We start from the raw sequence: 288,358 nt of genomic DNA, 5'->3' as shown, positions 1-288,358 counted from the left end.
GGCACAGCTCAAGCAGCCTCATCTGAAGAGGCTGCCGCACGGGTGACATGCAGTTTGATAACGTAGGTGCAGAAGTCAGTTAGTTTTTTTACTTTAATTTTTGGAATAGAAAATACACCAACATGGTTTTATTCAACATTCAAAAAGAATGAAAGCCTGCTCTACAAAATGTGTTCGTCCTGCCCCTGCCTACAGCTGCTTAGTTCTCCCTGCGCTCAAGCAAACCATGTTATCATTAGTTTTTTATGTATCTTACTGTTAGAAAAAAAAAAAGTTTTTTAGCAGCTTGAGATATAATTCACATGCGTACAATTCACCCATCTGAGGTATACAGTTCAGTGACTTTCGTATATTGACAGAGTTGTGGAGCCCTCACCACAATCTAATTAGAGACCATCTTTATCCTCAGAAAGAAGCCCCGTTTTTGCTCATCAGCAGTCACTCCCTGTTTCCCTGGGATCCCCCCAGGTCTAGGCAGCCGCTGACTACTTTCTGTCTCTATTATGTATAGTTTTTAATCGCTCCATTTTTTACACAAGTGATTTTGCGCTGGGGTCTGTTCTACACGTGCCTTTTCCACCACTGTGGGCTCTTCTGCCATCGGGAGTCAGGCTGGATGCTACGCTCTCAGGGTGGCTGTGCCCCCTGCACCCAGGAGAGCAGAGAGATCTGTGTGGGAACCGGAAGTTAAAGGCTGAGCCCACTGCCTGCCTCTTACTGCTGTGGGCGGCCTCAGCCCTGGCCTGGCAGAAACTTCTCATGTCTATGATTTCTGTGTTTAGAAACTCATCGCATATGGGCACATCACCGGCAATGCCCCCGACAGTGGAGCCCCCGGGAAGCGGCTGATTGACAGGATTGTTGAAACCATTTGCAATTGTTTTCAAGGCCCTCAGACCGATGAAGGAGTTCAGTTACAAATAATTAAGGTATTTCTGTCTGTCTGCCTGGTCTGGATTTTAAATGAGAAAGCTCATTGCCCTTGGGAATTTGGCTTTCTAAGTTACCGTGTGTTAGTTGTCTCAGGAGGTGCTGAGCTGGAACAGAAAAATGTAAGCATCACTTAGATCTTTTGTTAAGTGTCAGAACTGATTAGCATGGACTGAGACAAGAAGAGTGGAACCAGGTGTGTTTTCAAAGTAAACAGTTCCGCTGATAACTACATAAATTGCTTGTGAATTAAATTGACTTCAAATCCTCTGCTCTTTCCCCTCGAAATTCTGGATTCCCAGACTGCCATTTCTCAGCAGGTCCTCGTGTTGATACTTTTATCACCAATTTGCCCCTGTCCTCTTACCCTCCCTTTCCTTCGCCCTGTTCCATTTCTGCTGCCAGGAATGGTTTGGCATGGGGTGGTCCCATCTGCTTGTCAGAGAACCGATCAGGATGGGTGCGGTCAGTGTTTCAAATCTTAAATCCTGGATGTATTAGCTTTGTGAGGGAGCTCCCTGTTAGCCACACCTTTCCTGAAGCTCCCTTGAAAACCCACCAGGGAACTCCGAAACTGACCCTCCCCCCCCATCAAAACATGTATATTTTGTGATTGGCGTAGGTGAGATCAAGTTGGAGCACTTTCCCTCCTGAGACAAGTCTGTATTTTTGGCTTTTTAAAAAGTAAGCTGATAGAAAGCCCACTTCAACGCAACTTATGTACTTTAAATGACTTGTATTCTATGGAGTTAATAATTGTGTTTAAACTCAAAGCAGTAGGGGGTTGGTTTTTGGTACTAATCATCCAGTTTAGTTTGCAGAGCCATCTTCTTAAACCAAACCAAATTAAAAACAAAGCCAAACCGTGTAGAAAAGTTTGGCTGTGAGAGGATGGGAGGTGGGTGCTCGTGAAGGTGAAGGTTGCGGATTTCTGTTTTAGGCTCTTCTGACTGCAGTGACGTCCCCGCACATTGAAATTCACGAGGGTACTATCCTACAGACGGTCAGGACATGTTACAATATCTATTTGGCCAGCAAAAATCTCATCAATCAGACCACTGCCAAGGCTACTCTTACTCAGATGCTGAACGTCATTTTCACCCGCATGGAAAACCAAGTGGTGAGCGGTAGCAGTTATCAGCTGCTGGGGGACGGGACACCATCCCATGCTGTGAACTGTTTCATGTGTGGCCTCGGTGCTTGGTGAAGATTCATAGCATTTTAAAATCAATCCCTTCCTCCTCTGAGTTCTCTGCACTCTGTTTTTATCCTTGCTTTAAAAAGCAGAGAGAGAATCTAGCATGGGTTTTAAAATTTGCATTCAGAATTTGCTTTGAGTTAGCTGCAGGAGTTTATTTCCTTTTTAAAATTCTATCCTTCTGTTTGGAAATTTTTATGCAACAGGCTGGCGTATTTTCTGTTCCTTATCAAAATGCTGGATCCATTTAGATTGAATCCCTTTTTCGTTGCCTTTCAGTTGCAGGAGGCCAGAGAATTGGAAAAACCAATCCATTCGAAACCCCAGTCCCCTGTGATCCAAGCTGCAGCAGTGTCCCCAAAGTTCAATCGTTTGAAACAGAGCCAGGCACACAGCAAACCAACAACTCCTGAGAAGACAGATTTAACCAATGGTGAACATGGCAGGAGTGGTTCTGGAAAAGTGAGCGCAGAGAATGGAGATGTGCCCAGAGAGAGAGACCCGTCGCTATCAGGTACGGCCCATGCGCTTCCCTGTCCATCCTGTATCCGAGGGGCAGGTGAAAGAGTTGTCTGGTGTCATCGCAGGAAACCTCTGATAGCAGCTCTTCTATTTCTGGGTCTCCCCCTTGACTTCCCTTTCGCTTTTCTCTTACGAAACACAGCCAGTGAGGCATGGTGTCTCAGATCACGTTGTCAGTTGTGCACTTTTCTTTGGATAGTTCCTGGAATGTATTGATATCTAGCCACTGCCACTTGATGTCAACTTCAGTGCCGTGGGTTCACTTTGGAGCATTTGTCTCCCAGGAGTTAATCGTTTGGGTAGTTGATTGTTCAGTGTCTGTTTTATCTCCCAGAGGAGGACAAGGACCTCCTCTGTCACATATCCACAGGATCTGCGTGCTTTGCCCACTGCCAGACAGTTAGTTGCTATTTATGGACATCTGTGAAGGGAGCCAGAAGGTGGGTGGGTGGGTGGATTCATAGAGAAACAGATAAACAGGTAGCTTTGTTTTCTTCTTCTGAGACCAAGTACACTATTTGGTTGTGTTTGCTTTTTTAATTGAAAGAGATATTCCACACCTGGTGATAGTCTTAAAGTAAGTAAAACATTAGGCATGAAATTTTGGACTGGGTTGTCATATATTTCTGAATGTTTGCATCTCTCTCTGGGCAATTTGTACAAACCAGATCCTAAGTTCATATATTTTTCAAGAATGTACCTTCTTCCCAAGTGATTCTGCCAAATAATTCTTCGCTCTAGCTGACGGCTCTACAGTGAAGTATCTGACCCACCTTTTTTTTTTTAATGTTTTTTTATTGTGGTAAAATTCACATAATATAAAACATACTATTTCAACCATATTTAACTGTACAATTCAGTGACAATAAGTACATTTCACATTGTTGCGCCACTCTCACCATCATCCGTCTCCCGAAATTTTCAGCTTCCTGAACTGAAACTCTGTCCCCATTAAACACTGACTCCCCATTTCCCCTCCCCACCCCCGGCCCCTGGCATCCATCAGTGTACTTTCTGACTATGAATTTGACTATTCTAGGTATTTCGTATAAGTGGAATCAAACAGTATTTTTCTGCACCTACTGTATATTGGAACGCATTTTTAAGGTTAACTTAATATATATCTACAAACAGATTGTGTTTTTTTTCTCCCCCTGCTATACAGTAGGTTCTCATTAGTTATCTGGTTTATACATAGTAGCGTATATATGTCTGACCTGCCTTTATAATTGGTCTCATATCTTCTTCTGCCCCATTATTGGTAATGACGTCTGTTGGTGGTATGTTCGCTACCAGAGAGCCCATACTTGAGCAGTTTTTGTTCATCTGTAATTTACCAGTGCTTGGCACAGGTAGGAACAGACCAAGTGTTGTTGCTGGCATGTTGTTCTGTATCAGTTTACCCAAGGCAAGGATCAAAGAAAAAGTTGCCACAAAGAGCTGCATGTGTGTCTCGTGTGAACACTGTTGCAGGCTACTCAGTCCCACTGTCATGTGTCTTGGAAGGTGCTCAGGAAGTCCTGGCCCACCCTCTGTATGTGTCATCGTCTTTGCCTTATTAACGCTCAGGGCAAGGACCAGGCAGGTTTTTACTGTAACCTTTATCAGACTGTGCTCAATCAATCAATATTAATATTTAAACAGACTGTAGTAAGCATAGCTGTGCAGATGTAAAAGCAAGTCTCTCTGAGCTGTAAGAACGTCCTTCCACTACAGCCCATTTTCCACATGGCAGCCAAAGTGATCTCTTAAAAGCATGAATTAGATCACCACCACCCCTCTGCTTAAAGCCCTCTGATAATTTCCCATCCCGTCCCATTCAGAGTGAAGTCTATGCCTGCCCCTTCCCCACAGCTTCCAAGGCCCTGTGTGGCCTGGCCCCGCCCACCTCCCTATACCCTTTTTTTACTTCCTTTCCCCTTGTTTGCGATAGTGGTTCTGGTTCTTGAAAGTGTGGTGCTTGCTCTTGGTGCCTTCGCACTTACTGTCCCTTCCTTGTCCCCCCCTTTGTCTTCAGGTCTCTCAGTTCTAACTGATCCCTCTCTCTGAAGCTCCCCAGCACTCTGTCGCATCATCCTCTTTTATTCTCCTCATAGCATTTTTTTTTCATCCTTTGCAAGGTTGCTTTATTTTGCTTTTAGTCCAGCGGCAGATTTTTTAAATATATATAATTTTATTTATTTATTGGATGCATTAGGTCTTTTTTTTTTAACATCTTTATTGGAGTATAATTGCTTTACAATGGTATGTTAGTTTCTGCTTTATAACAAAGTGAATCCGTTATACATATACATATGTCCCCATATCTCTTCCCTCTTGCATCTCCCTCCCTCCCAACCTCCCTATCCCACCCCTCTAGATGGTCACAAAGCACCGAGCTGATCTCCCTGTGCTATGCGGCCGCTTCCCACTAGCTATCTATTTTACGTTTGGTAGTGTATATATGTCCATGCCACTGTCTCACTTTCTCCCAGCTTACCCTTCCCCCTCCCCGTATCCTCAAGTCCATTCTCTAGTAGGTCTGCGTCTTTATTACCATCTTGCCCCTAGGTTCTTCATGAACATTTTTTTTTTTTTAGATTCCATATATATGTGTTAGCATACAGTATTTATTTTTCTCTTTCTGACGTACTTCACTCTATATGACAGACCCTAGGTCCATCCACCTCACTACAAATAACTCAATTTCGTTTCTTTTTATGGCTGAGTAATATTCCATTGTATATATGTACCACATCTTTATCCATTCATCTGTTGATGGACACTTAGGTTGCTTCCATGTCCTGGCTATTGTAAATAGAGCTGCAATGAACATTTTGGTACATGACTCTTTTCGAATTATGGTTTTCTCAAGGTATGTGCCTAGTAGTGGGATTGCTGGGTCGTATGGTAATTCTATTTTTAGTTTTTTAAGGAACCTCCATACTGTTCTCCATAGTGGCTGTATCAATTTACATTCCCACCAACAGTGCAAGAGGGTTCCCTTTTCTCCACACCCTCTCCAGCATTTGTTGTTTGCAGATTTTCTGATGATGCCATTCTGACTGGTGTGAGATGATATCTCATTGTAGTTTTGATTTGCATTTCTGTAATGATTAATGATGTTGAGCATCCTTTCATGTGTTTGTTGGCAATCTGTACATCTTCTTTGGAGAAATGTCTATTTAGGTCTTCTGCCCATTTTTGGATTGGGTTGTTTGTTTTTTTGATATTGAGCTGCATGAGCTGCTTGTAATTTTGGAGATTAATCCTTTGTCAGTTGCTTCATTTGCAAATATTTTCTCCCATTCTGAGGACTGTCTTTTCATCTTGTTTATGGTTTCCTTTGCTGTACTGCATTGGGTCTTCGTTGCTGTACGCGGGGAGGGCTACTCTTCATTGTGGTGCTTGGGCTTCTCATTGTGGCTTCTCTTGTTGCGGAGCACAGGCTCTAGGTGCGCAGGCTTCAGTAGTTGTGGCACACGGGCTTAGTTGCTCCACAGCATGTGGAATCTTCCTGGACCAGGGCTCGAACCCGTGTCCTCTGTATTGACAGGCGGATTCTCAACCACTGCCCCACCAAGGAAGTCCCCCTCATAGCACTTATTACTACCCCAAATCACTGAAGAGTTTTTGTTCACTTGCTCCTGGTCTAAGACCTTGGCCACCCTGTTTACCACAATATTCCCAACACCTGGTCTGGTGCCCAGCACACACATTCAGTAAATACATTTTTTTAACTTAAAATTCTGTTCTAACAAAGTATGCTTTACACTTAGTATATTGCTGTGGATTTTGTTGCCAGTATGATGTACCCCGTGAGGCTTCTCCCAAGAACGTGGGCATCAGATTGCCTGTAGAAATCAGACCGCAAACCTGCCAATGGTAGGTCAGAATGGAGGTGCACCGTCACCCTTACAAAGAGTGACTGGCTTCCACTTCTCCAGATGTGGCTCTAAAGAAAGAACAAGTCCTTCAGGAGAACCGGTTGAGGAGCCTGGGAGGCCTGGGAGGAAGGGCAGCCTGCAAGGCAGATGGTGGAGGTGCCGGCCTGGGGGACACTGCGCCCCAGGGTACAGTCCAGGCTGCTGAGGCCCCCAGGCTCCAGTGCCTCTGTGACAGAGGACACATCCAGCTCTCCTGCGGGTTCCATCCTGTGGAATGGCCGTCACGTAGCCACCCCTGGCTAGGCAGTCACTGTGCCAGGAGTGGTGCTTGCTACCTGGGTGCTCCACATACGTTGTCCTGCTTTACTGGGAACCCTTCCTGGGCCTTCTTGGGATAATGTGCCTCCCAGTGAAATGTGTGTGGGTAACAATTCACCGACAGACCAGAGCATCTTTTTCCCCTCAGCAGTTTTTCATCCCAAGTTGATAAATCGACAATTTGTCAGTCTTATCAGCCTGAGCAAGAAGTGGATCAGATAGCTCTTTGTAAATTCACAAAATGAGATTTTTGAGCCTGTGACATGCTAGCTTATGTGAATTTTAGGGCATGGCCAGCAGCCTTCCCTTGGGACCTCACCCCATTTGTCCATTCACACCCCTCCAATGGCCCAGCTATTCTCGTCAATGTTTTGAAAAACTGCTTGATTGAAATACAGTTCACATTCCATAAGTTCACCCGTTTAAAATGTACAGTTCAGTTCTTTTTAGTATGGTCACAGAGTTTGCAACAATCACCGCAATCAGTTTTAGAGCATTTTTATCACACCCAGCCCTGTACCCATGAGCAGTCACTTCCCCTTTTCTTCTAAGTTTATTTTTAAGATTCTGACTATTTAACTCCTAGCATTAGACTTTAGCATTTTTACATGTATACAGCTAATATGTAGCTGTTGTAGGTACAGAGTTACCTGTGTGTTCACAGATTTCTTAGCTCACTTTTTTCATCTTGCAACCCATTCTTTAAGGGAAAAACAACCCAACTCTTAGGTACTACAAAATAGAGAAAATGTATCCTCCCTCAGCTAGTGTAGAGGTTCTGATCAGACAGCCTGGGTTCAGATCATAACTGACCACTTAGTAGCTCTGTGACCTTGAGCAAAATCTTTAACCTCTCTGAGCCTCAGTTTCCTCATCTTTAAAATGAGAATACAACTGGTACTTATAGGTTTGTGAGAATTAATGAGAACAGTGTCTGGCACTTAGGGCTCTATAAGTGTTTGTTGTTATTATCTTTCATATAAGTTTCAGCTTAAAAAATGAGTTAGTTTAGAGAAAAAAATTACAAATATTTCAAATGGTAATCAGACTTGAAGTTAATGGGAACAGTGCAGTAGGATAACGTGAGTCTGTTTTCCATGTTAATGATACCAGATCCTCTGCTTTAGGAATTTTATTATTTTTGTTGACCAGAAAAAAAAAGGGTCTGGGGAATTCCCTGGCAGTCCAATGGTTATGACTCCACGCTTCCACTACAGGGGGCGTGGGTTCAATCCCTGGTCGGGGAATTAAGATCCCGCATGCTGCACGGTGCTGCCTGGCCAAAAAAAAAAAAAAAACTAAAATAGCTTTAAACAGACAAACAAACAAAAGTTCTCAGGCTAACTCTTTATCAAAACAACAAAATGTACCCACAGGTCCCCCTTCTTTCTGACTTGTTTTTGACACAGCCTGCTTTACAGGGAGGTTTTGCAGCTCATTGGTTTATAGCATTTTTATTAGCTGTGTAATGGACATTTATTTTGGGACAATAAGTTGTCCAATGTGTTTCATACATTTGAGGAACCGTATTGGTGTGTGGCCAGAATGTGACAGCAAACAGCTTTATGCCTTGGTTTTTCCCTTGAGTTTTCTTCGCGTTACCAGATGCTTAGATGCTGGACATCACCAAAGCCTTGTTTCTAGGAAACAGGTGTATGTCATATTTCATTGTCACCACATGCACACACTTGCCCCTTCTAACTCCTGGTCTCCCTTCTCCCACTCTACTTTTTCCCTAGCATGTAGCAGAAAGTATAATTTACTTATTTATTATCCTAGCTAAGATGTAAGTACCATGAGAGTAAGGATCTTTGACTGACTAATTTTTATTTTTTTAATTGAAGTATAACTGACTTACCACCTGATACTAGTTTCAGGTGTACACCATAGTGATTTGATATCTTTAGAGGCGACAAACTGTACACAGTTATCACAATATTATTGACTGTGTATCCTGTGATGTGCATTACATCCCTGTGACTTATTTATCGTATAAGTGGTAGTTTGTGCCTCTTAATCTCCTTCACCTATTTTACCCCATACCCCACCCCCCTCCCCTCTAGCGACCACTAGTCTGTTCTCTGTATCTGTAAGTCTATTTCTGTTTTGTTATATTTGTCCATTTGTTTTGTTTTTTATATTCCACATATAAGTGAAAACATAGAGGATTTGTCTTTTTCTGACTTATTTCACTTAGCATAATACCCTCTAGGTCCATCCATGTTTTCACAAATGGCAAGATTTTTTATGGACTTTTTTATGGACTAAAGGACTCCTAGCCGAGTCACGCCCCTTCTAAGGAGCCTTCCTGGAAGCCTGTGCCATCCCCGTTACTTAGGCTTGCCCCTCATTGGCTAAAACTGGGTCACGTGGCCACCCTTTCTACTAGGAAGGCCAGGAAATGTAGGCACAGCCCCTTCCGAAACAGAAATAGAGCTCTCTGAGGAAGGAGGATCTGAGTTAGGTAACTGGCAGTGCCTGCCTCAGGGGTTGTTGTCTCGCTGGCTAGGGAGGGGGTGGCAGCAAGGTTTTCTCCAATCAGAACCTAGTCAAGGTGTCTATCTTATTTTACTGGGGGACAGAGTCTGTGAAACAGGTAGGGTCTGTTACCTAATCAGTAATGGCCAGGTGGTGGCCGCTGGACTTCCCCGCAAACCAGCAAAACCAGTGTTTTTTTTTTTTTTTTTTTTTTTTTTTTTGGCGCTATGCGGGCCTCTCACTGCTGTGGCCTCTCCCGTTGCGGAGCACAGGCTCCGGACGCGCAGGCTCAGCAGCCATGGGTCACGGGCCAGCCACTCCGCGGCATGTGGGATCTTCCCGGACTGGGGCACGAACCCGCGTCCCCTGCATCGGCAGGCGGACTCTCAACCACTGCGCCACCAGGGAAGCCCAAAACCAGTGTTTTTTAAGTGTACTCTGAACTTTGCAAGGATTTGATTTGATTTGGTTGTCCCACATTTTCACAGCAGACTTGAAACTTAAACACAGCAGCCTTCTTGGTGGTCATTACACCATCCAGGAAAGCCTCTTCTGAGCCCTGCAGGCGGTCATGTCAGCAGGGGAAGCGGCCCAGGGTTCCTGTGTGGAGTCCTGCTGCTTCTGGCCCGCTGGTGGGATTCCCCAGCAACAGTGCCCTCTGCAGGAACCTTCCGCGGGAGTCTGGACTTCCTGACTCCCCACCCCTTCCTAGCCTGAGACTATTTTAATTTTGAATGGGTGCTGGTACGGATCCAGCCTGTCAAGGAAGATAGGTTAAACACTCTTATCCCTCAAAAAAATGGTGATCCTGATGCTGTTTAAATGGAAAAACAGCAGTGAAGGAAAGGGGAGATCCACGTTGAAATGGAAATTTTACTTTTCTCTGTAGGAGTGAAAGATAGTGAAGGCTTTAGCTAACTGAAAGTGCTTTCAACATGGCTAGTTGGGGAATTTCAATATGGACTTAGTCTCCAGGGCCAGGCAGATGGCAGAAACGAGAAAGCTTCTATCACCAGGGCATCGTGAATGTCTTAACGCAATTACGCTCTACATATAAAACACGCAGGCCTAAGAAAAATTAACGTTTTAGTGCTCTTCTTTTCAGGCATCATCTTAAACGCTTTACGTGTTTTATCTTATCCAGTTCTCACAAACCCTGTGAGGTAGGTGCTGTTGTAATCATCCTTGTTTACTGCTGAGGAAACCAAGGCTCGGGGCAGTTACTTAAGATCCCACATTGGGAAGTGGTAGAGCGGGATCTGAACCAGGCATACTGGCTCCAGAGCCCTCACTCTCAATCACTGTGTTGAGGAACATTTTCTCTCTGAGGTTCTAAAGCGCCCTACCCTGTCAGTCTTCCATTTTTACCACTCTTGTCAGAGACATGCTACTGGGCATGTGTTCCTTTCCTACTCTCTGTGCTTGACCTCAAGGAGGATAGACAGTTGGGAGCGGCATGGAATGAGGCAGCAGGACATCTACAGAGTTCATGCCCTGGCTAAAAGGGACAGCTGCTCCTGGTTCTAGCCGGTTGGGGCCAGTGTTACCAGATATTCTTTTTTTTTTTTTTTCTTTAAATAGAAGCGAGATCTGGATTTTTATGACATGTCTCCCAGTTTTTAAATGTTCACAGCTAATTCAAAAGTTTTAGAAAGCAGTGCATAGGCACAGCAAAGGAAACAATCAACAGAGTGAAAATGCAACCTATGGATTGGGAGAAAATATTTGCAAACTATATATCTGATAAGGGGTTAACATCCAAAATGTCTAAGAAACTCATACAAGAGTAAAAAACCACAAATAACCCCACTGAAAAATGGGTAAAGGACCTGAATAGACATTTCTCAGAAGAAGACATACAAATGGTCAGCAGACATTTAAAAAGGTGCTCAACTTCACTAATAACCAGGAAAATAGAAATCCAAAGCGCAATGAGATACCACCTCATGTCTGTTAGAATGACTTTCATCAGAAAGAGTTGGAGGGGATGTAGAGAAAAGGGAACCCTTGTACCCTGTTGGTAGGAATGTAAGTTGGTACAGCTGTTACAAAAAACAGTATGGAGGAAGAAAAGAACAGTATGGAGGTTCCTCAAAAAATTAAAAATAGAAATATTTTATGATCCAGCAATTCTGTTTCTGAGTATGTAGCCAAAGGAAATGAAATCAGGATCTTGAAGAGATAATCTACACTCCCATGTTCATTGCAGCATTATTCACGATAACCAAGATATGGAAACAACGTAAGTGCCCATCAACAGATGAATGGAAAAAGATGTGGTTATATACATACAGTGAAATATTATTCAGCCTTAAAAAAGGATATCCCGCCAGTTGTAACAACATGGATGGACCTGGAGGGCATTATGCTAAGTGAAAGAAGCCAGTCACAAAAAAGATGAATACTGCATGATTCCATTTATATGAGGTGTACCTAGAGTAGTCAGATTCATAGAGATAGTGTAGAAAGGTGGCTGGGGAAACGGGGAGATGTTTGTCAGGGGTACGAAGTTTCAGTTATGCAAGATGGATAAGTTCTGGAGATCTAATGTACAACTGTGTGACCAGAGTTAACAATACTGTGCTATACACTTGAAATTTGCTGAGTGTAGATCTTACGTGTTTTCGTCAGAAAAAAAAAAAAAAAGGAAAAAAATAAGGTAACTATGTGAGGTGATGAATATGTTAATTGTCTTGTTTGTAGTGTTTATTTCACGGTGTATGCATATATCAAATCATCAAGTCATACACCTTAGATATATATAATTCTTGTCACTTATAGCTCACTAAAGTTTGGGGGCGGGGGGAAGCAGGGTATAGGCTAAACAGTGCGTATCTGCAGACCAGATGTACCCGGCAGCCACCACTTCGCAGCCTCTGATTTAACTCATCAAGCCTGCAGCTCCTCTGATGAAATGTATGCATCAGGCTGATATTTCTTGGGTGTTGAATGTGTACAAGGGACTAACAGATTAGAAACTGTCATCATAATTCGATTAAATCATAGCATAAGAGAATGTTGGAACTAGAAGGGAACTTGGAAATATCTAGCCACTTGTTTACCAAATCATGGCATAGATGAGATCTTAGACGGCTCATAGGTGAATGGTTTTTATTTTAATAGTTGTATGTTTATTTTAACACGCATTCAGAAAGTATGATTAGCGTATGAAGCCTGTGATTTTGTGAATGTTAGTTACTGTTTAAGGTGAGTTAAAGAGCACTGTTAAATATGTATGTATGTACCAAAATATCTACAAGTCCTTTCCTTAGTACCATTCCTTCAAATAAAGTAATTTGGTACCCCCCCAAAAAAAGTGTATGTAAATATGTGTGTAATAAATCTAATAAGTGGTGCACGAAAATGGCAAAAATTGTGAAGGTTATGTGAGAATGACTGAAGTATGAGTAACACTGATGTAGACTAAATCATCTTATTTAGATGAAAAAACAGGTTTAGAAGATTTTGCCTGTGGCTGCGGACTTTTCTAACTTCCATTCCAAGTTCTTTTTTGCCCTCTAAGAAAAGCATATAACATCAGTATTTTCCACATAAATTTACTTACGCATTTAAATAATTATGATGGTTTTATTTGTCAATTAGCCCTCAGTAAAGCTGGGTGGTGGAGAATAAATAAATAGTTATGGTGAGTATCGACTGAAAAAAAAATGCACAGTTGAGAATAAAAGTTGAGCATTATGTTTTATTGGCGGACAAACCTGAGGACTTAAGCCAGGACACAGCCTCTCTGCAGGCCTGCTCCGAAGAGGTCAGGGAGGAGCCAGGGTATAGAGGAGTTTTTGCAACAAAGACCAGGTATCGGAACTTCAAAATATTACTGTTAATTAAAGAAAACCAGATACCTCAAGTTAATGAATTGAGTACTTTTCTCTGTATGGGAAGATGCAAGAGTCTGGGCTCATTGAAGTCATTCCTTTGATGTGCACCTTAACTATCTGGGGCCAGCATCCTGTGCTTTCCCATCCTGAGTCCCCTCAGGGTGCACCCTGTGGAGGTGGCTGCAGTGGCTGAGGGCGTGGTGTCATTTGTCTCCATCCTGAGTTCCCCTGGGGCTTACCGTAGGGGGCGACTCTGGTGGCTTGTTGGCTGCAACATCCTTTGTTTACTGATTTGATATGTGGGGCAACATTTGTCTTTCACGAGTTAAGTGCTCAATGAAAATACTTGGTGCTGCTTCTGCAGGATCTAGTGGACCAAGCCCAGAACTCATAAAAATAGTGGCCTGATTGAAAATCCTCATGAAGGAAGAATTTAAAGGGTTATTTTGGTTTTGTTTATTTAGCATGATGGTCTTTTTGTCAGTGATGTTTTATAAATCAGTAATATTTACTTCCAAAGGTCTAGTCAAGTGCTGTTTACTAGTTCTCCCAGAACTAGTTTTCTACAAAAACAACTGGTACCAAACCTCTTCCACTTAAACAGTTAACATTTTATAGAATAATTCAATTTAAAATTTAGTAAATTCTCAACTGTCACATTAGAAATCTCATGCTAAGTTCTGGGCTTACAGTGTGGGAAAACAAAGCAGCAGAAGGCATGTCATTTACCAGAGCTCTGTGGTACACGAGGTGAAGGGACAAGATGAAGCTGCTTCTTCTGTTCTGCCAGGAACTATAGCTGGATACAGTCCAGCTCCTGCCTCCAAGCCGGGGTGGTAGAGAGGGCCCTGGGCCAGCAGCTGTGACTCAGGAAGGAAGAATGTATAAGACAGCGAGGTCTTAGTGTTCCACAGAGGGAAAACCGAGTCATAGCAGATGCTGCCTCTGAGTTTCCAGATTTCCTGGGACACAATCAGATTTGGCTTTGGAGAGGGCTTATTTGTACCCTTGCCTTCCGACTGCGACCCTTAATCTCCTTCTCCACCTTCCTTAGTTTTCCCTGGAAATGCCCACACGTATGTGTTTGTGTTTGTGTATTTGGTGTATGTGTAGGGACCGAAGATGGAGCTCAGGAAGTGGTGAAGGAGATCTTAGAAGATGTGGTCACGTCTGCAGTTAAAGGTAAGAACCAAGACCCCAGCCTTTCCTCCTACTCGTTCCTTCATAGAAGTCCTCAGCCAGGTATTTTAGTGCCCACCCCCGGTAAACTCATGGAAACTGAGTCTGCCCCTGTCTGCTCACCTTTCATATGGAATTCAGAAATTACTTGTCGTTAGTGATTGCGTTATTCTCACTCGGGTTGGGTTCAAGAAGCACAGTCTGACAATGTTAAGAGTTGGGTGCTCCACATGGAGATGCAGAGGGCCACTCCTGTATACAGCCAGGTTTTTCCAGAAGTGGGCGGGGAGCCCTGAGGTGGTGAATTTTCCTGGCCAGCCATTGATGTATCCAGGGGACCATCCCCACGTCATCAGGTATCAGATGCACAGGGAGGCTTTGTTCATTTTGTTAGACTTCATTCTTAACTCCCTCAGTTTTTGGTGTAGTTTCAGTGGAATTAACCTTGTATAGCTCAGAATGACTATCAGATGATTTTTCCTTTGTTTTTACCCAAAATTTCAGGTCAGTGGTTATGTGCTGAACACTCAGCTCCAGTGCCAATAAACCACTAATGGATTGAAAAGTCAATAAATTAGTGTGTTGCAATCAGCGTTTTCTAAATGGAAGAGAATAAAATGAAAATAGATGCAAGCTGAATGTGACTCATATAGTAATGTTAAGCATTGTTTCATGAAACATGTTTCAGTGATTTATTTATGTGCACACGTGTATAACTGGGTCATGACTGTTAAAATGTATTTCTTAGTGAGGGTCATGGTCAAAGAAGTTTGACCCACTGCTCTAAGCCCTGTCCTTTTATTAGTTTAGGGTACCACCAAACTATATTCATAGATTTCATTATTTAACTTTTTATAGAAATGTCTTTAAAATAATACCTTTAGATTTTTTTTTTTCCTGGGGCCAGTGCAAGAAGTCCTCACGTAATAAACGCTTATCTGTTTTGTTCACTGCTATATCCCTCAGCCCCTAGCACAGAGCTTGGCACATAATAGGTGCCTGATAAATATTTGTTGAATGAATATATGCTTCAAAAACCATTATGGACAGTTAACACTTATTAAGTTGTTCGGTGTCCCTTAAATACATAATGATCCACATGGTAAATTCCTCATAGAGTTCAGATGTTCTGCTAATCATCAGATATGCTTTCTTTCATTAAATGATGGAATCTATTTAATTCTTTGTCTTTTCCTTTTCCACATGGCTGCCAGGAAGCTCAGGTCTACATTTCTTTTTTTCATGTGACTGAGGTTTTCTATCATAACTATCAAACTCTTTTCATTTACATAACTCTTGTTCTCTAACCCCTTTATTAGTAGCCCTTTTTTAAAAAAAAATCTGTGCTTTTTATGTTTAGCTGGTTCTAATCTTCTTTGGAGGTAGGTAGGGGTGGGCAGGACTGCTGTATTGCACAATTCTGGAGGCACCACTGACCTGGGCCACAATATGAAGGAAGCCACCTGGGAGTGGGGCTGTGGGTAATAGACATATAGCCAGAGCAGGGCAGTGGCTCAGGGAAAGGGAAAAAGCAGTAGCTGGAAGGTTATGTGAATAACTTCTTCTTGGTGTGAGGCTACCTTGTAGGGTAAGTACTAAGTTGGTAATGACTTTTGCATTGTATTTTAAGAAGCAGCACAAAAGCACAGTCTGACGGAGCCTGAGAGGGTCCTGGGTGAACTGGAGTGCCAGGAACATGCCGCGCCCCCAGCAGCTGACGAAAACTCACAGACCAATGGGATAGCGGACGACAGACAGTCCTTGTCATCGGCAGATAATCTGGTACGTTGGTGATCTTCCTATCAGGCTTGTTTTGGTTTTTACTTTTTTAGAAGATGCAGAATTAAATCTCTATCAGAAGAAGCGAGTGAAAACCAACAAGCCCTGTTCAATTCTTTAGCCACACCATCCTGGCCTGATAGTCTTTGTGTTAACAGGTTCCATTCTTGGAACATGCTAATGTTGGTGGTATATAATAGGGTTGTTAAACTGTATTTATTCAGACTTTTAAAAACTTATATTTCCTGCCCTTTTTCTTTTCTCTCAAAATGGTGTATATTCATTATAGGAAAATAAGAAAACACAGAGAAGGAAAATAAGGAAATAGAAGTTATCCATAATCTTCTAACCCAGAGATAACATTTGTTAACATTCTACTTATACTCTCGATTTTTCTCTCCCTCCCATGTTTTTTACCACTTAAATGTAGTAACACAACGTACATGCTGTTTTGTAACCTGCTTTTTAAATTTGAGGTATATTATGAACATCCTTTCAGGGCCCCCCTAAGTGTGTCTGCTACATTATTATTTTTTAGGTAGCTTTGTTGTTCTCTTGAAAACAGTATATATAAACATACAAAACAGGAAGAAATGATATTAACATCCCACCTGAACCCACTCTCTCGCTGTACCTTTTCACCAATGTTTCTCAGCCTTTTAAATGATCTCTCTCTCACACACACACACACACACACGCACAGACACGGGAGCCTTTTTATGTATTTTGCCCATTCATCACCCTGTTTCATGAAATTTTAAAGCTATTGGTAAACTAGATACCTGTTTATGTACTGTATGTATATCTGTGCTTTATACATATAAAGAATGATTTTTTTCCACACCCATTGCCCCCGCCCCCAACCAGTTTTTGCCCCTTTCTTAGTCTGTATAGGCTGCTGTAACAGAATACTATTTACTGGGTGATTTGTAAACAACAGAAATGTGTTTCTCACAGTTCTGGAAACTGGGAAGTCCAAGATCAAGGTACCAGCAGTTTCAGTGTCTGGTGAGAGTCTGTTTCCTGGCTCACAGATAACTGTCTTCTTACTCTGTCCTTCTGGCAGAAGGGGCGAGGGAGCTCTCTTGGGCCTCTTTAATAAGGATACTAATCCTGTCCATGAGAGCTCCACCCTCATGACCTAATCACCTCTCAAAGGCCCCACCTCCAAATACTGTCACATTAGGATTAGGTTTCAACATGTGAATTTTGGGGTGGAGTAGGGGGCACAGACATCCAGTCTGTAGCAGTCCCCTTGGGGTTATATCATCCCCATTAAGAATGCACTTATATAAGGATGTACTTAAATCCACACAAGGTATTTGGTGTTATGTACTAGGCTGCAACTTTGTTCACTCAACACTGTTTTATGGACATCTTTTTACATCAGTAGTACATATATGTCTAACTAATGTTTTTAATGGCCATGTGAAATTCTATCATGGATTACCATAATGTAACAGCTCCCTATTAGGTTTTTGGGTTATTTTCAGTTTAATCACAGGAGACAGTTCTACAATGAACATCCTTGTAGATAGATCTTATGCCCATCCTTAATTTTTTATGATAAATTCATACAAGTGGTATCGTTGGGTCAAGAGTTGGGAGCTTTAAGGCTTTTGTTCCTTAACATCAAATTAGGCGGCCAGGAGGGCAGTGGTCGAATTTCTGCCCACTTGGAGGCTCTCAGCGCTCATTTTCCCATTCCCTCATTAAAACTGAGCAGCAGCATTCATTCACATCTTTGCTGGTCTGATGGAAGAAAGAGCCTGCCTTAATAATTAGTAGTAAGGTTATTTTGGTTTATCTGTTATTTGCATTTCTTGGTAAATTGTTTACTCATGCTTTCTGCCTGTTTTTCATTTGGGAGTAGGGTTTCCATATTTCCTGAAAGAATTATGAGAACTTTTTGTATGTTGAGGATTTAATCCTTGTCATATATTGCAAATATTTATTTAAAAAAAATTTTAATGTAGCTTACTTTTTTAGTTAAAGAAGTTTATTTTAAAACAAACACCTGTCATTTTTTTCCCCATTTATCCTGTAATAATATTCTTAGAAATACCTTTTTTACCCAAGCTAATCTAAATAATTACCTATATTTGTTTTGGGTTTTTTTATGGTTTAACCTTTGCTCGTTTATCATTTTAAACCACCCACACCCACTTTTTGAAGGACAAGGAACAAGTTTTAGAATTGCTGTAATGACTCCCCCATAAGCTCCTGTTTTGACATATTGTTTCCTCCTCCACATCCCTCACTTCCCCATTGAATAAATACTGGGTGGGCGAAAAGGTTCGTTCAGTTTTTTCCATAAGATGGCTCTAGTAGCACTTAGTCGTCTTTAACTTCATTTGAAACAGGTTTGTTAAATTGTATGTGACAGCTGTCATATCAGCAGACATTTAAAAAAAAGACATCAAAATTGGTGAATTTTTGTGTAGCCATTTTAATATTGAAGATGGAAGAAAAAAGCAACATTTTCATGCTTTATTATTTCAAGAAAGGTAAAAACGCAGCTGAAACGCATGAAGAGATTTGTGCAGTGTATGGAGAAGGTGCTGTGACTGATCGAATGTGTCAAAAGTGGTTTGCAAAGTTTTGTGCTGGAGATTGCTCGCTGGACGATGCTCCAAGTTTGGGTAGACCAGTTGAAGTTGATAGTGATCAAATCGAAACAATAATTGACAACAATCAACGTTATACCACGCAAGAGATAGCTGACATACTCAAAATGTCCAAATCAAGCGTTGAAAATGATTTGCACCAGCTTGATTATGTTCATTGCTTTGATGTTTGGGTTCCACATAAGTTAAGGGAAAAAAAATGTTTTGACCGTATTTCCGCGTGTGATTCTCTACTGAAACGTAATGAAAACGTTCCTATTTTAAAACAAATTGTGACGGGCAATGAAAAGTGGATACTGTACAACAATGTGGAACAGAAGAGATTGTGGGGCAAACGAAATGAACCACCAACCACACCAAAGGCTGGTCTTCATCCAAGGAAGGTGATGTTGTGTATATGGTGGGATTGGAAGGGAGTCCTCTATTATGAGCTTCTTCCGGAAAACCAGATGATTAATTCCAACAAGTACTGCTCCCAATTAGACCAACTGAAAGCAGCTGTCAAGAAAAAGCATCCAGAATTAGTCAACAGAAAACGTAATCTTCCATCAGGATAACCGAAGACCGCATGTTTCTTTGATGACCAGGCAAAAACTGTTACAGCTTGGCTGGGAAGTTCTGATTCATCCACTGTATTCACTAGACATTGCTCCTTTGGATTTCCATTTATTTCGGTCTTTACAAAATTCTCTTAATGGAAAAAATTTCAATTCCCTGGAAGACTGTGAAAGGCACCTGGAACAGTTCTTTGCTCAAAAAGATAAAAAGTTTTGGGAAGATGGAATCATGAAGTTGCCTGAAAAATGGCAGAAGGTAGTGGAACAAAAGGGTGAATACGTTGTTCAATAAAGTTCTTGGTGAAAATGAAAAATGTGTCTTTTATTTTTACTTAAAAAAACCGAAGGCACTTTTTGGCCCACCCAATAATTTAAATTTTCATGAGATAATTACATTTCTTATTTTTGAAGAGTTACCCTTTGGTTTGGACCCTTTGATTTTTCTCATCTTTGTTCTAATCTTAGGAATCAGATGCACAAGGACATCCAGTGGCCGCCAGGTTCTCGCACATTCTGCAGAAGGACGCCTTCCTGGTGTTTCGCTCCCTTTGCAAGCTGTCCATGAAACCTCTGGGCGAAGGTCCCCCAGATCCAAAGTGAGCAGACAGCAGTTCTTGGCCGTCTATAACCCAAATGACCCAGAAGGATCTTGGGGGCTCCAAGAAACCCCAGGGCCTTGTCCCCTGGTTGGTGTAAATTCAGGAATTTACAGGATGGTTTTACAACTTTTTCAGGCTCATGCAGGTCCCCTCGTCCTTTCATCATGAATTGTCTCTGTGTTCCCACCAACCATGATTATTGTGCCCAATTTTCCTTTCCTTGGTTTACATGCTAAAAATAATCATTGTATTGAACATTCATCTTCTTTTTACTGACTAATGAATTAATCTGCTGATCTGGGGGTCCACCATCAGGATGCATACAAACCTTAATTTCTTACCCTGATTGGAAACTTCTTCTTTGTGGATACAGATTTAAGCCCCAGATTCAACTCAGAGAAGCCAAACCTTTAGAGTCAAGGATGTACCACAAGGATGGTAGTGCTGTGGAGTGTCAAAGCAGAAGTTTTGGAGCCACAGGGAGCTGTGTTCAGCCCTGGCTTACTTGAGTCCAACTTCATGGCCGTATGAGCTACTAAACCTCATCTGAGAAATGGGAATACGGAAAATCACCTCGCAGGATCAATGATGTGAAATGATAGAATGACATCCCAAGCATAGGGCCTAGTACTTGATGAGAGTTTTATAGTTACTATTATTATTATCATTATTATTAGTCACTAATAATAATCCTCACTCTTCTGTTAAGAATGTGGTGACTGTTAGGGAAAAGACTCATGAAAGTTTCCCATTCTTTCCATCCCTTGTGGGCCGGGATGGGGAGCATGAGGCAGATGGATGAAGAGCACTGTTCTCCTTGTCTCTAAAGGTAGAGCGGGACAGACGTTTTTGTCTCACGTGCTGGATGTGAAGTAATTGGTTCTATTAGATTAGTTGCAGAACCACCTTTCCAGAGTCAGTGTGCACTTATTTTGCTCCTGCTCGGTTCTGTGCTTTATGACAGAGAGTTGGCAGCTCTCGTTCTCCCAGGGCCTGCAGGTTCTGTGAGAACTCACCTCATGCCATCTGCCCTCATTCTCTTGACATTTAGGTGCTGTTGCCAATTCTCAACTCCCTGGCTTCTCAGAAAATCCTGCTCCACTGGTAGAGGAGTGAGACCTTCTCAAGAAACATGCTTTCTAAAATTTCACCTTTCAGCTCTGTCCTTGTTTTCCATTTCCTTCGCCAGATCCCACGAGCTGCGCTCCAAGGTGGTTTCCCTGCAGCTCCTCCTCTCCGTGTTGCAGAACGCTGGCCCGGTCTTCAGGACTCACGAGATGTTCATCAATGCAATCAAGCAGTATCTCTGCGTGGCGTTGTCCAAAAACGGCGTCTCCTCAGTGCCTGATGTCTTTGAGCTCTCTCTTGCCATTTTTCTTACTCTTCTTTCAAACTTTAAAATGCACTTGAAGATGCAGATAGAGGTAAGGACTCCAAATTGACTTTTTTTTTAAGTTTGATGACACTTTTGCATAATGCATTAACTGCTGGCCGCATAGTCACCAGGAGCTAGAGTTACACAGTCTACTTGCTAGTACCCCAAAGAAGAATTTTTTGAGCAAGAGAACACCTTTTCATAAAAAGTTACTGCCCCCAAATCTTGTATACCTTTCATTTTAACCGAAGATTTAAATCATATGGTCTGTGTGTTGGGCTCAGTCCCCAAACATGTGCCTATAAGTTGTTTGGGATAACTTGAATTAGTTTCCAAATTGAGAAATCAGATTCTCCATGAACATCCAGATTTGTGATTTCTCTCAGAAAACCACAGCCCCGGTCCTGCATTTCCACGTAGCAGCTCTTGGTGGTGTCTCAGGAGCAGCTGCTCCCTCTGATGGGGCCATGTTCTCGGTTCACTGTGGTCCTACCCTATTAGCTCTTCCCACCCAGGGTTCCGGTGCTGGTCAGCAGTGTGTGTGCCTCACCTCTTCTCCTGCCTGGGCTGCTTCACTCATAGGCTCTGCCTGTTCTTCAAAGGCTTTGGGGGTTTTGAGCCCTAATTTAAATTATTAATTGGTATCCTCCTTTATCTTCTTCTTGTCGTATAGGTCTTTTTCAAAGAGATTTTCCTGAACATTTTAGAAACATCAACAAGTTCTTTTGAGCACAGGTGGATGGTCATTCAGACCCTGACAAGGATCTGTGCAGGTATTTTCACCCTGAGGGTGCTCATCTATTTGACTTGCCCAGAAACACTTCTGATGCTTTCATTCTCCAAAGTCCAGATTAAGACCTTTAACTCCTCCTTTTAGAGTTTTAATGAAGTGCTGAGGAAATCATTACCTTAAAGGCTACTGCTAGCCTAATGGCCAACTCAGACTGGTTTGCCCAGGGCTTTCTGCTTCTAGCATGGAAAGTCCCACGTCCTGGGAAACCCCGTAATCCTGGAAAACCAGGACACTTGTCACCCTACCTACAAGCTGAACGTGGTTTGTAAGTCACAGGGTCCTGGGTCTTGGTGCTGCCAACCCTTGATTGGATGCTAAGGTAAATGTGGATTTCCCTTACACTGTACAATTGTGTAGCTATAAACCGAGCATCTATTTGTTATCTGAGTAACTGCATAAAAGTTACACAACTTTAAGAATTGGATCGGGCAGTTGTCCCTTTTTTTCATGAGGAAAGTGAGCTGTAGAGAGGTGGAAGCAGCTGCCTAAGATTTCAGTTAGTACCAGGGCAGGCCTAGAAAGAGGGCCTTCCATGCTCCTGGTCCTTCCAACATGCATTTCCAGAGTGAGGTGTGTCCAGCCTGAGTTAGTAATTCACTGGGAAAAGTTTTTGACCAAGGGATCTCATTTAATAAGATAACGTAACTGCTGTCTGTGTTCAGTCAGAATTTCTAATATCCATGTGTTATTTTCCAAGATGCCCAGTGTGTTGTAGATATTTATGTCAACTACGACTGTGATTTAAATGCTGCTAACATTTTTGAGCGCCTCGTAAACGATTTATCCAAAATCGCTCAGGGAAGAAGTGGACACGAGCTGGGAATGACACCTCTGCAGGTACAAACACTGAGAACACTCGTTTATAATTTAAAGTTCATTCATTTCAATAAACATTTTTCGAGAGTCACTGTGTGCCAGGCACTGTCCTTGGTGCTGGGGATACAGCAGTGAAAAAAGCACAGACACGCACATCCATGTGCACGATTGCTGTGGTCCCAACACTTGAAAGCAAACAATGAAGAAGTAAGCCGCAGAGAAAAATAAAGCAGGGACGATAGAGAAGGGATGTTGGAGGTGAGGGTGGTGCCATTTTTAATGGGGCTTCAGGGTAGTCTCCCTGAGAAGGTGACACTTGAGCTGAGACCTGTAGAGGCGAGTTCACTCTGTCACCTTTCCATAGATCACGTGAAAACAGGATCCCAGACTCCAGTAAAGGCAAAGGAGATTTCTTCTTATTAGATTCCCTCATTATTAGAGTGCCTACAAAGAGAATAGTATTCTTAACCTGAAGTCTCTGAAGAAACTGGTCAGAAGGTCTGTGAGCCACCTGGAATTATATATAGAATTTTGGTGTATGGGCATTTTTCCTAGATGAAGGTCCATAGTTGTCATTAAATTCACAGAGAGAGATCCATACTATTTTAGATGCTGTTTTGAGTCTAAAATATTTGCTTTTTTTTTGGCTGCGTGTCTTGTGGGATGTTCCCCCGATCAGGGATTAAACCTGGGCCCTGGCAGTGAAAGCCCAGAGTCCTAACCACTAGACCACCAGGGAACTGCAACATTTTTTAAGACATTTACATCTTGCATTCAACTTTTAAGAAATGCTACTTAAAAGAAAAAAAAACAGTATTTTTATTTACTTGCAGAATAAGCCTTAAAATGGAATGCTTTTGTGGGTGTTTAGGGGATAATGGTATGTCCACAATCATTCATCTGCTAGAAAAGATTCTTTTCTCTTTTTTCAGGGTCAATAGTTAAGACCCTCTTATTTATTTATTTTTTTAAATGCTATTTTTAAGTGTTTTGTTTAATTTAAACAAGCAATGAATGAGAACTTTCTTTTAAAAAATCCAGATAATACTCTGTTTTAGGAATGCACACATCCCATATTTTTGCTGCTGGGGAGTTTGTAATGAACACCTTTAAAGATGTTCATGGTTTTTGCAATGAGCCATCAATATTTATGTCACCTGTTAGCTTTTCCTTGGGTTCATAGCACCGAATGTCAGTGTTTATCTCGTGTCGTCTCAGGATTCCCGGAGCCCTCTAGATGTCGGCACTTAATTTATCTGCTGAGTCTCTGTGTCGTGTCACTTTCGTCCTTTAGGAGCTCAGTCTGAGGAAGAAAGGCCTGGAGTGCCTCGTGTCCATCCTCAAGTGCATGGTGGAGTGGAGCAAAGACCTGTATGTGAATCCCAACCACCAGGCCAGCCTCGGTGAGAGACCCCTGCTGCAAACAACCTCCCCATCCAGCCCTCACCCCCACCACGCACAATAGGCTGCTCACGTCATCGGGAGAAGCTATCCTGATATAGGTGTCTTAGAGTTAGCAAAACACTTTCATTTGCAAACTAGGTGAAGTATTTTAAATGTTCTGTTTTCTCATCCATCTGGAATTTGGGGGGGAATAGTGTGAGTTGTGCTCGAACTCCATTTTTCCAAAAGGGGAGCCAGTTATTCCAACATTTTTTTAGTAGTCTCTCCTTCCCTCACTGATTTGAAGCACCACTGATTTGGTTTCTGATATACCAAATTCTCCTGTGTGCGTAAGTCTGTTTCTGAATATTCTGTTCTATTGATTTGCCTGTTCTTGCACCAGTACCACGCCTTTCAAATGCCTAGAGTTCTTAGCAGTGAGTTTTGATACCTGCTAGGACAGGTCTTTCTGTTCGTTGTTCCTTAAGTGTCTTGACTGGTTTTGTACTTTTATTCTTTCATGTGAATTTTAGCATTAGCTTATCAAGTTCCACAAACAAGTTGTTAAGTAAAGTAACTGAGTGATATCAAGGTGCTCATGACCCTTACAGTACAAACTTTATTGTTACAGGTCTGGGAAAGGGAACTGCAGAGGCAGACCTCACCTCAGCCGTGTCTCTGTCCCATCTGTTTATTTGGTTTCCTTTGCTTTTATGTCATCGCAGGTCAGGAGAGGCCCACGGATCAGGAAATGGGGGACGGGAAAGGCCTTGACATGGCGAGACGGAGCAGCGTGACATCCATGGAGTCCACGGTGTCCTCGGGGACTCAGACGGCCGTCCAGGATGATCCGGAACAGTTTGAGGTCATCAAGCAACAAAAGGAGATGATTGAACACGGCATTGACCTGTGAGTGTGGCTGTCGCTCTAGCTGAATCTCTTGGGAACCTGGCACTGACTCCTCAAGACAAAATGCCTGTTTCCAGAGACCAGTGCTGGCACCTGTGCCCAGGCCCGATCAGGCTGGGCTGAGAGTGAGTGTGTGTGAGAGAGAAATTTAATAGCTTTGTGTGGTTGATGCCTGGTCTTTTTTTCCCCTCTAATTAAAAAAGTCAAACCAGTTTAGAAAATACAGAAAAGCATAAGGCAAGAATGTTAAAATCACTCATACAATTACTACCTAGAGGAAATCACCATTGGTAACACTTTTTTCTAACTGTGTATTGTGGAAAGTTTCAAGATACAGAAAAATTAACTTTTGCCATATTAGTGTTATCTGTGTATTTTTTTCCTGAACCATTTGAAAGTACTTTGTAGCCATCATAATATTTCAGCTGTACATAGTTGAAAAATAAGGACATTCTTCCGTATAACCACATCATCATTAATACAATCACTGGTAAATCATAATGTTTCTTTTCAGTTTTTTATACACAAAAGTACATATACATACAATCTCACATCCTATCCAACTTTTGAATGATTAGTTTTGTAAACTCAATTTATTTTAAAAGTTGATGTTATAATACTCATTTATTAATTAAAATGTTGATCTCCTCATTTCCACTCTCACCATCCCTGCATCCCCCCCAGTCTGTTCTCCCACAGCAGCTAAAGGAATCTTTTAAAAACTTAAATCAGGTCTTGTCACTCCCTGCCTACAGTCATTGCAGGTTTCCCATTTCCTCCCCACAGCGCGATCCAGCCTCCAGCCTCCCTCACTGACCTCATCCCCGTTCAGTACTCCTGGGTCACAAGGGGCGTTTCAGTCCCTTGAACACCTCAAGCTTTTTGCACTATTGCACCTTCTGCTTAGAATATTCTTGGATCTTTTTCATTCTTCGGGCTTGGCAAAGCATCTCTTCCTGAAAGAGGCCCCCTGTAGCCACACTCTCTGAACAGTCCGGAGGTAGTCTCTGTCCCTGCGCCATAGTCATAGCCTGTCCTCACAGTCCTTGCCACAGTTTGTGCTTATACATGAAGATCATTCCCCAATGCATGGCCTGGTAAATAACAAGTTGAATTTATACATCAGTTAAGTTTACCTGCCTTTAACAGAAAATCCAGAAGTAACAGTGCTTAAGCACCATTAAAGAAAATCCCAAAGGGGACAGGCTAGGACAGTTGCAGTGGCTCTTATGGACGTCAGAGACCCAGGCTCCTTTTATCTTTCTGCTTCACCATCTTGAATACAGTTTTCATCTTCAGTGTTGCCTCGTGGTTTAAGAGGACTGCTGGAGCTCCAGTCATCACTCATATATTCTGGGGAAGAAGGGGAAAGAGCAAAAAATGTACACCTCCCTGCCAAGTCAGCTTTGTTTAAGGATCCTTCCTAGAAGTATCCACACCACTTCTGCTCCCCTCTCACTGGCCAGAACTTTATCACATGGCCGTACTTTGTCTAAGCGAGGCAGGGGAATGTAGTTCTTATCCCAGATAGTTGTGTGCCCAGCTAAACATCTAGGTTTTATTATTGTTGGAGAAGAGGACAATGGATATTGGGTGACAACCAGCAGATTCTGTTAAAGCCTGGTCAAAAATTAAAAGTGGAATTGAGAAAAACTACCAGGACACACACAGTTCGTGGTGTTACTGTAATTTGCCTCAAATGCTAGCTTTTTTCTATCCTCCAGAGTTTGAAATAAGCAGCCTGTGTCCCATCTCTTGAAAAAGGTTCAACAAGAAACCCAAGAGAGGGATCCAGTATCTCCAGGAGCAGGGCATGCTGGGAACATCAGTTGAAGACATTGCCCAATTCCTGCACCAGGAGGAGCGCCTCGATTCTGTAAGACTGGGGGCTGGGTACGTGCATGTGGGTTCTTTCGGGTGATTCTGAGACCTTTCTGGCTTTAACCTAGAGACTGGCCGACCCTGAGTGCAGTGCTACTGTCCACGCCCCTGCTTACAGCAGGGTTGGCCAGTGTTGCAAAAAGTTCTATTTATCCCTTTGGGCAGTGTTGCAAAAAGTTCTTTAAAGGGAATAAACCAGCCTCCTGACAGGTGGTTGTGTATTTGGTGGGACAGTGTCAGAGCTAAAAGTGTCACTTGGCTGCTAGAAATTGTTCTGGGTGCTCGTTGGCAGCTCACCTCCCTCCTGAGTGTGCTCCATCATTCCTCCACTTTTCAGTCTCCTGTGCTTCCCCCTCTTCCTTCGTGGCGGGACAGTCTGAACCTGGAATGGTTGGGTGGGTGGGCAGGCTCAGGGAGTCGCCTAACTTTTCTAGCAGTTCAGCCCATTCTGGGTGTTCAGAGCTGGGGCATTCGGGCCCCACCCCCACCCCCACCCCCGCCTTTGACTGAAGTGTCTTTCACTGGGTGTTCATAATTGACAATTTGTAGGTATGAGTGAGTGTGTATGTTTCAGACCCAAGTAGGTGATTTTCTGGGAGAAAGCATGAAGTTCAACAAGGAGGTGATGTATGCCTATGTGGACCAACTTGACTTCTGTGAAAAGGAGTTTGTCTCAGCCCTGCGGACGTTTCTAGAAGGTTTCCGCCTACCTGGGGAAGCTCAGAAGATTGATCGGTTAATGGAGAAGTTTGCTGCAAGATACATAGAGTGCAACCAGGGGTGAGCACCATGTTTAAGTCCCTTCTGCGCCCTCTTTTTGCCTTCCTCAGAGCACCAGTCTTAGCGTGGTTGGGGTTTAATCTGCGCCAAGCTATTAAAGTTTCTGTTCACTGTGTCTCACGTTAAGACCTCACCTCGACTGTTCATGTCCCCTCTACAGGAGGTTGAGGACCAGAGAGGCTAAGTAACTTGCCCAAGACTACACAGCTAGAGCCCACACTCTTAATTATGACAAAAGAGCAGTTCTGTGGGTTGAGAAGAGGCACTCAGGCATCTCTTTCCTAATCAGGAACAGCTCCCTGACTTAATATATGGGGTAATCTGAAGAATTTTAGTTTTTCTTTGATTACATACTGATGAGCAGGTTACTGAAATGGCTCCGTAACTTAAGACCCCACCTAAGTACATGATTTCATCTTGGGGCCTTTTTTTTTTAACTATTTTTTTTTTAATTTAAAAAAATTTTTTAAATTCTTTTATTTTTAAAAGAGTTTATTTTCCCTACAGTTCAATTTTTTAAATTATTATTTTATTTATTTTTGACTGTGTTGGGTCTTCGTTGCTGCGCGCGGGCTTTCTCTAGTTGCGGCGAGCGAGGGCTACTATTTGTTGTGGTGCGCGGGCTTCTCATTGCAGAGGCTTCTCTGGTTGCGGAGCACGGACTCTAGGCACGTGGGCTTCATTAGTTGTGGCATGTGGGCTCACTAGTTGTGGCTCACAGGCTCTAGAGCACAGGCTCAGTAGTTGTGGTGCACAGGCTTATTTGCTCCGTGGCATGTAGGATCTTTCCCAGACCAGGGCTTGAACCTGTGTCCCCTGCATTGGCAGGCGGATTCTTAACCACTGCACCACCAGGGAAGTCCCTTGGGGCCTTTTTTGCTAGGTAGTTCATTTTTGCATAGGAAATGGAAATTGAAAGGAGAGCTAACCTTTATTAAACACCTCCTGTGTGCCAGCCATGCCGTGAGTTTTACATGCATTTCATCTTAATTAACGGTAAGCCTGGGAGGTAGTATCCCTGTTTTATAAGTGAGGAAACAGGCTCTGAGATAGCAACCTGTCCAAAAATTAATCAGCTAGAAAGTAGCAGAGATTGAATATGAATTTGTCTGACTCAAGAAAGCTCATGCTCTTTCCTCTGAACATGAAGTTAAGAATGTCTGAATATACTGTGAACATGAAGTGGAAAATTTTCAGTGGAAACATTTTGAGAACAGTTTTGCCTCTTAAGTCAGCTTGGTTTTCATATTAATTGGTCCCAATCCTCCAGGCTGTCCCCATGAGATGACCTGGTCAGAAAAGGCAGCCTCTGGTCGTTTTAACCAAATAGGTATTAGAATTTTCTGTGAAGACACAATTAGATGTTATTTACTTTAAACATATCTCTTACGTGGACCTAGAGACCTTGGTCTCTGTCCCCTAGTCGGTAAATATGTGACCCAATTAAATGTCACGTTAGAATGTAGACCTTTTACTGTGTTCTTCAGAACTTCTCCTTCTCCTGTTGGGCGCAGTTTGGATAGACAAGTTTTTCTTTAGCCTCACATATTACAAGGCTGTACATCCCCAAGTAGTTGTCTTCTCTTGCCTAAGGCGAAAAAAGTCAGACTTCACCAGCATATCGTTTATTAAAGAAACAAATATTTTTCTTCGTATTTCTGCTGTTAAATATTATAGTGCATAATGTAAACCTTTTTTTTTTTTTTTTTTTTTTTTTTTTTTTTTTTTTGCGGTACGTGGGCCTCTCAGTGTTGTGGCCTCTCCTGTTGCGGAGCGCAGGCTCAGCGGCCATGGCTCATGGGCCCAGCCGCTCCACGGCATGTGGGATCTTCCCGGACCAGGGCACGAACCCGTGTCCCCTGCATCGGCAGGCGGACTCTCAACCACTGTGCCACCAGGGAAGCCCGCATAATGTAAACTTTAAATGGCTAATAACTGGACAGGAGTTTTAGTTATCTTTCCACCTAGTGCCTAGCACACAGTAGATATTCTCAGGAACAGGACCAAGGTGAGGCAAGCGAAGCACTAAAGGGGCAGACTGTAAAGGGCCTCGCTCAAAGTCATGTGCTGTCGGGTCGGCACCTGGGAGTAGGGGGGGGCCTCGCTTGCCTCACCCTCGTCCCTGGCCCTGGAGGCTCCTTAAGGATCTTTTTAAGAAATCGACTTGAAACTGCTCTATTCAAAGAAGTCTAAATCTGACACGTATTCTTAACTAGCTTTTTCTACACTCTGGATCGTTAGTTATCATTCAGTGATGATGAAAGCATCCTGAAGAGCAGTTGGCCTGCTCTGAGAGAAGCACATCTCCTTGAGCACTGTACCCTTCCAGCGTCGTCTCTGTGTATGTTCTCACATCTGGAATCGTTTTTTTTTTTCAGGCAGACTCTATTTGCTAGTGCTGACACTGCATATGTCCTAGCATATTCAATTATTATGCTAACTACAGACCTGCACAGCCCTCAGGTAAAATATTTTAATGATACATATACTATAGTGGCTAAATAAGGAGCTTTATTTGGGCCATTGGCTGTCTTCTAAATGGGTTCTTAATTTTTTTAAATTTCAGGTAAAAAATAAAATGACAAAAGAGCAGTATATTAAAATGAATCGGGGTATCAATGATAGTAAAGATCTGCCTGAAGAATATCTCTCAAGCATCTATGAAGAAATAGAAGGCAAGAAAATTGCAATGAAAGAAACAAAAGAACACACGATTGCAACCAAATCTACTAAGCAGAGTAAGGTCTAATGGCAAATTATTTCTATTAATTCCAATTTTCGAGTGTATCAGAATGCATGATTAAGTTCCCTGGTGATAGATTTAATTTGCATATCTAGCTATCTAAATAAGAAATATGATTAAATTAGTTATTATGATTATGTTGGCGCTTTCATAATATCACTTATCTTCTTGCTAGATTTGTAATTAGTTACAAGAGGGAATTTAAAATAATCTGAGAGCTAAATTATTCCCCCAAAATGTTCCTTAAAACTCTGCTGTAATACCAGTGGTGATTGTGCCAACCTTGATTAGAATTCTCTGAGTTAACACCCCTGTGAAGCTACCAGTTTCTTTATTTGAGAGGCAGCAGTGTGTATGGTTTAGAGCAGGGGTCCCCAGCCCCCGGGCCACAGACTGGTAGCAGTCCGCAGCCTGGTAGGAACTAGGCCGCACAGCAGGAGGTGAAGGGCGGGCGAGCGAGTGAAGCTCCATCTGCATTTACAGCTGCTCCCCGTCGCTCGCATTACCGCCTGAGCTCCACCTCCTGTCAGCATTGTGGTGAGTTGTATAATTATTTCATTATATATTACAATATAATAATAATAAAGTGCACAATAATGTAATGCACTTGAGTCATCCCGAAATCATCCCCTCCCCCCAGGTCCGTAGAAAAATTGTCTTCCACGAAACCCGCCCTGGTGCCAAAAAGGTGGGGACCGCTGGTTTAGAGCACGGGCTCTAGAGCCATGCTGCCTGGATTCAAGTCCCAGCTCTACTGCTTATTAGTTGTGTGACCCTGGGCAAGTCACTTAATGTCTTTGTGCCTCATTTCCCATCAGTAAAATGGCGATAATACTTGTAACAGGCTCATGTAGTGGTCCTCATGAGTGTTTGTGAATTAATTGTTGTAAATCTTTTGAAACAGAGCCTGGCGCATAGCAAGCGCTTAGTGAATGTTAGCTGCTATTATTCTCTTATTTCTTCGTAGGTGTCGCTAGTGAAAAGCAGCGACGGCTACTATACAATTTGGAGATGGAGCAAATGGCTAAAACAGCCAAAGCCCTGATGGAGGCTGTGAGCCACGCCAAAGCCCCATTTACGAGTGCCACTCACCTGGACCACGTCCGGCCAATGTTCAAAGTGAGTAGCCTGAGAAGTTAGGACACAGCTAAGCCTGATTCTAGAGCTGACCAGCCAGAAGCTCACCAGCGAGTTTATGATGGTGGAGAGATTGGGGAGAGGAAAAGGCCAAGCCTGGGTGTGTCTTTCTGGACAGCAACTAAAGCAAGTCCTTCCTAGAAGCCCTGTGATGATGCTAGGGTTACGTCAGCATGGGCTCTGCCATCAGAACGTGTGGTTTAAACCCTGCTTTTGCCACTTCGTCGCTCTGTGACCATGGTGAGGTTATTCAGCCTCTGTCTGTTGATCGTCTGTGAAATGGAGACAAATGCAGAGTGCTACAGGGCTGCCAGGGGGATTGAATGAATTAATAATTATTCAGGCATAAGAGACAGTTTTATTGTGACATCTCATCTCAGTGGCCTCAGGGTTAGTTTATCAGATGAAATTATGTAGAAGTAAACGACAATATTCTAAGGTCTCTTTTTTAAATGTCTAGAAAAGGTACACTTTCTAAATACATAGCACTCATGTTTTTCTCTAAGACGTTTTTATAGTAACTGTTAATATCTTGTTAGTTGATCAGTTCTAGATTTTTGTGAGCTTTTATTTTCAGGGAATTCACAAGAAACTTGGAGGAAAAGTAAGGTCTAAATAATTTGAATTAGGAAGCTTTCAATAAACAAAGTTTATAGAACACAAGTTGCTTATAGATTTCACCTTGCATGCTGGCCTCTGATTAGTGATGGATGCCTGCTGCACTGTGTAAAGGATTCTCGAGCCCTGATTAGACTCAGCAGGGAGTGGGATCTCTGATTGATCAGTGATGTCTGTCATGAGCACAGATAGATATGGTGGTGGCACACTAGCCGCATGTTTGCCATCCTTCCTTTAGAACTGTACGTTTAGTAAATGGCATATCTGTAGTGACAGCTTTGACCACAGTTTAGGAAGAATTATTTTATTTTGTGAATGAATCAAAGTAGCAGTGAACTTGGCATCCTGGCTGTGCTCATAACTAACAGTGTGGCCTCTAAGTGCTCTTCCACACTGAGATTCTAGACGTTATTGAAAACTTCCTTCCTTGGTAGCTGGTGTGGACGCCACTGTTGGCAGCCTACAGCATCGGACTGCAGAACTGTGACGACACTGAAGTGGCCTCTCTGTGTTTGGAAGGCATCCGATGTGCGATCCGGATTGCCTGCATCTTTGGAATGCAGGTGGGTATAAACACAGCTCCAGAGATACTGGTGGGCCATTTTCTTTCAGATTTGGAAAAATTTAGAAACTATCAGACATTTCCAATTAGCCAAAAACATCTCAACAAACTCCGTACTCATGCCCACCAAGAGGAAGCCCACAGATTTGTGCTGGCAACAGCCTCATTAGGGGAAAAAATTGGAGATTTGGACTAAAACCTTCTTTGAAGATAGGTGGGGTCCAAGCTACTTAATTGGATTTGACAAAACAGCCTTTCTATCCATCTGGCTAACTGCCTGCCCTGGTGCTTAAAATATTGTTTTTCCTTTTAAAATCAGCTTATTATTTTAATTTCCCTTATTTCCAGGTCTTCTCTGAGGGAAATAAATAGTTCAAAGCACAATGAATATGTCTGTAAATCTTTTGAATCTTGAAAAACTCAAATAAGCAAAATACAGTTCTCAGAATGTTAGGAAACCAGGAAGTTGTCAGTCCCATGTATCATTTGCTAAATCACTAAGAATTGGCACCCATTTATGTTGAAAAACTCAGTCGTCTGTTCCCATTTATCTTACAGTTAGACATTTTCTTTTGTACCAAGACCCCGGGCTTTGACACCAGACAATCTGGGTTTCAAACCTCAGCTCTGCTGCTTCTCTAGCATTGGTCTAGCTAACTTCTCCCTAAGACACCCTTTATTTCCTCATTTGTAAACTTGAGAAAATAGACCTACCTTGCAGGATTGTTGTAGAAATTAGAATTTATGTAACAATCTTAGCATTCAGCAGATTCCTCCCCTACTCCCTCCGAAGGGAATGGAACGTGAACATCAGTTTGAGGTTGGCTGCAAAGGAGAGACTAGTTCTCAAACATGAGATGGGCTGTTCAGGTAGCGGGAGGATAGCAGTGTGGAGTAAGTGGTGTGTTAATGTATGTAAAGCCTGTCGACGTGTGTACGGAAGGGGCAGAGGATCCAGTGCTCAGTCCCCTCAGTGTGAAAACGGTGTTGCTCAGGGCGGGATCTCAGCGTTCCCTCTCGGCTTCCCTTACAGCTGGAACGAGATGCCTACGTTCAGGCTCTTGCGCGCTTCTCCCTGCTGACGGCCAGCTCCAGCATCACAGAGATGAAGCAGAAGAACATCGACACCATAAAGACGCTCATCACGGTGGCTCACACGGACGGCAACTACCTCGGGAATTCCTGGCACGAGGTGTGTGTTTCTTTGAAAGGCTGGGGTTGCCTTTTCTTAGTGAGGATGAATCCCAGCTGTCCTTTGATTCAGAGCCAGTCTCTCTTTGGTCGATTCCATTTTTCTTGAAGTCAAGCCTAACTTTAACTGGGTTTGGTCTCATTCCTCAAATACATCATGTATCAGAAAAGTCAGACTCCCTGGGGCGTGGTGGGTGAGATGCCTCAGATGCGCCACCTCACAAGGTGCTCCTGTCCCCGGTGGCCGGTGTCCACGCGGAGAGCACCTCTGGTGTGGCAGCTTCCTTCCCACTTTTCCCAAGTCCTTAGGTACCTCCTGAGAGCTCTTACCACCAGGGAGTAGATTTAAGGCAAAGCCAAGGAGCCCGATTTCTCTTAAGTGTATGAGAAAAGAGATGGTCAGCATCTACAGTGAGCCATTAGGGAAATTGCCAGTGGTTTCACGTTTTTGTTTAACTAAACCATATTCTAAGAGTTTCACGTAAGGATATAATTATCCATGTGCACAAACAGGTGTTTGAAAGGTTGTTCATCGAAATTTTAGTCATTCAAGGGAAAAATTAAGTTAGAAACAGCCTAGGTGTCCCAACAATGAGAGATTGCTCTTTTTTTAAAAAAGTGTACTGCACCACTCCTTAGAATGCTGTGTGGCCATTTAAAATAATGTTGCTGAGGGACTTCCATGGCGGCCCAGTGGTTAAGACTGCGCCTTCCAATGCAGGGGGTGAAGGTTCGATCCCTGGTCAGGGAGCTAAGATCCCACGTGCCTTGTGGCCAAAAATCCAGAACATAAAACAGAAGTAATATTGTAACAAATTCAATAAAGACTTTAAAAATGGTCCACATCAAAAACATCTTAAAAAAAAAATAAAACCAAACGAAACAAAATAAAATAACGTTGCTGAAGGGAGAGACAGCCGGACATGACATGCTCCCTGATGGAAGCACACAATACCTCCTAAGAAATGTTTCTGCCCAAAACGTCAACCTGAGTCAATTCAAGCCTCCACTGTCAGTTTAAAGGAAATGTAGGGGACAGAGGAACACAATAAATGGTATCATGAGAATGCAGCATGCAAACTCTAGGATATGACAGAGCCTCAGAGCCAGTGACCACGTTCTTCAACAAATACATTGCATGGAAAATAGTAGATGGTTGGGGGGTGAGGCGGGGGCAGGCCTGTGGATTGAAAGAGACTTCAGAGAAAAAGGTAAAGATGTTATTAAACACTGTCTAATACTGTGGGAAGGTGATCACAGTATATTAAATTGAGAAATCATTATAAACTTTGTGAGGCTTCGTCCTTCATGCCAGACGTACACAGAAAATGGATTTGAAAAGATAAACAGGAATGTTAACATCCTATCTGTGTGATAGCATTATACAGGCGATTTATTTTCCTCAAGTTTTCTAATTTCTCTACTGGCTGTACGTATTACTTTTTGTTTTAGAGAGAAAACTGTGAAAGAGTAGAGGTGAGGGCATGGAGAGTGGTGGGGACTGCGATGACCTAGAAAGAAAATTGCTGTCAGCCTCCTCCTGCCATGGGGATCATGCGGTTCAGGGGGAAGGCCTAGAGCCAGACGCTGGCATCCAGTCTGGGTATCATCCTTTTCCTGCCTGTATGACATGGCAAGTTGCTTAGTCTTTGAGCCTCATCTTCCTCCTCTCTACAACCTTCATAGGGTTGTTCTGAGAAAAAAAAGGGGTTAACGTGGAAAAGGGCTTACAACTGCATTTGGCAAGTAGTAAGAACTCAGTAGATATTAGCTGTCATGGTCATCATCATCATGGCACATACCTCAGTCCCTTTTCACCGAATGTTTGCTTTCTCGGTCACCACTCTGGAGCATTCCATATGAGAAAAGATGGGGGGGGGGGGGCAGTGGTGTTGTTTTGAGTTGTGTGCTTTTTTAAGAAATAACTTCCTGTTTTCTGAGGAGTCATGATACCTAGTGAATCAATAAATAGCTGCTTTCTCTCCTAGAACTTTCTTTTTTCTTTAACCTGAGAGATATGATGAAGGTGGGGTTCCTGCCAGTTGCCAAGTATATAGCAGCATCTGGAAATGTTAAAAATGAATCAGCCACCTACTCGATATGCAGAAACCTTGAGAAATCAGGTTGGAATCAGTAAGTCCTCGGCCACAAGTGTTATTGACATACTTGAGATTCCAGCTTCTGGAAAAGGGAGGACACTAGCAGTTTACTAGTAAAAATTTAACAGTATTATGCCATGTGGAACAGTCAGGGCTTGGCGTTCTCTGGCCAAATTAAGTACCTTTCTCAGTCAAGGGGAAGGCCGTTTATAAGTGAAAATACTCAGCAGTGCTCAGTGGTATAATGGAGTCCCATACTCTGGGATTGGATTGTAAGGTTACCATGAAAAGCAAAACTCAGCTTTAGTCAGAAGTCCCCATGGAAATTCCTTAGGAAGGGTTTACCTAGAGGTCTACGTGCCGTCGTCCCTCAGTAAGTTTTAAGTAGCTGGTTTTTGCTCCAGTAGAAGTTGAAACAAATCTCTGTTTCTTCGGGTAAGCTCCAGGTGAGAGACGGCCCGTGCGCAGGGACGCGTTGTCAAGCACCTGCACCACCCCTTAGGGCTGGGAGACCATTCCAGGGCACATTCTCATCTATTTGATAAACCAAATAATAATCACCAACTATTTTAAGTGCTGGGGATTCAGCAATGAACAAGACAGAGTTAATGCCCTGTTGGCTCTTAAGACAGAGAACAAACAAATATCTGGCATAATGCCAAAAAGTAGTAAGTGCTAAGGAAAAAAAATATGCGTGGCCAGGGGAGGGTGTGTGATCTCATGGCGGTCGAGGGAGGTCTGTCTGAGGAACACATGTCCGAGCTGGGAATCTAAAGGGTGAGCCATGGGGAGGAGTGTAAGGAACACGTTCAAGCATAAGGAACAGAGAGTGCAAAGGCTTTGGGGTAGGGCCAGACGTGTCGAGGTAAAGGAGCAGCAGGGAGGCTGGGGAGGCTGGTGTGTTGTGTATCTGAGGGGTCGAGTGGAAGGGAGATGGGGGGTGGCTGAGTCAGACTAGATGGTGCACTTACTGAGTGGCATGGTGGATGAAATCCCCTGCTCCAGTCAAATGCTTTTTCTTTCTTTATTGAGCATTTATTAAATTTGCATAACTAAACATCTGTGTAGCATAACTCTACTGTACCAGTTTTTCTTTTACTCGTTTTCTCTTTCCTTTTTTTTTTTTCTCTTTCCCTTTTTAATAGTTAAAAAAAGAAAAAAAGGGCTTCCCTGGTGGCACAGTAGCTGAGAGTCCGCCTGCCGATGCAGGGGACACGAGTTCGTGCCCCGGTCCGGGAAGATCCCACATGCCGCGGAGCGGCTGGGCCTGTGAGCCATGGCCGCTAGGCCTGCGTGTCTGGAGCCTGTGCTCCGCAACGGGAGAGGCCACATCAGTGAGAGGCCCACATACTGCAAAAAAAAAAAAAAAAAAGATAAGAAAAAAAATAGTGAAGTCTGTCTTCCAGACCCACACTCAGAGGGTTGCCTAGCTGGAACTAGGGAAGCCAGTCTGAGACCCTCAGATTTTATTCTCACCTGAAAAGCTGCTTGTTTCAGAGAACTCTCTAATGGCTAATTTAAGATGATAGTGCCCTTTACAGCCAATGAAATGGGAACTCATCTTTTCACACCTTCTTTTCATCAGATCTTGAAATGCATCAGCCAGCTGGAGCTCGCTCAGCTGATAGGAACCGGTGTCAAGACACGCTACCTGTCTGGGTCCGGGCGTGAAAGAGAAGGGAGCCTGAAGGGCCACACGTTGTCGGGAGAAGAGTTCATGGGCCTTGGCCTCGGTAAGATACCAGGCCCCCCGGCCAGCCGTCACGGACTCACCAGTTAACCGGCACGAAACCCTTCTTGTCTCATCAGGACTGTCCCGTAGATCGTCTCTTCCTTACGTGCCAGCTGACAGTATGTTTGTTGATGGAAGCGGAAGTGCTGCCTCAGCTCTCTAAATTGTGATTAAACTGTCGAGTAAATGCCTATTTTATCAGCATCAGCAGGGTGCATTACGTTTCTTTCTATACATATAAGTATGTTGGAGGGAAAGCCATCTGGTATTCGAGGAGTGGGTGTGTGTATCTCTAGATTTTCAAAGGTAGATTCAACCTCTCTTCCATGTTCATCTTTTGTTAACTGATGTTCTTATCAAAGTAGAATTATTTCTGGCGATACATTGAACTGAGAGACTCTCTTGTCCGTGATATAACAATACTAATAGTAAAAAGGGTAAACAAACGTGCCAGGCCACATTCTAAGCACTCAGTTTATATATTTTAATTCATTTAAACCTTGTAACAACTCAGTGAAATTGGGGCTGTTATCATCCCCATTTTGTAAATGAGGCAAGTGAGGTACAAAGGGTGAAGTGACTTGAACAAGGTGACATTATGAGGAAGTGGCAGAGGTAGGTTTCAAACCCAGGCCATTTGATGCGGAGAGCAAGCTTCCTAGGTCCCACATACAGTAGTACAGTATAAAAGCACAGACTCTGAAAATGGGGGAGGGGTAATAGCACCTACTCCTTGGGGTGTATATGAGGGTGACTGGAGTGAAATCCTAGAGAGCTCTCCAGACCTTCTGCATGTGGAAACCATTACATGTTCTAGGAGCTCTGAGTTAGTACTGATCAATTTGAATTTGTTTTCATAAAAAGAGACATTTAATATTATAAAAATGTAAAAGACGCTTAAGAAAGGGAGATGAATGGTACAAGCCAGGGAGCCTCTAATAAGAATGTATTCTGAATGCCAGATGCCATAACCTGAGTTTAATTTTATTCTGTCATCATTGGGGGGTTGTTTGTTTGTTTTGCCTGCAAACCATTCTCACTTATGTTCCTTGTCTGTGCATATTGGATATCACAGGATTCTTTGTTCTAAATACTTCACTGTTTTGGAAACACCGTTGATTTTGTGCATTGTGTTTCAGGTAATTTGGTGAGTGGTGGAGTGGACAAAAGACAGATGGCCAGCTTCCAGGAATCGGTCGGTGAGACCAGCTCACAGAGTGTGGTCGTAGCTGTAGACAGGTAATGATTTTCTTCTCCAGTGAAGCTGGACTACCCAGTGGCTTGGCATCTTCTGTATATTTACTGGGTATGAATGACCACTAATTTGTTTGACTGTTGTAAGTATTGTCAGTTCTAGATTACTCAAACTAGGAGAGATTAAAAGTGGCACACATGATCCACAACTACTGATTACCTTCACATTCGTTTGGATTTTGATCTTGAGTTGTATCATAACCTTTTTTAAAATTATAACTGTGACCAAATTATGTCAAAAACAAGAGTTTTTCCTTGTGCTAGTGTTTTAAATCACCTTGTTTCCTTAGTGTAGAAATTACTTTTTAAAAAATTTCAAGAAGAGTTTCGGATTTAAAGCCTACCCATGAGTGAGAGTTGGCCAAGTTGACATTTCCATTTCTTTTTCCTCAAAACCTTCCCACTATTTCTGTTCACTTAAAACTTGACCTAAACATCCAGGAGAAATACAGGTATTCCCATTTGAAGATATTCATTCTATATGAGGGCTTAAAATAGGAATTTTCTTAAAATCAACAAACCTCTGAAAATTACCATTGTTTAATCATGTACATTAAATATAGATAATTCTGAAATGATAGCAGTATAGAATTTATGACATAATTTATATTGCTCTCAGAACAGTTTTCCTAGTATTTTAAACTCTTCATCAGCATATTTTGATCACCTTGCTCTTGTTGCTTTTCTGCTTCTCTCCAACAGGGATATTGTCTGTAATGTACTTTTGATGAGTTTTCCCTACTTTTCCCCTTAGGTTTAGGCTAATACAACAAAATGTTTGTTGTGCCATTAACCGCACATTTCTTTCCTGTTTTTCTGCCTTAGCCAGATAGTGCAAATAGTAACTTGCCCAGCATCTTTTTGTGTGCTGTTAAATTGTTTTAAGTTGAGATATAATTCGTACACCGTAAGATTTACTCTTTTTAAAATGTACAATTCAGTGGTTTTTAGTATATTCAGAGTTGTGCAACCATTACCACTACCTAATTTCAGAGCATTTTCATCACCCCCATAACGAAGCCCTGCATTTATCACAGTCGCTCCCCATTTCCTCTCCCGCCGTTCCTGTAACCACTGATATACTTGATATACTTTCTGCTTGTGTAGGTTTGCCGATTCTGGACATTGTTGAATTGTCTATTTCTCCTGTTTAATTCTGTGTTTTTGCCTCATGATTTTGGGGCTCTGTTGTTAGATGCATATATGTTTATAATAGTTAGGTTTTCTTGACAGATTAAACTTTTTATCATTATAAAATGTTCTTTGTCTTTACTACTGATTTTAGTCTTAAGTCTACATCGTCTGATATCAGTGCAGCTACTCTTGTTCTCTTTTGGTTATTGTTTGCATGCTGTGTCTTCTTTCATACTTTTACTTTCAACCTATTTGTGTCTTTGACTCTAAAGTGAGATTGGCAGGATGAATTAAAACAAACATGATCCAATTCTATGCTGTCTAAAGATTCAGCCATTTTTCTTGAAGGAACATTTTTACAAGCCTTTGGTAGTTTCCAGAGTTCAGGTCTGAAAAAGTTGATTTTGTTAAATTTTTGCCAGTTTTTTTGGTTGCTCTTATGGAGGAGCAGCTTTTTAAAGGTCCTCAGTCTGCCATTCCCACTGTCGTGACATTCCATGCTATCTTATCTTGACTCTCCCCCATCCTTTTGTTGTGTCACCTTCTCTTCCTATCAGTATAAGCATTTCAGCTCTCAGCTCAGCTCACTGACCAGTTCTGTTCCTCTGATGCCTCATTGTTTATGTTAGTGGAAGTGCCACACCTGAAATGTTTCCTTTCTGTCTTTCCTGAGTGTTTGAAATTGAAGCTGCAGCTTCCAAGTCTAATTTTTATTTTATTATGTCTGGAATTCTCTTCCTAGAATTTTTACTGGCTCTACCAGACTGGATGGAAATGCAATAGGTATGTATTTGACTCACCTGTGACAACTACAGAAGCCTCCTATCATAACTGTCTGGCCATTACTAACGATGCCTCGTGTGTGTTGTTGGGTCTGGCCTGTAGTTGACTTTGTCCGCTGGCTGTGTGCCGTGTCCATGGATGAGCTGGCTTCCCCCCATCACCCCCGCATGTTCAGCTTGCAGAAGATTGTGGAGATATCTTACTACAACATGAATCGGATCCGACTACAGTGGTCCCGAATATGGCATGTGATTGGAGATCACTTCAATAAGGTAACTCTTCAAATTCAAAAACCCCACTCCATCAATGTCCAAATAAAAGGCAGGCAACTAACTTCAAAACAGAAATGATTGAGTGTGTAGGTGCGTATAATTCGCATTCCCTGTGGAGTGGAGAACGGCTCGTAGCATACCTACATATTGATAGAGCTCATGGAGAATGAATTAAAAATCCATTCGTATCTAAAATACTTTAATATCCCATATTTAGGAGGTAGGTTCACACCACAAAAATCATTATAGTCACTGGACAGACATTGGTGTTTGAAAGCATTGTGAAATCCTGAAGCACCTTCTGAATGACCAAAGATTAAGTTATGTTCTTTATATCAATAGTTTCACTCTAAATGTCACTACTTCTTGTATTCTGGCTTCCTTTGCCACCACTCTTCTAAAACCTTTGTTGAGGAAACTAACATTTATTTAAATCAGAAACAAGCCAGAGACTTCTGTGTTCTAAAACTGAAAACTATGGCGAGAAAACCAGATTTTTCTCCACTCGAGGTTTCGTTATATACACATAGGCACATGCACATGTAAATTGAACAAATGAAATCAGAATATATTTTATGTATATGAATGTCTGTATCTGTAATGTCATTTGCTTTTTAGGGGAAAACTAACAGCTTAACAACACTGTTTCACACCAAAACACATTTCATGATTTCAAAAAAATTTTCTCAGGCCTGGAGATAAAGAGTTGTAATAGAGATGCTTAAAAATAGTGTTAATAAAAGACAGTTTCTCCAAAAGAGAATTGCCCTCTCTACATTGAATAGGAGAAAACCATAAGAAGAAGTAATCTGTCGTTGGGATATAGAACAAGCAGTAGAGTGCTGGTAAATGATTTGTAGCGTCTGCTGATTTCTGTGGTGGGAGCACCACCCCATGATCGATGGAAGGTTAGCAGTGTGATGTCACTAAATGTGAACTGGGAAGAGTTGGGTAGTGTTGGCTTTTCTGGGCAGCTGGGGAACCCCACTGAAATGAGGCATTGTCACATGTAGTCTTGCTTCTAACTTGGTCCATCAGCTAATCAGAGTTTTTTGTTTACTTTGCTTTCTTATCAGCTCTAAGTAAGGTACCTCTCAGCACACCATCTGTTTAACAAACTGTCCGAGTGCCTTGTACCAGGTAGTAGACAGATGAGGTCCCTGCCCTCCTGGAGCTCACTTGGATCTTATGATGAAATAACTGATGGTAAAGGGTCAGGCAGTGCAGTGTGTCAGGCCTCTCCGGAGGTGACCTTTCTGAACCCTCAGTGAGGAGGTGGCCATGAGAGCCTGCAGATGCCCCAGAGCAACTGTTTGTTGAGTGAGTGGTAACACTGTCGTCTAAAGTAAGCAGTCAGCTCAGCAACCATCTTTCCCACTATTGTGGGTAAATAGATTCTTAGTGGACATCACTGATATGAACTTGTTTGAGAGAAAAAATGTGAACCATTACCATGACTGCACCTTGTGTTCTTGTCCAAGCCTATGACAAGCTTCGGATCTAGGCTGGCGGGTAGTAATTAGACACGTCGTGGTTGTCAACCTCATTACAAATGAGGTCCACTCCATCTCATCAGTGCTGTTAAGCACAAAGTTGTGGAAAACTCAGTTGCTCACTCTGGGACTCATCATTCTTTCCACCACATCAGGAGGATGTTCTGCTTCCCCCTGGGAGCCAGAGCACATGAAAATCCTGTGGGTTTGAAGAAGTAAATGGCCGAGTAGAGCTCTCAGGATTCTAGGACAGTCATTGTTTCTCTTCTTCTAAACTAGGGCACGAATATGTCCTGGGGTGTACAAAGCTGCATAGTAAGCGTGGTGTGTATTCCTGAAGCAGCCAGGGATTTTGAGCTAGGGAATAATGTTCTTATTAGTCTCTAATTACATCAACATTACACGAACACTTAAAAAAAATTACAGCTAAAAACACCTTTGGCCATCAGCACCCCTCAACCAGACCCTCCCCAAAGCTAGTTATTTTTTATCCATTCAGTATACAGGCCGACCTCAGAGATATGGCGGGTTCAGTTCCAGACCAAAGCAATAAAGCAAATATTGCAGTAAAGCAAGTCTCACGATTTTTTTGGTTTCCCAGTGCATAAAAAAGTTATGTTTACACCATACTGTAGTCTATTAAGTGTGCAACAACCATAAAAAGATATACATACCTTAATTTTAAAATAGTTTATTGCTAAAAAACGTGAACCATCACCTGAGCTTTCAGTAGGTTGTAATCTTTTTGCAAATAGTAACATCAAAGAACACTGATCACAGATCACCATAGCAGATATAATAATAATGAAAAAGTTTGAAATATCGCAAGAATTATCAAAATGTGACACAGAGACACAAAGTGAGCATATTTTGAAAGCATGTTTAATTAAATGTGTTTCATCATTAACCTTAAAACTGTCCAGCTCATGCCAAGAAATACCTTTTCTTCCTCCTGAGGTGTGTTTTCCCAGAGCGTTTGTTTTGAAGGCAGGCTGTCCATGTTTGAGGTTCAGAACCCCATATCCACAGTTGTTCCACTGTGCCTATTTCACCTCACCTCGTGTTCCTGCTCAGGTTGGCTGTAACCCCAATGAGGATGTGGCTATCTTTGCTGTTGACTCGTTAAGGCAGCTCTCCATGAAGTTTCTTGAGAAGGGAGAATTAGCCAACTTCCGTTTCCAGAAAGATTTTCTGAGGCCCTTTGAGCATATCATGAAGAAAAACAGGTATGTACATTATTCTGGAAGACCCTTAGTCAAATCTCTGCTGGGGGTCTAAAAAGGTCTCTTAGCACTAACCACACGATTCGTTTTTTCCTGTCATGTTTGGCGGAAGCAAATAAAATGAGCGGACTTTGATTCACACCTATTATCTCTAAGTAAATCACACTAAGATCTGTGTGTAACCTTTCCCAGAAGGGCAGATCATACAACTGCAGCTAGTAGAAGTACGTCATGCATCCTTACCGGGGGTCTGGGTGCTGAGGGAGTTCAGAGAAAGAGCCACTGCCAAAGCAGCCTCACACAGGGTCAAGAACTGTGTGACCCAGATTGGTTCAAGGTGGCGGAGTAGAAGGACATGCTCTCACTCCCTCTTGCGAGAGCACCGGAATCACAACTAACTGCTAAACAGTCATCGACAGGAAGACACTGGAACTCACCAAAAAAGATACCCCACATCCAAAGACAAAGGAGAAGCCACAACGAGACAGTAGAAGGGGCGCTATCACAATAAAATCAAATCCCATAACTGCTGGGTGCGTGACTCACAAACTGGAGAACACTTACACCACAGAAGTCCACCCACTGGAGTGAAGGTTCTGAGCACCACGTCAGGCTTCCCAACCTGGGGGTCTGGCAGCAGGAGGAGGAATTCCTAGAGAATCAGACTTTGAAGGCTAGCGGGATTTCATTGCAGGACTTGGACAGGACTGGGGGAAACAGAGACTCCACTCTTGGAGGGCACACACAAAGTAGTGTGCACATCAGGACCCAGGGCAAGGAGCAGTGACCCCATAAGAGACTGAACCAGACCTACCTGCTGGTGTTGGAGGGTCTCCTGCAGAGGCAGGAGGTGGCTGTGTCTCACCGTGAGGACAAGGACACTGGTAGCAGAATTTCTGGGAAGTAATCCTTGGCATGAGCCGTCCCAGAGTCCACTACCAGCCCCACCAAAGAGCCCTGGTAGGCTCCAGTGTTGGGTCGCCTCAGGCCAAACAACCAACAGGGAGGGGACCCAGCCCCACCCATCAGCAGACAAGCGGATTAAAGTTTTACTGAGCTCTGCCCACCAGAGCAACAGCCAGCTCTACCCACCACCAGTCCCTCCCATCAGGAAACTTGCACAAGCCTCTTGGATAGCCTCATCCACCAGAGGGCAGACAGCAGAAGCAAGAACTACAACCCTGCAGCCTGTGGAACAAAAGCCACATTCACAGAAAGATAGACATGATGAAAAGGCAGAGGGCTATGTACCAGATGAAGGAACAAGATAAAACCACAGAAAAGCAACTAAATGAAGTGGAGATAAGAAACGTTCCAGAAAAAGAATGCAGAATAATGATAGTGAAGATGATCCAGGGCCTTGGAAAAAGAATGGAGGCAAAGATTTGAGAAGATGCAAGAAATGTTTAACAAAGACCTAGAAGAATTAAAGAACAAACAAACAGAAATGAACAATACAATAACTGAAATGAAAAATACACTAGAAGGAATCAATAGCAGAATAACTGAGGCAGAAGAACGGATAAGTGACCCAGAAGACAGAATGGTGGAATTCACTGCTGTGGAACAGAATAAAGTAAAAAGAATGAAAAGAAACGAAGACAGCCTAAGAGACCTCTGGGACAACATTAAATGCAACAACATTCGCATTATAGGGGTCCCAGAAGGAGAAGAGAGGGAGAAAGGACCCGAGAAAATATTTGAAGAGATTATAGTCGAAAACTTTCGTAACATGGGAAAGGAAATAGCTACCCAAGTCCAGGAAGCACAGAGAGTCCCATACAGGATAAACCCAAGGAGAAACACACCGAGACACGCAGTAATCAAAATGGCAAAAATTAAAGACAAAAATTATTGAAAGCAGCAAGGGAAAAGTGACAAATAACATACAAGGGAGCTCCCATAAGGTTAACAGCTGATTTCTCAGCAGAAACTCTACAAGCCAGAAGGGAGTGGCATGACATATTTAAAGTGATGAAAGGAAAGAACCTACAACCAAGATTACTCTACCTGGCAAGGATCTCATTCAGATTTGATGGAGAAATCAAAAGCTTTACAGACAAGCAAAAGCTAAGAGAATTCAGCACCACCAAACCAGCTCTACAACAAATGCTAAAGGAACTTCTCTAAATGGGAAACACAAGAGAAGAAAAGAACTTACAAAAACAAACCCAAAACAATTAAGAAAATGGTCATAGGAACATACATATTGATAATTATCTTAAACGTGAATTGATTAAGTGCTCCAACCAAAAGACACAGGCTTGCTGAATGGATACAAAAACAAGACCCATATATATGCTGTCTACAAGAGACCCACTTCAGACCTAGGGACACATACAGACTCACAGTGAGGGGATGGAAAAAGATATCCCATGCAAATGGAAATCAGAAGAAAGCTGGAGTAGCAATACTCATATCAGATAAAATAGACTTTAAAGAATGTTACAAGAGACAAGGAAGGACACTACATGATGATCAAGGGATCAATCCAAGAAGAAGATATAACAATTATATATGCACCCAACCTAGGATCACCTCAATACATAAGGCAACGGCTAATAGCCATAAAAGAGGAAATCAACAGTAAAACAATAATAGTGGGGGACTTTTAACACCTCACACCAATGGACAGATCATCCAAACAGAAAATTAATAAGGAAACAGAAGGTTTAAATGACACAATAGACCAGATAGATTTAATTGATATTTATAGGACATCTCATCCAAAAACAGCAGGTTACACATTCTTCTCAAGTGCTCACGGAACTTTCTCCTGGATAGATCACATCTTGGGTCACAAATCAAGCCTCAGGAAATTTAAGAAAATTGAAATCACATCAAGCATCTTTTCTGACCACAACGCTATGAGATTAGAAGTCAATTACAGGGAAAGAAATGTAAAGAACACAAACACATGGAGGCTAAACAATACGTTACTAAATAACCAAGAGATCACTGAAGAGATCAAAGAGGAAATCAAAAAATACCTAGAGACAAATTACAATGTAAACACGATGATCCAAAACCTATGGGATGCAGCAAAAGCAGTTTTAAGAGGGAAGTTTATAGCCATACAAGCCTACCTCAAGAAACAAGAAAAATCTCAAACAATCTAACCTTACACCTAAAGCAATTAGAGAAAGAAGAACAAACAAAACCCAAAGTTAGTAGAAGGAAAGAAATCATAAAGATCAGAGCAGAAATAAATAGAAACAAAGAAAACATTAGCAAAGATCAATAAAACTAAAGGCTGGTTCTTTGAGAAGATAAAATTGATAAACCATTAGCCAGACTCATCAAGAAAAAGAGGGAGAGGACTCAAATCAGTAAAATTAGAAATGAAAACGGAGAAGTTCCAACAGACACTGCAGAAATACAAAGCATTTGTATTTCTAAGAGACTAAGAGACTACTACAAGCAACTCTATGCCAATAAAATGGACAAATTCTTAGAAAGGTATAACCTTCCAAGACTGAACCAGGAAGAAATAGAAAACATGAACAGACCAATCACAAGTAATGAAATTGAAACTGTGATTAAAAGTCTTCCAACAAACAAAAGTCCAGGACCGGATGGCTTCACAGGTGAATTCTATCAAACATTTAGAGAAGAGCTAACACCCATCCTTCTCAAACTCTGCCAAAAAATTGGCAGAGGAAGGAACACTCCCAAACTCATTCTGTGAGGCCACCATCACCCTGATACCAAAACCAGACAAAGATACTTCAAAAAAAAGAAAATTACAGACCAATATCACTAATGAATATAGATGCAAAAATCCTCAACAAAATACTAGCAAACAGAATCCAACAACACATTAAAAGGATCATACACCACGATCCAGTGGGATTTATCCCAGGGATGCAAGGATTCTTCAACGTACGCAAATCAATCAATGTGATACACCATATTAACAAACTGAAGAAGAAAAGCCATATGATCATCTCAATAGATTCAGAAAAAGCTTTTGACAAAATTCAACACCCATTTATGATAAAAACTCTCCAGAAAGTAGGCATAGAGGGAACCTACCTCAACATAATAAAGGCCATATATGACAAACCCACAGCAAACATCATTCTCAATGGTGAAAAACTGAAAGTATTTCCTCTAACATCAGGAGCAAGACAAGGATGTCCACTCTTGCCACTATTACTCAACATAGTTTTGGAAGTCCTAGCCATGGCAATCAGAGAAGAAAAAGAAAGAAAAATAATACAGATTGGAAAAGTAGAAGTAGAACTGTCACTATTTGAGATGATATGATACTATACATAGAGAATCCTAAAGATGCCACCAGAAAACTACTAGAGCTAATCAATGAATTTGGTAAAGTAGCAGGATACAAAATTAATGCACAGAAATCTCTTGCATTCCTATACACTAATGATGAAAAATCTGAAAGAGAAATTAGGGAAACGCTCCCATTTACCATTGCAACAAAAAGAATAAAACACCTAGGAATAAACCTACCTAGGGAAACAAAAGACCTGTATGAAGAAAACTATAAGACACTGATGAAAGAAATTAAAAATGATACTAACAGATGGAGAGATATACCATATTCTTGGATTGGAAGAATCAATATTGTGAAGATGACTATACTACCCAAAGCAATCTACAAATTCAATGCAATCCCTATCAAGTTACCGATGGCATTTTTTACAGAACTGTAACAAAAGATCTTAAAGTTTGTATGGAGACACAAAAGGTCCCAAATCGCCAAAGCAGTCTTGAGGGAGAAAAAGGAAGCTGGAGGAATCAGACTCCCTGACTTCAGACTATACTACAAAGCTACAGCAATCAAGACAATATGGTACTGGCACAAAAACAGAAATATAGATCCATGGGACAGGATAGAAAGCCCAGAGATAAACCCACACACCTATGGCCAACTAATCTATGACACAGGAAGCAAGGATATACAATGGAGAAAAGACAGTCTCCTCAATAAATGGTGCTGGGAAAACTGGACAGCTACATGTAAAAGAATGAAATTAGAACACTCCCTAGCACCATACACAAAAATAAACTCAAAGTGGATTAGAGACCTAAATGTAAGACCAGACACTATATAACTCTTAGAGGAAAACATAGGAAGAACACTCTTTGACATAAATCACAGCAAGGTCTTTTTTGATCCACCTCCTAGAGTAATGGAAATAAAAAGAAAAGTGAACAAGTAGGACCTAACGAAATTTAAAAGGTTTTGCAAAGCAAAGGAAACTACAAGCAAGACGAAAAGACAGACCTCAGAATGGGAGAAGATATTTACAAATGAATTAATGGACAAAGGGTTAATCTCCAAAATACATAAACAGCTCATGCAGGTCAATATTAAAAAACAAACAACCCAATCCAAAAATGGGCAGAAGACCTAAATAGACATTTCTCCAAAGAAGACATACAGATGGCCAAGAAGCACATGAAAAGCTGCTCAACATCACTAATTATTAGAGAAGTGCAAATCAAAACTACAATGAGGTATCACCTCATACCAGTTAGAATGGGCATCATCAGAAAATCTGCGAACAACAAATGCTGGAGAGGGTGTGGAGAAAAGGGAACCCTCTTGCACTGTTACATGTTACATATATTCCCACTGTTGGTGGGAATATAAATTGATACGCTATGGAGAACAGTATGGAGGTTCCTTAAAAAACTAAAAATAGAATTACCATATGATCCAGCAATCCCACTGTTGGGCAATATACCCAGAGAAAACCATAATTCAAAAAGACATGCACTCCAGTGTTCTTTGCAGCACTATTTACAATAGCCAGGTCATGGAAGCAACCTCAATGCCCATTGATAGACGAATGGATAAAGATGTGGTACATATATACAATGGAATATTACTCAGCCATAAAAAGGAACCAATTTGGGTCATTTGTAGAGATGTGGATGGATTTAGAGACTGTCAGACAGAGTGAAGTAAGTCAGAAAGAGAAAGATATCATATATTAACACATACATGTGGAACCTAGAAAAATGGTACAGATGAACTGGTTTGCAGGGCAGAAATAGAGACACAGATGTAGAGAAGAAACGTATGGACACCAAGGGGCTAAAGTGGTGGTGGTGGTGGGATGAATTGGGAGATTGGGATTGACATATATACACTAATATGTATAAAATGGATAACTAATAAGAACTTGCTGTATAAAAAAATAAATAAAATTATAAAATTCAGTTAAAAAAAGCAAGTTTATAACATGAGAAATGCTTAGTTGCTTAGTGAAAAGAGCAGGTTATAGAATTGGGCAGTCAGTGTAATAATAAAGGTTGTGATATAGTATATCTCTCCATATGAAATGCCATAGCATCATATAAAAGAATCTTTTTCTTTATGTTTTTCCCTACATCTTCTAGAACATTTATTGTCATCATTTATTACTTTTAACAGTCAAGCAAAAAACATTTTAATAAATATGTATAGTTCTTGCCAACAAGTTGTTTTTTTATCCCGGGAGAGAAAACTGTGAATTCATTGGTATTATGTGTTAAAGTCACCTAGGTATGTAGTCAGTCCTCCATTATCTGCAGGTGGCAAATTTTCTTCGTGGACTTTCAGCTAATTTTTAACTTTCTCCTTGTCTTCTCTAAGCAACCTTTCCTATTATCAGTTAGTATAGGTCCAGCAGACAAGCATGAATGTTATCCTAAGCCAGATGAAATTTGCAAGACAAGTCTCTTCTCCTAAAACCACTCTAATGACTTTCAGAGCTAGAGCGATAGAAGCATTAGGTTTGTGTTGCCTTGTTTCTTGCTATTTGTGAGATAATTGTGTTCACCCCATAATCATATATGTCTGAAGGACATATGTGCTAATCTGTTGTAAATATCCAGGTCACACCATGTTGAACCTTGCAGCTGCTTCAGAAAATGGACCATTTTTCTGTCTTCATGTTCTATTTTGTAATAATTAAATTTATTCATCTTAAGTTATATATGTATTCCCATCCAAGTGTATGTGTTTGCCATCCACAAATATCTCTGCCGAAAAACCTAAGAGGATATGCATTAAGAATTTAGGAATCGTTATCTCTGGGTGGCAAAATTATGAGTATATTAGTCTAAATGTTTGGGGCCAGAAAAATTGACCAACAGTGGCTTAAACCACAAGTCTATGTATTGTTTACTTAACAAGTCAGAAGCAGGCAGTCCCAACTTTGGTTCCATAGCCCAAATTGTAACCAAGGACCCAGGTTCTTTCTGTCCCTTTGTTTGGCCATAAACAGGGTGCTTTTCTTCCTTGAGCTTACTGTTTCATGATTGCTGGACAGAGACTTTAGCTCCAGGCATCATGCCGTGTTCACAGTGGGAGTGATTAAAAGAGGCAGAGCCCACCATCAGAATGGGAACAAGAGGAAAAGGGGCAGAGCCTACCAAGTGTGTTCCTTTTTTTTTTTTTTTTTTTTGCAGTACGCGGGCCTCTCACTGTCATGGCCTCTCCCGTTGCGGAGCACAGGCTCCGGACGTGCGGGCTCAGCGGCCATGGCTCACAGGCCCAGCCGCTCCGCGGCATGTGGGATCTTCCCGGACCAGGGCATGAACCCGTGTCCCCTGCTTCGGCAGGCGGACTCTCAACCACTGCCACCAGGGAAGCCCCCAAGTGTATTCCTTTTAAGACAAAAGCAGAACCTTCCTAGGAATCCCTCCCCTCCCATACCCATAGATTTTCTCTTACATCTGATTAGTTAGAACAGGTCATGTACCTCCCCTAGCTGCAAGGGAGGCTGGGAGATTGAGGTCCTGGCACATAAGATTGTCATATTGTCTTATTTATGAGCAGTTCCCTGAGGTCTGGCATGTTGCTGCCCAGATGAAATCAGACTTATTAAGGAGGTGGGAAGATGACTGCTGGGTAGGCAACTAACTGACATGTTGACTGTCTTACTATTTTTTCTTTTTGTTGCCTCTAATTTTTTTTAATGAATGTAGATTATGACATGCTTTAAAAAATGTTTTTTTAAGTGCTGCTTCTAAACAATGAGCTGTATTCATTTATCTTCCCACCGTCCAAAGTACAGATGACATGGGCTGCCCCATTCTTTCCTCAGGTCTCCAACCATCCGCGACATGGTGATCCGCTGCATCACCCAGATGGTGAACTCCCAGGCGGCCAACATCCGCTCAGGCTGGAAGAACATCTTCGCCGTGTTCCACCAGGCCGCCTCAGATCACGACGGGAACATCGTGGAGCTGGCCTTCCAGACCACAGGCCACATCGTCAGTAAGTGTCTCTGTTCCCTCCTGACTAATGTCCCACAAGCAAGTCTAGAAGGGTGATCATTTCTTTCCCATCTGTTTTACTCCCAAGAGTGGCTTGCTTGTTTAGCTACACTGTGATGTGCTAACGTGCCTGGTGGTGTGCTGGGCTCTTGACATGTGCTCAACAACCCTAGGAAGGAAACACAGTCGACCCTCATTATTTGCAGGTTCCACATTTGTGAGTTCACCTACTTGCTAAAGTTTATATGTAATCCCCAAACCAACATTCCTGGCCCTTTTGTGGTCATTTGCTGACATGTGCATGCAGAGCAGCAAAACGCTTGTCACCCAAGGCACACATTCCCAGCTGAGGTTGAACAAGGCCTTCGTGTTTCAGGTCTCTTACTGTAAATAAACAGGTAGCCTTTCTGTGGTAAAAACTTACTGCCACGTTTTTGGCATCTTTGTCTTAGTTAAACTTTGCCATTTAAACCAGTCCATAGCCCAGTGCTGAAGTGCTGGCCGGTGTTCCTAAGGGAGACTGTGGTGTACTTTATGGAGAAAAATAACATGTTTTAGGTTAGCTCCATTCAGGCATGAGTTATAGAGCTGTTGGCCATGAGTGTAATGTTAATGAATCAACAAAATATATTAAATAAGTTAAACAGAAACACACGTAAAACAAGGTTGTGTGTTAATAGGTTGATGAAAGTATTGTAACCAGAGCCTTGCAGGAACCTAACCCCTTTTTCCCCTAGGAGATGGTTCAGTATTTGCTAATTCATTGTTCACAGCGACTTTGTAGAGCACAGGTACCATGAGTAACAAGAACTGACTACAGTCATCCCTTCATATCTGTGAGAGACTGGTTCTAGGACACACCTCGGGTACCAAAATCCACAGATGCTCAAGTCCCTAAGATGAAATGGATATAATCTACACACATCCTCCTGTATACTTTAAATCACGTCTAGATTACTCATAAACACAACGTAAGGCTATGTAAATAGTTGCCGGTGCACAGCAAATTCAAGCTTTGCTTTTTGGAACTTGCTGCAGTTTTTTTTTCCCGAATATTTTCGATCTGGGGTTGGTTGAACCCACTGATGTGGATACCATTATTTCCCCCTATTTTACTGAAGAGGAAAACAGGCACAGAAAAGTAAAGTAGGACGACTTGTCTGAGGTCATGCAGCTGGGAGGTGGTGGAAGATTGACACCTGGCAGTCCAGCCCGGAGCTGGTGCAGTGTCCCTCCACTGTGCACTGACCACAGGTCCCTGGTCCTGCCTGTCATCACGTCACAAGATGTTTACTTGTCTTGGTTTTTGTGGAAATTGTAAAGCAGTGGGTCAGCTTTGATTTTTTGAGGTCGTTTGACTTTTTGTAAACTTCTCGCCCCTCGTATTCTTCTCTTAGGTGGTGTTTGTAGGGTTTTGAAAACCTTCCGTTTCTAAATTGCCTGTCACCTTTAGCTCACTGACTTTCTTTATCTCACTTTGTCTTCATAAGGCTCCAGTGAGGTAGCATGAAGTGTGGTCTTAGGGTAGAAACAGCTGGGGAATTAAGGGACATGCTCAGAATCCCAGAACTGGGGCCAGAGCTTTGCTCAGTGCTTAGCTTCTGTCAGGCAGACCCTCTGGGCCAACCTCACACACACATCCACGTTTATATCTTATATGGTTATGCAAGCTCCATCCTAAAACGGACACTTTGGCATCCTGGTGAAACTTGGTTTTCTCTTGGCTGTCCTCTCACTTCCTTAGGGCCGCTTCTCAGAAAGGACCTCTTCACAGAGTCCCCCTTCCCTCACCACCAGCCTTTTCTATCTTCTGTCCCCTTACTCAGCACTTACCCCAGCTGAGATGATTTTACATACCTACAGATTTAGGTGATTATTGCCCATTGGAGCAAAGGCAGGAAATTTGGTTACCTCTGTGTGCCCAGGGCCCACAACCACGCTTTGCATGTAGTCAGCACTCAACAAATGTTTGTTGAATCAGTGACTGTTTAGGCCTTTACATCATTGCGTGAGCTCAGGAACCAGTGTAGTTTAGCCCAAGTTGTACTCAATGCATTCATTCCTGAATAATTTAATAGGAAACCCTGTCTTCCAGAGACACTGACATGCTTTCCTTAGATTTTCACAAAAGTAATCATCTCTGGTATATGTATGTGTGTGTGTGTTTAATCCCCATTTCTGAAACCCAGGCTTATAAAAAATGTGCCTTTGTTTCCCCAGCAACCATTTTCCAGCATCATTTCCCTGCAGCCATCGATTCCTTTCAGGATGCTGTGAAGTGCTTATCAGAGTTTGCCTGCAATGCTGCTTTCCCGGACACTAGCATGGAAGCCATCCGGCTCATCCGCTTCTGTGGGAAATATGTCTCTGAGAGGCCACGGGTACGGTTTTCCTCTCTTCACTCATTTGGCCTGTGAGGGGGGGAAAGGAGTTGTAGGCAAAAACCCCTTGCTCCTGGCAAAGACCTTTCCAGCTACTCTTTTAGAAACGCATGTTTCCCCTAAACTAGATGTTTATTTCAGAATGCTGCCATTACAGGGGTTATACCTTTTATGTTATTTTGTACGTATGAAGTTATTTTATTCACACTGAACTTTTATATGGTATTCTACAGATTATTTTAGTAGATGATAATAGTAGTTTAGCTATGAATTTTGGCAAAGCTGAAGAAGCAAGACATTTCTATTTGAAAGAAAACAAACCTCTCTTTTAAGAAATGACATTATACCAGTGTGATGTGGTTGAGAAATCACATTTAAAGATGACCTTTTGGGCTTCCCTGGTGGCGCAGTGGTTGAGAGTCCGCCTGCCGATGCAGGGGACATGGGTTCGTGCCCCAGTCCGGGAAGATCCCACATGCCGCGGAGCGGCTGGGCCCGTGAGCCATGGCCGCTGAGCCTGCACGTCCGGAGCCTGTGCTCTGAAACGGGAGAGGCCGCAACAGTGAGAGGCCTGTGTACCACAAAAAAAAAGAAAAAAAAAAAAAGATGACCTTTTGTTTACTTCCAAAAATGTTTAGTGTTTTTCTGTTACATCTCACCTTTCTGAAGAGGCCTGCTTGGGACTTCCCTGGCGGTCCAGTGGTTGACACTTCACCTTCTAGTACAGGGTGTGCAGGTTCAGTCCCTGGTCGGGGAGCTAAGATCCCACATGCCTCGCGGTCAAAAATCCAAAACATAAAACGGAAGCAATATTGTGACAAATTCAATAAAGACTTTAAAAATGGTCCACATCAAAAAAAAAAAAAAAACCTTTAAAAAATAAAGAGTCCTGTTTGGTTCAGCTGACTGTCTCAAAACACTGAAATTGGGTGGAAATGAATACAACTAAACTGATGGCCTGTATAGATCTCTTCTTAAGCATTCTTTACAGAAGTGTAAACCCCTCAGATGATAATGTCTGGTCCCTACAATGGTTCATTAAGATGTGATGATAATGAGAGCTGCTGTTGATTGAGTACTCACTACATGTCAGGCAACATTCTAGGCATTTTGTGTGTGTAGATTTGTTTAATCCCACATCAGGCCTACAAGATGGGTAATTATATCCCCGTTGTACAGGGGAGTTAACCAAAGCAGAGAGAGAAATTGCCTAATGTTAAATAACCAGGGTAGGTTAAAGAAATTCCGTTACCACAGACAATACTACTTCAAGAGTGGTTAAGGAACAGAGGGCTCAAGATCCCAGAGATAGGGCAGAAAGTAGGGCTTCCTACTTAGCTAGATTGCCAGCTCCCAGCTGCATGACCTTGGGCGGCTTACTTAATCTCTTAGTGCCTCAGTTAACTCATCTGTATAATGGGACCATTATTTCTTCCTGCTTCATGGAATTGTTGTGAGAATTGTTAATCCATGTAATGCACCGTCACAGTCCCTGACCCATAGCAAGCATTTAGTAAATAGTAGCTGCTGCCACTATTATTTGTTTTTTTTTTTTTTTTTTTTTTTTTGGCTGCACTGGGTCTTCTATGCCGCGCACGGGCTTTCTCTAGTTGCAGTGAGCGGGGTGGGGGGGGCTACTCTTCGTTGAGGTGCGCGGGCCTCTCATTGCTGTGGCCCCTCTCGTTCCCGAGCACAGGCTCTAGGCGCACGGGCCTCAGCATTCGTGGCACGCGGGCTCCAGGCGCGCAGGCTCAGTAGTCGTGGCACACGGGCTTAGCCGCTCCGCGGCATGTGGGATCTTCCCGGACCGGGGCACGAACCCGTGTCCCCTGCATCGGCAGGCGGACTCTCAACCACTGCGCCACCAGGGAAGCCCCCACTATTATTTTAAGTAATACGTGTTACACTAACTTTCCAGAAAGGCCTAAGATATTGAATCATCCTGGACACTTTGCTATCACCATTTGACCTTTATTGCTTTTCTTAATGTACCACCTCCTGCCCCCAGGACTCTTGTGGTCAGCCCCACTCAACTTATTCTAAAGCCCACTAAGTTCCAAAGGTTCATAGGGGGAAAACTGCTCATGTGCCCTTGGAACAGGCTTGTCTCTGTCTCCTCAGGATTGCCCATCAGACCCTTGCTGAATGGGTATTTTCAGGAGAGGAAAATGTGCAGGGCTTTAATCTTCGTGTAGTTCTGTTTCAGTCCCTTCCTTTCACTTGCTTAGTCTGTCTCTGAGAGGTGATTCTCACTGTAGGTGCTGCAAGAATACACAAGCGACGACATGAACGTGGCTACTGGTGACAGAGTCTGGGTCCGAGGCTGGTTCCCCATCCTCTTCGAGCTCTCCTGCATCATTAACAGATGCAAGCTAGATGTACGGACAAGGTAACCGTGACCTAGGGTGGTGCCCCTTCCTTCCGTCACGGAATGAGCCTCCAGCCCCTGCTCCCCCGGCCCCAGGCTCTCCCACTGTCTTCTCTGCTGTCCTCTTACCCCACCCGTTCCCTCTTCCACGCTGGCTTTCTTTCCTCCAGAGGGCTCACGGTCATGTTCGAGATCATGAAGAGCTATGGCCATACCTTTGAAAAGCACTGGTGGCAGGACCTGTTCAGAATCGTGTTCAGGATTTTTGACAATATGAAACTCCCCGAGCAGCAGTCGGAGGTGGGTGATGACTAAAGCACTGCCCTGGGGAGATGGGAGAAGAGCCCCTCCAGCCTTTGTCTGCGTCTGGTGTTGCATCGTCATCCACGGCACACGGAAGTCTTAAATACTGAGCCATTTCGGGTCTGTTTTGAAAATGGAAACATCCTTCCTGGCCTTCTTCTACCAGTATCGAGTAGTGCTAAGAAACTCTCCCCATCTGGGGAAGAGTGAGGGGAAATAAGTCACCACCATCTGCCTACTTGGCCCTCAGGCATTGGACACGCAGGCACCCCACTGGTCCTCTTACTTATTTGCTTCATGTCGACTTCTGAACAGTTGGTAAAATGTGGAACATCTCTTGTCCCTTTAAAAATCCATTAAAAGGATTTTTAATGAGGTTACAGCTGGCAAATATTAGGCCTTTTTTTTAAAGAATGTTTGATACATCTGGGAGTCTTTGTTATTTCTCCCCTAGGGACAAGGGGGTCAGGAAAGGATGTTCTATCCCAAGATTTTTAGATGGGAATGCAACATTTTTACATTCTTTTAGGAACAATGTTTCCTCCCTCCCCCTGGTATAAAAGTACCATATGCTTAATAAAGAATATTAGGAATATACAGAAAATTCATAATTTTACCATTCCGAAATTAGACTTAATGCTATGGCAAACTTCCCTCAGTCTTCTACATGGTTCAGATGTGGTTGAGGTTATAGTATACGTACAGTTTTCTAATCTTACTTTAAAGTAAAGTTTTCTTTCTTATAAAACAGGAAAACAAAGAAAAAAATTTAAACACCCACAGTTTCAGTCTTCCACTGGTATCCACTGTTACCCCGTCAGATAGTTCTTGTGTGTTTGTATATCTCATACCTTTTTTCTTTTGACAAAAATGGAATCCCACCTCACATACTTTTTAACTTAATACATAAGTATTTTTTCCACAGCTGTAACTTTTCTTCTACAATGTTTTTAAGGACTGCAAAACATTCCTAGTTGTGGATGTTCCATAGTCCATGGAAAATTCTTTGCCGTTTTTCTGTCTTTAAATGGCACTAAAATGAATATTTTTTCCAGCTACATTTGTACTTATTTCTTTATTTGTTTAGGGCAAGTGGCTGACTGTCAGATTTGGGGCATACATGTTACTGAGGCTTTTGATACATACTTCTGAGTTGACCAAATACATATGTAGTCGTTTACACTGCTGTCAGCAATGCAGGAGAGTTCGTGTTACTCCACACCCACTCCAGCTCTTCATATTTTAGTTTATTTAATCATCAATTTGATAGACCAAGAGTAAAACATTTAAAAGTTTTTTAACTGCTAGCGAGGTTCTGTTTTCCTTCATGTCACTGATCATCACATTTCTTCTTTCACAAATTGCCTTTTCATATCCTTAGCCCATCTATTGACTTACTCTCTTTTTTCCTATTGATTTATGAGTTTTTTAGTATAAAAATAATATAGCATATCCTTACATAAATTGCAGATGATTTTGCCCACTTGGTTTTCTTTTTTGTTTTGGAAAATTTTAGCTTTTAAGTAACACAATCTATTAGTTTTTTACTTTATAGTTTCCACTTTAGAAATCATGCTTAGCAACCTTTCCCTTTTCCTTAATTTATAAATATCTCTATATATTTCCTTTGGTAATTTCATGACATTTTTATTTTTTTTTATTTTCAGCTTTCTGAGATATAATTGGCATAAAGCACTGTATAAGTTTGAGGGATACAGCAAAATGGCTCAATTGACACGTATTGTGAAATGATTACCACAGTCAGTTGAGTTAACATCCATTATCATGTAGATAGAAAGGAAAAGAGAAAAAAACTTCTTTTTCCTTGTGATAAGAACGTTTAGGATCTACTCTCCTAGCAACTCTCAGGTATACCATCCGGCAGTGTTAACTATAGTCATCATGTTATACATTACATCCCCAGGACTTATTTATCTTATTACTGGAAGTTGGACCTTTTAACCCCCTTCATCCAGTTCCCCATCCCCATCCCGAACCACAAATCTGATCTCTTTTTCTGAGTTTGGTTTTGGGTGTTTTTTATTTTTTGTTCTTTGGGTTTTGGGGGTTATTTTTAGATTCCACATATAAGTGAGATCATACAGTCTTTGTCTTTGACTTATCTCACTTAGTGTAATGCCCTCACGTTCCATCCATGTTATTGCAAATGGCAGGACTTTCTTTTTTATGGCTGAATAGTATTCCATTATGTGTGTGTGTGTGTGTGTGTGTGTGTGTGTGTGTGTGTGTGTGTATATATATATATATATATCACATTTTCTATATCCGTTCATCTGTTGATGGACACTTAGGTTGTTGCCATGTCTCAGCTATTGTAAATAATGATGCTGCAAACAGGGGGTTGCATATATTTCTTCAACATAGTGTTTTTGTTTCCTTTAGGCATATACCCAGAAGTAGAATTTGCTGGATCATATGGTAGTTCTATTTTTAATTTTTTGAGGGACCTCCATATTGTTTTCCACAGTGGCTACACCAATTTACATTCCCACCAACAGTGCACAAGGGTTCCCTTTTCTCCACATTCTCCCCAGCATGTGTTATCTCTTGTCTTTTTGATGATGACCATTCTAATAGGCATGAGGTGATATCTCATTGTGGTTTTGATTTGTATTTCTCTGATAATTAATGATTTTGAGCACCTTGTCTGTTGGCCATTTGTATGTCTTCTGTGGAAAAATGTCTATCTAACATCATTTTTAGTATTTAAATTTTTGGTGTAAGGTGTGAATATTTAGCATAATAAAAATTTTTTGGAAGTATCACTGAATGACTTAATATTCTGTCATATGGATGTACTCAGTTTAATTGCCACATTACTGAGCATTAGTTTATGTCTGTGTTTACAGTATATAAATACCAGTGTTGGTAAACATCTTTATTCATAAACCTTCAGCCACAGATCTTTGATTATTTCTTCAGGGTCCATTACTGGAAGTAATGTTACCGCATCAGTGGATGTGAACATTTTAAGACAGTTGCTACCTAGTGCTGAATTGCTTTTCAGAACATTTTGCCAATGATATGTGAGAATGCCCATCTCACCGCAGGGAGAGTGGCTTTTAAACATTATCTTTTAATTGCTTTTCCAGAAATCTGAGTGGATGACAACAACTTGCAATCATGCACTTTATGCGATTTGTGACGTATTTACCCAGTTCTATGAAGCTTTGAATGAAGTTCTTCTCTCTGATGTATTTGCCCAGTTGCAGTGGTGTGTAAAACAAGGTACTCTTTTTGTGGTTAGGCATCATTTTTCTTGACATAGTCCTTAACGAGAGATTAATTTTTTCAGTATATTAAAAGCATGGATGTAGTGCCAAGGAGTACAATGTATAATTTAATTGTTGAAAATGTGTATTTTTAAAATTTAATTAGAAAATAAAAACAGTCTCTCCACCAAGTCAGTTTATAAAGCATTTCTTTTAAGGTGGGATATAGTAAATTTTAAATCTCAAAAGATGTACCTTTGTATATTACTATTCTTTCTACTTTTGTGTATGTTTGAAATTTTCTAAAATAAAATGTTTTTTAACTGTACTGTGAGAATCAAGATCAACAGCTTCATCAATGGACGTTTTTGGTTTTGAGTACTTACGTGTTTATTTTAGTATGTATTACGAAAAATACCCACGTAGCACATTAGACCTGGATCCCATAGATAAATTTGGCTTAGGACAAGGTTTAATTTAGCTAAGTTTTTCGAAGAGTGCTCAGTTTTCAAGTAACTGATAAAACAGTTGATAAACAGCAAAAATTGGAAACGTAATGTTTGAGTGACTAAGTTTTCAGAAACACCAGTCTAATATTTTCTGTCTTACTTTACCATTTCTCGAACAAGGAGCCAGTTAGTTAAGTAGCAAAATGTTGACCTTTTTCCATCCCTAGCAATATAGCATGATAAATAATTCTGCCTCTTTATAGCCTACTTAAAATTTTACCGTCCGTACCAATGCTTCATTAATTAGAAGCCAACCAGCCCAAACAGTTGCATTGTCTCTACCTCACGATAGGAAGTATCAGCAATCAGGTTGGAATCAGAACAGCATTTGCAGTTTAATGATAGATGTTTTATTTTGCAGATAATGAGCAATTGGCTCGATCAGGTACAAATTGCTTAGAAAACTTAGTAATATCCAATGGAGAGAAATTCAGTTCTGACGTCTGGGACAAAACATGTAATTGTATGTTGGATATTTTCAAAACAACCATCCCACATGTGTAAGTGTTAATGTGATTACTGCTGTTTATTTCTACTTTCAGTGGTTATTTTAAAGCTCCAGGTTGCCCTTCACATTGATTGATTTCCTTCTCTTGCATTCTCTTTAGTTTGCTGACGTGGAGACCTGTAGGAATGGAGGAAGATCCATCAGAAAAACATTTGGTAGGATTTTTTTTTCAGTTGTCTTTTCTCTGATCACATATTATAGTAAAAAATTAAGCAGCCCAAAGGCTTTTCTGATGGGAAGTGAGTAGAAAAGGTTATAAGAGCTAAACACTATGTATGTTCATTAAAATATTTTTTAGAAAGTACAGAAAAGTATTAAGGAAATAAGTCACTTCACTCAATAAAAACCACAAGACACTTCTAGTTTTCTTATTTATGTGACTGAGCACACACAACCCACATGCTTGCAATTTGGGCTCACTTTGTACATAATGTGTTACTTAACACCACTGTGGGCATTTTTCTATGTTCCTATTTTTGGGGGGCCCTCTGCGTGGCATGTGGGAGCTTAGTTCCCTGACCAGGGTTTGAACCCACACCCACTGCATTGGAAGTGTGGCATCTTTACCACTGGACCCCCAGAGAAGTCCCTCCATATTCTTAAATATTCTCTGAGAACAGCTTCTTCAGTGGCTGCACATTATTGTAATTTATTTAACGAATTTTCCCTTGTTGGACACTTTCATCAGTTCTGGTGTTTCACTGTTACAAAGATTGCTTTGGTGTCATTATCCTTATTTATTGCCCTCCTACGTAAGGAGCACTTGCCTCTCCACCAATGAAATAGTAGTTTTTTTTTTGTTTTTTGTGGTACGCGGGCCTCTCACTGTTTTGGCCTCTCCCGTTGCGGAGCACAGGCTCTGGACGCGAACGCTCAGCGGCCATGGCTCACGGGCCCAGCCACTCCGTGGCATGTGGGATCTTCCCGGACCGGGGCACGAACCCGTGTCCCCTGCATTGGCAGGCGGACTCTCAACCACTGCGCCACCAGGGAAGCCCGAAATAGTAGTTTTTATTTTTTGTGTAAGGCCCCATAAAAGAGTTCTAATTCAAGTGTCACTTTAAAATACTTTGGTTTACAAGGGGGTTTGTCTAATTAGCTTCTATTTCCAAGTACCTATAAAGCCATTAGATTTTAAAAGGCATTTGGGATGTAGCAACTTAAAAATGAAGCACATTATATAAACATTCTCTGCTTTTTAACTTTCTACTGTCAACTTAAAAAAAAAAAAAAAGCCTAGCTACCGTGCTCGTTTATTTTTGAACTTGAGCTCATTAAAAATTTGTCACACTCATCATGAACTCATAGTATGTAGAGAAATGCCGTCTAAGTTGGAATCAGAAAATGTGAAATTTTAAAGGGAGGGAGAAGTAATTGAAATTTGTAATCTTTCCCATGTAACCTCTGAGAAGTGCTACTTCTATACTTCAAGCTGAGCAAGACACAGATTCTAGTCAGTCCAGCAGTGTTAAAACAGGCTCATCTCTGCCCAGGTACTGAATTGTGGACCGAGAAATGAATGTTGTGTTTCTCTCCGGTTTACTTCTAGGATGTGGATCTGGACCGCCAGTCTTTAAGCAGCATAGATAAAAATGCCTCTGAGAGAGGCCAGAGCCAACTCTCTAACCCGACCGATGACAGCTGGAAAGCTAGACCATATGCAAGTAAGACCACTTTCTTTATTGTTTTTGTATTTATTTATTTATTTATTTATTTATTTTAAATAGGTAACATGTTTACATGATTCAGATATTCAGAAGGTGCAGAAAGGTAAACAGGATATAAGCCTTTCTTCACCCCTGGGCCTCAGTCTGCCTGTCCCTTTCTTCATGGCAGCCAATGTCACCAGTTTCTTATATACCTTTCTAGAGACATTTTGCTCATATGCAAGCAAATGCATATTCACATACACAAGCATACAATATGTATCTATGTTTATATATGAATTCTCCACTCCTTTTTATACAAATTATAGAATACTGTGCATTATTCTTTTTTCACTTAATATAGCTTATAGATCATTCAAAATCAGTACCTGAAGTGCTTTCACACTCTTTTGTACAATTGTGTACATTGCCCCAGGTTGTAGATGTGCTATTATTTGCTTAATTCGGTTTCTACCTGGACATTTCTGTTACTCCCAGTCTTTTTCTGTTATAAACAGTACTGCATTGAATCACCTAATACATGTGTTATTTGTGAGTTTATCTGTGTGGTAAATTCCCAGAAAAAAAGATTGCTAGGTTAAAAGAGAAAGTGCATTTGCTATTTTGATAGATAATTCCACACTGCTGCCTATTAAGGTTGTACCTATTTACGTGATCTCTGGGAATGCATAGGTGATATTTGGTATCTTTTGAGGAGTTTTAATTTGCAGTTTTCTAATTATGAGTGAAACTGAGCAGTTTTTCATGTGTTTAAGAACAATTTCTATGAGCTATCCATAATCTTTGTTCATTTTGTATTGATTGTTGTCTTTTATTGGTTTGGGTGGGGGGGCTCTTCATGTCTTAGATATCCCTTTTCTGGATATGAGTTTCAAATTACTTTTACTAATTTCTCTCTTAATGTTGCTTATGGTGTGTTTCCCCATCTGTCATTTAAACAAATAGGTTTCACAGTTGCTCTCAGCCAGGCACAGCACTGTGTGTCCCATGTGTGTGCCCTCACGTGATCCTTATGCTTGCCCTTTGAGGCGGTACTGTTTTACATTTGAGTGAACTGGGCCTTAGATGACACGACTTGCCAATATGTAGTAGAGTCGGGATTCAGACCCTTTTGGCTGACTGAGAAATTGGAACTTCTCAGGTATTGTAGTCTGGTCTTCTTAAAGTTGTGGTCCCCATTATTTTTCTTCATAGCAGTTTCAGCCTCTTCTCAACATGCCAGTTTGTAGGTGTTCACACTGACATTAAACTTCTGAAGCAGCACATTAGACAAAGCCCCGTGTGGTCACTGTTATCTTCTGAAGGCACAAAAAATATGGAATCCGTTCAGGAGGTGCCATGTTGGAGACTGACGGGCTGCTGCTCTGTGTCTGCAGCATAGCCAGTGTCTCTCCAGTGTCCAGGGAGAGAAGCTGTTTCCTCATCAGCCCCAGATAAAGGGGTTGGCTTGTGTGGGAGGGGCAAGTGGACATTTCTTTAAATGGAACCACTGAGTGCAGCAAGATGTTTATGCTCTAAGAGATGCCTGGGGCTTGAGACCCCTGCCATTCCTCCAAGGAACAGTGCTTTGTTTCTCCCAGGCTCCCATCCCAGCCTCCCTCTGGGCATGAGCTCAGCGAATAGAGCAGCAGGCAGAATCTCTTACACCACTTGTATTGTTTTTTTTCTTTTTGGTCCAAGATGGTGTCATTGAATTGGCATATGTTAAATGTAAATCTGTTGCAATTCCACTGTATACTTTCTCAGTTAAAACTAATTCTGGGGACTTCCTGGTGGTCCAATGGTTAAGACTCTAACTTTCCACTGCAGGGGCCATGGGTTCAGCCCCTGGTCGGGGAACTAAGATCTCACATGCCCTACGGTGTGGCCAAAAAAAAAAAAACAAACTAATTCTGCATGGAGAATTTTTATATGCATATATATAATTTCACAGTCGCTTTCAAAAGCTTGAAGATGACCCAACTCCTTGTTTTTATTTAATGTTTATTTAATATTTTCAACATTCTGATTCTTTAACAAGTTGAAAAGGAAGCTCTACTTTTACTGTAGTCAAATCAGCCAACTTTGTAAGTGCCAGACATGGGCTATCCCTGAGCCCAGGGATTGAGAAGATGAGACATTAGTCAGAGTCTAATCAGTAGGCAGAAACCACACTGATAATTTGAACAGGGAAAATTCTACATAAAGAATTGTTAAAAAAAAAAAAAGAAAATTAAAAAAAATAAATTTTAAAAAATTAAAAAAAAAAAAGAATTGTTAACTAGTCAAAGAGGGCTAGCCACTGAAAGAAGTAAGAGAAAACTGAGGGATATGGAAGCAGAAAATGTGGGAAGCGGCTACTACCTCCAGGGCAGACAGAAAGTGATCCAGGAACTAAGAGCTTGAATAAGCTGCACCCTCCTCCCCCTCCCCCCAACCCCGCCCCTCAAGACTGAGATTCAGCCCTTTGGAGAGTCGGCTCCCGGCTACCGCAGGAACCTGTAGCCTCCTGTGGATAGAACACAGTCCAGAGCTGGTCTGTAGGAGTGACCCTTCAGGCAGCAGAAAAACATGCCAGAGGACATGGGACCTGCATCGCTGACTCCCTCCCTGTCTTCAGGTCTTTGCTCAGGGAGCTCATTTTCAGAGAGAACCCTTCCTGACCAGCTTGTTTAAACTTGCATCCCCACCTTGACACCATCCCTACCATATCCCCATCCCTGCCTGATGTCCTCATTGTTTAACGTACTACATCTTAACTTAAGTAGCTTGTTTACTGTCTGTCTCTGCCATGGGAGCAGGGATTTTTGTCCAGCTTATTCACTGTTTATGCCACAGCATCAAGAACCATGCCTGGCACATAGTCAGAGCTCAGTGAATTCAGTACTGGCTGAATCATTATTAGGGTTAATCTTTATCATCTAATATAGATCAGAAACTGTTTGCCAGCCTCCTCATCAAGTGCGTGGTCCAGTTGGAATTGATACAGACCATTGACAACATCGTGTTCTACCCTGCAACGAGCAAAAAGGAAGATGCAGAGCACATGGTTGCTGCCCAGGTGAGAGTGGCCTGAAGGAGGGCATCTGAGGGGAGATTGTTCAGAGCAGTGGTGTGCTGGAGCCTGGTGAGACTGGCTTGCAAGAGCCCAGCATGCTCATCCCTCCCAGGCCCACATCCAGTGACGGGTACTAGCAACTTAAAATTGGCCACGATGGGAGTATTTACACCACTGAAATCACCGAACGCTAAAAATCAGGCATTTTCTCCCCCCACCCTCACGCAGAGCCAGTTTACTGGCATACTACCACTCAGACTCCACCCCCAACCTTGGTGTTTCAAAAAAAATGTGTTATTAATCACAGGGACTATTCCTTATAATTAATATACAGTAACCATGAATCACTGAGAGGGAAAATATGTGGATAAAGGTACCAATTTTTCCTTCAGGAAGTGCATTTTTTTGTTTTCTATGTGCAACCTTTTATATATACGGTTTGCTTGGAAACAGTATTTGGTGTCCAAAAGTTGGACAGTAACTTTACACCATGGGTTGCAAACTTAAGTGCTTCAGCGGCTGGGAGATGCTGTGAGTGTGGGTAGCAGGCTGGGTGGGACAATGGGAACCACCGAGCTTGAGGCCCGCCAGAGCCCAGCCACCTCCAGCTCCAGGGGCAAGTTGCTGTCAGGTGGGTCAAGCTGGGATGGTCTTCCAGTTTTTCAAGAGGAGTCAGAAATCAAGATTTTTCTCATATAGGGCATCTTCTGTTTATTAAATACTATAATTATTGGTCAACAAAATATATCTGTTGGCCAGATCCAGCACAAAGGCTGTCCTTTTATGGGTTTTGGTTTTATTTTTTAAGTATACAACTCAGTGGCTTTAGTATATTCACAGAGTTGTGCAAATATCCCCACTGTCTAATTACAGAATATTTTTTAAACATCTTTATTAGAGTATAATTGCTTTACATTGTTGTGTTAGTTGCTGCTGTATAACAAAATGAATCAGCTGTACGTATATGTATATACGTATATCCCCATATCCCCTCCCTCTTGCGTCTCCCTCCCACCCTCCGTATCCCACCCCTCTAGGTGGTCAGAAAGCACTGAGCTGATCTCCCTTTGCTATGCGGCTGATTCCCACTAGCTCTCTGTTTTACATTTGGTAGTGTATATATGTCCATGCCACTCTCTCACTTCGTCTCAGCTTACCCTTCCCGCTCCCCATGTCCTCAAGTCCATTCTCTATGTCTGCACCAGAATATTTTTACCACTGCAAAAGGGAAGGCCCTAACCATCAGTGTCACTCCCCACTGCCTCCTTGCCCCAGCCCTAGCAACCATTAATCTATTTTCTGTCTCTATGGACTTGTCTGATTCCGATATTTCATATTACTGGAATCATATAATATGTGAGCTTTTGTGCCTGACCTCTTAGCTTAATGTTTTCCAGGTTCATCCGTATTGTGGCATGTATCAGTACTTCATTTTTATATATGGCTGAATAATATTCCATTGTATGGCTGTACCACATTTTGTTTATCCATTCATCAGTTGATGGACATTTAGGTTGTGTCCATTGTCTGGCTATTATGAATAACGCTGCAGTGAACATTTTTATACAAATTTTAATGTGCACGTAAGTTTTTAATTCTCTTGAGTATATACCTAGGAGTGGAATTGCTGGGTCATATGTTAACTCAGTGTTTACCTTTTTTGAGGAATTGCCAGACTGTTTTCCAGAGCAGCTAGACTATTTTATGTTCCCATCAGCAATGTATGAAGGTTCCAGTTTCTTCATATCCTCACCAAAGGTTGTTATTGTCTTTTTTTTTTTAATTATAACCATCCCAGTGTGTGTGAAGTAATATCTCTTTGTGGTTTTGATTCCCATTTCCCTAATGACTAATGATGTAGAGCATCTTTTGTGCTTGTTGGCCATTTGTATATCTTTGGAGAAATGTCTATTCAAATCCTTTGCCCAGTTTTAAGTTGGGTTATTTATCTTTCTATCATTGAATTGTAAGAGTTTTGTTTTTTGTTTTTTTTTGTGGTACGCGGGCCTCTCACTGCCATGGCCTCTCCCGTTGCGGAGCACAGGCTCCGGACGCGCAGGCTCAGCGGCCATGGCTCATGGGCCCAGCCGCCCTGTGGCATGTAGGATCCTCCTGGACCAGGGCACAAACCCGCGTCCCCTGCATCGGCAGGCGGACTCAACCACTGCGCCACCAGGGAAGCCCAAGAGTTTTTATATATTCTAGTTATTAGTCTCTTATCAGATAGATATATGATTTGACCTATTTTCTCCCATTTTCTACATTGTCTTTTCAATTTCTTGATGGTGTCCTTTGAAGCACAAAAGTTTTTAATGTTGATAAAGTCCAAGTTACTATTTTTTCTTTAGTTACTTGTACTTTTAAAGTTATTTCTAAGAAAGCATTGCCTAATTCAAGGTCACAGAGATTTAGGCCTACATTTTCTTTTAAGAGTTTCATAATTTTAGCTCTTATATTTAGGTCTTTGATCCATTTTTGAGTTTATTTATGTATATGATGGGAGATAGGGGGTCTGCCTTCATTCTTTTGCATGTAGATGTTTAATTATCCCAGCACCATTTGATGTAAAGACTGTTTTTCCCCCACTGAATTGTTCTGATAGCCATGTTGGAAATCTCTTGACCATAAATATGAGGATTTATTTCTGGATTCTCAGTACTGTTCCACTGATATATATGTCTCTCTTTATGCCAGTACCACACTGTCTTGATTACTGTAGTTTTGTAGTAAGTTTTGAAATAGGGAAGTATGAGTCTTCCAACTTTGTGCTTCTTTTTTCAAGACTGTTTTGGCTATTCCATGTCATTTACATACATCTCCATATGAATTTTAGGATCAGCTTGTCAATTCCTGCAAAGATGTCAGATGGAATTTTGATAAGGCTTACATTGAATTTATAGATCAATTTAGGGAGTATTGCAAACTCTGCCCTTTTGTAACCTCTGGCTTCTAGGGAGGGTTGTGGTCTATTCCTAGAGGGCTCAACAAATATAAAATCCTTAATTATGGGGGCTTCCCTGGTGGCGCAGTGGTTGAGAGTCCGCCTGCCGATGCAGGGGACACGGGTTCGTGCCCCGGTCCAGGAGGATCCCACACGCCGCGGAGCGGCTGGGCCCGTGAGCCATGGCTGCTGAGCCTGCGTGTCCGAAACCTGTCTTCCGCAATGGGAGAGGCCACAGCAGTGAGAGGCCCGTGTACCACACACAAAAAAAAAAATCCTTAATTATGTCTAATAATCCCTAATTATTTTAGGCAACATGTTCAATAAAAATTTCTAGCATTCCATACCTATTTCTATGGTTTTTCCCTTCACATTTGAAAACACAGTTGTCAATCTTATTAAAGTTCATTAATCACCTGATGAGGCTAAAGATGCCACTTGGGCTTTGCTTAACAATTTCTTTCTTTCAGTGAGTATGTTTTGAGACTCACACCTTCTATCACGTGCACTACAGTTTGATTTTCTCATTTTCCAATTTCTTTATAAAATAAAAAGAGGACAGTGCAATCCTGTAGTGAAATAATTGGAGAAGTACACACTCCTGTTCATGCAATGAAGGCAGTACTGACAAAACTGAAACTCTGGCCAGCGAAGCCTGCCGTCATGCAAGAGCTCGGCATATTCTTTCACCAGCCAGTGAGCAGAGTCTAAATGGAAAACATTTCCGGGTATTGAGGAATGAAGTGTACCTTACAGAGAGGAGGACTTCTGGAGAGTTATGATGATCTCTGTCTGATACCACAGTGTGCAAAACCGTTCCATCTTCTTTACTTAGCTCTCTTATCCTCCCCTCTGTAGCAAGACACGCTGGATGCAGATATCCATATAGAGACAGAGGACCAGGGCATGTATAAGTGCATGTCTTCCCAGCACCTCTTCAAGCTCTTAGACTGCTTGCAGGAATCCCATTCATTCTCAAAGGCCTTCAACTCCAATTACGAGCAACGGACTGTCCTATGGCGAGCAGGTAAGGGAGGAAGCACAGCAGATGGGACAGGTGGTCACACTGGTCACTGTCCTAAAACATTAAAGCCTTTGGAAAATTCCTGGCATGGTACACACAGCTGGAATAACTTACCAGATATTTCATGCTTGAGGGAGAGAGAAGGGACATTTCATCCTCGTACCAGGAATGTTGTCTGGCACACGGGAGACTCTCAGTAAGTATTTGATGGAAAAATGAATTGGGAGAGTTTAATTGATCTAGCAAGGGCAAGAAATTTTACATTAGGTTAAGATTGTACAGTTAGGGACTTCCCTGGTGGTCCAGTGGCTAAGCCTCCGCACTCCCAATGCAGGGGGCCCGGGTTCAATCCCTGGTTGGGCAGCTAGATCCCACATGCATGCTGCAGCTAAGAGTCTGCATGCCACAACTAAGAAGCCCGCATGCCACAACTAAAAGATTCCACATGCCTCAACTAAGACCCGGCGCAGCCTAAATAAATGTATGTAAAGTTAAGTATGATGATATAAAAAGTGTGGTCATCTAGGAGCAACAAAAGCATTCATACATTTTTTTGAGGCTTTTAGGGGTTTTCTCTCCCACCTGTACAAATAAATATATAAGTCCTGGAAGTGAGTGATATGTGTGTGCGTGTAGACACACATGTATGTGCAGGGGTGATGGTAGGAGTCTCATTTTGTGAACTGTGTACAAAAGTGATACTTTATATAATTCTTGTATTGTTACCAGTTACTTGAATTTTCCACCCAAATGCCTGTTTTAATCCATAATTTTTAAATGTCATTTTTCTCTATAGCTTTAAACTAGGTATTTTATGTCTTTGCGTATAATAAGATTTTGCTTAGGGACTTCCCTGGTGGTCCAGTGGTTAGGACTCTGCACTTCTGCTGCAGGGGGCACAGGCTCGATTCCTGGTCGGGGAACTAAGATCCCACATGCTGCGTGGCATGGCCAAAAAAAAAAAAAAAGATTTTGCTTATAAGAGTGGTTTACACATCTCTGTGGCAGATTGGTATTGCTTTGTTTAAGAAAACTGTTCTTCAGGGATGAGATACAGAGGAAAGAATACTTATGGAAGATTGTTCTGGCTGATGTGTGTGGGATGGATTGGCAGAGGGAGAAGAGATGACAGAGACACACTGAGGAGCTATTTCAGGAGCTGCTGTGCAGTTTTCATCGAGGGCAGTGGTCCTTTTTTCAAATGATAAAATGCTCTAATGGAGGGTCTAATTTGGAAGGCTAGAAAAATAAAATAATTATCATGTTGGTTCTCAAAACAGAAACAAGACATGTTCTTATATGTGGTTTGTGGGAAAAATCTAGCAAGTCAGAGACATTCTAGAATTCTTAAAAGCTGTTACACTTGAGAAGATGAAATGAATGGCTTCACCAGCCAGTGAGCAGGGTCTAAATGGAGAACAGCTCAGGGTGTTGAGCGAAGTGTATCTTGTGGGGAGGATGAGATGTCAGGGCTGCCTCGTCTGGTATCACAGTTGAGCCGTATTAAAAATGTGAGATCTTTCCGTATTTCCTAAAGTAACTCAATTAGTTTCCGACGTGATTTCTCAGCATTACCCTGGAAGTGTGCACTATTTATACGACTATATCTGATCTCCAGGTTTTAAGGGCAAGTCTAAACCCAACCTTCTAAAACAAGAAACCAGCAGCCTGGCCTGTTGTTTGAGGATCCTGTTTCGAATGTATGTCGATGAGAACCGCAGGGATTCCTGGGAAGAAATACAGCAGCGACTTTTAACGTAAGAAGAATGATTTCTGATTAAATTTCTTACCTGTAATACACAGATGCTTCATAACAATACTGTGATTTGAAAGAGTAGGAGAAAAATACCTATATGCTGACACCCTCACCAACTGTTTTCCTTCTTGTTTTTTCATCCTATCTGGTTCTTCTATTTCACTTTTCTTAATGCCCTGAAGAGGGCAGGGCCTCATTTCTTCCATTCAACGTTATTTAAAGCACAGAAACATAGGCAGGGAAAAGTGCTCTGAGCTCAGAGTCATCCAGCCTGGATTGAAGTCCTGACTGGGTCCTCTTTAGAGCACTGTCAGCTCTAACATCCCACTATTCCTTCTTCCCAAGAGGAACATATAAGAATCGTGTGGGTACCAGGATGTACTTACTTTGTGTGGAAATGCAGCAGTGGGCCGGCAGTGGATGGCATTGAGAGAGCCCCCTGCAAAGAACTAGATCTTTGCCACCCAGTTTCTTGGGCAACTGTGAGCAAGATGCTGTGTCTAAGCCCCCTTTTGCTCCTTTAAGATTTGAAAACATTAACATGCAGTGCTGGCAAACACGAGATAAAGACACTCACTCTCCAATTTCTGGAAATCAGGGGGCATTATATATATATCAAGAGCCTTAAAGGGTTCAGTCTCTTTCTTTGACTCAGTAATCCACTGTTAGGGAATCAGGATTCCCACACAGAACATTCATTGCAGACTTACTTATAAAGAGAAAACACTTAAAGCAGCTCAGCTGTGGAATGGATAACTACATTGTGGTATATCCTATGATAGAATATTATGCAGCCTTTAAAAATGAAGTTTTGGGGAGTTGCCTGGTGGCCTAGTGGTTAGGATTCTGGGCTTTCACTGCCGTGGCCCAGGTTCAATCCCTGATCAGGGAACTGAGATTCCACAAGCTGCACAGCGTGGCCCCAAAAAAATAAAACTTTTTTTTAAATGAAGTTTTTAAAAAATAATTTTCCTTGATGTGGGAACATGCTCATAATACAAGTTTCACCACAAAAAAGCAGGATGTAAAACCATATATACTTGTGGTTTTTCAGTAATGTTTTTTAAAAATCACAGACAAAAAACTGGAATATTTCCTATTCTAGAATATTGTTATGTGTCTCTTAGGATGACGGAATTATGGGAATTTTTTTCTCTTCTATAATTTTTGCACTTTTCAGTCGTCTTGCAATGAGAATATATGACAAGTCATAAACTGAAAAATGAATTAATTAAAGAGGACATCAGCAGCTCATTTCAATTTACATCAAGCCCAAAAGAGAACTACCTATATAGTCTCATAAAGTTTCTCTAAAGGAGATACATAAATGTTTTTAACACAACATGTTTTAAAAATAGCCGTTGTGTGCGATGTGGGAAAAGAAAGACAGTTCATGGTTAACTGTGGGTAACAGGCTCTTGTGCTGATTGTGCTGCAAACCCTGATTGAGCCACGTGCCAGGCCTGCGCTGGACTAACGTTTAATGTACTTGCTTCATTTCATCTTCACAGCAGCCCCTTGAGTTTGGTACAGTTATTCCCATTTTACAGCTGAGCAAACTGAGGCTCAGGGATTTGTTCAAGATGGCACAGCCAGAGCAGGTGCTCACTAAATACTCACTGCAAGAATAAAGAGTGCTTGGGAATTCCCTGACGGTCCAATGGTTAAGACTCCATGCTTCCAGCAGGGGCCATGGGATCAGTCCCTGGTTGGGGAACTAAGATCCCACATGCTGCACAGCGCAGCCAAAAGATTTTTTAAAAATAAATGAATAACAAAAGAATAAAGAGTTCTTCACTCCAGTGAAATGTGAGATGTTCCTCTTTTATTTGACATCGCCCCCCGCAACCCCCCTCTGATTCTTCTAGTGTGTGCAGCGAGGCGCTGGCCTATTTCATCACGGTGAACTCTGAAAGCCATCGGGAGGCGTGGACAAGTCTCCTGTTGTTACTTCTAACAAAAACCCTCAAAATAAATGATGAAAAGGTATAAACAAGTAATGTCTCCACAGGGGTTTGGGTTGGCTTTTCATTGAGACTTTGAAGTAACTACTTTGCTCATTCGTCCAAGGATGGTTACATAACTAGCACCATTCTAGATGCATCAGAGAGAAGTTAATTAATTACAAACAATGGGCGCCTGGGGTTATTGGGGCTTTTTCTCTCAAAGAGCCTCAGTGGAGAAAGGCTGAAGTTGAAGCCAGGCAGGTTGCTGTTAAACAGCTACCGTGATTTTCAGTGTGGCTTTGTTGGAAGGGAGGGTTGAGATTGTGAAACACTGGTTTAGAACTGGAAACTTGATTTACTAAAATGAAAGTTGACTTTGGTAGCAAGGTTGTCCCCAAATAGTTTGTGTTAGGAGTTAAATATAATTAAAAGAAGTTTTAATTTACAAATTTTTTGCACCTACTTTCTAATAGCCAGAAAAAACACCAATATTATTTGCAAGAAGTTCCAGGGTGAGATGAATACTTTGGAAAAACTAGTGCCAAAAAATAGTTCCATGTCTAATTTTCTCTCTCTCTGTTTCTCCCACCTCAAGTTTAAAGCACATGCTTCAATGTACTACCCCTACTTGTGTGAAATTATGCAGTTTGACCTGATTCCTGAGCTCCGGGCAGTTCTGCGGAAGTTCTTCCTAAGGATAGGTGTTGTGTATAAGATATGGATTCCAGAAGAGCCATCCCAGGTACCAGGGACCCCATCACCAGTATGGTAGCCCTGGCCCCTCGGGCCACTGCTGCAGGTCTGCAGCACTGTCACCACGCCGCCTCTGCCTGGCACATCTCGGGAAGGGTCAGACCATAGAAAGTCGGCATCCTGGAGCTCAGCGTGGCCTGGATAAAGATGGTTCCATCAGAGTCCCCGACTGAGGCATTGTGGTGTTTCCCTAAACAGTTGCGCACCCAGTTAACACAGTAGGTGGGGAGTCTGTCTCATCTCTGTCATTCCACTTTACCGATTGAACTGCCTGTCACATCTGTCATTGCACTTGCCGTCATTCTCAAGCAAAGTCCCACGATTGGCTGTAGATGTTCTGTCAGAGGAAGTCGCTCTCCTTGAAGATACTGAGCATAGCTGTATAGGTTCGTGATTATTAGAGAGTATGTTAATAAAATTTCTTGTAACGGCTAAGTGCCACCTAAAATATGCTGGGATCTTTTGTTGTTTGAGTGTGCTAGAGAAGTTTGAGTGTTTTTGTCAGTTGTGAGTCAACTGTAGTTATATTAGTTTGGGGAAAGGTAAGGGGAAAAGGGTTGGGTTTTTTGGTTTTTTCTGTTTCGTTTGTTAACGTCTGAGTGATTTTTAAAGCATTTGACAAAAAAGATATTACTGAGGATTTGATTGAAGGCAGAGTTTAGTAATTAAGTTAGAATTAAGAGCTTGCAAGTTTTAAAAAACAAATGTAGTGCCTCCTGGCTCTCCCTGTTTTAGTAACTGGGGGAGAAAAAGTCTATAGGAAAAAGTCAACAATTGAATGAAGATGATTAATCTTCAATGAAGTAGGTATTTGTGGAGGGGTATTAAAATTTCCAGAATACATTGTCCATCTAATATATGAAGCAGTAACAAAAGTGAAGTAGTAATTTAAGAGAATGAACTTATATCTGAGTAACCCTTTTCTTTGTACCTCGGGATAGTGAGTGTACCAGTGGCTAGTGTCCCTGCTTGGGCACAGTCCCCACGCAAGGTCCCTCCAGAGAGAGGGGCTGGGGGCTCTGCGTGAGAAGGGTGGCTCCTGTGAGCCTCCCCCAGCCACGTGTCATGGGTTGAACCCGAGCAGACCTGTGCTGTTGTGGGCCAGCACAGCTGACCATGACCTTGGCAGGAGGTGGCCTGTGTTCAGTGCTTCCATTAATTTGAACCAAGGAGCTGAGTTCTTTGGAAGGGTTAGATTCTGGGTCCCTATCACGGTAATGACGGTGCAGTACTCTCAGCTGCAGGAGAACTGAACTCTGTGCAGCCTGTGTAGAAGCTGGCGGTCCAGGAGTACAGCCCGAGGCCTGCAAGCAGTAGATTTGGGAGCTGAATCTTATTCTGAGTCAGTGAGAAAGAACACAGGCTTCATCTCTGCCCTCTCATCCCCTGCTCACCGAGAGCAGCACTCAGCGTTAGAAGCGTTGCAGAGTTATTAACGCGTGGAGACTGCTCCCTACGCCCTGTAGTCCTGTAAATTGGGTTGTATTGATGTCATCTCTGGTGCCTTAGAAGTTAGTAAGTTGGGAACCTATCTAAACAATCAGATAGTTTTTCTTTAGAGAGAAGGATTTCTGGTGCTTTTGTTTACTAAGAGGCCGATTTCTTACATTTTTTGTGTTCTAACGGCCTTGAGCAATGTTTGGTTTTGGCCAGCAGTAGTACTCTGTCTACTTTCTTCTTTCCTCAAAAGTGTTTTAATTTCTCTACCAAAGAAAAAAAAGAGCAGGTTTAGGTTTTTACATTATTTACATACATGAGAGAAGAGGGGCTACGGAATTTAGCAGGAAAGGACCTGCTAAATATTTTACTGTGAATGGAAAAGGTTAGCACGTTTGACATCCTGGTCCTGGAATCCGTTACATCTTTACCCTGAAGCATGGACCCCACACGCTGAGACGTCCTCGCTGGTACTGTGGTGGTCACAGCCTCCGCAAGTCAGCTGTCTCCATTGACATTTGCACTAAAGGTATAAATGTGGAGCATGCGGGTTTGTTCATACTTACATTTTCTGTCCAGCTGCGTCCCTAGGTGGAGATTTTTCCTTTCCTTTTGAGGTTCTCATGTGACGTTTCCTTCACTGAATGTGACTGCAAGACTTCGCCCATGTGTTCCTGCCTTCTCTTTCATTTTTGCCCCCTCTCGCAGAGTAGGAAATGTGTAAGCACGTTTTGTCACTTCCCGAAACATTCAGGTTTGAATATCTTTTCAGCTGTGTTTTTTAAAAGATTCTATGTTCTGAATAAGGCATTTGAATTGTACCAGTATAGACCTTTTAGAGACTGGATGTAAAACCATTTAGGGTGATTTTTCTTGTCGGTACAGAGGAAATCCCTTCAGTAGTAAGTCATTCAACGTAAGTTCTCTTTTGTGATGAATCTATTGTAGCTCACGGTGAACGTGGCTTGTGCCACTCACACACCAGTGAAAGGGGTGTGGTGACCCTGCAGCAGTGGGCCAGGGGCCGTTCGTTCGCAGGGTTGTGGAGAAGAGCGACACACTTCCAAGGCCTGCTTTCTTTCTCGGCTCTAAGTGTTGGTTCCTTGTGCTGCGTCTCTGGAGAAGTTTTCGTTTGTTACAGTACTGCTGCTTTGAGCAGTTTTGTTTCTCTTCGTTGTCCTTTAGGGAGATCACCAGCTCTGGCATCTTAACAACAAACGGTGGATGGGAAATTTTATTTCTAATACGCATCTTTACACCTCAGATACACCTTTTCCCTGTTATTCCTCACATGCAAGCAAAGAACACACATAGTGGAAATTGTATAATAATATCTGGAAACAACATTTTCCTCTGAGAGGTGACTTTTGTACAAAATGCAAAAAAAAAAAAAAAACCCTAAACTTTCTCGTCATTCTTTTGTGATTATGGCTATACATTTAGTAGTCTTTATAGTTATTAAAGGAACCTGCTGACAAATGCAAGTATGGCCATCTCATTCAGACGTTTGTTGTTATGATGCAAATGGGTATTGATTTAAATAGAAGCTGGATCCTTAATACTGCATTTTCTGAATTCTGTTTTAGTATTTGTGTTAAAGTAGATATAGCTTGAACTCATGTGAAATCTTGGAGTTTTGCTATTGGCAGCTTTGTAGTTTGGGAAACAAAGAAACCAAAGCTGAATATTTAAAAGAATGACTATATATGGAAATCCTTGCTCTCAAAAAAAGACACTCATCAAAAGTGTAGTTTTTCTCAGTGTTCTAATTTTTAAAAAATTTTATCTGCATATTTGCATCAAATATTTCTTTATGTGCAAATGTATGTTTTACCTCCTTAAAAATGCCTAAAAGTTAGTTAATAGCTTCTTTTGTTTAATCTATACACGATGATTAAGTGCATTTAATATTGGTAATTTAATGAAAAGCATTCCTTGCCCAATGGATGTATACATTTTTGAAAGAATAAGCAGAATTATATAATACGAAATGCTATGTAAAGTTTTCTATGTAAAAATATTATGTATAATACTGTTAAAATAAATATCCCATGCTTTAATCAGGTGGTAAATCAATAAAGTTTTAAAAAGTAAAGCTGCTTTTAATGTAGTAATTAATGTATATCAAGCCATTATTTATATCAAACTTGATAACGTATATCAAGTTTTGGGTTAGTTTGTTCTTGTGGCAGGTATTGGTGGTCAAATTTGGTCTTTATGTTTAACTATTATAATTATTAATGGGAGAATATTAATTGTGGGTTTTAATTTTTTTAAGTAAAATTCCCTTCATTCACTTTCCTCCCCCCTGTGAAAGGGAAAGGGAAGAATATCCAGTTATGAGGTCATGAGAAGATTCTTCTTTATCTCATTAATTAGTTTGACCAGTGGGTTAGTTCCCAAGAAGGACAGACATCTCCTCCTGCTGGCACTGAAGGCGAGCTCGCAGAGGAAGACTCACAGGTAAGCCAAGTGGGCACTGAGCCGGACACGATTCTGAGGTTCACACGGGGAGCTGGCCTAGGAAGACAGTGAGCTCTAACCTTGCCTTTCCTGCCTCCAAGCGCAGAATCCACTCCTTCTGAAATATGTAAAGTTGTAAATCATGATTATATTTAAAATAATCCACTGCTGGGAATTTCCTGGCGATCCAGTGTTTAGGACTCCACGCTTCCACTGCAGGGGGCATGCGTTCGATCCCTAGTAGGGGAACTAAGATCCCACGTGCCACACAGCACGGCCAGAAAAAAAAAAAAAAAAAAAAATCCACTGGTGAAATTGACTAATACATGGTCGTCTTTATTAATTCACTGGTATAAAACATCTCTCTCTGGTGCCACATTTCAGGTGCTTCCAGGGAAGAACAAAGGGACAGTGCTTTCTTTCGGAAAAGTTTTCTGAAGTGTCTTTATCTCTTCAGAGCAGATAGTGCCTGAGTTTTATCTAGAGCAGTGGTTTTCAACGTGCTGCCAACCAGTGGTTTTCAGTTCTGCCCCAAGGGAACACGGGGGACACTTGGCAAGGTCTGAAGACATGTTTGGTTGTCACAACGGGGTGGGAGTGGCTGTGCTACTGGCATCTAGTGAGTAGAGGCTAACAAACAGCCTGACCCCCCGCTCCACAAGGAATAACCCAGCCCCAATGTCAGTAGTGCCAAGGTTGAAACACCCTGAACTAAAGTGACTTCTTTCTTCTGAGTAACAGGGCTCCTTCAGCATGTGTTACAGGACCTAAAAGTCCCTTTGTGGCAGATACTTTCAGCTTTCTTCGGCCTTCCTGTTTAAAAAAAAGTCTCTTCTGCTCGCCCCTACGGAGGGCATGCTGAGGTCACTGGTTAGGGAAGGGCCAGCTCCACCTTACTTCAAGTGCTACTTATTTAAGCTTTTTTTAAATTAATTTTTATTGGAGTATAGTTGCGTTACAATGTTCTGTTAGTTTCTACCGTACAGCAAAGTGAATCGGTCATACGTACACATATATCCACTCTTTTTTAGATTTCCTTCCCATTTAGGTTACCACAGAGCATTGAGTAGAGTTCCCTGTGCTATACAGTAGGTTCTCATTAGTTATCTGTTTTATGCATAGTAGTGTATGTGTGTCAGTCCCAATCTCCCAATTCATCCCACCCCCCCCTAAGCATTTTGAAAGGTAATTTTAGCATTATCCTGCATTTGTACCCTGTCAACAGACTGGAACACATTTTAGGCAAAAAGTACGTTTCCTTTTTCAGAGGACCAGAGTGGTTCCCCGGAATTTTTGCAAACCTGTGTAACGTGCCTGTTGTCCAGTTTAAGAAATCTAAGTTGTCCTTGGGTTAGTGATTTGTATCACATCTTAGGAGCGTCCAGCTCAGTAAATGCAGCTGCATGCCCACAGCGAGAGGAGGAGGGACAGGGACGGGGACTCCCCAAGGCTTCCGGCAAAAACGATTTCAGTATTTTTTAAAATGCCTATTTCTAGACACAAGCCAACCTTATCTGGTACTCAACTGACGATTGAGCCTCAGAGGATAATTTTATATAATAGTCAATTTTCATCTTTCCCAGAGACTCCCAGTCTTTACATGAAGCTTGTATAGCCTCGTCTCCTTTAACCTAGTTCAGATTTGCCTTAAGAATTTATCTTGATTTATGTCCAAGAAATACCCATATGTTCTAATAAACTCCTTAGCTTGAGTGAATTTGAGCTTAAATAATGGCATATTGATTTCCTTCTCCAGAGTGCATGGGTTTCTGAGAAGAGCCAAGCACCATGCTGTAGGAGAGGCCAGTGGTCAGATCATGGAAGCTGGAAGGAAGAATTCTTTTGTTCTGTTCTTTTCATATCTTTTTTTTTTTTTTTTGGAGTATAGTTGCTTCACAATATTGTGTTTATACTGTACAGCAAAGGGGATCAGCTCTACCTACAATCCCACTCCTGGGCGTATACCCCGAGAAAACCGTAATTCAAAAAGACACGTGCACCCCAGTGTTCATTGCAGCACTATTTACAGTAGCCAGGATGTGTAAGCAACCTAAATGCCCATCAACAGAGGAATGGATAAAGATGTGGTACATATATACAATGGAATATTACTCAGCCATAAAAAGGAACGAAATTGGGTCATTTGTAGAGACATGGAGGGACCTAGAGACTGTCATATACAGCGTGAAGTAAGTCAGAAAGAGAAAAACAAATATCGTATATTAATGCATATATGTGGAATCTGAAAAAATTGGCATAGACAATCTTATTTACAAAGCAGAAATAGAGACACATATGTAGAGAACAAACATGGATACCGAGGGGGAAAGTGGGGTGGTGGGATGAATTGGGAGATTGGGATTGACGTATATACACTGTTGATACTATGTGTAAAATAGATAACTAATGAGAACCTGCTGTATAGCACAGGAACTCTACTCAGTGCTCTGTGGTGACCTAAGTGAGAAGGAAATCCAAAAAAGGAAGAACTCTTTGTGTAGAAGGATTTGTGCTAACTTTCTGCCCTTTCGGGGTATTAGCACTGAGCAGGCTATCAATGTCATTCATTCATTAACATTAATGATGTTAATTAACATCATTTTTTAATTTATTTACTTATTTTCGGCTGTGTTGGGTCGTTGGGTCTCTGTTGCTGCGCGCGGGCTTTCTCTAGTTGCGGCGAGCGGGGGCTGCTCTTCGTTGCGGTGCACAGGCTTCTCATTGCAGTGGCTTCTCTTGTTGCGGAGCATGGGCTCTAGGTACACAGGCTTCAGTAGCTGTGACACGCAGGCTCAGTAGTTGTGGCTCACGGGCTCTAGAGCGCAGGCTCAGTAGCTGTGGCGCACGGGCATAGTTGCTCCGCGGCATGTGGGATCTTCCTGGACCAGGGCTCGAACCCATGTCCCCTGCATTGGCGGGTGGATTCTTCTTAACCACTGCGCCACCAGGGAAATCCCAACATCATTAACATTTATTGATGTTTACAGCACTCCAGACACCTTACTAAGTGCTTTGCCTACAGGAAGTCCTTTAAACCTCACCACAACCATATGATGAAGGTCGCGGCATTAGATGAAGACACTGAGGCCCAAGAGGCCCACCGAGGGGGGGAAATCACACCGTTGGAAAGTGGCAGAGCTGGGATTCTGACCCAGACTCTGTCTTCAGAGTACACACACACCAACCACACTGCATCTCACTGCGCCGGTTGATGTGGTGGATGAGATGGGAAACCCAGCAGGGCGTCCAGCAGAGCACAGTCCTGGTCTCTGAGGAGCTGATGTTCCAAGGCCTCTGTTTGTAAGTTTAACTGCTTGGATATTACAAACACCTGAGTTAGAAACAATCATTATCCGATTTCTTACACTACCTTGGTAGGGCTATACCCTCAGAGCCTTTCCAGACTAGCACAGACATTCAGAAGTCGAGGAAAGGAACAGTGACTGGCAGAGAAGATGTAAGAGGAAGCGAGCAGATGCCGAGGTTGGGCCAGTAAGTGCTTGTGGTTTGTGCCTTCATTTTTCCACTTTAATACACACCTTAAATGTCACCAATTTGTGAATGCTGAAGAGGGTGTGGAGAAAAGGGAACCCTCTTATGTTGTTGGTAGGAATGTAAATTGGTGCAGCCACTATGGAGAACAGTATGGGGGTTCCTTAAAAAACTTAAGACAGAGTTACTATGTGATCCAGCAATCCCACTCCTGGGCATATATCCAGAAAAGACAAAACCTCTAATTCAAAAAGATACATGCACCCCCAATGTTCACAGCAGCCCTATTTGCAATAGCCAAGACACGGAAGCAACCTAAGTGTCTATCAACAGATGAATGGATAAAGAAGACGTGGTGGTGTGTGTGTGTGTGTGTGTGTGTGTGTGTGTGTGTGTATAGGAATATTAGCCATAAAAAGGAATGAAATAATGCCATTTGCAGCAACATGGATGAACGTAGAGATTATCATACCAAGTGAAGTAAGTCACACAGAAAAAGGCAAATATATGATATCGCTTGTATGTGGAATCTAAAAAAAATTATACAAATGAACTTATTTACAATAGAGAAATAGACTCACAGACATAGAAAACAAACTTACGGTTATCAAAGGGGAAAGGTGGGGAGGAAGGGATAATTTAGGAGTTTGGGATTAACAGATATACACTACAATATGTAAAACAGATAAACAATAAGGACCTACTGTATAACACAGGGGACTACATTCAAGATCTTGTAATAACCGATAATGGAAAAGAACGTGAAAAAGATATTTATATAGAGATTTATAGGTATAGATATCTGAATCACTTTGCTGTACACCTGAAACTAACAACATTGTAAATCAACTATACTCCAATTTTTTAAAAAAGGCACGAATTCGTGACTTCTTTAGAGTCCCACACTTGCTCCTGCCTCAGGGCCTTTGCCCATGCTGTTCCTCTGCCTGGAATGCGCTTTCTCTAGATTGCTTCATGGCTAGTTCCTCCTCCTGGGTTCAACCGGAACACTAACTCCTTGTGCCTTCTTGGTGTCCTCCTCAGAGCTCACCTCCATCTGTAATGATCTGTTTGATATATCACCCCCCACTGAAATGGGGGAATGGAGTGGGGACAGGAACCAGGGCTGTTTTGTTTGTGACAGTCTCACCAACCAGAACACAGTACCAGATATAAAATTCAGTGAATTTTTGGTTAAAGAATGTAGGGATTTTTTAAATGTTTTTTTAGTTCTTTTATTTATTTTTAATTTATTTATTTTTGGCTGTGTTGGGTCTTCGTTGCTGCGCGCGGGCTTTCTCTAGTTGCGGTGAGCGGGGGCTACTCTTCGTTGTGGTGCGTGGGCTTCTCATTGCAGTGGCTTCTCTTGTTGCGGAGCATGGGCTCTAGGTGCACAGGCTTCAGTAGTTGTGGCACACGGGCTCAGTAGTTGTGGCTCGCGGGCTCTAGAGTGCAGGCTCAGTAGATGTGGCGCACGGGCTTAGTTGCTCCGCGGCATGTGGGATCTTCCCAGACCAGGGCTTGAACCCGTGTCCCCTGCATTGGTAGGCAGATTAACCACTGCGCCACCAGGGAAGCCCAGGGATTTTTTTTTTTTTTTAAGTGGAAATTCTAGGGTGATCATGGGACAGTTCACAAACCCAGGGGAATTTGGTAATTTCCTGTGCTTTCTTGAGTTGCTGGCAATTCCACTCTCCATTTGCCTTGCTCAGCTTGAAGAGGAAGCTGCCACCCAAAGACCCCACTTGCCCTCTATACCTGCCATGGTGGAAATTAGCACTAGGTACCTGCTTCCCCTGAGAGCATTCAGGAAGATGCTCAGTCCTCAACTCCAAAGGTGCTCAAAGGGCTCCAGTTTGAAACTCCACACTCCCTGGATTCTTGCCGGCCTCACTTCCCCCTTTCTCTCCACCAAAGGAGGTGAGAAAGAGAACTTCATTTCTTCTGTTAGTCTTCCCTGTTGATCATTTGATATGCTCTTTGCCATTTCAGCCATTGTTCAGCCTTTTTTTTTTTTTTCCATTTCTGTGATAGCACCAGAGCAGTGATCAAATAGTGATCATTTACTGGATTTTTAATGTGCAAGGCATTTGTTCTGCATATATTATCCCCTTTAATCCTCACAACCACTCCATAAGGACATAAGATAGCTACCATAATCACACCCCATTTTTTTTTTTTTTTTGGCTGTGCAGCTTGTGGGATCTTAGTTCCCCAACCAGGGATCAAACCACTGGGCCGCCAGGGAATTCCCATCACACCCCATTTTTTAACATGGGGCTCAGAGAGTTCAAGGAACTTGCCTAAGGCCACACAGCTAGATTTGATGCCCTGCAGTCTGGCTCTAGAGCCTGCCTCTTAACCACTGCTGCACACCACTTATCAGTGCTTGTGAGAGCCGTCACCTCCTGTCCCCATCCCTCTCCTCCACTACACCTTTTTTTGGGGAGGGGGCGGGGGGCCATGTGGCTTGCGGGATCCTAGTTCCCTGACCAGAGATCAAACCCCGGGCCCTTGGCAGTGAAAGCTCAGAGTCCTAACTACTGGACTCCCAGGGAATTCCCTCCACTGCATCATTGATGCTCCCTTCAGTCCCTCCCTAAGGAGGGATCTCACACAACGGAAGGGCTATTTAATGTGCTGGAGAGCAGACAGATGGATGTATTGATAGATCATTGTGGCACTGGCTCCAGAGGGCAGAGAGCACAGCCCACTACTGACATCTGCTGGCTGTGGGGCAGAAATACAACCGTGGGCTCATGCAGTTAAGTCTCCATATTTCAAAGTTATATGTCAAGGTATAAGCTTTCGAATAAAACAGACCCTAACCTCCTTCCTTGATAAATACCTTTGTAATACCTGCAAGTCCAGGTTCAAAAGTTGAATTCTCAGGCTCCCCAGAGTTCCCCATGCCAGAACAGAGCAGTGGGGGGAGAATTGGCCTTTGTCCTGCACCCTTTCTCCTCCCCCCTCAAGCCTCAACTTGCACCACAGGGCTTTGAATGTGTGTGTGGATATCCAGCTCTGTCCAAACCCGCTGCAGGGGCTTCCCTAGTGGCACAGTGGTTAAGAATCCTCCTGCCAGTGCAGGGGAGACAGGTTCGAGCCCTGGTCCGGGAAGATCCTACATGCCGCGGAGCAGCTAGGCCCGTGCGCCTAGAGCCCGTGCTCCACAAGGAGGAGTAGCCCCCGCTCGCCGCAACTAGAGAAAGCCCACGTGCAGTAACGAAGACCCAACACAGCCAAAAATAAATAAATTTACTTTTTAAAAAAGCTGCGAACACGCTGCTCCCCAGTCACACTTCCAGCTTAGAGGCGCTCACACCAGCTGTGTATTTGCTCTCAGAAGTAACCCAGGCAAGAGATTTCCAGAGACCCTGGAAGAGAGCTCAGGGCCTGAGGGTGGGGACTTCCCGGGTCCTGCACGACTGGAATGTGGTCTGAAAGGGGGTGGCACAGGTTCGGGTGAGCACGGAAGGGAACCCACTTGGCCTGTGGACCCCTGGCCTGTGGGCAGGGAGTGGCTGGAGGAGGGCCAGCGTGGAGTCCTCTAAGGCACAGTGGCCAAGGTCCGAAGGCTTGCCCAGCTCTAAAGTAGCACACCTGGGAAAACAGAGGACTGGGGACAATGGGAGGGCATCAAGAATACACTCCCACCGGTCATAACAAATGGTCATAACAGCTAACACTGTTGGGCGCTATTTCCCCGGTGCCCTTTTGTGGGCTTCATATATTTTGGCTCTTTGATCCTCACTACCACCCTGAGGCAAAATAGTATTATTACCCGGATTTTAGAGATTAGGCAACCAAGTTATAAGTAACTTGCCCAGTGTCACACAGATGGCATTGGGGTCTTAACCTCGGTAGTCTGGCTCAAATCCATGTACTTAACTAGCATGATACAAAAGGATGAAAGAATTCTGGCAATAAAGGGATGCTGAAAGATATGTCAGTTGTATCTCAAGGACTTCCCTGGTGGCGCAGTAGTTAAGAATCCGCCTGCTAATGCAGGGGACACGGGTTTGAGACCTGGTCCAGGAAGACCTTCATGCCACGGAGCAACTAAGCCCGTGCGCCACAACTACTGAGCTGGTGCTCTAGAGCCTGCGAGCCACAACTACTGAGCCCACATGCCTAGAGCCTGTGCTCCGCAACAAGAAAAGCCACCGCAATGAGAAGCCTGTGCACCGCAACGAAGAGTAGCTCCTGCTCACAGCAACTAGAGAAAGCCCGCGCGCAGCAACGAAGACCCAACACAGCCAAAAATAAATTAATGAATACATTTATTTAAAAAAATTATATCTCAACAAAATGGGGAGGGGAAGAGCCAGGAAATTGTTAACAGAAAGAAAGTAGGTCCAACCGTACTGATACCAGACAAGAATTGGAAGAGGAAAGCTCTGAAAGGGCCAAAGAGGAATATTTCACATTATCAAATGGTAGGCTTCATCAGGAAGAAAGGGCAGGAACCCTTTATCCACCTAACAGCTTCAAACTATAAATCAAAAGCTGACTGAAGTACCCCTTTAACAATGACAAAGCCAGAACCACGATGGGAGACTCACACGCCTCTCAGAGAACATCAGATAAAGAACATTTAAAAAATAAGAACATAAAGGGCTTAAATATTCAATATATTATCTACAGCTAATGTCCTGATTAGTGAAAGGCCAAAAGCTGTTTGTACCATGTGAGTTTTCTACCATGTGTACAAGAAAGAAAGGTGCCTCCTTTTAAAAAGTAAGAAACAGCAATCTGACACGTCTCAATTTTAGCTGTCAACACTTCTCTGCATCTCAGCTGGGCTTTAAAAGTGAGATAGAACCAAAAGAAGACTTCTTCTTTCCAAGCACAGCCAGATGTGTCCATGGCCTTCTGAATCCAAATAAAATGTAAGAGTATCTTCCTTTTTTCAGAAAATCTTTCCATACAGTACATGCATTGTTTTATCAGGGTTTGGAAAGAAAGAAAACTACATGCATACTCAGTTCCAGCTCCTGAAAATGGCTGAATTATTTTCCTTGGTTTCCAGCACAGCAGCAGTTGTGGGAAACCTAAGAGTGTGTGTACGTGGCGGGAGGGAGGATGGGGATCCCCAGGGAATCTTCATGGATCCCCCACGCCCCACAGAGGATGGAGAGAGAGGACCCACAAGCCTTTCTGTGGCCCTCACCCCTGTAGTTCTTGAGGCTGCTACGGGTGAGGGGAGAGCGCCCTGCTGGAGCCACGTCCACAGACATGATAACCTTGTCGCATCTTGAGGGCTTCTTACAGAAACGGGCAGTGATGCTGGGCAGACACAAGATGCCAGCCAGCTTCCTTCCTGATTGGCTCTCGGAGATGAAAAACTGTTAAGTCATCAGGGTTGCTCTCCCCAGGACTAGAGGAAGATGTCCAGGAAAGCAGGCTAGTATGATCAAGATGATTGCTTATACTGTTGCTGCAATGATGAAAATATATCTTTTCCACCAGTGTCCTAATAATGTACACCTTTCTCAATGGACTTCACCTATTTATATAGGGCATTTAATTCAACACTCAACAAATATATATTGAACAGCTACGCTGTGCTAGGTGCTGGGGGTATAGCTGTAAATAAGAGAAAGTCCTTGTTTTAATAGCATCCTTAGGCAGGTGTGGGGGGGACAATTGAAAAAGACAATTGGGGACTTCCCCGCAGTCCAGTGGTTAAGACTCCGGCCTCTTAACGCAAGGGCCACAGGTTTGGTCCCTGGTTGGGGAACTAAGATCCCGCATGCTTCACAGCGCGGCCAAAAAAAAAAGGAGACAATTGCAGGGAGTGATAAATGCTGTGAAGAAGATGATATAATGGAGGTAGGGCTGTCAGATAAAATACAGGACACTTGATTCAATGTGAATTTCAGATAAACACTATAATTTTTTTAGTGTAACTACGTCCCATGCGATATTTATACTAAAAAATCATGCATTGCTTTTCTGAAATTCACGTTGCACCAGGTGTCCTGTATTTCATTTGCTAAATCTGGCAACCCTAAATGTCTTGTTATTGGGTGGTGAGGAGTGGGTAATTTCCTTTGGAAAAGAGTGGAAGGCCTCTTTGAACAGGTGACATTTGAGCTGGAATCTGAAGGTGCAGAAAAGCCAGTCTTTCAAGGATCTAGAAGAGCCTTCCAGACAAAGAGGGAAGAGCATGTAGGAATGAGGTAGGAATAAGCTTGGAGCTTGGAAGAACAGAAAGGAAGGTAGGGTGGCTGAGCTGAGTGAGGATGGAGGTAAGCAGAGAGGAAGGTGATGAGTCAAACGGGTTGGCAGGAGTCAGATCTTGTGGGGTTTGTGGACTATGATGAGAGAGGCTGAGTAACTTTTCCAAAAACTTATAACTACAACCCTTCTACTCAAACAGAGCAACTTTTTACATTTTATACATAGGAGTTGCTTTTACATGTCTGTAGCCAGGGTGCAGTCAAAGATAAACACAGCCAGACATTGTTAAAGTGGTGAAAACAGATTTTGTTCTGTAATTACTGGTAATTACTGGTGGGGAAAGAGCTGAGCTCATTCTGGACTTGTGCGGAGGTGATTGGATGTTTTAAAAGGAGAATGAGGGAGTAAGGAAAGAACAGGGGCTCAAGTGAAAAGTTAGAGGGTTGGTCAGTGTAAATGTGATGAGGCCAGCAGTGTCTGCTAGCTGGGAATTACCAAAGCTAGGCTTCTAGCCTCCCATAGAGACTGGGAGACAGAGACCCTACCTTCCTGATGATTACATTTCAAAGGAAGGGCTTTCAGGTCCTTAAGAAAGACATTCCTGAAGTGTAGGAGATACATATACCTCTCGAAAGGACAGAGGAAGGAGTTCACAATTGTAAGCCCTTTTCAGTAAATGCTTTAAGAAAGGGAGGTTGGAGCCCATCCTCAGATCTTGGTTAGAATAAAACAGTAAATTCTCCTGGTGGCACTGAGTTTTCTCAGGCAGTCGTGAGGGGGTGGGGACACTGGGGTCACCCTAGGGACACAGCCTTGTGTTGCTAGAAGCCATGTTCGAGATTGGTCAGCACTTAGTGTAGAGGTTTGGACGGAGTCACCACGGGCTGAGAGCTCTGCTGTCCTCAGTGCCTATATCCTTTTGTTCCTATATTTGTTTCCTCGAATGATGACCAAATAGCATGACTTTCAGTCCCAGAAGTAGCAAGCTAGCAATTCCAAGGGATGGGCTCTGAGGGGAGACCAGCTGAGCCTGTTGAGGGAGGCAGAGGAGGTGGCCAAAACTGAGGGTTGGGATTTCCATAAGGCACCATTGGTTCCTCTTTCCCACACTCAGTGTGACATAAGATCCTATGGGCTCTACCTCTAAAATATACCCTGAAGCTGTCCACTTCTCTCCACGTGCACTGCTATTCACCCTAGTCCAGGCCTAACGTCTCTTTCCTGGATGCCTCCAGGAGCAGCTTCCTCACTGGTCTCCCTGCTTCAAGGTCTTTCCCCCATACAGTCCAAGCAGCAACTGGTGGACCTTTTAAAATATAAATTTGGTGGTCATCCTGTAATGGGTGCACTTAAGACATAACACTGGCTTAAGAGGCCTGCATCATCTGGCCCCTCCTGACCTGACTTCATCTCCTGCCATGCTCCACTTTCTTTTTTTTTCTTTTTTTTTTTTTTAAACCCCACAGTTTATTTATTTATTTTTCTGGCTGTGTTGGGTCTTCGTTTCTCTGCGAGGGCTTTCTCTAGTTGTGGCAAGCGGGGGCCACTCTTTTTTTTTTTTATTTTTATTTTTTTATTTATTTTTTTTTTTTTTGCGATACTCGGGCCTCTCACTGCTGTGGCCTCTCCCGTTGTGGAGCACAGGCTCCGGACGCCCAGGCCCAGCGGCCACGGCTCACGGGCCCAGCCGCTGCCGCGGCATGTGGGATCCTCCCGAACCGGGGCACGAACCCATGTCCCCTGCATCGGCAGGCGGACTCTCAACCACTGCGCCACCAGGGAAGCCCGGGGGGCCACTCTTCATCGCGGTGCGCGGGCCTCTCACTATCGTGGCCTCTCTTGTTGCGGAGCACAGGCTCCAGACGCGCAGGCTCAGTAGTTGTGGCTCACGGGCACAGTTGCTCCCGCAGCATGTGGGATCTTCCCAGACCAGGGCTCGAACCCGTGTCCCCTGCATTAGCAGGCAGATTCTCAACCACTGCGCCACCGGGGAAGCCCTCCACTTTCTTTTTTAAGCCCCAGCCTAGCCCAGTCCTGCCTCAGAGCCTTTGCTATTAGCATCCCCTCCTCCTGGAACGGTCTGCAGGCTGATCCACAGCTGTCTCCTTGTTGAAATTCAAGTCAATTGTCACTTGTTTAGAGGTCTCCTCTGGCCATCCCATTGACATTCTACGTCACTGCTGCCACATCATTCTGTTTTTAAATCCTATGAGAAGACTCATAACACTTATCAAATTTGAAATTATCTTGTTTATTCCGTTCCTCCCTCTAAAACATAAGCTCCATGAGGGGCAGGCAGTTCTTTTCGATTGGAGACGCTTTGGACATGACTTTGGGCAGTTCGTTCAACAGTTATATAAGACCTACTAGGTGCCTGACATCAAAATAGGCCACAATGCAGCGGCCACTCGCCGAATCTGTGCTCGTCTCAGAATCGGCATTGTGATGCCCGATAGAGCGTTCAAAGCCGAAGGGCAGGGCTTCCCTGGTGGCGCAGTGGTTGAGAGTCCGCCTGCCGATGCAGGGGACACGGGTTCGTACCCCGGTCCGGGAGGATCCCACATGCCGCGGAACGGCTGGGCCCGTGAGCTATGGCCGCTGAGCCTGCGTGTCCGGAGCCTGTGTTCCGCAGCGGGGGAGGCCACAGCAGTGAGAGGCCTGCGTACCGCAAAAAAAAAAAAAAAAAAACCAAAGGGCATTGTCGCTTGTGACGTCAGCACACACAGAGCGGGGCCGCGATTGGCGATTCCAGCCTGGGTGGAGCCGAGCGCCCTCGGCCCCGCCCCTTGCCTCGGCCCCGCTCACGCATGCGCCCCGACCACAGCTTCGCCGCCGCGCCATTTTGCCGGGGTTTGAATGTGCGGTGGAGCGGCAGCAGGGGTGGGTATTGCCGGCTACGGTCTGCGGCTGAGATTCCCTTCTCCGTACCCGTACCCCCACGAGGTAAGGCGCGGGCGTGCACGGCCTGGCACAGTGGCCTCTTGGGACCCGGCTGCGGGAGGGAAGAGGCGCTCCCGGCACTTCCGAACGCTGGGAAGCAAGGACCGCACCTCTGGGCGAGAGCGGATTATGGGCCCGTGTCCCGGGCAGCGCCCTCGGGCAGGGTCTTCGCCGACGGGTCTCGTCTCCTCTCTTGGCATCCCAGGTCTGAGGCCCAGGCACGGCGGCTCCCGGGCCTGCGAGGGGCGAGGGCTGCCCAGGCGCGGCCTAACCAGAGCGGCCCAAGCGCCCGCCCCGTCCCCTCCAGCGCCGCGCTGATTGGCCGCGCCGCTCGGGAAGGCCGCCTCTCATTGGTGGCGCCCGCGCGTCCGTTCTCGGCGCTCCGGGCCACCCGCAACGCGAGCGGAGTGCGGCAGCCAGGCCTGTCCGGCGGCTGAGCGGGCTTGCGGGCAGCCGCCCCGACCGCTTCTTCCCCTGGCCTCACTTTCTCATTAAGGAGGCGGTGGAGCGGCACCTCCCAGTGCTTCAGCCTCCGCGCCTGTAACACGGGCTTCGTGATCTCACTTTGGTGAGTTCCTCGTGAAGATTAGCTTGTAGTCCGTGCACTGGGGAGTCCACGCACCTGCGCGGTAACACGGGGTCCGCCTCTTGGGGGAGACGCTATGGCGTGGTATACCGTTCGGAGCGTGGAATTCAGCGTTGGAATGAGAAGGCCTGAGTCCATTCCAGATTTAGCCTCTCCCTAGGGGTGTAACTTAGGGCTGGTCTCTTCATCTCTCCGGCCTCCACTTCCTTATCTGCACAGTTGGGTTGAAAACATCTACTTCGTAAAGTGGCTGAGGATCCACTGAGTTACTACCGTGGTTTACAAAGTCCCGTCGGTGGTGACCATTGTCCGCCTCTCCCATCTGTCTCTTCTTCTTAGCCACTGTAGCCATACTGCTGACCTTTCTTTTTAAATGTTCCGAGCTCATGTCCTCCATAAAGCGTTTGGACACGCCATTCCTCTGCTTGGAAATTACCAGCATCAGGTCTTCGCTGGTTCCTGTCTTTCGAGTTTCACTCGCCTTACGCCTTTTTTGACCAGCCTCTCAAAAGATCTCTTTCCTTCAACTCTCCATTACATCACCCGAGTTTTAGTTACTTTACAGCTTTTATCATATTCTAGAATCACGTGTAGTTTACTTGTTTATTGTCTTCCTCAACTGCTAGGATGTAAAAAAGCAAGGACTTCGCCTGTCTCATTACTGCTGTACGCAGATGGCTGTTGCTTGCCACGTGTTAGATGCGCAAGTATTATTCCTTGGAATAATAATGCACAGAAAGGGGATTTTTACTCTTAGATCCTAACAGTGCTCTTTTTCTCCTCCACTTGGGCCCCCATAGTCAAATTTTTGGCCCTTTTTTGTGTGTCTCCATATTTTTGCATAATTCTTGGGACTTGGTCTACCCAGCCTCTTCCCTCTTAAGGCCCTTTATCTTTCATTTCTTTACATCAGTGCAAGAGAGTTCTCTCTCCCCTTCTGTTTACTTTGATTTTTGCTGGTTGGAGACTGGGATAGAGGGAAACCATTTCCTATATAGTATTAGATGGGTTTGGGGGCAGTGTTCTACCTTTGGTATTAATTTGTTCCTTTATTCATTTAATAACTTGATTGAGCATCCACTTAATCTCTGTGAATACAGTGAAGAAACAAAAATGGACAAAGTCCCTTCCCTTGGGAAGCTTATATTCTAGTGGGGGAAAGAAACAAGAATACACATAAATGACCTAGATAATTTCGGATAGTGACAGACGAAGGCGACTTCTCTGAGGAGGTGGCATTTGAGCTGAGACCAGGAAAGATGAGGGAACAGAACATTCCAGGCAGAGAGAATAGAAAGTACAAAGGGCTCGGGACAGGAACAAGCCTGGAATATTTGAAGAAAATCCAACTTGCACAGAGTAGTATATGAAGGGAGAGGTATCCAGGGGCCAGATCACATAGGGCTTTGCAGACAATGTAAAAAGTTTGGATTTGCATCTCATTGGTATGTTCTTGTGATTAGAAAGCAGAGGGTGGGGCTTCCCTGGTGGCACAGTGGTTAAGAATCTGCCTGCCAATGCAGGGGACGTGGGTTCGAGCCCTGGTCCGGGAAGATCCCACATGCCCACTAAGCCCGTGAGCCACAACTACTGAGCCTGTGCTCTAGAGCCGCGAGAGCCACAACTACTGAGCCCACGTGCCACAGCTACTGAAGCCCGCGTGCCTAGAGCCCGTGCTCCTCAATGGGAGAAGCCACTGCAGTGAGAAGCCCGCGTACCACAACGAAGAGTAGCCTCTGCTCTCTGCAACTAGAGAAAGCCTGCGCGCAACAACAAAGACCCAACGTGGCCAAAAATAAATAAATTTATTTTTTTAAAAAAAAGCAGAGGGTGGATTGAGGTGTTGGGGTATGTTCTTGATGTGTGTGTGTGCCAGATAGTTTTCATTTATTGGATCTCTCTCCCTTTCCCCAAATGTAGGGCTTCAGGAATGGTTCTCTAATGTGGAGGAAATATCTAAGGAAAAGGCACACATCTTGGATCAACTTATGTCACAGATGTCTGTGAGATGGCCTTGGAAAGCAAAGCTTTTACTCCAAAAATCTTCATCTGTAATTGAGGGCCTGTGAGAAGAGGCTAGACTTAGGCCCAGCCATTCTTTCAATAAGAAGAACTTGGGATTTAGATAAGTCTGTCATAATTGATTTATTGTGGTACATATTTTTTATTTTTTGTGTATTGGTAGGGATTTCCAAAAATAGCTCAGTGGAGAAGTAAAGTATCACGCCTTATTCAAAAGCAAAAGAGTGAATCTTTTCACTTCTAGTTTGAGTCTTTAAAGTCAGTAACACTTTTTACATTTATATATTGCTAACATTGCCAAGTGTCAAAGCACCTTCACCTGTGGCAAATAAGATAATTTAATTAGACCTTGATCTTGCTGATATATTGTGAAAACCTGTGGAGTATTCTCTAAAATTACCTGATTGGTCATACTTTCCCAAATCAAGGCTAAGCTTATAAATTGGGTGTATAGACATTGTCACTGAGGAGATAGAAAAAGGATTTGTTGACATTTAGTCCCTTAACTAACATTAAAAATATAGGACTTACATAGTATTTTAACTATCAGGGTTGTAGCATGCATATTTATATCCTCCCCACCCCAACGCCTCACAGTTTTTCCCCCTACACACTTTTTTTTTTTTTTTTTAATTAAACATAGTCCCACCCTAGCACTTCAACTTTGTTGTTTTCTGGGGTCACTCTGTCATGTGCTCTTAGAATCAGTTGTCTCCAGTTCTTCCTGTTTGTCACAGTCAATTGACCAAAATAAATGTGAAGAATGATAGTGCTTTTTTTTTAAATTTATTTATTATTTATGGCTGTGTTGGGTCTTCGTTTCTGTGCGAGGGCTGTCTCCAGTTGTGGCAAGCGGGGGCCACTCTTCATCGCGGTGTGCGGGCCTCTCACTATCGCGGCCTCTCTTGTTGCGGAGCACAGGCTCCAGACGCGCAGGCTCAGTAATTGTGGCTCATGGGCCCAGTTGCTCTGCGGCATGTGGGATCTTCCCAGACCAGGGCTCGAACCCATGTCCCCTGCATTGGCAGGCAGATTCTCAACCACTGCGCCACCAGGGAAGCCCCAATAGTGCTTTTTGATGGGGAAAAAAAAATCAGTAAAGGGTATGTAGCCTTTGAAAATCGTACAACAAATATGTAGTAGGTACCCATCACTGTTTTAAGGGTCTAGGGAGATTGCAGTGAACAAAACACAAAGTCCCTGCTTCACATGGAGCTTACAGTCTAATGGAGGGAAAAGCATAGTAAACAAGAAAGCAATTCATATGCCTGATAAAATTGACCTGGAAAAAGAGAGTAAGAGAATGGAGAGTGGCTGAGGTGGGTGCTCTTTTAGATACGATGGTCCAGGACAGCGCCTCTAAAAAGAGATGACATTTGGAAAGAGACCTGAATGAAGTGGGCAGTGAGCCACAAAGCTCTCCAGGGGCAGAGAGACCCAGGCAGACGGGACAGTAAGTGCAAGCCTCCGAAACAAAAGTGCTAGCACTGGCAGATATGAACAGTAATACAGGACAGATTTCAAATTCACATCTTTCTTCAAGCATTTTTGAATGAACAGAAACTAATTATGGCAGTAAGTTGGTCACTGTTTATCTGACAGGTGTAACTGAGTTACTACATTATGTCGGGCCTGCTAGTAACTGATCCGCAGAGAATAGTCTCCAATCCAAACTGGATCCATGTTTTAGCTGGTTCGCTGACATATTGTCTTATCCGTTAGTTCATGCAACAAATGCTTAATGAATGTCTGCTGTGTGCCAGGCAGTGTTGAAGGTCCTGGGTATACGGAGAGGAAGACCTACAAAGTCCCTGCCCTAAGGAGCTTACAAATGAGATAACAAGTCAAAGATCTCTCAGATGAGGATAAATGCTATTAACAGTACAATAGGGATGAGGTAGATGATAGTCACGGAAGGCTCTTTTGAGGATTTGACAGTGGGCTGACAGCTGAATGATACCTGATATCAAATTAGAAGGAAGGGCGTTATCACAGGCAGAGAGAACTGTCTTTGTCTGGTTTGAGGAACATAAAGAAGGCGTTGGGGGCTGGAACATAGGGGCAAGAAGAAGGTAGGAGATGAGGTTGACAGGTGCCAGATTGCATGGGACTCTGTCATGAAGAAAGTAAAATGCAGATTTATTGAGGAGTGTCTTTAAAAACTGAACAAAATAGATCCAGTTAACATCTATAATCCCCTCAACACACACACAGTTTAACATGTTGCCTTGCATAAATCCCAAAAGGTAGAATAATTTGCATGTGGCAAAGTAAGTTTTTTTTTAGCTCATATATACTGATGTAAATGGTTTTGTCTGGCACAGCAAACTTTCATGATTTCATAACAGATTCAGCATTGCAACACAAAAAAGAATGAGAAATGAATTGATTAAATCACTGCTTTCCAACATGTGTTCCATAATAAAGTGGTTCGGTGGGCAAGTGATGGGAGGAACTCGATTAAAGAACGTTAAATGGATAACTTACTCTTTGAGTTCCTGAAGCCTTTGAAGTGAATCTCCAAAAGAGGGGGAATATGATGCGTAGCATTTTCCAAACTTTTGGTATAAAAACCAGAAAGAGTAGCCTCTTGATAAATTATGTGTGTGGTTAAGCAAGGCTTGGTATTCATGCCCGTAGAGTGGTTTGCCCTGGGTCAAAGGAGGTGAATATATGGTGGGGGAATCTACTAAATCAGTCAGCATATTGGCTTCCCTTATGATAAACAGATCAGTCTCCTTAGCAGGTTGTGGTTTCTGGCTGTGGAGGAGTACTCCGCACAAGCACAGCATTAGCTATAGCCCTTTATAAAATCTTCCTAGCTTTTTTTTTTTTTTTTTTTAGTGACAAGACGAAGCGTTATGGCTTTTTTTTGTTTGGATCAGTCTTGTTCAAAATCTCAGTCATCTTTGACTTCTTCCTCTCCCTGCTTCTAATCTGGCTGTCTTTTCACGTCATCCTTTCTATCGCTGTCGCTGGTGCTTCCGCTCTAGTTCAACCCTCTGTCGTTATTTCCACTTGAGAGGCAGCCTTGGGTAGTAGGAATAGGGTAGATCTATAGGGTCAGACTGATTTGAATCTAATCTTTATTAATTGTATGCTTGGGGAAAGTTAGTTAATCTCTCAGAGTTGCCTTCCTTGATTGTAAAATGGTTATTGTGTGAAATGACGTGAAGCGTATCATCTAGCACTGTGCCTGGTTCATGTTTGTGACCCTTTCCCCATTTTACAAAAGTGTCCTAATAGATCTTCTGTTCTCTTCATCGACTCCAGTCTGTAAACCATTACCAGCCCAAAGTACATATATTCCACTTTCATTAAGTTTTTACCCATTTCAATAAACCTTTAGTGCCTTCCTCTTGTACATTAAATCATGAAATTCTTCAGCTAAGTATTGGGGAACCTATATGATCTGATCTCAGCCTCCCAAGTTCACTGTTCCCCAAAGGAGCTATGGATTCTTCCCATCTCTGTACTTTGCTCATACTACTGCCTGTATGAGATGGGTCCTCATTCCACTTGGCCTATCCAAATCTATGTATCCTTCAAGTTCACAGCCTCTGGGAAGTCTTGGACCACAAATACGCCAGTGACTCTCTTCTTAACCTAGCAGTTAAGTTGCTGTCTGTGTGATTCATTTGGCACTTACACTCTAAAGTGTTTCAGAATTCAGATTTTTTTTCTTTTGAAATGCACTTGCTGTAGATTATACAGCATCCCCAGTGGGGCATGGGGTATCGCCCCGCAATCAAATACATTATTTAGTAAAAAATTTACATACTAAGTGAGATATTCATATTTACAGCCTCGGACAGTTCAGGCCAGGTTTTGTTGCCAAGTGAGTTTGCCACAAACTTGTTAAAAAAAAAACTCAGTTTGTAGATGTTTGGATCTCAGAACTGCAGGAAAGGGATTATAGGTCTGTAGTTGGTATTTCAGTTTTATCTTGTCTTCCAACTAGGCTTTTGTTTTTATTTTATTTTTATTTTTTTTTTGGCTATGTCGGGTCTTAGTTGCGGCACTCAGGATCTTTTGTTGTGGCGCACAGGCTTCTGTCTAGTTGTGGCGCCATGGGCTTAGTTGCTCCATGGCATGTGGGATCTTCCTGGACCAGGGCTTGAACCCATGTCCCCTGCATTGGCAGGTGGATTCTTAACCACTGCGCCACCAGGGAAGTCCTCCTCGTCTTTTTGATGATCACCATTCTAACAGGTGTGAGGTGTTAATCTCATTGTAGTTTTGATTTGCATTCCCTCATGTTTAATGATGTTGAGCTCCTTTTGGCCAACTGTATGTTTTCTTTGGAAAAATGTCTGTTCAGCTCTTCTGCCCATTTTTCAATTGGATTTTTTTCCAAGTTGTATGAGTATTTTTTATATATGTTTTGGAAATTAACCTTTTTATCAGATATGATTTGAAAATATTTTCTCCCATTTGGTATGTTGTCTTTTCATTTTGTTGATGTTTTCTTTTGCCATGCAGACACTTTTTAGTTTGATGTAGTCTGACTTGTTTATTTTTGCTTTTGTTGACTTTGCTTTTGGTGTGGAAAATTGCTTTTTAATTATAATCACAGCTGTCATCTTATGAACCCCAAAATTATCTTCCCAGGTACAAATTCTCAGTATGTAGTTTGTTGTCAGTACCTATGGTTGCATGTTATACACAAAGGAATGTATTCTAGTTTTTTATTTCAGAACTCTGTGGGATCCTTAGAATTAAGGATGCTTAGAATTTTAATTTTTTATTGTGGGGCTTTAAAAAAATAAACCTAGTGATTTGTGTTTTTAACCCTTAGCTTATGGTATGTTTTTCCTTCATTGTCTCAAAATTATCCCACTACTGTTTCAAAAAAGCCCACCTTATCTTCTGGAACCTTGTTTCAGCTAAGAGTAAGCAAGGCTTATAGCCCACATATAAAATGTAACAAGTAGTTGACTTTCAGAGAGAGGGACACCTGTAATATAAAATGATTCTTTTATGTAAATCACTGTGTCCCCATGTGACCAATTACCCAAACCTCATTTTTTGTTTTAGGTTCTGTGGCAATGGAGCTCAGCGATGCAAATTTGCAAACGCTAACAGAATATTTGAAGAAAACTCTTGATCCTGATCCTGCCATCAGACGTCCAGGTAAAGAAAATAAATACTGTTTTGTGATTGATTTATTCTTAAAGGACAGGTGAGGGAAACGTTTGTGCAATATGCCTGTTTGTAAATAAAATTTTGAATTCTTAGGCATAGTTTATTTTTCATTCTCTAGCCATAAAGTCTTTAGTTGGCTGCTTATAGCTGCTATAACATATGGTGGTGTGGGTTTTTTTTGTTTTTTTGTTTATTTTTTGAGTAAAATAGCTTTTATCCCTTCTGGGGTAAAAAGGACTAGTAAGTTTAGGGTGCTTTGTCCCTTGACCTTTCTGAAAATCACTATACACCTGCCTGTTTTAGAGATATAATAATTAGGGCAGAGAGGTAAGAGTTCATTGCCTAAAAAGTGATTAAGTGAATGAAACTAGGTAATCAGACACTGTCTCTTAAATCACCATGTTGGGTTTGATTTAATTAATATATTTTAAGATCTAGGGTTCCTCCTACTCTCTCCCCCCTCCCAAATTTGACCAGTTTTCATTAGAAACTTAGTATAAGCTTAGAATTATAAACTCAGATGCCCACAGGAGTCACACGTAAAGGTAAATGAAGGAGGCAGACCAAGGGGGTTAAGTGCCTTGGTTAAGGGGCAAATATTATTTGGAACCAGCTAACTCTGGGGGATTCACACCTGTCTTGCAAGATCAGATTTCCAGCTTTGCCTGAAAAATAAGTATATTTATATGAAGTGTTCTCATCTTTTTTTTTTTAATTTTTATTTATTTATTTATTTTTGGCTGAGTTGGGTCTTTGTTGCTGTGCGCGGGCTTTCTCTTGTTGCAGCGAGCAGGGGCTAGTCTTCGTTGTGGTGCACAGGCTTCTCATTGCGGTGGCTTCTCTTGTTACGGAGCACGGGCTCTAGGCGCGCGGGCTTCAGTAGCTGTGGCACGTGGGCTCAGTAGTTGTGGGTCGTGGGCTCTAGAGCGCAGGCTCAGTAGTTGTGGCACATGGGCTTAGTTCTTCTGTGGCATGTGGGATCTTCCCGGACCAGGGCTCGAACCCATGTCACCTGCCTTGGCAGGCGGATTCTCAACCACTGAGCCACCAGGGAAGCCCGTCCCTCTCATTTTTAAATGATAGCAATTAACCTCAAAAATTTTTGAAACACCGTGCAAACCAAATAAATTTCCGGGGGCCACGTGTGTCTTGTGGGTAGTAAGTTGATGATCCTTCTTGTAAGCTGTGTTAACCAGAAATGCTGATGTGCGTTCTCATAAAGAGGATTTTGGAAGCACCCCACGAAGACCCAGATGAATGCATGCACATACATGTTATATTTATATGTTATATATAATACATAGAATCGTACACATGTTAATGCATCCATCCTAGTCTAGAAAGGCCTTTGTGATTTCTGTGAGGGAAAATTGTAATTTTCCTGTTAGTGCTTAAAGAAGTAATTTGTTCTTGGATAAAAGGAAATTAATGGCTCTAGTCTTAGACGTTCCCAGAAAGCCTCTGCCAACACTGTCTAATAAAAATTATTTTTAATAATTGTGTCTTTGTAAGGTTGAGGTGCTGTTGTCTTATGAATCAGGGACAAAATGTGGGAATAAATTGATGTTTCTGAGAAGAGTTAAGAACAGAGCATTTCCCAGGGGTTGCTGGATGTGAAATACTGACCAGCCAAACATTGACGCAGCCAAAGCCTTCTGTAAACCTCACAAACCATACAGAACCAGAGTGTGTCCCGTCCTGAAAAATATTTTCCAGTTCAGCATTCTTCATCTTCCAAGGAACACATGGTAGACACAAAGCAGGGCGGCTTTGAGGGTGGAAGTTAAACTCTTGGGACTCAATTTGGAAAGAAGAAAGGTGTTAAATCATATTAAATCGTAGAATAATACATGCTAACAGCAGACCTTTTCAGTAAATATTGGAACCTTGGAATGGATGTTGCCTTATGAAGAAGCTTAAGACAGGAAAAATTAGAAGTGCTATAAACCTTCATGGTGTGACCTGTAAACCTAGGAGATTTATTATCCCTAAATGTAGTATGAGTTTAAAACGTATGGGTAAAATCTTTGTATAAATTTATTGCTGATATTAGAAATGTTAAATTCAAGAAGAAAACTGAGGGCTAGTATGGTAGGATAAGGACTGGACTAAAACATTTACAGTGATGAAATCTTCTAGCTGTGTGATCTTACTTAACCTCAGTGGCCTCGTCTTTATTTTCTTTTTAACATCTTTATTGGAGTATAATTGCTTTACATTGTTGTGTTAGTTTCTGCTGTATAACAAAGCGAATCAGCTATATGCACACATATATCCCCATATCCCCTCCCTCTTGCGTCTCCCTCCCTCCCACCCTCCCTCCCTATCCCACCCCTCTAGGTGGTTGCAAAGCACTGAGCTGATCTCCCGGTGCTAAGCAGCTGCTTCCCACTAGCTATCTATTTACACTATTTACATTTGGTAGTGTATATGTGTCAGTGCTACTCTCTCACTTCATCCCAGCTTACCCTTCCCCCTCCCCATGTTCTCAAGTCCATTCTCTACGTCTGTGTCTTTATTCCTGTCCTGCCCCTAGGTTCATTAGAACCGTTTTTTTTTTTTAGATTCCATATATATGTGTTATCATACAGTATTTGTTTTTCTCTTTCTGACTTACTTCACTCCGTATGACAGACTCTAGGTTCATCTACCTCGCTACAGATAACTCAATTTCGTTTGTTTTTATGGCTGAGTAATATTCCATTGTATATATGTGAGTGGCCTTGTCTTTAAAATGAGGATAATACTACCTACCTCTCTGGGTAGTAGTGACAACATATGTGAGTAAAGCACCACATGCATATGGTTAATAATAATATGTATTAGCATAAATTAACTCATTTAATCTTAATCACAGTAGTATAAAAGAAATATTACTGCCATTACTAATAGTACTAATAGTAATCCTCCTGGAACAAGACGGGGTGTATGAATTTTGCCCTAAGGTCGCTTAATCTCTCTGAGAAGCAGATTGTCCTTCACATGGGGTGATCATCTGATCAGGCCACCTTATAGGTTTGTGAGAATTGGGTGAGTTAACAGATGGTAAAGTAATCTGAAAACCGAGGTATTATATGAATTTAATGTAACATCATATATAGTTCATTTAATAGATAAGAGAAGTGAGGCACTAAAAGTGGTAGGTTCCCTAAGGGCAAAAACATCCTAATCTTTCCATGATGCTTCAGTGAGAGATATGCATAGTTCACATATTCATGAAGTCTTAAGATTAGTTTGTAATAACAAATCTTCTAACATGGAAATTGTTTTACAGCTGAGAAGTTTCTTGAATCTGTAGAAGGAAATCAGAATTACCCACTGTTGCTCTTAACATTACTGGAGAAGGCTCAGGATAATGTTATCAAAGTGTGTGCCTCAGTAACATTCAAGAACTATATTAAAAGAAACTGGAGAATTGTAAGTATTTTGTGAGTACATATTTTAAGACCCTGCATGTTTATAAGATTGATATATGCAGTGTTCCTGAACGATTCAGTCACAGATTAAAGATAAAAGCAGGACCCTCCTCAACAAAATATTAAAAAGTCAAATCCAAAAATGTATCAAAAGTATAAAAATACCATGACCAAGTGGGATTTATCTCAGATATGCAAGGCTGGTTCAACATTCAAAAACCTATCGACTAAGAGAAGATAAATCACATTATTATATCATTAGGTGCAGAAAAAGCATTTGTCAAAGTCCAACACCCATTCATGGTAAAAACTCAGTAAATTTGGAATAGAGAGGAGTTTTCTTGGCAATGTAAAGACTGTGAAAAACCTATAACTAACATCATACTTAATGGTGAGAAACTTGAAGCTTTCCCACCAAGATCAGTTACAAAGCAAGGGTGTCCCCTCTTACCACTCCTTTTCAACATTGTGTTGGAAGTCTTTTTTATTTTATATATATTCTTTTGCCATGGCATGTGGACCTTAGTTCCCAGTCCAGGGATCGAACCTGTGTCCTCTGCATTGGAAGCATGGAGTCTTAACCACTGGACCACCAGGGATGTCCTTGATAGTGCAGTAAGAAAAGGAAATATACCATTTGGAAAGACATAAAACTGTCTTTGTTCTCAGATGACGTGATTGTCCATGTAGCGAATGCAAAAGAATTGACAAAAGTTAAACAGGGGCTTCCCTGTTGGCGCAGTGGTTGAGAGTCCGCCTGCCGAGGCAGGGGACACGGGTTCGTGCCCTGGTCTGGGAAGATCCCACATGCCGTGAAGCGGCTGGGCCCATGAGCCATGGCCGCTGAGCCTGCGCGTCCGGAGCCTGTGCTCTGCAAGGGGAGAGGCCACAACAGTGAGAGGCCCGCATACTGCAAAAAAAAAAAAAAAGTTAAACAGGACGTTTTTCCAAGTTGCTGTTTTATTTAAATTCATATCAGTTAAGTCAGCTTCATAACCCAGGTTGCTAGAGAGTGTGAGACTTTGTTTTAACACCCAGTTTGGTTGAAATTTAACTTTAGCTTACTATCTACTGAAGAGACATTACATGGGAAGATACAGTCTAAATGAGTAATTGAAGCAATTTCTATTGTAAACAAGGAAGAATTATATAAAGCTGGAAAAAAACCACATTTTTTATATATATATATATATATATATGCATTCTACACATATATATGTGTAGAATGCAAAATAATTTAGATTTGAAGTTTTTGGTAAGGGATTTGTCCTATGTCTTGTGGGATATGGAAATATTTTCTAATCATAAGGTAAGTCTTATTATGCTGCAAGTTTAATGATCAGTATAGCTATACATTGAGAAACGGGTATCTTCCCTACCTTAGCTTCTTCCCTACCTTAGCTTATGACAGTGGTTCTAAATTGGGGGTAGTTTTGCCAACCTGGGGATATTTAGAGACGTTCTGGTTGTCCACGCTGGGGGTGGGGTGGGGAGGGTGTCTGGCATCTAGTGGGTAGAAGGTGAGGGTGCTGGGAACCATCCTACAGTGCACAAGAAAGATCCCCGTAACAAAGATTTATCTGACCCAAAATGTCAGTAATGCCGGGGTTGAGGTAACTCTGGGTTAGGATAAAGAAAAAAGTGAGAAATGTTTTTAGTAATAGCAGTAATGATACTTAGAAAGTATTAAAGTTGACAGAAATAGTCAGTTTTTCTAAAAAATCAGCTTTAAATCTGGTTAAATATTTATTTAGAATCTTTTTTCCTCATTCCACAGAAGAATTCAAAAACAGTAAATATTGTTTTTAAGCTTAAGTCAAGCATTCTCACATGTGGTGAAGAAATGACTTAGTGAATTTTAGAATGTTTAAAAATCCATTCATCTACTTGTAGACATGCAAGCCCTATCCCTCTGTCTTGATTTGTAAAACTAGTGAGATACAGAATCTGTTTGGGCGATGTAGTCCTGGATGCATTCAAACTGGTAATGGTCAAGAAGTTTTCATTGAAAAGACCTTTCTTTGACTTAAGGTAACAGTCAAATTGAAGCTTTTGAAGATGAATATCGCAGTTCGCAGGCCTCTCACTGCTGTGGCCTCTCCCGTTGTGGAGCACAGGCTCTGGACGCAGAGGCTCAGCGGCCATGGCTCACGGGCCCAGCCGCTCCATGGCATGTGGGATCTTCCCGGACCGGGGCACGAACCCGAGTCCCCTGCCTCAGCAGGCGGACCCCCAACCACTGCGCCACCAGGGAAGCCCTGTATAAAGATTTTTAACCACATGTTCTGATTAGTTTACTTACAGAACTGAGATTCTTAATTGGCATCAGGGAGTCAGAGAAGCTCCTTAATTTGTATGTAAAATATTTGCATTTGGGAAGGAAGGTACATTTTTCTGCAGAAAAATGCTTCCATCAGATTATTAAAGGAATCTGTGACCCATTTAGGTAGAAGGAAGGCCCTACCTTCCTCTGTTTTTCTTAGGAAACCAGGGAATGAGAAATGGTTCTATTTTATCTACAAACCCGTACAGTAATAGGTATGGATTTATGTCACTTGCTTATTAATGTTTTGCTTTTAGGTTGAAGATGAACCAAATAAAATTTGCGAAGCCGACCGAGCAGCCATTAAAGCTAACATAGTGCACTTGATGCTTAGCAGCCCAGAGCAAATTCAGAAGCAGGTATGTGAGGCCCTGCTTGTTAGGTGGGCTTGTTTGTAGAGCTTTCAATCTAATTAGTCTCTTTCCTCCCCACAGTTAAGTGATGCCATTAGCATTATTGGCAGAGAAGATTTCCCTCAGAAATGGCCTGACTTGTTGACAGAAATGGTGAATCGCTTTCAGAGTGGAGATTTCCATGTTATTAATGGAGTCCTTCGTACAGCACATTCTTTATTTAAAAGGTATTGATATATAAATTCATATTTTTAAAATACTTGTTTCAGATATTTTTGCTTGTTTATATTTTTGTGATTATGTCATTTTTTTATGATAATTCTAGAATAAGAGCATAAGCCTCTCATTATTGTGTTTGTTTCTTCTTAAGTGTAGGATGTTTATTTCATATTGCCCTATTACTTGTGAAATACCTGGTCTTGATAAACTGTGCTTGAATTCCCTTTTTATTTCAGAAAGCTGTCTAGCCATAGATTTTTCTCTAATCTAGCCTTGAAGACCTAAAGTCAGTTAACCTAAATTTGCCTCTTTTACCTTAATTTTCTAGATATCGCCATGAATTTAAGTCAAATGAGTTATGGACTGAAATTAAACTTGTTCTGGATGCCTTTGCTTTGCCTTTGACTAATCTGTTTAAGGTATGTGATAACATCTTGGTGGTATTTTTTAATTACTTAATATTTTATACTGCTTGAATATTTGTATAAATTTTGTTTAAGAGATTGCTTTGAAAGTGTATTTGATAGGTAATGGTTTAGAGCAGCATTTCTTTTGAAAAATTTCAAATCTACACCAAAATAGAGAAGCTGGTAGAATGAAATCCCATGTATTGACTACACAAGTTTAATGGTTACTAGATTTTATTTCTTTTTAATTTGTTCTCTCCCTTTGATTTTGTACGAATAATTAAAAGCAAATCCCAGGCATCATATTATTTCACTCAAGTATTTGAGCATGTGTCTCTAAAGGAATAGATCTGTATTTTGATTTGACTGTTTATGGAGTTTAATTTATATATCCGTACATCATCTTATAGCACATAAGGAACTTTCCTAAATATCTTTCTGAAACTCGTTTAAGATCGAAAGAGAAGTATTGTTAACTTTTTTTTCCCAATAAGGAAAGTGGAGGGTTCGGTATCACACAGCTAATAAAAAAGAGAGCCAGGCCTCAAACCTAGTTTTGCTAACTTGAGAAAAGCTGCTCATTTCCTGTTTTCAGAAAGGAAAGTTGTGTGATAATCACAACTTTCTAAATTACAGAGTATGCACAGGATTTTTCATGGTTAGGATATCTTACTGATAGTACATTTTTATTTTTAAAAATAAAATTGGACAAAATGTCAATTTTTTTCACCTATTGGACTAGCAAAGATTTTTGTTTCTTTTTAATGACATTAAAAGTTTTAGCCAGGAGCAGAGAGGGATGGGTGGGGGGAAAATGTTTTAGCCAGAGTCCAGTGAAATGAACACTAGTGTCCTGTCCATTGGGTTATAAATGGTACTAGCTTTCTGGAGTTTGACATTTCATTGAGAAAACCATAATATTCATATTTTCTAACTCCGGGATATACTTAGCAACGTTTGTTGAGTGTCTTTTACATTGTAGGTGTGCACAAATTACAAGGACCTTTTATGTATATTTTCTCATTTTATTCTCATATTTTATGAGGTAGGCATTATTCTTAATTACAGACAGATATGGAGATGGGGGGCGCAGTAAAATAACTTACTCAGAGTCATGCTTATTATGAGTAACAGAGTCTGGGTTGTATCCAGATCTATCTGGCTTCCAGAACTCTTACTCATAGCATACTGTTCTGTACTGGTAATACAGTTCTAGAATCTCAAACTCAGAAAACTAGAAGTGTGCCCAAAGTTTTATACATAAGCTTGTTTATTGCAGTTAGAATAACAAACAATTGCAAACAACCTACAGGCCAGGTGGCAGGGAATTATTTAATGAGTGCATATAAAGACAGTTTTGTGTAATATAGTTCTATACATGCACAGAGAAGAGTAGAAGGATCTAGTCCAAAATATTAATATTGGACTTTACAGTAGTGCTGTGATGGACAACTTAAAAATATATTTTTTAATGTGTTTTTTCAAAAATCCTAAATGACTGTATACTACTATTTAAAAGCCAAATTTTGGAGAAGGTGTATGAATAGTTTCAGCCTAATACAAGGCTTTTTCACTAAGGTTTACAATACACTAAAACCGTCTTTCTAAATTCCTTTTCAAGGCCACTATTGAACTCTGCAGCACCCACGCAAATGATGCCTCTGCTCTGAGGATTCTTTTTTCTTCCCTGATCCTAATCTCAAAACTGTTCTACAGTTTAAACTTTCAGGTAAGTTTCGTTTTATTTCTTGCTTTTGATTCTTATTCTTTGATGTCATATATAAAGTTTTTCAGTTGATAAAGACTTCTTTGCTAGCATTGATTTCCCCCCCACACCCTGAAAAAATAGACATTGGTTGCTTGTGTTCTGATTCCCTGCCATTCTTTTTTTTTTTTTACAAGAGATAAATAAACTGACACCAAGCATTGTAAATGGATGACCACAACAGAAGCAACAATGATTGCAATTACCAAACACGAAACACACTCATACTATGTCATAATATTGACATTCAGTCCAGTAACCCTCCACTGTAACAGCGCCTTTACTTTGCAGTGAAAATTGATTTGTATATTTTTTGCCTCTGAGTCCTTGTGGGATTTTTTTTTTTTATTCAAACAGAAGGTCACAATTATAATCATCCTCATCAGTTCACTCAGTCCCATGTAATTAATTTTTTTTTCATCTTGATCTTTTGTTAGCACTTTTATGAATTCATCGGTTTTCCATTAGAGTTCTGAAAATGCTTATTCATTCAGTTCAGCAGTACAGTCAGTTACCAGAAACCTGTACTTGTCAGAGTCTTTTCCATGAATTCATTGAAGATGAAACCCTTTTATAGGAACTTTTTTTGTGTGTGTGGTACGTGGGCCTCTCACTGTTGTGGCCTCTCCTGTTGCGGAGCACAGGCTCCGGATGTGCAGGCTCAGCAGCCATGGCTCACGGTCCCAGCCGCTCCGCGGCATGTGGAATCTTCCTGGACCGGGGCACGAACCTGTGTCCCTTGTATCGGCAGGCGGACTCGCACCCACTGTGCCACCAGGGAAGCCCTTATAGGAACATTTTTGCAAAAGCATCAGAGTATACCCAGAACTGTCTATAAATGACAAAAGACTTAAAAATGACCACGGTTAAAGTTTTGATGGAAGTTCATAATAATGCAGTTGACAAGGAAATTTAGTTATTTCTGAGATATACATTTTAAAGTAATAACTAGAATTATGACTTATAACGTTATACCAGAACATATAAGATTCTTAGAAATTTCATGTAATATCTGAAACATTTATATTAACATATTTCCATACAAATAACCCAAAGAAAGTTTAGTATTAGTTGTTTTTTTGTTTGTGTATTTTTTTATACTGCAGGTTCTTATTAGTCATCAGTTTTATACACACAGTGTGTACATGTCAATCCCAATCGCCCAATTCAGCATACCACTATCCCCACCCCACCGTGGTTTTCCCCCCTTGGTGTCCATACGCTTGTTCTCCACATCCATGTCTCAACTTCTGCCCTGCAAACCGGTTCATCTGTACCATTTTTCTAGGTTCCATATACATGCGTTAATATACGATATTTGTTTTTCTCTTTCTGACTTACTTCACTCTGTATGACAGTCTCTAGATCCATCCACGTCTCAACAAATGACTCAGTTTCGTTCCTTTTTATGGTTGAGTAATATTCCGTTGTATATATGTACCACAGCTTCTTTATCCATTCGTCTGTCGATGGGCAATTGGACTCCCTGACTTCAGACTATACTACAAAGCTACAGTAATCAAGACAATATGGTACTGGCACAAAAACAGAAAGATAGGTCAATGGAACAAGATAGAAAGCCCAGAGATAAACCCACGCACCTATGGTCAACTAATCTATGACAAAGGTGGCAAAGATACGCAATGGAGAAAAGACAGTCTCTTCAATAAGTGGTGCTGGGAAAACTGGACAGCTACATGTAAAAGAATGAAATTAGAACACTCCCTAACACCATACACAAAAATAAACTCAAAATGGATTCGAGACCTAAATGTAAGACCAGACACTATAAAACTCTTAGAGGAAAACATAGGAAGAACACTCTTTGACATAAATCACAGCAAGGTCTTTTTTGACCCATCTCCTAGAGTAATGGAAATAAAAACAAAAATAAACAAATGGGACCTAATGAAACGTCAAAGCTTTTGCACAGCAAAGGAAACCATAAACAAGACGAAAAGACAACCCTCAGATTGGGAGAAAATATTCGCAAACGAATCATCGGACAAAGGATTAATCTCGAAAATATATAACAGCTCATGCAGCTCAATATTAAAGAAACAAACAGCCCAATCCAAAAATGGGCAGAAAACCTAAATAGACAGTTCTTCAAAGAAGACATACAGATGGCCAAGGAGCACATGAAAAGCTGCTCAGCACCATAATTATTAGAGAAATGAAAATCAAAACTACAGTGAGGGCTTCCCTGGTGGCGCAGTGGTTGAGAGTCCGCCTGCTGATGCAGGGGACACGGGTTCGTGCCCCGGTCCAGGAAGATCTCACGCCACGGAGCGGCTGGGCCCGTGAGCCATGGCCACTGAGCCTGCACATGCGGAGCCTGTGCTCCACAACAGGAGAGGCCACAACAGTGAGAGGCCCATGTACAGCAAAAAAAAAAAAAAAAAAAAAAAAAAAAAACAAAAAAAAACTACAATGAGATATCACCTCACACCAGTTAGAATGGGCATCATCAGAAAATCTACAAACAACAAATGCTGGAGAGGGTGTGGAGAAAAGGGAACCCTCTTGCACTGTTGGTGGGAATGTAAATTGATACAGCCACTATGGAGAACAGTATGGAGGTTCCTTAGAAAAATAAAAATAGAACTACCATGTGACCCAGCAATCCCACTACTGGGCATATACCCAGAGAAGACCATAATTCAAAAAGACACATGTACCCCAGTGTTTGCTGCAGCACTATTTACAATAGCCAGGTCATGGAAGCAAAGCTTATAGCTTTTAATGGAAGCATATCTGGGAGACAAAAGACTGAAGAAACAGACTTGGGAAGGTGTAAGAACCAGTGGCATTTGAGAGGAAACACAGCCACGATCTTATAGCAGAAAATGCCTGGTCACCCGGTTGCTACTGAGGTGGTGGTCTCCAGTCATTCTTTCTGTTCTTGAGTTATTACTTTAAGATTCAGGGCTCCAGGAATGAGAAGGGAGTCTTACTGGTACAGACTCCTATACTGAGATGCAAGAGAAAGGATGTAGCCTTTTTGTTACCTCTAGCCAGAGCCAAGTACTTGGACTTAATCCTCCCAACGTGACTATACTCACAGTGGTAGGGAGAGCATTCCTCAGAAGGAATAGGTAGAATGAATATGAGATGAACAGCCCAAAATGGCATACCTTCAGTGTGCAGCTAGGCAGCAATTTGAGAAATTCTTAAGGATACCACTGGGTTTTTGTATACCTTATTTTGAGTTCTACTTCCTAGAAGTCAGGTAGAATGAGGTGATTAATAACTTGTTAGTCACGGAAGCCTGATAGGAAGGAGGCATAATCTTTATCCTTGGATTTATCCCTCATTAAGAGGGCAGTATTGTGCCACAGGAAATCAGTAACTGTATAAGACAATAAGCCTGACCTGGTGGTCATCTTACAGTAAATGCAGTAGTTCAGAAAGGAAAAGGAATATATTGGTAAGCACTGGGTTTTGTAAGGAAAGTTTTCAGTCTTAGCTGAACCTCAAAGGAATAAGTAGATTTACATTGGGACAGGAACAGGTGGTATCGTTTGTGGTTGAAAGCTTACTGAGACAGAGTCAGAATGGTTTACTCATCTGTCAGACCTAGCTGGAGCAGAGAATTCTTGTCAAAATAGGTATCCATTGACTTAGCTGAGAAATGTGAGCTTGAGTCTATAGGCATGTGGAAAACATTTGGCATGGTGGGGAAACTTATTAAAATATAATAATTACTTCAACCAAAAGTCTCAAGTCACCATTTATTCTTTAGGATCTCCCTGAATTTTTTGAAGATAATATGGAAACTTGGATGAACAATTTTCATACCCTCTTGACATTAGATAATAAGCTTCTGCAAACTGATGTAAGTATTATTTAAAATATTTCCCAAGTAAGCTTTTTTTAAGAATTATTTGAAATATAATGTTAAATGTCAATTATATCTCAATTTTTTTAATGTTAAAAAAATTATTTGAGTGCCCTCAGAACATTGGAGGGAGGATAATTGTAATGTGCAGAATTACCCTTCTTGTAGTCCTGACTTAAGTCACAATTTATAGATAAGGCTATTTTATTACATTATTGAAAGTAAGGCCTCAAGAGTATTCACATTGTGAACATTTTATGAAATAGAAAATCATTTGTCATTGAAGATACTAAGAAAACTTAAACCTCTCTAATAATGGCCTCTTGAAAAAGTCATCTACAGTGTGGGAAAGAGGGGACATGAAAGTTTGTAATGTGTAAAAGTTTCTGATCTGAGTTTTGTAATATGTACTTTCAACATGTACCACTCTGTTATTCATTTGCTTGTTTATTAATATATTTATGATTTACCTCTTTCTCAACAAACAAAAAACGTAAAAAGTAAAATATTAAGAATATTTCAACACCAGATAAAAATTACAGTTGGTGATGCAGATCTGTTGGGTGGCATGCAGAGGGAGAATCATTCCTGTGGGTGTACAGCAAATTTTGTCTCTGAGATTTTTACACAACAAGAAGCAACCAAAAAAAAATAGAGTTCCAATAAAATAACTCCTTCAGTCCACTAGGAAGAAACCACTCCCTCAGAAAACAAAGCTTGTCTTTACACTTAAGTCTAAAGGAAGTGTTTCACTTAGGATTCTTAAGGGAATTGTTTGCCCATTTAAATGCGTCATCTCACTGTGTGACATCCCTTATATTTATGCCTTGAGGAGCTGTTCTTTTATCTCTTCTCAATTTGAGTTCTTTGGCACATAATATAGCTCAAAAAGTATTTGTGATTGCTGTTATATGTAGTAAGCATTATTATATCAGTCACTGTCATGGTTTCAGGTGGGGTTGGCAAACTTTTCCTATAAAGGTCCGGGTAGTAAATATATTTGGCTTTGTGGGCTATATACTCAACTCTGCAGTTGTAGTTGAAAGCAGCCATAGGCAATACTATAAATTGTCTAAATGAAAACAAAGAATGTGTGTGACTGGGTTTTAATAAAACTTCAGAAATTAGGCAGCTGGAAATTAAAGCAACCTGCTTTAGGTTGTTCAACATTTTATAACCAGAATATTATTTGTGAGAATGTTATAGCATTAGCTTATTGGGAAGAGAACACATTTTAATATACTTGAAATGGGAACCTTTTGGGAGATAGCAAGACTATGTTACAAAGGAAAATGTGATATGATTTTTATCACTCAGGTTTTTGTAGGAATATATTATTTTCGATTTAATATGTAAATATTTTATAATTCAGCAACCAGAAGAAAAAGCTTTATTATTTACTTAAACTATTTATTCATGCATGCATGCAGTGCCGTGTCTTAGTTGAGGCACATGGACTTCTTGGTTGCGGCATGCACGCGGGATCTAGTTCCCCAACTGGGGATCAAACCCAGGCCCCCTGCATTGGGAGCACAGAGTCTTACCCACTGGACCACCAGGGGAGTCCTGAAAAGGCTTTATTTAACTTGAAAACTTTTGAGAACTGCTCTCATTGATTAATAAATAAGAAGCGTTTCATCTTGTATTTGTTTGATAGACCAGGTGAATAAATTTACAGTGGCGTAGATGTAGTTCACAGCACTTGGCTTTGATGTAAAATGTTTAAAGAGTTCAGGAATTACAGCTACTCTCCATGTTTATGGTAGCGTTGAGGTTGTATGTTTGAGTTTTCCATTTTCTCTCACCTGAGGATGAAGAGGAAGCAGGCTTACTGGAGCTCTTAAAATCCCAGATCTGTGATAACGCCGCACTCTATGCACAGAAGTATGATGAGGAATTTCAGCGGCACCTGCCTCGCTTCGTCACAGCCGTCTGGAATTTACTGGTTACCACAGGTCAAGAGGTTAAGTATGACTTGGTAAGGTGATGGTGGAGACAAATAATGAAGACGCCCCCTCCCCCCCATGAAATAAATGACTCCGTTTGCTCTTAAAAATACACTTATTTTTGTGTTTTATTCCAGTTGGTAAGTAATGCAATTCAGTTTCTGGCTTCAGTTTGTGAGAGACCTCACTATAAGAATCTGTTTGAGGACCAGAACACGCTGACAAGTATCTGTGAAAAGGTGATTGTGCCTAACATGGAATTTAGAGGTAATTGTGGCAAAGTGTAAAACCTTTTCAGGAGATTAATGAAAAGCTTGTTTTTTAAAAGAGTATGTTAGTATAAATTTAAGACGTCTTCTCTGTGTTGCTTTTTGTAACATATTCAGTCTAAGTTTTGTTGGATTTAGTATTTCACCAAGGCAGAAGCTATTTTTGGACAGTTGACTTGAGACAAGAAGTGATTGATGACTTTTAAATACAGAGTTGAAGCCCACCTAGTTTGTGCTTAAGGTTAAAATAGTCCTAAGAGTCTGTATTTGTACAAAATGTCTTTCTGACAGTTGGGAAGAGCAGTCATTAGATCATTCATTCAGGAACAAAATGAGGAAATAAAAGTGTAACGTGGGGTTTTATTTCCTTTTCTTTTTTCATAAAACTATATGTAAAGGACAGATCTTTAATCTGATACTGTCTGTCCTACTTGTTTTGGTGTTGAAATGACTGTTTATGAAATAATGGTGATAGTAGTTGTTAGGTTGTTTGTTTAATGTCCTTATCTGGCAGAATAACGAGTTGGCGTCCCTAGACTGGTCTCCCAACACTTTTGAAGGTTGGTGATGAAGTCCAGTTCTGTGGACGTTCACATTAGAACAAGTGAGCCTATCTCGCAGCTGTATGCATTACCTATTACCTAATCTTTCAGGGTAGCGTTTGCTGCTCTAAGTAATGATTAAGAGTATATGAAGTAGTCATTCGTTGGGAAAGAACACTTTGCTGTAAAACATGGCAATTCCACATACTCTTCTGCATACTCGACTGTAAAGGTAGAATGACTTGCCACGTCTCTCAAGAGGTGATCTGAAATGTCATCTTGCTTTGTAGCTGCTGATGAAGAAGCCTTTGAAGATAATTCTGAGGAGTATATAAGAAGAGATTTGGAAGGATCTGGTGTGTATTTTGGTTTTTAGCTGTTGGTCTCTTAGCAAGCCAGTTTTAAAGTTGCTCTCTGTCTAATAAATACGGGGAGGTGAGGGAGTCCTGATAAGTGTGTCATTTCAGCTGGCTTTCATTGGAGAACTGTTTTCCTTCTTTAACTTGTACATGGTAGAAAGCAGCTCTTTATACGAGCTATATCAAAGCATCAGATGTAGAATTACTTGTCTTCTCTTTTTTATATACTTATTAGTGTTTATCGTACTACTATGGTCTTTCAGTTTCGTTCTCATTTTACATTTGTGGGGGAATTTTTTTTCATTGTTTTTGTTGCTGTTAGCTCTCAGATGGCAATTTGTTTTCTTATAAACTTGGTCAGTTGGTTGTTGGTGGTTTCTTTCTCCCATAATATATTTCCCTTTGATTTTGTAGATATTGATACTAGACGCAGGGCTGCTTGTGATCTAGTACGAGGATTATGCAAGTTTTTTGAGGGACCCGTGACAGGAATCTTCTCTGGTTATGTTAATTCCATGCTGCAGGAATATGCAAAAAATCCATCTGTCAACTGGAAACACAAAGATGCAGCCATTTACCTGGTGACGTCTTTGGCATCGAAAGCCCAAACCCAGAAGGTGAATCCTTTCAGTATATTTTTATTTCTAAAACATAGTTGTTGGTACCACAGAAGTCAAAAAGAAGTGATATATTTCTGGTTATATAGCCTACTGTTAGATAATGTGTCAGTTCTGATTAGAATTCATATGGTTTCCAAAGATGGCTTTATACTGATGTATTAAGCACTTAAGTTTCTTATGGACTAAAAGATCAACAGATGCCGCACTTGCTTCCTTAGCTGAGACTCAGTATATAAAACGTGCTAAACTTAAATTTAGCTGTTCTTTAATTTAGGGAAGTTTCTTTATTATCTGTTAGAATAGTCTTATATGTAAGTAGTTTGTGTTTTGAAGTATTCATTTCCATCTTCAACCTGGTTTTCTAAAGCTGCCTAAATTTCCAGTGTGGTAAATAATTACAGATTTTTCATGTTATTTCACTGTTATGAATTTGTTTTTTAGCATGGAATTACACAAGCAAATGAACTTGTAAACCTGACTGAGTTCTTTGTGAATCACATTCTCCCTGATTTAAAAGCAGCTAATGGTGAGTTTTGTGAAATGTTTTTAGTACAGCTTACACTATACCTGCAGTTTTTTAAAAATACATTTATTTATTTATTTGTCTGCACCAGGTCTTAGCTGCAGCGTGCAGGATCTTTTAGTTGTGGCATGTGGGATCTAATTCCCTGACCAGGGATCGAACCCACGTCCTCTGCATTGGGAGCGCAGAGTCTTAGCCACTGGACCACAAGGGAAGTCCCTATACCTGCAATTTTTATTTTTAACTAAAAAATGAGTACCGTTACAGCTCTATATCACCATGATACTGAAAATGGTGGCTCCTGTCCTTATTGCAGTTACTTTATTGGATAAAATCCTCAAATGGTTGCCCCAGATCTTGCCCAGGTGAAATTAACTTTCCATAAAGAAAATGTCTCTTATGTAGAAGGAAAACAGGAACAAGTGAGACTAAATTGTCACTGTATATTTCTAATGTACATATAATAATGCACTAGAAATTATACTTTGGTTTTTGTTTTCCTTCTCATTTAAAAAATGAACTCTTGGGGGACTTCCCTGGTGGTTCAGTGGTTAAGAATCCACCTGCCAATGCAGGGGACACGGGTTCGAGCCCTCACCCGGGAAGATCCCACATGCCCCAGAGCAGCTAAGCCCATGCGCCACAACTGCTGAGCCTGCGCTCTAGAGCCCACGAGCCACAACTGCTGAAGCCCGCATGCCGAGAGCCCATGCTCTGCAACAAGAGAAGCCACTACAATGAGAAACGCATGCACCACAACGAAGAGTAGCCCCCGCTCACCGCAACTAGAGAAAGCCCGCGTGCAGCAACAAAGACCCAAAGCAGCCAAAAATAATTAATTAATTATTTTAAAAATGAACTCTTGGGAATTCCCTGGCAGTCCTGTGGTTGGGACTCCGTGCTTCACTGCTGGGGTTCAATCCCTGGTCAAGGAACTAAGATCCCACAAGCTACATGGCGAAAAAGAAAATAAAAATAAAATATCGGGTTGGCCAAAAAGTTCGTTTGGGTTTGTCCAAAATATGTTAAGGGACGAACGAACTTATTGGCTAACCCAATAAAACTAAAAAAAAAATGAACTCTTAAAAATTGAAGTAAATTTAAAGTACTTGAAACTAATAAATACTAAGGATACTTTCATATGTTTACAAAAATATGTTGATCAAGAGAGATTCTTCTAAAACTTTGTGGAAAATTTAAATACACTAATAGGTGGGGATAATATTATAAAGAACTTCCATGTTACTATCATTCAGCTTCAGGAACTTTTAACAATTGGCCGATATTTTATCCCTTTCACTAACTTACTTCCCACTACTAGTGCAAGCTCCTCTAGAGAGACTTGCTCTTGATTCAGAATAGCTTCAATTTTGGAAGAAGATACTACTGTTATTTCATGGTCCAAATCATTTTTGTTCAATTACATAAGTAACACACGTTCATTTGTAATGAAACTTAAAGGTAAGGGGGAAAAATAAAATTATTTATAAACTTATCAGTATTAATAGCTGTGTAGTAGATCATTATATAATTAAGCTTTAATTACTTGACATTTTGTTTACCAGAACCATGTTTTTAAAATCTGATAATGTTGTCACTAGTTTGGGAGTTAACAGTCCTTAGCACTAAAATAACTGTGACTTTTTTTTTTATATATAGTGAATGAATTTCCTGTTCTTAAAGCTGATGGTATCAAATACATTATGATTTTTAGGAATCAAGTAAGTTGCTTTTCATTTATATGTTATATGCCACTTAATCTCTTAAGAGTTTTATTGTATACTGGCTTCTCTTCCCTTCTGTGCAATCATATTCGATATCCACATCTAACAAAATTAACAATAACTCCTTGAACTTAGGATGCCAGTAGAGACTGTCATACAGAGTGAAGTAAGCCAGAAAGAGAAAAACAAATATTGTATATTAACGCATAAATGTGGAATCCAGAAATATAGTACAAATGAACCGGTTTGCAAGGCAGAAATAGAGAGACAGATGTAGAGAACAAATGTATGAACACCAAGGGGGGAAAGCAGGGGTGGGGTGGGTGGGATGAACTGGGAGATTGGGATTGACATACATACACTAATACGTATAAAATAGATAACTAATAAGAACCTGCTGTATAAAAAAATCAAAAAAATAAAAAATTAGGATGCCAGACCATGATTAATTTTCCTCAGTTTCTCTAAAATACTGTTTTACAGTGATTTTATTAAAATTTGGGATCCAAACAAGGTCTACACGTTGCTTATGGTTGATTATGTCTCATGTCTTCTAATTTACAACAGAGGGGTCCTTCTTCCCCTTTCTTTATTCATGTCATTTTTTGGAGAAACCAGTCATTTACCTTGCAGAGTTTCTCCTTCTAGTTCTGGCTGATTGCATCCTCAGAGGTATGATTTACCTCTTGTTCCTCTGTTCCCTATATTTCTAAATTGGTAAATCTGGAGGCTTGATTAGATTTTATTCTTCTGGTAGGTGGGGGGTGGCGAGAGTTTGTCACTGGTATACTTTGCTTCGTTTCACTAGGACACGTACATTGTCTCACCCACTTTCAGTGATGTTAAGAATGATCATTGACACATTTTTTAATTGAGATATAGATAACCTAATATAATATTCACCATTTTTAAGTGTATACTTGTGTGGTTTTTAGTATGTTTATTCTTTGTACAACCAACACCACTGCCTCATAGATTATTTAATTACCAATTTGAATGGGAAAAACAGGATAGATGTTTGTGTGTTTTTCCCGTGTCAGTTCAGAGTAATGAGTTTAAGTGCCGTACCAGCCTCCAGAGAACAAGTGAGTGATTTTTTGACTCTCTAGTTGTTCCTTCTTTGGCCAGTAAGAGCCCCATTACGTAGGTTCCTGTGTCCCCTTGACACACTTAGTAGCCTTTAACAGCTTCCCTTCTTTCATATATGACAGAATATTCCATGTTCACCTTGTACATTTCCTGCCCCAGACCTGAACTAGCCACACTTGAAGGTGGGAAATTTTATTTAGAGACCATAATCTAGGTGCTAGGGAAATTGGTTTTAGGCTTTTTCATAGGAGCGAGCCAGAAAATAAATAATACCAATATTATTACTGAAATAATAGTGCTGAATGCTGTTTGATTTCTGTGTGTTTTTTATATCCTTCGTATATTATCCTATTAGGCATGTATAGTCAAGAAATACTATGTTTAAAGCAACTTGAAATTATTCTTTGTGCATTTTTGCCATTAACTTGATAAATAATTAGATTCTTCTGTTTGTGGGGTTTTATTTGGGGGGGGGGGGCATGAGAAAGGTTACTTTACATACCTCCAAAGTCAGGCATGGTACATTCAGAAAGGTCTAGCTTTCCTCCCTGTTCCTTCTCTTGTCCTAAAAGTAACCATTTTTTACCAAGTTTTGGTTTATGTTTCCATTAGTTAATTTTAAAAATATAACCTAATACTGTCCTAGATATATTTATGTATTTCCCCTCCTCCTACACAGAAGAGAGTATGCTAAACACGCTGTTTTTCACTTTGTTTTTTTTTCTTTTTTGGCCGTACCACGTGGTTTACAGGATCTTAGTTCCCCAACCAGGGATTGAACCCGGGCCCATGGCAGTGAAAACTTGGAGTCCTAACCACTGGACCATCAGGGAATTCTGACACCTTGCTTTTTTTCACTTAGTAAATCCTGGATGTCATTCCATGGTAGTATTTACACAGTTCCCTCTTTTTTTTTTTTTTTAATTTAAATAGCATAGTATTCTGGGTGGCTCTCCTGTGTTTTACTCAACCAGTCCCCCAAGAGGTAGATGTTCTGGGTGTTTTCTAACTTCCACTATTTTAAATAATGCTAATTATTTGAAACAATAGCTTTGTATGTGTCACATAGTGTTTTTGCCATTGTAACTTTGAGACAGATTCCTAGAAGTGACGTTACTAGATTAGAGGGTGAACTTACATGTAATTTTGCCAGATCTTGCCAAATCTCCACAGGGGTTGTATCATGTTGCATTTAAAAAAAAAAAAAAAAAAAAAAAAAAAAAGCACCTATTTCCCCAAAGATGTTGGAATTTTGCCATTTTGCCAAACTCACAGATGTGAAATGGTATCTTATTGCAGTTTTACTTTGTATTTTTCTTAGAGTTTAAAAGTTTATCTTGCCGTTTATTTATTTATTCTTAGTTTTTATTGGAGTATAGTTGATTTACAATTGTGTGTTAAGTTTCAGGTGTACAGCAGAGTGAATCAGTTACACATATATCCATCCTTTAGATTCTTTTCCCATATAAGCCATTACAGAGTATTAAGTAGAGTACTCTGTGCTGCTATACAGGAGTTCCTTATTAGTTATCTGTGTTATATATAGTAGTGTGTATATGTCAGTGCCAGTCTTCCAATTTATCTCCTCCCCCCGCATCTTTCCATTTAAAGGGCCATTTTCATTTCTGCGAACTATCTATTCATATTTTTTGTCCATATTTCCATCTGATTGTTGGTCTTAATTTTTAGAAAACATGTAATTTCCTTCTGATTATTATTATTTTTTAATGGTAGAAGACATATTATTTCATCTACCTATGTATGTTCTCAGGCACGATCAATTTTATTGATTCCACTGGACCAATGAAAGCTAAAAGTCAGTCCAGCAAGTTCACAGAGACTCTGGATCCACCCCCTCAAGTCACTGATGGAGTCTTTTGGTCACAACCCTTTCCTTGTTAAAGCTATTCACAACAGCTCCCCAAACATGTTCAGAATCAAAATACCCTTAACATTTTTCATTTCTTGATTCATATATTTTCCAAATAGTTTGAACCGTGAATAAGAATTTGTGGATCCTGAAGTATCTAGTTTTACAACATAAATCTCCTTTATAAAACTTTATCTTCATATCATTCCCCATTTTGATCAATCACATTCAGGCTCCAGCCAACTGTAGCACTCTCGACCAGAGAAAGGAAAACAGACCCACACCTGGGGCTGCCCCTTGTGCAGGAGTACTCCGTTTCCTATGTTGGAAATGCAGTGGGCATTTTTAAACCACCGATTATTCCACCATTAAGTTATCTGCTGTTGTCTGTTTGAAGATCACAACATAGAAATTTATTAACAGCCACCCCCCAGGGAAGACAGATAAATTCTATGAGTTCTATCTACTTCAGGGCTGAATACCATTTTGACAGCTGTGGTGGAGAAAGAGTGTAGCTTACATGTAGTAAGTTTTTACTCTTTGTCAAGTACAGTGTTAATGCTTATGATGGAATCCCACCTCATGTGACTTACACACATTCAGTTATTGGGCCTCAGCAAAGAGAGTGAAAGAGAGAAATTCCACCACCTAGTGCCTGTCAATGAGCAGACACCCCCCAGAGTGGGGAGACTCCAATCTACTCTTCCCTCAGTGAGCCTCGTCTTTTTTTTTTTAATTGAGAAATAACTGACATTAATTTCAGGTATACAACATAATGATTCATATTTGTATGTATTGTGAAATGATAACAGTAAATCTAGTTAACATGTCACTATACACACTGACAGAATTTTTTTTCTGTTGATGAGAACTTCTGAGATCTGTTCTCTATATGCAGTATAGAAGTAACTGTAGTCACTGTGCATTGCATCCTCATGACTTGTTTTGTAACTGGAAGTTTTTACCTTTTGACCCCTGTCACCCGTTTCATCCACTCCCCGCCTCTGGCAACCACCAATCTGTGCTCCATAGGAGTTTGTTTTTCTGGTGTTTTTTTTTAATCCTGTTTTGTTTTTTAAGGTTCCACGTGTGAGATACACGGTGTTTGTCTTTCTCTATTTCACTTAGTATAATGCCCTTAAGGTCCATACATATTGTCGCAAATGGCAAGATTTTCTTTTTTTATGGCTGAATAACATTCCATCCGTGTGTGTGTGTGTGTGCGTGCGCGTGCGTGCACGTGTGCATTCCACACTTTCTTTATCCATTCATCCACTGATGGGCACTTAAGTTGCTTCCAGATCTTGGCCATTGTTAATGCTGCCTGTGAGCTTGGGGGTGCCTGTAGCCATCTCTGTGTCGTCTTTGGGAAAATATTCAGGGGAATTCCCTGGTGGTCCAGTGGTTAGGATTCAGCGCTTTCACTGCTGGGGCCTGGGTTCAGTCCCTGGTCAGGGAACTAAGGTCCTGCAAGCCATGCAGTGTGGCCAAAAAAAAATAAGAAAGAAAATATTATTCAGCTCCTCTGCTGAGTTAATTGGATTGTTTTTTTGCTGTTTAGTTATATAATCCTTCTGATTCTTAACACTGTCACTTTAATTTTAGTGACACAGAAAACAAAACAGCACAGTTCGTCTTACTCCCTCCAATACCTCCACCAAATTACCCTGCAGCCATCTTGTAAATTATTTTAAACACACAAGCAGGAATAGAGAATAATTTAATGATACATAACCACCACAGATCTTAACTCCAGGCCATAATTACTTAAACCTACACACACAGTGGAGGGACGCAGGGCACGCCCTCCCCATCCCCATTCTATTCTCTTTCTCCCCAGAGATAATGAATGAATTCAGTGTACGTGATTATTTATGGCTTTACACGTTTGTTTCCACAAAAATTCTATAGTATATTACATAGGTTTAAGTTTATTTATTTAAATGATACCCTACTATAGGTATTGGTCTACATACCTAGTTTTCTTTTGTGCTTAACGTTGTTTTTAGTAGATGTGTTAGAGTTCATTTTTAATAGCTGTGTAGTATTCTTTTTTTTTTTTTTTTTTGTGGTAAGCTGTGTAGTATTCTAGCATAAGAATATGCCACAGTTTATTTCCTGTGGATGATTCCTCAGTTTCTTGATTTATGCTTTTTATGTGTCTTTGACAGGTATCTACCAGGGTTACATGCAACCTTGTGAAGCTGTTCTGTTTTAAAGACTAAAGGATATGCTAAAGTTTTAGAGGTTTTTAGTGAAGATTAGTATGCTTATGTTTACGCCATCCCGCCCCCCTTTTAAGAGGAGAAAATGAGGCACAGAGAGCTTGAATGACTTTTCTAAGAAATAACTTGCTAGTGAAAAGTATGGTTCTAAGATTAATGAAATCTCTGCTTCTCCATGATATTATTATTTTACCCTAACCATAGTTTTATGCTCAGAGAAAGAGAATTGGAAAAGTGAGTGTGAGCTGAACCATTATGTGAAGGTAGAAGTTTTGATTTTTTCACCTGTATCATCTCCATTGTAATAGTGGCTGAAAAAGAACACACTTTTTAGAATCAGCAAGTCACTCTCATAGAGCTATCTTTTACTCAAGATAGTATCAGTGAGTTACAGCATGTATATTGTTTTTTTCAGGTACCAAAAGAGCATCTTTTAGTCTCTATTCCTCTCTTAATCAGTCATCTTCAAGCTGAAAGTACTGTTGTTCATACTTACGCAGCACATGCTCTTGAGAGAATGTTTACTATGAGGGGGCCTAACAATGCCGCTCTGTAAGTATTTGATGCAATATATGTTTTCATCTCGGGGTGAAGACCATTCTGTACTGGTCAGAGATATCTCAGTATATTCATAATTTCATTAGTAGTTAAAAAAATAAATGTGTATATTTTACTCATTTATACTATGCCTCATTCCAAAAGGATTTGAGACTGCATGCCAGAGTAGACACATTTTGACAATAGAGTTAAATGGAGGAAATTGGAGCAAAGGAAAATAACTGGGGTGTGAGGTTAATAAACAGAAGTGTGTCAGAGGATCCTGTACAGTAGTTAAAGAAAGAAACTTGTGGATTTTATGTGGAGTCCTCTAGCGGCCAAGGCAGAGAGAAACTTGGTGAGTTAAAATGTCCATGAGATTAAAATGAAGTTATTCAGAAGTGGGCCTTTGTTAAGGGAATACAGTGTAGTAGCCCTGTTCATAGCGACATCATGCAACAGAGTTATTTTCACCTGGCTGCTTTTGTGATCTTACTTAGCGCTGAGACACGACACAGCTGAGTGAAAGTAATTCTCTGGGGTCCAAGGCAGTAGCTGTTGTGGCCTGATCCAAGGATAAAATGCAGAGGATTGGGTGGTCTGCATGTCTTTCAGGCCTTTTCTTCAACAGTGTTATTTTTTGAAACAGCTTTGGGTAAGAGATGAAAAACATTCTAGGTTGTTTTCTTCATCAAGAACTTGAAGTACGGATATGTACAGTGGCCAATTAAGGGTTGAAAGGTTATCCTTTAGGCGAGTTAAGCCAGTACCTGTCTTCAGGCCCAGAATTTATGCAGAAAACATTTCCGAACTTGCTCCACCTCCAGGAAAGCTAGCTGACTGAGAGTCCGGGCTCTGTTCTCGATGGTGACAGATGTGAACCAGGGATGACCTCAACAGCCGTAGACAATGTTGGGTTTGCCGGGTTTGTTTAATTGTGTTTGGTCCCAGATATGCCTTCTTAGGAACTTAACATGAGCACTTATAAAAGCAGTATTTTCCTAAGCTGTCTTCCGACTGTCATTGGTGGGAGATGGCTCACTTTTATGCCAAGAAGTGTGATTTAGTAGTTGCGAAGGGTGTTCCAAAGTGACAAGCTCAAGAGTTGGTGGTGACTGAAAGCTGTTTTTTCATCTATAGCTTTACAGCTGCAGAAATCGCACCGTTTGTTGAGATTCTGCTAACAAACCTTTTCAAAGCTCTCACACTTCCTGGCTCTTCAGAAAATGAATATATTATGAAAGGTAGGCCGTTTCCCTGGTGTACAGACTATAAGTATCTAATCTCAGACTACAGGGGTGGTAAACACTCTGAGTTGTACTTCAGGTTATGTAGTCTATGAACCAGATACTGTTTGTCAAGCATTAGGTAGGTTTAGATATTTTTAAATGAAAAATAGTTTCGTTTGTTGGTGTTTTCAGAAAAAATTTTACCCTAACTTGATATAGAACTCCTCTTACTAAAGAAAAGGTAGCAAACTCCTTTTTTCTTTTCCTAGGTTGAAATTCTTGAGGGCAGAGATGAGCTCAGACATTTATTGATGGCATGTTCTGCTGGGTCTTGGTGTGAAACCTGGGTGTATTTGACAGACCCCGCACAGATCCTGCCTTCATAGAAATACTGCCAGGGACACAGGCAGCTGTTAACAATGTGCCAGGTGCTCCATTAGGAGAGTGTCTTGGGAACAGCTCTGGGACAGTCTTAGTCTTACTTTGCGGTTGCATTCCAAGAGTCTAGCATGGTGGATGACTCATAGGAAATGCTTATTTTAAAAAAATAAATTTATGTATTTTTGGCTGCATTGGGTCTTAGTTGCTGCACACGGGCTTTCTCTAGTTGCGGTGAGCGCGGGCCGCTCCCCGTTGTGGTGCGCGGGCTTCCCACTGTGGTGGCTTCTCTTGTTGCGGAGCACGGGCTCCAGGCACGCAAGCCCCAGCAGTTGTGGCGCTAGGGCCCAGCTGCTCCGCGGCATGTGGGATCCTCCCGGAGCAGGGTGTCCCCCCCCCCGCACTGGCAGGCGGACTCCCAACCACTGCGCCACCAGGGAAGTCCGGAAATGCTTTTTTAATTCCCAATGCCTCTGGCTTGGTCAGGACGTGTGTGTGTGTGTGTGTGTGTGTGTTTTCAGCAGTGTATTTCTCCCAAGAGTGATGTGTAACTACTCTTGTTGAATGTCCATTTCTGTGAGGTTGCTGACTGGTCCGTGGTCTTCATTGCTGTGCTCCTAGGGTTTGCAGGAGCGCCCAGTGTGTAACGGCTTCCCAGTAAATACTGTTGTGTGAATGAATGTGAGGATTCTGTGCCAGCCCAGAGGAGGGGCGCTGATCCATCCTGTAACCCTCAGCTTTCTCTAGCAAGTGATATCTAGGCTGAGGTGAGGGATAGGTAGCAGTTAGCTACTTGGAGGGTGAGTCTTTGGTATCACTGCCAAGTTTAGGAGGCAAGAAAGGATAACTTTCTGTCCTGTGTGCCTAGCATACAGTAGGTGCTCTACTTAGTAAACATCTATTCTGTTTGTGCAGAAATAGCCATCATATATTTTTAGCTTAATAATGTATTTCTCTCCTATGCCCAATGTGTTTAGGTGTCTGTTAATGAGCAGTTAATTCTGTAATATGGGCCTTAGCTTTACATGTACTTTTGGATTTTTCTTAGGCTCCTAGTCTCTCTTTTGGGGGGAGATGGGCAAGTGGCCTTTTCTTTCAGCTTCTGGTAGGCTGTGATCATACTTCCAATAGGCTAGAGGTAAAATTTCATGCCACTAATTTCTAAGTAAAGGAGACGCAAAACAGACTCCCTTCCACCTGCTGCCCCCCGTGTCCATCCACCACTTCACCTGCCTCCTCTTGGTCTCCTCTTGGTCTGCTTCTTTAGCCACTTCATTATTTTGTATTGTCCCTTAAGCCTTCTGGAAATAACACTTCCCAGCTAAATTTTGTTGCCAATTGTTGGTCTAATTTTAAAAGGGAGGGAAACTTAGATTATTTTTAAATGTAGAGAGCTATCTGGGGGTTGTTTAAGAGTCTTAAGATTTTAGTTTATGAATCAGTGGACTTTTTTCTCCCACTAATCACTCTTTTATTCTGAAGTTTAACTATTTGTTTTTGCTCTTTTCATATTTTACAGCTATCATGAGAAGTTTTTCCCTCCTACGAGAAGCCATAATCCCCTACATCCCTACTCTCATCACTCAGCTTACACAGAAGCTATTAGCTGTTAGTAAGGTAACAGAACCAGTTTTGAAAGTGCAGTTGCTTTTTAACCTAAATGCTTCAGACTGTTTGAGCCTCAGAACTCCCTGGCAGTCGGTCGGACAGGGAGAGCTCTGTGACTCCTTCCCGACCAGCAGTTAATGTGTGATTCTGAAAGTGTGGGGTGACAGAGATGGGAGCCTTGGCAGAACTCTCCTTTAAGTGTAAGCTCAGAGACTTTAAAACATTTTATTCTCGTTTTAAAAAGTAACGGGTTCATTGAAGAGAATTGAGGAAGTACAAACAATCTGAAATGATCTTAGATGGAAGAAGTAGGCTTTGCACCAAATGGACACAAAAGCAGCTATTCAGACTAATATAAAATGATGACTGAAGTCCTTGTGTCTGTTCTTCCTGACTCATTTCCCCAAAAATAAAATTCACTTTCTTTGATCAAAGATTTTAGATATTTTGATCCATATTTAAATATTGATACCAAGTTTTAGAAAATAAATCGGTTTAAGGCCAATAAAATTCCTTTGTAGACGCTTATTCTTAATTACTCTATGATAAGAAGATGAAGTCATAGGAAGTATTAGAGAGACTCTGAGAATAGTGATCTTGTTTGCACCGAATTCTGGGTAAGGGCCTTGGGCCTATTTGGGTTTGGGGGAATTGAGAGAAAAGAGACACAGGGCCTCTCCACTTTCACCTGCCCCTGTACATACCCACTCATCTTCTGAGTTCATCAGCTTCATATGGTAGCCTTCCAAGAAGGATTTTGTTTGAAAAAGAAAATTGAAAATGATATGAAGGATTGTCACGGTGCAGATACAGACATACTGAGGCCCACAGAGGTTAAGGTTTGCCTGGGGTCCCACACACGGCTAGTGACAGAGTCAGGCCTTTTATGTCCCTGCTCGTTTTCTCCCACCGCTGTTTACAATGACGACTCTAGGAGAGCACACAGGTTTAAGAAAGCTCCTTGTGAGCGCTGGGAGCTTGGGCTTACGTAGTCACCTCCCCGTGATTCGGAAGTGTTTTTTCATAAGTAGACTTTTGCTCATTTAAAAAAAAAAAAAAAATCCAAACAGGTATTAGTATTACTTCATTTTCTGAATTTTAAAGGCACTGTAAAATTTTAACATATATGCAGGCTTTTTAGTGTTAATTTGTGGGGTTTTTTTAAATATTGATTTAAAAAAAATGGCATCTCTTCCAATGTGCTTTTAGTAAGGTTAAATGTTTTAGGTTATTTTTAATATAGTCAATTGGATTATTAGAGTCATAAGCTTTTTTTTTTTAATTTCAGAACCCAAGCAAACCTCACTTTAATCACTATATGTTTGAAGCAATATGTTTATCCATAAGAATAACTTGCAAGGCTAACCCTGCTGCTGTTGTAAATTTTGAGGAGGCTTTGTTTCTGGTGTTTACTGAAATTTTACAAAATGATGTACAAGGTAAGTAAAAGAAAGTTATTTTTCTAGTTGAAGTATTCAAGTGATTATAAAATGCAGTCTGCCTAAGAGATATGTGCCTTTTGTGTCAGAGCCATTAATTCTGAAGCTGACAGCTCTGTTTTTACTTTTATCAACAGAATTTATTCCGTATGTCTTTCAAGTGATGTCTTTGCTTCTGGAAACACACAAAAATGACATCCCGTCTTCCTATATGGCCTTATTTCCTCATCTCCTTCAGCCAGTGCTTTGGGAAAGAACAGGAAATATTCCTGCTCTAGTGAGGCTTCTCCAGGCGTTCTTAGAACGAGGTTCAAATACAATAGCAAGTGCTGCCGCTGACAAAATTGTGAGTCAGATTTTGATGTAACTGTAATTTTCTAAGGTAACTGAGAAAAACTAGGGATGGCAGATTCTTTAAACTTTTTTTTTAAATTTCTTAAACTTAATAAAAAGGGAATTAATTAGAACATGTAACAGAATTAATTAGTAGAAAACATTAATGTATATTTTATTAGAACTAGGTATCCTTTAGTAATATTTATCTCTGGTGGAAACTAAAAGAATAAGAGCCAAATAGGTTAATTTCAGGAACTTAACTTTAAAGGCTTATTATGGTGGGTTTTTTTTTTTTTCCTCTACACTTCAGAAGAAAAAGGGAAAAAGGGTTAGATTATGACAGCATGCACCCTTTTCCAAAATATATCACCTGTTTAACTTTTGGAACAATTAATCCTTGCTTCTTTAACTAATTATTTAATCTAATTTGTTGTAGCCTGGCTTATTAGGTGTCTTCCAGAAGCTGATTGCATCCAAAGCCAATGACCACCAAGGTTTTTATCTTCTAAATAGTATAATAGAGCACATGCCTCCGTGAGTATGACTGTAACCTCAATGTACATTTAATTGAGGCTTCTGTTAAGTACTCAGAAAAATGCTGAATTTATATTGTTGCTTTTTTATTCACTTCTTTAGTGAGTCAGTTGACCAATACAGGAAGCAAATCTTCATTCTGCTATTCCAAAGACTTCAGAATTCCAAAACAACAAAGTTTATCAAGAGTAAGTAAAATCATTTTGGTGTTACTATAGAAATAATGAAGGAAAGAGGCTAAAAACCCTTAGACTTTATATGTACATATAAACCTTTTAACAGTTATAAATTCTATATATAAAATATTTTAAGATGCTCATATTCTTCAAGCACTAAATCAGTTTCAATATATTGTGTTCCAGAGGTTAGTTTGTAAGTTTAAATATCAAAACATTTTTCATTTTTAATAGAAATATCATAAAGAAATATAAATCAGAGACTGTATGTAAAGCCTTTTTATGACTGTACTATAAAGGCAGCGATTCTGTATGTTAAATTGTATTAAAAGGCCAGTATTGATGCCAGAGGCAGCCATTGGGTTTTAATGATCTGAAGATTTCATTTGGCAGACTTTTACTAAATCACTAATTTAATGCGGTGAGTCCTCTGTATTGATAATTCTGCACCTCCTTTCAACAGGTTTCTTAGTCTTTATTAATTTGTATTGCATAAAATACGGGGCGCTAGCACTGCAAGAAATATTTGATGGTATACAACCAAAGTAAGTCTGTTTTCATTATTTATTATCCTGTTTTTAAAAGCAAAACATTTGACCTCTTAGTCTATTTTATAGATGACTTTATAGTTCTTGATGCACAGTGCTAGTTACCTTTGTGGTTTCCAAAATATTCTTGGGGGGCTGGGTTGTAAAGAAGGAAATACTGCAAACGTTTTCCTAATTCCCGAAGGTCTCCACCCCCACCCCCTGCCCCATCCCCCAGCATCCCCTACCGCCAGTGTTGTGTTAGCCGGCTGGCATTGTCTCCCAGAGCCTGCCTCTCTGTTAGGGCCCACTGTGATTTTTCAAATGAGGAGAGTTTGGATCAGAGCAGTTTTGCTTTTGCCTTAGTATATGTGCATGAGAATGCAGTTAGGCAGCATTTCCCATGCAGTAGGGAAGGAAGGATGGAAAGGAGGACAGCTCCTTGGAGAAAAACTTTCCGCATCTGTATGTACCAAAAATAATTCCAGATTGATTGAAATGTAAAAAAATGAATTAACCTGAAATGTACCAGAAAATACGCTTTTTGAGCTATAGGAAATTGTGAGGAAATCAGCAGTTTCATCCAGTGCTGGTGGTGCCTAAGTTGGTATGGTCTTTCTGTAGAGCAAAAAATATGCACTTGTTACCTAGAGCATCAAAATGTCCATGCTCTTTGATATCTACTATTTCCACTTGAAAGAATTTAGTAAAATAATTCTTCATAAAATAATGAGAGTAAAAATTGAGAATTTTACAGCATTTAGAATTATAAAAAACTTTACTTCTAGGATGTTTGTGACAACATTCATAGGCCAAATCATTTTTTTTAAATACAGCCATTAACATTTACATACTTAAAGGTATGTAAGCATAGAAAGTTGGGAAGCTTCTAATCCAAAAATGTTAAAACTAGTTAATGCTGGATGGTGGGGTGATGGTAATTCTTTTTTTCTTCTTGCTTATCTGTTTTCTGATTTCTAATTTTTCAAAGATTTCATGAGTAATTTTTAAAAACATACAAGACCAAAAAAATGGCTATAAAGATTTTCCTTGAGCAGAGGCTTAAGGTAGTATTCACAAAAGATGATGGCAGTTGGTCACAGAGTAGAGGTTTGATGTTTTTGTTCTGTCATTTTTAGGTCTCTCCCATCCAGTTGACCAAAATTAACAGCCTTATTTTGTATTTTGTTATATTCATAAGGAGTCACTGAGCATAAATAATGTAAGCATCTCACTGTTAAATTAGACTATAGTGGTATAATGAAATACTGAATGAATCTATTTTGCATTGATTCATAGAATGTTTGGAATGGTTTTGGAAAAAATCATTATTCCTGAAATTCAGAAAGTATCTGGAAATGTAGAGAAAAAGATTTGTGCGGTTGGCATAACCAAATTACTAACAGAATGTCCCCCAATGATGGATACAGAGTATACCAAGCTATGGTAAGTACTCCATTCTAAAGTGTTTTGGAAATTACAGTTTCTTTCCCCTGTGACTACAAAATTAACCAAGCTTATCCTCTTGGGAGCCAAGAGAATTTGGTTCTGACCTCAGCCTCCCCCCCTAGCAACCATGAGATCCCAAGACATGACTTGTGGGTTCTTCTGAGCCTACCTAGAAAGATCTTTGTTTCCTGATTAACTTTTTTTTTTTTTTTTGGCCGCGCTGCACAGCATGTGAGATCCTAGTTTCCCCGACCAGGGATCAAACCCATGCCCCTGGCAGTGGAAGTGCAGTCTTAACCACTGGACCTCCAGGGAAGTCCCCTGATTAACTTTTCTTTGTAGGGGAATTCATGGACCCCTTTGAAAAGCCTGCTGAAAGTCCGTGGTTTAGGTGATCTCTAAGACTTCCATGATAGTCACTCGACTAAACCGGCCTGAGTCCTTAAGAGGAGAAACTGAATAGGCCAAGAGAAGGAGGTTTATGTGTTCGTGCTTGATGTCTAGCTCGATGGGCAGACCTAGCTTTTCTTGACCTTTTGCCTCTCCCTTACTATGGTTTCACTCAAGTAGCCTTCCGTCAAGTGACCTGACAACTTGAAGCTTATTTCTTCTAACTTAGAAGCACTGGATTGCCTTGGTCTGGCTTGATGCCATATGGCCTTCTAATGAGCCAGGCCTGGGTTACTCACACAAGCCAGCTTTGGCAGCTCTGGGGAAAGAGAGAGACATTGGGGTGCTATGGCCAAAAGAACGGAATGGTTTCTGGTTAGGCATAAGCACCATTTCATTCGTAATTTCAAAGGTCCCTTATTACTCTGGGGACTACGAGTCTACAGTCTTATGTCTCAGAGGAAGCTGTTTAAGACTTGTTTAAGTCTTCAGAGCAGTTACTTCAGTCTTTTTGTCATCTTCCAATCCAGGACTCCTTTATTACAGTCTCTGATTGGCCTATTTGAGTTACCTGAAGATAATACTATTCCTGATGAAGAACACTTTATTGACATAGAAGACACACCAGGATACCAGACTGCCTTCTCACAGTTGGCATTCGCTGGGAAGAAAGAGCATGATCCTGTAGGCCAAATGGTGAACAACCCCAGAATCCACCTGGCACAGTCACTTCACAAATTGTCTACTGCCTGTCCAGGAAGGGTAAGTGTCTTTCTTGTCAAAGAACTCTGTCTATTCATCTTCCCATTTTTGAAGGCATGAAAGCAGGTGAGTTACTTGGGGATCCCTTAAACAATTATTGGTGATGGACTGCCCTTCTCAGAGCTGTGGCAGCTCCCCCGTAGAAGGGCGGCAAGTGCGGGGGCGTTGTGTTTGTACGTTGGGATCTCTAGCAGCTGTACGTGTGCTTCCCATCTTGTGTAGGTTCCCTCAATGGTGAGCACCAGCCTCAACGCAGAAGCGCTCCAGTATCTCCAAGGATACCTTCAGGCGGCTAGTGTGACGCTGCTTTGAACTGTATTTTTTGAATTGGCTTAGTCCAGGATGGTTTCTGAGGACATCGTGGAGACGTCTGAGCACAGCTGTGTTAAAACAAAGCAAGTGTTCCTTTTGAACTTGTCTATTAAATGTTGCTTTAAGCTGAACCTTGAGAAAATTAGGTGGTTTGTGTGATCACAGATAATAAGTGGGTGACCTTTTCAGTTTGCAGCTACAAAGACAAGTTTTACTAGCTTAGTGTATGACGTTGAGTTGAGCATTGCACAGTTTTGAAAATTCTAAAATTTGACAGACACTTAACTGTGGAGATTTTTTTTCTGTTACTAAATCCTTTTGTTTTGAGGCTGTTCGTATTTCTCGTCCTTTGTGTTTTTGTCCGTTTCCTTAAGCTTTTATTGGAAATGTCAGTAAGCAAAGAAATCACTTATGTAACTTGCCAAGAAATGCACATTTCATAGTCTTAAATCTGTAATCAGCAATAAAAAAAAAAAAAAAAAGAGCCCTAAAATCTGTATCTAAGAACATCTTAAGCCCGGGCTTTTGGTGCTGATATTTTTATAATGAAGAGTTTAATTTTTCCTCTCCTGGACTTCATAAAATCCTAATTTCTTAATAACTCAAACTCAGGTTACTTAGTCTTTTTTACAAGGGAAAGGGAACAGTTACTGCAGACTTGGGGCTCATCTGTTAGAACTTTCTAGCTAGACCAGTTCCTGGACGGCAGCATGAACTTTATTTAGGTAGATGGTTTCCTCTGTGAATTGGAAAAGAAATGCTCTGCCCGGCTTCACGAGGCTGTTGGGACTGCTTTAGACAGTGCAGGTGTTTGCTCTTTTTTGCAGTGTCTTTCTTCTCTGAAGATCAGAGGTTACAAGGAACTTTTCCAACGGTGACATCTTAGAACCTGCGGTCTAGGAGGAACCTACAGGTGTCAGTCCATCTTGGCAAAGGCTGCCAGTCTGGCTCCTCCCTGGACTGGGCCCAGGGGTTCCATGGCCTTTATCTTTAGGGGGTAAAAAGAATCAGACTGTTGACACTTGGAGAGGCACAGTTTTTATGTGTAATTAGTGCAGTTAGACTGGAATCTCATTCTGTGCAGATTATGTGGATTTGTTTTTTTTCAAATCTCAGGCACCTGACTTGAATGCTTTCTTTTCTTCACATGTTGGTTTTGTTGTGTTGCTTGAGAGATTTCCAGCTTAATCTAATCTAGTGTACTGCACCATTTTTGTTTTGACCCAGTAATCGAAGTATTAAATCATATAATTACTACATGGCTTAAAAGTGGTCACTGGCAGGCAGATGTTGAGATAGCACTGAGATCCATTTTTCAACTGTGAACATAATACAGGCGAAAAGTCTGAAATGGCAAACAGAACTGGTGATGGTTTACGTTTGGCGCTCAGACAAGCTCTCATATTTGGCTCTGTGCTTGCTAAAGCCATTGGTTAACAGTTAAGTAAATGCAGGGATAGTTACTGTTCTGGAGGACCCTTGTTTCAGCATCTTGATCAGTCTTCTGAGTTTAAGTTCTGAATTTTTTCCTTCCTCAGTTAAAAGTTTAACAGAAGATGGTTTCTCTTTGTAAACAAGTGCACCTTTTTAAATAGTTTCTGAACAGGAAGGCTGGCACTTCTACTCTAGCATAATTCATGAATATTTCTGTTAATGGTTTTTTAAAATGTTCTAAAGTGAGGTTGTAAAGATTTTAAGAGATGGCAGGCTGAAGCTGCTGCGGTGTGTTTGGCTAAAAGTCTTAGTGACTGTTCCTCAATGGTGGCGCCAATGCTTCGTGTGCAGGAGGAGCTGGGCTCATACTCTGGGAGCAGGCCAACCTGGGTTTGAATTCCACCTCTGCTACTGACTGAGGCCTTGAACAAATGCCTTGACCGCTATGCTTTTCTTTACTCTTATGAAAAATGAGGGTACTACTACTTAACTTCACGATAGTTTTAAGAATAAACACAACATAAAGTACTTGGTGGGAAGACTCTGGAGGAGTCCTGGCCTAGGCAAGGCCCTCACTCTCAGGACAGTTTTAGACACGGAGCAAACGTCATTGCAATGTTCCTCATGAGAGTCTTGTGTCGGATCCACTGATTCTCCGTGCTGTTTGATCATTATCTCCTCTTTTATGTGTATTTTCCTTGTGGAAAATACAGGAAAAGATTTGAAAATAAAAAATTATCCATACTCCTACCTTCTTTAAGCATTTTGATTAATTTTCTTCTTTCCTGCCTAAACAAAGTTTATTTTTTTTTTGGCTGCGTCGGGTCTTAGTTGGGGCATGCAGGTTTTCTCTTCTCTAGTTGTGGTGCGCGGGCTCTGCAGTTTGTGGTAGGCTGGCTCTCTAGTTGAGGCGCACAAGCTCAGTAGTTACTGTGGCATGCGGGCTTAGTTGCCCCGGGGCATGTCGGACCTTAGTTCCCCCACCAGGGATCGAACCCGAGTCCCCAGCATTGGAAGGCGGGTTCTTTACCACTGGACCACCAGGGAAGTCCCTGTAAATACAGATTTATATGCTTTCTTAAAAACCTTTTAACATTTAAAACACTTTCTTGGCAAACAAACTTTTTTTTTTTTTTTTTTTTTTTTTGCTGTACGTGGGCCTCTCACTGTTGTGGCCTCTCCCGTTGCGGAGCACAGGCTCCGGACACACAGGCTCAGCAGCCATGGCTCACGGGCCCAGCCGCTCCGCAGCATGTGGGACCCTTCCGGACCGGGGCACGAGCCCGTGTCCCATGCATCGGCAGGCGGACTCCCAACCACTGCGCCACAAGGGAAGCCGGCAAATAATATTTTTCAGTGGTTATGTATCGTGTTTATCATTTGGGTATACCACTACCAAATTATACAGTCACTGTTGGACATGTAGAGATTTTTTATTTTATAAATAATTCTTGAGGTGGGACATCCTATATATGCCAATATCTGTCTACGTCTGTTTCCTGAAGGTGGAATTATTGGGCCAGGTTGTGCCAATTTCTGTAGCACATCCCTACCCACACTGGGCCTTACTTCGTTATTTCATTTATTTGTGGGGCATAATGAATGTGGCATCCAGTCAGACTATTAGCTGCGTGTGGTAAAAGTCTAATTAATTAGTAAATAGGGCTTGTATCTGAGCAACAAGTCTCTGCCCTCCCAGAGGCAACACCTTTCAACTAGTACTGCCTATAATCTTAATTCTTTACCACTTAATTCTTCATCTTCTTGATACATCAACCATAAGACTTCATAACTCCCCGCTACGACAAATCAGAACTTGGCTCACACCACTTACTTCCAGCCTACCTTTTACAGTTCTCTTCATCTTTAATAATAACCCTAACTGTAGTCCCATCAACTGTGGCCCTCGTGTCGGGTCCTCTGTACTGGTAACAGGACGTCTCCCACCGTCCACCTCCTGCCTTCATTTTCACGCTGTCACAGCAGATGGCTTTTCATCCTGTGCAGTACTCCTTTTGTGTGCTTCATCTGTAGGTATCTTTTAAAAGGTGAGAACAGTTAAACAGTATGTGAGCTGTTACAATGGTGTGAATAGTATTCAGAGCTGGATCTGGGCAGTGTGTAGAGATTATATTTCTTCCTCTCAAGGTTTGACTCTTGCATCCATCAAAAGAGAATGTTCTTAGAGTCAAGGTCAAATGGATTGGGCTTTGGCCCTCATATTCTGTCAGTTGCTCAGAGCAAACCATGCCCCATTTTATCTTGTGATACATTCGGATCCTGACTGGTTTTCGTAAGCTTTCTTCATTCTGAGTGTTACATGGGAACGCTTCCACTCTTCTCTGAGATGTTCTTTTTACAGCTCACTGGCTCTCGTGGGCCATGCAGCTTCTTTAGGTTAATTGCTAGGACTCCCAGCTGAGCCTCCCTCGTCCAGTGTTTCATGGAACCTTGAGAACCAGATGTGAGTCTTCGGTCTGAGAATGTGACAGGTCCAAATCCTTCTTTCCTGAGAGGTGGAGGAAATTACCAGCTTGCACAGCTGGGTGGAACTGGGATTCAAACCCAGGCAGCATGGCGTCCAGAGCACAGGACTTGGCCACTATACCATGGCTTTGCAAAAGTTAGTAACAGGTAATCAGTTAATAAGGGCGTGACTGTGAGGTAAACACTATGAAGAACCACCATCATCCACCAACCTTTCTCTGGGGTTCCTGCCTGACAGGTAATAAAGACTTTCAAAAGCTCACATGTGGTTGGAGAAGTCAACTTTCTCCCTTATAATGTGGATGACGTGAGAGAAAAACTTGACAACGTGGAAGAAAGAGCCACCGCAGACAGGTCACGGGGAAGTTTCTCAGACCTGATGCAAAAGGAGGATGACCGGAGGAGAAGTGGAAAGCCAAACGAGAGGTTTGTTTACCTTACGTCGGAAAGATGGTCCATCTCCTTGGCAAGCAGTCAAGGGTCAATCCTCCCGAGTCTAGAGCGGGAAATGCTACTCTCAGGAAACTGGATTTCTCAGCAGACGCCAGCTGCGAAGACAGATCCTAAACTGTCTCCTCGTGGGTCCGCAGGGCAGTGGGGAGGAACCTAGCACCCACCAGGTCCTGCCACTCTCAGACAGAGCAGGGCTTAGTGTCCTAGGCAGGCCGTACAGTCCCACTCCTGAGAGCCAAAGTTGAGCTGGAGCCAGCCCCACGCAGAGGGCTGCCTCCATCGTGACTGTAGATCTCAGGCTGGAAGAAGTCTCTGCGATGGTGCCTGCAGAGAAACCTTCCCAAGGAGAACCAGGGTGGCGGCAACGAGCTAAGCCAGCGGCTGCAGGTTGAGCATTCCAAACCCTCATCCTCCTAACAGGCTGTTGAGGACACTGCCTTCAGTCCCCAGGACAGACTGACTCTGGGCTGGGACAGCACGGTGCAGAGCCTAAGACAGTGAGGCCAAAGCTGCCGGCCCTCTGTTCAGCCAAAGGCAGCATTTCTCAACATGATTCGAAGGATGTGGGGGTGCCATCCAAAGGAGCACGCATCATTTACAGCTGTATGTTTTGTATTAGAAAAAAGTCACTAGCAACTTCACGGGTGTTACTGCTTGAGGACAGTTGTTCTCAAAGTACATCTACATCACCTGGGACTTTATTAGAAATGCACATTCTTGACCCCAGACCTACGGCATCAGCACATCTGGGAAAGGGACCCAGCAGCCTTTTAACCAACAGCCCTCCCAGTGAGCTGATGCTCATGCCCAAGCTGGTGAAGAAGCCAAGAAAAACCGAATCAGAAAGACACGCAGGCGCGGCACAAGCTGTGAACACTGTTAAGAGTCCAAGGTTTCGTGGCCTCAGAAGTCAGAAGGGATCATATTGTAACAATAGGAAATTAACGAAGGGTGGCAGGCGGAAGACGGCTGCGGCAGCTTAGGGCCCAGAGGAGCCACAGCCTTCGTGGGCCTCTTCCAGAACTCAACCACTCCCTCCAGCCGTAGCTGAGACGGACACAAACTCCTGTTCTCATGACATCTGTCTCCACACGTTTTCTTGGGAGAGACCTGGAAGTGGACTACGGTCTGCAGCCCAGGGAGGAGAGCCCTGCCAGCTGGACAGGAGGACAGAATGGGGGAGAGGAGGGCTCCAGACGCCTCCAGCAAGGAGTTGGGCCAGTGCCTCTCCATCAGCCACCCTGAGCAGTGGGACTCTAGAAACTGCCTGGGAGCAAGCGGCTTCAGAGTCTGTCTCTGGGCTCCGAGAACAACAGAAGGTCTGACTTCTGCGGTGAGCGCACTGCAGTCTCTGAGCCGCTACTTACACGTTGGTGTTCACCCACCTACGTTACAGCACCTTGGCCCTTCGTGAGGTGATCTATTTACAGGCGCTCTTCACAGCACGGAAGCCTTATCCACACCCAGTCCACCGTCCACCAGGCTGCTCCTCGCTCGGGGCCTTGGGAAAATGTTACCTGGCCAAGAGGAGCAATGACAAAGGTGGTCAAACCACCTCAGAAAGAGTCGGGCCAGGTCTGGGGCCGCTCAGGCTTTGGGGATTCAGAGGACACACTGGTTGCCAACAAACGCTCTAGGCCATAACTCCCCGAACACAGCCATACGACATGTCCAAAAATCATGGTCCCTGGGCTAGGGAAGGTCTGAGCATTTGCGGTTTTCTTAGCTGGATTCAACCTGGTTTACATTGTTCTTGTCCATGAACCCAAGGAGCCAATCGGAGAGGAAAGTAAGCTATTAGGGGTCCAGAGGAGCACTTTCAGATACGCGTCCTGAATCTACCAGGTGAGCGTATGCTCAGCATACAGACCTGTGGGGAGGCGGCGATATTTACACAGTAAAACACAGGCCCAAGGGAATCTCAGGCCATTTCCTGGGGCAGGCTTTTGGCAGCTGGAGCCAATACACGATTAAAAAGGCAGGCAAGAAGAGTCTGAGGAAGCGACACAGGATTCTGTTAGATCTCACTCCAAAGTGGCACCAACTGCCCACTACTGAATCCAGGCTCAGCAATGTCAAAGGTCAGAGAGAGACACCCCTGTCACTGCTTCTACTGCAGCCTAAAGAAGTGAGGACAGCCACAGTGAGCTGAAGGCTGGATCCAACTGGCTCTGTAGGAGGGCAGCTGGGGACGGGCATACCTGATCCTCTCTGGGACCACCGGGCTCCAGGTTGTTCAGCTTTACAATGGGTGGCACCACTGCATGTGCACTGCAGACACAATCATGAAAGAAGTGCGTGTGAAAGGGGGTGGAAATAAACGAGAGGATTTGTGTTTGGATAGAGGGCTTTTAGGGATAACTTACAAATTTTTCACAGTTTACTTTCAGAGGTCCTTTTCAAAATTACCACTACACAAAGACTGCTTTACAATTTGTCATCGCAGGCCTACTTCCAACAAAGTAGGTTTTGATGAAAGTATTTGTAAAAGAATGTACAAAGGAAATTACTTTTAAAATATCAAACAAGTTATTAAGCACATATTAAGCAAAGCAGTACCAGTTTCCCAAACTACATATAATTTTTCCTAATAAAAACTGGTATGCCAAGAAGTCTGATTAGAATATGGAGTTGTAAAAATTACAGTTCCATGTGTATATTCTATATGTACATTGTATATGTACACTAAACACACCACTGCAAGCACACAGTGCCAGATACCAAGAAAACAGCTCTGCTTTGATGACTAGAAACCACACCCTCTCCAGTCTGTTAGCCTTGCATCTTAACACACATCTCTTTAAAAGCTATTTCAGAAAATTGGTTAACTCCTCCCTGCCAATCCAGCAGTGCTTAAGTGCTCAACAATCCATTATTTATGGATTTAGAAAGGTTTTCTTGTCTGTTTTTAAGGGCACACAGACGTTTAAGCACTTAAACCAGAGATGGTGATGTCGGAAGCTTCTGAAGTTAAGTTTCATACAAACAAACAGCTACACATCTCCGTCCTCAGGTTTATTTCCGGTGGTTGTATTCTGCTGAGCTCCTATTAGCTCCTAGAGAGCAAGCAGCAGCACACTGCTTCTTGGGAATGGCTGGGTGTCTTGTCCCACGGGTCACAAGAACCCCAGACTCTAACAGACCTTGGGACCCAGGCCAAGGTCTCCGTCGCTGGGCATTCACCCTGCAAAGCCGGGCACCTTAGCTCAGTGAGCTATGGAACAAAACCTAGATTCAGAAATGACACTTTTTTAAAGAGCTACAGTTCACATTGCTCGGCTCAAGAAGGCCTTTAAAAATACAAACCAGAACAAAACCCTGCTATGGGGAAATCATCCTTACTCATTAATATCTCCCTGTGGTAAAAGGAACTTAACGAAATTGACCTAATGTCAGTGCACCTGTTGTGAGGTGACTGAATCCTAAGTCTGTCTTCCCCAAAGACAACAAGAGCTGCTCCACCTTTGCAGATCGATGCTCCTCAAATCCTAAGACCCACTAGTCTTACTGTGGCTGACTCGCAGCTCTGATTTTTTCAGACCTGCCTCTCAGGTGCCTTCATGCCTGTTTTTCTGCCTGTAGTCTGGAAACCAGGACTGCATGTTGTCCCAAGGGCTAGTTTTGAGCCAAAGTTCTTGCAACTCTTAGAGAGCATGTTGGGATAAAACTTGGTGCAAACTCGATTCCCAGGCAGCTCTCTCAAAGCCTGCTGAGACAGAGATACTGCAGGTGAGTGAGTCCTCAGCAGGCGATGACAGCTACAGGGCCTTCACAGAGGCAAGACTAGTTTGAGAGCTTACAATGTAAGAATAGTCAAGGACATCCCATCTGGACAGCTTTCCAAAGCAACCAAAATACATCACCTTCAAAAAAACCTCCTGGCAAAGAAACCTGTAGATCCTTCCTAACAATATCCCAGATATTAAAGAGGAAACTTCCCCTTCTTGGAGTGCTGTCAATGAGGGCCAACTGGACTGCCAATTAGAAGTCATGAATTACTTCTAGGACTGTACTGTCCAGCCCTTTCCATCTTCCCTTCACAGTGTGGAGGGTCGCCAGTTGGACAGACACACTGAGGCAAGGAGGCAAGAGCTGGGCAGAGGTAGCAAGATCTCAGGGCAGGAGTGGAGGGAGTGGCTGGCAAGGCTGGGACACTGGCTACAATCTCGATGCTGGAAAAGGTGCTAAAAACACAGCAGGGAAGGCTGTGAAGAACCCTGAGGTGCCAGAGGTATCAGGACCAACACATGGCTTTTAAGTAGATATACAAATCGGCAGATGTGTATACATACACACAGATACACTTCCTAGCTGTCCACTAAGAGGGCCCAGACACAACACACCCCTAGCAGTGAGGTCTCAGAGCACCCAGACCTTGGTTTCTAAATGTCATCTATCACTAAAGAGGATCAAGGCTTCTTGCAGAAATGCTGAATCCAGGATTGGAAAGGGAAAAAATGCCTTTCCTTACTGCTTTTATCCCTGCCCTGCTGAGCCCCCTTATACCCTGTAGCATTTTTCCATAACCTGCTCACTTTCGGTGCTTCTTGCAGTCCAACCCACAGGCTGGTTTTATAGTGAACCACATTTATGAGCATATTCTAAAACGAAAAAATAGAAAACTACCAGCCCCACTCCTCAGCCAGACTAGAATGCAACGCCTCACCTTCACTCTTCCAAGCGCGAGCCCGCCTGAGGGAAGTGACCAGGAAGCCTCTCTCCTCTCGGTCATTTCTTTGGGTGACAACGTCTGGTTCAGATGAGAGGCGCCTCCCTTCACCCGGGCACCCACTTGCCCCTCACTGGCAGCAGTGCCCCCCACGCCATGCTTCCATGCCCTCACATCTTCCCTTACTGCTTCAGTTACTGCTCGACAGGACCAAAAATTCATTAGTAGCTGTTTATTGATCAATGGTTTGATATAAAGTTATTTCAGAGCTTCAGAATTTTGCCCAAATGGAATCACAAGCATTACAAAGTTTTTTTCTTAAAAATAAAAAAAGTATAGGGGGCAGGTTGGGAGGGACCAACCTAGCAGTAGTGGCATTTAAGAATAAATTAACAAAAAAAATTTAGTATTACTATTTATTGGTGACAAACACTAAGTTTTACTTACATTCCATGGGGAGAAAAAATTCCAGCGTAAACAATGAATCGAAGCAGTACTTAACTCGCAAGGCTACCGTGCTTTTCATCTGGACCGTACGCAGGACCTCGCTGCACACATTTCTGTGTACAGCAACACGACATCAAAAGCAACACAGTTACAGAGATAAACGTGGGTCATTCTTTTCAGCCCTACATGGAGATGTAATCAACAGTATAAAGCACTCAAGGAAAATCAATCTGCAGTTGTAGATGTGCTACATGGATGGAGATCATATCCTGTAGTGTAGTGAAAGCTATGTGTCTTCAAGAGTCATATATATATATATATATATATATATATATATATATATATATATGTGTATGTGTGTGTGTGTGTATATATATATATACACACACACATATATATATACACACACAATTTTTTTAATCTTTAAAACAAAGATCAAAGTTCATTTGTTTAAGTCCTGTTGCATTAACAAAAATAAAATAGAAAAGGAACCAAATGATCATTTAAAGTTTAAAATTCCTAAATTGTCCAATTTATACAACTATGGGAGACTTCAAGGTTTCTGAGAAGTGCAGGACTGTTTCAGCTAAACCAGAGGGCACACAATTTTCATCACTGAAATGGTCCTGGGTTAGTCCAATGAAATAAAAATGTATAACCACATACACACGGATATGATCTTTGCCGGTTAGATTACTGATAAGGTCAGTCTCAGACAAGTTTCTAAACTGTGCTATGTAACTAAATACAACTGAGAAACTCTCAAATGAAAATTTTATATAGTGTCATCTCAATCAAAAGAAAATAATGAAACTAAGAATACGTATCTCTTGGAAGAGAGCAGTGGTGACGGCGTGGGTACCGCGGTAGGTGTGGGCCAGAGCACGCCGAGAAGGTCAGCTCAGGCTGAGTAGGAAGCATGTGATTTTCTCTGGTGCTTTCAGCTCTGGGGCCAGACTAAGGCCTCACTCCAGCGTGGTGTCCAGGGTTTGTCCCAAAGTGTCTGAGTGAGCCAGTTTGAGAAGGAGTCGTGCTTTCTGTTTCTTCTTTCACACAGCAAGGAAAAAAAAAAAAAAACCACCCCAAAAACCAAAACCAAAAACCAACCCCCCCCCACCCTAACCAAGCGCTAGGGTGCCTGGGGCGTGGACCCGCTGGTTTCCCAGTGGCGCCAGGGTGCCCGGCAGGCCTGCCCGGCCCCCAGCAGCTGCTGCTGCGTGAGGAGAAACCATAGCACAGGCGAGCGGCCATGCCGCTGCCTCCTTGGGGCCCCACCTTCTTCACCACTGCTGTCTCCAGTCCTTTACCCATCGTGTCTCTCGGCCCACTGGAGGTATCAGAAGTTCCAAATTTTCAAAGCAGTTTCAGTATTTTCAGTATGTATGTTGGGATTTTTCAATGGTTCATGGCCAGGTAAGGTTCAGCACCTCCCACACCTTTAAGGAAGAAAAAAACCAAAAATGACCCAAGTTTTGAAATTTAAGACAATTAAGCCATGTTACAAATGAAACTAGCAGACATCGAGAAGTCCGATAGTTCAGGCCCCAGTTTATGATAACTGGATTAAGGTCTTCCCAGAATACACCATCAAGTGAAAACAGCAAAGAAGAGAATGGGTATGTATGTTATCTCTAGGAGGAAAAGGAAGAAAATAAGGAAATAAATGTATCTGCATAAAGAAACATACAGGAAAGGTACACAAGAAACTAATACAAATGTGATCTCTGGGTGGGGTGAAGAGAATGGTATGGATGAGGACTGCATGAGGGGCAAGACGTTATCACTGTGGACACCTTTTAAAATAATTCTGACTTTTGCACGATGTGAATGTATGACCGATTGAAAGCTAAAAAAAAAAAAAAAGGGCTTCCCTGGTGGCGCAGTGGTTGAGAATCTGCCTGCCAACCCAAGGGACACGGGTTCGAGCCCCAGTCTGGGAAGATCCCACATGCCGCGGAGCAGCTAGGTCCGCGAGCTACAACTACTGAGCCTGCGTGTCTGGAGCCTGTGCTCTGCAACAAGAGAGGCCGCAACACTGAGAGGCCTGCGCGCCGCGATGAAGAATGGCCCCCACTCGCTGCGACTAGAGAAAGCCCTCGCACAGAAACGAAGACCCAACACAGCCAAAAATAAATTAATTAATTTAAAAAACAAAACAAACAAATTAAAAAGAAGCAGAGCTCTCTGCCCAAAACTTGGAAACCTTTCAGGGCAAAGGGACAGAAAGTGACTAAGACAAGTATTTCACTACTAACTTGAGCAGACAATTTGAATTTAATGCAAATGAGGAACAGAACTGCCTTTCCATGTAGATCAGCTCACTCACACAGACATTGGTCCATTTCCTGTTCTTGGCATCTCTGTATTTTGTTGGTCCAACTCAGACAGCAACTTTAAAATGTTCAGTGCAGCCTAGCAGGAATGAAAAGGGAAGTCAAACCACGGCCACCGCTCAGGACCACAGTATACAACACTGAATAGCGAGTCGAGGGCTTCTCCTACTGCCCAACAAAACAAGTGGTTCCACTAAATAACCCTTTCATGTTTGAATTTTTAATTAAAAATATAAATTAAAAAATGTTATCCATGGTTACCTCACTGAATCACAACCTCTGTTAATTTTATTATATATTGCCTTCTAACATTTTTAACCTGTGGTCACCAGACTACAAATTTTATATCCCGCTTTAAAATAAAACCGTATCATGTTTCCGTGTTAGAATACATTACCCTCGGTGACATTAATATGATGGGTACATTATATTACATCAGGTGAATATACCACAGTTTATGTCAATTAATTTAATCAATTCCTTTTCTTCATTTTAGTATTTCTTACAATAATCATTTCATCTGAACAGAACACCAAAACAAGGGGCTTTCTAAGTTGCCAGAACTTGGGCATGCAATTTCTTGTTCTGGTCAGAGATGAACTGAATACAGTATCTGGATGCGTTCCAGGACCCAAGTCCACCTCTCAGGTCAGCAAGGGAAGAGAGGAGAGGGGTTGGCCAAAGCCCATGAGTTCTGATCAACAGAATGAGAAATCAAGCCAGTAACCTAAGAAAAGTCCTCAGAAATATGAACCCTGTAAAACAATCAACTGTTCTCGAAGTCTGCAGGAGAATCCTTTTCCTGTCTTTCTGAGGCCAGCAACGAGCTGGAGCCAGGCCCACCGCGGGGGGTAACATACCATATCGTGGCAGGACTCCACATCCTTTCCGATACCATGGCTGATCAGGGGCGGCTGAGAGGAGCAATTGATAAGAGATACGAATTCGTTCTTGTTGTTTTTGGGGAAGTCTTTGTATTCAACCTAAAGGGGAAAAGAAAACTGAGGCAAGGACAGGAAGGCGGGGAGTATGAGCCCGGCACAGGGCTGCGGCTCTGGGCCCAGTGAACAGAGATGACACCTCTCCCTGGTCTCAGCCTGACTTGTCTACACCAACTCCTGCTCAACAGGCACAAGAAACTCACAGCGGGGTCTGCGGATAAGGGGCACTGAGGGCTGCAGGCAGGATGCCAGGGCCCCAGCTTCCAGAATCTTCCAGGAACCTAAATGTCTACTCAGAAACCCTGGTCTGGAAGAAGCCATGTCCTTTCCTGGCAGGTAGAAAAAGGGCCAGCACAATGAATCTGTTCTCACTGAAGTCTAAATTTGTAACTACCACTGGATTCGAGGCTTTGTCATTACGGTTGGCCTGGATTCTTAAAAATTACCAAAGGTTGAGGATATTCTCTTACCATCTAGGGTTCTAATACTTCCCGTGCCTCCTCCCTTCCTCAGGACCACTCTTTACCATGCTTCCCCCAACCATCCCCCGAGACAAAGAACTTGACTTAAAAAACAAGTTACTTAGTACTGAGAGAAACCAGAGATGACCGCACTGAGGTACAGACCACACAGCTCAGACCCAACAGTTACCTGGAATCCCTGGACTCTGGAAAGATAGTCCAACTGCTCTGAGGGTCTCGTGAGAGGTCCATGGGGTACGTGGCCTGAAGAGATGTTATTCTTTAAAATGGTCTCGGCTGTAGGCGAGGTGCCCCCATACAACAATTCACGGGCTATCATGGCAGTTACCGTGGCCTTGGCAGGGTTCGGAGCTACCCTGGTGAACTCTCTGGTGTGATGCCCTTGACTGACTCCTACGGCCTGGGCAACCTCAGGCACCATGGGAAGAATTCCAGCAGGCAGCTGCTGATGACTAAGATAAGGCATCCTGAACTCATCCTCTTTATGGCCTGGGGATGGACAAGCAGACAAATCAACTCAAGTCCACGCATGCCGCGTGGAGAGATGCTGTAAAACCCCACGCTGGCCACCCCCCCCCCCCCGGCCCCAGCACACATAACAGCACAGGGGTAATGCAGAACCAAGCACTGACCACTAACTCATTACCTAGGTTCCTGCTATTACCAGGAACCACGCAAAGCCCAGAATCACAGTCAGATCAAGACAATATTAACTTCACACTTACTAGTCCCATTTTCATCCCCAGAGCCAGGTTCAAAAAACGTTACTTTTCTTCCATCCCCTGGTTTCTTTATGGGTGTCTTAAAAAAACACAAAAAAAGGCCATGAGCATCAATCAAACTGTTGAAAACTTAGTTCCTTCTGTCCAAAACTCCAACCAGCACTAATCTTAAGTTTTATAAACTTTTAAACGATGAGGGCACTGGCAAAAGGCCCTCTCCCAAGGCCCCACCACTGGTCTGCTTGTGCCGCCAATGTGCCCACAGCAGAGCCCCCTGCTTTCTCCCAAAGCACACTCTCAGCCATGTCAGCCTGTCCATGAACAGCATCTAAGGGATGGGGCCTCTGTCCTGTGCTCACGAGAGGGGAACGTTTAACCAGAAGGACCCTGAAGATGTTAAATCGATAGAGCTGACCAAGAAAGAAACTTTTGGGGGCTTCCCTGGTGGCGCAGTGGTTGATAGTCCGCCGATGCAGGGGACACGGGTTAGTACCCCAGTCCGGGAAGATCTCACATGCCGCAGAGCGGCTGGGCCCGTTAGCCATGGCCGCTGAGCCTGCGCTCTGCAACGGGAGAGGCCACAACAGTGAGAGGCCTACGTACCACAAAAAAAAAAAAAAAAAAAAAAAAAGAAAAACTTTTAGGTTGATGCTAAATAATTAAATAAACAAAGAATATTTCCTGGAGCACATGTCCCACTAAAAGATAAAATGACATAACCAAAGATAACAAATGCTGGGGGAAAATGTTACTAGATAAAAATTTGGGGGCTTCCCTGGTGGCGCGGTGGTTGGGAGTCCGCCTGCCGATGCAGGGGATGCGGGTTCGTGCCCCGGTCCGGGAAGATCCCACATGCCGTGGGGCGGCTGGGCCCGTGAGCCATGGCCGCTGGGCCTGCGCATCCAGAGCCTGTGCTCTGCAACGGTAGAGGCCGCAGCGGTGAGAGGCCCGCGTACCGCAAAAAAAAAAAAAAAAAAAAAAATTTTTTTTGCCAAACACAAAGGTCTCCCTTCTGAGAAGACAAAGCTGCCTATGATGCTCTGTAAGATTTTGGAATGAAAACCCCCAAAGCCAAGTCCAGGATCTCTACAGATTCTCTGATGAGTGTTTGGGATCCCAGTTATTAACTATGTGGCCACAGCTGCTGCCATTTCTCTCTGCTGACAGGACTGACAGACACGACTCAATCAGTCCTGGTGTTTTCACGTTTATCCTGAAAGGACCATCCAGTGACTGGAAACAAGGTCGGCCAAGGCTTTCACTGAGGGTACTGCTTACCAACCTTGGCAGAAGTGCAATTTTCAATATGGGATCATTTTTGTCTAATGTTCAATTCATAAAGTGAAAGAAATCCCAAATCGAAACTATGGATTTGGCCCTGACTCTATTATCACACTGTCTCAGTGTCCCAAGCGTGTTCCACAGCTAACAAAAGCCTAAGGCTGATGAGTCTTTTATGCAGGACTCACTCTAAGAGCACAAATGACAGAATCACACACGCATTAATTTCAAGTCCAATTAATTACCCGTCATCCCACAAAAGGAGAGAAGCTGCCCTCCACCAAGCATCCCAGACCACAAAGATACTGAAACAGTAACGACTTAACCCAGCACCATGCTTGGAGCCATGGACATGCAACTCCCCTTCTGACCACATTATAATGAACCAAATGCTAGGACCCTGCTCAGCCGGGCTGCTTTACTGCCAGGAGGATGAAGCCTTGCCCTGAAGCTTAGCCCTGGAGGAGTCAGAGTCCTGAGTTGAGAAGGTCATCTTGCAGTTAGAGAGCAAGGACACAGAGCCCTGAGCAGTCACCTTCTCCTCTGATTTGAGGGCTGGTTTGGTGGGCTGAGCCTGTGGGACTTTGAAACCAAGGATTTCCAGCATGTTCTCGGCTGCATTGCGTTTGGCCACCTTCTTATTGGTGCCTGATCCTTCTGCAGTGTGGTTTCCCACCTTCACCTGCATAAAGAAGGCAGAACTCAGATCAGGGCTTAACCCTTTAGAATAAAGACTGGTCAGGAACTGAAAAGAACCCAGAATGGTCAGAAGATGGATGGCTTAACAGTGGTGCCCTGGAGCTGGCTTGGACCAGCCTGTGAGAGCCCATTATGAAATCCTGAGGAATTTGGAGAGGTGGCTGTTAAAGGTAGCTATTATTAAACACTAAAGTATATAAGCGTATAATTAAACTAATTATTTTAACAAACGGAATGAATACTTCAAATTCATCACTTCCTAACTGGACTCCAGTTTACAATTGTCTATGCTTTTGAGATTCTTTACACTTGTATGTGTATGGTGTCAATATGCAGCTACACATCTCTTTCCAACTCAGACAGAAAATGGCCACAGTGACAGTACTTACACCACAGAAATCTGCAACTACTACTTATCAAGGATTAAGTTATACTGTTGACTGTCTATTCTTAAGCTTAAGTGATGGAGAAAAGGTTAATAATGCAGATTAATCTTTAAATTGTTGTCAAGTCTGCAGCCATGACGTAACTAATACAAAAAACTGAAACTTCCAGTCTTGGAAAAGTATTATCTGATTCAGCAAAGAAGCCATTCATATTGTTTAAATGAGTGAAGTTCTGACATGTCTTTGTTGTTGATGTAAATAAAAATATCAACCAGTCCTCATGCTCGTACCACAGTCATTCAACAATGACAGACGCAAACCTCCTTGCTGAACCTGAGGGGAATAAAGAGTTCACACGAGTCTCATTCTGTAACGCTGCTATTGGTGACTGTCACGCAGATGTATGAAATTTACAAGAGTATTAAGTATTTTTTGTAAATTGTATGCTACACTTCCTTCTTATCAGTAAAATTTATAATATACACATATGTACATATAATACGTGTGCATATACATGTATAGCCTCCACACACACTGCCTTTCCCTAAGAGTTGGCTGTTACACATACTCCAACACACATCACTGCTTACCATCTCCTTCCAAGCTGGTCTTGACCGCAGACCAAAACCAGAAGCCCCGTCACGAAAGAGTCAAGGAAACCCTCCCTGGCTTGTGAAGAGGGGCCTGGGGTTGAATCCCAACCGGGCATCTACCAGCCGTTTGATCCTAGGCGAATTACTGAGCCTCTCAACAAACTGCAATTTTCTCTTGTACATGGAAGGGTCATTACTCTTCCTGCCCTCTGACTGCAGAGGTGAAACACACCAGGCTAACTGATGGTGCTTTATAAGCTGTAAACTGCTATGCAGAGTGAAGTATTCTGTTTTTCACCAGAAAACACTATTAAATTCAAATCAAACATTCAGGGCTTCCCTGGTGGCGCAGTGGTTGAGAGTCCGCCTGCCAATGCAGGGGACACGGGTTCGTGCCCCGGTCCGGGAAGATCCCACATGCCGCGGAGCTGCTGGGCCCGTGAGCCATGGCCGCTGAGCCTGCGCGTCCGGAACCTGTGCTCCACAATGGGAGAGGCCACAACACTGAGAGGCCCGCGTACCGCAAAAAACAAAAAAACAACAAAAAAAAAAAACATTCAGCTGCCCGTATGAATAACTGTTTAATAAGCTGAGTGCATGGAGAAACGCTCTGTACAAATCTGAGGCGTGAACCCAACCCCCGGACTCCAGGCTCTACAGAAGGATCAGGGGAAGCAGAAGCAGATCCTTTCTATAATTCATAAAGCTTCTGAGAAGAACAACAGTAACTTTCAAGAAGTAACAAAGAAAAAAGTTACCCACGATTCCCCCACTCCTCTAAACAGGCGCAGTGAGTCCAGGCTCCTACCTGTTGATACAGCAGCATGTGTGCTGTGCAGACAAGCACGTTTTAAGGCGTCAGATTAGTGCAGGCAACGTGGTCTAATAACAGTGACATCTGGCGGCAGGGAGTGCCCACTGGACCTGGCCTCCTGGGGAGAGGTGTCCGGCCCCTGGACTACCTCAGGCCCTGAGACAGGAGGCGGTCAGAGAAGGGCCGCCCACAAGCCGGCTGACCCACCTGCATCACAAACTCCCTGCGGCGCGGGAGGCCTCGCTCAGTGAGGAGGAGGTATTCTGGCTCCTTCTCCTTTTTTGCCTGCTGGATCTGGGCCAGTCTGCTAATCGGGTTCATCCCCTGGCCGTACTCCGGGCTGCTTTGTAGCTGAGGAACAATGAATGTAGAAACCATGTGCCGTGTTAGTCACAGTAAGGACCTTGCCTATTCAGAGACCAGGACATGACAGCTGATTACTTCTGTGTTGTTCTAACGGCTCAGAATTAATCAGATCTGTTTTAAACCTTTTTTTAATTGAAAGATGCCTAATGATTTTCTATGATCGCTCTGAGGTGATTTTAAGGTCTTCTTAGCAAACCAACATCACCATTTACTACGAGTAGGCAAGCATCATTGTAACGTCTGCTTTTGAACAATAAATGTCAACATATGACAGTAAATGAAGAGGTAGAAAAAACATAACAAACTCTTTCTAAAACTTTCCAAAAGTCTACATTATAAGGATGGGTTCCCAGCTTTCTTAACAATGACTCAAAATCCAGAAACCATATGCTAACTTGTGTGTGAGAAAAACTTGGATTTTGATACAACATGAAACGATACTGACAATCAGAACGGATCCTGGTGTTCGTAACTGTCCCCGAATGGACCCCTGTCCCTTCTCTGGGTGGGTGAGAGAGAGTATAATTTTTGATAGGTCCTTTAACGTGACTCAAAAATAAGAAGAAGGTGTATACGTCTGACGCCTACGCCTGCCCCAGACATCTCCCCGCTCAGGAGTCTCCCGCGCGTTCAGAACCGCGCAGTGGGCAATGAGACAGAGGCGGCACAGTTTAACTGTTCTCCCTGCAGACGGGCAGCGTGGCTGCCAACACACAGCTTCTCACTGTGACCGCACCCAGCCGGGCGTGGCCGCCTGCGGAGGCCCCCACTGAACCCAGCACGGTGTCCCTGTCGTTGCCTAACCTGGGACTCCTGTGGGAGCAACCCAAGGTGGCCCCTGTAAAGGCTCTCCAAGGCCGGGCCTGTGCCTGCCAGCTCCCGACCTCCTTCACCAGCCTTCTAACCCCCCAGCTGCCTTTGGGCAATGAAAACGCCCTCTTCATTCAGAAAAGTCCTTACCCTGACTATGCATTTTGTTTTCTTTTTGATTCTGGGCTTCACTCGCTCAACTGCAGGCAGGGGTGGCAACTTCTTCAGCTCCTCAAGCACAGCTATAGCAGCATTTTTCTTTGAAATCTTCTTGCTCTTCCCTTCACCTTCCCCCACAAACTCCCCAACCGACACCCTGGTCACAAAGCTCTTCATGTGGGGTGGGCCACTCTCCCGGGCAACCTGTTTTAGAGGGAAAGACTGAGTGAAAGCGTGACAGGCACTCATTACCAGCTGCACGGCACACTGGTTAGCACACGAAACACAGTAAAAGGGGAATTGAGGACAAGACCCATTAAATGAAGGGAGTGTAAACACTGATAATCCTGAATGCTTTCTCTTCCCATTTCTCTTTTTCCCCCCAAACTTGTTAATGTTCTCAGGTCTGATGAGTCCAAAACAGACATGGAATAGGGAAACATTTTCTACTCCCGCCCACCCAGGGTCACAGACTGTCCTGAGTGTAGTGAGCTCCCCTGCAAACGGCAGAAAGGAAACTGGCCCAGCAAAGCCCAGAAATAAATGCAGCACACAGAGGTCAAGTTTAATATTTGCTCTGAGCTGCCAGCCAAGATTGAGCTTATTAAATACTGGCTGCTCTACAGCTGTAAAAAGGAATAAGAAAATCTCCAAGCACATAAAGTGATCCCCAGTACACAGTAACTGAAAAAAGCAAACTGCAAAAGAGTGTACAAAGGGTGGGGGGGGGGTGTTAAATCTATGTATACATATACACACACATATAAATAGACACACAAGTGTGTGTGTTTATATGCTTATTTTTGCAAAAAGAAACTCAGGAAGGCTAAAGCAGAAACCAATGGAATCAGTTTCCTACAGCAGGTGGGAGGGACTGGGGTAGAAAGGGGACGAGATGACACTTCTGAATATATCTTTTTGTGCAGCTTTGACTCTTGGAACCATTTAGTATAACACATATTAAATATATAAGAATAAGTCAACAGAGATGGGGGAAAATACTAAAATATGAACATGAAACCTAACTGTAATTAAAGTGATTACATAATCACACAGAAGGAAAATAAAAATCAAATCCAACCTACATGAGCCAAGATACCCTTGAAAAGAACAACTGAGTTAGCAGACTTAAACTGCCAGATTTCAAGACTTTCTGTGAAGTTACAGCATCTACAACATCATGGTATTGTTTAAGGATAAACCAAAAGATCAATAAAACAGAAAAGAATGTAGAAACAGACCTGCACATAGATGGTCTTGATTTTTGGCAAACACACCAAAGCAAATCCAAAGTCTTTTTTTTATAATGACATTGGAGCAACTAGATATCCACATGGGGAAAAAACTGAACCAAGATCCTAAACTCAACCAAAAACAAAAATTAACTGAAGCTAGAACACAGACCCAAACATGAAAGCTAAAACTATAAAGCTTTCAGCAGAAAACATAGGAGAAAACTTCATGAACATGAGGTCGGCAAAGAATTCTTGAACACAAAAAAACACAAATTAGAAGTCCTCAAAATTAAAAACTGCTCATCAAAAGACAACATTTAAAAATTAAAAAAGGGAACTCATAGAATGGGAGAGAATATTTGCAATATATGTACCAAACAAAGGAATTATATCCAGAACATTTAAAGAATTCCTACAAGTCAATAATAAAAAGACAAATATTCAATTAAAAAAATACTTCAACAGGTACTTTTTGGCAAGGATGTGTAACAAGTGGTGGGAGTGTAAATTGGTACAATCACTTTGGGAAATAGTTTTGAGAGTTTTTATAAACACCTACCCTTTGACTTAGCAATTCTGAGTGCACATGCACCCAAGAAGACTTATCAACCTTATTTATAATGGTTCCCAACTATCCAATATCTATCAATAGGACAATGGATAAATTAAGAGTTTTATATTCATACACTGGAATACCATTCAGCGCTAAACTACTGATACACATGGATAAGACTTAAAAGCATTCTGTTAAGGATAAGAAACTCGACCCAACAATCCATATTATATCTTTTTTTATTTAACATCTTTATTGGAGTATAATTGCTTTACAATGTTGTTAGTTTCTGCTGTATAACAAAGTGAATCGGCTATACGTATACATATATCCCCATATCCCCTCCCTCTTGCGTCTCCCTCCCACCCTCCCTATACCACCCCTCTAGGTGGTCACAAAGCACCGAGCTGATCTCCCTGTGCTATCCGGCTGCTTCCCACTAGCTATCTATTTTACGTTTGGTAGTGTATATATGTCAATGCTACTCTCTCACTTCATCCCAGCTTACCCTTCCCCCTCCCGGTGTCCTCAAGTCCATTCTCTACGTCTGCATCTTTATTCCTGTCCTGCCCCTAGGTTCATAAGAACCAGTTTTTTTTTTTTTTTTTTTTTTTTAAGATTCCATACATATGTGTTAACATACTGTATTTGTTTTCTCTTTCTGACTTCCATATGACCCAGCAATCCCACTACTGGGCATATACCCTGAGAAAACCGTAATTCAAAAAGAGACATGTACCACAATGTTCACTGCAGCTCTATTTACAATAGCCAGGACATGGAAGCAACCTAAGTGTCCATCAACAGATGAATGGGTAACGAAGATGTGGCACATATATACAATAGAATATTACTCAGCCATAAAAAGAAATGAAATTGAACTATATGTAGTTAGGTGGATGGACCTAGAGTCTGTCATACAGAGTGAAGTAAGTCACATTACATCTTTTTATTTATATGAAGTCTAAGAACACAGAAAACAAAATCTATAGTGATTACAGAAAGCAGCTTCTTCTGGCTGGAAAGGAGCACAGGGACTTATGGAGGTTATGATAATGTTCTGTATCTTGATCTGGGTAGTGAATCATGGGTTTTTACACATGTTAAAATTTAATGGGCTGTGCACTTAAGATACATACATTACTGTGTAATAGACTGTTAGCATAGGGAAAAAAAGAATCCAAGCAAGTTAGGAAAACAATGCTCTGAATATACACATTCAGTGTAAAGATAAAAAGAACTGCAAAGATAACTTAAACTTGGACTTCCCTGGTGGCGTAGTGGTTGAGAATCCGCCTGCCAATGCAGGGGACACGGGTTTGAGCCCTGGTCTGGGAAGATCCCACGTGCCGCAGAGCAACTAAGCCCGTGTGCCACAACTACTGAGCCTACACGCTGCCACTACTGAAGTCCACGCGCCTGGAGCCCATGCTCCGCAACAAGCAAAGCCACTGCAATGAGAAGCCCTCACACCGCAATGAAGAGTAGCCCACTGCAAGCAGAGAAAGCCCGCGCAGCAATGAAGACCCAATGCAGCCAAAAATTTTTTTTTCTTTTTCTTTTGCGGTACACGGGCCTCTCACTGTTGTGGCCTCTCCCGTTGCAGAGCACAGGCTCCGGACGCGCAGGTTCATTAGCCGTGGCTCATGGGCCCAGCCGCTCCATGGCATGTGGGATCTTCCCAGACCAGGGCACGAACCCGCGTCCCCTGCATCGGCAGGTGGACTCTTAACCACTGCGCCACCAGGGACGCCCGCCAAATTTTTTTTTTTTAATTTTTTTAATTAAGAAAAAAAAGGAAATGTTCTTCAACTGGTAAATGCATGAATAAGTTGTGGTACATCCATACAATGGAACATTATTCAGAAATAAAAAGAAATGAACTATTGATACATATAACATAGGGACTCAAAATCTGCATTATGTTAAGTTAAAAAGCCACACAAAAGGCAACATACTCTTGCCAGTAGATTTGTAATCTTGCAATCTGGAAAGATCACAAACTTCCAAATGGACAACACTGAACACACTGTATCTGGCTGGCCATTTGTTAAAAGGTGAGAGGCCTGAGGGAAGGAACAGTACAAGGAACTTTGGCCTTTGTTAGCATGATTTACAATTATGGAAAGGTCATGTCTGGGTTGTGTTTTCTAAGATGGCTTTATATTTTTATGTGCTCCCTCCAGGCTTCTCAAAATGTTATTACTCATCCTGTTAAATAAATAGATAAAGGGAAACCCCAAAAGGGGAAAAAAAAGGCAATAAATTCTCTAATTCCATGTACGTAATATTTTGAAAATAAGCAAAACTGTAGGGACAGACATCAGATCAATGGTTGCCCAAGGCTGAGGATGGAGGGAAGGGACTGACTGCAAGGGGACACAGGGGAAACTTTATGGGGTGAAAGATGTTCTTTATCTTAATTGTGGTGATAGTTATACAACCATACCATCAAAACACATCAAATTACATACTTAAGTGGGATGAATTTTACTTTATGTAAATTATACCTCAAGGAATAGGACTGCACAGCCCCCCGCCCCCCACACCAAGAAAAGCTGATAGAGGCATATCAAAGGATACAGGAGCTAGTCTGAATGGCAAGTTGAACATCAAAATGATTAGCAACAATAATGGAGTAACACTTTGAATGCATCTATACTAATATAAATTAATATAAGGCAGGAGGAGATTTTCTTTGGACATGCAGAAAAATCAACGCTTGACATCTGCCACAGTAATAATTGGTGCTGGGAAGAATTATCAATGACTGCTAGAAACACTGGGGAACTCTGTAAGGGCATAGCCTTCAAGCATCTCCCCACAGGTTATGGATTAACTATAAAGGGAAAGGAAGTCTCCACAGAGTGGCACACATCTGGTGTAGGCAATGAAACTAACATCACTAACACTCAGATAAAATGACGTCATGTGCTGCTGAGAACCAACATTACTTCTGTAGCGTTCCCTGCCAAAAAACGCACAACTCGAAACTAATCCTGACAAACCCAAATTGAGGGCCATTCTACAAAATAACTGACTTTTAAAAATACCAATATCATATATACAGATTGCCAACAAACACATGAAAGAACGCTCAACATCATTAATCATTAGAGAAATGCATATCAAAACTACAATGAGATATCATCTCACGCCGGTCAGAATGGCCATCATCAAAAAATCTACAAACAATAAATGCTGGAGAGGATGTGGAGAAAAGGGAACCCTCCTGCACTGTTGGTGGGAATGTAAATTGATACAGTCACTATGGAGAACAGTATGGAGGTTCCTACAAATAGACAAACTACAAACTACAAATAGAACTACCATACGACCCAGCAATCCTACTACTGGACATATACCCTGAGAAAACCATAATTCAAAAAGAGTCATGTACCACAATGCTCATTACAGCTCTATTTACAATAGCCAGGACATGGAAGCAACCTAAGTGTCCATCCACAGATGAATGGATAAAGAAGATGTGGCACATATATACAATGAAATATTACTCAGCCATAAAAAGAAACAAAATTGAGTTATTTGTAGTGAGGTGGATGGACCTAGAGTCTGTCATACAGAGTGAAGTAAGTCAGAAAGAGAAAAACAAATACCGTATGCTAACACATATATATGGAATCTAAGGAAAAAAAAAAAGGTCATGAAGAACCTAGGGGCAAGACGGGAATAAAGACACAGACCTACTAGAGAATGGACTTGAGGATATGGGGAGGGGGAAGGGTAAGCTGGGACAAAGTGAGAGAGTGGCATGGACATATATACACTACCAAACTAGATAGCTAGTGGGAAGCAGCCGCAAGGCACAGGGATATCGGATCGGTGCTTTGTGACGGCCTGGAGGGGTGGGATAGGGAGGGTGGGAGGGAGGGAGACGCAAGAGGGAAGAGATATGGGAACATATGTATATGTATAACTGATTCACTGTTATAAAGCAGAAACTAACACACCATTGTAAAGCAATTATACTCCATAAAGATGTTGGAAAAAAAAAAAAACAATATCATAAAAGACAAAAAAAAAAAAAAAAAAAAAAAAACGCTGAGGAACTGTTACACATTAAAGGAGACTAAAGAGATGCATCAGCTAAACGCAATGTGTGATCCTGTACCAGACTCAAGACCAGGAAAATACTTTCTCTAAAGGACATCATGGGGACAACTGGCAATATGTGAATCTAGGATGTATATTAGGTAACAGTATTACAGCAATGCTAAATTTCCTGTATTGACAATCAGATTATAGTTATTTTAAGATAATGTCCTTGTTCCTAAGAGACACATACTGAAATATTAGGAGTCAGAGGGCATGATGTCTGCCACTTGCTCTCAAATGAGTCAGCAGAATGAAAAATAGAAAAATATGTACATTTACAGAGAAAAAAAAGCAAATGTGCTAAAATGTTAACCACTGGTGAATCGATGTGAAGGATACATTCACTGCCCTACGCTTGCAACTTTTCCATTGGTTTGAAATGTTTCAAAATAAAAAGTTGGAAAGATGGCTAGGAAATCTGTGTGAACCCAAGAACTGGCTGTGCTGTGCTCAAAGGTGAGAAAGGGAGGCATCTCAGAGAGCGGCCTCACTGCCCTACAAAGGAAGAGGTTTGTTGGGAAGAGCCCTGCTCCCACAGGCGCTTGCAGACTGATCTTAGAGAGCCCCCCAGGGGGCTTCCCTGGTGGCGCAGTGGTTGAGAGTCCGCCTGCCGATGCAGGGGACACGGGTTCGTGCCCCGGTCCGGGAAGATCCCACATGCCGCGGAGCAGCTGGGCCCGTGAGCCATGGCCGCTGAGCCTGCGCGTCTGGAGCCTGTGCTCTGCAACGGGAAAGGCCACAACAGTGAGAGGCCCGCGTACCACAAAAAAAAAAAAAAAAAAAAGAGAGCCCCCGGGATGCCCTCCCACACTGACAGCCTATATTCCAAATGCTCCCTCCTTGAACAGTGCTCTCCGCGTCCTCAGATGAGACTCGAAAAGTAAGGGTAGCCACCCTGATGGCTCACTTCAGATTCACAGTCCATCCTGGTCGCTCAGCAACCATTTTCATTGTCTGCTCACATCATAATCCCACCAACCTACACCTGCAGTTTAACCTAGAATGTATTTAGTGGGATCAAGTCACAACTGCCTCCCAGTGACTGTATCAACCAGCACCGTAACATTTTCTAACTAAAACTATGTATTTTATCACAAACATAGCTGTATACATTTTTCTGAAAAGCCGTATGAATGGCTCCTGTATTCTCTACTGCACACTTAACTCAGCTTCCAACATGACGTATCTTACTATCTGTCAAAAAAAAAACAAACCAAAAAACTATTCTATTCATTTATTCAATAAATATTTCCTGAGCATCCAATATAGGCCAGGGAATCTTCCAGGTGCCAGAGACAGAACTGTGGGGAAAAAATAAAAGCTTTGCTCAACCTAATAATGGAAGCTAATATGAACTTTTGATATGTGAGAGCTATTTAATATAAGCACTCATATTAACAAACTCAGTGACACTACCTACACACAGACTGTCACGTTTTAAATTATTACCTCAAGAGATATTCACCACCACAGGGCACTCCCAGAATTTCTTTTGTGACTACCTGACAATACCCTGCTAAGTGTTATATATTCCTGAACAGAAGTATGAAAGCCAAATCTAAAACCTAAACAGAAGTATAGGTAGGACAGAAGCAATCTGGTCCCCAAATCCCAAAGAGCAAAAATATAAAATGGCAATCCCTCACTAAGGTCCAGAAAGCTCTGTGACTCTCAGGCAAAGCAGCAATTGGTGTGGGCGGGTGCCAAGCTTAACAAGGATCTAGGGCCCTGGCCCCAGCAGTCACCTCTGTAACCCCTAGGTGACCCGAGAAGCCAGGCATCTCCCATTCCCACAATCTCTGTACCCCTCCCTCCAATCTTTAAACATCCATTCTTGTGCCACACTAATCCCTCAGCAGGAGGGAAAGAAGCATTTCTTCCCTTTCCCGAAACAGGTTCCCAGGGAGACCGTGAGGCTTCTCCGGGTGAAGCTCCCAACTAGTTCCCACTCAACAACTAGCCCTATTATTCTGTGTGTCCCCTGTCTCACTGCCTCCCCAGCCACCATCTCCCACCCAGAACAGAGGCAGAAAGGCTGGAAGGGATGTAGGGCCAGGTAAGATGCCAGCCCGAGAGCCATCTGGTGCACTGCACTCTGGAAAGGGGACAATATAAACTGATCCTGCCTGCCAGGAAGGGGCAGGGATGGGTGTGGGGGGGGTGTGGGATGGCCCTGTGAGCCAAGTGCTGCTCTCTACCCCCACCTGTGCCTCATGGCAACAGATGAGTTTGGAGGTCAGAAATCACCATCACCATCACTCAGCTGATGGCATAAGGACTGAACTCAGGAGCCAGTTTAGGGCACTAGTACATAACAGAAGAAGGTATATATTTCATGAGAGTCAGACATGAAATTTGGGGATCACCTAACTACAAAATTATTTTACAGGACAATAAACTTCAGGTAGACTTTTTTTTTTTTTTTTTTTTTTTTTTTTTTGCCGTACGCGGGCCTCTCACTGTTGTGGCCTCTCACGTTGCGGAGCACAGGCTCTGGAGGCGCAGGCTCAGCAGCCATGGCTCACGGGCCCAGCTGCTCCGCGGCATGTGGGACCTTCCCGGACCGGGGCACGAACCCGTGTCCCCTGCATCGGCAGGTGGGCTCTGAACCACTGCGCCACCAGGGAAGCCCCAGGTAGACTTTTTTAAAAAGAAATAGGCCAAAAGAAGTTAATGAACCACTTAAAATTGTTTTAAGCAGATGTCCCACCTCAAATTACATTTGCCTGAAGTAACAAATACGTTGAGTTTTAAAGCTCTTTGGAAGACTAAACCTATCCTCTTTATAACTTTGAAAGACCAAATAGTTGATAAAGAAATCTATTAAAACACAACCTTGCATAACCAAGCACAGAAATCAAAAGAAAGAATTTGCAAAGAATTTTTGAAAATTATGGAAACTTTAAAAAAAATTCCCCCTTACTTGCCTAACCTATTTGGACTCACTGTGTCTTTGAAAGAAACACATACTAAATGTACTTTATTTTCCATTTTGAACTAACAATCATTAATTGTTGTTTTTAGGCCACAGTCTCCAACAACAAATGAGGTTATTAAATGGGTGAACTAGGAGGCACACACTGGACAATGACAAAACTTATGTCTTTTTAACAATTACTCTGACATTTTTAGGGACCATTTAAGGAGATTCTTAATATTTGGAGGGTAGCAGATGCTTTTGAGAATCTTATTAAAGCAACGGACCCTCCCGCCAGAAGAAAACACATGTGAACAACAAAAGGATCCCCTTCAGACCATTTTAGGAGGTTAATGGACCTACAGAGGCCAGCTGTGGACCACCTAGAGATCCGTGGCTGCCCTAGGAATAAATACTGCTTTGTTAAATAAATATAAAGTTTGAATCTTCGATGGAAAAATCAAAAGCTTTACAGACAAGCAAAAGCTAAGAGAATTCAGCACCACCAAACCAGCTCTACAAATGCTAAAGGAACTTCTCTAAGTGGGAAACACAAGAGAAGAGAAGGACCTACAAAAACAAACCCAAAACAATTATGAAAATGGTCATAGGAACATACATATCGATAATTACCTTAAACGTGAATGGATTAAATGTTCCAACCGAAAGACACAGGCTTGCTGAATGGATACAAAAACAAGACCCATATATATGCTGTCTGCAAGAGACCCACTTCAGACCTAGGGACACATACAGACTGAAAGTGAGGGGATGGAAAAAGATGTTCCATGCAATTGGAAATCAAAAGAAAGCTGGAGTAGCAATACTCATATCAGATAAAATAGACTTTAAAATAAAGAATGTTACAAGAGACAAGGAAGGACACTACATAATGATCAAGGGATCAATCCAAGAAGAAGATATAACAATTATAAATATATATGCACCCAACCTAGGAGCACCTCAATACATAAGGCAACTGCTAACAGCTATAAAAGAGGAAATCAACAGTAACAAAATAATAGTGGGGGACTTTTAACACCTCACTTACAGCAATGGACAGATCATCCAAAATGAAAAAAATAAGGAAACAGAAGGTTTAAATGACACAATAGACCAGATGGATTTAATTTATATTTATAGGACATTCCAACCAAAAACAGATTACACTTTCTTCTCAAGTGCACATGGAACACTCTCCAGGATAGATCACATCTTGGGTCACAAATCAAGCCACAGTAAATTTAAGAAAACTGAAATCAAGCATATCAAGCATCTGTTCCGACCACAACGCTATGAGATTAGAAATGAATTACAGGGGAAAAAAACGTAAGAAACACAAACACATGGAGGGTAAACAATACGTTACTAAATAACCAACAGATCACTGAAGAAATCAAAGAGGAAATCAAAAAGTACCTAGAGACAAATGACAACAAAAACACAACAATCCAAAACCTATGGGATGCAGCAAAAGCAGTTCTAAGAGGGAAGTTTATAGCTCTACAAGCCTACCTCAAGAAACAAGAAAAATCTCAAATAAACAATCTAACCTTACACCTAAAGGAACTTGAGAAAGAAGAACAAACAAAATCCAAAGTTAGCAAAAGGAAAGAAATCATAAAGATCAGAGCAGAAATAAATGAAATAGAAACAAAGAAAACAATAGCAAAGATCAATAAAACTAAAAGCTGGTTCTTTGAGAAGATAAACAAAATTGATAAACCATTAGCCAGACTCATCAAGAAAAAGAGGGAGAGGACTCAAATCAATAAAATTAGAAATGAAAAAGGAGAAGTTACAACAGACACTGCAGAAATACAAAGCATCCTAAGAGACTACTACAAGCAACTCTATGCCAATAAAATGGACAACCTGGAAGAAACGGACTAATTCTTAGAAAGGTATAACCTTCCAAGACTGAACCAGGAAGAAATAGAAAATATGAACAGACCAATCACAAGTAATGAAACTGAAACTGTGATTTAAAATCTTCCAACAAACAAAAGTCCAGGACCGGGTGGCTTCACAGGTGAATTCTATCAAACATTTAGAGAAGAGCTAACACCCATCCTTCTCAAACTCTTCCAAAAAATTGGCAGAGGAAGGAACACTCCCAAACTCAGTCTATGAGGCCACGATCACCCTGATACGAAAACCAAAGATACTACAAAAAAAGAAAATTACAGACCAATATCACTGATGAATATAGATGCAAAAATCCTCAACAAAATACTTGCAAACAGAATCCAACAACACATTAAAAGGATCATACACCATAATCAAGTGGGATTTATCCCAGGGATGCAAGGATTCTTCAATATATGCAGATCAATCCATGTGATACACCATATTAACAAACTGAAGAAGAAAAACCATATGATCATCTCAATAGATGCAGAAAAAGCTTTCGACAAAATTCAACACCCATTTATGATAAAAGCTCTCGGGATTCCCTGGTGGCGCAGTGGTTGAGAGTCCACCTGCCGATGCAGGGTACACGGGTTCGTGCCCTGGTCTGGGAAGATCCCATATGCCGCAGAGCGGCTGGGCCCGTGAGCCATGGCCGCTGAGCCTGCACGTCTGGAGACTGTGTTCCGCAATGGGAGAGGCCACAACAGTGAGAGGTCCACGTACTGCAAAAAAAAAAACAAAAAAACAAACAAACAAAACTCTCCAGAAAGTGGGCATAGAGGGAACCTACCTCAACATAATAAAGGCCATATATGACAAACCCACAGCAAACATCATTCTCAGTGGTGAAAAACTGAAAGCATTTCCTCTAAGATCAGGAACAAGACAAGGACGTCCACTCTCACCACTATTATTCAACATAGCTTTGGAAGTCCTAGCCATGGCAACCAGAGAAGAAAAAGAAATAAAAGGAATACAAATTGGAAAAGAAGAAGTAAAACTGTCACTGTTTGCAGATGACATGATACTATACATAGAGAATCCTAAAGATGCCACCAGAAAACTACTAGAGCTAATCAATGAATCTGGTAAAGTTGCAGGATACAAAATTAATGCACAGAAATCTCTCGCATTCCTATACATTAATGATGAAAAATCTGAAAGAGAAATTAAGGAAACACTCCCACTTACCACTGCAAAAAAAAGATTAAAATACCTAGGAATAAACCTACCTAGGGAGACAAAAGACCTGTATGCAGAAAACTATAAGACACTGATGAAAGAAATTAAAGATGACACCAACATACGGAGAGATATACCATGCTCTTGGATTGGAAGAATCAATATTGTGAAAATGACTATACTACCCAAAGCAATCTACAGATTCAATGTAATCCCTATCAAATTACCAATGGCATTTTTTTATGGAACTAGAACAAAAAAATCTTAAAATCTGTATGGAGACACAAATAACCCCAAATAGCCAAAGCAGTCTTGAGGAAAAAAAACAGAGCTAGAGGAATCAGACTCCCTGACTTCAGACTATACTACAAAGCTACAGTAATCAAGACAATATGGTACTGGCACAAAAACAGAAACACAGATCAATGGAACAGGACAGAAAGCCCAGAGATAAACCCACGCACCTATGGTCAACTAATGTATGACAAAAGAGGCAAGGATATACAATGGAGAAAAGACAAGTCTCTTCAATAAGTGATGCCGGGAAAACTGGACAGCTACATGTAAAAGAATGAAATTAGAACACTCCCTAGCACCATACACAAAAATAAACTCAAAATGGATTCAAGACCTAAATGTAAGACCGGACACTACAAAACTCTTAGAGGAAAACATAGGAAGAACACTCTTTGACATAAATCACAGCAAGGTCTTTTTTGATCCACCTCCTAGAGTAATGGAAATAAAAACAAAAATAAACAAATGGGACCTAATGAAACTTCAAAGCTTTTGCACAGCAAAGGAAACTACAAACAAGATGAAAAGACAACCCTCAGAATGGGAGAAAATATTTGCAAACAAATCAACGGACAAAGGATTAATCTCCAAAATATATAAACAGCTCATGCAGCTCAATATTAAAAAAACAAACCCAGTCCAAAAATGGGCAGAAGACCTAAATAGACATTTCTCCAAAGAAGACATACAGATGGCCAAGCAGCACATGAAAAGCTGCTCAACATCACTAATTATTAGAGAAATGCAAATCAAAACTACAATGAGGTATCACCTCACACCAGTTAGAATGGGCATCATCAGAAAATCTACAAACAACAAATGCTGTTGTTTTTGTTGGGGTGTGGAGAAAGGGAACCCTCTTGCACTGTTGATGGGAATGTAAATTGATACAGTCACTATGGAGAACAGTACGGAGGTTCCTTAAAAAACTAAAAATAGAATTACCATATGATCCAGCAATCCGACTACTGGGCATATACCCAGAGAAAACCGTAATTCAAAAAGACACATGCACCCCAATGCCCACTACAGCACTAGTTACAATAGCCAGGTCATGGAAGCAACCTAAATGCCCATTGACAGACGAATAGATTAAGAAGATGTGGTACATATATACAATGGAATATTACTCTGCCATAAAAAGGAATGAAATTGGGTCATTTGTAGAGACGTGGATGGATCTAGAGACTGTCATGCAGAGTGAAGTAAGTCAGAAGGAGAAGAACAAATATCATATATTAATGCATATATGTGGAACCTAGAAAAATGGTACAGATGAACCGGTTTGCAGGGCAAAAATTGAGACACAGATGTAGAGAACAAATGTATGGACACCAAGGGGGGAAAGCGGCAGGGGTGGGGTGGGTGGGGTGAGATGAACTGGGAGATTGGGATTGACATGTGTACACTGATGTGTATAAAATGCATAACTAATAAGAACCTGCTGTATAAAAAAATAAATAAAATTTAAAAAAAAACAAAATTTGGGGGCTTCCCTGGTGGCGCAATGGTTGAGAGTCCACCTGCCGATGCACGGGACACGGGTTCGTACCCTGGTCCGGGAAGATCCCACATGCTGCGGAGATGCTAGGCCCGTGAGCCATGGCCATTGAGCCTTCGCGTCCGGAGCCTGTGCTCCGCAACAGGAGAGGCCACAACAGTGAGAGGCCCACGTGCCACCAAAAAAAAAAAAAAAAAAATTTGTAGATTCTTCTGTTAATAAAACATGATTACTTAAAAATAAATAAAGTCTGAATCTTAAATTTGAAGATTCACATATATATGATTACCATTCCGATGTTATTTAAGAAAAATACAATTCCGATGATGAACACCAACAGTATAATAGATGTGTAAAATAAGCTTACCTCAAAATTCACAGGCAAGTTCCGTTTAAGTGCAATCTCAAACACTTGACTTATTTCAGATTTATTGAGATTTTCTTCTTCTGATTCTCTTCCGTTCACCTAAAGGAAGAATAATTGGTTAGTAGTGAACTCTTGTTAAAACGGTCAAGATCCCAGCTGTGATGATAAATCTTAAAAGCACTGAAACTAGGCTTTATGGATGCAGCAGTAACCCCGTGAACAGAGCCACATGTGTTCCATGTGTCACTGAAATTAAAAGGTTAAAAAAAAGTGTCCTATCAAACTTTGGCTAGTTTCTACCTCATAAATCCAACATAAACAGTCCACACATAACAGGCCTTTGGGTACGGATCAGTCTAATCGCGTTGTAGTGAGCCACAGCCGCTCAGGAAGAGGGACTCCCGAAGCCCCCTCAAGGACTGGCAAGCCACATTCTGGAAAAAGTCCCAGTACAGTCTATGTGGGGCATGGCAAGGACAAATGTAAGTCTCTCCACCTAGGTATGTGGGTTTCTTATTTGGACAAAAAAATCCCTGGAAACCACTTTTTAAAAACAGTTGCAGTGGGACAATTACAAAACCGCCACGTGTCTCCTACTTCACTGCTGCCGGCAAAAACGCACGGTGCAGACTAAGAAAGGACCTTGAACAGAAGCTGACTCCAGCTTTGCAACAAGGTTCACTTACAGTCAGTCCTCCACAGGCTGGGACTACAGAGGGGCAGAGATCTTCTCTGTGCACACGGACCATATGGAGTCTCTACTGTGTGGCAGTGATAATACAAGAAATGAGATAAGCTCAGTAATAGCAGAGTGACCCCAAAACATGGCAAGACAGCTGTGTTTTTCTTATTACTGGGATTCTTCTGTCAAAGAATTTGTAAAATCCTATTTCCAGGATAAGAACTATATGACAGGAACCCAAGGCTGAAATCACTGAATAGGCAAGATGTAGCACCACCAGGATTTGATTTGTTGTGCATTTCCTTAGGTTTATCAGGTCGATCCTAACCCTAACACAGGATCCATATTTCAAACTATAATTAAAAGAAAGAAAACTCTAAATAAAAAAATTAATATAATTAAGGATATAATCCTGTATAAGTAAATTTAACCAGACACTGTAATTCTTTCTCTCCTTCCATGATCATAATGTTTTCTTTCCAATCTGGTTTCACTTCACTCACTACCTGGTGAAAACTGTTTGCATAGCAACTTCTGGTGATTAACTAAGCCAAACACACTTTTATGCTTGTTGTTTAAATCGTAAGGAGAAAGAGGGCCTGCCTTTTTATGAGTGAATCCTTAAAGCCAGAAATGTTCAAGCAAGGTATCTTAGAAGGCTAGAGTTCCAAAGAGGTTTGGTTTGAAATTTATTTTTTAAATAGGTTTAAACAAGAACAACAAAAAAAATACTGTATTTTAAAAAGTAAGCATGTTCAACAATAGTGCTGAGAAAACCAGATACCACACACACAAAAATGAAGTTGGACTCTTACCTCATACCACATACACAAATTAACTCAAAATGGATCAAACACCTAAGCATAAGGGCTAAGAGTATAAAGCTTTTAGAAGAAAATACAGGGGAAAAGCTTCATGACACTGTATTTGAGAATGATTTCTTGGATATGACACCAAAAGCATAGGCAACAAAAGAAAACCAACAGGACTTCCCTGGTGGCACAGTGGTTAAGAATCCGCCTGCCAATGCAGGGGACACGGGTTCGAGCCCTGGTCCAGAAGATCCCACATGCCGCAGAGCAACTAAGCCCATGCGCCACAACTACTGAGCCTGCGCTCGCCCCACGTGCCTAGGGCCCATGCTCCGCGACAAGAGAAGCCACCGCAATGAGAAGCCCGTGCACCGCAATGAAGAGCAGCAGCCCCCGCTCGCCACAACTAGAGAAAGCTCGCACGCAGCAACGAAGACCAAACACAACCAACAAATTAATTAATTTTTTAAAAAAGAAAATCAACAGATGAATTGGGACTCAAAATTTAAAACTTTTGTACAAAAAGAAACCAAAAAAAACTTCAGTACATTGAAGGACACGATTAAGAGAGCAAAGACAACCCACAGAATGGAAGAAAATATTCGCAAATCATTTATCTGTTAAAGAATTAATGTCCAGAATATATAAATAACTACAACAACAAACAATGCAATTCAAAAATGGAGAAAGAATTTGAATAGACATTTCTCCAGAGAAGATATACAAATGCTCAACATCACTAATCATAGAGAAATGCAAATCAAAACTACAATGGGATACCACTTCACACCCATAAGGACAGCCACAGACAATAGCAAGTGTTGTCAAGAGTGTGCAGAAATTGGAATCTTTGTACACTGCTGGTGGGAATGTAAAATGGTACAACCTCTGTAGAGAACAGTATGGTGGTTCCTCAAAAAGTTAAACTTAGAATTACAATATGATCCAGCAACTTCACTGCTAAATATATACTCAGTAGGGACAGATACTTGTACATCAGTGTTCATAACAGCATTATTCACAATAGCCAAAAGATGATAACCACCCAAACATCCATCAACAGATGAACGGATAAACAAAATGTGGAATACTGATACAATGGAATATTACTCAGTCTTAATAAGGAATGGAATTGTGAAACAAGCTACAACATGGATGAACCTCGAAAACATTACGATAAATGAAATAAGCCAGACACAAAAGACAAATATTCACTTATACAAGGTATCCAGAACAGGCAAGTGCGGAGACAGAAGCAGGACAGAGGTTTACAGGGGATGAGGACGGGGGGAAGGTGGAGTTTTGTTTAATGTGTACAAGAGTTTCTGTGTGAGATGATGAAAACGTTTTGAAAATGGACAGTGGTGATAGTTACAAAACATTGAGAATATATTTTATGTCATAGGACTATACACTTAAAAAATGGTTAAAATGGCGTCCTTTATATTATCTATATATTTGACCTTAATTTTTTGAAAAGCAACAAAGAAAACTATGTGTTTCATACCAAACAGTAACACACTAGAGACCATCAACACATTAACTTGTGCTAACAGGCTAACTCATTTTTGTACACAAACAAGTTTTCTGACAGCTGTTTATTTGAAGAGTATCCACAGATTTTTTAAATAAATGAGTTATTTTAAAAACTGGTCCACTCTCATGATAAATAACTATGTCAATGAGAATGTTTTCCTTAGGTGCAACAAGAACCAAATTTGGAAATAAACCAGGTGATGAGGACGATAATACTTCTATTGCCATGCATGTATCCCAATTTTCATTTTTTGTTCACTATATCAGCTCAATTCCTTTTAACTTTTATTCTTAGTTATGACCTATTTCAAACATACAGAAAAGTACAGATAATAATGTAACAGGCAATTGTGCTGGATTTAACAAATACCAACACTAGACACTATTGACATCAATTTTTTTTTGCTTTTATAAGGAAAACAATGAATGAAGCCTTTCTCACTCTTCTCCCCATAGAAGAGTTAACTGCTATTCTAAAATGGGACTGGATCTTTCCCAGCCATGTGGCTTTCTTTTTCAAATGGACCAAAACAATATACAGTATAATTTTGTGTTGTGAAAATTCACATAAATCATTCTCATTGCCTTTTATAAATATTCTAAAGTTCAAACTTGTAAGTTTTACTAATGAAATGTTATTTTCCTATTTTGCATATTGAGGTTCTACATAAGTCTGATAAAAAACAATGGTCTACTACTAAATTTTAAACTCTCAGCCAGCAGTCCTCAACCATAGCAGCATTAGAATCACTGGGGAGCTTTACAAATACAGATGCCAGAGCCCTGCTCCAGGTAAGTGAACTCAAGTTTTTGCAGATAGGGCCTGGATATATATATTTTTTTGGCTGCATTGGGTCTTCATTGCTGTGCACGGGCTTTCTCTAGTTGTGGCGAGCGGGGGCTACTCTTCGTTGTGGTGCACGGGCTTCTCATTGCGCTGGCTTCTCTTGTTGCAGCGCACGGGCTCTAGGCACGCAGGCTTCAGTAGTTGTGGCTCGCAGGCTCTAGAACGCAGGCTCAATAGTTGTGGCACATGGGCTTATTTGCTCTACAGCATGTGGGATCTTCCTGGACCAGGGTTCAAACCCGTGTCCCCTGCAATGTTCTTAACCACTGCGCCACCAGGGAAGTCCCAGGATATCGTTTTATATATAGTATTTGATTTTTTTTTAAGTCCCCAGGTGATTTTACTAGCAAACAGAGTTGAGATTCACTGCTCGAAGGTACTGCTTCTGAAGGAATTGCAAAAGGGACAAAGCAGCCAGTAAAATAAAAATGCAAAACAGGAAACAAAGATATACATTTATCTGGAAGTGAGATTATGTTGCTCTTTTACATAAATAATTTTAATATTATCTGGACTGGACAAAATGTTGCAATGGGGGAAGCAGCAAATGACTCAAAACAAATCCACAAATACCATTCCCAGTGAGATGAGGAAAGTGTAGCGGGCCCTCAGTCTTACCTTCATGAAGTGGGAATTACTGTTAACATCAATCCCATAGTGTATGGTTCAGCAATAAAATCTAGGCAACATTAAGAAAAGAAAAAAACACTCTGAACCATGCTTAACCCTCAATATGCCAGGGAAAAATAGTAATCACCATTTACCATCTGGCTCCAATGGGCCCTCTTTATTTTTCTATATTTAAAGACATTTTACAAATAACATACCGAATAAAAGGACAACAAAAATCATTTCATTAGAGACTTTAATAAAAAACTAAAATAACAAACCTAAGTTTTTATTCCAGGTTTGTAGTCAGGAAGGAAGGTACATATACCCAAAATGGGCAAGGTCATTAAATGCAACTAACTGCTCACCAGCTGTCACGCCTGAACTTTGAGCACTGCGCATAGTAACGATGCCAGATTTCAAATCCACCTCCAATGGGTTCTAGCTTATCATGATTCTGATTCTTCTCGTACTGGTATTGTCAAAACACATTACTTTTGAAACTGACTCATAACTTTGTTGAAGGGAGAAAAGCCATCTTCTTTGCCCCGTAACTACTAGGTTGGCCAAACAGCTCGTTCGGTTTTAAGTAAAAATAAAAGACACATTTTTCATTTTCACGAAGAACATTATCGAACGAATTCACTAACCGAACGAACTTTTTGGCCAACCCAATACAAAATGCTTTCATTTCTAGATTTATAAACACCAAAAGAAGGATCTAATGATTTTTTTCATTGCTGTATCATCAATTTCCTTCTAATACATACACCTCTTTCTATATGTATCCAGTTATTTTGTGGACATTAAGTGGTGAGAAAACTCTGGTGGCCAAACATCATATAAGATGAGAGAATGCTGCCACACAAATTTTTTAGAAAAACCGAACAGGATGGTCCAGTTCTTGTTGCAAAATATTGTGCAGCGAAGTCCTTCCTGTTGAATGACTGACCAGAAGAGAATGTACATTTCTTTTTCATACACCAGAGAAATACACAGTTCACCTGCCAACTCTTCAAGTCTGGGAAAACTTATCTAAGGTATCAACTGAAGACTCCCAGTCTGAGTCACATCAACACTCAATCTCACCATCACCATTAGAGTCTAGAATGCTGCTGTTTGTCTCTCTGCATTCATCTTCTCATTTGCCTAATAATGAAAATGTCTTCCTCCATCAATTTTCTTCTCTTTGCCAGTACGGATGGAAAAAGAAAAATTCTGAAGTCTCTCCTGGGTTCAACAAAAGCTAAAAGTAGAGTAAAAAGATGGTGTCTCCAGTCTTCTTTTGTATCTTCTTGAAAGATAATGTGATACATTAGGCAATGCAGTAAGAGCATTAAAGGATGATGCAATAATGACGATTATTTCACTACTGTATCATCCACCAAGGATTTCATCATTCTTCCACTTTATTATTATTTTAGTCTTGTTTATTGCATATTTGGGAAAATATGATGAAGAGTGTTGAAATGATATGTAGGAGGACAGCAGCAAAATGTTTTTCATAGCATAGGAAAATTAAGATTCCATAATGTAAAGATTTATAAAAGGATCCAAAGGACCCACATGATCATTTTAAGACAGAAATCATTATTCTACTTTCAAAAATAAGTATGTTTTCTCTTTGTTCTTTTTAAAACCTCTAGAAAAAGAATAAAAGTCATGCAATATCAATTCTTACAGAGGTAGAGAAAGCTCAAAAATGAAAATTGCGTCCAACGGACCCTGATAGTATAATGAAGATTAAGGTCTCCAATTTTAGTTTTAGTCCTACTTAAATACGTCCCTGGCCCAAGTGAAGATAAGAACTCAAGACCAGGAAGAACTGCATTTATTTATTTTTTCAGAAGTAGTATTTAAAAAAGAAAACTTCAAACAATACAACTTTTTAAAAGTCTGTCCTCTACCACTACCACCAAGAGAAAACTACTTTTAAAGTTTGCTATAAGCTTCAGGATAGAAACTATGCACATGCAAATATATACAGATACATGCACACACAGTTGTCAATTTTGATTACTTAACACAATCACACTATACACGCAGTAACAGCTCTGGATCATGATTCCCCCCCATTCAATACATTATGGGTCTCCTTTCACATCCACGTAAATAGATATACCACACTCTGATACTCCTGGGATAAATGTATTCATTTATTTAACCATTTCCCTACTAATGGACATATTAGGCTAGCTCCTGTTTTTCTCTATTACAGATACTATAGTTATGACCATCTTACTCCTAACACCTCAACACTGAATAAGTCATCCTTTATTAGCACAAGCCATGGATGGGACAGGAACAGAACAGAATAGAATAGAATAGAGGTGCTTTCCCAACTCAGGACCTCTGCTCAAGCTGCTCCCTCTGCAGGGAATGTACTTCCCCTGCTCTTCTGCTCATCTTCAGTCTGAGCTTAAATGACTCTTCCTCAATGCACCATCAGTACTCCTACCTAAACAAGACATTTTGTGCTCTCATAATACTTGCTACTTCCGTCCTAGCACTGCACTTTTTGATGATGCTCCATTCAACCAAGCTCCACATGGGGAGGGGCAGTGCTGCTGTTTACCTTCAGGGTCAGCCGAGCACAGTGCCTGTCATCAAGGGACCAAACCACACCTGTCTTAGACAGAAACTGCCAGCTTTACTGGCTATATTTTAGAGAAGGTGAATTGATCCACCACATGAGCTAAAAATGTTCAATAGCAAAATGGACAATTCGTTTAGAATGATAATTTCCAGGGCTGGCAGGCTGTGGGCAAACAGGCTGCTCAGGCCCTGTTGGCAGAGGCCTAAAATGGTACCATCTTCCTGGTGGGGAACTTGGCCATATACGTTACCATGCAATTCCCCTTCTAGGACTGTGGCTCATAAAAATAATCACGGACATACACAAAGATTTAACTACAACAATGTTCTTCACTACCTATTTTTATAACAGGAAAAACTGCAAACAACCTAAAAACCAAGCCTCTGTTGCTGAAAAAATAAACTGGTATGCTCCCACAATGGAACACTGTGCAGCCATTAACAAGTGCTTAAGGGACATCCCTGGCGGTCCAGTGGTTGAGACTCTGCACTTCCAGTGCAAGGGGTGTGGGTTCGAACCCTGGTCGGGGAACTAAGATCACACATGCTGTGCAGTGTGGCCAAAAAAAAGTACTTAGAACCACGTTGAATTTGAGTCCCCCATGGAATTATAAGTAAATGGCATTACAACATATTCATAATGAGCATTTCAGTGAAAAAAAGGTGGTTACTGTACAATATCATCCCATTTTTGTGAAACAGGTGCATGTACTTACTTATATGTGCACTGACATTCACAAAAATGTTTACAGTGACTACCTACAAGTGGTAAATTTATACAGCATTTGTTTTTCTTTTTTTTTTGAGTTTTAAAATTTTTATAGTTCACAGGCATTACTTATAAGTAAAAAAATTAAAGCTGTCTTTTAAAAATGTCCTTCTCCCCTGCTGCCTACCTTCCAGGGGGCCTGGTAGACCAGGCGCAGCTCATTTAGGTGGGAAGCCAAGTGTTTCACTTATTACCTCAAAGAAAAGGTCATATCCTAGTTAATGACCCTCATTTCTGAAGTCTCTACTTCAAACCATATAGAATTAGAAAAGGGGCAAAGAGGAGGAAACAAGGGGCACAAGTGATGATCATGACTCCCAGCCAAGCTGCTTACAGAACGTCAGGTGAGCCGAGGACAGGGTGTCCACTACAGCCCCCTGACCTCAAGACCTGAGCCAACCAACTGCTCCGTGAGTCACTCTGAGACACTGATGGGCGCTTTCCCTTTGCAGCGATATGGTGAGTACATACTTCCAAGGAGGATTACTGCCTGGGAAGCACTGAGAGTACTTAGGACCTGGGATTCCCAAACCCTGACTGTGCTTTAGAGGTACTCTAAGAGCATGTTAAAAAAGAAAAAAAAAAAAGCAGGACTTCCCTGGTGGTCCAGTGGTTAAGACTCCATGCTCCCACTGCAGTCAGCGTGGGTTCGATCCCTGGTCAGGGCACTAAGATCCTACATGCCGTGCGGCACAGCCAGAAAAAAAAAAAAGGAAAAAAAAGAAAAAGCCAGACTCCTGGCTAGACCCACTGCATTAGAATCTAGATTCATGTGGGTCAGGCCAAGGAATTTTTTTTTTTAACTTCTCAAGTGATTCTGAAGCAGACAACCCACATACCACTGTTCAGCGATCGTTTAACAACTGCTGGCTAGAAGGAACCAAGAAATACCTACTCCATCTGACTCCAATTATATTAGCACCAAAGTCAACTCAAAAAATGAAGCCTCCAAAAATAACTCAGATTTCACTACCTTTGGTGTTTTTAACAAATCTCACCACTGAGAACTTCATCCTTTCACTTCACTAAATTCTCCTCTTCTAAGCTATAGTCCATTCTCCTTTATTTGGTCCTCAGTGGACCCAGGAAACAGATCATCTCTGTTAAAATGCATGATGACACTCAAGATGGAAATGCACTGCAACAGAAGAAAAACAAAACCGTCCTGCACAGCAGCCATGAAGCCACAGAGCACCACCCTGAGCTGGGTCACCCCGGGGGACAGCTGGACACAATGGACCTCAGCAAGCACCCTGCCAAGGGTCCCTTCAACTTCAAACCTATCATCACCCATTTAGCCCAACGTTCTGTGCAAGAACTTCCTATTCTTTGAGGACTTGTTTCTTGACGAAGAAAAGTCAAATGCTTCCCAGGGATGTTTTCAGGAAGCATTTCATACTATGATTAAACAGAATCATGAAATCTCAGTGTTTTCTAACTCAGTGGGTTTCTCCTGGAACTCTGGACCCTCAATGGCATGGAATCACTGATTTTCTAAGACCCATATTCCTATTTAGTCACAGAGTTCAAATCCTTTACCTATTGTGATAATTTTAAAACACAGTCCCCAAGGGAGTTCCCTGGCAGCCCAGTGATTAGTTAGGGCTCCACACTCTCACTGCCGAGGGCCTGGGTTCAATCCCTGGTTGGGGAACTAAAATCTCACAAGCCGCATGGTGTGGCCAAAAATTAAAAAATAAAACAGCCCCCAAGTTCTTTGATACTCCTCTCATCCAGAAGTGGGGTTCTCAGCATTGTGAACGTACTAAAAGTCACTGAACTATATACACTTAAAATGGTTAAAATTGTGAAATTATGTTATGTGAATTTTACCTCAGTACAAAAAGTGAGATTCTGTACCTCCTGTTTTTGAATCTGGGCTCTGTGGCTGCTCGACCTACAGAATGTGGCGGAAGTGGCGCTGTGCTGACTTCCAGGCCTAGGTCCTAAGAAACTGGCAGGTGCTTCCATTTCCTGTCTTCTAGAATGCTCACCTTTGGAACCTAGCCACCACACTGTGAGGATGTGTAAACAGTCTCTGCATAGCTTAACCAGGAGAGGAACTGAGGTCCCCGGACCAAAGCCCCCTTCTCAGCTCCCAGGCGACAGCCAGCAACAACTCACCAGCCATGTGAAGGAGCCATCTTGAAAGAGATCCTCCAGCCCCTGCATAGCTGCCTCAGCCCAAGCTACGTGTAGCAGTGACAAGCTCCCCGTGCCAAGCCCTGCCTAAACTGCAGGCTTGTGAGCAAAATAAAGGCCTGTAGGTGTTTAAGCCACTAATTTTTGTGACAGTGTGTTAAGGAGCAATGGATAACTGGCACTTCAAGATAATAAAGAAAGAAAGACTGGTCAAAATGGCTTTAGAAAACCCTCTAAGCTGGTACCATAAATCACAGATTCTGACAAGCATCATCTTCAGCACCGAAGAACTCTGCCGTGCATGTTCTTCACAACTCAAGTGAGTCCACAATCTTTCTAACATGTTCACTCAAAACTATGCCACTGAGCACAAAAGAAGGCACCTGACTTTCTTGCTGAGACATTTTTTTTAAGGGGGAAGAAAGGCAAGAAAGCTACAGGGTATAAAAACTTGTAAGCTATTAAATAACAAACATTATGGACAACTCTCAATACATCCTCTTAGAGAAAGCAACTTGAGATGGTGTCTTCCCTACCACCTTCCTGCTACACCCAAAGTGTCAAGGAGCCCCAGCTCTGCTCTCTCCTCACCTCCAGCCTCTCGGGTGGGGGCTCGTTCTGCAGGGTCCTCAAAGCTTTTGCAGCAGCGTCGTGTTTCGCAGCCTGTCTCGTCTTTCCTTTCCCGTTAAATTGCTGTCCTCCCACAGAAAGTTCAACTTGATAAAGTAAAGGTGGCACTGGAAATGGGTAAAAGTACCTAAAAATAGATGGGGGTAAGGAAAATGAGTCTCAGGTAAGTCACCATACGTTCTCTGACAAACTCCAGGTATTTCCTTCATCACAGGTCCTGATCACATCAGCGTTTGCTCACCAATAATGACCCCTCATCAGTACATCCAGAGACTTCCCATGTTTATGCTGCATTAGAAGTGCCACACGGTATGACCAAATACTGTTTATGTTCCACAAAATACACTGCCTTACAAATTATATGAGTTCAATTTATAAAGCTAACCTGTATTTACAAAATCTAAAATAGATTAGACTTTGGCTGAGACAGAACACTTAACTTGCTCTACTTTCTCGTACCTGAGATTCACGCTTCCGTGTCTCCAGAAAAGGATGGAAATTTTTTAACAGACGTCTTTTAGAAAGGACCCTCATTTCTGTAAATCCCAATATCCTATAGCCTGGTGGAGGCTGGTTTCTATTTTTAAAATGGCTTTGGCCTCCACATCCCTCCTACCCCAAAGTAGGGAAGGGAAATGAAGACCTCCAGTTTGATCATCAATCTATCCACTAGTGTCTTATGACCACAAGCAGAAGGTTTTTAACGCATGGCATTTTCAGGTTTCAATTAATATTTTACTGCATCCGTATACCAAGGCTATTTACAAACACATATGTAAGTTCAACAGTCAAAAAGTACCCAACAAACAATAATCAGGAAATCTGTGAATGCTGAGAATTGTGGTGTTGCAGGAATCATGTTCAAATATGACTCAGTTTGGGACTTTCCTGGTGGCACAGTGGTTAAGAATCCGCCTGCCAATGCAGGGGACACGGGTTCGAGCCCTGGTCCGGGAAGATCCCACATGCCACGGAACAACTAAGTCCATGCGCCACAACTACTGAGCCTGTGCTCTAGAGCCCACGAGCCACAACTACTGAGCCCATGCGCCACAACTACCGAAGCCCGCATGCCCTAGAGCCCGTGCTCTATGACAAGAGAAGCCACCGCAATGAGAAGCCCACACAACTCAAAGAAGAGTAGCCCCCGCTCGCTGCAACTAGAGAAAGCCCGCGCATAGCCAACGAAGACCCAACACAGCCAAAAAAAATTAATAAATTTTAAAAATAAAATAAAAATCATTAGGCCATCTTTGTTTAAAAAATAAAAATATGACTCAGTTGCACAAAGCAGTTAGAAGGGTGATAGCTTTAACCAGATAGCTTGGGGCATGAGCCGTACTGCTCGTGAGGAATGTGCTCAGGCCCTTTCCAGTGACAGGAGTTAAAAGAGTATCAAGATACAGTTCCAATGACACCAAGACAATTAAGACTGACTTTAGCATTTGGCAGGCCAAAGAGGACCAAATCATTTTGTGCTCTACAATCTAAAGATCTTATTATTCTATGTAAAAGATCAATATATCTTCACCTGTATTGAAAACAAAACAAACACATACCTTGGGGGATAAGCACCTCCTCTCATGTTGTAGTTATAGGTGGACTGCATCCGAGAGTAAGGGTCGACAGGCTTATACATTGGTTTTTTTCCAAGTTTCATGCACAGTGCATTTAGCTCTACAGTAGGCGTTATGCTTTCTGCAACACAGAATCAACACAAAGAATTGTTTTTTTCTGATATGAGAATGACACTCACTAAAATCAAAAAGAATAGCATGCTTTCTACTAATTGGATTCATGATGTATTTCAGGAAAAGATCTAAGTACTTCACTGCTAGGCATCAGGTCAGGAAATCCAAGAATCTGCTGTGATTTCTAGGTATTAATACACAGTCAGCAGCACAAAATATACTGTAACGGCTATTAAGGGAGCATCAGTGTAACACAAGATGTTAGCAGTGAAAGCCAGTTGTCAGAAGTAAGTTCCAATACACATCAAATTCCATGATTAAAAAATCCCACAGGACCGTCCAAATCATTTCATTGTTTGGGAATACTCAACCAACATAACTTTGGTTGTACTGACTGGCTGGCTTACACACTATTTCATAGAACAATGCATTTATTCAGTACTAACCGGAGGCAGAGTACTGTGCTAAGCTTGAACACAATTCTTGCCCCAGAGGAGTTCAAAGAACACAAAACACACTCAAAGAACTACAATACAACATTATGTGTGCTATAAGGAAAGGTGCAGTATCACTGAGGAGGAGACAAGTAAATTCTATCTGGAGAAGTCAGATGAGACCCACAAAATATTTAGAGGTTTCCATTCTTAATTTTTTTCGGAGGGGGCCACATCTCACAGCATGTGGAACTTCCTTGATCAGGGATTGAACCTGCACCCTCAGCAGTGGAAGCACAGAGTCCTACCCACTGGACCACCAGGGAAGCACTGGATGTTTCATTCTTGATACTTATAATGGGATCTGACTTGTGGTAATACTTGTTAGAAAAATGAGTTCTGTTGCCGTATACAACAGGAGCAAGTATATCTTGGGTTATCTCAGAAATAGCAACTTTAGAAAATACTCATTATTCATCTTCCTTTTTTTCCCCCTCTCATTTCATCCAACTCATAAACCTTTAAAAATCATTTAAAAAGAAAACCAGCCTGGAAAGGTTAGTGTAGGTGCACAATCACGTTTAAAAATAACACCTTAATATCAAACACAGAACAACACTAGCAATGGCAAAGTTCGATTTAAATGCACACAAAAATCCACTTTAAAATGCCTCTTTAGGATGTATGTAGAGGAAAATAAAAATGACTCGATTCTGTACCATAACTGGTTTGACTAAATTTAGTGCATAAATCAAATTTATAAGAATACCTTTGAGTTTGCAAAGTCAGAGGGTCACATGAATAACCAACCTCTCTCTAGCTAACATCAGAATTATATTTTTTACACAATTCAAAGAGTGCATTTTAAGTAAGAGCAGCTCTGACCCATAAATTTTATCTGCAGTAGAGAACAAATTTAAAGAAAGAATACCACAAAGCAATCAAAAGCAACAAGAAAGGCGTGACCGAGATCTTTTGAGATCTTCCCAGATCATTCCCGAGTGCAAAGGGTCTGGAATGACTTCATGTACTGGAGCGATAACTCTCCTAAAACAGCCACTTCTACCTACAGCCTCCAGGTCAGTGGTTCTCAAGCTCCCGCGAGACACTCCTCTTTATCAGTATTCTCCCCAGTTGGGCCCTTGCTTGAAGAGATATTACCTACTGATTTGTATTTAAGAAACAAATATTTAAAATATTTTCTCATTCTTGTTAATGATCAGGAAACATAAAACTGATAATCAGGGGTTATGATCAACATGTTATAATCAATATGACCACACGGAGTTGAAATGATTTTAGCTAAAACCCACATTCTTGGCATCTATACAACCTTATCAGAAGAAAACATGTGTTTTCATTAGGCTTTTCTAAAAATCTCGGAAATCATCTGGCGACATCCCTCACCTCCCACGACCACCTTTCCAGACCAGCAGGAGTGGAGGGACTGGAGCCTGGGAACCACTGCTTTACAGTAAGGCTAAGACCTGAAAAGTTAAGCATTTGCCACTGGTAGTGCAGACTCTGTGCTTTCAAAACCAACAAGTTAGTTAAGAAAGAATTCATATACACACTAAACAGATACCTCTAGACACACTTTTGAAAGGAACCTGTCTTGGCCCACGCATAATACCTGGATTCCTTCCTTCGCTACGAAAAGGGCGGACTATAGGTTTAGGAAATTTTGTTCCTTCCAAAGCTTTGGCAGCAGCTGTGTGTTGGGCTTTTTTAATACTAGTTCCTTCAGCTTCCCAGTGCTGATCTCCAAGTGTTAGCTGTACTGTAAACACCTACAAATGAAAATTGTGAGCTCTCAATTCATGAAACCTGATGTTGACCATAATATGTCACTTGGTCCTTGAACATAATTTATGGTCATGGTTTAAAAGGCCTGGTCATTATCTTGATAATTTATCCCTTCATCCCCTTTTTCGTTGTTTTTATAAACACAAAAAGATACACATATCATTGACTTGTACTGCATAGCACTCCATGAAAAAACTATGCTTTGAAAGATGGGGGTAAGTACAGAGATTAAAAAATGTTCTCTTATATATTAAAATATTAAATGCTGATGATTTGGAAGCCATCCAAATAGAAAATTGTCTTCCCATTATTTCTCATGGAAGAAACTTAGCAAACTTGATTTAGACACACAGTAGTACCTCATACAAATGAAGACAATATTTGTTTTGATGTCGTAATTTGTTTGTGGACGCTTGTCTGAAAACACAACCCCATTAGGACGAAAACTCAAATAAATTTGGGAATGTCAGCCAGGTTCGAAAATGTTGCCTTTTACTTTCCTAAGACTGCACTAGTCAGACACTGCTTCCACTTGCAGAAGCAAATCAGATTCATAGCAAGTAAAGATCTAAAAACGTTTCTGAACTCAATTCTAAGGAGGCATCCAAAACAGCTAATTCCGTCCTCAACAAATACTGACAATGGCAAGCCTCCTTCTTCCTTTTTAAGTATAAAGGTAACTCGTGTGCACACTCCATTCGTAAAATTAGGTTACGTTAGTCCGATCAGAACTGGACTAATACTCTATCAAAAAAAAAACAAACCATGACCCATCACAGCTCAGTGATTCTTTAACTTTGGTGTGCATCTGAAGAATAACCTGGGAAGCTTGGTAACATACACATGCCCAGGGATTTCGACTGAACAGCACCAGGGAAGCCCAAGCATGTGTATTTTTAACAAGCTCCCAAAGTGATTCTGATGCACTTCAACGTTTGAAACTCACTACTTTGGAGCTTTTATTCTTCTCATCTTCTTTATCACAGAATATCACTTTATTTCAATGACAAATAATTCACATGAGAAATGTTAATCTGAGTATGCCTAGGTCATTTAAATTTGGTGCCTAAAGGGATGGGGCCAACTTGCCTTATAGCTGATTTTTCTTATAGGTCTTAACTTCAGGATTCCCTCAGTGCACAGCTTCCACTATAGGGGAAAAATTAAAGAATCCTTCATCCCCCTTGAAATATTAGGGGTCTCCTATATTTATGCTGCAGTTCATAAAGCTACTCACTTAAGCACCAATAGCATGAACTCAAAACCCTGGCTGGCACGAAAGGTCAAATGGCAGAAGAAGCCTGCAATCCTGTGCAATCCCTGAGTTATTTTTGTGATCCTTTCATGGAAAGACATTGAAGGGGAAAATGCTAAAAGATAGAAAACAGTTAATTTCATGATCAGTCTTGCCTTTCTCCAGGACTGTCCCCGTCGGCGCTGCTGCCACTCTGCTGCCTTCTGTGTGGAGGGTTGGTAGTGAGGTTAGATCTTGGTTCAGACAGAATTAAAAGTACACCAGACCTCTGACTTTTTAAATAGTCTAACAATCATCTAGGAGGGAATAACTTTTCCTCTTTGAACAACTTGTAGGTAAAAAAAAAAAAATGCAGTTACAGATTGAACACACAGCCAAATTACCTAAAGTACTAAAGTTCAAGTGAGAAAGTACATATTTCCAAAAATATCAAAACAGTTAATAAAGGGAATCCCAAAGTTAAGATCTGCAAAAAAAATCCTGTAGAAGAAACAGAACAGTTATAAAAAATGGCTAATTGCCTTCTAAAGGTAAAGAAACATTTCAAATATAATTACGCTTTAGAATAATATTAAAACTAGCTTCATGTGAGTGGGAAATTTCTGTTTTTCTTAAATGCATAATTGCCTAATAATAATAAGTACCATTTCTCAAGCATTTACTATGTGCCAGACATTGTGCTCCACACTTTAATATATCTCACAATAGACTTATTTGGTAGGTATTATTATCCCCATTTTACAGATGAGAAAACTGAGGTTCAAAAAAAGTAGCAACTTGCCCAAGGTCACACAGCTAGTAAGAAGCTAAGATTCAAACCCAGATCTGTCTGACTCCAAAGGCAACTCACCTAACTGTGCTATCGTGTGGTGCCATTTATGATTGTGGTTGATGTTACTTTTAGTCAAATGAAAAGAGAAACCTGGTATCATTCAAGGTTTGAGGTTTGCATGTCAAGAAAAATGAGGCATAAAGAGACAAATAACTCATCCTTATAAAAAGTGTATCATCTTACTGCAAGGCTAGGATCAGAAACAGGAGGCCCAATTCCTTATGTCTCATACTACAGCTGCAAAAGATAAAGCCAGATATGCAAACATTTAAGTTCCAAGATGTACTGATACATTAGCACAGATATCAAACAAGCTTAAAAGACTGAACTCCTGAATAACAAATAGGAAAAATTCAAATTACAGTCAGTCTTTCATCCTCTAAGATGAGGGGAATGAGAAGGGTACCTGAAATCAGAGATAATCCAAAATACTCACTGGGAGACTAATTTTACCTCTCATATTCAAACCTTGTTATCTGATTGCCAACAAGTGGCAAAACTGATTTTCCATTCACCTCCTCTCCCTGCCCAGTCTAAGGTACACATGCACTTTCAAACAAGCAGGAAAGGAGCCAGAGGTAGGCAGAAGCCAGGAGGCCCAGAGCCTGGAAAACTCACAGGAAATCAATCACAGGTGCTTGGGAATTGTCTCTATTCAGAATGCTAAACAACCACACACTAACTGGAGTTTTAAAAGCCAAATATCCCCCAAAGAAGCACATCTTTTCTTTGACCCATTCTGCAAGGATGAAAAAAGAAGCGACTCGCCAACAATCTGTACTTTTGCATCTCTTTAAGACAACCTCAGCAGTTTGAAAATATATATTTTGCATCACAGAACCACTTGCAACTGTATAAAAAGAAAGAAAACATTCCTAGTGGGTTATAAATGCACAAGCAGTATGGACAATATTTACCTTACAGTGAGCTGGACCTTGCTCACGCAAAAGCTTATACTCAGGTTGAATCTTGTTGAAACGGGCTAACTCATTCACAAGACACATTGGGGTTTTCTCTTTGGGGTGTGCCATGTTAGAAGGAACTGAAAAATAACGTAAGAGCATTGAAGTCAACTAGCAGTATTTAAGACTGCAGCTCTCCCAGGGATATGAAAAAAGAGGGAAAACAAGCTGAAGGTCTAAGGATTTAAAGCAGCAGTGATGCAATACTGCAAACCACACCGGGGGCACATATCTGAAGACACAGCTGGGATCTTTTCTGAACCAGTTGAAGCCAGGTAACCTAGGAGGGGGTGTGTCTTCAAAAGAGAGAGAATAGAAGTCAGAGGAATAACTAAACCATGGCAAGCACACAAGATTTGAAATCAGATGAAGCACTGCTATTATAACCAAGGGAATAACAAGGAGGTCTTTTGAGTAGAGACACACACACACTGGTTACCGCAACAGCTGTCAGCTGTACCCTGTTCGTTATTTCATAAAAACTCAATATGCCAGTACCATTTCTCAAACAACGACTGTCCTTTTCCACACAGCTAACTTCTCATTCCTAGGGCGTCCTCTAGTCTTATCTCCAGAGGCTGCCATCCTCAGACCATATCCATTTCTGATAATTATAAGTAAAATAAAATGGCCTTTGTGGGTGGGAGTTTTATGAAGTCAATAAAATGTGGATATAAGAACACATTAGAAGAAAAAGCAATAAATCCCAGAGGACTGAAATAGTCTGTGCCATTTCCTATTAAGATGGTATTCAAATGGCAAATATGGGGAACACTGAATCTCTAGGGGACCATGACAAGTCAAGAATGCTATTTGGTGAGCCGGTCCAAGGAAGTCTAGAGGTAGCAGCATGATAGATGCCATTCTGCTGAGAGTGGGACAAGCTAACACTCTAAGAACAGATTTACAAAGTAAAGGAAACGAGACGATGAAGGAAGAGGAGGAAATGCAAGGGAAACTGTCAGGCTTAAGGTTGAAAAGAATTTGTTATTAGGTGACTCTAGTATAGAGACACCTATGCTGACACCCCATTTAATTGGTTTTGCAACTTGGGGGAAGGGGAGGTTTGGGGAGCAGAATGTTTTTAGGGTTTTTTCCCCAGAGGTTTCAAGTCTTTCCTGATCAATGAACACATTTATTTCATTTTTATTTTCCTAATATTTAAATTTGAATGCTTCTAAACTTATTTCTTTTTTAAAATTCTCTGCTTCTTTGTTCAATTTCTAATTGGTCCTCACTATGATTTCTTAGCCACCTCTGGAATCAAAATTTAAGCTTACTTATTCAAAATAAAAATTATCAAATGCGAACACACTCTTTTGCTTTCCAATAAATCTGCCTGCCCCCTTGCTTGGGAGAAATCTTATAGACATCCAAAAAGGAGGCTTACACCTACAAATCAATTCTGGGAAATAATTATAAAAGCAGAATTTTCCCATATAACAATGAATATCCAAAGTGGTATTTACTGTTCAATTCTTTCTGCCAGCTACCACTTTATAATAGACAAGGCTTTATAGTTTAGTTACCAATTTTCTTTCTTACACTTTGAAATGGTCTGTCAAAGGCCTCCATCAACCCGATATGCAACCAAGTGTGTTCTATATCTGGGATAAAGAAGCGTGGGTGGTATACTTTCTTCTGCTTCTTGAAGGTAAATGTGTGTGAGAGCTCCCTACATCTGCAATCTACTTATCAGATCAGAAAACAGGCTAAGAAAACATTTGAAACAGAAGACACTTGGAGTCATACGCTTACCTGCAGCTGCACTGGTGGATGTAATAGATGCAGAGGGTAAAGCAGAGTTTTGAATAGGTCTACCTGCATTTTCAGAGGGCAGAGAGCTAGTAGTAGAAGGAATACTCATCAAAGGCTGTGAGAGAAGAGACTGGTTCTTGTTCAGTATTTGGCTCCCTGAGAGAGCGGCAGATGGGTTCTGAACTTGCACTTGAACTTGAGACATGGTCACTTTCAACAAAAGTGAACAACTGCAGGTAAACAGCTTTCAGTGCAGGTTAATTCAGTGCTATGAAGTCTAAAGTTCTACCTGAAAGTTGTAAGGGAAAGAAAATAAAAAGATAAATTATAGAGGAGATATGTAATTGCCAATATTCAGTCAAAATTGGTGTCACCTACTCTAGTATGATAATAGCCCCGTTTAGTAGGTAGCTATGTTGATGTATTAGAAATGTGTCTCTCCTTCGTATACAGTAAGGTTCACTAGCCTTGTAAATTTCTCAAAGTGTTTTTAAATGACTTACAATACCCACATGCCCTGCATGTTCATTTTACAAAGAGAATCGGCATGGTATGATAATATTTATTGTTGAATATTAAGAATTATAAACTATAGCTTATATTCAAAAATGCAAATTAAAAAATATGAAGAGGTTTTCCATTGCATATGGGATATGGTAAAGGTTTCTGGTTTCAAATTGATAAGAAAGTGAAAGCAAACTGGGTTTGTAACACCATTAACAGGTGAATGTAAACACTGCTTCCATTTTAGGGCCATATGCTCAGATCGGCAACCTTAGAGCTTTCCTTTACATTGACTGAAGAAAGAGAAGAATTCCTCACTTTTCCTTTTTCTTTTTCCTTATGATGGTAAAAGATCTCTGTTTTCCTACAAGGTTTGTTTGAGATAGTCTCATTTATTTACAGATCCCAAACAAGAATTGCTGCACCCACATCAATGCTCATGATCCTGAGAAATCATTTGAATAGCAAAGAACATTCTATAGTATTTCTATCATTAAAAGCAAAAGCGGAGAAGATGAAGAAGAGAGGAACAGATTTCAGACAGATGATTTTACTAGCGTGGCTTGTAGGGGTAGAGCCTACGGAGCAGAGATTGTTTACTGCATCTTGTAAGTTCCAAAGGCATTAATCCTAAATACATTTAAATTTCTTCACAAGTCAAAAATAAGGACAGTTCTGCTCATTTTCATAGTCATAGTTCAAAAAGCTGAAAATGTTTAAGCAAATCAAAAGTACTCAAAAATAACCAGTAAGCAACAAGGAACAGAAAAAGCCAACCAAAGCAGAAGCCAGCAAGCTAACAAATTGGAAGTTCTATTAGAGTAATTTTTGTTACTTTATTTTTTTTTAAGTCTCAAAATGATTTTTAATTAACGCTGGACCTCTAGAAAGAGATGAATGACCAGAGCAATTAAGTTACTTGAGGAGTCCTGGCACACCCTCTCTTGTTGAAAGCAGAAAGGACTACAAAGTTCAAAACAAGACAAAAAACAAACCTCAGCTAAACTATGACTTTGGTTAACAGAGGCATAAACATTACCTTATACAACAAAATTCTCCAATACTGCAGTTGTTCCTTGCTTACTTTTGAAATCAGAACAAAATAACAGAGGAGATGCACTGAAGATCTAGGTAATGGTCTTAGCAGATAAGTTGCCAGTGTCAAGAAACAAGTCCAGAACCTTTCAGAAGTCAGCTATGACCTTGTTTCATTGTTCTTATTTCATTCAGCTGCCAAAATATAAACATTTCTCTCTCAATCTTCCCCCTCCTTCTTTTATTCACTCTCTCCCTCTCTTTCTGAACTCTGTCTTGAGGGCATTTTTCTAAAGAGTATACTCACAACTTCACAACACCAACCATAGGTCACAGGTCAAAACATAAGCCAAAAGCAAAGTGTTTGCTCCAGAGTCTACCTGCATCCAGGAGCAACCTAACTCTGCCCTGGGTGGCTCTCTTGAGAGTCTGAGACTAAATGAACTAAATTTAGAAATGGTGGGGCCAAAAGGGATCTCTTTTGGCTAACGTTCCCTACAGCAGACCCACTGCCAGCATTTCCAGTCACAGACATAAATTCATAGGTTTTCTAGAAGTTGAGAAAGGGAACAAACAAGTTATTAATTAAAACTGCCCCAAAAATGTTAACCCCAGGTACACCTGGAGGAGTTATGTCTTTAAAACAACTGGTTGAAACCAGTAGCTCAGAACTGCAAATTAAAAAAATTTTAAACCCTCCTAATAAGGCTCTGTATTTTACAAATTTTTAGTTTCCAATATGACCAATAAAAATTCAACAACCAGTACTCATTTTTAGTCATTTACTAATTTAACATTTCTATGTGTCTTTAAGCCTGAAAAGAGAATCTGAAGCAGTAGTTCTGAAGAGGGGGCAATTTTGCTCCCCAAAGACATTTGACAATATCTGGAGCCATTATTTGATTGTCGTATTCGGGGGATGGCAGAACCTATCAGTATCTAGTGGGTAAAGGGGCAAGCATGCTATTTCCAGTACATATATAATACGAATCCACAAAATAAAATCTTACTAATGTATTAAGCAGCTTATATTCTCAGACAGGAAAAGAAAACCCCCTTTTCATCACAAAAGGCTCTAAAACATTGATGCTAATATTTTACCCAAACAGATGCTCCTCCCCTAAGAGAAGCCAAGCAGCTATCATAGCTATAAATGGGGGGAAATATATGGCTTACTCACATAATTCAAAGAACAAATAAAGTTTTTCGTTACTGATATCTATATAGTTCACAGAAGCATTCAGGGGAATCACAGAATTTCAGAGATATTACTTCTGTATAAACTTAGAACCTGTTGCTCAACAATGCTCCATACTGAGATTAAATCCTTAAATGAAAACTTATCTTTTCCTTTACACCTGTCTTTAAGGATTGTTTTCCAACAGATAAATTAGGGACTTAAAAGAGATTAAGATGCTTTATTAGAATCTTCTTACAGAAGAACAATATTTCACACACAGTAAAATTAGGTTGAAAAGTTTGAAACACAGAGACTCCAGTTTTCCCCAGCGTCGGAAACACCTTGAGTGTTAAGCCCGTGTTGTGCTATTTCCCTGCCTCCAGCACAGACGAGAACCTTTAATCTCCTGGGTTTTTTCCTATTTGAAGAGCTTGAGAAACCAACTCAAGAAAACATTTTCATCCTGTTCTCAAATCCTAAATTTGTGGAGTACATGTAAGAACTACAACATTATAAGGGGTGAGATGATAATTATGGGTACCTCTATAAAAGCACTTTTTAAAATTGTACATGATGTGCTAAAAAGTGATCAGGCACAAAATGCATATTCCTAACTCAGCAATGAATCTACCAAGACTGGGCCATACTGAGTGCACAGTCTGAGAGATTTACTACACAAAAAGGCAGATCCTTCTAGAAACAGTTTACAGAAACACCTACAATACTACTTAGTCCTAATCACTTTCAACTAACAGATTGTTAAATTGTTGCAGTATGAAATACCTACTTCAGCAATTAGGGAAGATCATTTTTAATATCCAATTTTTATCAGGATTTACACAACATAATGAAGTATCTATACTTTTGTGCAATCAACACATCATTCCCCTTTGTAATAAGTGATGTTTCCAAACAAGATGTGTTTTTTAAAAAACAGGAAGGAAGGGAGGGAGGGAGGGAGGGAGGGAAAAAGAAAGTCATCCCAATTCTGAACAAGCTTTTAAGATAGCCAAAACACTGCAAGAAACATCTCCCCTTCTCTTCTTTATTATATTTTATATAGTATGGGTACACAGATACAAAGGAATATTCCAGTTCCTCACCATGACAGAACATTAACAGTACCAACAGCAATTTTAGGATATATTTATTCACTATTCAACAAAAATTTATTAAGCATCTAGTACGTGTGAACCCTTTTATGGCAGATTGTACATCCTCAAGTGCTAGAAACTACTTGTTAAACTTTTCCTCAAAGACACAAGAAGAGCCCTTTAAGCAACCAACTGTACGTCTATTAATCTGTTCGCTATAGCTTCTGAGAGGCTTCACTCTCAGAGAAACTTTGTCAACAACAAAAAGTTAAGGAATAAACCACTTTTCCTATAAAAGCCTTGAAATACACCTAAAATACCCGCGTCCTTCCCTTACATCCAACACTTACTTCCAAGATCCCTGTCCAATACATCTTTCTAGCTGCAATGTGGTTATGTTTTCTGCAAGTGAACTCACTCTCCCACCACCATACCACCCTACCTTCACCTCCCCCTACCAGCATCCACCATCCCCTGCCCCCTGGAAACAGCAATTCACTGACTCCAAATGTTATCCAAACACCTGCAGGCAGGGCAACAAGTACAGAAACATGGCAATCACTATCATCCTACATAATCATTTCCAAAAAGACAATGTCAACGTCAAGCAAATAATGTCCAACAGCAGGCCCATATATCAAATCACACAATAATAAAAGGTTCTTGAAAAGAAATATGACCAAACTACTTAAAAGAAAAAAAAAAAGACCACAATGTACTTGGTGCTCAAGAGAAAGACACAGGACAAAAAGCCATGATGAGGCACAATCATTCGCAAGACAATAAAATGAGCCAAAAATGATGCCTGGAAACAACGCAGACTGTTCGAGACCTTTGCATCCAATACAAGTGACTGATTGCAGGGCCAAGCGGGCAATGGAGGATTTTCTTTACACACAGATGTAACCATTAGGTGGTCCATTTAAAGAAATACTTCTTAAAAGAGAATTCATTATTGTTCATCACAGAAAAGCCATCACACCATACTGTGCACTAAAGGGAAAAAAAAAAAAATTTACCTCTGCAGCCTAACAAGCTGAAAACCTTATTTTCTTTTCTAGGTTTGAAACGTTACCAAGTTCCCCTCCTCCCTTCCCTAGGAGAACTTCTTAAAAGTAAGTCAACACAAACACTTATTATTTTTGTAAATATGGAAGTTTGGGGGTTTTTTTTGGCCATGCCGTGCAGCTTGCGGGATCTTAGGTACCCAAGCAGGGATTGAACCCAGACCCTCAGTAGTGAAAGTGCAGAGTTCTAACCACTGGACCGCCAGAGAATTCCCAAAATGGAAGTGTTTTTAAATCAAAATGAATATCTGTATGTGATTTGCTGGTGACTGTTAAGAGTAATACTGTGGGGCTTCCCTGGTGGCACAGTGGTCGAGAGTCCGCCTGCCGACGCAGGGGACACGGGTTCGTGCCCTGGTCCAGGAAGATCCCACATGCCGCGGAGCGGCTGGGCCCGTGAGCCATGGCCGCTGAGCCTGAGCGTCCAGAGCCTGTGTTCTGCAACGGGAGAGGCCACAACAGTGAGAGGCCCACGTACCGCAAAAAAAAAAAAAATATATACATATATATATATATATATATATATTCTTGAATAAGAAGGGGCTTGGTTCAATACACTTAACTGTCTTTTCTTTCAAAGAAAAAAAAATTGTAGTCTGTAGCCATGTGCTATCTACGTAGAAACCAGCCTTGCTGCTAAGTAGCAACAAACAATGTTAAATCATGTCAAACTTCTGAATTGTGGCTTTCAGTTCTACTCCCAACTCAGATAGCAATTATATGCCCAACTCTTGCCAATCCACTGCTTGCTGCCTCAGTTTCCCCAAAGCAATCTGTAATAGGCTCTTTGACAAAGCCTCAGTTGTAGCAATCTGAGAGCTAAAACACTGAAGGAATCCTGAGGCACTGGTAACAGTTACTCAGTCCTTTGAAAAGAAAAGCATTATACAAATTCAGTGTGATGAGTGCACATCCATTCCCTGAGCTTTGTATAACTTCTCTAAATTCCTTATGCATCAATTTCCTTATTCCCAAAGAAAGCAAGGGTTAACTTGTCTATTAATTACCACCTCAGAGACAGGGTATGATCATGTGCTTTCAGCCCTTAGAGGGAAAGTGCTAAAAAACACAAAGTAGTGTCAATGCTTGCAGTGTCCTGACAAAGGACTGTAAAATCCTGAACACTCTTACAGTAAAACTTTTTTGGTCCAGGTGATCACAAGCAGTCAGTGGTAAATGGAACTTGTTTTCATTCACAACAAAAAACAATGTGGAATTATTTCCACAAGTTTGAAAACCAGGTTTAACATAAGCAATCTGTGAAATCAAAGGCAAACTACAAAAGTTTCTATGACCAAGATGCTATTGACCGAGTTATGTGCAACAACACTTCAGTGGTAAATTTTCACGTCTCTACATTTAAAGTGTATGGCAGTGCTGGCTAGAAGGTTTTACATTCTTGCCAACAATTTTCCCTGTATTGACTTTCTAATTAAATCTCAAGAGTAAAAAGAAATCAAACTGCATAAAATTTCTTGTTTCTCTAATACTATAGCCAGAAGTAAAAGTCATTTTCCACACAAATCACTGAAAAATTCAAAAACATTACAGATTATGAACAGGCCTGAAATTACAGAGCCAAATTACGCGTACCTTAAAAACAAGCGCTCCAGCAACAATGTTGTTTTGGTTCAGAGAGGTTAAGTGGTTGGGAAACTCCTGGAAAATAAGAAACAGTAGTAGTTTACTAGAGTAGATCTTTTTCTGAAAATGAAGATATATATTGCTAAAGTTTTGGGGAAACCTAGAATTTACAAGTAGGGAAGGAAGTTTCTAAAAGCATGATGTCATGGCTTGAAGCAGCACACTGTAGAGTCTACAAAAGAAACAAGTGCCTGGGAACTAACTGGGTAAAAAGTGCTTTGCAGAGACACAAACATATGAGACAGTAAAAATTTCCTTTTTAAATCTTAATTACTTCCTGCTAAGAGAACTATGAATACCTCGGAGTTAATTTTTTAGAAAGGAACTGGAGGGAACTTCCCGGCATTCCAATGGTTAGGACTCCATGCTTGCACTGCTGAGGGCGTGGGTTCAATCCCTGGTCGGGGAACTAAGATCCTGCAAGCTGCACAGCATGGCCAAAAAAAAAAAGGAACCGGACATCATATACTGTCCAATCACACAAGCCTGATTTTTAAATTTGCAGCCTTTAACTCCTGATTAAATATTTTATTCATAAATGTCCTTACCATATGCTTGGTGATGCAAATGCAATTACATGGGAAAATTTACAAAAAGGAACCTGTACATAAATATTCTTATATTAAACTGCAAAATATGAAAAAGCACATTACCTCTAGCAAATCCAAATCATAATCATTCTTTAAAACTGGATTTCAGATGACATAAGAGTTTAACTCTCAAACTCTCAGGTCTCATTTATCTAGAGGTGCCCCTTCTGTAAACTGGCAGTAGTCAGTAACAAATAGAATTCTTTACCTTGAGATGCTTTTTGCGTTTTTACAACATAAAGTAATTTTGCTCATTTCAATTTCACACTGCCACTGTGACTTAGTAAACAATAAAAAGTAGCTGTTCACTGTCCAAATAATTTCAGAAATAAAATTATGAGCTTTAATTGGTTCTACAGTATTTTTACAACCCAACTTCTTTCTGTAAATAGTACACTATACTAACAATTCTCCAATCTAGGACCCTATTGTTCCACAATCTCACCCATTCAAAAGACTAGCATGAATGGAAAATGAAAAGGCCTCTGCACAGCCCAAACAAATGTCTAAGACCACTTAATAGAGGCCACGCCTTTTGCCAGTGCGGGCTTCCCTCAATTCAAGCTCATCTAAATCTATGCTGAACGCTTCTGGTTGGTTTGGTTATCTAGTTTTCTAGCCCAAACCTGAAGTTAAAAAAATAAAATGTTAAAAAGGAGGTGCTAGAATCAAACAACAGTGAGAAACGACTGTTAACAACTTAACAGCAAAGAAAAAAAGGGGGAGGGAGGAGAAAAACAGCAGTCTACAACGCCATGGATTGCAAACGTCTCAACACAGGTGATAGCTGAGATTCATATACACATTCACACTTCCATGAGCAAACTTTTTTTTTTAATCCCCAACCATTTCCAAAGCCATCATGATTACTACCAGTGTATCTTTATACCACTTACTTACTCCAAGCAGCAGCAGAGAAGAAAGACTATGGGATAAGCCCAACTCCCTTTCTTTCCCACTCAATAAGCACACTAGAACACAAGAGAGTGAATTAAATTCATTGCTTTATTCACTCAACAAATAATTCCTGAACACCTAATAAACAGCAGGCACTATTCTGTGCACTGGGGAGAGAGGAGTACACAAATAAGATGTAGTCCCTGTCCTCATGGAATTCACATTTGTATAGGAATAACCTTGACTCCAACACAAACTTAAATAAGTAATTCACAGTGGCATTTTAATTAGTAGTAACATCATTTGTAATACACATTACCTCATAACTAAAGAAGACACAAAAGAACATAAAAGGTCCCCTGGCTGCAAGACACTGATTTAGGATAAGGGCAAACAAGCTATGACGTGGCTGTGTGGGTGAGTGAGGTAGAGAAAACTCTCAACTGGGGATCTGAGTTTGGGTGCCAACTTAGGTGCTCAGCTGAACTACCCTGAGCAAGTTACTCTGTAGACTTCAACCTTTTAATATATCAAATAGGGTTACCACCACCAATTTCATATGATTAACAAACAATAATCATATTATTCTTGGGTGGATGAACTGGTAATGTAGGTGAAATGCTTATAAACTACGACAAAGTCAGCTAATAAACATCACTTTCTTAGGGTACACAGTAACCAATATTATAAAATAATATTAATAAATTATGTTCAAAACACACTATTTAAGAAAGAAAAAAAATGTAGCAAACTTAAGAAGAACCTCGTCCCCTCCAAAAAATTTTTTTTACTTTATTCTTTTTTATGTTTGGTGCTTAATAAATTCTGAGTTAACAGGGAAATAGTTCCTTGGCAGTCGTGCTCTAAATGTTTCAGACTGTAAAGGTTCACTCTACTACAAACCAAAAGGAAACTTATTTACCTGACTACATTTGACTGTCATCTAGGTAAAGGGTCATGGAGCCTCAATGAGCAGGTTAAACTGTGCAACAAAGAACGTAAGCCTCCAAGAATAATCAGACTTATCATTACATATAAATTATCTACTAACAGAGGAAAGGACTGCCTTGCATTTTGTACCAAATCACAATGGCACTGGCAGACAATGGTCCTATTCGTATCAGGATGGAATCTGCAAGTGTAGAAAATTCATGTCTTAATTTTAATCTATAGAAAGCATGGACTTCAAAAGAGCAAAAATGTGCGAGAATCAGACAAGATCTAGGTAGATCATAAAGCTCATGCCTGAGAGGAGCTAATATAGTAACACCTTACGAAGCATTATCTGCTCATTTCATTCCCAGAAAAGACACATTTCCAACACCTTTTCATGATTAATGAGACACACTTATGCCTTGGTTGAGGTTAAACACAGAATGGAAACTCATATACCAAATCCAAACTCATAACCCCAAATCCAAAGGCACATTTAATTTCAGTGATCTAGCCTTTTAAGACTAGCCATAAGGGTTGCCCTGGTGGCGCAGTGGTTAAGAATCTGCCTGCCAATGCAGGGGACACGGGTTTGATCCCTGGTCGGGGAAGATCCCACATGCCACAGAGCAACTGAGCCCACGTGCCGCAACTACTGAAGCCCACATGCCTAGAGCCACCACAGTGAGAAGCCCATGCACCGCAATGAAGAGTAGCCCCCTCCCGACACAACTAGAGAAAGCCGGCGCACAGCAACAAAGACCCAAAGCAGCCAAAAATAAATAAATAAAATTTTTAAAAAATGGCTGGGAAGCAAAGAGGGCAACAACCCTATAAAGTTAATTAGAGGCTTAGTTAACTCATTTCCAGTAAAGCAGAATAATATGATTCTAAAGAAACTAATTTTCAGACTTCCCTGGTGGCGCAATGGCTAAGAATCCGCCTGCCAATGCAGGGGACACAGGTTCGAGCTCTGGTCCGGGAAGATCCCACATGCCACGGAGCAACTAAGCGGGTGCGCCACAACTACTGAGCCTGCACTCTAGAGCCCGTGAGCCACAACTACTGAGCCCGCATGCCACTACTACTGAGCCCGCAGCCTAGAGCCCGTGCTCCACAAGAAGAGAAACCACCGCAATAAGCCCACGCACCGCAACAAAGAGTAGCCCCTGCTCACCGCAACTAGAGAAAGCTCTCGCGCAGCAACAAAGACCCAACACAGCCAAATAAATTAATTAAATAAATAAATTTATATATTAAAAATAAAAAACTGATTTTCTTGGCAACAACCTTGTCTACAGTTAATAAATCATTTTCAATAAACTTCATGAAGGATTATAGCAATAATTTAGGGGAAGCATCCTTCAACACAAAGGCTAATGAAACATCCTCATCCCCATTTACCTCTAAGCCCCACCCCAAACCTTTGAAACAGCTTAAAAGTTTTAGTTTAATTTGACTACAGTAATCTGTCACAACAAACAAAAGGAAACTGAAAATCTTCAACCTATTTCAAGGAAATCATGAACAGCATTCATTAGAAAGACTGAGTACTACCGAGCCAGACTTTTTTCCAAATTGGTCTGAAGTCCTAGTGAACAAAATTCATCCTAACTGTGGCGGGTGGGAGAACTGGGGAGAAAGCACTGGTGACACCCAGAATAAATTACTCTAAACAAAAAGCACCTGAGAATAATTAGAGACGCATTGTGCTTCAGTGGAAAGAGCTCAGGACCCCACTCCAGTTACTTGGCCTCCCAGATGGGCCTCAGCACCTCAGCTATTACGACCCTTCCTTTGCAAAGACGTTGGGGAGTAACAGAAATACAACACAAAGCGTCCACTTCAACCTCTGGCACAAAGGAAGAGCTCAGTGAACAGCAGCTTTTATATTATTAGATAAATTCAATCTGACCTTTCAGATTCCTTTGCTCCATCAAATAACTCTCACCCTGTAATCCTAACCTGGCACATGGTAAGAGCTTAATAAATAGTAGCAAACATTATTATCCAGCAGATTCACTGATCCTGTCCTCAGTCACATATAAACATCTACAAATATAAACTTAATAGTTACACACCACTTGTAAAAAAAACATTTTAAATGGGAATAGAGGACATGCTGACTAAAATCAACCCACACTCACTGGGCAACCAATTTTAACGCTACTTCAAATATAGAGACAATCTGATGAGCAATCATTTTCATTTTGGGAAAAGACCCCAGGGCACTTAAATAGATTTTCTTAGACTTTGTAGTCCAGCAGACATTTCAAAAAGCCTCTAGGACAATTATGACCTCTCTATCATAATACAATTATCTGTTTTGCTTCCATTACTTTATAAACTCACAAAGTCATCACATTTTTCCAAATTAGATTCCAGATTAAACAGAAGCAGATGGGCTATAGATTTAATATTTAGAAGACTAATTCTTAATTGAAAGCAAACACATTCTTGGATAGATTTTTCTACTTTTGCTTTCAGTAAATTACTCTGAGGGAGCCCCCTGAATATATTCCTTTAACAAATAATTGAACATGTGTTATTCCAGAAAATATAATTAAGTCTGAAGAGAATTTGTTTCTACCTCCATTTATCTGGTGACATAAATCACTTTACATCAACCTTATTCACTACTATAGGAATGTAAATATTTTAAAAAGTAAATAAGCTATTTGCAGTAATTTCCTCATTTTACCATTTTATTAAAATAAATAATTCTCTTTGGTAAAGTTTTTTAGTTCAGAGCATTAAGCTGTCAGCAAAACATATCCAAGCCACCCATCTAGTGGCATTTGTTAAGATCAACATAGCTGCATATTTATAATCTTACTATCTCCTTATGTGAGAAGAAAGGATTTGATCAACATTATTCCAACTTCGTAATATGTGATTCGTAGGTAAGCACAGCTTGGTGCAAAAAGTTCTTTAAACAATTTCCTTTAAAAAGCAAAGAGTTCTGGGACTTCCCTGGTGGTCCAGTGGTTAAGACTCGGTGCTTCCACTGCAGGGGGCACAGGTTTGATCCCTAGTCAGGGAAGTTCCACATGCCTCAGGACGCAGCATGAATGAATGAATGAATGAATGGATAAATAGATATAGATAAATAAATAAATAGGTAAATAAATAGATACATAAATAAATAGATGAATAAATAGATATATAAATAGATAACTAAAGATAAATAAATAAATATATAGATACATAAATAAACGAATAAATAAAATTTAAAAAATAAAATAAAAAGCAAAGAGTTCTGTAATCAAAGTAAAATTGGAAACAAAAGTCAACAAAGCTCTTGGCTTTTAAAGATCTAGGAATACCTTGTAGAACTGTCTCACTTTAAAATTAACTGTGGGGCTTCCCTGGTGGCGCAGTGGTTAAGAATCCGCCTGCCAATGCAGGGAACACGGGTTCGAGCCCTGGTCCGGGAAGATCCCACATGCCGCGGAGCAACTAAGCCCATGCGCCATGGCTGCTGGGCCTGCGCTCTAGGGCCCGCGAGCCACAACTACTGAAGCACACATGCCTGGAGCCTGTGCTCCGCGACAAGAGAAGCCACTGCAATGAGAAGCCCGCGCACAGCAACGAAGACCCAATGTAGCCCAAAATTAATTAATTATTTATTTTAAAAAAGGATGTTAAAAAAGTTATAAAAAAATAAAATAAAATTAACTGTGGTAGATATGCATGCTGTGTGCTAATGTTATAATGTACTTGGAAATGTATCGAAAAATAGAATGGATTAATGAATTAAAAGAGATGGACAGATGGAACGGACATGTAAAAAAGTAAATACAGTAAAATAATGGCAGAAAGTAGGTGGTAAACATAGAAGTGTACACTGAAATTCTTTAAACTTTCTTATGTGTGTGAAATTTTTCATAACAAAATGTTGGGGGAAAATAACCATAGCAAACAACATGTCTTCTCATGGTTCAACCTCTAACCTACAAATTATATTTTTGGAATGGCATAAATAAAACCTGGTCAAAACCAAGCACTTAAGGAAAAGCTCATGCAGAAAATTACACCAGAAGCATTTTAACCACAAAGGTCTCTGTCACAAGAAGTTAATTTAAAACAATCTGTTATAGGTCTAGTGTGAAACAAAAATCTGTCATAAAATTCTCTAAACATTTTTTTGAGGTTAATTTGTGCTTTTATTTGCCAGTATAACTTAACTACAGTGGCCTGCAAACTTTTTTGATCTAAAAAATACATTTTACATGACAATCCAACAAACACACACATATATAATATACATACATATATATGTAAGTGAAAAAAAAGTTCTCTAAACATTTTTGAAGGCCACAAAATCCTATTCTGAGAGAAATAAAGCAACTCCAAAAGATCTCATCTGAGGGGGTAGAATTTATATTTCCCCAAATTGAGCAAATGTTTGTCACTAAGTATGACATCAAATATGATCCAGTTTGGAGGTTCATAAACAAGGCTCCTAGAATTTTGATTTATGACATTCTACAGAAAGATACGTTTTTCATGAAAGTTCCATCTTTATGCTGGTGAATTTCACTCTTTCTTACTCCATCTAGTAAAAAGGCATCAGAGAAAACTGTCCCACAAGCTGAGACCCACTCTGTGCCGCCTTACATTGTCACTGTCTTATTGGGGAGAAGCTGTGGATGAAGCAGCATAGTGCAGCCCCATGTTTAATGATTACACCCAGAACGTTAATGGTTTAGACTTCAAGAACTGGGGGCGGGGGGGAGTTCCATGCCTCGTGCTCATTTCTAAACTTAAGATAATCTGTATATAAATAGGCTTTCTGGCTGAATCTTAAAAGAGAGCGCTTTAGTCTGAACAAACTGTATTAACGGTAACAATTCCAAATACTTAAAAGTTTTACTGAAAGCCTACTGGGAAGCACTGAGCATTTTTTAAAATAAAGTACATATTGTGTCCTTTCTTAGATGCCAAATTGGTTGGGGTTTTTTTTTCCCCCAATGTTAAGAGGTATGCATATCCCTCCTCATCTCCCAAGTTGTAATAACTAAAACATAAGTTAACTGTAACTGATCAAGCTCAAAATTAAACCTACACAAATGAAATAATGACATTACAGGTCTACGAGTTGAAAACTGTTCGTGACCAGAAATTTCAAAAGTAACAATGACAAACATAATATTCCTGTCAACTTCCATTCTAGGAGAGATCTCTTTTTAGATGAGAAAGAAAAATATGATCATTTATGCTGTGAATTCATTCATATTTACAAAATTGGTTTGTAAATACAGCAGATTGGGGGGGCGGTCTTTAGAAAATAATTCTACAACAGTTTTGAAATCAAATATCTTTTGCTTGGGCTTCCCTGGTGGTACAGTGGCTGAGAGTCCGCCTGCCGATGCAGGGGGCGTAGGTTCGTGTCCCAGTCTGGGAAGATCCCACATGCCGCGGAGCGGCTGGGCCCGTGAGCCATGGCCGCTGAGCCTGCGTGTCCGGAGCCTGTGCTCCGCAACGGGAGAGGCCACAACAGTGAGAGGCCCGCGTACCGCTTAAAAAAAAAAAAGAAAAATCTTTTGCTTAATTCTTAACCTAAGGTGACAGCAGTATATTTACACAACTACTGTAAAGAAACTTTGCAAGTTTCATTATGAACTATTAACTGTATTTTAACACAAAGTTATTCTCCATCAAAAGTGGTTTCACTTTATAGGTAAACTGGAACAATCTCTTTGCCAAATATCTCAGTTCTCAAGTTAAAATTGATGACATTTTGCTAGAATTAAACTTTAGGTAATAATCATCTCCACAGACCAATGATTTCATCATTTAAAAATAGCTTTCTATGCAGTAGAATACATGAGACAAAAATAATGAAATAGATCTATCTGTGCTGAAATGGGAAGCTGCCCATGATATAGGAAATTAAAAAGTTCCAGGAAAAAAAAAAGTGGTTTCATAGGTAGGCCTCCACCAAAACAGGATTAGGTATATCTGTATTTCTGATTGCTCCTCCATTATAGTCATTGATAGCTCAAAAATTGTTGTTCTTGTACACAAAGAAGCAAGGCAGCATCCTGGATATGACTTTGAGGGGGATGAGGATATTTTTTTCTGCTGTAATCATGCATAAACAGAGATAAGAAGCCCCACAAACCAAACAAAAATAAGAACTATGATTCCACTAAAAGTAATTTTGTGACAGATTATGAGCCTGGGGTAACCTGGTAAAATTATATGATATTCAGGATTTATGTCAAAATAACCCAGTTTGGGGGAGGGAGTACTTACGTGAAACAAGATTGACCTTGGCTATGCGTTAATAATTATCAAATCTGAGTAACCAGTTCAGCAGGGGTTCTCTATACTATTCGACTTTTGTATGTTTTCCATGAGAGAAAGTTGTTCAAAATTAGATTATTGACTGAAATGTTAAAACATCATTTCCCTACCACTACTGTTTTTGATATGGCAGAAGACATGCTTTGTACTGCTTCTACAGCTGTTTGCTTAGGTGTTTTTAGAGTCATCCAAACAAAGACTTTAAACTATTTCTTGATGGTAACACTGTGTCAGAAAATTCCAGGAAAATGTCAAAAACAAGGAGGCCACTTTGCATCCTGTGTGTTACTGAGAGATGAGTGTAAATCAAAAGAGTTTAAATTCAGTAAGGAAATTTACTACCTAAAACAATGCTATGACACAGGAGCAATCAGTCAGTAGAGCAAACACACACTCCTTCCTCTTTTGTAAATCTGAACCTCCATAAATTGAATTTCCTTAATGAACTGTATACATATACAACTAAGAACAGAATTAAAACAAACTCAGGGGCTTCCCTGGTGGCGCAGTGGTTAAGAATCCGCCTGCCAATGCAGGGGACATGGGTTTGAGCCCTGGTCCAGGAAGATCCCACATGCTGCAGAGCAACTAAGCGGGTGCGCCACAACTATTGAGGCTGCGCTCTAGAGCCCGCGAGCCACAACTACTGAACCCACGTGCCACAACTACTAAAGCCCGTGCTCCGCAACAAGAGAAGCCACCGCAATGAGAAGCCTGCACACCTCAACAAAGAGTAGTCCCCGCTCGCCGCAACTAGAGAAAGCCTGCACGCAGCAACGAAGACCCAACACAGCCAAAAATAAATAAATTTTTAAAATAAAATTTAAAAAAACTCAGTATCTTTAAATAAAGTTGCTGTTTTAAAAATCCCACCTGTCACCAGGATGACTGAAACTACCCCCTCTACAATCCCACTGTATTTTTAGTTTTTACTTCAAGCTGCAATGTAATCTACTGAATACATTTGGTAAGCACACTGATTCCTGAAAGTCCAAAATCAACCAAAAATCTGGTCTAACTCTTTTTCCACCACCCTCTAAACAATTAAAGCTACAAGCAGGAAGAGTGACCTTAAAAACGTCCCCACAGCAAGAGAACAGAGGCAGAACAGACTGAAGCACACATCTTCGCCCGAACAGAAGAAAACTTCCACATAAGCAATACTGCGACACGGAGGTGGGGCAAGGGCTTAAAAGGAAAGTCGGCCAACGGGGACGGAGGGAATAAAAGCAAAGCTGCCGTGAGAAAAAGTCAAAAGTTAGAAATGCAGCGGCAAAAAAACGACAGACAACTTTTCCAGCTCCGTACACCCTCCCTCCAGAGCCTGACACACAGCAAGTGCTCCAAAAAGGTTTGCTAAACTCAAGGAAACTTTCCCAGAAATGGAAAGACAACAAGAAGCGGATGATGGCAGGAAAATGGACAGGTTGCTCATACGGAGGGAGCTGGTGAAAATCCTGCAGTTGACTCAGCGGAGGACGTGGAAATAGCAACACTATCTTTTACAGACTGCCTACTTACAGAGTGTCCCAATTAAACGTACGCCCCTTTCAGCTGTTAACAATGCCCCGGCGCTGGCGGTGGGCAAAACGCTGAACGTTTCGGCCTCTAAAGAAACCCAAACGTCTAGGTAGGTCAACTTTGGTCCACTCTACCCATTAAGTTATACCTTAATATCATGCTAATAAATTATGCAGACGGTGTATTGGGACACGCTGTGCGTCTGGCACTCTGATAAGCGCTTTATACGCCCCATTTCACTGAACCTTAACAGCCTTCAGAGGCAGGGACGGCATTAGCCCCTTTTTCTAACCAAAACACAAAGACTTCAAGTGACCTGCCGAAGGGGACTGCGCTGGGATTTGCACCCGCGCTGGACACCTGGGCCGTGTGCGTAACTATAACGCTACAGGCCCGGCTGGGGAGATTTAGGTGCTCCGGCCCGCAGGGACTTGAAGCGGGGATCCCCCGCCCCGCCCCCGCCCCGGGAATAACTTCGGCATCGCAGCGCAATCAGAGGAATGAGGAAAGGCGGCGTGGCACCTGTTTCTGGGCCCAGCAAAGGGTGGAGGAGCTAGGGACGCCCAAGGTCCAGGCCGCGGGGCGCCCCGAGGCGGGGGACGCGGGAGAACCCGCCTCCTCCGGGAAGGCCCCGCGGGCGGGAGAGAAGCCCGGGGAAAAAGGCCGAGCGCGCGGGCCCGCCGAGGCCTAAACCCCACTCGCCACCCACCTCCCAGCGGCCACGGCGCCCGCGCGGGCCCCGCCAGGCCTGGCCCTGCCGCCTCACCTGGCTGCTGCCCCGAACTCGTCTCCCGGCCGGCACTCCTGGGCGGCGGCGGAGGCGACGGCGAGGAGGGGAAGGAGGAAGGAAGAGGAGGAAGGAACGGCGGGAGGGAAGAGGCGGAGTGGCCGCGGAGGAGGCGGGCGCCGCCGGGCCGGGGGTTAGAGGGAGGGGTAGCCGAACCAGACGCGGCCGCTACCGGCACAAACACTGAACAGCCGCTCGGGCGCCCGCAGCCCGGCAGGAAGTGACGGGGGAGGGGCCTGCGCCCGCCCCCGGCCCCCGCCCGCCTCCATGCCCAGCCCCACCCGCGGCCCGGACCACAAGTCCCGGCGGGCCCTGCGGCGGCCCCTGCGCTCGCAAAGGCACGCCGGGAGCCGGGCTAACCCTCGTTGGTCCCGCCTGAGCCTCCTAGGCCTGCCTTTTGGGCCCCGAGGCCTGCTGGGAGTTGTAGTTCTACTGGGAGTTGCAGTTCTACTGGGAGTTGCAGGCTGCCCGCTAGACGCGGACGCTGGGGCTTCCTTCTTTTCTCCTTCCGCTTCGTTCTTCCCTTTTTCCCTTTCCCTATTCCTCTTCTCCGGCCTTTGTTACTCCTTTTCTCCTTCCCTCAATTGCTCCTTTCGTAAGTGTTTATTAAACGCCCGCTACTTGCAAAGCACTGCTCGCAGAGCTGAGAATATAGTGGTGATCAAACAGACAAAAATCCCTGCCCTCGTGGAACTTAGGTTCTAGTGAGGGTGAAACACAATAAAATCAGTAACTTTTATAATGAGTTAAAAGGCAAGAAGTGCTAGATTGCTATTTCTTTCACCCAGGTCTAGAAACTAAGTAGTTTTTTGTAGCCCTCTTATATGAGAGGTTGAGGTTTGGGCGTGGGGAATGTTGACCCTCTAGAATCACACTCAGCAAAGAATTATACACGCGTTGTGGTAGGTTCAGGGAACAGTGAGTGAAGGGACCGCAGATGTCCAGGCAAGCTCTCTCTTGCTCACGCTAGGACTGCTTCCCCACTATTTAAAAATAGTTTCTCTATCTCTCAATATCTCTCAATTTAACTCCTGCTCAATCTTCCATGCCAAGGCTATATAGTTTAATTTGCATAAGTTCATGATATGAAATGTGTGGCTGACGGGGCCACTCCAAACAGTGCTTTGGGACCTTGCCCCAGCCTTGGAGGACTCCCTTCTCTGGACCAGGCAGGCCTCCTTACTTCGCTCCTTATAAAATACATTGAGACTGAATTTCAGGACACCAAAAACAGTCAAAGGAATTTCACTGTCCATTGAGTGCCCGTCTAAGACAGTACTAAGCAACATTCAGATATTGTCCAGCCCTCTGCTAAAGGTGAAGTTTCTTCTTTCTATCTTCCAAGCAATCTGGATCCCATAGGTCGCTTGGGTAAAGGAGCAGACACAGAGGGGTTTCCCTAAACCCAAAGCTGAGGTCCCTGCACAATCAGACAATCTCTTCAAAGGTTTAAAGGTAGAAGGGGGTGTTCTGACCTATTTTACTATCACCCTCGGGCACCCAAGTGATGGGCCTAAGACTTCTAGTCTCAACTTTCTTCCCTGCTTCCATATATTGAGGGGAGATCTCTCTTTTCCTTCTCTAAGCCAGTCTTTGGATTTTATCCTATGACTTGGGCCTCAACACAGCTGGGCCTTAGTTTTCCTCTTAGTTAAATGGGAAAAACAATTTCCTGTTTTATCCAGGGGTCATGAGAATTAGTAGAGTTCGATGACACCCTGTCTCAACTTCCCCATCTAAAGGGTGATAGGATGCTCCTTAGTGAAGTCCTCAGTGTGCTGCTCTGAGCAACCAAGGCTACTGCATGCTCTTGGTTTTTTTGTTTTTTGTTTTTGGCTGCTCCTCGCAGCACGCAGGATCATAGTTCACAGACCAGGGTTTGAACCTGTGTCCCCTGCAGTAGAAGCATGGAGTCCTCACCACTGGACCTCCAGGGAATTCCCTACCTGCTCTTGATAGTGACTGATCACCCGTCATCCTAGGGAATCACTTGTTCTCAGAGCACTGCCTTCCCCTCCCTCTCCCATTCCCTGGTAACTGCTGATCTTTGAACTGTGTCCTGCAGTTTTGCCTTTCCCAGAATGTCATATAGTTGGAATCATGCAGATTGGCTTGTTTCACTTAGTAATATGCATTGCATGTATGTGGCCTTCATGTCTTTTCTTTTCTCTTCTTTTACTTTTTTTTTGGCCGCAACGCACAGTTTGTGGGATCTCAGTTCATCAACCAGGGATTGAACCCAGGCCATGGCAGTGAGAGCGCTGAGTCCTAACCACTGGACCGCCAGGGAACTCCTGCCTCCATGCCTTCTCATGGCTTCATAGCTCATTTCTTTTTCTGTTTTTTTAACAGACACATTAACTAACAAGAAGCATAATCTTTAGATAAAAATCAACTTCTCACAGGGTTTTTATGAGCTTTGCATGTTCCATTCCTTATTACAAACACATATATAATTTATCTTCTGGCAAGGAACACACAGGATTTAGTGTAACTTAATGGTCACAATATCTTACTTCCATCTGCTTCCTAAAGAAAAATAAGTAATTCCTAAAAAATAATTATTATTTTATTATTAAGCAAGAGTCAAGAAGCATTCTGGCCCTTGAAATAGATTTTGACTGACAGTCTCTAGGTACAAATAGAGAAAAACAAATCCAAGTGACCCACTCCTGAACTGCAGCCAGCCCACGGCTAACCTATGCCTCAGTTAAACACAATTTCTTGGTTACACAAAGTAAGAGTTCAGAGTTCTCAGAAAACAAGGAGTTTTAAATCTTCAGGTGGTGGTTGTTTTTCTTTTCTCTCCTTTTCTTTCTTCTGGGTTTTTAGTTTTAATTAGTTGCTATCACTTTAACATACACATAATAATCTGGGTTTGTGTCCTCTCCTTAAAAATGAGGCAGGGACTTCCCTGGTGGCGCAGTGGTTAAGAATCCACCTGCTAATGCAGGAGACACAGGTTCCAGCCCTGGTCCGGGAAGATCCCACATGCCGTCGAGCAACTAAGCACGTGAGCCACAACTACTGAGCCCGCGTGCCACAACTACTGAAGCCCACGTGCCTAGAGCCCGTGCTCCACAACAAGAGAAGCCACTGCAATGAGAAGCCCTTGCGCCGCAACTGGAGAAAGCCCGCACACAGCAACGAAGACCCAACGCAGCCAAAAAAAATAAAATAAAATAAAATATTTAAAAATGAGGCAGATTAGGCTGCACAGAGCCTGCTGAGTGGCAGCTGTGCCCTAGAGATGGGTACTTATATTTTGCCACAGTCCCCACCCAGCCCGCATCTCTCATTTATGTTACTTTCCTGTACCTGTTGATATTTGAGTTTGCAATGCCTGGCTTACTGTGTAACTGCATGGACTGAATGCTGGTCTATGGAGCTGAAGACCTGTCAGAAAGACAGTGAAAGAATCTCCAAATACAACTGTGATAAGTATAGGAAGTAAAGGTGCCTGGTGTTATGAGGGCGTTATGAAACCCTGGTTTCAGGGTTTAAGGATGGAGCATCCAGAAGCACTGTAGCTTTAGCAAAGGTCTGAAGAGACACGTTGGTGGTGACTAGGCAAAAGCAGTGCAAGTGTTCCAAGTAGGAGGGAAAGCATGTGCAAAACCCTGTGGTAGGACACGTGGCCCAGGTCCCAGTTACTATACTACAAAACAGGCTGCTCCAAAATTTAGTAGTTTGGAAGAACAGCAATCATTGTATCATCTCTAGTAGATCTGTGGGTCTGGGATTTGGAAAGAGCTTGGCTAGGTTCTTGTAACTTGGGGGTCTCTACTGTGGAGTGGACCACTGGGGGACAGAGTGCCTGGGTGCTAGCTGGGCCTCTCTCTCTTCCGGAAGCCTTAGGGCCTATCCATGTGGTCTCTGAATGGGCTACTTTGAGCTTCCTCACAGTATGGCAGCCTCAGGGCTGTCAAATTGTTTACATGGCAGCTGAAGGCTTCAAGAGTGTGTATCCCATACAGCAAGGCAGAGGTGCACTACCTTATGTGACCCAGCCTTGGATGTAACATAGAGCCACATCATAACAGACATACAGAACAATGGAAAGAAATAAACCTACATATTTACAATCAATTGATCTTTGACAAAAGTGCCAGGCATATGCAATGAGAAAAGGATCCTCTCTTCAGTAAATTAGTGGGAAACTGAATATTCACAAGCATAAGGAAGAAACTAGACTCGTATCTCACACTACCACTGTAGTTAATTGGCTACAAGCAAAACACAAGCCAGTCCAGATCAGGGTAGGAGAATTAGACTCTGCCTCCTGATAGGGAAGTGGAAATGGAGTTTAGAGGAAAGTCAGGACTGGAGACATAATGTATGAGTGAGTAGCATTTGGGAGGTAATTGAAGCCTTGTGTGTGGATGTTAATGGATGTTAACACCTGACCATTATCTCTGCTCCAATCTCATAGCCCCTTAGCAGAACTTTGCACCCTTATAATTATTCAATTATTTGCTGAGTTTGCTCTGTTTGGCTAGAACTATGTGATCAACTTTCATGAGGGCAGGGACTCAGGCTGTCTTGGTCACCATGGTGTCCCGGACCCTCAATGCGTGTCTGGTACACATAAATTTCCATCAGCTGCTGAAGAACCACAGCCTCTTTCTCTGTTGGAGTCTCTAAAAAACAAGGAACACCTGTAGGATTGATTGGCCTATGTCAAGGTCACCTATAGTATGTGTTGCAAGGGGAAACAGGTTGAGAACTACTTGCTAGTCTAGGTAATTCTCGGGATTATTTAAGATAGTGTTATCTCCTAGGGCTATTTCAGAAATCTTAGGGATACAACAGAAGATATAATGGAAGACTCCATTTCCAAAGAAATCTTTTAAAATTCCTAGGAATAAACTTTACAATAAAGATTCACAATCTGTGTGAAGAAAAAATTCGATTCCGCAGAAGCACACAGAAAAACTGGAACAAACAGAAATATAAGCTATGTTCTTGGCTAGCAAGACTCCATATCACTAAGATATCAGACAGTTGACGAGATTTAATCTAGACATTTAATGACAGCCCAAGAAAAACACAAATAGGATTTTGTTTTGGAACTAGATGAGCCATGTCTAAAATTCTTCCTGGAAAAATTAACAAGAAAACATTTCTGAAAACGCCTGACCATGTAGTGAACATATTATAAAGCCTTATAATTAGGACTATTAGGTACTAGTACCTAATTAGTTCCACAAATCAGTGGAAGAGAAGAAAAATTCCCAGATAGACTCAAATACATGTAGACATTTAATATTCAACAAAGGTGGTATTTCAAATTGGTTAAGATAAGATGGATTTCATTCAGTAAGAGGTTTGGGACAACTATGCAGCCTCTGCAAGTGAAAAACAGAGTTACATCCATACTTTATATCTTATACCTGGAAAAATGCCGAAAGGATCAAAGATTTAAATGGAAAGAAGGAAACCATAAAAGTACCAGGAAAGGGCTTCCCTGGTGGCGCAGTGGTTGGGAGTCCGCCTGCCGATGCAGGGGACACGGGTTCGTGCCCCGGTCTGGGAAGATCCCACATGCCGCGGAGCGGCTGGGCCCGTGAGCCATGGCCGCTGAGCCTGCGCGTCCGGAGCCTGTCCTCCGCAACGGGAGAGGCCACAACAGTGAGAGGCCCGCGTGACGCATAAAAAAAAAAAAAAAAAAAAAAAAAAAAGTACCAGGAAAATCTCTGGGAGAATTCTTTTACAACCCTGAAGTGGAGAATATCCTTTTTTTTTTGAGAATACCCTTTTAACTATAACACAAAATTCAGGAGCCTTAGGGGAAAAGATCAATGAAAATACAAAAAATAATCATGTGAAGTAAAAAGATAAATAACAAACTGGAAAAAGAATTGCATCTCAATTATGGAAAAGGCAAATTTCATAACACATTAAAAGGACCTAAGAAATGGGGGGAGGGGAATTAGATGAAGATAGTCATCTAACATGATAAAGATGATTAATGCTGCTGCACTTTATAAATAAAAGTTGTTAAGGGCTTCCCTGGAGGCGCAGTGGTTAAGAACCTGCCTGCCAATGCAGGGGACATGGGTTCAAGCCCTGGTCCGGGAAGATCCCACATGCCTTGAAGCAATTATGCCCGTGTGCCACAACTACTGAGCCTGCGCTCTAGAGCCCGCGTGCCACAACTACTGAAGTCCGCGCGCTTAGAGTCCGTGCTCCACAAGAGAAGCCACTGCAATGAGAAGCCCTCGCGCCACAACTAGAGAAAGCCCACGCGCAGCAACAAAGCTCCAACACAGCCAAAAATAAATAAATAAATGTAGTTTTAAAAAAAAAGAAGATCAAATTAAACCCAAAGCAAGCAGAAGGAAAGAAATGATAAAGGTAAAAGCAGATATCAATAAAATTGATAAATCTTTAGCCATACTGATCAAGAAAAAACAGCCAGAAGTTTTGTGGTAGGTGCAGAACACATATATGTTTATTAATGAAGAGACCACCTCTGGATTCCAGAGGTCTGGAATGAGACATTAAAAAAGTGATAACAGGGGACTTCCCTGGTGGTCCAGTGGTTAAGACACCATGCTTCCAATGCAAGGGGGCATGGGTTCAATCCCTGCTTGGGGAGCTAAGATACCACATGCCGCGTGGTGTGACCAAAAAAAAAAAGTGATAACAGTATTTACCTCTGGAGACAAGGAATGAGTAGCTAGGGATGAGGTGGAAAAAATACTGAAAATACCTTTTAGTATTCTTTTGAATGTGCATATATAATCACCAATTAAAAGTAAATAAAATGCTTTTTGTTTTAAAGAAAACATCTTCATTTGGGGGCTGGTAATTCTAAAAAGCATATTCATTCATTCATTTAGTATTTCTTATTTCCATGTATTTTTATACTTACACTGCAAATGAAGGCTTCCTAAAACAATATTGTTTTGTATATTTTAAAACTTTATATAAATGGCATACTAATATTTGAATTCTTCTATGACTTGCTTTCTTCCCTCAACGTTACATTTTTGGGTGGTTCATCTATATGTGTATGTGTAGCTCTAGCTTGTTCATTTTCATTGCTATAGAGTATGCCATCAAATGAGTATACCATCTTGTACTTACCCAGGCTTCTATTGATGGACATTTAGGTTAGTGCCATTTCTTGTTATTATAAATAATACTACTGTCAACATTTTTGCATATCTCCTCACGCAGTTGGTAGATTTTACATTTCCAGTATTTGTAATTGGCTGTTTTACAAAACATCCAATGGGGTATCCTTATCTAAGGGCCATCTTACCTGTTGATTTTTACAGATCTATGAACTGTAAATATAACATAACTTTATTCCACTGCACATAGACTTTGAGAAAAGTGGGGAATTAGGATCACTCATTGATTTATTTATTCAACAGATTCTTACATACTTACTGAGCATTAACTATGTGCCAGACACCGAGAATACTAAAATGAACAAGAAGGGGATTTCCCTGGCGGTCCAGTGGTTAAGACTCCGCGCTTCCACTGCAAGGGGCACCGGTTCGATCTCTGGTCGGGGAACTAAGATCCTGCATGCTCTGCGGCGCAGCCAAAAAGTTTTAAAAAATAACAAACAAATAAATAAATAAATAGATAAAACGAACAAGACAGGCCCCTGTCCCCGTGGAGGTTACATGAAGAACATATCTCTGTTTTTCTCTCTTGGTCTTTTTCTCTCACCCATTGTCCTAAAAAATCTTGATAGGGTTTCATCATTGGGATGTTAAGGGCTCCAGGATAAGTGAGGTGAGAATTAGTGATCATGGGTTAGTTCTAGATCGACAAGGTACCCCCTCTTGGCTTAGCTGACCTGGTTATTTCTCACATTTAATACTAAGTAACCCAGTGGGAAAAACAAATCCCTCACGATATAATTTTTAAATATTGATCTCGTAGGAGAATCCACTGCTTATCTCAAGGTTATCTGGAAATAGGAGGGTGTATTTTCATATGATACTAGAAGCAGAAAGCTAAAGGGAGTCATTTTCTCTGTAACATTAGAAAGATTTTGGTCACACAAAATAACTTTTGGCTTCATGCAAATCATTTGTCGTTAAGAGCATAAGTGCTAGGGAGATCAGCTCGGTGCTTTGTGTCCACCTAGAGGGGTGGGATAGGGAGGGTGGGAGGCAGACACAAGAGGGAGGAGATATGGGGATATATGTATAGCTGATTCACTTTGTTATACAGCAGAAACTAACACACCATTGTAAAGCAATTATACTCCAATAAAGATGTTAAAAAAAAGAAGAGCACAAGTGCTCTTGTTATATTGAAATATTACCTAGTCTCTAGATAATTTCTATGTTTTATTACAGTTTTTTAAATTAAATTGCTTAATCAAAGTAATGTGTTCATAGTTTAAAGAGTCAAATAGCTTTAAGAAGCTTATCATGAAACAACATCCCCACCCACTCACTTTGAACACTTTCAGCTCTCTGGTATCTCCCTTCATGTTTCTAAACGACATGCCTGAACAGATAATCCTTGATTCTTCCATTTAGACTTCTTCTGTTGCTTGCTTACTATGGTATATGAGAATTTTGTTCTCTTAGTCCTGTTCCCACTCACTTCAACACACAAATTTCCCCTTCTCCTATCCTTCCAATAGGTTTGTACCACAATTCTTGATTCAATCAATATTTACATTATTAAGATTGTACAAGTAGTATTCACCACTGAGTATGTAGAGTAGTATGGTTAAATTTCATTTCTTACATAAATTTCCTTGCCTGAAGTTATTAATTGCCTTGGTTTTTCATCATCTTGTGTAACAGGATGTAATAGAGAACTATTTCCATCTCAGTTTCAAGTGATGCTTCCCCATTCCAAAGTAAGTCCACCCAGGTGGGACTTGTAAAAGCGGTGATTAAAAACCGGTTATAGCAGCTTTATTTATAATTGCCAAAGCATGTAAGCAATCAAGATGTCCTCCAGCAGGTGAATGGATAAATTGTGGTACATTCAGACAATAGAATATTATTTCACACTAATAAGAAATGAGCTATCAGTCCATGAAAAGACATGAAGGAAACTTAAATGCATATTACTAAGTGAAAAAAGCCAATCTTAAAAGGCTACATACTGTGTGATTCCAACTCTATGACATTCTGGAAAAGGCAAAACTATGGAGATGGTTAGAAGAGGATCAATGGTTGCCAGGGGTTTGCGGGAGAGGGAGGGATGAATAGGCAGAGCACAGAGGATTTTTAAGGCAGTGAAACTATTCTACATGACACTATAATGGTGGACACATGCCATTATATATTTTCCCAAACCTACAGAATATAAAACACCAAGAGTGAACCCTAGTAAACTATGGACTTTGGGTGTTAATAGTGTGTCTGTGTAGGTTCATGATTGTAACAAATGTACCACTCTGGCGGGGGATGCTGACACTGGAGGAGGCTGTGCATCTGTGGGGTCAGAGGATGTACAGAAAATCTCTGTACCTTCTGCTCAATTCTGCTGTGAACCTAAAACTGCTCTAAAAAATGAAGTAAATTAAATCTACTAAAATAAAAACACAAAAACTGATTTTGTTATCTTTGGTCCCTTACCCATTCAAGAGCATAAAAGGGCTAAGTTTGAAATTTCCAGAGACTATAAAGAAAATGTTTGGAGAGAGAGCTGCTGATGAGATGACAGTAAGTTTGCCCAATTTATGGGAAGGGGAAGAGAACGATGCTTTTTCTTCGAGCCTAAAGAAAGACACTTCCATCAGACCTCTTGAAGTGTCTCTGGAAGCTCAGGTGACACAGTAAGTGGTGTCTGACTCACACCTGAGAGGTATAAATGAAAGGCACTGTGGCTGGTTAGCTGCTTTGATAGCGGCAGAGGGCAGGGGTGGTGGTGTTCAAGGGTGCAGGACAGTGTCCTGAGGACCAGATTGGGCTGTGCTGGGGAAACACCAGCTTGCATCTTGTCTAAGAGGTTTCCCCCATGGTGTGAGATGACCCCGTCAAAAGAGACTGGATGGGGCTTCCCTGGTGGCGCAGTGGTTAAGAATCCTCCTGCCAATGCAGGGCACATGGGTTCGAGCCCTGGTCCGGGAAGATCCCACATGCCGCGGAGGAACTAAGCCTGCGTGCCACAGCTACTGAAGCCTGAACGCCACAACTACTGAAACCCGCGCGTCTCGGGTCCGTGCTCCTCAATGGAGAGTAGCCCCCTTTCGCCACCACTAGAGAAAGCCCACATGCAGCAACGAAGACCCAACACAGCCAAAAATAAAATAAATAAAAAAAAAAAAAAAAAAAAAAAGAGACTGGATGCCTGGGGGCTAAAGGTGGAATTGTAAGCAGTCATCAAATCAAGGGATCTTCAGGTTGACAGAGGCCTGACCCATCCAGAGGAGTGCAGAGTGGGGGCTGAGAGGTGGAGGAGTATCTCTGAGCATCACAGACGCCAAAAGTACCCTGAGAGAGGTAGAGTCCATTGGAAACACCTGCCAAGGTCAGAGAGTGCCCACCCCACCTCCACAGAGGCTGACTCCTGAGTGGAGGAGGGTGGTGGAAGGCCTGGGTGGGGAAACAGAGAAGCCCCCCAGGCCTCTTCTTCTCACCTCAGGTGACCAGTCCAAAGTGGCAGAAGGGGAGATGGTTTAATTTTAAATAAATTTGGAATCTTTGACTCATTAGAGTGAATCAAATGAAATTGTTAATATTCAACCATCTATGCTCACAAAAATGGCAATTTCATGTGATTCAGCTTAATGCGTAAGAGTGGACATTTTAATTACTGAACTGAGACTGTCTGGGGGTTTTAAGTGATGGAGAGAGTTTTATTACCTGAGAGTGAGATTTGCCCTAGACTTCATCCAAGGGTATGAGGGAAGAACTGGCTTCCCAGAGACAATTTGACATGCAAAGAATAAACTTTACATCCAAGAATAAACTTCTTTTCTGCCTACACCCCATAGGCCCCATCTGTTCAACAAATTGGCTACACTTCATTTTCTATGTGTTTATCACCAGTCGACCCACAAAGTCTCTGACAGGAATAGAAATCTCTCGATAAATTCAAACACATCAGAAATAGGTAACCTATTTCTTTCCTTCCTTCCTTTCATCCTTCCTTCCTTCTTTCTTCTCTTTCTCTCTCTCTCTTTCTTTCTTTCTTCATTTTTTGTCTTGGAGACATTACCCCATACCTCTCTGTTCTCCTACTCTGATTGGGACTGATTCCTCTCTAGACCTGCTGGAAGCTGCAGTGCTAGCCCTTCCTTTTGCCTTTTTCCTGAGCTGGAACTCCTGTTTCCTGGATTCCACAAGTTCCTTTTTCATGGCTTTCTCCCTCATGCTCCATTCTCTTTCTGAGAAAGAGAAAATTTTGAGAGATTACATATTTGGAAATATCATCATTCTATCCTCTCATTTCATGGGTAATTTGGCTGGGTATAGAATTCTAGGTTAGAGATCATTGTCCTTCAGAACACAGAGGTTTTCTATCTCATACTGGCAGAGGGAATGGGGGGTTGGAAATCTGTTCCTGAGAACTTTACACTTAGATGGGAAACCAAATTTTCTCTTATTTCTTCCCTGTATTTCTCTCTCTGTCTCTCTTTCTTTTCCTTCCCCTCCTCACCCCCTCCTTCTCTTTCTTCTTCTTGATGGTGGTGGGGAAAAATTCTACATCACTGGGTTTTCAAACTCTAGAGCTGTCAAAAAGCACACAACTGTTTTCCTAACATAGACTTGTATTTATTTTTACTTACTTATTTATTTATTTTTATTTATTTGGCTGTGCAGGCTCTTAGTTGCAGCACACGGGATCTTCGTTATGGCACGTGGGATCTTTGTTGCAGCATGCATGATCTTTAGTTGCGGCATGTGGGATCTAGTTCTCTGACCAGGGATCGAACCCAGGCCTCCTGCATTGGGAGTGCTGAGTCTTAGCCACTGGACCACAAGGGAAGTCCATAGACTTGCATTTATATAGCAGAAAATAAATTTGGTACTTAAACTTTGCGCTGTGTTTGAATTACTGCTGTAGTGAGAACATACAAACAATCATCTACTGCTTTTTTCAGTTAAAAAATTTGCTTGGGGCTTCCCTGGTGGCGCAGTGATTGAGAGTCCGCCTGCCGATGCAGGGGACACGGGTTTGTGCCCCGGTCCTGGAAGATCCCACATGCCGCAGAGCGGCTGGTGCTGTGAGCCATGGCCGCTGGGCCTGTGTGTCCGGAGCCTGTGCTCCACGGCGGGAGAGGCCACAACAGTGAGAGGCCCGCGTACCGCAAAAAAAAAAAAAAAATTTGCTTGGGCTTCCCTGGTGGCGCAGTGGTTGAGAGTCTGCCTGCCAATGCAGGGGACATGGGTTTGTGCCCCGGTCAGGGAAGATCCCACATGCCGCGGAGCGGCTGGGCCCGTGAGCCATGGCCGCTGAGCCTGCGCGTCCGGAGCCTGTGCTCTGCAACGGGAGAGGCCACAACAGTGAGAGGCCTGCGTGCCGCAAAAAAAAAAAAAAAAAATTTGCTTCTACCTTGATAAGTGACTTTTCTATCATTCCTAATACTACAACTCTTCCCCTTAATTTTTTTAAAATTGAGGTGAAGTTCATATAACATACAATTAACCATGTTATAGCGAACAATTCAGTGGCACTTAGTACATTCACAATGTTGAGCAACCACCATCTCTAACTAGTTCCAAAACATCTTCACCACTCCTGAAGGAAACCTTGTACCCATTAAGCAGTTACTCCCCATTCTCCCCTCCCCCAAATCTCTGGCAACCACCAATCTGCATTCTGTTTCTATGGATTTACCTATTCTGGATATTTCATATAAATGGAATCATAGAATTTGTGACCTTTAATGTCTGACATCTTCCACTTAGCATAAAGTTTTGAAGGCTCATCTACCTTATAGCATGTATAGGTAGACCTTCATTCCTTTTTACAGCCAAATTTCCGTTGTACGGATATAACACAATTTGTTTATTCATTCATCTGTTTGTGGATGTTTGGGTTGTTTTCACCTTTGGCTACTGTGAATAATTCTGTTATGAATATTTGTGTACAAGGATTTTTTTTGAGTACCTGTTTTCAGTTCTTTTGGGTATATACGTGGGAGTGGAATTGCTAAGTCACATGGTAATTCTATGTTTAGTTTTCAAGGAACTGCCAAGCTGTTTTCCACAGCAGCTGAACCACTTTTACATTACCACCTGCAATGTACAAGTGTTGTAATTTCTCTACATCTTCGCCAATGATTGTTATTTTCCTTTTTTTAAATTATAGCCATCCTAGTGGGTGTGAAGTGGCATCTCATTATGGTTTTGATTTGCATTTCCCTAATGTCTAATGATGTTGAGCATCTTTTCATGGGCTTCTTGGCCATTTGTATATCGTCTTTGGAGAAAAGTCTATTCAAGTTCTTTCCCCATTTTTTAAGTGGCTCATTTGTCTTTTTGTTTTGAAGAGTTCTTTATATGTTCTAGATATTTCTCTTAATTTCTAAAGCTACCTGAATTTTCACTGTTGTAATATCTGTTAATATTTGAGTGTTCCACACAATGTGGAAGAGACCATTTGTCGCCTAATGATATCCATTTTCTCATTTTTTTGCAATAGAACCCTAACTTTATTTTTTAAAGAACTATGTGCCCAGGAAAAAAAAAATGCTATATTTTCTGGCCCCTCTGCTTCGAGGCTTAGCCACACTGTTAAGTTGAATATATCAATTAGACATCCAAATGGAGATATTGGATAGATAGCTGAAAATTCAAGAATGGAGTCCAGGAGAGACATAATTCAGCTATAGCACAGTTGTCCCTTCCCCACTGCCTTTATCCATCACATTTTGGTACTTGGCTCATATAACTCCCCTCCACTCACCATCCTAGTGACCTCGACATTCACACACACATACGATCAAAGACCCTGGTCATTGAGTTATAGGACCTTCTCATTTCCAGCGACCTCCTCCCTCCCACCTCAGTCACTCATCCTATGGCCATACACTGGGTCTTGACATAAAAAATAAACATATCCAAAACATCATTCTACATTCTGGCCACATCCCTTCCAGCTTTCATATTCAATGACCACTAAGACTGTTCTTCTAGCTCATCAGGACTCTAGTCTATTTACCTATCTAGCTTCTCCCCTTCCAACGGTTTTCTTCATTCTTTGTGCCCTTCCTTATTTAGCAAGATTTTATGGTCCATCGTTTCAAGAACACTCTTTCCAACACCCTAAACTCTCGTGATCATTTGTATTTTGCTGTACTTGCCTGTCAAAACCCATCTATCTGCTTTGCCAATGTCTATACTAAAAAACTCATTCATCTTCCCCCGACAAAACAAAACCCTATCTACATTTGAACCAATCTTTTTCCAGTTGCCATAGGAGTGGTTGGTGTCTCTCCTATCAAAACCAACCCTTATCTCCTCCTCTGCTTCATATAAACCTCACACTTTCAATGATTCATTTTCTCTTCTGGATATCTAAGCATTAGCTCTCAACTAGATTCTTCCAATCTTTATTTAAGCATTCTCAAGTCTCTCTTACTTAAAGGACAAAAACATAACAAACAAACAAACAAAAAATGCCTTAGTCCCATTTGCTCTCCAGCTCTATCCCATTTTCTTCTTTCCCTTCACAGCTAAACTTCTTGAAAGGTTTGCCAATACTTTATTAAAAGAGGTCACTAAGTCCAATGGACTTTTCAGATCTCCTGTTGCTCGGTCTTTCACAGGCATTGGACGTGGTCCATCACTCCCTTCTAGAAATAATCTTCTCCCTGGGCTTCTGGACCTGACTCTCTTCTAGTTTTCATCCTATTTCTCTGATCACTCCTATTCTTTTCTCTTTTTTTAATATTTATTTATTTGGCTGCGTCGGGTCTTAGTTACGGCACGCAGGATCTTTGTTGCAGCATGCGGGATACTCGTTGCAGCGTGAGGGACCCCTTGTTGTGGCGTGCAGGCTTACTTGCCCCGCGGTTAGTTCCCTGACCAGAGATCGAACCTGCATCCCCTGCATTGGAAATGCAGAGTCTTAACCACTGAACTGCTAAGGAAGTCCCCTTTTCTGTCTTTTTAAGGTCTCAAAATGAGATAGATGAAAGTGTTTTGCAAACCTGAACACTGTAATTAGCAGAAATCGTTAATAGATTTTTGTTACTCATATAAAGAGAGGAATGCATATGGAGCAAAGTTGGAAGGTGGACTGGAAAATGAAAGTGATGGTTTTGTTGAAATGGTAGATTACAGGTGTCATCTTCTCTCTCTCTCTAATTTCCTTTATACCGTAACAGTGTTTTGTACAATATATATTTTATTTGGGTATAATTAACACGCATTAATAGTATTTTAACAACATATATAAATCAAGCATATTTTTTAGAAAATAATCAATTCATAGTACGTTCTAAGAATGTAGATGTCAGCAATAGCATGGTAAAGTTGGTGGAAATGAGAACGAGGCTCTTCTTCAAGGAAAACGTTTATTTACTCACAGGTCCGCCAGAGAAGGGATCACTCTATACCATGCAGGACCACAGGGGAAGCACCCGGGGTTGGTCAGGTGGCAGAAGACAGGAGAGAGGGGAAAGCCTGGGCCAGAGCCTTTATTGGAATAGGGCTAAACCGTTTAGGTTTGGTTAGTTTGAATAATCCCAGTGGGCTCTGGGCTATAGGGGTGGTCTCTAGTTGCCTGGTACCTAGCCTTGGGATGATGTAGGGCAAGGGAAATATTGGCTTGATGAGTGAGTTAGATAAGGAGGTGATTAGAGCTATAGACTTGAGATTGGTTGGTTTGTATATGAAAGACGTGCTCTGAGCTGAGTCCTCTGCTATCGCTAAGGACTGAGTAGCCCTGGGAGGAGCAGCCTCTTCCCTACCAGCAAGCTTTTTAAGATGTCAAAACATCAGAAAATTTAAAACATGATTAATACTACACCTTCCAGGGAACTGCATTACTCTTTCAGATGCTGACCTGATACATCAGATATGAGAAGGAAGGATAATGCTTAGATAGATAGACAATGCATGAAGCAAGCATGTTACTCACAGCTGCAGCTGTTGCAGGCCTAGGTCAAAGACCATGGACAGTATTACTTACATTAAATGTCCTCCATACTTAAAAGAATAACATTATCCAAGGCAAACAAAGTGTACCAATGAAGCAAAAGCTTTTGGAGGGTGTGGGCAGGAACTGAGCTTCTGAAAGGGTGGAGCTGGCTTGACAAGTTTTTGTGTATAAACCCTAGGAGAATGCAAGAGGAAGTAACTGCTCATGGGGTGGGAGAAGGAACATCCTTCAGTTTTCATCAACGTTTAGGAGAAAAGAGGGAGAATCACGGCTCAGTTAATGTTGTGATAAGGGGTTGCTGGCAAGTTCAGGTTTTTGTTTCCGGTGGACTTGGGTTCAAATCCTGCACTGGCCACTCAATGGCTTCTTTGGACAAGTCAGTTAATGATCACAAATAACACTTATGGAGCACTGACTATGTGTCAGGCACTCTTTTAAGTGCTTTACATGTATTAATTAATTTAACCCCCACAACAATCTCATGAGGTAGGTACTATAATTTCCTCCATTTTAGAGATGCAGAAACTGAGGCACAGAGTAAAGTCATTTGCCCAAGATCAACACACTTTCATTAAGTGGAGGAAACAGTTAAAACAGAGCCTGCCATATACCCCATATTCTTCCAGTAAATTCTTTTTCCTGCTTGAGTTAGTCAAGCAGAAAAAAGAATTCAGAAACCTGAACTCTAAGTGACACAATAAATTTCAGGGTTTTTCATGCATGTTGTCACACATGTATAAAGAATTTTGTGCCACATAAATGGTAGATATTATTTATATCAATGAGATATAAGAGATTGTAAGGTACAGAAAAGATTAACGTTAAAGTAAGTTAACTGAGGGGACTTCCCCGGCGGTCCAGTGGTTAAGACTCCGCACTTCCAATGCGGGGGGTGCGGGTTTGATCCCTGGTCCCTGGTCCCTGGTCCCTGGGTTAATTGAGAAAGTATGAAACCTCACTGGAAATTGGTGTATTTTTTTTAAATTTATTTTTATTTTTGGCTGCGTTGGGTCTTCATTGCGGTGCACGGGCTTCTCATTGCAGTGGCTTCTCCTGTGGCAGAGCACGAGTTCTAGGTGCGCGGGCTTCAGTAGTTTTGGCACGAGGGCTCAGTAGTTGTGGCTTGCTGACTCTAGAGCACAGTAGTTACGGCGCACGGGCTCAGTTGCTCCGTGGCATGTGGGATCTTCCCAGACCAGTGTTCGAACCCGCATCCCCCGCATTGGAAGTGCGGAGTCTTAACCACTGGACCACCAGGGGAGTCCCGGCGTATTCGTTTTTAAAAACAATCTTGGATCTACAAGCAAAAAAAGTTGTGAATATGGTTCGGATCTTTTTGTTTTTGTCCTGAACCATTTGAGAGTAAATGCTGACTTGATACCTCGTCATCCCCAAACACTTCAGTGCATATTTCCTACAACAAGGACTTTCTTCTATGTGATACACACATCCAAATAAAATAATTATGACACAGGGATATCATCTAACCTTCAGACACCTTTCAGGTTTGCCAATTCACCCAACAATGTAACTTCCAGCAAAAAGATCTTTGCATTCATTGTTCTATTTCTTTCAGTCTGGAACAGTTCTTCAGTCTTTCCTCAACTTTCTCATCCTTGACACTTTTGAAGATTTCAGGGCAACTATTTGGGGCACGTTCCTCCATCTGGGTTTAACTGAGGTTTCCTCATGATTCGATTCAGGTTTTTGGCAGGAAAATCAAACACTGCTAATGGTGTTTTCTCATTGCATCTGACCAGGTGACATGTGACTGCGATTTGTCCCCTTGCTGATGGTGTTCACTCTGATCACTTGATTAAGGTGGCATCTGCTGGGCTTCATATCCGTATAGTTACTCTTTTTTCCTTCTTATTAAGTATTTTGTGGAGAGGCACTTTGAAATTAGGTAAATATGTTATTCCTTATCAGACTTTCAATTTCTTAAAAAAAATTTTTTTTTCCATTGAGGTATAGTTGATGTACAATATTATAGGTTTCAGGTGTGAAACATAGTGATTCACAATTTTTAAAGATTATACTCCATTTATAGTTATTATAAAATATTTGCTATAGTCCCTGTGCTGTACAATATATCCTTATAACTTATTTTATGAACAGTAGTTTGTACAGACTTCAATTTCTTTATTTTCCTCTTTTATTCAATGGGTTTAATCTGTTACTTTTTTTTTTTTGGCCGCGCCATGCAGTATGCAGGGTCTTAGCTCCCCAACCAGGGATCGAACTTGTGCCCCCAGCAGTGGAAGTGCCGAGTCCTAACCACTGGACTGCCAGGGAAGTCCCTGTTACTTTTTTAAAATTGAGATGTAATTCACATACCATAAAACTCACCTTTTTAAAAAACAGTTCACACTTTTAAAGCGTACAATTCAAGAGTTTTTAGTATACTCATACTTTTCTAATTCCAGACATTTTCATCACCCCAAAACAAACACTGTCCTCATTAGCAGTCACTCTCTGTTCATCCCTCTTCCCAGCCACTGGCAAACACTAATCTACCTTCTGTCTCTATGCATTTGCCTATTCTGGACCTTTCATACAAACAGAATCATAAAATATTTGGTGGCTCCTTTCACTTAGCATAATGTTTTCCAGGTTCATCCATGTTGTAGCATGTATCAGTACTTCACTCCTTCTTGTTGATGACTAGTATTCCATTGTATGGATATATTTACCACATTTTGCTTATTCATTCATTAGGTGATGGACATTTGGGTTGTGTCCATTTGGGGCTATCATGAATTAAGGCTTCTATGAACATCCATTTACAGGTTTTTGTGTGGATAGATGTTTTTAATTTTCTTGGGTATGTATCTAGAAGTGGAATTGTTGGACCATGTGATAAGTCTGTGTTTAACTTTGTGAGGAATTGCCTGTTTTCCAAAGGGGCTGCACCATTTTATATTCCCACCAAATATGTATGAAGGTTTCAGTTTCTCCACACTCTTGCCAACAGTTCTTACTGTCAGTTTCTCTTTTTATTACAGCCATCTTAGTGGATGCGAAGTGACAGTGCCTGTGGTTTTTATTTACATTTCCCTAATGATTAGTGATGTTGAACATCTCTTTGCCCTCATCATCTCCAACAGGCTCTTTCTGACCTTTCAAGTCTGAGAGTAAAGGTCCTCTTCTCACAGAGGCCTTCCCTACGTCTTTTATGTAACATTCACTGCAGCTGCCGTTATTTTTTTTTTAAGATTTTTTTTTTGATGTGGACCATTTTTAAAGTCTTTATTGAATTTGTTACAATATTGCTTCTGTTTTATGTTTTGGTATTTTGACTGCAAGGCACTTGGGATCTCAGCTCCCCGAACAGGGATCAAACCCGCACCCTCTGCATTGAAAGAAGTCTTAACCACTGGACCGCCAGGGAAGTCCCGCAGCTGCCATTATTAACATCACTCTGTAAATGTCTCTAGTTCTCCTTGTCAGCACTTTAGGTAAAACTGTACTTTCCTGTCCCCTTGATGTTGAGTGTGGCTCTATGTCTTGATGTGACCAGTAAAATATGAACAGAAGTGATTTATATTGTTTCTGGACAAAAGTCTAAGAGGCAGTTCAATCGTTGTCATATATCCTTCTCACTGCTGCGGTAATCATCACATCCCACGTTGAGATAAAGCCTTTGTGAGCCTGGGCCCACGGGTGATTACAGTAAGCAGACTTCCCAACCTGATGATCCCAATGTTGTTTTGATGAGTTTGGCAGCTATTTAAGAATTTAAACATAGAGTTAACATACACCCAACAATTCCCCTCCTAGTACCCAAGAGAACTGAACATGTATGTCCACATAAAAACTCATAAATGTATGTTCACAGCAGCATTCTTCATGACAGCCAAAAAATAGAAACAACTCAAATACCCATCAACTGATAAGTGAAATCTGGCATAATCATACAATGGAATATTATTCAGCCATGTATAAAAGAATGAAGTACCGATACATGCTACAACATGGATGAACCTGGAAAACATGCTAAGTGAAGGAAGCCAGTCAATATATTACACAATTACACGATTGTCCAGAAGAGGCAAATCCATAGGGACAAAAAGTAGATTAGTGATTGCCTACGGCTGGGGTGTTTGGGGGAGGATTTCTTAGAAATTGACATTTGGTGTCTCTTTCTCCACTTTCAGTTCTCAGCTTTGGGACAGTCCCTCTTATCAACCTGCCTTTTCTTCATCTCACTTATTCAGTTTGTACTGATTCTACAACCTACCAAGGGTGTGACCTTGGCCAAGTTCCTTTATCTCCCTGTGCCTCAGTTTCTTCACCTGTAAAATGAGCATATGATAGCACCATTAGGAAGGTTACACTTCGAACTCACGAGAATGGCTGGCTCTGGCGAGAGGAGAGAGAAGGAATGAGAAGGCAATATCCCCAGTGTGTAAAACAGAGGCTGAAACAAAGCAGGAGCTCAATAAATAGTTGTGGAACTAATGAAAATGTTTGGTACCACTGTTCAGTAGCAGAATATTGCTCAACACTAATTATTGAGAATATCCACCTTGACTCTCTGAGAACGAAATCAGTTGGAAACTCTGCGCTGAATTGGAGGTTTGGGAAAACTTGATTTTCCTAAATACAGCTCGAGTTCTGGGGCTGGGGACCTTCCCTGATGGCGCAGTGGTTAAGAATACACCTGCCAATGCAGGGGACATGGGTTCGATCCCTGGTCTGGGAAGATTCCACATGCCGCGGAGCAACTAAGCCCGGGCGCCACAACTACTGAAGCCCGCGAGCCTAGAGCCTGTGCTCTGTAACAAGAGAAGCCACTGCAATGAGAAGCACGCGCACCAAAACGAAGAGTAGCCCCCGCCTGCCGCAACTAGAGAAAGCCCGCGCGCAGCAACAAAGACCCAACGCAGCCAAAAATAAATAAAAATAAAGTTCTGGGGCTGATGTTAGACCCCCAAGGAGAAAAATAAGCAATCTCTTTTCCTTTTTTCCAGTCTGTTCTTCTTAGACTTTAGTTTAGAGAGGAGATAAGAAATTAAGTGGGAATGGTGAGGAGGGGGGGTGGAAGTGAGAGTCCAGATGGATTTTACAAGGAAGTGCAGCAAATCTCCAAAGCTCCCAACATCTTTGACCTCCAAAGATTTCAGAGGACTTGCTCATTCTTGGGCAAGGTTGTTAAGATTTCCACATCTACCCAGATCTTATCAATCGCAAATCATTTCAGGGAATTAAGATGTGAAGGCAGCCTGGATCTGGCTAATAAATAGTTAATGAAGCTTAAGCCGGTGGGGCACCACGTGCAGGGAAATGCATAGCACTCCTGGAACACAGCCTGGTGGTTCAAGAATCAAGGCAAGTAGACACACGCCAATACAAAACATTCCTCATGCCAATGACAAGTCCTAACAGATCATCCTGGCATTCTGGGGAGGAAGAGGTCTTATCTGTAGGTGGAGAGAGCCAAGTAGGGCTGCTAAAAGAAGCAGCATTTCCAGGGAAGTTTTATTTCCTTGGGAACACTGCACAAGAGAGCAGATGTGTTTCTTTAAAAATTGCCTTGGGCTTCCCTGGTGGCGCAGTGGTTGAGAGTCCGCCTGCCAATGCAGGGGACACGGGATCGTGCCCCGGTCCGGGAAGATCCCACGTGCCGCGGAGCGGCTGGGCCCGTGAGCCATGGCTGCTGAGCCTGCGCGTCCGGAGCCTGTGCTCCGCAACGGGAGAGGCCACAACAGTGAGAGGCCCGCGTACCGCAAAAAAAAAAAAAAAAAAAAAAAAATTGCCTTAGCTCTTGGTATCGCTTTGAAACCATGCAACTCAGGCTGGGACTTGAACCCACGTGCAGAGATTTGAACCCGGCCAAAACCCTGATTGGGACTTGAACCCATGGTCTTTTTTTTTTTTAATTAATTAATTAATTAATTTTGGGGGCTGCATTGGGTCTTTGTTGCTGCACGCGGGCTTTCTCTAGTTGCGGCGAGCGGGAGCTACTCTTTGTTGCGGTGCGCAGGCTTCTCGTTGTGGTGGCTTCTCTTGTTGTGGAGCACAGGCTCTAGGTGCACGGGCTTCAGTAGTTGTAGCATGCGGGCTTAGCAGTTGTGGCTCGCAGGCTCTAGAGTGCAGGCTCAGTAGTTGTGGCGTACGGGCTTAGTTGCTCCGCGGCATGTGGGATCTTCCTGGACCAGGGTTGAACCCGTGTCCCCTGCATTGGCAGGCGGATTCCCAACCACTGCGCCACCAGGGAAGCCCGAACCCACGGTCTTTTTTGTTTGTTTTTGTGTGTGTGTGTGTGTGTGTGTGTGTGTGTGTGTGTGTGGTATGCGGGCATCTCACTGTTGTGGCCTCTCCCGCTGCGGAGCACAGGCTCCGGACGCACAGGCTCAGTGGCCATGGCTCACGGGCCCAGACGCTCCGCGGCACGTGGGATCTTCCCGGACCGGGGCACGAACCCGTGTCCCCTGCATCGGCAGGCGGACTCTCAACCACTGCACCACCAGGGAAGCCCCCCACGATCTTTTAATTGAAGTCACACAATTAGTCTCAGGACTTAATGAAGCTCAGGGTCTTGATGTCTCGACGCAGAGAAAATTCAGTGAGAAACAAAGTGACAGGTAAGAAGTGCATTTATTTAGAGAGAAACATACTCCATAGAGTACGGGCCACCTCAGAAGGCGAGAGGCCCGGAAATATGGCGTGTTTAGTTTTTATAGGCTGGGTAATTTCATAGACTAATGAGTGGGAGGATTAGTCCAACTATTTTTGGGTGGCAGGGTAGTGGGGATTTCCAAGAATTCAGCCACCACCCAATTTTTGGCCTTTTATGGTTAGCTCTGAACTGTCACGGCACTGGTGGGTGTGTCATTTAGCGAATGTATTACAATGAGCATATAATGAGGCTCAAGGTCTACTGGAAGTCAAATCTTCCACCATCTTGGATGTAGTTAGTTCTAACCAGTTTTTGTCATGTCCTATGGCTATGTCATTCTTTTAAATGTTGTGCCCTGGCCTCTTCCCTCCTGTTTCATTTTTACCATTTCTTTTACTCATATTGTATTTCCCCCTCAAACTGAAAAGAGTGACAATGCTTCCCCCTCCCCTCTGATTACAAATATATGGTCAGTTTTTAAAAAATCAAGTATTATGGAAAACTATAAAGAAGTAACTAAAAATCACCCATAATTTTACCCCCTTTCCAGAGATAAATTTTGGTGTATGTACCTCTTGACTGTAACAGATTTCCTGTTGCCTCCAGTAGCTGTTATCCATTTCTTCCATTGAATTTTAGTTGGGCATATGGCTGCTCAGGATAAAACCTATATTTCCCAGTTTCTTTGCAGGTAGGTATGCCCACAGACTAAGTTCTGGTCAATGGGATGGAAGCAGAAGTCCTAAAAGCGTGATTAAGGGTAGGATATGTGTTTTTCTTTCCCTGCCCCTTCCTTCCTGCTTGCTGGAATGAGGCCTGATGGCTGGAGGTTTAGCAGCTATTTTGGACAGTGTGGTGGAAGCCATGTGATGATGATATGGAACAAAAGGATGGAAGGAGCCTGGGCTCCTGATGACTTTGTGAAACCACCCTACTTGCCCTTTTATTCAAAAGAGAACTCAGTGTTGAATTTATTTGATTCAGTCTCCATTCACCAAGTTTGTCGGTAAATCCAATGTCAGCTCTTTTGGGGGGTTCTTTCCCATCACTTGGAATCATACAAAACCAACCAACCAACCAACCAACCCACCAGCCCAGGTTCCCATAATACAAGAAAAGTGGGGAAGGTCCAATTTCGTTTTCTGCTCATGATCACTGCTGATTTGCTCAGAGACCAAGTCCAGACCAAGTCCCAAAAAAGTTAGATGGCTCTGCTCTCAACATCCAGTTCCTCTGTGCAAAGCCTGGCCATGCAGAGACCCCAATCAAGGAACTTGCTGCTTTGCAGGGCACTGGGACATGAGAGATGTAGGTCTTGAATACTCAGAAATTCACCACTCTCTGTCCTTCCAGCCTTCCTGTAGTGAATGTCTGTTATTCTTTATGGCTGCTCAACATCCTAGGATTCCTTCCCCTCCCAAGGTTCGGGAGTATCCCACCTCATCAATTCATGCCTATCTAAGATTGAGACTAGATCATCACTTTTTCAAGATCTCTGCATCTGGAGTACAGGCTTGTGACCTAAGCTCCGCCAATCAGAGGATCAGTGCCCGTCTTCCATGGGAAGCAGACAGCCAGTCAGAATCCACTGTAGCCAGCATGGCAGAAGAGACTCTCAACTTCGGAGACAGCAGGGACCTCTGGTTCTTTAGTCAGAGGACAAATCATGATGTCTGGAAACAGCAGTGGCTTCAGTGGTATCTCAGTCAAAGGAGATTTACAAAGTAATTTGGCCATTGTTTCTGGATGTAGCCTTCAGGTCTGAAGATTTTCTTTTCCTTTCTTTTTCTTCCCTCCCTCCCTCCCTTCCTTCCTTCTTTTTCTTTCTTTCTTTTCTTTCCTGCCTTCCTTCCTTTCCTTCCTTCTTTCCCTCCTTCCTTTCTTCCCTTCCTTCCTTCCTTTCTATCAATCCACCCATCCACCTAGAGATACCTATATGGCTACAGAGATACAGAAGGAGACAGAGACAGAGGAAGAATGGGAGAGGGAGAGATAGAGATTGTAAAGAATTGGTTCATGCAATGATGTGTCTGGCAAGTCCAAAATCTGTAGAGCCAATGTCCCAGTTTGAGTCCTAAGGCTGCAAATTGTTTTGGAATCACGAGAATTCCAGTTCCAGTTTGACAAACGCCCTGAGGCAGGAAGAATTCTCTCTCACACAGGGGTCAGTCTTTTGTTCTATTCACACCTTCAACTGATTGGATTAGGCTCCTTATGGAAGATAATCTGCTTTACTCAATCTAGTCATTTACCTTAATCTCACCCCAAAACACTCTCACAGAACCACCCAGAATGTTTGATCAGATATCTGGACATCTTGTGGCCCAGTCAAGTTGACACATACAGTTAACCATCACAATGACCAATAAACAACTTTCTGGGATTGGATTAGTTGTCCGTCTTCAACCCAAAGCAGGAGCTTCCACCTCTTTCCCATTTTACAAAACCTATAACCCAACATAAACATTAGGCCACACTCCTCTCACAACCCTGAAGCCACACACCTCCACTGCTTTCTCCGCTGTTTCTCTTCAGTTTAGCCTTTCTTGGTGGGCCTAAAATCCCACTGCCCCCTCTTGGTGAGTCCACAGCAGCCAAAAGCACAAAATACCAACCGTTTTCTTAATAACTTCCCCATATTTCAGACATAAAAATGGAATCTTACCATACATGTTGTTTTATAATCTGCTTTCTTACTGTATCTTAGATATTATTCTATGTTAGCATAAATGGAGCTACATATTTTTTAATGGCTACAGTATTCCCTTGTAAAAATGTATCACAACTGAGTGAACTATTTCTTTATTGTTACACAGTAGGGTCATTTACAACTTTTTACCATTGTAAACAGTGTTTTGATGTACATATGATTGTGTACACTTGTCTGAATATATATACATATATATATTTAATTTATTTATTTTTGGCTGTGTTGGGTCTTCGTTGCTGCGTGTGGGCTTTCTCTAGTTCTGGCGAGCGGGGACTACTCTTCGTTGTGGTGCACGGGCTTCTCATTGTGGTGGCTTCTCTTGTTGCGGAGCATGGGCTCTAGGCTTGTGGGCTTCAATAGTTGTGGCACGAGGGCTCAGAGGTTGTGGCATGTGGGCTCTAGAGTGCAGGCGCAGTAGTTGTGGCACACGAGCTTAGTTGCTCCGCGGCAATGTGCAATCTTCCTGGACCAGGGCTCAAACCTGTGTCCCCTGCATTGGCAGGCAGATTATTAACCACTGCACCACCAGGGAAGTCCTATACTAGTTATTTTAACAGAGAAAATTTAATGTAAAGAATTGTTTAAGACCCCCCAAATAGCCAAAGCAATCTTGAGAAAGAAGAACAAAGTTGGAGGCATCATGCTTCCTGGTTTTAAACTATATTACAAAGCTATAGTAATCAAACCAGTATGGTATTCATATTTTAAAAGGACACATAGATCAATGGAACAGAATAGAGGGCCCAAAAATAAACCGACATATATATGGTCATTAATTTACGACAATGGAGCCAAGAATATACAGTGGGGATGGGACAGTCTCTTCAATAAACAGTGTTAGGAAAACTGAACAGCAACATGCAGATGAATGAAACTGGACCACTACCTCACACCATACACAAATATTAACTCAAAATGGATTAAAGCCTTGAATGTAAGACCTGAAACCATAAAACCTCTACAAGAAAACACAGGCAATAAGCTCCTTGACATCAGTCTTGGTGATGATTTTTTTATTTGACACTAAAAGCAAAGGCAATAAAAGCAAAAATAAACATGTGGGACTACATCAAACTAAAAAGCCTCTGCACAGCAAAGAAAAACATCAACAAAATCAAAAAGCAACCTACCAAATGTGAGAAAATATTTGCAAATCACATATCCGATAAGGGACTAATTAATATCCAAAATATATAGAGAACTCATACAATTCAATACCAAAAACCCCAGAAAATCTGATTTAAAAAATGGGCAGAGGATCCAAATAGACATTTTTCCAAAGAAGACATACAGATGGCCAATGGTTACATGAAAAGGTGTTCAACATCATTAATCATCAGGGAAATGCAAATCAAAACCAAAAGGTGATATCACCTAACACCTGTTAGAATGGCTATCATCAAGAAGGCAAGAAATAAGTGTTGCTGAAGATGTGGAGAAAAAGGAATGCTTGTGCACTGTTGGTGGGAATGTAAATTGGTGCAGCCACTATGGAAAACAGTATGAAGATGCCTCAAAATATTAAAAATACAACTACCATATGATCCAGCAATTCCACTTCTGGGTATCTATCCAAAGGAAATGAAAACACTAACTCAAAACCGTATCTGAACCCCCCATATTCATAGCAGCATTATTAACAATAGCCAACACATGGAAGCAACCTAAGTGTCCATCAGTGGATGAATGGATAAAGAAAATGTGGTATTTATACATAATGAAATATTATTCAGCCATAAAAAAGAAGGAAATCTTGCCATATGCAACAACATGGATAGACCTTGAGGGCATAATGCTAAGTGAAATAAGTAGGACCGAGAAAGATAAATACCGTATTATCTCTCTTATATGTGGAATCTAAAAAGAAAAAAGCAACCCCCACTGAAACTCATAGGTCAGAGAACAGTGGGTGGTTGCCAGAGGCGGGTGAAATGGGTGAAGGTGGTCAAAAGGTACAAACGTCCAGCTATAAAATAAGTCATGGAGATTTAACATATAGCATGGTGACAACAGACAATAATACTGTACTTTATATTTGAAAGTTGCTAAGAGAATAAATCTTTTTATTTTTATTTATTTATTCAGCCGTGCTGTGAAAGCACCAAGTCCTAACCACTGGACCACCAGGGAATTCCCCATGTATTTTATATATAGTAGTGTGTATATGTTAATCTAAAACTCCTAATTATTCCCGCCGCCGTCACGTGGCTATTGTAATTAAAATAAAAACAGAAAATTCAATTCCTCAACTTGCTACATTACAAGTACTCAATAGCCACTTGTGGCTAGTGGCCATCATATTGGATACCACAGATAGAAAACATTTTAATGCTGCAAAAAGTTCCAATGGACAGTATTAATCTAACAATTGGCATTTATCTGATGTTTTGTAGTAAACAAAGTCTGTTCACCTCCATCTTTGTCTTTAATCTCATGTGATGCTGTCTTGGTTTTCTAAGAGCTCAAGGCAGTGTGACTCAAAATATGGACAGTGTGACTTAAACTGTAAACTGTTCATTACCTGCTCAGGACACTATAAATATAGAAATTGAGAATAAGCTTTCAGAAAGTTTTCTAGCAAGCTGATCTTGCCACACATTTTTATTGTATTTTACAGAAGTACCAGTCTGCAATGGATTGGAAATTTAAAATGCTGGTCCTTCACTATAGATTGTGCACTTGCAGGTACAAGTGCTCCAAGGTGCAAGGATGACTTGGACATGGTTCCGGCCCTCCAGAGCTCAGGGAAGAAGAGTGAAGGGAGCCAGAGTTGACATAAGGCTTATTTGAATTGAGCAAACATTGACATATAGACTTGACGGACGTCTGAAAATGATTCAAAAACACATAAGGACATTCATTCACTCATTTATTCATCTAGTAATTACTGAATGCCTACTATATACTAAACACTAGGGATACAGCAGTGAACAGGATAGAAAGTGGAGTAATTGGAACACTCATATATTACTGACGTAAAAAGAGTACAGCCGTTGTGGAAAATATTTTGGTGGTTCCTCAAAAAGCTAAACACAGAATTACCATATGACACAGCAATTTCACTCCTAGGTATACACCTGAAAGAATTGAAAACAGAGACTCAAATAGATCCTCGTATGCCAATGTTCATTGCAGCATTATTCACAATAGGCAAAAGGTGGAAACAACCCAAGTGTCTATTGACAGATGAATGGATAAACAAAACGTGGTATATCCATACAACAGAACATTATTCAACCATAATGAACTTGACACATGCTACAACATGGATGAACCTTGAAAACACTGTGCTAAGTATAATAAGCCAGACACAAAAGGACAAATATTGTATAATTCAACTTACATGAAATATTTAAAACATGCAATTTCATAGAGACATAAAGTAGGTTAGAGGTTTACCAGGACTGGGGAGAGAGAAGAATGGGGAGTTAGCTATTCCTTAATGGTTACAAGGCTTTGGCTTGAGCTCATGAAAAAGTTTTGGAAACACATAGCAGTGATGGTTGCACAACACTGTAAATATAATTAATGCCAATGAATTGTACACTTAAAAATAGTTAAAATAGCAAAAAAAAAAAAAGACAACTGAACCTACTTTTATGACACAACTGCAATTCTGCTGCAAGTACAAAGTGTTAAACACGGAAGGAGCAAACAGCTATGAAGGAGGATAGGTAGTCCACGAAGACTCCATGTAGGAGGTGGTGTTTAGGAAGTTAAGATTCAGTGAGATGTCCACAAGCAGAGAAGAGATGAAAAGTTCCTGGTAAGCTGTGAGATCTACTTTCCTTAAGGACCCTGGAGCCACTGCCTCGGTTATAATCTTGGCTCTGTAATTAACTGGCTCTGTGACCCTGGGAACCTCTCTGCGCCTTAGGTTTTTTTTTTTTTGCGGTACGCGGGCCTCTCACTGTTGTGGCCTCTCCCGTTGCGGAGCTCAGCGGCCATGGCTCACGGGCCCAGCTGATCCGCGGCATGTGGGATCTTCCCGGACCGGGGCACGAACCCGTGTCCCCTGCATTGGCAGGCGGACTCTCAACCACTGCGCCACCAGGGAAGCCCCATCGCCTTAGTTTATCTGTAAAATGGCGACAGTAATGGTACCTTCTGCTAGGGTTGCCGTAAGGATTAAATTAGTTAATACATGTAGAAGTGCTTAGATCAGTACTTGGCACAGAGTAAATGTTATACAAGTGTTAGCTATTCTTAATTTTTGGCCTCACAGCGGTGGCTTGCGGAATCTTAGTTCCCCGACCAGGGATCGAACCCGCGCCCTGGGCAGTGAAAGTGCGGAGTCCTAACCATTGGACCGCCAGGGAAGTCCCAGCTATTCCTATTTTTAATTTTTTCTTTTTTTATGAAAATAAATATTTACTGTGGAAAAAAACCTAAGACGAAACTAAAAATCGCTTAAAATGCTACCACCCAGAGACAATCACTGCTGTTTAGTGTATTTTCTTCCACAATTTTTTTGTACATAAATATACGGAGCTCATCCACGCACCTCTTTAGACTTTTCTCCTCCGCAACTCGCACACGCCTCCAACCGTCCCACCGTTTTCTGAGCACCAAGAGTACGAATTTTGTTTAACACAAACGCCGTGCCTTGCCTTCGTCACACAAACCACGCCCCAGGTTGCCGCTCGCGCGCCGCGAGAGTTTGCGAGAGGGGGCGGGCCAGGGCGGCCTCCAAGAGGAAGTGACGTAAGCACAAGCGCAGTGATTACGCGAAGGTCGGGGAAACAGGAGAGCAGCCTAGCGCGCCGCGCTGGTTTCCGGAAGTGGCTGCTGCGGCGACATGCTTGCCGAGCTGGGTTTAATCGGGACCATAGGCGAGGATGATGAGGTGCCGGTGGAGCCAGAGAGTGACTCCGAAGACCAGGAGGAGGAGGTATGAGCCGATCGGGGTGAGAGCGCGGCGGCGGGCAGCCGATGTCCTTGACTGCTTCCCTTCCCCGTGGTGCCTCAGGTCCCTGCCCCCAAGGGCTCAGCATCCTCTGCCAGGCCGGCAGGTGTCCCTGGGTCTCACCCGGACCCCCAGATCTTCCTCAGTTTGCTCGCCACTAGCTTTTCCTCACCTCCGCGCCAGTGCTCGTGCTATTCTGTGTCGCCTTGGTGAACTCAGTACCCAGTCACTGAACTGATATTTAATCCAGGCGCTGTGTCATAGAGATCCAGAGAGAGAGTCAGTCCTGGTTCCTAGTCAAGGAGCCATGGTTATCCATGCGTTCATTAAGTCAGTATTCATTGACTATATGCGCTACACCTAGTGTTAAGCATTCAGGACACAGCAGTGAACAAGAAGGGCAAGGAACACCGCTCTCCTGAAGCTTATGTTGTGGTGGGGAGTTAGAGACATTAAACAGCATGGCGGTTAAAAAGGGACCGGTGTCACGAAAAGGTGCTCATCCTTTAAAGCTCCAGCTCAAGTGTTTTCCCTTCTGTGGCCTCATCTGCTTACTGACACCTCTGGTTTGGGTGTCCCTCGGCCTCTACAAATTCAGCTTTTCCAAAGCTGAACTCTGGTCTCCCTCACCCTCCCAACCTGCTTTATCTCACGCCAGAAACCTTGGAGTTATCCAGCCTCTTTCCCCTCCAGTGTTCTGCAGGCTACCTCAGAAATCTCTCTTAAGCTTCTTTCTCCCTCAGTCCACATTGCTTCCACCCTAGTCCAGGACACACTGCCATCTTGTACCTGGATACCTACAATCCTAACATACCTGGTCTCTAACTGTTTCTCTTGTCGCCCCCCCTCCCCCCAAGTGTATTTTCCACTTAGCAGCCAGAATCTTTTTGCTTCTTGAATGGAAAACTATCACAGAAATATTATCACTTATATGTGGAATCTAAAATACGACACAAATGAACATATCTACGGAACAAAAACAGACTCACAAATATAGGGAACAGACTTGTGGTTGCCAAGGGGGGGTGGGGGGAGGGAAAGACTGGGAGTGTTGGGTTAGCAGATGCAAACTATTATGTGCAGGATGGATAAACAACAAGGTCCTGTATAGCACAGGGAACTATATTCAATACCCTGTGATAAACCATAATGAGAAAGAATATGAAGAAGAATATATATGTATAACTGAGTCACTTTGCTGTACAGCAGAAATTAAACACAACATTGTAAATCAACCATACTTCAATAAAATTTTTTTTAAAAATTGTCATAGAAAAGGACTGAAGGAAATATGGCAAATGATAGTGCTAAACTTCAAGTTTAGCTTGAAGTGCTATACAATTACCGATTTAAACTAGGTACTGGAGAAATGAGATGTAATCATTACTAATAATAAAGTTTAGGGTCAGAGTTCTTATGAAATTGTTTAACTCAAGTAAGAAAAAAAAAATCAGTAAAGCACTTTTTAGCTCTCAGGGTTTTTTCTTCTGTTTATCCTCCTGAAGCCATAGTTCAGCCAGTTCTCCTTCCTTTCCCATTTCCAAATGTATGAGTTAAAAAAACTTGTTGCTGTTGTTATTTATTTCTAACTTAATTGAATTGTGGTCAGAGAACAGAGTCTGTATAATATTGATTTTTTTGAACTTATTGAAGATTTGCTTAAAAGGAATACTATGTGATCAGTTTTTGCAACTATTCCACGTGTGTTTAGAAAGAATGTACGTGCTCTAGTGCAGTGTTCTCTATATGTTCATTGGAATAAAGCTTATTAATTGTGCTGTTCACATTTTCTACGGACTTACTCATTTTTTTTGTCTGCTTGATCTGTCAATTATTGAGATGTGTTAAAATCTCCCAGGACAATTGTAGATTATTCTACTTCTTGTCATCTGTCAGCTTTTGCCCTGTATATTTCTGTTCTCTTATTGGGTACCCTCATTTCCTTCTTTTTCCAGTGTTCTTTCATCTCAGTCCCATAGTCATCCTGCCTCTCCCTCTTCCCAGGGGCCCATTGTGCTGGGCAGAAAGCAGAAAGCCTTGCAGAAGAACCGCAGTGCCGATTTCAACCCTGACTTTGTCTTCACTGAGAAGGAGGGGATGTACGATGGCAGCTGGGCCATGGCTGACGTCATGAGCCAGCTCAAGAAGAAGGTGAGACTGACACAGATAGGCAGTTCCATGCCGTAGGCTGTTAGGGTTGGACAGTGAGCTTCAGGGTCCAATGGTTTAGGAATGCCAAATGTTACATATAAATTGCTTAAAAATTGGACATAGCTATGTTACAATCGTCTATTTTCTAGGTATTCGCTCCTTGTTTTGAGTATTAGAAAGAAACCTTTTTTATGTTGTTTTGTAACAAAGAACAATCTAGCAGGCATCCTCGGTAGCAGTGTTTTTGAAGGCTTGACTCTGCCCCACAGATACTATCACTGTCTGTCACTTGCCAGGTGATCTCATGTGGCCTTTCTGTTTAGGGTCCCTGGTTCCCACACATCACAGCCAAAACTGCCGTGAATGTCTCTGTCATCTGCTTGTTTGCCAAGACCCTGTGCTTTTCTTTGAATCTGGTTAACAAGCTAGAAGGTGCTTAAAAGTTATTTTCCATTTCACATGCTTCCCAGGGAAATACTGCCTGCTCAGGGCAGTTTAATCCAGACCCTGCTGGCCCTTGTTCTGTTTCAAATAAAACAGCATTGCCTTTTCAAAGTCATCTTGAGTGGGTTTTTTTTTTCCTTTTCATGTGTACTTCATGTAGTTACCGACTTGGTCTTATAGCGCTTACATTCTACCATGACTAGACAAACAATTAAGCCGTTCCTTATGGCTGTGGTAAGCGCTGTAGCGGTTCAGGGTGCTTTGAGTTTGCATCAAGGGGGCCTGCCATTACCTCACCTTTTGAAAGTTTTAGCAAGATCCAGTGTTACCTGAATTTGCTCGCCTTTCAACAGTTTGATAGGCTAAATTATGTCCGATGGGCAAGGGGAAGAGTTTTTCCAAGTAGCATTCAGATACAATGTGACATCTCTTGGTAACTGTATCATTCTCAATATTAAACACCGATAATGTGGGTGTTCTTACTGGTTCCAGGTAATTTGAAGTGTTTTCACAAAAAGACCATTTAATGGTTTTTTGTTTGCTTGTTTGTTTTGTTGTGAATAATCTATGGATTGATTAACCTGTCCAAGTACAGATGAGCTTTTTCTATATTTGACATCTGAGACCCTACCTTAAGAAGCCCTTTGCTTTATCTCTTTCCCATACGTATGTTTCTTTTTCATCTCTTTATTTTTATCTGTAGAGGGCAGCCACAACATTAGATGAGAAGATTGAGAAAGTTCGAAAGAAAAGGAAAACAGAGGTGAGTAAGCAAAGCAGTTACTTCTCTTTGTAGGTGAACCCTGAGCTTTACTCTCAGCATGACCACACCGTTTCTCTTGGAGCCTAGGTTGCAGTATGGCTGGTGCAGGCAGGCTTTCTCTGTGTGCCTGTGGTTCATAGTCACTAAGAATCCGCATAGTTTTCTCCCAGGCCTGGGAGCATAATATTTTTCTCTTCCTTCCCTTCCCTTTCCCTTCACAGGTTCTGGATTTCCTGAAGTTTGTAGTCGCCTTGCTTTATTACAGTTTCTTTTTCTAGGATAAAGAAGCCAAGTCTGGGAAGTTGGAGAAGGAGAAAGAAGCAAAGGAGGGCTCTGAACCGGAGGAGCAGGAAGACTTTGAAGGGAAAGACGAGGAAGCCACAGAAGATGAAGAATCAGAGACTGACTACTCGTCAGCTGATGAGAACATCCTCACCAAAGCAGGTAGGCAATACTGTCAGAAGTGGGGACAGGAAATTGGAGTGTTTGCTTTTACTTTGTAGGTTATCCTATGCTCTTCTACACAGTTAAATTTAAGATCTCTGGGTCAACCGCCTTTTTTTTTTAAATTTTTTTCTTTTTTTAAATGAATTTATTTATTTATTGGCTGCGTTGGGTCTTCATTGCTGTGCACGGGCTTTCTCTAGTTGCGGTGAGCGGGGGCTACTCTTCGTTGTGGTGCGCGGACTTCTCATTGCAGTGGCTTCTCTTGTTGTGGAGCACAGGCCCTAGAGCGTGTGGGCTTCAGTAGTTGTGGCGCGCAGGCTCAGTAGTTGTGGCACACAGGCTTAGCTGTTCAGTGGCACGTGGGATCTTCCTGGACCAGGGTTCGAACCCGTGTCCCCTGCATTGGCAGGCAGATTCTTTAACCACTGTGCCACCAGGGAAGTCCCGACTTCTTTTCTTTTAGCTTCTCTCTTTTTTTTTTTTTTTGCGGTACGCGGGCCTCCCACTGCTGTGGCCTCTCCCGTTGCGGAGCACAGGCTCTGGACGCGCAGGCTCAGCGGCCATGGCTCATGGGCCCAGCCGCTCCGCGGCATGTGGGATCTTCCCGGATCGGGGCACGAACCCGCGTGCCCTGCATCGGCAGGCGGACTCTCAACCACTGCGCCACCAGGGAAGCCCTAGCTTTTCTTTTTCCTTGGGATTTTGTTAGGGTTGTTGTACTTTGCAGTCAGAGTTCACTCTTTTTCTTTTCTTTTTTTTTTTTTTGGTCATGCCGCGAGGCTTGCAGGATCTTAGTTCCCCGAGCAAGGATCAAACCCAGGTACCAGCAGTGAAAGCGCCAAGTCCTAGCCACTGGACTGCCAGAGAATTCCCACGTTCACTCTTTTCCTCATCTCCAGCCCCACACAGCTGTTGACACTTCTATGACTCAAACTTATTTGGGGTGATAGGTCCCCCACCTCAGATGAGTCCAGCCACGTAGTAGGTGTTCCATTAATATTTCTTGCAGAAATGAGTGCTAAAGCATCCTTATATAGCACAGTGGTTGGGAGCCTTGTCTCTGGAAGCTGCCAAGTTTGCTTCCTGTCTGACCTCAGGTGAGTGACTTACCTGCACGGCTGCACAGCCTCCTCTTCTGTGAGGCGACTCTGGTGACAGGAGCTCCCTCAGGTTGTTGCATGGATTCAGTGAGGTGTCCATCTACGCAATGCACTTAGGACAGTGTCTAGCAGACTGAGTGCTCAGGAAGTATGAACCCTGATTATCAGCTCTCTTTTTCTCCATAGATACACTCAAAGTAAAGGAGCAGAAGAAGAAGAAGAAAGGACAGGTGAGCGTGGGCTTGGACAACAGTGTGCAGCTTGTTTTTACAACCTGAAAGAATTTTAAGGTCATTTAGTTCCCTTTTTGCTGAATTCTCATTCTGTCTTTTGATTTTCTGATGTAGGAAGCAGGAGGATTTTTTGAAGATGCGTCTCAATATGATGAAAACCTCTCATTCCAGGACATGAACCTTTCCCGCCCTCTTCTGAAGGTAGTGGCTTCTTTTGTCAACCATGGGATTCTTGCAGTCGCCCCGTAACTGGGCTGTCTGCCCTAAACTGGGCTCGTGGCCTCCCTGAACTCTGTTGTCCACACCGAGAACCCTCTTACACAGAGGTTTTCGTCTTGGCCTGCACGGCCCTGCCCCTTCGGGGCCCCTCTGATGATGTCTCTCAGCAGCCATTCTGCTCTGGTCGCACTGGCCTCACTGGCCCTCACACAGGCCAGGCATCTTCTTCCTCAGGGCCTTTGTGCTTGCTGTTCCCACCGCCTGGAAGATCATTCCAGAAATCTGGTTGGGGTGCTCTTTGCCTCTTTCAGGATTCTACTCAGTATCCCCTGCTCAGTGAGACCTTCCCCGACAGCCCTTCTGTAAAGTGCACTCATCCCCTCCCCCTGCCCTTGCCAGCCCCCTTGACTGCTGTAGCTGTCTCCATAGCATTTATCTTCATGTGACACTTGTTTGTTTTCGGCCTGTTTTTTCTACCAGATTCTAAGGGCAGGGTTGTTCCTTTTGTTTATTACTATATCCTCAGGGCCTAGATAAGTGACATACAGTAGGTGGATTGAATGACTGGGAGGGATTGAAACCGTTTGGAAACCTGCCTTGTTTGTTTTGTGCTGAGACTCCCCCTCCCCTCCTCTCCTCTCCGACCCTATCTTTTCTTTTTCTTCAGGCCATCACAGCCATGGGCTTCAAGGAGCCCACACCTATCCAGAAGGCATGCATACCTGTGGGTCTGTTGGGGAAGGACATCTGTGCCTGTGCAGCCACTGGGACAGGTAAAAAGGACAGGGACTTGGGGGTGGAGGAGGGAGAGGAGGAGGAAGAAGGAGGGTGTGCAACATAGAATAGACTCTGGGTTGACTTACCAAAAGCCCACTTTGCTAAATACGCAAATATAAATTTTAATGCAATAACATTGTATATTCTGTGTAGTAACTTCCCTTTTAAAAAATATTAATATATATTTTTCTATTTTTTTTAAATACTCTTTACTTTTTTTAAATAGGGTAGTCACAGGTTACACGTTTCAAGTGATCTGGTGAAGGTCATTTTTGTTTAATCCTATCAGGGTGTCTCTGTAACCATGACCTCCTGTCACTCCCATGATAAGCCCCTGTCATAGGAGTAAAGATTTTATAAAAGGGATGTTTATCACAACATTGTGTGTTAGTGCAGTTAATTATATAGTCATGTAATAGAATAGAATAGAAATAGTCATGTAATAAAATACGATGCAACCATTTAAAAAAAGTAGAGTACTTAAAGAAATAGGAAAATGTATGTTTTTTTTTAAAGGGAAGTTACTAAACAATATATAGTGTTATTGAATTAAAATTAACATTTTTGTCCATTAAAAAAAAGATTGGTAATATAGATACTGTTTTGGTAATGCTTACCTCTGGTTGGCTGAACTGTGGGTGGTTTTTATTGCTTTTTTTAAAAATTTTGTATTTCCCAGATTTTTTACATTGACCATGTGATTGATTGTTGATTGATTTTTTTGTTTGTTTGTTTGTTTTGCGGTGTGTGGGCCTCTCACTGTTGTGGCCTCTCCTGCTGCGCTGCGGAGCACAGGCTCAGCAGCCATAGCTTATGGGCCCAGCCGCTCCGTGGCATGTGGGATCTTCCCAGACCAGGGCACGAACCCGTGTCCCCTGCATTGACAGGCAGACCCCCAACCACTGCACCACCAGGGAAGCCCAATTGATTGATTTTTAAATTTTATTTTATTTACTTATTTTTGGCTGTGTTGGTTCTTCATTGCTGCATGCGGGCTTTCTCTAGTTGCGGCGAGCGGGGGCTACTCTTTGTTGTGGCACACAGGCTTCTCACTGCGGTGGCTTCTCTTGTTGCGGAGCACAGGCTCTAGGTGTGCGGGCTTCAGTAGTTGTGGCACACACGTTCAGTAGTTGTGGCTGGCGGGCTCTAGAGCGCAGGCTCAGTAGTTGTGGTACACGGGCTCAGTTGCTCCGCGGCATGTGGGATCTTCCCGGACCAGGGCTCGAACCTGTGTCCCCAGCATTGGCAGGTGGATTCTTAACCACTGTGCCACCAGGGAAGCCCTGACCATGTGATTTAAAACCAGAAAAAAAGTTTTATGAAAAATAAGTTGCTTCATTTCCCTCTGAGTAGATATGTAGGTTTTCTGTGTGCAGGTGAAAACCTGGACCTGGGAAGGATAGAAGCTTTTCTCCCTTTGCTTTCCTGCTGCCCTTCCCTCCAGGTAAAACTGCAGCTTTTGCCCTTCCCGTCTTGGAGCGTCTGATCTACAAACCCCGCCAGGCTCCGGTGACCCGTGTGCTGATGCTGGTTCCCACCCGGGAACTGGGCATCCAGGTGCACTCCGTCACCAAGCAGCTGGCCCAGTTCTGCAGCATCACCACCTGCCTGGCTGTGGGTGAGTGTCTGGCTGAGGGCTGGCTGCCTCTGACAGAGTGTGGCACGGTGGAGGGGGGATGTGCACCACTGTCTGAGGGTGATGGGTGCAGGAAAGCCTTCATGTGATTGAAACCAGTTAAAAACCAGATGACGTTTTCACAGTAGATAGTGAGGGCGATGGGGAGGGCTTTGACTGAGGCTTCACCAGCCTTGCAAAACGAAACTTCAAAATGATGAAACAAATTTTTTCTTGATACTGAACAAATTTAGGATATAATTTTGTCTTGCACGAATAATGAATCAGATATTTATTGGGGCAGAATCTTTCTGATGATGTTATATGATAGTGTTATCTAACCTTCATTTTACCCTCCTTATGCAGTAGGAAATTGTAGGTGATTTAGAAAGATTATCAGTTTCTTAGCTGCATCTCTCAGTTGGTGGATGGTTGAATTGTTGTATTCTGAAGTGGCTTTGTGTCATCATCGTTTTAGATTTTTGCACTTAGCACAATTGTAATTAAATAATCTGTCTCTCCCACCATATTGTAAAATCTGCGCAAGTGGGGCCTCTGTCAGTCTTGTGCTCTGCCGTTTGCTCGGCATCTGCCGTGGGAGCTGGCAGGTAGCAGGGCTCAAGTCCGTACTGGTGAGTGACTCAGCTGGCTGCCTGCTGGGCTTTGCTTTTTGCAGGCGGCCTGGACGTGAAGTCTCAGGAAGCAGCCCTCCGGACAGCACCTGACATCCTCATCGCCACCCCGGGCCGGCTCATCGATCACCTCCACAACTGTCCTTCCTTCCACCTGAGCAGCATCGAAGTGCTCATCCTGGATGAGGCTGACAGGTACACCTGAAATGGTGGGGTCCCCAGGGCCACACCCCGGGGCGGGAACCTGCACTCTGCCTGGTCCTACCTGGCTCTGACCAGTTCAGCTGTTCACGTTTGAGCCTTTGTCCATCTTAGCCCGGATTATCCTGCTCTTTTTCTATAATGTGATGGTTAAGAGGGAAGGCAAGTTAAATTCTGGCTCCACCGCTTCCTGAGATTGGGAAACGTTATTTAGAGTCTTAAAGCAAATCTTATCTTGTTTGTAAGTGGGGGATAAGTATCCACCTCATGCCGTTGAAGATTCCAGGAGTAACTCCAGTGTAGTGCCAGTGCATAGGGAGGATTCAACCAACAGCCTCCATTACTCTGATGCAGGCTCCCCCTCCTTCCCCGCTCCCTCCTCTTCCCTCCCTCCCTCTCTTCCTTCCTATCTCTCATTCGTGTCTCATCTGCTCACCTCTTTCCTTCGTGACTCAACAGAATGAACTCTTAATGAACTGGACTGCTGTGGAGGTGGCAGGGTAAGGAGGCTGTTCAAGTTTACTCTCAAACTGAAGCATCTCCAAACTAACCAGGTCCTTAACCAAGTTTCTCATCCTCTGTGCCCCTCTCCCGCTTCCCATCCAACTGAAGGGCAACTCCAGCCTTCTAGTTGTTCAGGCCATATTCTCAGTGCCATTTTTGTCTCCTCATTTTCTCATCCCCCCAGGATATCCATTGGTAAATCCGATCCACACACTCCCACTTTGGGGCTTCTCTTCTGCATCGTTGTTCCCTCAGCTTGGAATGACCTCCTGTACCTCCTCAGGTTTCTGCTCCAGCTGTCACTTTGCTGGCCACTCTATAATAGTTCCTGGGACTTCCCTGGTGGTCCAGTGGTTAAGAATCTGCTTGCGGGCTTCCCTGGTGGCGCAGTGGTTGAGAGTTCACCTGCCGATGCAGGGGACGCGGGTTCATGCCCCAGTCCAGGAAGATCCCACATGCCACAGAGCGGCTGGGCCCGTGAGCCATGGCCGCTCAGCCTGTGCGTGCGGAGCCTGTGCTCCACAATGGGAGAGGCCACAACAGTGAGAGGCCCACGTACAGCAAAAGAAAAAAAAAAAAAAAAAAAAAAGAATCTGCTTGCCAATGCAAGGGACACAGGTTCGACCCCTGAAGATCCCACGTGCTGCGGAGCAACTAAGCCCATGCGCCACAACTGCTGAGCCTGCACGCCACAACTACTGAAGCCCGTGCACCTAGAGTCTGTGCTCCGCAACAAGAGAAGCCACCACGATGAGAAGCTGACGCACTGCAATGAAGAGTAGCCACCGTTCACTGCAACTAGAGAGAAAAGCCTGGGTACAGCAACGAAGACCCGATGCAGCCCCCAAATAAATAAATAAATGAATGAAATATTTTTTAAAAAACAAAAAAAACCAGTTCCTCCCTTCCCCCCACACCCCCGCCTCGTCCTTCCCTTCCTGCCTTATGTTCTCTGAGGTGCTACACCTCCTTGACCTCCCGCATTGTTACCTAAATGCTCGTGTGGTGGCTGTGTCCCTCTTCTCCCCAGAACTTCATGTTCGAGAAGGACCGACTTTGTGTTTGTGTTGCCTGCTGCCACATCCCAGTGCCAGGGCCGTGTCTAGAATCTAGCAGGTGCACGATAGGTGTTGAATAACTGGTAGACTGCCTCCCCCGAGCATTCTTGAGGCCTGAAGGAGGTAAAGGAGATCGTTCTAAGCCAAGGGAACATGATCTGATTTAGGTTTTAAATATCAAAAATATCAATGTCTCAAAAGACCAAGAAAGGCTGTGGAAGTTTCAGACTGAGACCAAAGAGACACGACAACTAAAGGTGATACCTGTCCCTCAACTGCAGCCTGAACTGGACGAGAAATACTGTAAAGGATTGGATGGGTTGAAAAAATTGGAGTCACAGTAATCTCACAGATGACTATTATCTGCAAAGAGAAAGAGGTTCCTTTCCTAGTGGAGAGAGCTGGTAGACACCACTTCAACCAAGTGACCAAACTGCGATGCTGGAACTGTCTGTCTCCGGATGGAGTGAGAGTGAGGTGCACAGCTGCCCCCCCACCCTGCTCCCAGCAACGATTGTTGAATCCAGTCACTGGGGAATAATTAGACTTATTCAGAGTGTGAAAAAGGATGAGAGGACTTTGTAGACTAAGGGAGACTAAAGAGATGTGACAACCAAGTACAACGTAGGAACTGTCATTCCTGGACTAAAAAAATAAAAAGACAGCTCTAGAATGACGTTTGGGGGACAGTTAGGGAAAACTGAATATACATTGTACTTTACTTTAGATATCATTCAGACACTTGAATTTCTCAGGTGTGATAACGACATTGTGTTTATGTAGGAGAAAGTCACCGTTCTTAGGGAATGTGTGCTGAAATATTTAGGGGTCTGGTGTCATGATACCTGCAACTTAATAGCATATGATTCAGCAAAAGAAAAAAAAGAATAAGCAAATATGGGCAAATGATAATTCTTGGTGAATCTTGGAAAAAGGGTAAAATAACGCTAATAAAATAAGTAAATAAATGAGCCTGAAACATAACCAATGACAGTATCGAAACATCATCTGTGCAGTGTTTTCTGTCCTTCATCAATACAGATGCAAGCCCAGTCCATTTCTCTTGATTCCTCCCCTCCCCTGCTTGCCAGGATGCTGGACGAGTACTTCGAGGAGCAGATGAAGGAGATCATCCGAATGTGTTCCCACCACCGCCAGACCATGCTCTTCTCAGCCACGATGACGGATGAGGTGGGCTGTAGGGAACAGAGGGGCGGCGCAGAGGACCCCGGGCTGAGCTGGAGCGCCGGCTTGCCTCCCTCCCTGCCTCCTGACAGGCTGGTCAGCGCCCCTGCCTTTGTGCCTGGCAGGTGAAAGAGCTGGCTTCTGTCTCCTTGAAGAATCCCGTCCGGATATTTGTGAACAGCAACACGGACGTGGCCCCCTTCTTGCGGCAGGAGTTCATCCGGATCCGGCCAAACCGGGAAGGGGACCGGGAAGCCATCGTGGCAGGTGAAAGCCCAGGGTGGGACTGAGCAGGGAGGGCTGCTCAGCTCCCCTGAGCTTCACACCGAAGTGTTGGTTTTTCCCCGGCGACTCCTCCATCCGGTCTCCCTTGCCCCAGAGTGTGGTACTGCTGTTCCTCTGCTCCACGAGTTCTTCCTCCCTTTCTTTCTTTCGTCGCTTCACCTCCCTTCCACCGTCCAGTCCTCTTTATGTCCTGCTGAACTCCTAGCCACTTCCCTCCAGCTGCCCCTCTGGCCCTTCGTCCAGGCCACTACTGTGTCACCTGGATTGTTGCAGTGGCCTCTGACCTGGCCGTCTGCTTCCACCCTGTCCTGTGGAAGTGCCTTCTCCACAGTGCAGACCATTTAAAAGGATCATGTACAAACAAGCATTCGCTCCTGTTCCTTCGCTGTTTAAACCCTCTGGTGTCTTCCATTGCTCTTAGACTGAAATCCATGCTCCCTAGCGAGTTCTGTAAGACCCCTGGACCTGCCCCGGCCTGTCCGGAGCCCCCGGCCTTGGTGCCTTAACTCATGGCACTCCAGCCACACCCGCCTGCTTTCGCTTTCTCAAACCCCCCAAGCTTTTGCTCTTTCCTCTGCCTGGAATCTTCCCCCAAATCTTCTCGTGGATGAGACTGTCTTGTCATTCAGCCTAATGTCACCTCCCCAGAGAGGCCAGCCCTGAAGCTGCCACATCTTCTCTTCATTCTCTCACGGCATTTACCGCCCTTGAGAATTGGGACTCGGCCTCTCCGTCTCTGCCCTGGAGTGGGAGCTCCGCAAGGCAGGGGCCTCACCTGCCACCCCCGAACCAGGCACAGCAGCCGCTTTGCAGGCGAGGAGGGAGGACGTGCTGGAGGCAGCCACCCGCTCACTCTTCTCTCCCTGGCAGCTCTGTTGATGAGAACCTTCACCGACCACGTGATGCTGTTCACCCAGACCAAGAAGCAGGCCCACCGCATGCACATCCTCCTGGGGCTGATGGGGCTGCAGGTGGGCGAGCTCCACGGCAACCTGTCACAGACGCAGCGGTTGGAGGCCCTCCGGTAAAGTTTCGGGGGCTGAGGCTCCCACCCATCCTTCAGAGAGCGCTCTGTTCATTCCAGAGACGGAAAGTGCCACCCAGAGGTCATGTGTGAGCGGTACCAAGGGATACCGTACAGTTCCCCACTTCACACATTCTAGCCTAACCATTCTAAGGTCAGGTCTTAGAGACATTCAGAACTCCGACTTTGTAGAAAACGATACTCTTGCCCCAGGGTTTGAGCGTGGGAGCTGCTGCGCGGGGTCACAGCAGAAAACTGACCTGGGATGATGCAGCACACGTTCTGATCTCCGCAGCCTTTCCAGAGCAGGGGACATACCCAGGTCTGCTGGAATGAGATCCTGAAGCAAATCCGTTCGTATTTCTTGAGCACTTACCTTGCCAGGCCCTGTGCTTTTCGGCGTGGTTTCTTGTTTAACTCTCGCAGAATCGAGTCAGCTTGGTAGGCAAGGAGGAGCCCTTTAGGACTCTGCACTGGTCCTTATTCACACAGGCAGCTGAGAGTTGTTTCTTAAAGGCTGTTTTCAATGCTGAGGCACTTGCCTCTGCTCCGTGTTATAGTCTAGCTCTGTGGTTCCCAAGCTTCTCTATTTATAGGAATTACTGTTTAAAGTGGTACACACAAGACTACATTTGCTCTATGTCGTGGGATGTTTGGGGGGCATGTAAGTGTCGTTAGGCTGACACTTAGGATCTGTCTCCACTGTGATGGTCTGTACTCTGCTGCTTGACTCCAGAAGGGTTTGTGTTCTCTTCGCTGGCTCAGGCTTCTGCAGAGTATTGACTGGGGTCAGGTATTCAGAGGAATATGTTTGTGGCTGTTTCCAGGCGCTTTAAGGATGAACAGATTGACATCCTCGTGGCCACAGATGTAGCAGCCCGTGGACTTGACATCGATGGGGTCAAAACGGTGAGCGGGCCCCATCTTCCTTGAGTTTTTGCTGGGAATCCTTTTGCCTCCTCACGTTCCCCCTCTCCCCGCCAACTCCCAGGTCTGACTGATGCTTAACTTTGGCCTTCCAGGTCATCAACTTCACGATGCCCAATACCATCAAGCATTATGTCCACCGGGTGGGGCGAACAGCTCGTGCTGGCCGGGCCGGGCGCTCAGTCTCTCTGGTGGGAGAGGAGGAGCGGAAGATGCTGAAGGAGATCGTGAAGGCCGCCAAGGCCCCCGTGAAGGCCCGGACGCCGCCCCAGGGTGAGCAGGCATCAGTGCTGCGGCTCAGGGTGGTTCGGGTGGGTGGGGGAGCATCCTAGCTCAGACCCCGAAGGACGGGGCAGCGGGCAGAGGGTAATGGGTGAGAGCAGGTGCTTTGCAGTTAGGAGCCAGATTTGAATCCCAGCTCTGCCACTTCCTTGCTGAGGGGCCCCGGGCAGGTCTCCCCTTGCCTCTCTGGGCTTCATTCTCTCCGTGTGTGAAAGGGACTGAGGAGAGACTTGTGCCCCAAGTGGTTAGTCATAGGTATTCGCCAGCCTTTGGGAAGAGAACGCCTCTTCTTTTTTTTTTTTTTTTTTTTTTTTTTTTGCGGTACGCGGGCCTCTCACTGTTGTAGCCTCTCCCGTTGCGGAGCACAGGCTCCGGACGCGCGGGCTCAGCGGCCATGGCTCACGGGCCCAGCTGCTCCACGGCACGTGGGATCTTCCTGGACCGGGGCACGAACCCGCGTCCCCTGCATCGGCAGGCGGACTCTCAACCACTGCGCCACCAGGGAAGCCCAAGAAGGCCTCTTAAGGCACCACCCCCACTAACCCTTCACCACTTCCTCTTGGTGGGGGCCCAGGATGGGGAGGAGGTCAGCACTTACTCTTTTTGTATATCTTTCATTCCTTTTTTACTCATCTGTAGCGGTCATATAATGCACATCGTTAAAAAAATTTTTTTTTAAGTTACAAAAGTAATATGTATTCAGTGTTGGAAAAAAGTAAATCAAATAAGAGTAAAAATGTAATTGTATGTGAAAGAGCTCACCACTCATAGCATTTAGATACACATCTTTTCAAGACCTTTTTTCCATCCATAGGTCTTTTTTTTTTCCTTTCATTTAAAAAATTTTCATTTAATTCATTCAGTCTATTGCTGTTTGTTGTATTCTAAGTACTGGGGATACAGCAGGAAACAAAACAGCTGACACTGTTGGGAAAAAGACACAAGAAATAAGCTAATTGTAGGTGTGATTGAGAACGACAGGAGAAGTGCCTACTTTAGAAAGCTGCTGAGAAAAGGCCTCTGACAGATGGCATTTGAGCCGAGTCCCGGATGACGAGAATGAGATGGCTGTGGGTGGTCTGGGGACAGAGTGTGCCAAGCAGGGAAAACCAGGGCAAAGCCTCAGAGACAGGAACACACTTGATGTGGGAGTAGAAGACAGGGAGGGCCAGAGGCCCGAGGCCTGTGAGCAAGGGGTAGGCAGAGGTCAGAGAGGTAGGCAGGGGCCATGCTGAGGAGTTTGGAATTTATTCCACGAGCATCAGGAAGCCTTTGGGGAGGTGTTAAGCAGAGCAGCCACACATAAAAAAAACCCCAAAAAACCCAGTTTTCTGCGTCACTAAATACCCATCTGAGGGCTTCCCTGGTAGCGCAGTGGTTAAGAATCCGTCTGCCAATGCAGGGGACACGGGTTCGAACCCTGGTCAGGGAAGACCCCACATGCTGCGGGGCAACTAAGCTCACGCGCCGCAACTACCGAGCCTGCGCTCTAGAGCCCGCGAGCCACAACTACTGAGGCCGCATGCCAGGACTACTGAAGCCTGCATGCCTGGAGCCCGTGCTCCACAGCAAGAGAAGCCACCGCAATGAGAAGCCCACGCGCAGCAATGAAGACCCAACACAGCCAAAAATAAATAAATAATTAAAGAAAAATAGCCATCTGCATTGTTTGCATCAGCTACACCATATTCATCCTTATTTTAAAATCTTTTTCGTTCTTTTCCCCTGAGATGTCATCCTCAAATTCCGGGACAAGATTGAGAAAATGGAGAAGGATGTGTATGCAGTTCTGCAGTTAGAGGCTGAAGAAAAAGAGATGCAAAAGTCAGAAGCCCAGGTGAGGCTGTGAGGAGCGCTCTGGTCCACATGCTGCTGAGTAAGCAGACTGCATGGGCCCCGGCTGGTCTGCCTTCTGATATGCTGTGTCTGCCAAACGTATCATCAGAGCCCCAAGTATTTACAGGCAGTGGCTTCCTGCCATGTTCTGTATTATCAGATGTAGGTTTCATGGCAGGCATCCTTTTGCTGTCCCCACAGATCAACACAGCACAGCGGCTCCTGGAGAAAGGGAAGGGGGCACCAAACCCTGAGCCTGAAAGGAGCTGGTTCCAGACCAAAGAAGAGAGGAAGAAGGAAAAAAGTATGTTGGGGAGGTTCCTCAAAAAGCTAAACATAGAATTACCATCAGGCCCAGCAATTCCACTCCTAGGTCTATACCCCAAAGAACAGAAAACAGGGACTCAAACAGATACTTGTATGCCAGTATTCATTGAAGCATTATTCACAATAGCCAAAGGGTGGAAACAACCATGTTCATCAGCAGATGAATGGATACACAGAATGTGGTAGGTACATACAATGGGATATTAATTCAGCCGTAATGAAGTTCTGGTACATGCCATAAGGATGAACCTTGGAAACATGCTAAGTGAAATAATCCAGACAAGGAATCTTTATGATTCCGTTTATAATAGGTACCTGGATAGGCAAATACATAGACACAGAAAGTAGAAGAGAGATTAGCAGGAGCCGTGGGGAAGCTCTAACGGTAATAGAGCTTCTGTCTGGGATGATGAAAAAGTTTTAGAAACAGATAATGGTGATGATTGTACAATATTGTGAATGTCATTAATGCTACCGAATTGTACACTAAAGAACAGGTAAAATGGCAAACTTTATGTTATATATATTTTGCCACAATTTAGAAAAAGTAAGTCAGAAAGATATTTAGATATATATATTCCCTTTTCTCTCCCTTTAAAAAACAAACAAACAAATTCACATTGTCTACACCTTGCTTTTTTCAATGAATTTTGTAGTTTGGAGATCATTTTATATAGGCACATATATAGCTGTCTTTTCTTTTTTTCAGTGGCTATGTGGTCTTCCATCACATAGGTGGATTATAGTTTATTTTAATTAGTTCCCCATTGAGGGACATGGAGGTTGTTTCCAATCTTTTGCTATTATAAACAAGTGATGTAGTAGATAGCGATACAGATGCCCTTTCACAATTAAGCAAGCATATTTGATTTATAAGGTAAGTTCCAAAAAGTGAAATTGTAGGTCAGAGGCTATGTGTATTTATTATTTTGTTAGGGATTGCAAAATTATCCTCCAAAGAGGTAGTACCAGCATTTAAGAAATACTGTCTATATTTGATGGGACAAAAAATTAAGGTGTATGTATGTTAAGTTTCTGTGTTATAAATAGAGTTATAACTATATTGTGGGAAGGGGTGGGAAGTATATCTTTCATAATACGAGGCAGATAGGGGCGTCCCTGGTGGCGCAGTGGTTGAGAGTCTGCCTGCCGATGCAGTGGACACGGGTTCGTGCCCCGGTCCGGGAGGATCCCACATGCCGCGGAGCGGCTGGGCCTGCGCGTCCGGAGCCTGTGCTCCGCAGCGGGAGAGGCCACAACTGTGAGAGGCCCGCGTACTGCAAAAAAAAAAAAAAAAAATACGAGGCAGATATATAATGAATGTCTCAAGTGGATTAATTAAGAAATAGGGGAACCAGCAGGTTATTTAGTGAGATGGAGGTAACTGCCAGGAGAGGAAGTGACTGCTGCTTTTCATTTTAAGCCCTTAAATGTATCACTTTTAAATATGTACACTTCTTTTTTTTTTTTTTTTTTGCGGTACCTGGGCCTCTCACTGTCGTGGCCCCTCCCGTTGCGGAGCACAGGCTCCGGACGCGCAGGCTTAGTGGCCATGGCTCACGGGCCCAGCCGCTCCGCGGCACGAGGGATCTTCCCGGACTGGGGCACAAACCCACGTCCCCTGCGTCGGCAGGTGGACTCCCAACCACTGCGCCACCAGGGAAGCCCAAATATGTACACTTCTTACTGTAAGTTTAAAAAAAGATTTTATGAAATGGTACCTGGACTTTCATGCTCTCTTCTCATCCCAGTTGCCAAGGCTCTGCAGGAGTTTGACTTAGCCATAAGGGGAAAGAAGAAAAGGAAGAAGTTTATGAAGGATGTCAAGAAAAAGGGGGAGATGACAGTGAGTAGCCTCCCCTTTGGAGTTAGGTTCCTGCCTGAGGATGTGGGTCAAGGCTGCCAGGTCTGTTCCACACTTACATGTCATCCTCTCCCCAGGCAGACGAAAGGTCCCAGTTTGAAATCCTCAAGGCACAGATGTTCGCTGAGCGGCTGGCCAAGAGGAACCGCAGAGCCAAGCGGGCCAGAGCAATGCCCGAGGAGGAGCCAGCGGGGGGCCCTGGTAGGCAGATGGGGAGCCTGAAGGAGCTGGTAGGAAGGCTCTGCCTGAAACCTGGGCTTGTGGTCAGGGACAAAAGGGGAGGGATGATGCTAAGAGCCCACACTTTTTTAGTAATGAGTATGTAGGTGTGTACAGCTGTCCTTTATTGGCTCCAAGGGGTGAAGTGACCCCATGTTTAGTAGGATTTGAACTCAAGCCTTTCTGATTCTGGAGAATCAGAATCCTTACCAGCTGCTGCTTGAGGGAGTGGGTCAGGGTAGAATGAGGGGAAGATGTTTTCTGGAGAATCCTAAATCCTTACCAGCTGCTGCTTGAGGGAGTGGGTCAGGGTAGAATGAGGGGAAGATGTTTTCAGCCCATTTTATGTTCACATGGTCCATTCCACCTTTGGACTCTGCAGGCATCCTTTGGAGTGGTTCTTCACACCTGGTACTTATGATTCCTTCTCTCTTTTCTGCTGGGATCTGATGTCTTGCTTCCATGTCAAAACATCAGGCCAGAGCATCCACTGAACTTGGAACCATTACCTTGAGCTTAAGGGGATTTAGGAGCTTGGGACAAAAAGGCCATATCTAACCCATTCTCTCTGTGCACAGCAAAGAAGCAGAAGCAGGTGAAGAAATCTGTATTTGATGAAGAACTCACCAACACAAGCAAGAAGGCCCTGAAACAGTATCGAGCTGGGTAGGGTTTTAAGTCATCATGGAGCTCTTGGTATTCTGATGAAAGCTATGAATCTTCTCCCTCCTTCCTTCCCCACTCCCAGTTCTCATATACCTACAGCTTTATAATGCAGGCATGCCACATTTTATTGTATTTTGCTTTACTGCACTTCGCTTTTTGCACTTCGCAGACATTGCAGTTTTTACAAATTGAAGGTTTGTGGCAATCCTGCGTTGTCAGATGATGGTTAGCCTTTTTTTTAGCAATAGAGTATTTTTATTTTTTTAATTTTTATTTATTTATTTTCTGGCCGCGCCATGCACTTGCGGGATCTTAGTTCCCCGACCAGGGATTGAACCCGGGTCCCAGCAGTGAAAGTGCGGAGTCCTAACCACTGGACCGCCAGGGAATTCCCAGCAATAGAGTATTTTTAAATTAAGATATGTGCATTGTTTTTCTTTTTGGATATAATGCTATCGCACACTTTATTAAGACACTATAGGATAGTGTAAACGTAACCGTTACACGCATTGGGAAACCACTAAATCCGTGTGACTTGCTTTATTGTGATACTCACTTTATTGCAGTGGTCTGGAGCCAAACCCTCAATATCTTTGAGGTCTGCCTGTATATAATTTTAAGGGCTCCTGTCTGCCCCCTCCCCCACCAGCCCATCTGTAGATTCTCAGGGTGAGAGTAAGAGAAGTGTTAAGACCCTCCTGCCTTGGAGGTGAAATAGCACATTTTTGGTTCAGAAATAGAGCTTTCTCTCAGGGGAGTGATAGAACCCCAAAGAAAGGATTCTGGTGTGCTCTTGGGAATGTGCTGTTCCTCCTCACATCCTCTGGGCTGGGGTTGGTGGCTGGGTAAACTAAGTTACCCAAGCAGTTTTATTACATACACAAGAAGGAAGAGCCTCTTCGTCTTGTTTTAGTGCTGGGCCCTGACTTCCATAAACCCATATTATCAGGTGGAAGAACACAGACTTAGAACCTCAGGCCCTGAAAATGTCACATCTGTGGTGCTGTTGCTTTGTGTGGGAGCTGGTAGGATGGGGGGTGAAACATTGCCTGCTTGTCCAATATTTTGCCGTCTTCTCTCATTCACAGCCCCTCCTTTGAAGAAAGAAAACAATTGGGCTTGCCCCACCAGAGACGAGGAGGAAACTTTAAATCTAAATCCAGGTAATGTTTATAGTTCTGGAGGACCAGAGGCTATGAGTGGGGTTGGAGAGGAAAGCTTTCCTGGGAAAGGAGCTTCTCCTTCCTCTTTCTGGTCTTGGCGTTGGTCTTTACTCTGCTCATTTTCTTCATAGGTACAAGAGGAGGAAGTAGCCGTGGTGGCCTGAAGAAGTTCATGGGGTGGCTCTTAGATCCCTTCTTTGTGGGAAGTCATCCTGGTTTGGTCTCTCTTTTCTGTTTGTAAAAAAAAATTATTTAAAACTTTAATACATCTTTGTCATTTGTACATTAAAGAAACGGAAAAGTTGGGGGGGGTGGTATATAGCTGTTTCCTAAGCATCCTTGTCAGCGAAAGTTCTTTTCCTTTTTTTTTTTTTTTTTTGCAGTATGCGGGCCTCTCACTGTTGTGGCCTCTCCCGTTGCAGAGCACAGGCTCCGGACGCGCAGGCTCAGCGGCCATGGCTCACGGGCCCAGCTGCTCCGCGGCATGTGGGATCTTCCCAGACCGGGACACAAACCCGTGTCCCCTGCATCGGCAGGCTTACTGTCGACCACTGCGCCACCAGGGAAGCCCCAAGACTCCTTTCTTGATTAGCTTTCACATAAAGAAAATACTAGGGGGCTTCCCTGGTGGCGCAGTGGCTAAGAATCTGCCTGCCAGTGCAGGGGACATGGGTTCAGGCCCTGGTCCAGGAAGATCCCACATGCCGTGGAGCAATTAAGCCTGTGCGCCACAACTACTGAGCCTATGCTCTAGAACCCGCAAGCCACAACTACTGAGCCTGCAAGCCACAACTGCTGAAGCCCGCACATCTAGAGCCCGTGCTCCACAACGAGAAGCCACCACAATGAGAAGCCGCATGCAACAACAAAGAGTAGCCCCCGCTCGCCGCAACTAGAGAAAGCCCGTGTGCGGCAATGAAGACCCAACGCAGCCAAAAATAAACTAATTAAAAAAAGAAAATACCAAATGGAAGAAGTATTTTTGGGAGGCTGAAGAGACCAGTCTAATTGTATATCTTATCCTTCTGTCTCTTCCTTCCATAGCACAGTCTACGTCGTCTGCTAGCTTGGCACTGCCATATATACTTGGTATGCATCTCTATGCTTGTAGAGGAGCTGGGTGTGGAATAAGGATATTCGTGCTAGAAGTTCTGTTAATGTCCTAAAACAAAAAGCTGTCATTTATTGAGCACCAGCCGTGCACCAGACATTTCTGTGTACTGAGCACTGTTTCATTCAGTTCACTACAGCCCTATGAGGCAGGTACTGTTATGCCCATTTTGCAGATAAAGAAACAGAGGCTTAGAAAGATGGAGTAACTTTCCAAAATTGCACAGTTGGGAATTCAAGTTTTTGAAATCGTGGTATATCTCAACCTATACCCTGACCCTTTACTATGGTGTGGAAGTGCTACTGGAGAGACGGAAGCTCAAAGGGGACATAAAGGGTACCACATAGGGGCTTACCTGGTGGTCCAGTGGCTAAGACTCTGCGCTTCCACTGCACAGGGCACAGGTTTGATCCCCAGTAGGAGGACTAAGATCCCGTATGCCATGCGGCACGGCCAAAAAACCCCAGAAAGGGTACCAGATAAATTAGCTCTTCGTTGCAAAAAAAGGTTGTACCCCGTAGAACGGTGGTTCTCATCCTTTTCTGAATCACAGGTCCCTTTGACAATTAGATTGAAAGCCAGAGGACACTCCTTGGAAAAATTGTGATTGTAGTTTATGTCATAATTTCAAGCAGTACACAGACCTTTTTCTTTCAGCTCAAAAATTATTATCCAGTAGCATATACCCTCAAGATTAGAGTATGTTTAACGCTATTCATTTAGGCTGTACCTAAAAGTTGCCAACAGAGGGTTCCAGTTCAGTAAATAATGGCACACACACAAGATGGAGACCAGGGATTGAACCCGTGCCCCATGGAGTGGAAGCACAGAGTCTTAACCACTGGACTGCCAGGGCAGTCCCAGACTCACCGTTTTTTTTTTTTTGCGGTACGCGGGCCTCTCACTGTTGTGGCCTCTCCCGTTGCGGAGCACAGGCTCCGGTCGCGCAGGCTCAGCGGCCATGGCTCACGGGCCCAGCCACTCAGCGGCATGTGGGATCTTCCCGGACCGGGGCACGAACCCGCGTCCCCTGCATCAGCAGGCGGACTCTCAACCACTGCGCCACCAGGGAAGCCCAGACTCACCGTTTTTACGTGCTTACAAAAAGATCCCCAAGCGAGATCGTTAGGCCAAGTGCAGAACTACGTACTTTTTTAAGGGTTAGATATTGCATGTGCACAGATTGATCGATTTTCTCTGGGAGGACTCATAAAGCTGTTAATAGGAGTGACTCTGGGGAAGGAAACTTCAAGCATACCTTTGGAGTTTTCTTTTCACCAAGAGTAAAAATGACTTACCAGCCAAAGACACAGACACATACCACAGACATGACCTCGTCGTAGGCACTGCCTCCATTCCCATCCTCACTGTCTCAAGCTGCTTGAGCTGCTTTTAACAGTTAAGGACAAACACAGACCACTGATTTTCTCAATCATTGTTTTTATTAATTGGCTTTATAGGCTAAAGTGCATAGTAAAGACAAAAAAGGAAATGTATACATAGCAAAGGGACGTTTTCTCGCCAACATTAGAAAGACCTGAGATGCCTAAGTGTCAGTTCTAGGGACCACTGGACTGAGGGAATATGTATGCAGGCAGCAGGCCTGGGGGCTGGCTTCTGGTATGGACCTGGGACCTACAGAAGCTGCTGGCATGCTAACCCTGCCCAGGCAAAAGCTGCAATAGAGGGTGTTGGGACAAAAGGGTCACACTTTGGATAGGCGCTGCTGGTACTATAAATGAGAGTTTAGTCCTTTCAAGGCCCTGGGGAACCAGCACAGCTACTGAGCCTCTCCTATTGCAGGGAAAAAAACCTCAACCATCCCAAAGTGCAAGTCCCAGGAAGGGTACAGGGATCACTCCTTAGTTGGCCTGGGCCTGCTGCATAAGCCCCCAGCTGTGGTCTATCACACTTTCCCCCACTCTCAGTGAATATGTAACGTCAGGGTTAGTCAGTGAAGTCTGTCTTATCCCGTGCCTCCGTTGCCTAGAATGAGGGTGCCCGAGGAGGAGGCTAGGAGGGATTCTTGTGCTCCTGGAAAGGATAAGCAGCTCATAAACAGCTCCTCTGGGCCTCTTTATTAGACTGGAAATGAGTGTGCAAGTTAGGTCCTGGCAATTTAGAATGAGTCTGCTTCACTGAGCTCCTATCTGCCTCTGGAGCACTGCGGAAAAAGCATGTGACATGAGTCAGGATCCAGAGACACTACTAGGTAGCCTAGGTGGAAGCCCCAAACGTGCTTCAGGCACTCTGTCCACTAACTTGCAGAAGAGAGAAGAGACCTGTTAACTTCGCTCTCAGTTCTGGAAGTAAAGTGCTTACTCTAGAGCAGGAGTAAATCTAGAAACAAATGTGGGCAAGCCCTAAAAGTGGATCCTTAAATAGGTGCTAAGACTAAAAGGACAGTAATAAAAAACAAACTTCGGTTCTTTCGTGGGGGAGCTGGCCCCAGCCATATGGTGGCCGGGGCAAAAGGCAGCGGTATGTCATCTTCCTACATCATCCTCTGGAACTCCTCAAAGTTCATCAGGTTGTTGGCCGTGTCAGACCAGGCAGGGTGCTGGGCCCCATCCATCTCGGAAGCAAGCTGATTGCTTCTTTCCAGAGTATGGTTCACGCCCCCAATCACCTCCTTACAGTCAGGACACGTGCCCCTCTGCATGGCTCCCCCACAATCACTAATCACATAGATGTGGCCATTGGGGCACTTGAACCAGTGGCCACGAGGGTAACCTATGGCTTTGACGATCTGCGCTCGTTCTTCCTCTGAGATGCCCAGGCCAGAGCAGGGAAGGGTGGCTTTCAGAGCCTCCATCTTTCTCTGCACAAGCTGTTCATCCTCCCGGGTGAACTTACACGTCCCCTCGAGGATCTTCCGGACTCTGGAGACCTCTTCTGCTACGCTGCCTCTCACCTTCCCCTCTGCTATCCTGCAGCGGGTCAGCAGGTTCACCAAGTATGTGAGCCTCTGGATTTCACTTTGGAGGTCATCCAATTCCTGGCTGGTGAAGCTCAAACGCTTCTTGGCCAGCCACTCATGGACCTGGTCTAACCGAGTCCTCACCTGCTTCTGTTCTAAGACATGCACTTTTTTCAGGGAATCATATAGGCCAGCCAGGTGGTCATAGAAGCTGATATAATTCTCAACAAGGCCCAGGTCCTTCACTGACAGATTTTTCTGGGCCAGCTTCTCTTTCAACATCAGGAAGTCTTCAGGGAGCAGCTGGTAAAGGAGATTCTTCCTCTCCAGTAGGGCCTTAAGTCGTTCCTGGCTGACTGCAATTTCCCCTGCTGAGCCCAAGATCTTTTCCTTGACAACTTCAATCTCTTCCAGCCGCTGTTTGATGCTAGTTCCATACCTCAGATTTTTGCGGATGGGCACCTGGCAGACAGGGCAGACCTTCAACTTGATGGCAACTTCGTCATCCTTCTGCTCGTTCATGTAGCGGTCCAGGGCTTGCACCTCAAAGATGTGGCTGCAGTCTTCCAGCTGTACAAAGCGGGCATCTGGCTCATCCTCAAAGCCAAAGAAGATTTGGGTGACTTCTTCCTGGTGGCAGACACGGCACTTCTTGGGGCATGGTTCCCCACACAAACCAATGCAGGGGTGGCCGCAAGCCAGCAGCTTAGTACAAGGCACGTAGCAGGGGGGTCTGTCACAGGGCTCAGAGCAGAGTTTGGTGCACTGGTAGTGCTGGCAGCGCCAGTCACAGGGTTCCACACAGGGACTGCACAGTTCCCCACACTTTTTCTTGCACTGGCTGTGGACGCAGCGGTTCTGACAGGTCCGCTGGCAGGGCGGGCACTCACCAATGCACGGCTCCTGGCACTTGTGTGAACAGATGAGCAGGCGATTGCAGGGCTGTTGACAGCGCTCGTGGAAGCGCCCTTTGAAGCAGCTGTGGCAGGAGCCGGGACATGGATGCCCACAGTCCAAGATGGTGCCACACTTGGTGGTGCATTTGACTGGCAGGTCATACCTGAGGTCCTCCACATGGCCACACTTCACCTTTTGGCTGTGCCCACACTTGAGTTTCACGGTGACCTTTTCTGAACACAACTGCACACAGTCTTCACCACATGGGTGGCTGCACCTGTGCCCACATTTCAGGACCTTGGGGCAAGGCTCTTGGCAGCAGAAATCTGACTCAGGCATGGAACAAGGGACCATTTGTTCATGGCCGCACCGGAGAATGACTTTGGGCACCTTCACCTGACAAGGCTCACACTCCTGGAAGCAAACAAGGGGGCACCGGTGCCCGTCTTGGCAGATCACCTTCTGGCATGGCTTCATGCACTGGAACTCCTTGTGCAAGGAGTCATAGGGGTGGCAGGCACGGGTGCAGACGTGCCCACAGCCCAGCCGGAACTCACAGGGTAGGCTGCAGCCTCCTTCGGGCACGTTTTGGAAGTCAGAAGCTTTGGATACTAAAGTGTGGGTAACAGGGTGGTTCTGGCAGCACAGCCGGAGGGCAGAGCCTATTTGATTGTTCTCTCGAAGGGTATGGATGATCTTGCTCCACAAGGGCACCTTGGCCAGCATCTGCATGTTTCCAATGCAATACATTCCCTTCTTGGCACGGGACAAGGCCACGCAGATGCGGTTGGATATCTGGAGAAAACCCACCTTGCCTTCCTGGTTGCTGCGCACTAGTGAGAGGAGGACGATGTCATTCTCCTCCCCTTGGTATTTGTCCACCACATGGACCTTGACACCAGCAAATGTCTTGGCAGGCATGAGTTTGCGCAGGCAGAAGAGCTGCCCGGTATAGGTGGTGAGGATGGTGATCTGGGAGGGCAGGTATTCCTGACACAGGAAGTACTTGCACAGCTCCACCACAAAGCGAGCCTCGTGCTGGTTCTGGTGGCTTTTGCCTTCTTGGATTTCCTGTTCAGGAAAGTTGTGTTCTACAAAGAAAAGGTTGGAAGAGACCCCCTGGAAAGAAAAAGAAGAGAAGGTACATTCATGGTAGTTTTTTCTATCTTCATGTGCGTTGGCCACTGACCCTGTTCCAGGGAAGGACCTTAGAAGGCTTCTACATACTCTGTACCATAATCTTTAATTTAGGAGCCTTCCACTGTGCTGAATGCTTTATATACCTTATCTCCTTCAATACAATAATATTACGAGGCAGCAACCATTATTCTCATGTACAAAAGAGGACCCTGATCCTCAGAATTGGTATATAATTTGCTAAAGGTTACACAGCTACTAAATGGCAGAGCTGGGATTCAAAAACCCAGGTCTGTATTCTCAACTTATATTCTATTCCTCTTCTTAATAACTAGCTTTTTACTGTTTTGATTTTTGTTTTTGGCCACATCACATGGCTTGGGGGATCTTAGTTCCCAACCAGGGATCAAATCCAGGCCCCGGCAGTGAAAGCACCAAGTCCTAACCACTGGACCACCAGAGAATTCCCAATAGGCAGCTTTTTAAAAAGCTGGCTGTTTTCCCTTCTGAAAGCCCTTTTTTGTCCTGAGGAAAATATAACCTCCTAGGTTGCTGACAGCATCAGAGAAAGATCAGGTAGGGCAGATTCACCTTAATCTTCTCGTATTTGAGAACAGAGGGATGGTTTTCCAGATCCTGGTAAACGTGGGGTGTCAAAAGCCGGGCAATTTCAGGGCACATGCGGTGCTGAAACAAGACATGTATGTCATTAAAAACATGGGCGGTGCTGAAACAAGACATGTATGTCATTAAAAACATGGGCAGAGAGTAAAATGGACAGTTTTCTAAAGACTAAGTTGCCAGTGGAAAATCTGGGGCGGTAACATTTGAAAAGAATAATAAGGAAAAAAGAGCAGAATGTAAACAGCTCCTTCATCTGACACAAACTCAACACAGGCTGAACTTGTGGTATTTTAAAACAACAAAAAAATAAATCTGACAGAGTCATTTCATTACTAAACTAGCAGTATTTTAATGAAATAAAAATGCGAAGCTTTCTTGTTGGCATTTGGCAGGCTCCCAGGAGCCTTCTCTTGGACATTTGGTAGTAACAAAGGTCTAGCTTCTCACCTGGTAGTTCAGACGGACAAAGGGAATGTTTACTTTCACCAGCCGTTCAAAGAGGGACACCTCAAGGTTGAAATTCTTGGCCAGATCATACACATTGGCACTGGGGCGCAGCTGAGAAGAGAAACATGTCTGAGGATTCTCCACTGAAAATGTATTTTAACCATCCATCCATCTACCCACCTATCAAATGTTTTTCAAGTGGCTTCTGTGTTCCAGGCACTGCTTTAGTTGTTAACAGGCTAAAGACAAAGAGTGACAAAGGCCATGAAGCCAAGAAATAAGGGTGATGGGACAGAATGCCCAGGGGTGGAGGTTCTTTACATAGGCCTCTCTGAACAGTGACATCTGAGTTGACACCAGCATGGAGGAAGTCACCAGTCATTCAAAGAGCAAGCCATAACAGAGAGCAGAAAGAAGAGGGTGGGAACACAGTGAGCAAATGAGATAGATGGTGGTATGAGGTGAGGTCAGAGAAACAGGCTGAACCCTGAGAATACTGGCCTTTGTAGGCCACTTTAAGAAGCTTGACTTATTTATTTTTGGCTGCGTTGGGTCTTCGTTGCTGTGCATGGACTTTCTCTAGTTACGGCGAGCGGGGCTACTCTTCATTGCGGTGCGTGGGCTTCTCATTGTGGTTGCTTCTCTTGTTGCGGAGCATGGGCTCTAGGCAGGCGGGCTTCAGTAGTTGCAGGACGCAGGCTCAGTAGTTGTAGCTCACGGGCTCTAGAGCACAGGCTCAGCAGTACTGCCGCATGGGCTTAGTTGCTCCACGGCATGTGAGATCTTCCCGGACCTAGGGCTCGAACCTGTGTCCCCTGCATTGGCAGGCGGATTCTTAACCATTGCGCCACCAGGGAAGCCCCAGAAGCTTGATTTTTATTTTAAGTGCAATGGGAAACCACTGGAAGGTTTTAAGCTGGGGAGTAACATGACCTGATTTACTTTTTTGAAAAGATTCACTTTGGCTCCTTTATGAAGAATGGATTAGAGGGTGGCAAAAATGGAAGCAGGGGGATGGGGAACATGCTGTTGTAACAGTCCACTTAAAAGGCCACGGTAGGGCCTCCCTGGTGGCACAGTGGTTGAGAGTCCACCTGCCGATGCAGGGGACACGGGTTCGTGCCCCAGTCGCGGAATATCCCACATGCCGCGGAGCGGCTAGGCCCGCGAGCCATGGCCGCTGAGCCTGCGCATCTGGAGCCTGTGCTCCGCAGCGGGAGAGGCCACAATAGTGAGAGGCCTGCGCAGCGCAAAAAAAAAAAGCCACGGTAGATTAAAAAGTAGTAAAGGGGGGGGGCTTCCCTGGTGGCGCAGTGGCTGAGAGTCCGCCTGCCGATGCAGGGGACACGGGTTCATGCCCCGGTCTGGGAAGATCCCACACGCCACCGAGTGGCTGGGCTCATGAGCCATGGCCGCTGAACCTGTGTGTCTGGAGCCTGTGCTCTGCAAAGGGAGAGGCCACAACAGTGAGAGGCCCACGTACCGCCAAAAAAAAAAAAAAAAAAAGTAGCAAAGGGAACATGAAATGGATGATGCTACCTCTAAAACATGCCCCAAATCTAAGAGCACCTGCTCTTAGATTGAACATGGGAGGTGAGGAAAAGAGGTGTCACAGCCAGCCACTAATAAGCTTGAGGACTGGTGAAGCAGAGACCAGGGTCTTCCTGTCTGATTCCTGATTCCACTCCTGCAGAGAGCCAGCCCATCTTCCAGGGGCCCCTGGCCTACCTGCTGGTGGTCCCCAATCAGAATGAGGTGCTGGCAAGCTTTGCTCAGGGTGGCAATGGTGTGGGCCTCAAGGACTTCAGCAGCCTCTTCCAGGATGACGATCCGAGGCTCCACCTTCTGCAGGATCTGGCGATATTTGGCAGCACCTCAAGAGAACAAAGAGAGTTCTCTGAGCAGATGTACTGGACTCGCTGTGCCACTGGGTTTCTGGATTGGTGACCCCTGAGCCTGGGTCTGTTACAACTGAGTCCTCACATTCACCCAGGGCCACGGTGACCACTGGATGAGAATGAGTGCTGCTGGGTGGTCTCCAGAGCATCATCCCCATGTTGTCACTGTTGAGGTTCTAAATGCAGTAGAAGCAAGTGGGTGAATTTCACCAAGAGAACCCTAAACACAGCTTGCTTTCAATAGCTTTTCATGGTATTTTCCTCTAACCTACTAAAGAAGTTTCTCTTTACCTGTCCTAGATAATCTGATAGGCACTGGCAACAGTAGTGAACTCTATGCTTTCTTACCTGTTGTTGTCATTCCTACAACTTGGGCATCTTTCAGGATGTGCAGGTCTTCCTGGAGTCTCAGCTCAGCCATTCTCTCTGCTGATGTGCGGTACTGACGTTCATAGCTGAGGATCTTTCGGCGGGTGTCAGCCTGGTACATCTGTAGCCACAGCCTGGAGAATGTGAAGAACCAGGGAGAGGAAGCCATGTACTTTTTGAGAAGGTGGAGGAAGCCCCTTCAGTGTGCCCTGTGCATGAAGTGGAACCTACACCCTAGAGGAAGTTACAAGCCACAGAGAAAGGAGAGACCCAGATGTGCAGGCACCTGAGAGTCCAAAATGGCCAACAAAATGATGTGCAGGGAGATGTATATAAGTGGTCAGGAGCTAAGGAAGGAGGGGGATAAAGAACAGAGGTTAACTACTGGACAAGAGCAAGGGACTTTAAAAGCTTCAGGAAGAATTTCTCACAAACTGTCCCTACTCCATTCCTGCCCGAGTCCCCACTCCTCCCCTCACAATTGCTTGTAATTGTGGAGAATTACTTGTAACTCTCCACAAGTAAAACAGATCATGTCACCACTCTGCTGTAAAACCTTCCAGTGGTTCTCTTCAGCCCTAAGAGGCCCTGCACAGTCTGGCCCCTGCCCACCTCTCTGACCTCACTTTCTATTTGTCTGAGACACAGCCATGCTGGCTGCCTTCTTTCAATTTCTCAAACATGCTCCCTCCCCCCTCGAGGCCTTTACACCCATGTGGTCCCTGCAAGCTCATCTGCTCCCCCTTCCCAACTGGCCTTATTAATGCCCACTCATCTTCCAGATCCTGCCACCAATGCCACTTCCCTGGATATCTCAGATCAGATCAGCTCCCATGTTAATATTCTTAGCACTCCTTGCTCTTTTCTTCCTTGGTGTTGATGCCTATTTGTAACTTTTTATTTGTGGAACTAACTGATTTGTCTTCCTGGATAGCCTCTAAACCCTGTGAGGGTAGAACCAAGCGTGTCTATTCTATCCCATGGCTGCATCTAGCACTCAGCTCAGTGGGGTGTTCAATCAATCGTCGGTTAACACTAATATTGAAGATCTGAAGGGCTTATATTCTAGGAACAGGAAAGGAACCCCCTGGGGAAATTACATGGGCTGGCTGGGGCTGGGGGTAGGTGGGGGTGGGGTGGGCACAGTACCTATAAAGCTGCCAGCGAGAATTCAGGTCCAGCTGCCAAACATCCTGGATTTCATTGGCCTCGGCCTCAGTCATGGTGTTCAGCTTGCGAAGTTCAACCTTCACCTTCTTCTTCATTTTCTTTTTCTGGTTGCGCTGGTTCTGTGGATATCAATACCAGTCAGAGTCACTGAGTAGAGGTGGGCCTGGTTCTAAGCCCGAGGCGGGGGCTAGAGCACATTTAAAAAAGGAGCTGTCATCTCTGATGAACTTCTCTAAGTGTCTCACACTCTCCCAACGGATATTTCGTTGCTAAATGAGGGCTCTGGAGCCAGTTTGTCTGGGTTCAAAGTCCCATCTACCTCTTATATGTTGCGGGACCTAGAGTAAGTTACTGAACCTGAACCTCTATGTGCCTCAGCATCCCCTTCTATAAAATGGGAATAACAACAGTACCTCTTCACAGAGTTGCTGGATTGACTGAAGGAGTAAATACATGGAAAGCACTTTAGAAGAGTGCTGGCACTAGTTATTACTGAACATCTTTGACCACAGTCTGCTTCTCATTCCTAAAACATATGTCATGACAGTAGTGGAGGTGTGTCTCTCTCGTTAAATGCCATACAGGTCCTGCTAAGATGGTCTTAATGCCGTTATATCAAGATAGTACCTTTAACAAGTGGGTAAAAGGCACCATTTTGGAGAAAGTCCTCCCCCCGGTTCTGCATGAGCCTTTAGAAGGACTGGCATGCCAGATAGATGTCACAGTACTATGGACCCCCCTCCGCTTCAAAACCAAACAATTCAACTCCTCCAGAGGCCAGATGGCAGAGACGCCCAATCCATGCTTCCAAGTACTGGGCTCATGGTTCTGTCCCTCACATAGAGATGTTGAACTGAACTAGGAGATCAGATTCAAAGCCAGCAGACTGGAGAAAGCTGCATTCAAAGCTGCCCTTAAAATCCCTTAAATCATCAGTGGGGTTCAGTGTTCTATTGTCAGAGTAAGACACTGTAAATTCTGAGGACCACTGGGTTCTACCAAAGGAAGGAGCAGACAGAAAGTCTGGGCATTTATACTATTCTGGCTCTAAGAGAAATATCAAATTTCAGAGTGATTGAAGGATAAATATTCCATCCAGTCTACATAGCTTACTTCATTCTGTTTTACTTGAATCCTCTAAAATCTTAATGCACAGATTTGTTTGTAGTTGAAAACAGAATATCCATGAAAGCACCAAGCACTGAGACCGTAAGTGTTTGATCTGACTCATATGTGCTGCGCTTCTCTAAAAGTTCAAGAGAAGCACTTGGCTACCTACTTCCTGTCTTTCTAAGTTAGCATTTCTTGCCAGGGCCCCTCTAAAAGGCCATAATTTTTATACTCTTGGAAACTGGACCTATCTTTTTTTTCTTTCTGCAGTACGCGGGCCTCTCACTGCTGTGGCCTCTCCCGTTGCGGAGCACAGGCTCCGGACGCGCAGGCTCAGCGGCCATGGCTCATGGGCCCAGCCGCTCCGCGGCATGTGGGATCTTCCTGGACCGGGGCACGAACCCGCGTCCCCTGCGTCAGCAGGCGGACTCTCAGCCACTGCGCCTCCAGGGGAGCCGTAGCCCTATCTTTACTAGGGTTAGGTTGTAAAAGGGTAAATTAAGCTAATTATGAGGATGAAGTGAATACGGTGCAACAGAAGTGAGTGAAAATCAGGGGCTGTGGTTCTGGTCAGAACAGATGCTCTCAGGCCCGTTAGGAGAGTTACCCACACCCACCTGGCAATAATAACTGAACTCCCATTTCCTACTCTGTTAGGACTTGCAGGGGCTACGAGGAAGTGAGCTTACCTCCCACTCTCCTGCAGCCTGCTCCTGCCCGGCTGCTGTCCCGGGGCCATAGTTGTCTAGCCTCATGGCCAGAAGCACTTTAGCCAACTCCTGTACTGCCCCATTCTCTTCCTTCTTCCGTCGCCGGGGCCTCACCACCTCTTCCTCCTCAATCATCCGGTCTGCTTGAATCAGTTCAGCCTCCTCTGCGATCTCAATCAGCGAACCCTCCTCTTCCCCTTCTTCCTCCTCCTCCTCCCCTTCTGCCTTGGCTAAGAGAGGAAAGCAGTCAGGACAGGGATGGAGACTCTTGAAGCCAAAGGATGAAAAAGGGTACCTATAAGAGCTTAGATGCATGAAGACATTCTTAAGGGGTTTAAGTGGTTACCTCTGGGTAGGGAGATGGGAGGAATGAGAGGGGAGAGAGACTTAGGTTTCCTTGCATACATTTTTGTTACATTTAAAAAATCACATGAATGTATGCCTTTTTAAGGAAGGTTTTACTTATGTCAAATACATATACAAAGGAAAAGTATACAACGTAAATGTGCAACTTAAAGGATTATAAAAGTATATAAAATGAACATCCAAGTACCTTCCACCCAACTTAAGAAGCAGAAAGTTACCAATTTCTTTGAAGACCCTTGTGGGCTCTACTAACCTGAATTCTATATTAGTCATTCCTCCCTTTTAATTTTACCACATATATAATATATATATATCTTCAAACAACAACCATCATCTAGTTTTGACTTTTCTGAGCTCTATATAAATGAAATCATACTGTATATATGAATATTTTCCTATAACTTGCTTTTTTCATTCAGCATGGTTTTTTTTTTTTTTTTTTTTGCGGTATGCAGGCCTCTCACTGTTGTGGCCTCTCCCGTTGCGGAGCACAGGCTCCAGACTCACAGGCTCAGCAGCCATGGCTCACGGGCCCAGCCGCTCTGCAGCATGTGGGATCTTGCCGGACCGGGGCACGAACCCATGTCCCCTGCATCGGCAGGCGGACTCTCAACCACTGCGCCTCCAGGGAAGCCCAAGCATGTTTTTGAGTCATACATATTGCTGTATATGCTGTAATTCAATCCTTTTCACAGTTGTATCCATTATCTGAATAGATTGTAATTTATCCATCTGGTGTACAAATGTGGATGGATATTTGAGTTCCTTCTGCCTTTCTATTATCATAAAGTGGTTTTGCCAATTAATATCGCCATTAGCCTCATATCAGAGTTCCCACTGCTCCACATTCTTTCAATGTGGGATTATATCAAACATTTTAATTTTTGCCAATCTAGTACGTGTGTAATAGTATATCATTGTAGTTTTAATTCCTCTCATTTCTAATGAGCACTTTTCATGTTTATTGACCATGAGGATTTATTTTGTGATGTGCTTATTAAAAGTCTTTTATCTGTTTTCCTATTAAGCTATTGTTTGTCTTTTTCTGATTGATTATAGCGCTTTACTTTTAAGCCCTGCTCTTCTAGTCTTTACCATATTCCACCTTAAGATGTGATTCTAGGTAGACATGCACCTCTTACCTGTATTTTCAGGTCCTGCTGGAGCAACACTTTGGGTGAAAGAACCAACACCTAGACCCAGCCACTCCAGCATCATGGAATGCTTCCAGCCCTGGAAGCAAACCCATTCGCTATTCTGAGGAAAGAATTATTAGTCATGAGAATTCTATGACTAGCATGAGGAAAGGTCTTCTCAAAGGATCAAGAGGTAATTCCCTTAAAATTCTCTTAAAAATGCAACGTTTGAGCAACTGGATCATTTAATATGACTTGCATAGATTTAAAAACAAAAATGTCCTGCCTCTTTTGAAAAAATCAGGAGCTATGGGAGCAATGAGCCTGCATTCCTAAATGGCAACAAATGGCTGAAGTGGGCTGCCGCCACCCCTTTTCCAGTTTGCCTCAGTCCTTGCTACTTCCCAACGCCTCACATCTAGCCTGCTTCAGTCCTTTATAGGACTCTGACTGACCCTTTTAGGCTTTGGGGCTTGAAACCCTGGAAATCACCAACCCATTGATAGTAGAGCTACCATCTCACTGGATTCCCGGCCAACCACTTTACAGAGATCGTGTCAGGTACTTCCCTGGTGGTCCAGTGGTTTAGACTCTGTGCTTCCACTTCAGGGGGCACGGGTTTGATCCCTGGTTGGGGAACTAAGATCCCTGTATGCCGCGCAGTACAGCCAACAAAGAAAAAAAAAAATACACAGATAGCAGATACTTCTTATAATATCCTTTGAAGGCAGGCGTTATTATTATTCCTGCTTGACTGCTGAGGGACCTGAGGATCACACTGGCTCAAGTCACAAGTCTGTGTGACCAGTCTGTCAAGTCCCAGACCCTCTATATGTGCTAGGTTGCCTCGTTATGATTTTGTTTAATTTAACAAGCACTTAGAGCACACTTATTAAATCAAGAGGTTTACAGATATTGACTTGTTTATTCAATAACAATCCTATAAGAATTAAGTTGATCTGTAAGAAACTGCCATTTTTGCAAGTTAAATTTAAAAATACTGGCAATTTCACGGGGTTCAACTTAATGTTATTAGCCACACTTTTTTTTTTTTTTTTTTTTTGCCACGCCTCACAGCTTGCGGGATCTTAGTTCCCCGACCAGGAATGGAACCCGTGTCCCCTGCAGTGGAAGCCTGGAGTCTTAACCACTGGACCTCAAGGGAAGTCCCTATCCCCACTTTATAAAAGGAAACAGGAACAAGAAAATTAAGTAACTTGCCTAGAGCAAAATCAGTATTCACATCCAGCAGACTGGCTCCAGAGTCTTGTTTCTGACTAGTATATTCAGCTGCCTTTTCTCACGAAAAGGAACTTTTCACATCACAGCAGCGTCTTAGCAGATTATAGCTAATGCTTTGGACTTCTACTTCTGCTGCCAAATATGGGGACAAGAGAGATGCTTGTGCCCCACAAGATGACCCCTACCTGTATTGGTCCATTCATCAGGCTTTTCCAGTGTTGGAGGGAGATGTACTTCTCCAGATGCTGTTCCCGTAGTACGCCACGCATGGTGCACTCCAGGGTCTGGGCCCCTTCATGCAGCTCTTGCTCTGACTCTTTCATTTGTGTCATGATCTATCAAGAACAGAGGGAAAGAAATGATGAAGAAGTATCATCATGTCCTAAACTCAGTCTCTGCCTTAAGGGAAAACAAAGCTAACACAGGAACAGCCAGTCTTTAACCAAAGGATTAACATCTAAAATGTCTAAAAACCTCCTACTAACTAGTAAGAAAAGGAAACAAATAATACAACAGAAGAGCAGGCCAAATATTCTGTGGTGGAGACCTCTCTCTTTTTCCTTAGTAATAAGAACTCCAAGTTTTGGTTGGGCACAATGCTGCCCAGCTAGAAGATGATACTTACCTGGTCAACAGGCTGTAAGTAAAAGTGCTATGCGTGGTTTTGGGGAAGTAGCTTTAAGGCCCTGGCAGGGGCTGGGAGGGGTGGTGTGCCCTTTTCTGTCCTTTCCCCATCTTGGATTATGAGGGCAAAGATCACACCGTAGGATTACCCGAATGGAATGCTGGAGGAACCAGGGTCCTTCACAGCTTTGTGGAGCCTCCCTATCTCCCCTGGACCGCCTACCCAGAAAGCCACTGCTATCTTGGTTAGTTCTCCCTTGAGCTACCTCAGATCTCCAAAGCTGGGACTTACACTCATGTAGGCCCTTCGGAGGTGCATGGGGAGGTTGCGGCGGAATTCCCGCTTGTTCCTCAGCTCCCTCAGGGTGAACTGCTTCAGGATTTCACTGTTGCTCCTTCCACCTACCCGCACAATGCTGGTCTTTTGACACTTATAGATGCCTGTGGAGCAAAGGAGAGCATGGCAGAGTTAAGAGGAGCTATGCCGGATTCTCTCAGGTGAGAGCTGTATATGTTTGGGATGTTGTTGCAGCCGGTCCCTTAGGGTACAAACTGGTACTTACAGGGAACCTACCCCACCAGTGAACAAGAAGGCCCCTGAGATGATGTGACCTGAAGAGCAGTAAAGTGTGGTGCTTAAGAGCACAGGCTTTAGAATCAGACACTTGGGGACCCAAGTCTTGTCTGCACACTTACTGCTATGTAACCTGGGGCAGGTTACTTAAGTTGAGCCTCAGTTTCTTTGTCTGTGATTTGAAGACAGTAATACTTTCCTTATAGGGCTATAGTCTGGATAAACGAGAGCGTATCCTTATAGCTCCTAGGGAGGGCCTGGCCCAAAGTAAGCATTAGTAAATGTTCTCTATTATTCACTCTGCAGATATTTACTAATTGCTTATTTGTGCCAGGCATGTGTTAGTTTCTGAAGATACAGTGGTCAAAACACAGGCTCAGTTCCTCATTTGTTCTCATGTCTCACAGTCTACCAGAAAAGATACATATTAAAACATTTTATCATAATAAAACTTAATACTATAAATACATGCTAAAAGTGTATAACAGGGGACCTTAACTAGCTTGGGTGGGGTAGAGATCTAATTTTTAAGGATCTAATTTAAACTGATACTCTAGGAATAAGGAAGATTTAATCTAGGTGAAAGGAGGATATGAAAGAGTGGAAAATAATAGTCTAAGCATTATTTTCCAGAGGAAAAACAAATATTTATTCATTCATTTATGCAATTAGTATTGTTTGAGTGTCTAGTATGTGCCAGGATCTGTGAATATAGCAAGAAACAGGACCAATCCACTTACTGCTTATAGTCTAGGCAGAGACACATACAAATAAACTGGTACATATATGCTAATTAAGTATTTGAAGGAAAAATACAAAAGGAGTCTTAACCTTGTCTGGGGCCAAGAGGGCAAGTCCACATGAAGTGAGACCTGAGGAATCAGCTGGAGCCATCCAGGCTGCATGCATCAAGATGGAGACAGCGGGAGAAAGAAAAAGTACATGCTAGGCAGAGGGAACAGCATGGGCCAAGGGAGAAGCTGGAGGAAGTCAAGAAACTGTAGACAGTCAGGGTTGCTGGAGTTAGAGAGAACAAGGGAAGAGGTAGGAGATGAGGTTCAGAATTAAGCTGGAGCAAACCACACACAGCCTTTCAGGCTGTGGACTCTATCCAAAGAGCAACAGAAAGCTACTGAACTTGCTGATGGTTCAACTACAAATGTCTTAATAGAGAACTTTTTTTTTTGCCACACTGCACAGCCTGCAGGATCTCAGTTCCCTGACCAGGGACTGAACCCGGGCCACAGCAGTGAAAGCCCAGAATCCTAACCTCTAGGCCACCAGGGAACTCCCAACAGAGAACAATTTTGCCTACAGATATTACCTTCCAGAAACTGGTCCAAAGCATGATTAGTATAACACACAACCAAGATGGGGAACTTCTGGAGGCTAATTTGCCAAACAGCCTCGTTGGTTAGAAGGGCCTGAACAATTTTTAGACCCACATAGGTTTTGCCTAAAAAACAAGGAAAAAGGAGAGTTAAAAAACTTAGAGACTTTCTAAAAGGAGTAATTATGTACAGCAAATTATTATTATTATTTTAAAATTTAAGGTAATATATTGAGATGGTTTAAAATCCTAAAGCGCAAATGGGTGTGTTATGTCCTCCTCACTCTTCTGCCCCCAGCCACCTAGTTCCTCTTGGAAGCAACCAGCGTTACTAGTTTCTTGTGTAACTTTCCAGAGGTAGTCATTCTATGCACAAACAAAAACGAATATACAGTCTTTTTCTAGCCTTCCCCCTTCCTTTTTAAAATACAAACAGTAGCAGACTATTTTCACCGTTCTACATCCTGCTTTTTTCATTTAATATAGTTCTCTATCAGTACATAAAAAGAATCCTCTTTTTGTTTTTCAGAGCTGTAAGGCATTTTTTTAGCCAGTTTTCTGTTGATGGACATATACATTGTTTCCAATCTCACATGGCAAATTATTTAGAAATGCTTTTTTTAAAAAATAAATTTATTTATTTTATTTATTTTTGGCTGTGTTGGGTCTTCGTTGCTGAACGCGGGCTTTCTCTAGTTGTGGTGAGCAGGGGCTACTCTTTGTTGTGGTGCACAGGCTTCTCATTGTAGGGCTTCTCTTACTGCAGAGCACAGGCTCTAGGCACACGGGCTTCAGGAGTTGTGGCATGTGGGCTCAGTAGTTCTGGCTCGCGGGCTCTAGAGCGCAGGCTCAGTAGTTGTGGCACACAGGCTTAGTTGCTCCGCGGCATGTGGGATCTTCCCGGACCAGGGCTCGAACCCGTGTCCCCTGCATTGGCAGGTGGATTCTTAACCACTGCACCACCAGGGAAGCCCTAGAAATGCTTTTAATATACCACAGTAGACTTGCCTTTGTGATAAGAGTGAAAAACTCACAGAAATCAACATCGGAGTTAGAGTTATGGGCTCATTAGTAAATGGTCAATAATTAATTGTTTACAAACAGCTAAATTCTTACATTGTGTCAAGCTGAGAAGGTAGCCACTGTCCTAAAAAATACTCAATGTTGAGTGAGCAATACAAGAAAATAAACATTTCAGTACAGCTGAATACTTTTCAGTATAGATAAGTAACAATTTCTTGCTTCCTTTTTTTTCTTCAAATAATATGTATTGAGTGCCAAACAGGTGTTAGACACTGGGTTAGGTGCAAGAAATACAATGGTGAGCAAAACAGCCATGGTTCTTATCTTCCTGGACCTGACAGACTTGCAGAAGAGAAAGATAATCACACAAACACATGTAAAAATCACAAATGTGGGAAATGAGAAATACATGGTACCAAGAAAACAAATAATTGGGATTCTGGCCTACTCAATGAGATTAGAAGAGGCTTCCCTGGGAAAGTGATAACTGAGTAAGAGCAGGCAAGGGGGAATAGAGATGGACTGGTTGGGAGGTTCCTGACATCTTCCAGTGAGTGAGGACAAGGTCTGGCTCCAGCAGTTGAGATAATTACGCAGACTGGGGAGAAGTTTCAGAGATAAACTTGATTGGAACTTGATAATGGTTTGGCTGGGGTGAGGAACAGAAAAGGATAACTCCTATGTTTCTAATTTGGAGGACTGGATGGCTAAGGAGTCCTTCGGAGGAAAGAAAATCTTTATAATTCAATATTTACCCCATCCTCTCCTACTGCTTCCTTCCCCTTAGAATGGATACTTTTCAGGATTTCCACCTCAAAAATGACCCCCTTTGTCACATCCCTCTCAAACTCACAGGTAGGCTGTTTCTTAGTGCTCTGTGTGTGTGTGTGTGTATCAACCCAGCATGAAATGATTATATTACTATACTTGGAGCTAAAGAATCTCAAGTCAAATGATAACATTAGGGGAAATTAGTTGCAACATGCATATTTTGAAAATACAAACAGCTTCTATAAATCAGTAAGAAAAAGAAACCATTCAACAGAAATATGGCAAATACGAAAAGGCAATCTACAGAAACAGTTATATAGATAGCTAATAAAGACAAGAAAGGATATTTAATCTCACTCTTGATTAAAGAAATACAAATTAACCACTGTGATATACATTTCCAGAGGACAATTTGGCACTATCTATTAAAATTACTAATTCACATATTCTTTGATTCAGTTAGGGATTTCTCTCCTGGATATACTCTGCTTCTGTGTGAAATGACTCACAAACAAGGTTATTCACTGACCTATTGTTTGTATCAGTAAATCTTTCCATAGGGAACTGGTTAAAGAGATTATGAGCTATCTATACAATGGAATATTATGCAGCCACAAACAGGACTGAGATAATACTTATGCACCAGTATGAAAGGATCACCAATGTGTTTTATAAGTGAGCAAAGCAAAACACATGCAAAGTGTTTTCTAGCATAGTCAGTCAAAAAAAAGTGGGGGGAAATAAATATAAGTATGCATTTGCTTGAATATTCATAGACTATCTCGGGAAGGATAAACAGGAAGACTATAACATTGCTTTAGATAAAGGAACTGAGTGGGATGGTGGGAGGAGAGAGACGTGGAATTTTTAAAATATTTGAACCATTTTTTATTAAAACATAAAGTTAAAATTAATAATGAGCCAAAAACTCTAACCTCTCAGATCAGCAAAAACTGCTGATGAGCAAACATTGATAACATACAACAATGCTGGAAAGTATATAAGGAAATGGGAACACTAATTCATTCTCGGTGGCAGTACAAACTGGTACATCCTTTTTCTTCTTCTAAAGCCCTGAAAGCATCACTTTAATTATGCAGATTTTCCCATCATATGGGTGTTTCTTATCAGAAAGAACTTTGCATTTTGTTACATTAATTTTTTATCATGAGTTGCCATTCTTTTATCGTCATTTTTAAAGAACCTCTTCCTGTTTTGTTTTTTATTTTTTAAATATTCTTTTGGGAGGGTAATTTAGCAGTACCTACCCTAACTATTAATGTGAATTCCCACGTTAGGAAAAAAACTACAGAAATAATAAGCAGAGTACTCAGAGATAAACACACACAGATATAGATTATGAATACTTATTAAGCACTGTCTATGAAACCAAAAAAAAAAAATCTTGGTGCATTCATGCCATGAATGCAGGCATGGTAAAAAAGAGTGAGGTATATTTCTAAATGTGACTGTAGTGTAAAGAATGTAAAAATATCCGTACATGTTATATACATATATATAAACTGTAGGCCAATATACAGAGCATAATCTTGTTTTTGCTATTTAAAAAATAGGAAAAGTGTGCTATGTAAACATATAAATACCCATAAAGGCACAAAGATATATCAGTTTTAACTTTGGAAAACATCTCAAAAGACACATGTCAAACTGCTAATAGTAGCTATCATCTCAGAGGAGGATTAGAGAGTGGCACACAGGGAGGAAGATGTAGGGAGGTATATTTCCAAGAGAAGAGAGAGAGAAGCCAGGAGCCGGCTTCTAGACTGCCTGAGTTCTAGTCTTAGGTCTGTCACTTGTCGTCTGTGTGAGCTTCAACATATTATTCAACCTCTCTTTGCCTTAGTTTTTTTCATCTGTAAAATGGAATGGTTTCTACCTCACAGAGTTGCAATGAGTTAACAGATGCAAATCATATACAGCAGTATTTGGTGTCCAGTGCTATTATACACCTGATATTATTTAACTTAAATTTATATAAGATCAAGCAAATTAATATAGCCTGCAACGGAGCAGAAGTAATGCATCTCCCTAAGTCTGACCCCTCAGCAGTCTTACTACGCATACCAATGGATCCTCACTGGAAAATCACTATGAGAAGCTGCTTTTTCAACAAGTTCAATGCCCATTTCAGGGGAATGTTTTAAACTGAGACATTCCAGAAACCTAGAGTCAAGCCTCCCTTGCCTATCTCATAGGGCAGATGTCATGTGCTCTGAAAAATTTTCTCTTACCTGTTCCAGGAGGTCCTTGAATAATAGCCAGTTCTCTTGTGAGAGCAAACTGCAAGGCTTCCATCTGGGAGTCATCCAGCTTCAGGGTTTCTTTTGAGGGCCACTGGCTGGGGTCTAAGACATTAACTCTGGAATGTCTCAAGCCCTCAGTATTCCTCAGAGATTCCCCAGTGGCAGAGGGATTCTTTATTAAGGGAGTGAAATCATATCTGCCCCCCATTAGCAAGTACCTTGGCTCCTTCACATAAGAGTCACATTCCACGATGTTCCTCTGGAAGGGGACGTCTTCCTCTTGGACTTCCTGGAGTCCTTCCAGGACGTGCCTATAGGCCTCAAAGTATGCAGTTGTCTCCACCATGAGGAAAGAGTCAGAGGGCTGGACATCTGTTAGCAGCTGTTGGCTCTGCTCATTGAAGCAGAGCTGGACAATTCCTCGGCAGAGATCTTCCTGCTCCCGATTAGACACGGTGGCAAAAAGAAACGTCTCAAAGTTGTCCTTGGACATGCACACCAAGGACCCATAGAGCAATCGCTTGGAGTTCTGCCAGCGAACAAACTTCAGTGGTTTTGTGTCAAATTGCACCTTGTAGACAATGCCTGTTGACGAACACACGGGGGTGATAATCCTGGTATCAAAGTAGATTCGGATGTCATCAAACTTTCTCTTCCTCAGGCCTTGGTCTTCAAAGCTTTGGAGAAGTTCCAAAATGCCCTCCCGCAGGGGTCTGACAAAATCCTCTCGCAGGAGTCGGAAGTGGGTATCCAGATAGATAGCAGTGCTGTCGTATTTTCCAGAAATGATGTTGGGGCGAAGGAATGGCCTCTCATCCAAGTGCACTTCATTGTAAGTGGGGTAAATGGGCATGGTCCGGTAGCTCTCAACATGGTCTTCTGCCTCAGGCTGCACGAGAGTGTAGGTGTCCACTCTTAAAGTGCCCTCTCGTCTCTTTTCCTGCAGATGTTTGATGATGGTCTGGACCTTTTCCAGGTTCTTCTCTGTCTCTTCTCCTATGTCAACACCAGAGGCTCTCAAAGCATTAAGAGAAGCTGGCAGGAGAGAAATGAGCATGGAAGTTTCCTGCACAGAGCTGGCAGGGAAGACACTTACAAGGTCCTGGAGGAGGGAGATGATGTTGCTAATGTGTTCTGGATACTGGTTTCGAACATGGGGGATGGATTCAGTGCTCATCCCTACCACATAAGCCGGCAAGCAGACTCTGAGGAATGTGGAATTCTTCAATATGCCCAGAACATGGAGAACGCTGTGGCGGTCCATTTTGGAACTGCAAGCCTTCCGAAGAACTTGGCAGATGAGCTCAAGGAAGTTGGACTTCATAAAAGAATGAGACAAGAGCTCCTTCAGTCCTAAACTTGTGGCAAGTGTGATGACCACCTCAGAGGGATCTTTCTGCAGAAGACTTTCTAGGAACTTGTAGCCCAGTTTCTTCACCTGCTGTGGCTGTTCTGCAGGCTTTTGGTGGGGGTTCCGCCACTGCTGAAAGTTTTCACCGGATCGTGGTGGTCTGCGGTTCCTTCCCTCCTGGTTGCCATTTCTCTGCCTGGTGTCATTTTCCTGACCATGTCTTTGGCCTCTAGGTTCATCACTGGCATGCCCCTCCTGGTTTCTCCTTCCCTGATGTGGGTTCCTGCCCACTGCCCCAAACCTCTCTTCTCTTTGCCGATGAGGAACAGGATGGTTGTTGGCCCTAGGATGCCTTGCGGGCTGGTTGGCTCCTCCTCTGAGAGCACTGGCCGGTGGATTATCGGCCTGATTTCTAGCTCTTGGTGGTAATTCTCCATCCACAGGCCCTAAACACAATGGGAATTTGGGGTAAGCACAATGATATGGACATACTTTCATTTTCCAAAACAACTAAGGAGCTTAGGTTTTATTTGGAGAGAAAAAAGGTTTCCGACCAAGTCGTGATAAATATAAACTAGTTTACAATGGTTGTTGTATATATTACAAAAATATTGTTTTTTCAAAGGGTGCAAAAGAAAAAATAAACATTTGTTGAGTGCCTAATACATGATAGAGGATAACTATTCATTTAATTCTCACAAGCTGGGATTATTTCAGAGGCTCAAAAAGGTCAACTCATTGCTTTCAGTCTCTTGGCAGTGCCGAACAACAGTGAGAGCATGAGTTTCACAGCTAAACAGACCTGGTTCAAACCTTGGTCTAGGTACTTCCTTACTGTATAACCTTGGCTAAGTTGCATAATTTCTCTAAGCTTCACCATCTGGGTTGCTGTAAAGATTAAATGTTTATAAAATGCTTAGTATACTACCTGACACATAAAAAGCTCTCATTAATGTTAATTACTAACAGAAATACTAATAATTTTTTATTGGGAATACCCTACTGATCTCTAGGGCCATTCGTTCTGCCTCTAAACAATTAGGTCATAGGCAACAGAGACGTCAAATGGGATAAAACCATAAAGGGAAATGCTTTTTGAACCTTCCTCAGCATCAGATGGCAAAGGGGAAGGTAGGGCTTCCTTTACCAAGATGTTCTTGAGCCAAATAATAGATTGTGAAGGAAACTGAAAAATAAAACTCAAGTTCTATTTCAGGAAACTGAGAAATGAAACTCAAACTGTGATTCAGGAAACTGAAAAATGAAAATTAACTTTTCCTCCTTTCTGCAGCACGAGTTCATCGACCTAGTACTTATCTATTCCCAAGCCTCACACAAGGAGGTGTGGGGAGAAGGAGGAGACATACCCAGCACACACAGGAAAGCTACCATCATCCTGTGGCTGAAGCTGAATTTGTCTTCCTTGATCTGCCACACATTTCATAAGTGACCTTGGCCAACATACCCAAGCCCTTTTTGTTTCAATTTCCTTTTCTCTAAAACTGATTCTAAAGCTGACCCAACTTAGCAGAATGACTTGGAGATTTTAAGAACAAATAAACAAAAGAAGACTGCATGCCATGATTGGATGATAACAAATGTTATGAAAGTTTCAAATGCACATCATATTCAAGATGATTGTACCATTTCATGCCATCAGATCCTAATTCCACTAATGTACATTTCCTTGTTTTGTATGTTGTCAAGAAAATTTTAATGTGACAAGATAAAGGAAAGTTTGGTAAAATATAAATACTGTAATACTGAACTTTAAATTTTTATAATTGTTACTTTTATATTTACTTTTCAAACTCCCAAGACATCATAAGAAAGTCCTACTTTTAATAATCTGATCTGGGGCTTCCTTGGTGGCGCAGTGGTTGAGAGTCCGCCTGCCGATGCAGGGGACGCGGGTTCGTGCCCCGGTCTGGGAAGATCCCACATGCCGCGGAGCGGCTGGGCCCGTGAGCCATGGCCGCTGAGCCTGCGCGTCCGGAGCCTGTGCTCCGCAACTGGAGAGGCCAGAACAGTGAGAGGCCCGCGTACCGCAAAAAAAAAAAAAAAAAAAAATAATCTGATCTGATTAGAAGACTCAGTGTTTTGGAAGAATGGAAAATTGTATCATTTCTCATCCTTTCAACATTCACATAGCTCATAAAATAAAGTTCTACAGTTCTTCCTCATTCGTTCCATGACTGATACTCAGAAGACATGTTGCAAACTTAGGGAAAGGCAAGAATCCATTCAGTTTAGTTTCATTTTAGAAAGTTCTGAGCAAACAGAATAATCACTACAGTAGAGTGATGCTTTCGGAAATAACTTTGCTTTGGTGCCTAGGACTCTAGACATGTACTATCAAATACACGGTGACTAGCTATGTGTAGTTATTAAGCATCTTAAACATGACTAGTCTGAATTAAGATGTGTAAAATGACACATGGAATTTTAAAGACTTAACAGCAAAACATGTTAAATACCTCATTAAAATTTTTTATATTGATAACATCTTAAAATTATAATATTTGAATATTTGGGGGAGTCAATACAAATATTAAGATTATTAAAGTACTATGAACACTAATTAGAAAAGGTATGTGCACCCCTAGGTTCATTGCGGCATTATTTACAATAGCCAAGATACAGAAGCAGCCTAAGTGCCCATCAACAGAGGAATGAATAAAGATGTGGGGTGTACACAAACACACACACACACTATATATATACACATACACATATATATATAAAACGGAATACTACTCATTCATAAGAGAATGAAATCTTACCATCTGCAACAACATGGATGGACCTAGAGGGCATTACGCTAAATAAGACAGAGAAAGACAAATACTGTATGATTTTACTTATATGTGGAATCTAAAAAACCAAAGAAATGAACAAACACAAAAAAACAGAAACAGAGTTACAGATACAGAAAATAAACAGGTGGTTACCAGAGGGAAGGGAGGTAGGGGGACAAGATAAATAGATGAGGCAAATTAAGAGGTACAAACTTACAGTTGCAAAATAAATGCATCATGGGTATGAAATGTACAGTGTGGGGCATATAGTCAACAATTATGTTATATCTTTGTATGGTAACAGATTGTGTAACTAGACTTATTGTGATTATTTTGAAATACATAGAAATACTGAATCATTATGTTGTGTAACAGGAACTAACATAATGTTGTAGGTCAATTATACTTCAAAAACAAAGTCATAGAAAAGGAGATCAGATTTGTGGTTTCCCGAGGCAAGGAGTTGGGGGAGGGGAAAATGGATGAAGGAGTCAAAAGGTACACACTTCCAGTTATAAGATAGATAAGTACTAGGGATATAAGGTACAACATGATAAATGTAATTAACACCATTATATATTATATAGGAAAGTTGTTAAGAGAGTAAATCCTAAGAATTCTCATCACAAGGAAAAAATTTTTTTCTATTTCTTTAATTTTGTATCTATATGAGATGACAAATGTTCACTAAACTTATTTCAGTAATCATTTCATGATACATGTAAGTCAAATCATTTATGCTGTACACCTTAAACTTACACAGTGCTGTATGTCAATTATATTTCAATAAAACTGGAAAGAAAAAAAACTCCAAGAAAAGTACTATAATAGTAAAATATATTCAATTATAATAAAATATTATTTGGATATACTGGCTTAAATAAGACAAATACCAAATTTTATTATATTAATAAAGTTTTTAAAATGTATATTACCTGTTTCTTTTTGTTTTTCATGATGCTACTAGAAAATTAAAAATTAAGTTTTGGGCTTGCATTATGTTTCTACTGGATAAAGCTCCTCTAAACCAGTTACTTCCGGGGACTTCCCTGGTGGTCCAGTGGCTAAGACTCTGCGCTCCCAATGCAGGGGACCCAGGTTCGATCCCAGTCAGGGAACAAGATCCCACGTGCTGCAACTAAGACCTGGCGCAGCCAAATAAATAAATATTAAAAAAAACCCCAAAACAGTTATTTCCATTTCTGACACCTCAACACTACCTTTGCTAAAGTGAACTGCACCCATTTAGAAGCTCTCTTAAGGAAAGGGGACGGTCGTCTAGTCTGAGTCATTCATGTTGTAGCTAGGGAATAAACCATTCTCTCTTTTTTTTTTTTTGGGCCATGCTGTGTGGCTTGCAGGACCCTAGTTCCCCAACCAGGGACTGAACCTGGGCCTTGGCAGCGAAAGCATCAAGTCCTAACCACTGGGCCATCTGGGAATTCCCAGGAATAAACCATTCTTTACTTGAGAGATGCAGTCTATTTTGGTGGGCCTGCTCATTCATAAGTAACTCAATTTCCTTCCCATTACAGATTTTCTTCAACTTACAACTGGGTTACTTCCCAATAAACCCACTGTAGGTTGAAAACATTAAGTCGAAAAAGCATTTAATACACCTGATCTATCAACCATCATAGCTTAGCAAAGCCTACCTTAACATGTGCTCAGAACATTTACATGAGCCTACCGTTGGGCAAACTCATCTAACACAAAGTTTAGTTTATAACAAAGTGTTGAATATCTCATGTAATTTACTGAATAACGTACTGAAAGAACAGGATCGTTGTCTGGGTACAGAATGGTTGTAAGTGTATTAGCTGTTTATCCTTGGGACAGAGTGGCTGACCGGGAGCTGCAGCTCACTGCCGCTGCCCAACATCACAAGACAGTATCTTACCCAGGAAAAGTTCAAAATTCAAAATTTGAAGTATGGTTTCTACTGAATGCATATTGCTTTTGGACCATGTTGCAAAGTCAAAAAATCATAAGTGGAACCATCATCAGTCTGGGACCATCTGAAGGTAGAAACCCTCGCTCACCTCTGTGGTTAATATGAGGATTCCTGGGCCGGGCCTCCGGACAAGGTCTTCGGTCCTCCATGACTGAGTCACCTGATTTCTTCCACGTTCACGTTACTTTCAGTTGTCTGGAAGTCTGCACAGGTTGACAGTTATCAGTGCCTTTTGAAATACAGCATCCAGCAGGAAAAAAACCCAAATAGTATCAGGCTAATCCTTTCTACCTCTACATCTTAATGATTCGTTAATTAAGAGTCAAACATAGATTTTAATCATGTGCACAAGTGTTCAATTCTGCGAATGCTCAATTGTGATACAAAACACTAAATTCACAATTTAGGATCAAATTTCAAAGGATCAAATTCCCCCTTCCCTTTATCCTTGTACTTTCTTGGGGTTAAGGGAGTGTCATCAATTCCCATTCAAAACTCCTGTTTGGTTTATGCCTTTAGCCAAGATACTTAACCAGTTGCTAGGTTTCACTTTCCTCTCCTATAAAGCAAACAAATATTGTTGCCACGACAGAAAGAAGTACATTTTTATTAACCCCCAAACCATGTATTTACCATTCCATCCAGCATTTATACTATATAATACTCTATAGCTTACAGTACTCTATAGTACATAAATAATTAGTGAGCAGTTGTCCCTATACTACTCTTTGGAACACAGCCAAACTGATTAAGTCCTCCGCTCTATTGAATCAAGAGAAAGAAATTACGTTTCAATAACCAGGAGGCTTAGCATCTACAGGATGCTGTTTCCTCAGGACAGCTAGATACCTGCAGTTCTTTCCTTCTTCTCTTTCTTCTATCTTGATGGTTTTCGACAGTAGTCCTGTAAGAGAAAGAGGAAGCCCCTTATAAGGAAACTTCTCCATCCTACTCATACACATCATGTGGGCTGGGGCTAGGGAAAGAGTGGCTAACTGAGAGTCCTCAGCAAAGGGACTTTTTCGACTGTCCCTTTCACTGAGTTTTAAAACATTCATAGTCGGAAACTGTGAATAGATCTGGCATTACATGAGGAGTAGCTTTTACCCTCATCAGAGAAAGGAGTCCCTTTCCTTCCTGCTGGGAATATTTTTGGTAATCTCATCCCTCATCTTCTCAAACCCAGCTCTCATGGCACAGGTTCAATATTTAGAGAGTCTTTTGTTTGTTTGTCTCATTAGAAAAAAATGCTCGGAGGAAAATTCCTTCTTCCTCTTGTTGAATAGAAACTCACAAATTTTCTGGGATAAAAGAAACAAGAAAAGAAAAAAGAAAGGCAAGGAAAGGGAGGAGCAGAGAGGAACAGGAAATGCTACCACAAAAGCAGAATCGAACGGGTTTCTTTGGGAATCAAGGCCTATAAAGGCAGGATGAAGAAAATCAGTGATGGTCAAGCTGCTGTAGTGGTTAAATTAGAGAGGAATATTAATTACCAGGATGGGATGAAAGAGGTTAGAGCTGGGTTTCAGGGGGAAGTCTCCAGGGTCCTGAGAGAGTATAAGAAAGGATGGAGGAGTCCCTGTCACCCAGGCGCCAGCAGGTCCTGATGGAGATACTGTAGGGTCAAGGGAGAACCAGGGCTGTGTGCGGCAGTGAAGAAGCTGCCAGGGCAAAGCTGAAGCGGGGAGCCGCTGGGGAGGTGGGGGACAGTGGAAGAGGTTTGGGGGCCTCAAGGAGAGGGTGGGGCGGAGCTCAGCTGGGGGCTGTTTGCTAAAATGATGAAGGCCTGGAAATAGGAGTGGGGAGTCTAGGTGCGGAGAGTGGTTGTACAGAATGGGGATGAATGAGGTGATGATGGGAGCTGAGGACGCTGGAAGATGAAGGGGGAGCTGTGGCAGAAAATGAGGATGGAGATGGGACAACAGAGGAGAGCTAGGTGATGAGGCTGGAGGCGGAGGTGGTGATGGAGGCGCTGAGGGGGCTAAGAGGGGCGCTGAGGAGAGGGATCAGGGGCTCAGGTGGGTGATGGGGGCGCTGAGAAGGTGACGGGTACTGAGGCGGTGACGGGTGCTGAAGCGAGTGATGGGGGCGCGGGGGCTGAGGAGGTGGCGGGGGCGCTGAGGCGGGCGTCGGGGCAAAAGTGGCAGTGGAGGGGCGGCGCGGGCGCCGGGGGTCGCGGCGGGCGGGAGCAAATGCATGACCGGGGTGCGGGGCGGGGGTCGCTCACCGGGCTCCAGCGCGTCCTCTCTCTGCCAGCGAAGCCGCCGCCGCCGCCGCCGCCGACTGGTGCTCGGACTCGGGCCCAAGCAGGTCAGCGGCCCCGCCCGGCGCAGCTTACTTTCGGTTTCCTTTCCCCGCAGACACTGGGCGGGCCGAGGGGCCGGCCCAGAGGAGGAGGGAGGGGAGCAGGAGGAGGCCTGGGACGGCGAGCGAGGGGGCCGGGCCCTGGCGCAGCCGGCGCCCCCGCCCTTAGGACCGGCAGGGGCGGTTGGACCCGCGGGCGTCGCCTCAGCTCCCCGCGGTGGCGGGGCAGGCGGTCTTGGGCCGGCGCCGCTGAGGGGAGGGGACTGCGGGGGGCGGCTTAACGGCACCCGAGGCCGTTGCAGGCCTCAGCCGTACCCAAAGGAGCGGGGACCCAGCGGACAGCTTGGTGCGTGTGAAGCGCGACATGGCGGCGAGGCCGACGAGCCCGGGTGGCCTCGTGTGTACCGGGAAGGGGCGGGGCTAGTGTGGCCTTGACAACCATTAGGCTTCCTCCGCCTGGGCGGCGCGGCGACTACATTTCCCAGAGGGCCTCGCGTGGCGCGGCTTTGGGGGCGGGGAGGAAGCGCCTCGGGTCCAGTGCGCAGGCGTGAGTCCCCTTTGGTTATATAAGGGAGGCTTTGGAGCTTCTTGTTCTTTTCCGTCCTCGGTGCTGTCTCTTCGACTTAGCTCCTGTGTTTCTCCTCCCGTGTCGTCCCATCCCGGCAACCAGGGTTTACTACTGTATGTGGTGAGTGGAAACCTCGCTTCGAGATCTCTGTGCCTCTTTTTCCCTTTTTTGTGCGGTCGCCCCTACCGGTGGCCCCCTCTCCTCGTGGTTGCCTCTGCTCTGACTCTAAATAGGCCTCAGCGCCTTTGGGGAGATCAGTTAGAGCTGGAAAAGCCCGCGCCTTGTGCTCGGGCCTGAGGAGTCTTCGGCTGGTGTAAATGATGACTTCACTTTTTTCCCCGTCAGATCGACAATGCTGATGTCTTTGAATACTTGCCAGTTAGTTCTGAGACACCGGCCTCAAAAGGCACTGCCATGTTCTCTTCCGACTGTGGGAAAATGGCGCTTGATGACCTTTCTTTGTTGGTTCGCAGGTTTGCGCGATCACAGCATACAGAATGGATCTTGGAGGAAGGGGTCCCTGCTGGGCCTTCAAGGAAACCACGTGTAGACATGAACAACCTTCAATCTCCTGACCTCTGGAGTAAGCATTTGTCTTTGGCCTATTGTAAGAAACGCATGCTCTGAAGAGCCTCTTAGTTTGCTAGGCAGCTTGGAGGGAAAGAAAAGATGATTAAGGGCAGCCAATTAGCATATTTTAGTTACTAGGTTTTCTTTGAGGTGTTCTGGGTGCTTGGTTTTATTATAATTCACAAAAACATACCTTATTACAAAGTGAAATAAGTGAACTATCTCTTGAAAGTGAATAGGTGTTAAATTTTAAATGTCTTTGTAATGCTCTTTAAGGCACATTTTCAGATGCCATTCCTTCACTTGTTTCTTAATAAACAGCTTTCTTTTATACTTAAGCTTCCAAGTGGATGGATAATGTGATGACATTTAAAAAAAATTTTATTGGTGTAGAGTTGCTCTACAATGTTGTGTTAGTTTCGGGTGTACAGCAAAGTGAATCAGTTACATGTATACATATATCCCCTCTTTTCAGATTTATTTCCCATTTAGGTGTGATGACATTTTTAAGGAAAGCCAAATGTGTTTCTGTTGGCCTATTTGCTTTAATTACCAACTCCTTAACTGAGTCCAGAAATGCACTTTAAGGGTGGGACTTGGACGAAGTGTTCCTTAAACCTTGTTGTCCCAGAGTATTAAGTCGCGTTTTAAGTGATGACATCTTGCATTAAAATGTAACATCCTAACACATAGTCGAAACCCTGCAGTCACCTAAGTAAAAGCCAGCCATTTCCCCACAATTCTTGCCAGCCACACTGGCCTCTATCAAATGTAAGCACAGAAGGCAGAGGTATTTGTCTTAGCTACTATCTTATTGCCGAGAAAAGGACACAGAAGTGCTGAAATACTGCATGAAGTTTAAGGTAGAGAAACAGACGAACCAAATCTTATTCCTAGTTCAGGGTTCCTTCTTTTTTTCTTCCTTCCCTCCCTCCCTCCCTTCCCTCCCTTCTTTCATTGGGCGTTCATTGCTGCGCACAGGCTTTCTCTAGTTGGGGCAAGCGGGGGCTGCTCTTCGTTGCGGTGCTCAGACTCTAGGTGTGTGGGCTTCAGTAGTTGTGGCACAAGGGCTTAGTTGCTGCGCGGAATGTGGGATCTTCCCGAACCAGGGCTCGAACCCATGTACCCTGCAGTGGCGGGCGGATCCTTAACTACTGCACCACCAGGGAAGTCCCCAGGGTTCTTTCTGTAGAGGCGAAAAGCTTCCTGCTGGCATAAATGATGACTGAACTTTTTTCCCCGACAGATCGACCATGTTGATCTAACTTCTCTAAGCCAGTTTGTCTGATATGCCAGCTTGAGCATCTCTTCTGTCCCCCACTCCTTTGGGTATCTAGCTGACTGGCGGTCATGTTTCTGTTTTCATCTCAGGTTCACTGTTGGCAGAAAGCAGACTTTGAATGGACCATGATGGATCCAGGATTGGGAGAGAATTGGTAAGTCACGTCCATTATTAACTGCTTTTCTTGAAAGAGGTTATCGCCATTGCTTTCTACTTTCTGTATGGCCATTGCAGCTGATGACTTAACTTTTTTCCCTGTCAGATCGACCCTGTTGATCTAACTGAACTATTAGCCAGTTTTGTCTGATGCATTGGCCACAGAGATAACTTCTGTATATCTGTTTTCTGCTTGACCACCAACAGACTACTTTCTGTGGGGCTTTTTTTAGTGGGAATTGGGCTTGCCCTATGGGGTTTTTCCCTCTTCCATCATTCAAGTCATTTATCTTGGCTTCATCTGTTAACTTCCTACAGGACCGGAGCCCTTTGTGCATCAGGGCATAAGTAGGTTGATTGCAGCCTGATCTCAGCTTGGTTCAGTCTGTCCTGTGACAGGTGAGGTTTCTGCAAATTGTTATCTAGGTATTAACCCCTCCTTAGTAAAATGATTACTAAATGTGCTCAGGGTAGAGAGGTGTTGGGTTTGTCCACTTGGGAGTAACCTGAGTACCCAGTTCCAAGTTGGGTAAAACGGGAGGGGAAGATCGTGTCCTTGGCAGTACTGTTGACCTATTGGTACTACCAGGTCTTTCCCTAAGAAAGGGGGGAAAATTTAAATGAAAACTTAATTCTGCCTTGGCAGATAATACGAGATGAGGAGCTCCAAGCCATCTTTTGAGTTGAGATTGAAATTGGTTGTAATTTTTTTGGAAAGGTTGAATTCTTCACACTGTTAGCTGGAAGCCAACCTCAGTTCCTTACCCCATGGGTAAGGAACACAGTGGCTTGCTGCATCACAGTGAGCAAGCCAAGGAGACAGGCAGTCTCTATCTCCTGCCTCCTTTCTTTTTTAAACAAATAACACTTTGTATCCCTAATGTCTGCTTATCCACTTTATATTTCAGATGCCCCCATTTGTCCCTAAAGTATCTTTTGAATGAGCTTCATTTGTGTTAAGTCCCTCTAGAATCAACATAACTTTTGGTGTGGTCCTGGGTATGTCTCCCTTACCTCTATTTACTGTACCTAGAAAGGCTATAGATTGATGATGAACATTTTGACGTTATCAGGAACAACACAGACTTCAGTGAGGTGCCAGACTCGAGGTTGGAAGTCTCTCCTTGGTCTGGTACTTAATTCAACATCCACCTAGTTCCTGAAGTCTAGATACTTCCACATCCCAAACAAGTAGCTGTTTATATCAGTTTACATCAGAATGAAGTCCTGATGTTGATGTATCTTTTTTCTTTTAAGGAGTTTCTCAACTGTGGAGTTGGAATGCAAGGTCTCTTGGAAAAAGATGACCCTGTTTACTGAGAAAGCATGAAGGTTCCGGTTGAATCAGTCTCATAAGGTTGCTGTGTAACCTGAGTGTCCAGAGCTGAAAAGCCTCTGGCTGTTTTGAAGAATCAAGTATTATATTAAACTTAGGTAAAAATTTCTTAACTTTGTAGCCTTCCTATCTGGAGAAGGAAAATAAAATCCTTTGAATCAAAATACTGTTGTATTTGGTCATTGGAGATAGAGACCTTGAACCAAATGATACTTGAGGTAAAAAGCTCTAGGGGCAGAGAGAGCTTTTAAGATTAAACTTAAAATTTTAATGTTTAAACATGGAAAGTTCCAAACAGACTAGTGACATAGGGCTAATCTGGTTTCACTTTAACTTCCCTACTCTGTCCCAGATACTTGATCTGACTAATCTTAGGAAGATAGGATTCCATTGTGGTTTTTTTTGACTTTGTACCTTCTAATCTGATTCCTGATGTTGACTCCAAGTCCCTTGAGTGTGTGGACCTAGTGCATCCGGTGAATAGAAAACTCGCTAAAGGGGTATTACTTTTTTTTTTTTTTTTTTGCCGCACACCACGGCCTGATGCCCCTGCAGTGGAAGCTCGGAGTCTTAACCACTGCTGCACCAGGGAAGTCCAAGAAGGGTATTACTTCTGCCTTGTTGACTTGGCAACAAAAGACTTGTTGACATCCTCTTGCCTAGTTCCCTTCCTGTCTTATTCCTTGGCTTGCTCACTTTAGTGAAACAAGCTAGTGAGGAATTGAGATTGGCTTCCAGCCAATAATGTGCAGGGAACTGAGTCCTGCCAACAACTGAGTTTGGGAGCAGATCCTCCCTGGGTATTTGGTGACTAGAAACCTTACTGACACCGTGATGCCTGTGAGCATTCAACTTAACATGTCCAAACCTGAACTGACCCCCTTCCACCAAGACTGCAGCTCCCACAACCATTTCTATTCCAGGTGTCGCAACACTGTCGGTCTAGGTGCTCAGGCCAGAAATCTTAGTTATCCTTGACGTTTTGCTCCATTCCCCACGTTGGTTTACCTTTTTTTTTTGGCTGTGCCATGCAGCATGCGGGACCTTAGTTCTCCAACCAGGGATTGAACCCGGACCCCAGAAGCCACTGGATCCCCAGGGAATTCCCGGTTTACCCTTAAAATACATCTGACATTCACCCTTTCCCACCTCCATTGCTACCATCTTCTGGATCCAAGCCACCATCATCCAAGCTTTGATTACTGGTCTGTACTTCCACCTTTGCTCCCTGAGATCTAATTCTCTATATGCAGCCAGAGTGCCCCTGAAAACCAGAGATCACACCACTGTCCTGCTCAACCCTCCTGTGTCTCCCCACCTCACACAGTAAAAGCTGGACTCAATGGCCTGGACCATCTTCCTCTCCATTAACCTCTGACCTCATCTCCTCCCTTCTCTTTCAGTCACACAGGTCTAACTGTCCTCCATCACTTTAGGTGCACTCCAACCTGGAATGAATGACCAGGCCTAGCCCCGCCAGATCTTTGCATGTTTCCCTTGGTTTACTTAAATGTCACCTTCTCTGGGAACCTATCTAAAACAATCTTCCCCATCACTTTCTATTCCCTTATATTTTTCTTCGTATTATTTTTCACTGCCTAATAAATAGTGCCTATGTGTATGCAGTATACATACATTATATGTGTATGTTTATGTAGCATATATATTTGTCATCTGTCTCCCTACATTAGATCATGACTCCATGGTAGATAGTACAAGAGATAGTGTAGATAGCAGCTGTCCCTCCTTTGTGGCCCCTCCATGGCACACAGCACAGATCCCAGCACATGGATGGTAGGCCATTCAATAAATATTAAATGAAAGAATGAATCTGGGATTTCCCTGGTGGTCCAG

The 288,358-nt window shown here is 42.5% G+C and overlaps 5 protein-coding genes, 1 long non-coding RNA gene and 4 other non-coding genes across 20 annotated transcripts in view; 8 read left to right on the top strand and 2 right to left on the bottom strand.

Moving 5' to 3' along the window:
• Positions 1-78,266, top strand: part of ARFGEF2 (ADP ribosylation factor guanine nucleotide exchange factor 2) — a 100,366-nt gene extending 22,100 nt beyond the window's left edge. The window contains exons 4-39 of the mRNA XM_032605372.1: positions 783-929; positions 1,871-2,050; positions 2,408-2,642; positions 14,265-14,333; positions 15,961-16,112; positions 19,759-19,889; positions 21,082-21,316; positions 21,941-22,040; positions 22,758-22,897; positions 24,171-24,279; positions 24,985-25,168; positions 26,933-27,044; positions 27,624-27,829; positions 30,208-30,292; positions 30,396-30,567; positions 31,540-31,691; positions 32,762-32,890; positions 33,923-34,081; positions 37,765-37,912; positions 39,051-39,150; positions 41,042-41,082; positions 41,185-41,354; positions 43,922-44,073; positions 52,137-52,309; positions 54,529-54,689; positions 56,948-57,078; positions 57,228-57,357; positions 60,474-60,609; positions 61,464-61,602; positions 61,711-61,765; positions 63,160-63,274; positions 66,187-66,317; positions 70,114-70,282; positions 71,898-72,036; positions 73,904-74,021; positions 74,577-78,266. Coding sequence (XP_032461263.1) covers positions 783-929; positions 1,871-2,050; positions 2,408-2,642; positions 14,265-14,333; positions 15,961-16,112; positions 19,759-19,889; positions 21,082-21,316; positions 21,941-22,040; positions 22,758-22,897; positions 24,171-24,279; positions 24,985-25,168; positions 26,933-27,044; positions 27,624-27,829; positions 30,208-30,292; positions 30,396-30,567; positions 31,540-31,691; positions 32,762-32,890; positions 33,923-34,081; positions 37,765-37,912; positions 39,051-39,150; positions 41,042-41,082; positions 41,185-41,354; positions 43,922-44,073; positions 52,137-52,309; positions 54,529-54,689; positions 56,948-57,078; positions 57,228-57,357; positions 60,474-60,609; positions 61,464-61,602; positions 61,711-61,765; positions 63,160-63,274; positions 66,187-66,317; positions 70,114-70,282; positions 71,898-72,036; positions 73,904-74,021; positions 74,577-74,753 — 5,082 coding nt within the window. The 3' untranslated portion in view covers positions 74,754-78,266. The remainder of the gene's footprint in view (positions 1-782; positions 930-1,870; positions 2,051-2,407; positions 2,643-14,264; positions 14,334-15,960; positions 16,113-19,758; positions 19,890-21,081; positions 21,317-21,940; positions 22,041-22,757; positions 22,898-24,170; positions 24,280-24,984; positions 25,169-26,932; positions 27,045-27,623; positions 27,830-30,207; positions 30,293-30,395; positions 30,568-31,539; positions 31,692-32,761; positions 32,891-33,922; positions 34,082-37,764; positions 37,913-39,050; positions 39,151-41,041; positions 41,083-41,184; positions 41,355-43,921; positions 44,074-52,136; positions 52,310-54,528; positions 54,690-56,947; positions 57,079-57,227; positions 57,358-60,473; positions 60,610-61,463; positions 61,603-61,710; positions 61,766-63,159; positions 63,275-66,186; positions 66,318-70,113; positions 70,283-71,897; positions 72,037-73,903; positions 74,022-74,576) is intronic.
• Positions 71,130-71,202, top strand: TRNAR-UCU. The gene has a single exon. It is a non-coding gene; the product is annotated as a tRNA-Arg (tRNA).
• Positions 78,267-91,024: 12,758 nt separating the features above from the next.
• On the top strand, positions 91,025-132,771 carry CSE1L (chromosome segregation 1 like). 2 transcript variants are annotated; one of them, XM_032605386.1, is made up of 25 exons: positions 91,025-91,255; positions 98,898-98,993; positions 102,280-102,422; positions 105,002-105,103; positions 105,179-105,324; positions 105,645-105,735; positions 107,345-107,452; positions 111,234-111,326; positions 113,140-113,307; positions 113,413-113,542; positions 114,377-114,442; positions 114,860-115,062; positions 115,507-115,591; positions 117,248-117,309; positions 122,912-123,048; positions 124,174-124,277; positions 126,160-126,257; positions 127,537-127,687; positions 127,825-128,033; positions 128,460-128,557; positions 128,660-128,745; positions 129,197-129,278; positions 130,560-130,706; positions 131,630-131,861; positions 132,084-132,771. In XM_032605386.1, exons 1-25 carry the CDS (start codon positions 91,120-91,122, stop codon positions 132,171-132,173), a joined length of 3,063 nt encoding a protein of 1,020 aa, XP_032461277.1. In that variant the 5' UTR covers positions 91,025-91,119; the 3' UTR covers positions 132,174-132,771. The 2 variants fall into 2 exon arrangements, with proteins under 2 accessions (XP_032461277.1, XP_032461278.1); XM_032605387.1 differs by lacking the exon at positions 91,025-91,255 and adding an exon at positions 91,646-91,820 and having other exon boundaries at positions 132,084-132,688.
• Positions 132,772-141,433: 8,662 nt separating this feature from the next.
• Positions 141,434-232,234, bottom strand: STAU1 (staufen double-stranded RNA binding protein 1). Of its 9 annotated transcripts, none has more exons than XM_032605219.1 (16): positions 202,235-202,453; positions 191,165-191,230; positions 184,692-184,980; positions 182,889-183,013; positions 179,712-179,868; positions 177,513-177,651; positions 175,915-176,080; positions 165,332-165,430; positions 151,241-151,471; positions 150,122-150,265; positions 147,958-148,104; positions 146,145-146,220; positions 145,589-145,908; positions 144,857-144,979; positions 143,990-144,075; positions 141,434-143,099 (listed from the first exon to the last, which is right to left on the bottom strand). In XM_032605219.1, the coding sequence occupies exons 3-16, from the start codon at positions 184,894-184,896 to the stop codon at positions 143,084-143,086; spliced, it is 2,034 nt and encodes a 677-aa protein (XP_032461110.1). In that variant the 5' UTR covers positions 184,897-184,980; positions 191,165-191,230; positions 202,235-202,453; the 3' UTR covers positions 141,434-143,083. The 9 variants fall into 9 exon arrangements, with proteins under 9 accessions (XP_032461110.1, XP_032461111.1, XP_032461112.1 ...); XM_032605220.1 differs by having other exon boundaries at positions 151,241-151,453; XM_032605221.1 differs by lacking the exons at positions 179,712-179,868; positions 182,889-183,013.
• A 121-nt stretch (positions 232,235-232,355) lies between these two features.
• Positions 232,356-252,764, top strand: DDX27 (DEAD-box helicase 27). The gene is made up of 21 exons (XM_032606381.1): positions 232,356-232,525; positions 234,545-234,691; positions 235,839-235,898; positions 236,177-236,342; positions 237,632-237,675; positions 237,793-237,879; positions 238,565-238,670; positions 240,119-240,292; positions 240,966-241,116; positions 243,776-243,875; positions 243,995-244,136; positions 245,025-245,178; positions 246,006-246,087; positions 246,201-246,378; positions 248,118-248,224; positions 248,425-248,527; positions 250,302-250,396; positions 250,492-250,615; positions 251,212-251,299; positions 252,388-252,462; positions 252,594-252,764. The coding sequence occupies exons 1-21, from the start codon at positions 232,433-232,435 to the stop codon at positions 252,610-252,612; spliced, it is 2,295 nt and encodes a 764-aa protein (XP_032462272.1). The 5' UTR covers positions 232,356-232,432; the 3' UTR covers positions 252,613-252,764.
• A 2,229-nt stretch (positions 252,765-254,993) lies between these two features.
• Positions 254,994-282,946, bottom strand: ZNFX1 (zinc finger NFX1-type containing 1). Of its 2 annotated transcripts, none has more exons than XM_032604456.1 (15): positions 282,516-282,658; positions 281,077-281,192; positions 280,377-280,491; positions 274,174-275,982; positions 270,122-270,253; positions 268,516-268,664; positions 267,785-267,934; positions 266,364-266,478; positions 264,835-265,085; positions 263,015-263,154; positions 261,845-261,999; positions 261,327-261,472; positions 259,599-259,709; positions 259,119-259,214; positions 254,994-258,509 (listed from the first exon to the last, which is right to left on the bottom strand). In XM_032604456.1, the coding sequence occupies exons 3-15, from the start codon at positions 280,435-280,437 to the stop codon at positions 256,068-256,070; spliced, it is 5,757 nt and encodes a 1,918-aa protein (XP_032460347.1). In that variant the 5' UTR covers positions 280,438-280,491; positions 281,077-281,192; positions 282,516-282,658; the 3' UTR covers positions 254,994-256,067. The 2 variants fall into 2 exon arrangements, with proteins under 2 accessions (XP_032460347.1, XP_032460348.1); XM_032604457.1 differs by having other exon boundaries at positions 255,002-258,509; positions 281,138-281,192; positions 282,516-282,946.
• Positions 282,784-286,668, top strand: LOC116739759. Its single transcript, XR_004345699.1, has 5 exons — positions 282,784-283,280; positions 283,634-283,743; positions 285,102-285,166; positions 285,487-285,567; positions 286,426-286,668. It is a non-coding gene; the product is annotated as an uncharacterized LOC116739759 (long non-coding RNA).
• Positions 283,468-283,558, top strand: LOC116741043. Its single transcript, XR_004346019.1, has one exon. It is a non-coding gene; the product is annotated as a small nucleolar SNORD12/SNORD106 (small nucleolar RNA).
• Positions 284,939-285,027, top strand: LOC116741042. The gene has a single exon (XR_004346018.1). It is a non-coding gene; the product is annotated as a small nucleolar SNORD12/SNORD106 (small nucleolar RNA).
• Positions 285,237-285,328, top strand: LOC116741044. Its single transcript, XR_004346020.1, has one exon. It is a non-coding gene; the product is annotated as a small nucleolar SNORD12/SNORD106 (small nucleolar RNA).
• Positions 286,669-288,358: the final 1,690 nt, after the last annotated feature.

Source organism: Phocoena sinus, chromosome 15 (assembly GCF_008692025.1).
Source record: "Phocoena sinus isolate mPhoSin1 chromosome 15, mPhoSin1.pri, whole genome shotgun sequence".
Lineage (NCBI taxonomy): Eukaryota > Metazoa > Chordata > Mammalia > Artiodactyla > Phocoenidae > Phocoena > Phocoena sinus.
Note: the sequence above shows the minus strand (reverse complement) of the source record. Positions and strands in the feature narration are given on the sequence as shown.

Excerpts from the sequence above, each read along its gene's own strand:
- CSE1L (XM_032605386.1), top strand. The coding sequence starts at position 91,120 with ATGCGCCCCGACCACAGCTTCGCCGCCGCGCCATTTTGCCGGGGTTTG. Across the intron at positions 124,278-126,159 it reads AAATGAATATATTATGAAAG|CTATCATGAGAAGTTTTTCC; the intron begins GTAGGCCGTTTC and ends CATATTTTACAG. Across the intron at positions 129,279-130,559 it reads TTTGATGGTATACAACCAAA|AATGTTTGGAATGGTTTTGG; the intron begins GTAAGTCTGTTT and ends ATTGATTCATAG.
- STAU1 (XM_032605219.1), bottom strand. The coding sequence starts at position 184,896 with ATGTCTCAAGTTCAAGTGCAAGTTCAGAACCCATCTGCCGCTCTCTCA. Across the intron at positions 165,431-175,914 it reads CCCCACCCGAGAGGCTGGAG|GTGAACGGAAGAGAATCAGA; the intron begins GTGAGGAGAGAG and ends TTCTTCCTTTAG. Across the intron at positions 151,472-165,331 it reads ACTTGCCTGTGAATTTTGAG|TCTTTCCCTCTAAAACAGGT; the intron begins GTAAGCTTATTT and ends GCTTTCACTCAG.
- ZNFX1 (XM_032604457.1), bottom strand. The coding sequence starts at position 280,437 with ATGGAGGACCGAAGACCTTGTCCGGAGGCCCGGCCCAGGAATCCTCAT. Across the intron at positions 268,665-270,121 it reads TTTGGACCAGTTTCTGGAAG|GCATCTATAAGTGTCAAAAG; the intron begins GTAATATCTGTA and ends TTTGCTCCACAG. Across the intron at positions 263,155-264,834 it reads AGGCTGCAGGAGAGTGGGAG|AACCAGCGCAACCAGAAAAA; the intron begins GTAAGCTCACTT and ends TGATATCCACAG.
- DDX27 (XM_032606381.1), top strand. The coding sequence starts at position 232,433 with ATGCTTGCCGAGCTGGGTTTAATCGGGACCATAGGCGAGGATGATGAG. Across the intron at positions 236,343-237,631 it reads GAACATCCTCACCAAAGCAG|ATACACTCAAAGTAAAGGAG; the intron begins GTAGGCAATACT and ends TTTTCTCCATAG. Across the intron at positions 250,397-250,491 it reads AGAAAAAGGGGGAGATGACA|GCAGACGAAAGGTCCCAGTT; the intron begins GTGAGTAGCCTC and ends TCCTCTCCCCAG.